The following is a 243793-nucleotide window of genomic DNA, read 5'->3' on the forward strand; positions in this document are numbered from 1 at the left end:
ATTTGTCAGACGGCTTGCTACAGCGAATGTTTTCACGCAAGAAGTTGCAAGCGCGTGTGGCGGCACCTGTAACGGCGGACTTTCTTGCGTTTCGTGTCGCTGCGCCGTGTGAATTCAGCAAGCACTGAGTTTGTTATGAGCGGATGCTCACGGAAAACATAAACGACACGGCAAAGCACTACAAAGCCGGACACGATCGGGATACTTATTTGAGCACACGGGTACGAAAGGCGATCGTTTCATATTTTTCTTTACTTCCATGAGGCGTGTTCTTCGCGGAAGAATCGCTCCGTTGGAAAGGGAGGCGATTCCTTACCTTAACTGATACCGTTTATTCGCCCTTGACAACATTGTCCTAAAAGCGCACGAGGTTGAGCAAAAAGGCAAACCCCTGGACGCGAGTGCGCTAATACAGCGGCGTTAACTCCCTGTCCCGGCCGTTGTTGTCGTGGTAAGCTAGCGTAATCAAATCAGCTACCTTAGCAGCTGCATTCGCTGAAATACTACAAGCAGTTGTTCAACACAGAAGTTTAAATGAGCAGTCATTCAACCGTACTTCTCGCTATGGGCTGTTTGTGGCGACGTTGCAGGGGCCCGCTTAGCTTCACATTTTATTCCGATGTTCTCAGGCCGTTTTTGTCACAGGTTCGCAAATGCGCTATCTGACTCGCGATGAATGCAGCTTCAGGCGCTGGCGTATTGGTGTAACCGTGCCTTTCATTTGTGTGCATCCATAGTTGTGTGCTGTCCAGTTTGCCACACGTGGCGGCAATTTGATGTATTATAAACCGCAGCCCATGCACACGAAAATCTGGCCCGTGAATACACACGTGGGTACGTTCACATTTGTGTGCGGCGTCCTGCCGGAGGGAAACGGTTGCGTGACAAGAGAAAGCGTTGCCATTCCTCCTTTCGTTCTGCCTTTCAAACCGGAGACTAAACAGTTAATCCTCTGATTTTAGACATGGCAGCCATCTTATTTCAGTTGGTCTCTCTGGGGACTAAATGTTGGTCGCGAAGGATAAAAGCTGCAGTTACTCTCATTTCGTCCATTTTTGGCTTAGAGTGAATGGGTGCAGAAGCTCAGCGCAGTGCGGAAAAGGCATCGGAATAAATTAAGTATGCCCAGTAACTCCCTCTGCTGACGTAGCGTACCCGGTACTTGGAAGTCTTGCACGGCCTGGACGTGGGAGGGCAACGTGCAGCCGAGGACAGACTGATTGACGTCGACTACGATTAAGACCGGTCGGAACGTGCGCCGTAGGCCAGGCTCGAGAAGGAGGGACCGTAGGCCATACGTGGCGAAGGAGGTAGTCCCCCACGCGGAGCGTACGTCCAGGTCTGATGTTGAAGAGAAGGCGGCGGCAGAAGAAGTGGCGTCATGGACTTGATCAGCGGGCTGGGCGAGGTGGTCGAGGGTCAAGTCTTCTGCAACGGTGAAGACAAGGTGGGGGGGGACTACGGCAAGTGCTGCAGGAAGAGTTCCTTCAAGAGCGCACCATTCGCGTCGACGTTGCTTGAACCCAGGAGACTTCGCAAGCTGTTGAGCAGCTGGGAAGGGCGGCGATCTCGAATCTCCACGCAAGTGAGAAGGTGCTGGAGGCGCGCGCTATCAGAGGTCGTGGTGCAGTCCAAAATACTCTGCTTCATAATTTTCGCAAAGGGCAGCGAAGAAGCGTTGCTGAAGAAAGAGACATGGACAAGACATACGCTCACTTGAAACTGGGTATATTTTCAGATACAAACCTCTCTCTGCTTCAGTTACTTGTACGCGAAATCCCACAAAGTAGCAGCGATGACGTCCGCCACCTCGTGAGCAACCTAAGAAGACAGGTTGGCAAGTTAGTGGCGATACCGATAAGTCTCCGAGGTGGCGTGGTGTTGATCTAAGGAGGCATTTGAGGAGGAGCCGCACTTGTCATAAGAGGACGTCCAAAGGGCGTCGATGGAGACGGCGAGATCGTCGATGTGGGACTCTAAGCCGGCCTTGATAGAGGACTATGATGTTGAAAAGAAGCCGGCGACAGAAGGTGAAGTCGCGTCATGGACTCGATCAGCCAGCTGGGCGTGGCGGTCGAGGGTCAAGTCTCCTGTAGCGGCCAGGACAAGGCGGGGGGACTAGGTCAAGTGCTGCAGGAAGAGGTCCTTCAAGAGTGCACCGGGTTCACCTGGGTTCACCAAACCTGTGGGTCCTTGCACCAGAACGTAGGCAAGCGAAGCTCTAGAGCTGCGGCGTCCTGAGGGCGCGAGATAACGTCAGACGGAAGGTTGCCTGAGGGTGGTAGGTTGCTGGGGTCGATCATCGCGTAGTCCGGAGTCACGAATGTTGGCAACCGAGTGGTTCCAGCGAAGCGCCAGAACCAGAAGACCAGCCTACCAGGCTGTTAAAACGGACTAGCGCGTGCCGTGCTTGCGCCGCCCGACTTTATTTTTGTCATCCTTTGCGGTGCCGAATGAGAGCGCCGACCTTCAGCGTCAGCGCGTAGTGGCGTTGGTGGGCTCCACAGTTTGTTCTTTCTTCCTGAATTTGATCAAGTCACTTCAAAGGGATAATCGGCGCTGATGAAGCTGCAGGCGGGTTGGAGGTAACAAAACTTGGAGAACTATTGCAGCATGCAGAGTTTGTTCCTTCTCCTTGAAACAGCGCTTTACTCCTCTACTTTTCCAACGTTAGAGCCCAGGGCAACTGTCTCTACATACGACCAACCCAGTCTCACTGTTGGGCGAGCAAGTGGTTCCGATTCAGACTAGCCTTGCATCGTACGGAGTCTTACCGATGTATCAGTTTTGTGATCACAGCCTAGACTCAAAGGAATGGGTTCTAGGTATTCCTTAAGTCCACTTCAGTAAACAAACAAATGGGAGGCAGCCACTGCAGGCACGCCTCAACGTTCTCCTAACTAATGGGGTTACAACTGAATATAAACCACCTACTGGGTTGTGCCTAATCTCATTAGCAAAGTTGCTATACTTTAGGGAATCACATGGCACTCCCGTTTCCATCATGACTATCTCTCCTATTCCCCCGCTTGCACGGTTCCTCGCCGCATGGGTGCCTCTGTCGTCACGTTTCTGCATAATTTGTCCACCGGTTTGCTCTCATTGTATCCCAGAGGTGACACGTGCACCGGCAATTAACAAGCACTCTGTCAAAGGAACATTTTTGTCGAATCACACGCTGTCACTACGCTGGCCTCTATGTGGTTTCGACGACAGGGCTGTTCTTAAATTGGGGAATTCTTGGCATCGTCTCTGCACAGGTCATAGACCACGTAAGAGGTGCTTGATATATTGGGCCTTTTATCCTAGGCATTTAGACCTGACAAAACCATGTGCGGCATCATCGCCCCCCACCTTTGGTAGCTCCGTCAACACTCCTCCATTGATGGTTTCTATTTGAATACTTCACGCACGGTCAATTACCACACAGAGATAGAGCCGAGAGATTGCTTGTGTACTTAGTGCTTCACGCCGCCTATTCTGCATGTTTGAGAGATGAGCGGCTTAACATTCAGTGCGACTAGAATTCCCTTTCAACACTAGGAAACACAGCAGATAAAACTCATGTAACCCTTCCAAGCCCTGGCTTCTAAATCTTTTGCAAAGCGTATAATTACCTGACGCTCTGCGAAAACTTGCTCACGCATCACGCATAATACTCTCCTTATTCCCTCGAAATGTCAACTTCGTGGCATGTTCAGTTCTTTCAGGACATTGGACAACGTTTCCGTGCGGTTCGTAACTTGCGCGTGTAAAGCGCTCTGTACAAGTCACCCATAACATGATACTTATGTTATGTATTATAAAATTGGGGGGGGGGGGCTACTATTTTTGCTTCTTTTAGGGTGGCGGGGAAACTTGGTAAGCGTTTTAATAACGCCTCTACCAGCCAAAAACAAAGGCTTAATAAGTGGTCAATGAACGCTGACGCGTGGACTTGCTTATCGTTTACGGGCGAGCGCTTTTCACCATCTCAGAAATGTTATCGCTCAGCGCGGGACGCGTCCGCATGTATCGGAAGTTTCTCGAATGTTGTCGATGGCTCTGTTGTCCTGAACTTAACGTTAAAGCACAAACACCTAAGACGAACCACAAAAAGATAGACGCGACACACACTGGCCCACAAAAAGATAGACACGACACACACTGGCGCCAGTGTGTGTCATGTCTATCTTATTGTGGTTCGTCTTAGGTGTTTGCGCTGTAACGTTAAGTTCAGAATTATGTACCAACTAGGCCCAAATGAATTTTTACTGAAAGACTCTGTTGTCGCCGAAGCTAGTGTAATCTGATTGCATGTACGACGCGAATTGTGTAGAAATTTCTGGAAGACGCGTGGGGACCACCGATTACTCTGGAACCTTGGATGACTCGTGTATAAAAGCCGACACGCTTGACCGGCAGATGAGATTTTCGACGATCGCTGACTGTGTTCGCCGCTATCGCCGTTCTTTGAGTGTAGCCTGTTTTTGAGGGAACAGGTTCGCTCAATATAACGCTAGTTTCGCCATTCCCAGTTTTCGTGCTTTCCTACAACGTGACATCTGATGGACGTGCTAATGCGTTCATATACCGAACGCCCCGCCAAGCCGCGATCCAAGCCTGAAAGTCGACGACCACACCAACGTCGCCAAGGAATAGCGAGCTAGCCGTAGGCACAAGGACTGCTACCGGAATGCAGACCACTTCCCGAGAAGACCAGAGGGATCAAGCCCAAGTCAGCAACCCCAATGGCTGCGCCAGCGTCCCCCATTCTGCTGCATCAACCTCGGTATCCACCAACCTTCCATGGTATATCGTCTGAAGACCCAGAAGCCTGGCTGGAGACCTATGAACGAATCGCGACTTTCAACAACTGGGGCTCCAACGATAGGCTGCGGCATGTATACTACACCTTAGAAGACGCCGCCAGAACCTGGTTTGAGAGCCGGGAGTACACACTGACAACATGAGACCTGGTCCGTAGCAGCTCCCTGCGGACCTTTTACCAGTGTCGTGCGCAAGGAAAGGGCCGAAGCTGTACGAGAAGCCCGAGTACAACTACCCAATGAGAACATCGCGATCTTCACCAACGGAAGACTCGCCTGTTCAGACACCCCGATCCCGACATGCTAGAAGAGAAAAAAGTTCGTTTCTTGATGAGGGGTTTCAAGCACGAGCTCTTCTCCGGACTGATACGCCGCCCACCCAAGACAGTTGCTGAATTTGTTTCCGAAGCCACAGCCACAGAGAAGACGTTCGATATGTGCACGAGGCACTATAACCGTCGAAAATACACCGATGGTCACGCACCTAGCAGCGGTGGCATGCGAGAGACCATCAGAGCCGCCGTTCGCGAGGAACTGCAGAAGCTCTTCCCAAGGTCACAGCCTCAAGTGGCCTCCATCGCTGACTTTGTCAAAGAAGAGGTTCAGCAATCACTTGAGGTGACTGAAGTGCAACCGCCATTGCCACAGCCCAAGCCGGAAGTGATGACATAGGCCGCCGTTGCCCGCCTCAGATTCCCCCTCCGTGCTCTGCGAGGACCCCACGACGCCGCAATTCCATCGCCAGACGCCCCCACCACTGCCACTGCCACCTATCCCATCTGTCGGCCAGCGAAACGCCCCGACGATGACAGATGTTTGGCGCACCCCCAACCACCACCCGCTCTGCTACCATTGCGGAGAAGCCGGCCATGTGTACCGGCGATGCCCATACCGCAACATGGGAATGCGAGGATTGGCCATCAACGCACCGCATCCACAGCTTGGGGAGCGCCCTCGTGACGTCGCCGACTACCTCACCGCCACTCAGTGGAGTTCTCGACGACCGTCGCGCTCGCTGTCACCAGGCCGCTACTTCTTGCCGCAACGACGACCATACACTGGCCCAGCCCAGGGCCGGTCTGCGAGCCCATGTCCGGAAAATTAAAAGCAGCAACCAATGGAGGTGTGGTTGCCGTTCGTCGAACTGACGAAGATCCTCCACCGCCGAAGAACACGCCGAGAAGACTATCTTGACGATATATCAACGACACTCCGCCATCCCGACGAAGCCTGGAAGCAAGGAAGCCATCGACCAAGGACCTGACGACGCGACGTTCCAGCCATACGTCGACACGAAGTAGCCGTGATCCAACGCGCAGACCCAACTGCAACTCAAGACACAGAACCACCGACCTTGACATGATTCTCGATGGCCACGCAGTTACCACACTAGTGGACACAGGAACCGACTACTCCGTGATGAGTGGACCACATGCCACCCAGCAAGTTAAGACTCCATGGGAAGGCCCTCAAATCAGGGCAGCTGGGGGACACCTAATAACACCGACTGGAATCTGCACGGCAAGAATTACGGTTCATGACTGGACCTACCATGCCACCTTGGTTAACGTCCGGCAGTGTTCACGAGACGTCACTCTCGGCATGGGCTTCCTGAACGAACATGGCGCTATCGTCGACCTGAAGTCAAAGTCGATAAGGCTGTCGGAAGACGAGGCGATACCGCCGGAGAGCTGTCGTAGCCACCACGCCTTGGGTGTGCTAGAACATCAAGTGAGCGTCCCACATCGCGCCAGCATTGTTATTTCTGTCAACACCTAAAAACCCGTTGACGTAGAAGGCGTCATCGAGGGTGATCAACATCTACTGCTCGACCATGAAATTTGCGTCGCAAGAGGGATCGCTCGACTAGGTGGAGGAAATGCCAAAGTGATGCTGACCAAATTCAGCCAGCATCTTAAGCACATCAAAAAGGGCACAACAATCGCACACATCGAGGAAATTGAAGAAACCAGCAACGCATTTGTCCTCTAGGATTCCGCCGCTATTAGCCCGACTACCATATTTCCCGAACCAAACTTCGACATAAATCCAAGTCTCCCCGTGAGTAAGCAACGACAGCTCAAGAACCTGCGAAAATACAAAGACTGCTTTCCGACATCGTCGAGGATTCGACCAACACCAGTTACAAAGCATCGCATAATAACGGAGATGTGCGCTTGGCCACTCCTCCGAGCTTTTACCAAGTTTCGACGCAAGGGCGTGAAGCTATAAGGCAACAATGCGACGATATGGTGCGCAACATCATCCAGCCGTCGAAAATCCCGTGGGCATCTCTTGTAGTCTTGGTGAAGAAAAAGGACGGAAGCCAGCGTTTCTGAGTTGCGCTGGCAAACATTCCCGGGTTGAGTTCAAGCAGACAAACATAAATACCTCAAAAAGTGGATAGAAAAACGGCGCTGTAAGAGCATCTCACACGTAATGCAAAGACGTGGGTTCGTGCCACACCTTCGGCCAGTTGCTTTTTCATCCACTTTATTTGCACCCATTCATATATTTTATTCAATTATTAAGAACCTTTAATTTACCCTGTACTGTCCTTCCTAAGAATGCTAATGCTAAGAATGCTGTCCTTGCTAAGAATGCTAATGGGTGTAATGGGCGCTAAGAATCTCTGGGTCAGGACAGGCCGCCATTGGAATCTGAACCGGGCAACGTTTAACGCTAGAACGTTATCTAGTGAAGCGAGTCTAGCAGTGCTGTTGGAGGAATTAGCGGGCACTAAATGGGATATCATAGGGCTCAATGAGGTTAGAAGGACAAAAGAAGCATATACAGTGCTAAAAAGCGGGAACTTCCTGTGCTACCGAGGCTTAGCAGAGAGACGAGAACTAGGAGTCGGATTCCTGATTAATAAGGACAAAGCCGGTAACATACAGGAATACTATACCATTAACGAGAGGGTGGCAGGTCTCGTTGTGAAACTTAATAAGAGGCACAAATTGAAGGTCGTACTGGCCTACGCCCCTACATCCAGTCATGATGACCAGGAAGTCGAAAGCTTTTATTAAGACGTGGAATGGGCGATGGGTAAAGTCAAATCAAGGTACACTATACTGATGGGTGACTTCAATGCCAGGGCAGGCAAGAAGTAGGCTGGAGACACGTCAGTGGGGGAATATGGCATAGCTTCTAGAAATATCAGGGGAGAGTTATTAGTAGAGTTTCCAGAACGGAATAATGTGCGGATATGAATACCTTCTTCCGCAGGCGGGATAGCCGAAAGTGGACGTGTAAGAGCCCGAATGACCAGACTATAAATGAAATAGACTTCATACTCTGCGCTAACCCTAGCATCATACAAGATCTGGACGTGCTCGGCAAGGTGTGCTGCAGTGACCATAGGATGGTAAGAACTCGAATTAGCCTAGACCTGAGGTGGGAACGGAATGAACTAGTACATAAAAAGCGGATCAATGGGTTAGTGGTAAGAGGGAAAATAGAGGAATTCCGGATCAAGCTACAGAACAGATATTCGGCTTTAACTCAGGAAGAGGACCTTAGTGTTCAAGCAATGGACGACAATCTTATGAGCATCATTAAGGAGTGTGCAATAGAAGTCAGTGGTAACTTCGTCAGACAGGGTGCCAGTAAGCTATCGCAGGAGACGAAAGATTTGACTAAGAAACGCCAATGTATGAAAGCCTCTAACCCTACAGCTAGAATAGAACAGGCAGAGCTTTCCAAGTTAATCAACAAGCGTAAGACAACTGACATAAGGAACTATAATATGGATATAATTGAACATGCTCTCAGGAACGGAGGAAGCTTAAAACAGTAGAGAAGAAACTAGGAATATGCAAGAATCAGATGTATGCGTTAAGAGACAAAGCCAGCAATACCATCACTAATATGGATGACATAGTTCATGTGGCTGAGGACTTCTATAGAGATTTCTACAGTACCAGTGGCACCCACGACGATAATGGAAGAGAGAATAGTCTAGAGGAATTTGACATCCCACAAGTAACACCGGAAGAAGTAAAGAATGCCTTGGGAGCTATGCAAAGGGAGAAGACAGCTGGGGAGGATCAGGTAACAGCAGATTTGTTGAAGGATGGTGGGCAGATTGTTCTCGAAAAGCTGGCCACCCTTTATACGCAATGCCTCATGACCTCAAGCGCACCGGAATCTTGGAAGAACGCCAACATAATCCTAATCCATAAGAAAGGGGACGCCAAAGACTTGAAAAATTATAGAAAGATCAGCTTACTGTCCGTTGCCTACAAAGTATTTACTAAGGTACTCGCAAACAGAATCGGGAACACCTTAGACTTCTGTCAACCAAAGGACCAGGCAGAATTTCGTAAAGGCTACTCAACAATAGACCATATTCACACTATCAATCAGGTGATAGAGGAATGTGAGGAATATAACCAAGTCTAAGATGTAGCTTTAATTGATTACGAGAAAGCGTTCTCAGTCGAAACCCGCAGTCATGGAGGCATTATGGAATCAGGGTGTACACGAGCCGTATGTAAAAATACTGAAAGTATTTAGCGGCTCCACAGCCACCGTAGTCCTCCATAAAGAAAGCAACCAAATCCCTATAAAGAAAGGCGTCAGGCAGGGAGATATGATCTCCCCAATGCTATTCACAGCGTGTTTACAGGAGGTATTCAGAGACCTGGATTAGGAAGAATTGGGTATAAGGATTAATGGAGAATACCTTAGTAACTTGCGATTCGCCGATGACATTGCCTTGCTTAGTAACTAAGGATACCAATTGCAATGCATGCTCACTGACCTGGACAGGCAAAGCAGAAGGGTGGGTCTAAAAATTAATCTTCAGAAGACTAAAGTAATGTTTAGCAGTCTCGGAAGAGAACAGCAGTTTACGATAGGTAGCGAGGCACTGGAAGTGGTAAGGGAATACAACTACTTAGGGCAGGCAGTGACCATGGATCCGGATCATGATACTGAAATAATCAGAAGAATAAGAATGGGCTGGGGTGCGTTTGACAGGCATTCTCAGATCATGAACAGCAGGTTGCCATTATCCCTCAAGAAAAAAGTGTATAACAGCTGTGTCTTACCAGTGCTCACCTGCCTGAAGGCTCACGAAAAGGGTTCTACTTCAATTGAGGACAACGCAACGAGCTATGGAAAGAAGAATTATGGCTGTAACGTTAAGGGATAAGAAAACAGCAGATTGGGTGAGGGAACGAACGCCAGTTAATGATATCTTATTTGAAATCAAGAAACAGAAAGGGGCGTGGGCAGGACATGTAATGAAGAGGGAAGATAACCGATGGTCCCATGGAAGATAACCGAAGGGTTACGGACTGGATTCCAGGAGAAGGGAAGCGTATCAGGGGGCGGCAAAAAGTGAGGTGGGCGGATGGGATTAATAAATAAATAAATAAATAAATCATTTATTTCAGTATCAAAGACACTTGGTCGGTAGGGACAAAAAGCCAGTTATCAGGTTTGACGAGAAGTTTGCAGGGGCAACATGGCCACAATTAGCACATGAACGGGGTAGGTGGAGGAGTGTGGGAGAGACATTTGCCCTGCTGTGGGCGTAACCGGGCTGATGATGATGATGTCCTTGGTGTCTGCGTTTGTTGGCTTCTTGTGATATTAGTAATGAAAATCGGGCCCTCGCTTTCCTTTCTTCTCGTTCATTACATATCGAGGCCTCAAATACGGCTGCACTCATTCCTTCAGGTAACAAGTGTAAGTTAATAACCAGTTATCTTCGACCAAAGAGATCTCGTATGCGTGACGGCTGCGGCTTAAAGAATTTTCCACATTTGTCTTCAATATCGTAAGTGATGGCGGTGGCTAACAATCCCAGGATTAGGTTTAGCAGATAACCACTTCAGAAAGCATCGAAAACGGCGCTGGAGTAGCTCAAGTGGTATGAGCATCGCACATGTAAACCCAAGACGTGATTTCATGAGCCTCCTTCACCTAGTTTACCATCCAATTTAATTGCCACAAATTTATTTATTTATTTCAATTATTATTGAATTGTAATTTCCCCTACTCTGTCCTTTGTGTCTGTTAGCTTCATACGATACAACTAATAAAAAAGGGGCCCTCGGTTTCCTTTTTTCTAGTCAATTGAAGGCGCTGACAGATCGAATGGCACACTATGGTATAAAGGTTATAGAGAGGGATAAGGTGCATCAGAAAGGCTGGCCAATCTTCCGATTGGAGGACTTATCCTCGTCACCTTCTTTTCTCCTTTTCTTTCTTTTCTTTCGCTCTGCCTTCCCACTCTCCCGCTCTTGTCCCCTCGTCTTAGGAACCACGCTTACACACGTCAGGCGACAGCGCTCATTTTCTTTGAAGTCTCTTGCTTTACAACTCAGGTAGCCCACAAAGTCTTCAAAACGTCGATTAATAGACTCAACGTCTCAAACAGATTTTTGACCAAACTCGACGCATTAAAAACGTCGCAAGCAGGACAGCTTAAAAGCTAGGGGTGAATACGTTTCGAAAACGTTTTCATAAGTCTGGCCGTATCTGTTCAGTTAGCGTGCTCGATTTCCGACGGCGCCGTTCTTGGCGGGAGAATTCTCCATTTATCAAGCGGCACTCGTGTATTCGCTCTGCATTAGCACGAGTTCGGCTAGGAAAAAGAAGCCTTTTGTTCTGTTGACTTCACGTCAGAAGAGACGAACAACTGCAAACGAAATTGACACCGCAAGAGGCCACAATGAAATGCTGCGCGAGTGCAGTAATATTGAAGTCGCTCTTTGTGACGCGGACTACGGTTCCACATAGAGTTCGGAGGAGCGCTGCCAGTCAGTAGACCATGTGGGTGTTAATGCTGATTCTGACAGCGCGTCCTCTACTTCAACAGCTTTGGCTTTTTTATAAGCTTTATCATACTTCAATTCTTTCTGACGATTTCTTTCAGTGCCCTGCAGTAGTTTTTTTTTTGTCATGACCACTAGTGTAAATGTGAAACTACCGATATGTCACTCTCATCGTTTTGCAAATTCATTCATACCGCACACTATCGTAGACTGCAGCCACTTGCCATCGCACCTAGGCACGGAAGGATACGCAGCAAAATTCAAAGAGCTGCTACACACTGAGCGCAGTGCCCGACCTAATTGATTTGTTTACTTTTTACGCGTTTTCTTTTCACAGTTTCTTACGCCATGAGATGCATTTTACCGATGGCATGTTAATCTTTACCCTGTTTCATTTTGTAAGCATTCCCTTGAGGTGTATTTATAAGGCTTTTTCTCTGTTACGCATGAATAAAGGGATCGAGTTAAAGAGCAAACATCATTTTCGATGGCGCCGAAGGAATGCATCGGTACATCCGTTACTATGGTAACGTTGCTCTGCAGAAGGTGTTGCGGTGAATCCTACTGTGAGCGCAATGTATACAAAAACAATGTGCAGAAACCACCGTCGATGAATGTCAGTAGAAGCGAATAGCCCGAATGAGCGAGCGAACGAAAGAACGAGAGCGGGCGCAGTGTAGTCGGCGAGAGAACAAAAGAACGAACGAACGTCTTTCTTGCACTGCAGCAGTACTTACGACCGACCACTGATCTCTTAACAACCAGAAAAACAGCCGCAGACAGTAAGCTATTCGCTTAATTATTCATGGGAGACAACGGTATGGGCTCGGCACGCTTGGGCGCATAGCTTGGTGTGATCACGCATGGTCAGGCGCGCCGATGGTCTAACCACAATGAAGCGGCACTGACGCGGCGTCCAAAATGATAGGCCTGCGAAATGCACAACGGGAACGGCCTGCTCACTGCTCTGGTTTGAGACGGAGCGGCATATCCAGCAAGCGAGCCAGCGCGCGAATCAACAACGGATCGGAAGAGAGGGCGGCGTCCGGCTCTGCGCGACATGATTACAGTCAATACACAGAAACGCACCACGCCCACGACACGCCGACGTGCACACCAAGCGCTCACAACATGGCGCTTCAACAGACGAGACGGGGGGGGGGGGGGGGGGGGGGGGGTTAAGCAAGAGCAATCTCTTCAGACTGTACCGCGCGTTTCTGATAAGCCACGTTAACTCTGTAGCCTCCGCGTTGCGCTGTTCTAAACGGGACGAGGCCAATATCGACGCCCTCATGCGCAAAAAAGCATCAAGCTCGTGCTGGGTTTACCACTCACTACCAGCACCGCGCGTCTCATGCAACTATAGGCATGCACATCAGCCTGTCACAGATGATCGAGGCCCAGCGAGTGGCCCAAATAATATGACTCTCATCATCGCGAGCGGGGAGACACATCCTTGAATCCGTTGGATGAGGTCACCAGGAAATCACGGAGCGCAACGTGACCCTATCACCCATGGTCCGAGATACGTTCAAAGTAGATCCCATGCCGCGTAACGTCCACCCTCAATACAATGTAGGGCGCCGGTTAGCCCGGGCTCGTTCCCTGTGAAAAGTAACTGCGGCCACTCCGAATCTGGCATGTTTTGTTGACGCCGCCCAGTACGGGTGCTCTGATAAATATGCCGTAGTTTCGGTTGACTCCAATGGCACTGTCATTAACTCAGCATCCGTGCGGAAGGTTTCGGCAACAGTAGCCGAGCACGTTGCTATAGCACTGAAGGACCCTCTACGTCCCAATATTTTTAGACACTCCAGGTCTGCAGCCCGAGCGTTCGCCTCCGGCTCGATCTCAGAGGAGGCGGCGGCCATCCTCGGCAGCGAGGGGGCTGCTGGTTTTGATATCATGAAATGGTTCCCGGCCCATATGAGAATCAATGTGCACTCAGGTTGTCAACGCCAATAAGTTGGCCCATGACTCTGCGCGAGGTCTTACACACCGCGTCGGTTCCGGTGCACTCACGGGTGGCGACTTAGGACTCTACAGAGTTTCGCTTCACACCTTCCATGAAATCTTGGCACATTATGAACTTGCTCGGCGGGCCTTTCCACTACCGCATCCTAAACTCACTAGACCACAATCGTCGGCCTTTCGAATGCTCCAAACGGAGTCATTCCCCTCCAGGGGCCGATTCAGCCACTTCGTGCCTAATGTAGAACCCCACTGTCCAGACTGTGGAGAGGCGTACTGCTCCATATCTCATATGCTCTGGCAATGCCCTTCGTTACGCAGCTCATCGCGCACCACTCTAGCTGACTGGGAGGCAGCCCTTAAGAGTGGCGACCTCTCAGAGCAACTACGGGCTGTCCAGAGGGCCTGCGACAGGGCGGAGGACCACGATCTTCCGACCTCGACGTGGGTGCAGCCCGCGACGGCTACGGGGTTTCCCTGAAAAGGGTGGTAACCTAACGCGGTTCCTCAAGACCATTAGTAAAGTTATCTGTCCGTCCGTCCGTCCGTCCGTCCGTCCGTCCGTCCGTCCGTCCGTCCGTCCGTCCGTCCGTCCGTCCGTCCGTCCGTCCGTCCGTCCGTCTGTCTGTCTGTCTGTCTGTCTGTCTGTCTGTCTGTCTGTCTGTCTGTCTGTCTGTCTGTCTGTCTGTCTGTCTGTCTGTCTGTCTGTCTGTCTGTCTGTCTGTCTGTCTGTCTGTCTGTCTGTCTGTCTGTCTGTCTGTCTGTCTGTCTGTCTGTCTGTCTGTCTGTCTGTCTGTCTGTCTGTCTGTCTGTCTGTCTGTCTGTCTGTCTGTCTGTCTGTCTGTCTGTCTGTCTGTCTGTCTGTCTGTCTGTCTGTCTGTCTGTCTGTCTGTCTGTCTGTCTGTCTGTCTGTCTGTCTGTCTGTCTGTCTGTCTGTCTGTCTGTCTGTCTGTCTGTCTGTCTGTCTGTCTGTCTGTCTGTCTGTCTGTCTGTCTGTCTGTCTGTCTGTCTGTCTGTCTGTCTGTCTGTCTGTCTGTCTGTCTGTCTGTCTGTCTGTCTGTCTGTCTGTCTGTCTGTCTGTCTGTCTGTCTGTCTGTCTGTCTGTCTGTCTGTCTGTCTGTCTGTCTGTCTGTCTGTCTGTCTGTCTGTCTGTCTGTCTGTCTGTCTGTCTGTCTGTCTGTCTGTCTGTCTGTCTGTCTGTCTGTCTGTCTGTCTGTCTGTCTGTCTGTCTGTCTGTCTGTCTGTCTGTCTGTCTGTCTGTCTGTCTGTCTGTCTGTCTGTCTGTCTGTCTGTCTGTCTGTCTGTCTGTCTGTCTGTCTGTCTGTCTGTCTGTCTGTCTGTCTGTCTGTCTGTCTGTCTGTCTGTCTGTCTGTCTGTCTGTCTGTCTGTCTGTCTGTCTGTCTGTCTGTCTGTCTGTCTGTCTGTCTGTCTGTCTGTCTGTCTCGCTCCTGCGGCGTTCGTGCTAAGCAGTCGTGGCGGATCATAGCTTTCTCGCGCCTCACGGTGATGTACCTTGTAAATAACATCACAGCTGTTTCTGTGGGAGCAGTAGCGACCGTAGTAGAGCCCGGGCCGCATATATTGCAAAAAGTCGCGGGGCGCGGTAGTGCTGAACTTAGCGTCACAAGTTGGCAGCTGGACGTAATTATATTTATTCAATCGTATTTTTTTACAAATTGTAACAACGTCCCATTATTTCGCATTATTGGCGGCGCCTCCAGGACACCAAAGCTAGAACCCGGACTGGTTCGTGGGTTGGGGCTCGCCGAGGCCTGTGCGTGCTAGGGGTATATAAGATTGCGGACAGCCAATTTTTTATGCGAACACAAAACACGAAACACAAAACCTCTTAAAAACTTCTTGAAACGGCTACAAACGGCTACAGACGTCTTGGTCTATGATAAGACTGAAAATAGAATTTCTTCTAAACATAACCTCAGCACTTTGAATATGCTAGTATATATTCTATCTGCGGCAAAACCTACTACTGGTGTCACTAGAGTCTATTTTTATAAACATGTACAGTACTTTGAACTCAAGGACATTTTAGATCTTTTTGTATAAAAGTGCATAATATGCCAAACGACGTGTTAAATGTGCGGTTACCGTCGGCCGTCGGCGTTGGCAAATAAAAGAAGCCAAAGGCTAATCGAACTCGTTGGAAGCAACATAATAAGTTGGCTTTAATGTTAAATAATTTCGCACCAGAACTTCAACAATCAAGGGCGTGTTATTCTTTTCCATACGAGGCGCGCACAGGACGCCTGGAAACCGTTCTATGCTCGCGCAGCAAGTACTGACAGCAGCAGGAGCGAAACGCCGGTGTTGCAGTCACCACAGCGGTGTCACAGCCACTGCGCTGCGACCACTTCGGCGGCAGTCAAGTTGGCAAGCTCCAAATTTGTCAGACATCTCATTCCATACTGGAAACACTGGGAGGCAGGAAGTTTGAAAAAACGGCTATGCACTGCCGCCCGCAATGTCTCGGTTAGCCACAGTACCTCGGTCGTGGGTTCGTTATGCCAGTTGTACATCATTCTAAGCCGTTCTGTACATTTATACTGGATATTAACTCGAGTCATTTAGCTGCGCTGATATTGTTTGCCATGTGTTTTGCATCAGTGCTTCGTGACATCGGCTGTATTGCGTGTTTTCGCCGACGGCTTACTACCACAATGGCGGGATATGCGTTCGCTGCCTTCGTGTCTCAGTGCGTCTTTGTACGTCGCACGCTCGGATAACACTTTTTCCGGTAAGTGAAATACATTGCACTTCGTTTTTCGTCAACAATGTGAATATTTTTTAGGTGTTAACCGCGACAGTTCTTGATGGATGGGCTCTTCTGCTCTGCGGGTTTTCGTCATCTTTACTTTTATACGAGGGCCCTGCTTGTGTTCAGCAGTTCAGCACTACCGCCCTCCACGACTTCCGCAACACCAGTCAGAACTTTGCCCTGCTTCTTAGTCTTTGTGGTTAACGTAGCACGAACCAACCGAAGGGAGTGCATTCGAAGACGACGCGCTGGCTGTAGTGCTGAACCAGACTGAACTCGCCCTATTTTGTGTCCTTTTGTTCTTGCATGGGTTACAGCGTTGCGTGCGCGCGCGCGTGTCAGTGACTACGCAGCTTGTAGCGTTGTCACTTTATCGCAAAACAAAAATATAACTGCAATGTTTACTTTATCTATACAATTCCAAATGCAATCGTCTGCTGATGTGCAAATTTCACTTGTGTTTTGTTCTAAATAAGCAGCAAAACTTTTAGCCTAGTCGGTGCTTCATCTGGGAGTGCAATCACGACTGCTTGGCATTTATTAATGAATGACTGTGACTGGGTCACCTATTTGTAATTGCAAATTTGTCTTTCAACTCACTTGATGCTCTCTTATTTTGTTCCTCTCACTCCATAGACGGCTGGACATGCTTCTTGTACCTTGGCGCTAGCTGGATGACGGGACCTCATCATGATCGGTGTAAGCCAATAAACTGTACGCTCTCTGGTCCTCCCAGTGCTTTGTATATTGGTTAAGGCCAGGGAGCGCTTCGTGGTAAAATAGCTAGTTGGTGTCACACAAACAGGCATTTTTTTGCACTGGTCCCTTATAGGCTGCCACTATTATAAGCAATTTCTCAGTGCCAGTGTACATACACAGTTCTACTAATAATTAGTTTCTCTATGCCTTACAAAATTTACCTGCAGGTAGTCACTGCTAATTAAGAACTCACAAATTAACTCTGTTGTGTCATATGAGTATTCCATACATCAGTAAAAATTTGCTACAATAATGTACATACCACCTCGCTTCCCTAATGCACAAATGTATTCAAACCAATATGTGATCAGTTCTGTATTCTAAATGTTTTCTGTATGATTTAGTTTTGTTACAGGAATTTACTCTACAGCTTCAGCAAGCAGTCTAATTTAAGATTTATGTGTGCTGTAAAAGGTATGCTTTGCTGCTACAATTGATGTGCGTGTAGAACAGGCATGATGCTGAGGGTTCCAGCAGTTTAAAGAAGTGCTTTTAAAATTTTTTCGTAACTATAATTTTACCTGTGCTGTGTTTCGTCACCTATTTCAATAATATCATTGGAGGTGTTATCAGAATTTAGCAATTTATTTGTCCTGGCCCATTAGCCTGACACATTTGACTTTTCCCTATGTGGGCAATTATTCAGCATGGACCATTACTTCGATACACCTTCTTGTGTGCAGTGGCTTCTCAATTGCGGGTCAACGTAGATGCTCAGAATTACCTGAGGCTACAGATGCACTGATGAATTTGCTACCTATACGAATCACTGCACTTTCTCGCGCAAACAGCATGTTAACACTTCCAAGACAGTGGGCAATGTTATCGTTTGATCCCATCGTGAGATACTTTCAATGTTGTATATGACGCATCATCCAAGATGATGCATCATTTGGGGGAGGGATTGCCCTAAGCCAATTAAGGTCCCATGAAAATATGCCAACAAAAGTGGTTGATCCAGCTAGGAGTGTTGCTTTGGAACACTATCACCAGTCCTCCTTTGCATGCTACCTGCTTACTCTGTACTGTGTCATGTTTGTTTGAAAAAAAGGCAACAGCTAAGCAGTTGCTTAGCTGTTGCTTGCTTTTAGTTTAACTAACTTGCTTGCTTTTAGTTTAACAAAATAAAACACTGTTAAACTTTTTAACTAAGTTAGTACATCATTTACCTGCAGAGTGTAATACTGTTTTAAACTGATTATATTTTGCAGGAAGCTTCTCAGACTTGTTTGACAAGCTGATAAATAGCTTTTTAGCAAAGAAACACCACATATTAATTTCAAGGCTGACTTTGACTCTGCTCTGCAATTTAATAACTATATTCCATGAAATATACTAGTCATTTTAAACATCGTCACATACATACACGCCTTAAGATGCCCGTAATTTAAGAGAAAGGAGTGCTTAAATTTATTTTTATAGTGAGCCAAACTTCTTACTTAGCACATATTGCTAATTGAAGTTCCAATTTCAACATTCCCATTTCCTCCCTCGCCTTTTTTCCTCTCTTCTGTGCAGGTATTCCTTGCATATGTCTAAAGAACCTTCACACGTGGCCTGTGACAGCAAGCTTTTGTGGGCAGCCAGTGCTGTCCTACGAAGGCTGGCTTGCTTTGGCAGAGGCGGTAAGCATCTTCAAGATTCACGCATGATCACCTTTGCTGCTATTTGTCACTCTTGTTAATTACACTTTCTGCATCTTTTCTAATTTATTAGCTTATAAAGTATGACGATGTGACATGGTGTGAAGTAGATGTCTTGCTCCATTTTCGCTTGCAATAATCTTTTATGCATGAAAAAGACTCATCGTACAGTGTATGAAAAAAATAACAACATATTATGATTTATCTTTCATTTCCGGTAACATGCAACGTGCAAGGAATTCGCTATTAGATGGTGTATCGAAGAACTGGCATGTGTGATGCTGTACAAGCATGTTGCGTTACCTCACAAGGGGCACCCACAAAGTAAGTTACAATTTACCTTTAAATAAAGCATGGACATCAGAAAAAAATATATTTATATTGCCAGTTAGAGTGGTTCACAGAGTGTTTTTTCCAGCTGTGTACTATCCTTTATTTCTTAACAATTCATGGCAGCACAGCGTTATGTTTCGTATACGTTATGTTTCGTATACTACAGGGGGCTATTGTGCCCCCTGTAGCTGAAACCATTTAATTTTTACCTGAGCTGCAGCATCACTGACAAAATGTTTCCCTGCTAGAAACTATTTCAATTTGGTGCAGACCCAGCAGGGCAAAGTTTTGTCAATGATGACGTGTTTCATGCAGAGATATTCTTGTTTAGGTCAATGGGCATGCTATCAATGGTGCTGAACATTGGCATGATATCAGCATACAATACAGATATAGTTTTATTTGCAAAATAATTCTGACAGGCGGCATTCAATTGATTCATCTAAGTAAAAAGCACTAATTGACCAATGAGGCTGTACTACACTATACGCATGGTTCACATCTGGAAAAACTACCTGTGCATCACTCTATCCGACAATACTGTTACGTGTAGAAAGATACATACGGGAGAGGCTATTTACACGCTATTTACACTGGACTGGAGCCAGAGCGTCAGGCCGACATTTTCTCGCGCCAAGGGCACAGACCCACTTCGTCGTCGTTCTCGCGGTGGCTCGTCTCTCGGGTATCTACCGATAATATCGTAATACTACCCCAAAGAGCCGTCACGGTGCTTTTAAATATCCAAGGCACGTGGAGAGTTGTAGGGCTTGTGTCGGGTGACGTGGACAATGTCACTGGTTGTCACACCGGAGGACGTAGTGGCCGTGGCTAGAACAATTTCATAGGTGACATCGGTCACTTGGCGGAGCACGCGATATGGGCCGGTATAACAGAAAAGCAGTTTTTCACAAAGGCCAACTTTACGCGATGGTGACCAAAGCGACACGAAGGTGTCGGGCGCAAAATGGACATCATGGTGACGGAGGTCGTAGCGTCGCTTCTGTTTGTCTTGAGAGACTTGTAGACAAACGCGCACAAGTTGACAAGCATGGTCAGCACGGACGATTGCATCACGGGCATAAGCGCTAGTTGAAGCTGTGGTGGACGGAAGCACGGTGTCTAGTAGTAGCGTCGGTTCGCGGCCATACAAGAGGTAAAACGGGGAAAAGCCGGCAGTTTCGAGACGGGAAGAGTTGTATGCAAAGGTAATGTAGGGTAGAGCCAGGTCCCAGTCACGGTGGTCGTCTGAAACGTATTTCGATAGCATGTCTGTAAGGGTGCGGTTCAAACGCTCAGTGAGGCCGTTCATTTGAGGGTGGTAGGAGGTAGTAAATTTATGCTGAATGGAGCAGGCCCGCATGATGTCGTTAATGACTTTCGCCAAAAACGTACGGCCACGGTCTGTTAGCAATTGACGCGGAGCACCATGCATCAAAATGATATCATGTAGAAGGAAGTCCGCAACGTCAGTTGCGCAACTGGTCGGAAGAGCGCGGGTTACGGCGTAGCGGGTCGCGTAGTCAGCCGCCACTGCAACCCACTTGTTTCCTGATGTAGATTCCGGAAATGGGTCGAGAAGGTCTAAGCCAACACGATGGAAGGGCTCGGCAGGGATGTCGAGCGGCTGCAGGTAACCAGCGGGGGGCTGGGAAGGCTTCTTGCGTCGTTGACAAAGTTCACAAGCGGCGACGTAACGTCGTACGGAACGGACAAGGCCCGGTCAGAAAAAACGGCGACGCACACGGTCATAGGTTCGAAATACGCCGAGGTGTCCTGCCGTTGGTGCGTCGTGGAGCTTTTCTAGAACGGTTGAGCGGAGGTGTTTAGTTATGACAAGTAGGAACTCAGAGCCGTCCGGATGAAGGTTACGACGGTACAGAGTACCGTCGCGGTGGACGAAGAGGCGTAGAGTGGCGTCGGCCGGAGAGTGTTCAAAACGGTCGATGAGTCCTCTGATGTTGGCATCACGACGTTGCTCGTCGGCGAAATGAAGCAGCTGCGATACAGAGAATACACAAGCAGCACTGCTAATATTGGAGGAGTCAGCGTCGTCAACAGGGTAACGCGACAGGCTGTCAGCGTCTTGGTGCAGGCGGCCAGACTTGTAACCACAGAATACGAAAATTCTTGTAGTCTCAAAGCCCATCGACCAAGCCGGCCTGTAGGATCTTTTAGGGATGACAGCCAGCAGAGAGCATGATGGTCAGTGACTACGGAAAAAGGGCGACCGTAGAGGTAAGGACGGAACTTCGCAACCGCCCAGACTACAGCAAGGCATTCTCGTTCCGTAATGGAATAGTTGCGATCCGATGGTGTGAGGAGGCGGCTTGCATAAGCAATAACGCGATCCTGGCCACGCTGCCACTGGGCTAAGACGGCACCTACGTCATGACCACTGGCATCTGTACGCAATTCTGTAGGGGCATCAGGGTCGAAGTGGGCAAGAATGGGTGGTGAGGAGAGAAGAGTGACCAGACGAGAGAAGGCGGCGGCTTCTGCAGTACTCCCCGAGAATTGTACGCCTTTCTTCAAAAGATTAGTGAGGGGTCTAGCAATTGCCGCAATATCTTGAACAAAACGACGAAAGTACGAGCGTAGCCCGACAAAACTTCGAACGTCTGCGGCTGTCTTCGGAACCGGAAAGTCTCGGACAGCGCGAGTTTTGTCGGGATCAGGCTGTACTCCGGAAGCATCAACGAGGTGGCCCAGAAGAGTAATTTGGCGGTGGCCAAAAGTACATTTCGACGAGTTAAGTTGCAGCTTCGCCTTTCGAAATACATCAAGTATAGCTCTTAGACGCTCAAGGTGAGTGTCGAACGTGGGCGAGAAGACGATGACGTCGTAGAGGTAGCAGAGACATGTGGACCATTTGAACTACGGAGCAAGGAGTCCATCACACGCTGAAAGGTGGCAGGGGCGTTGCATAATCCAAACGGCATTACCTTAAATTGGCATAGGCCATCAGGTGTGATGAACGCGGTTTTTTCTCTGTCCATATCGTCAACAGCAATCTGCCAGTATCCAGAACGAAGATCGATAGAAGAGAAATAGCTGGAACAGTGGAGGCAGTCAAGGGCGTCGTCTATACGTGGGAGCTGGTAGACGTCCTTCTTAGTAATGTTGTTCAGATGGCGGTAGTCTACACAGAAGCGCCACGTGCCATCCTTCTTCTGAACCAACACTACAGGTGACGTCCAGGGACTCGAAGAAGACTCAATGATGTTTTTGTCTAGCATTTTGTTGACTTCGCTTTGAATTACTCGGCGTTCCGACGTAGAAACTCGATACGGTCGTCGATGAATAGGAGTAGCATCGCCAGTAAGAATCCGATGCTTGACCGCGAGCGTCTGACGTAAAGGGCTATCGTCGAAGTCGAAAATATCTCTGTAGGGCGATAATACTTGATAAAGGTCTTCAGCCTGCGCAGAAGACAGGTCCGTCGCAACCATTTTCTGTATCTTGGTATCGGCGGCCGAGGCTGGCACGATGGGCCTGCTAAGCTCGCAAGAAGCGTAGGTTCATAACGCTGCCACGTGATGGTCGCCGAGACAATCAACGTTGGCAAGGCAAATACCTTGCGGTAGAATTTGCTTTGCCAATCCAAAGTTAAAGATAGGTATTCGAGTGCGGTTCGCAGTAATAGTAAGTATACTGTGAGGCACGGTAACGTCATACTGTAGTGGAATGTCTGGCAGAGGAGTGACGAGGTACTCGCCATCAGGCACTGGTGGTGAAGACAAGAGTTAAATATAGGCTATTGATTTTGGCGGCAGGCGAATAAAGCCGGTGGGGCGTAGGCGGCACTGGGGTGCGTCAGAAGGTTCTGCGAGAATCGGCAACTCAAGGCGAAGGGTACTGGCAGAGCAGTCAATAAGGGCAGAATGCGCGGAGAGAAAGTCGAGGCCTAGAATTAGGTCGTGGGGGCAATGAGCAATCATGGTGAAGAGGACAGGGGTGTGGCGGCCGGCAATGCTGACTCGTGCCGTACACATGCCGATAATAGGCACAGTACCGCCATCCGCAACGCGGACGACGCGTGCCGACGCTGGGTTGAGGAGCTTTTTGAGTCGTCGTCGGAAGGCAGCACTCATAATAGAAAGATGTGCGCCTGTATCGATGAGTGCAGTGACAGGATAGCCGTCAACGTCAACGTCAACGTTTTGGTTCGTTGGTAACGTGAGCAGAGGATTTGAGGGCAGGGTCGACAACGCAGCTTCACCTCCAGAAGCTGCAGTGCCTAGTTTTCCGGCTGGGTCCGGGAGGCGATAGGCGGCGAAGAGAAGCGGCGGGGCTGGGGCGAACGAGACTGATGGCGTCGAGGTGAGGGCGAGCGGCAGTAGCGAAGGTTCGGAGCAGGGCCATCAGCAACTGTGGGTTCATGGCGGGCGGCATAGGGAACAGAAGATCCAAAAGTGCGGGAATAAGTGGCGGCGTATGTGCGAGGAGGTGGTGGCCATCGGTTGCGGCAGTGACGAGCGACGTGGCCGATGCGACAGCAGTGGATGCAGATCGGCCTGTCATCAGGGGTACGCCATTCGGATGGGTTGCGGCGAGATATGGCAGAAAAGGACTGTCGGGGAGTAGGAGGGCAGGTAGAGAACTGGGGAACGTTGGGTTGAGACGTTGTACACACGGAGTTCAGACCCATGTTCTCAAATTCCTGTCTGACTACGGCCTGAATCATCGCAATCGTGGTTGCTGGCGGATCGGGAGGCGTCGCGGCGAAAGCTGGCGGACAGGCGGCCTCGAGCTCGCGGCGAACAATACGGGTGACGTCGTCACAGGTGGTAGCCTGACGTGGTCGACCCTCACATGTTGACGTAGCAGCAGTGTTGGGTAGCCGCGTGATGTGATGTGTGATACGGCGGCTCTTAGCCTGTTCAAGGCGACGGCATTCTTTAATGATGGCGTCGATTGTCGAGACGTTGTCGAAAACAGGCAAATTGAAAGCGTCGTCGGCGATGCCTTTTAGAACATGGGACGCTTTATCTGATTTAGACATAGCATCGTCAGCTTTTCGGCATAGAGCCAAGACGTCGAGGATGTATGAAACGCACGGCTCTGTAGATGTCTGAACACGAGATGCAAGAGCCTTTCTCGCGGCAACCTTGCGGCCAATGGGGTCGCCGAACAGTTCCCTGAGCTTTTCTTTGAAAGTGTCCCAACTGGTTATCTCGTCGCCATGCGTCTGGTACCACACGCGTGGGGTGCCGCTGAGATAAAAGATGACATTGGCGAGCATGATCGTTGGGTCCCGCCTGTTATTAGCGCTGGCATGTTCATATAGCTTGATCCATTCGTCAACGTCCTGTCCCTCCAGGCCAGAGAACACACCAGGGTCGCGATGTTGGGCAACCGTGACGACGGGAGCAGTCGGACAAGCCGAAGCCGTTGCAGAGGTGGTCTCGTTACCGGGAGGCATGGTGACAAGCTCGATGTACCAACCACTCCGGAGTTCCGTGGCGAGGACGGGGATCGCCCACCTCCACCAGAATGTTACGTGTAGAAAGATACGGACGGAAGAGGCCACAGCGTCAGGCCGACATTTTCTCGCGCCAAGGGCACAGACCCACTTCGTCGTCGTTCTCGCGGTGGCTCATCTCTCGGGTATCTACCGATAATATCGTAATAACATAAATGTTTTTTCTGATGTTAGTGCCTCATTTAAAATAAATTGTAACTGTGGGCAAACCTCGTGTTACTGTAACAGCTGCCGCAAAAATTTGAGAGTACGTCTAAACGAAGTCTTCAATTGTTCTTGTCAAGCTGTCCATTAGCCAACTTTTAGCGTAACGTTATCAGGGCTTACTGAAGTACTTCTAGACGTCCATGGCTACAAAATGTCTTGATCAAGACAGCTAATAGACTTTTGAATTAGCCGTTCAAGAGATATTTTAGACATCCAATAGCTGTTTGCGTGTTTCATGGGGCACACTTCGGCCCCGCAGCCCCAACCTACAGGCCGCCCTGCTTCCAGCTTCGATCTCCCCGCTACTCCTTGGGTGCCCTGGAGATTACGCGCCGCCTGCTTTATTATAACTTGAGGTTCTCTCCTGAGGCCTCCGTTTGCCGGGTACATGTGCCCTCCTGGAGCAGTGCTTGTAAAAAATACAATCTATCTTCGCAACGAAAAAAGCGACCCGCGACTTATAAGAGAACATTGCCCCTTCAGACACAGCGATAACCAAGGGGCGTTGGCGCCCACTGCCTCATCACGCGGGCAGCCAGCGGCTGAGCGTAAACAAACTCAACCGCACTCCGCAATGCCGGCATGTGTAGGGACAAACGAATACAACGCGCGCTAAGAAACCTCCTCCGTAGTGCCTAGGCAGTCATATATTCAAGAAGCAAAAGCCCCCAGATTTTCTCTCGCGCGCCCGCTCTTACTCGCGCCTGCGCACAAACGGCTGGCGATCCCTCAAATGAACGTCTCGTCTTCAACAGCCCGTCAACACAATCCAACCCAACTAGAGTGTACTAGATTCGGAGAGTGGGTCCAACGATAGATCCACGCTGAGGCTTTTTTATCGAAAATCCAGATGGCGCCACCATCGCCTTCTTCTGGAGGCCACGCCCCCGCGCGCGGCGGAGGCCGCGGATGCGCCGGTCGGCAGCGTACTGCCGCGGTCCAGCGCAGCGTTGCAGTTGCATTCGAGGATGACCGTGCCTGCATTAGCCGGAGCCACGCAGTCGGATGGATCGCGTTTGCAGTTTGCTTTCCTTTTTGAACCGTATGTGCGTGTTTCACTGTGTCATGAGATAACGAAATGCAGAGCTCATATTCCGAAGAAATGGGGATCATGTGCAGTAATTGGATGAGGTACAGGAATAAATGAACTGTGTGGCATAATAAGGGGTCAAGTAAAAATTGGTAAACCTTTGTTTTGTTCCTTTCTCAAGGCCAAATATTGAATGCTAACAAAATTTCCCGGTGCCCTAATAACGGCAGCAATTTGACATTTAGGGAGCATGTGGGTCACATTATTCGTTACGTGCAGCAAATTTTTTTGTAGGTTAATTGTGTGTTTTTAAAATATTTATGGAATAGCCGTTTTCTTTCCTATTTTTATGCGTCATACGCCTGAAACGCAGTTAATTTTCCGGATCCCCTGGGTGAATAAAGCAAAACGCATTGTTTATATTTGCTTGCATTTGGAAGCATGTTATCGCTTGTGTATGTCTTCAAGCTGGCGCAGGTTTCCATTGTCACATGCCTCCAATCTGAATGGTGGTTCAACTGAGAGTGGGAGTGTTCTCTTTCATGGCCGGCCTTCATCTGTTGCATAAGAGGCCGCTCTCTTCCGCGTGGGCTGCTCGGGTGTAGGCTGCTCGTAGAGATACTCCGGAAAATACGGTGCAAGATTGTGGGTACCGCATCAGACCGAAGCGCAGGCTTTCCACGCTGTGTAGATACTTCTTGGCCTTCGATGATATGCACCTAATGCCTCAGTATGTACTTTGCATCAAAGTGCAGCTCACAAATGGAGTCGGTGAGTTCCAAAGGGCCGATCGGTGCGGTGATTGCGCGCCACACCCGGCGCCTTTCTTCATATTTAGGGACGCCGAAGAGCGAGAGCTTTGCCTGACCCTTCAACCTACTGTATGCGGTTTCGCAAGCCACTACGCAACAGTAGTTCTTTGGCCGAGATGTACTAGGTGTGGTCATTCTCTCAGCTTTCAAACACTCTGCCGAGTTACCAGACAAACCATCGACATGCGCGCGGGCCGTCTGCGCGCCTGTACACCGTGCAGACGGCATCGTTTGACAGAATCAAAGAACCGCCAGTCATGGCAAAACAGTAATTGTATTCTTTTTTGCACATATTAGTACAAAAATAAATTAGGGAGAAAATTGGAGGACGCTTAAGCTTCGCCTTCAAGAGTGGAACGTGACAGCATTCCCGTCGACCCACCAAGACAATGAGCTGCGGCGCAGCGATCACTTCTGAGGCGCCCCTCATCGGACTTTGCACCCACCAATCACGCGGTGAGCGCCGAGCAACGCAGTGTTCGGCGCGGCAACGAAACTTGCGCCTGAGCAAGCGGAACGAACCAAAGAACTCGGTGTCTCAGAGGGAGAAACGATCTACGCGAGCCAAACGTCGAGATCGGCACGGACAGCCGGGCCGCGACGCGCCATGAAGGCCGACGCGATCATGGGGCTGACGCCTCGATGGGATCGTCCTCTATCTCGCGTGTGAGCACCACGCAGACGCATGACTCCTCGGAAGCAGCTCGGCACACATCGCAGGGGACGCATTCCCACCAGACGCGCTACGGCGCAGCGATCACGTCAGAGGCGTCCGACATCGGACGCTGCACCTAGGAATCGCGCTGTGAGCGGAAAGAGTAGCCGCGTCGCCTAAACACGAGGGTTCGAGTGACGCACCCTGGAAGTTGGAAGGGGAGAGTGCGAGAAAACTTATTAAACGCAAGGGTAGTGGGGCATCCTCGCACCGGTCTCCGCACGGCCCGAAGGGGACAAGCGGTAAAGCTCCTTGATAATTTGAAAGTAGCGACACTCTCCTTCTCACGGCGCTTTCCTCCTCGATTCTACTCGCCCACCGGCTGCGCACGGCGCGCTTTTCCTCCTGGGCTCCCGCGGACGGGCCGCAGGATTCTATGGAGGCGTGTTATTTTGGGCCAGTTGCGCGCCCCAGTCGAGTTGAAAATTTTGAGAAGTGCTAATAACAGCATCGATAATGCTCGAGGCAACGTTTATGAGGAGGTCGGTTTTTTTTAAAGCCGTATGAACGGGGTATACCAATGTAAAGGGAGCTTTTAGGCGAGTTCTACCCTCCAGACAATTTTTCTGCTACATGATCAGATGCTTTACTTCGTGCGTCTGATCTTGTATTGCGTGTGACACATCCCTTGTGTGTGGCTCATTAAGCGAAAGCCTTAGACCTCTGTTTCAAGTCCCGTTATGAGCTACAGAAGATATCACGTAACCGAAGGAAGGCGAGAAGCGAACCAAAGCATGTGCAGCCGCGTATAAGAGATGATTATTGATTAGCAAAGTAATGATTGATTAGTGATTGGATTAAGATGAATTCGGGTGTATTAAGGAGAATTAAGGTGGATTAAAGTCGATGAAGGTGCATTAGGGTGAATGAAGGTGGATTAAGGTGCATAAAGGAGCACTAGGTTGGATTAAGGTGGATGAAGGTGCGTTGAGGTGCATTAAGGACGATTATAGTCGTTTAGGGTGGATTAACGCGCATGAAGAAGGATAAGGGTGGATTAAGAAGGATTACAGTACATTAAGGAGGATTATGGTAGACTAATCGGTCTTAATACTCAATGAACCCTAATTCACCTTAGTCCACCCTAATCCACCTTAATGCTGCTTCATCCACCTTAATGCTCCCAATCCACCTCAATACAACCTAATCAACCTACATCGCCCCTAATGCACCTTAGCCTACCCTATACGGTCTTAATCCTCTTTTATCAACCCTAATCCATCATAGTCCGCCGTAATCCTCCTTCATCCACCTTAATCCTTATCCATGCACCTTAATCCAACTTAATCCTGCTTAATAGTCCCAATCTGCCTTAATACACCCTAATCCACCTCTGTCAAACCTAATCCAGCTCCATGGTCCTTAATCCACCCTAATCTACACTAATCCATCCTAATCGGCTTTAATCCTCCTTTATCAATCCTAATTCACCTTAATCCACATTAATAGACCTTAATCTCCCTTTATCCGCCTTAATCCTCCCTAATCCTTGTTTATGCACCCTAATCCACCCTCATCGGTCTTAATACCCTTTCATTACCCTTCATCTTAATCCACCATAATCCACCTTAATCCTTGTCCACCAACCTTAATCTTTGTTCATGCATGGTAATCCTTCTTAATGCACTCTTAATGTACCGGTGAAGCTTCCTCGGTGTGGCCGTTCTTGAACATCTAAATCTAAATAAATAAATAAATCTTGTCCGTGAAGCTCGCGAATTGTTCCCTCAGTTCTGGCTTTCTCTTCAAGGTCCGTTGGACAGCAGTGAGGTGTGACTCGGCCAAGCACTTGTTATTCGGAAGCCAAGGTCTTGGAGAACGAAAGGGAAGAGGCGCTACCCAACTGTTGGATTCATCCCTTGAAAACTCGTCGTCCACCAGCTTCAAGAACTTCTTGTCCTTGACAGAAAGAGAAGGTCTGTTGTCATCCTTCGTTGTGTGGAACAGCGTTTCAGCGACCCCATCATCCCAGCGGTCTTTCCTAGCAGCGTTCTGAGCTGGTTGGAAGCAGTGTGTCGACCCTTGAGTGTCAGCGAGCTTCTCCTTGACCAGAAAATGACTCTGGCATGGCTCGAAAAGGGAGGGACGTCCATTTTCAAGGACGTTTGTTTTGAGGTTGCTCACACAGTCCGGTGTGCGACTTCGACTTATGCAGACATTCCCTACGATGACCCATCCCAGATCCAGTCTCTGAGCAAATGGAGCATCAGCCGGTCCGTTGCACTGTTGTCGAACCTTGTATATTCTGAGGATGTCTCTCCCGAGGAGAAGTAGAATCTTGGCCTCTGGGTCCAAACGAGGAATGAATTTAGCTACAGCTCTGAGATGAGGGTGATGCGATGCCACTTCCGGTGTTGGAATCTCGTTCCTGTTGTTAGGCATCTCGTTGCACTCGATGAGTGTTGGCAAGGGTAGCTTCACGGAGCCATGAATGTCTTCAATGAGAAAGCCGGATGATCTTCTTCCCATCGCCTCTGTAGTTCCAGCACATGTCCTTAGTATGTACGGGGAACTGTCGCCACTGACCCCGAAAATGTCGAAGAACTCTGTTCTTGCAGGGACTTGTCGCTCGGTCATCTAAGATGGCATACATTTTTTCAGTGTTGTGAGGCTGAGTCGGGTGCTATCTTTCACCAAGCAGATCTTAAAGCAGGATTTGCCACCGCTGCTTTGACCGCAGACCTCTGTACACTTAGATGACACTTCAAGTGCGGAATCATGGTCTAGACATCTTCAGAGTCGTGATGAGCTACAGGAGACTTATGGCTGACATTTCAGGTATTAAGTGCTGTGGCATGCCTCTCGCTACCACAATCCCCGCATTTGAGAACTGTTTTGTAGTCTCTTGCAAAGTGGTCTGTTGAAGCGCAGCACCTGAAGCATACCGGAGGGGGTGAGGCTTCCTGTGCAGATGACAGTACTTGGTTGTATCATGCCACTTCTTTGGTGCGTTTGAGGGCGGATGGTCGATGCTTGCCTCCACGTCCGTCAGTCGCACTGAGATGGGCGTTCTTCTCGTGCCGTCATTCATTGCCCATCTGTCTGCTCTTGGGAGCCTTGAAGGGGTGCTACTTGCGATGTTTAGTTTGAAGCTAGGATCGTTTCTCGTTTTCGCTTGGTTCCTGATAAAGCTGGCAAAGAACGAAAAAGGGGGAAAGGCGACCTGATGATTTTGTTTGTACTTCGAGCCTTTCGCGATCCACATGTCTTGCAAGCGCTGAGGCAGCTTTTCTACAATGGGGTTTACCCCTCTTGCCATGTCCAGATAGGAAAGCCCAGTCAGGTGAGGGTCACATTTTGCAGCCTCAACTTCAAGAAGCAGGTCTCCCAGCTCTCTCAGTTTCTCGGTGTCTTTGTCGGACAGTCTGGGGAAACTTGCGATTCTCCTGAAGATGGCCTCTTCTATAATTTCTGGACGACCATAGCATTCCTCAAGTCTTTCGCAAACTACCTTTAACCCGGCTTCGGGGCTGTCGACGTGCACGGAACGCAGCCGCTTTGCATAGCTCGACGACTCCGTACCAAGCCATTTCACGAGAAGGTCAAATTCTTCGCTTGCCGTGTCCTCGAGAGTCCGTGTCACTCCCTTGAACGTAGATTTCCACGCCCGGTAGTTCTCAGGGCAGTCGTCAAACTTCGTAAGTGAGGTACTCACAAGGTCGCGTCGAATCAGATACTTTGCCATGGCGGTCAGTTCCGGGGCGTTAGCTTCATCTCCCTGCTGACGAGCAATGTTCTGGGCGATTCCTTGGTTGTGAGCGCTTGGAGCGCATGAAGCGTGGTCTTCAGGTGCTTCATCAACGTTCTGAAAGACGTAATGCTCTCCGCCGTCCTGCCGCTGCGATTGCTGGCGCGGGCCGATACGCACGTGAGCCTGGTCAAGCACGTAGTCAAGGGTACGTTGAGCGCGGTCTGCGTATACCTCCTTGACAGTCCGACAGATGTGATGCTCCCCGCCGTCCTGATCTACGGCAGCCTCCAGGATGTCTGCTTGTGCTTCCGCGGCGGCCGCTTCTCTATCCAACTGCATCACATGTAACTCAGTGTCCAGCTCGACTTTCTTGCGTTCGACTTCCGCGGCCGCATTTTTCTCTTGTTCTTCCAGTTTGGCCTTTTCCAGTTTCACCGCGGCTTCTTTCTTCATAAGAGAAGCCTGTACTCGCGCCGCGGCGGCCTCTGCTCTTGCTCTGGCGGCGAGCATGCTTGGAGTTGTCGAGACGGCCGAACGCTCCGAACGGGCTGAGCGCGACGAATGCGGTGACTGCACAGAGCTTGCCATTTTCTCAGAGCGTGCGAAAAGAGATTGGTCCGAACTCACTTGAGCAGCGGGCGACTTGCGGTCTTGCGACGCCATGCCGTCCGTGCCTGCGAGGCGAAAACGGAGCTTCGAAGAGCGGAGCCAGCCAGGGAGCCGCCTAAGCCTAGGTGATTTTGAGACGCGCGTGAGACCCCGACTCGGCGTTCATCGCGTTTTTACTGTTCTGATTCCGTGGCACGCGTTGGGACTGCGGCCACTCCTCAGATAGTTAACGAGTCGCAAACACTAGGAAAATTTAAACATTATCCTGTTCATTTACAAACTCGTAAAAACGCGGTGCTGCCACAGTCGTGCAGCGCGAAAGAACGAAAGAGACGCGGGTCGCGTAAACATGGCACTCCGAGAGGGAGCAAGCGAGAGTGAGGGCGCACGTGGAGAAGGAAGAAAAAAGGGAGGGGAGAAGAGTCCAAATTTGAAGTGGACACGGGACAGCACAGGTGGCATTAGGGACGAAGACCAGGAGTCCTTGAAGCGAATGCCAAGCAGTCACAACAGCTCAAGTAATACTATCGAAGCTACAGGCGAGGATGACTCAGTTTGCCCACCTGGCCTAGCAAGCCTTAAAGAAAAGCCCGCTGATGACAAGGAGAAGAGGAAGAGGCAATGGACATAAGTCAGGCAAGGAAACGTCCGGCACCATGCAACGACGAAGCAACAGAAAGTACACTACAGGCGCCCGAGAAAGTGTCTCCTAGTGCTCAGTGATAATGTGCCGCGCCGGTTTTATGAGCGTAGTCAGGAGAGTGCCACAAAGAATTAATGTTGAATTCCAATGGCAGATCCAGATCAAGTTTTTCTGCTCTGTATGAAGCAATCCTATTCCAATGGCAGAATGGGAGCGTGAGCTGTGTGTTCCAATGGCAGATTGGGACCAGCCACTGATCCCGGATTGCTCCGTGGAGCAAAAATATTTGCTCCGCCGAAATCGGCAGATTTGACCGGAAGTCCTCGTGACGTATTTCCTTCACCCGCCTCTGCTTCCTGTCACGGTCGCCTGTTTCCGGTCGCGGGCAGCTATGGACGACATGGGAAACGTGGACGCCGCTTCGCGCCGTGCGATTTTGTTCGCGCTCCTAGACAGCTCCGACTCAGACAGTACAATTTCCAAGTCGAGTGATGATTCTTCTGACACGGACAGTGAAATGGGGTGGTGGGTTGCGCTTCCAAGCACTTGTTCCTCTCTCTATTCTAGCGCCCTCTCACTTGATTTTCCTGTACTAAGTGCCCCCGCGGGAGCGAACGCATTCCCTTCGCAGATATGGTGTGAGCAGATGAGAGTGATCTCAGTCGGAGCGACACGCTCCGTTCGTGATCCGGCCGAGCGCTCGCGATCTACCATTGGAATTCAACATAAGTCCAAAGGGAGCAAGACCACAGATTTACCTGTGGCCAAGGGCGATGAAACCCAAAAGCTTTAGGTGAGCAAACTGGCTACCGCCTTCACCCTCCCCTTATGTGTAGCGACACTCAACGTACATCGGCTGAGGAATATAAAGCGTCAGCAGCAGTTACTACACGTGCTTAGGCAGCATGAAGTTGATGTTGGTGCAGTGCAAGAGACAAAGATATAGTCTGCTGGTGATGTCAACCTTGCGCTGCAAACTTTTCAACCTGATTACGAGGTTTGTATTAGCCAAGCATGTGGTTCTTCCGTTGGATGCTTTTTGTTAGACAGAAAGCACTTAAATCATTCAGGAATTAGGTATTCTAGATACACTGCCTGATGTTGCCCAGAGACCCGAACCACTGCCACCTTGGCACACCTTTCCCAGTGTAGGTGACTACACACTGACACAATTTCATAAAAAGCAAACTCCACGTGAACATATAATACAAGAATTTTTGGCGCTAGACGAAAAGTACAAAGGACACACAGCATTTTATACTGACGGTTCTAAAACATCACTTTACGTCTGAAGTGCTGTAGTGCAAGATAAATGGGAAAAGGTAGTCAGGTTGCCTCAGTGCACGTCAATTTTCTCAGCCGAATGTCATGCCATTTCGGTGGCTGTATCAAAAATAGTCGAGATGAACATTCAAAACAGCATTATATACACGGACTCGCTGAGTGCAATAACAGCACTGAAAGACAGAAACGTAAGGGAACCTTTAATAGGAAATATAATTCATAACATAATAACCGCTCAAACACAAGGACACGAAATTAAGCTCTGTTGGATACCAAGCCATCACGGAATTAGAGGCAACGAGAGAGCTGACGCGTGCGCCGCTCAAGCCTGCTATAAGGAGGTCAGTACTGTAAATATACCCTGTACAGATTGCATGAAGTTAGTGAAAAACAAGCTGAAAGAAAAATGGCAGTGTACATGGAATAGCGAAGAAAATAACAAACTACATTTAGTAAAACCTATTCTAGGAGAATGGCGATCATGCAGGCATCAGGAACGTTTTATAGAAGTAATTTTATGCCGCCTGCGCATCGGACACACACACCTAACACATAACTTTCTACTGACAAAACAAGAGAAACCCTTATGTGAGAAATGTGGAGATGAACTCATTGTAAATCACATTTTATTCTCGTGCACACAACTCGAACGGCTAAGGAAAAAAATATTTTACTGTATCTTACAATGAGCGCATTCCCTTCCATCCCAGTCTACTTTTAGGAGATAACCCACTTGTAGGAACTTCATCTCTTTTTAGTTTTTTGAAAGACGCAGCGATCCTAAACGAAATATAATATATCACAGAACTACTAATTCTAAAAATTATTACCTAGTTTTTTCCCGCATCTTATGATGCACCTCACCCATTTTCTCAGTCCTGAGAAGAAGGCTGAGGTCTTCATTTGGTCTGTTGGGCTCCTCAGAGTCCTTGTCCGGACAAGGACTTTCGCTGAGGATACCCAATTTTGGAAATAAATTATACCATGTGTTTGGCGCATGATAGCCTCAGTTGCTTATGCGCCATAAAACCCAATACAATACAATACATTCTTCATTGTCGCTACGTGCTGATGGGGAAGGCTGCCTTATATGATGTGACCTCTCCTTTCATTCCCGTAATTGGCGATTTATTTGCGTTTATGCTCCCTCAAAAGTGAGTGACAGGAAGGCTTTCTTCCTCTCACTTGCTCCGCTCCTAGATACTGACAGAGATTTGGTACTGTTGGGAGACTTCAACTGTGTTTGTCATTCCAGAGATCACTCATACCTAACTAATCGTTATGATGCAAGTGCTACTTTCCTGCATCAGTTAACGGAAGATCACAATCTAATAGACGTGGGCGCCTACACACCTTCTTGGGTGCGGTTCACGCACTTTCAAGGCGTCTCCCATACTCGGCTTGATCGTGTGTATGTTTCGACGAATCTCTGGTCTAACATTCACTACTACGCCGTGAAGCCTGTATTTTTCACAGACCACAGTTTAGTAGCTGTTTCATGGGGTCCCCAAACATTTAGCAAGTTTGCTCCAAACTGGGAACTGGGGAAACTTAATACACAACTTTTGCGAGAGGAAAGTTTTTTAAACAAAGTGAAAGAATTATGGCTAGAAATACCACAATGTCAACAGCTTCCATTGTTTGCTCAATGGGAAATGTTCAAAAATAGAGTAAAAAATGAGGCGATTGCCATTTCATGTGAGCTGTCTCAAAGAAAAACAGCTGAAAAGCATTACCTTCATGATCTACTTCACAAGCTGCACGCTTTCGAAAGCCAGGAACCAGGGTTGTATAGCGATGAAATAAATACAGTTCACGCACAAATACAGAAATATGAGACGGAAGCGTACAAAGAAGCAATGGTGCGTTCACGCACAACCCGCTTCACAGAGGAGCAGCCCACAAAAAGGGCTCTCGGTGATGAAAAGCGATACGCGCTTTCCAAGCAAATATTGGAAATTGAGTCTGGTGGGTCTATATACGCAGAAACGCCCCAAATAATAAGCCTATTTGAAGCTCATTATAAAGATCTTTTCACTGCAGTTAGACCTCAGAATTTCCAGAAGAGGGTTGTAGCACCGAAAAAGAACACATAGCCAGCGAGACGCCTCGCTTGCTATGTGTTGCCTTTTTCGGCGCTACAACCCTCTTCTGGAAACATGCACCAGCTAGCCCCCCAAAAAGTATTACTCAAGCCTCAGAATGGATACGAAGAAAACGCTGATCAGTTTATTTCGCTTATGCCACACTTAGAAGAAGATGATTGACTCAGCGTTGATGGGCCAATAACTCGAGAAGAAATTAATTTTGCTGTCGAAACGCTGCAGAAGAACAAGACGCCTGGTACTGGTGGCCTTAGTGCTGAATTTTACATAAAATTTCAGGAATTTCTGTGTCCTTTTCTTGAGCAGCTTTTCGAGGAAGCCTATCAATATGGTGAGCTTTCTTCATCTTTCTATCAGGGCCACACAACCTTAATACCAAAGAGCACTGATGATGAAATAATAAAGAGGGTAAACGGATATAGGCCGATATCGTTATGTAACGTGGATTACAAAATATTTGCAAAGTACTGACAAATAGATTGCAGACAGTCATTACTAAATTAGTACGTGATCATCAAACATGCGGAATTCGAGGCCGCTCTATACAGACAAATATTCATATCGCATGTTCTGTCCTTGAGTGCATAGAGGGTAGTACGGATCAAGTAGCTGTTCTCCAGATTGACCTCGCCAAAGCCTTTGATAAGGTTCAACACGAATTTTGTTCCAACTACTGCGACATCTTCAGTTAGGGGATGTATTATACAATGGTATAACACTTTGTTATAAATATTGCACTACAAATTTAATTCTGAACCGAATTGTCCGCTCTCGCCTTTACTCTTCGCCATATACTTAGAACCGCTTTGCTTTAGCGTGCTTTGCGACTCGAGCATTAAAGGATACATGTACGCCGATGAGGAAATTAAAGTGCTAGCTTATGCAGATGACATTGCTTTCTTTTGCGTCGATAAGCCAAGCATTACCAAGGCAATAAACGCAACCCTGCGTTTCTGTGAGACTGCAGGAGGCTTTTGGCTAGGCATGTGGGCGCTCACTCCCTCTGTATTCGCGAATATTTATTATAATCAGTCTCCGTTGCGATATCTTGAGTACCTCTCGATAACTTCCGTAATAGTGGACCTCATTGGACGTCCACGATAACCACTATCCGTCGAAAGCTGACAACCTGGCCGGGACGTGATCTCTCCATTTTTGCGAGAGCTAAGGCATACAATACATTTCTCGCATCTAAGCTTCTTTATGTTCTGCAGGTCTTGCACTGCTCACGTGTCCATATCCAGGCATTTCATAGAATATTTGCATGTTTTATTTCGCATTCATCGTGGGAGGCCATGAGAAGGGACAACCTTTTTCTCCCGCTTGAAAAGGGAGGCCTGGGTCTTGTGCATTTGTTTGTGCGACAATTGGTCATGCGCTTATTTTACCTTAAAAATGTCCGCATCCATTCCTTCTCGCAGTTAATCGAGCACGTCTTGCGTCACACCTCCCTTTTCTTCTCGTCACGACAAACTTTGCTCAAGAACTACCGTTATGGGGCTTCCTAAAGGAACTTGTCGACACTATTTCATTCTTAAAAGCCAGATTCACCCTTGAATATTTGTTTACCGTTAATTGCACGTCGCTAAATGTAATTATAGATAACCTTTTCCCTGAACCACTATACCGAAAGCCGTATCTGTCTCTATTTGGTCAAGACGTCCTTTGCCGTGTCCGTAGAATGTGCATTACGCCAGCAGCGAAAACGTTTTTCTTTAAGCTGCACACCTCCACACTGCCAGTTAAAACGTGGCTTCAGGAAAAAGGACTGTATGTACCCTGGAATACAAATTGTAGACTTTGCAATCAACCCGAGACAATAGAACATTACTTTATACTTTGTCGTGACGCATTTCATTTTTGGGACATTCTACAAAGAACTATCAAAAACGACTTTCCCCTCACATATTATGGTATCCGGTTCCTTCCTTTCAAAAGGACAGCCAGTAATACACCATATGATTTGTTTATGTTATTAGGACTTTATTCATTATGGAGAAGTCGAATGATCGACAGACATGCCGAGCCACCGAGCTCGACAAGGTCTATCTTCCGAGAAGAGACTGCTCAATTCCGTAGTGTGGTGGCTACATATGATCCCGTCCCTGAATGGATTTCGCGTCTGGACGCTTGTGTTTGTTTGCCAGAATTTTGAACTGTCATTGGACTGCATACTATCGGTGAATTTGTTTCTCATGTATGGTCATATGTAATGTAACTGCATTGGTTTGACAGTACGGATAATTTCATGCAATAAAGAAAAAAAAAGAACTCGTGGCTGAGTGGTAGCGTCTCCGTCTCACACTCTGGAGACCCTTCGTACATTACAACTTCATATTGCAAGGAACCTTACTAAAGCACATTCGCCATTATGGAATGCGTTATTCACCTTCAATGCAGGAGCACAACGCACATTCATGTCCATGATTTTGGCTGGACTGCACATGCTCTTTGAGAATTGATTTGTTGTTCATAAGTGCACTGGTACTTTCAACTGGAGGGCTCAAGCTGATATGGAAGCACAATTTTTATTAAAAGGACAAGATGTTGCCAAGATGGTTGCAGCACAGCTTTTTTTTCCAGGCACCTTTTCTACTTGAAGCTTCCATTGCAGTGTTTCGTGCCTCTTCGTGCCAGCACATAGTGTATATAAAAATCGGACACTGATTGGGAATATCGCCTACGCTCTCTGCACTAAGCTCTGCACAGGAGAAGTTCATGCCTATCTATAGTAAAAAATGTAGCACGACCAGACAAAATAAAGTAGGGGGTGGGCTGCAGCAATACTGAGTGTTAAATGGTGCTTTAACCTTTCTCTTGAGTTTTCTGTTTTTGTGCTTTTTATGGATCCTCTACAGTAACCACGCGAGTGCCGAACTTGAGCTTGTCGGTTTCAGATCTCAAGATTGTTACTAACAGAACAGTGTGATAAACGAACAAGGGCTTGGAGGCATCCAGTCACATTGCTTATCTCATGGTGTTGCATCATAAGCACCGTGAGCCTCCAGACCAATAGCAAGGGAGGTTTGTTGCAAACGCTTCTGAATTGTATTGCCACCAGACCAACAGTGCTCTCAATGACAACTTTTTGACAGTAGAATGCTTGCATTAAAACACGTTGGCGGGCTAGTTGGTTAGAATCCATGGTAGAGTGTATAAGCGCGACTGGACGAGGACGTGTCTCTGTATCTGTTTCTTTCTACGTCCTCGTCCAGTCGCGCTTATACACTCTACCATGGAGAATGCTTGCACCCAGCAAAGTTGTAAGGAGGAAGCATTCAGGATGTGCAAAGTGGGCCTTTTGAAGCTGGCAGCATTGCTGAAGGGGCTTTGCCTGTCTACCCTCTTTATGGATACACAAAGATGATTTCCTCTTTGAGAGGGATTGTTTCAGAAGTCGTTACATGGCAACAGTGCTAGGCATTTAGTAGCAGAGAAGCTTGTCTTTGCCCACTGTCAATAATCTGCTCCTTCTCCAGTGCCCCTGTGAAGTGCCTACTTTTTGGACGCAATGTGCTCTCCATCCATGAATTTTTAGTTTTTAAAGACGTCTATTACCCCTTGCCTCAAGCTGGTCCTTGCTGATGTCACCCAAGAAGGCATTAGGAAGCATGGTGATGCACACTTACAAAACACTGCTGATACCAGTGAAACCAGATTAATGGAACTGCGGTTTCTTTTTTTTGCCCACTCAACCCTCATCAGTTACAATGAGCAGTTCTTTGTCCGAACAGGAGGCATATGTAGGTGGTTGTGTATAGCCTGCGCACTAAGACTTGTTGCCGTGTTATAATAGAGACGTGCCTGAGAACCTTAATTAGCACTGTCGATATGTAAAAAACCTTCTGATGTGTTGATGACTTTCTTCTGTTTATCACACTTTGCCTGATGAAGCCCGCAACTGCAACCAGATGTTCAACAGGCTTCCCACTAGCTTTCCCAGCGTCTCGTTTACCAGGGTGCTGCTCATAGATATCTGTTTTCTTGATCTTGCACTGCACTTCAACCATTGCCACACCTGCTGAACCTATAGCATGCGATCAAAAAAGTGCTATACATCATGTTGCTCCAAACTCATGATATGTGCTATAAGGCCTTGAAGAACACCTTCATTTATTTACGCCCTCATAATACTGTATGAAGCTTCGCATGATAAGTGCGACGATTAACATCTGCTGGTTTTTCAGTGTTATTCCTGTCCAGCTTGCTGAAAGCTATCCAGAGTGTTTCAAAAGCAAGACTGCTGCCAGACTACAAGTGCGTAAAGCAAGGGTCGCTATAACCACATGTCACACAATATGAAGAAGGCCACTGAGTGTACAGGCGGTTTACTTCATATCCATCAAGCTTGGTTCTCCCTTTGCAAGTGAGTAAACAACTTGCCCCGAAAGCATGTCCTGTGACAAACTATGTGCGAGATGCTGTGCTCCTGCAAAGCTGAAGATGTGTACGAGATCCTGACACCCCGCAGCGTCTTCTACATTAGACAAACAGGCTACAATAAAAACGACTGCCTTTACTAATATGCTAATAACATGAAAATGGGCATAAATTTGGCTATTCATTGGGCCCAACTGCAGGCGCAAGCCACTTTTCCACCAGATGTGTGCTGTTCACAGGAACTGGAGCTATACAGATGTAGATAAAAACAATGATGTTTGAAAGTAGTAGAGTTGAACTATATTCTGCACAAGCAGTGCTACTTGCAGCACTGGTACCTTATAGCCACAATTCATAGCTGCACCACCATGCAAAAGCACTATTCTTGAATTATTAACTTCTATTTATTATATTTATGGTGGCCATATATTGCAAGTATGTACATATCATCCATGTTAAATGATGTCAACTGTGATAACAATTCCTAATCTGAAATGCAAATATAGGCAACAAATTGTAATTCAAAAAGCCAAAGACAATCAGTGCACAGGATAAGTGACAGAGTTCCTTTTATTGAAAAATAAATGTCGCATGTGTCATTCCACCAGCAGTGCATAGGGTAGTAGGTAGTTTCAAGCTTGGGTGACAGAGGCGAAACTTGGCAAAATGCTACAACCACACTCAAATGTAAAACGGCCTTGGACAAAAAAAACAACATCATATTGTACAGAATTAAATGGCAAGACTATCCAAGAGAGAGAGAAATTTATTTATAGAAAGGCGGAGAGGTCGGCCTGACCCATAACCTGCTCTGGCCTGCTACTCTACACTGGGGAAAAGGGACGGGGAGGGAAAGGGCTGATGAACGATGATGGTATAAGGAAGAGATGCGTATATACAAATTCACAGAGTTGTGGCATCTCTAAAGCCGTGCGTCCAGCCCACTGGCTTGGAGAAAAGCTATAGCGGCTCTTGTTACCAGGGCTGCGCTGTTCGCATTAGGCCAAGGACCTAAAGGAAGCTCGTCTGATAGCTGTCTCTCATGGATCTTTGCAATGGAAGAGACAAGTTGCTGTCGTTCTTGCGCGTACGCGGAACACACACAAAATATATGTTCAAGTGTTTCTGGCACCTCACAGCATTCACAGTTTGGGCTAGTATCACTGGCACCTATCATATGTCTGTAACGGTTGGTGAATGCGACACCAAGGCGAATCCGGTGCACCATGCTCGTGTGGCTTCTTTTGAGCTTTGGAGGCATACGAAATTTCATTTCTTGGTCCCATTTGTGTAATCGCCTGTGTCGTCGATCTGGTTGGGTCCAGTCTTCCAACGTAGAGTTGCGGTTTACGCGACTAAGTAGGGCGTTTGTGTCTGTTCGTGAGCACGGAATGCGTACTCCACAAGCATTATCTAAAGCAGTTTTCGCTTCAGCGTCTGCCTGTTCGTTCCCGATCAGGCCACAGTGTGAGGGTATCCACTGAAAGGTGACATTGGGGTCATTTCTAGTTGCGTGGTCGAGACACTCCGTAATTTCTATAGCCATGGAGTAATACGGGCCCCGTCTGAGGACGAAGTCAACCGTTTGAAGAGCTGGCTTGCAATTGCAGCATATCGTCCATGCGTGAGGAGGCTCCTCGAAGAGAAATCGAAGTGCCTCCCGGATAGCAACAAGTTCTGCGGCAGTTGATGTTGAGCTATGGTCTTGTTTAAACCGCCGAGCGATGATCATATGTGGAATGACGAAGGCTGCAGTGGAGGCATATGATGTGACAGAGCCATCGGTATACACGTGCACAGTATCTCCGTACTTTGCAGAAATGTGCAACAGGGTGAGTTGCCTGAGGCCAATAGATGCAACGGATGACCTTTTAGTAATTCCAGGGGTCTGCAATGTAACGGCAGGTTTAGGCAGAACCCACGGGAAGACTATCCAAGAACACTCTATGACACCATATACTAGACATGGCATAAAAAATGTTAACATGCCCTACCCATAAAGAAAGCAAGAAACACGAAAAACACGCCTTAAAATGCAATTTGCAAAGTCTGAAACGAAGAAAAAACACAAAGAAGGTTAGCTAAGTCTTTCAATTAATAAAATTGTCAAACTGTCTCATCACTTAATGAACCTGCACAGCTGAAAAGGACGGAACGAAAGCCCAATAGCAGGGCCGCCGAAATTGTCACCAAATAAATATACTTTGCTTACCAAGGATACCTCTGGTTTAGTTGTGGTCTGACTTTGCATAATAATTGTGTATAAGCTTTTCTTGTTTAGAATGTTTTAGCAGATAAGGAAAAAATGACCATAAGGGCACCAGATGTATGCAGTCTACGCACAAAAAGCCACTGATTTATTACTTTTTTTTTTCTCTACTACTATTCACGACTATTTAAGTGCCTTAATAGCACTGCTAACATCCTACTGCAAAACACAAAATTGGCCAAGTTGCCGCATAAAGAAAATTGCAGTTTCACTCATAATGCGAAACAATGATGCAGTAGCTGGTGAAATATGCGCGGGAAGCTTACTTCAGGCGGTGTTTGTTGAAGTGAATACTTGCCAATGCAAGTCACTAACCTCCTTTAAAGAAGTAAAATAAGTGCGAGTCGTATTTATTTGTGCGAGTTGTGCCTCCCAGTGTTGAAGTGGAAAGACTGCTTTTCTTCCTCTTCTTTCATATCCGGACTTGGCCGCTGGTCTCCACCAAAACAACCCTTTAGCTTCTTACTGTTGCATTCGTTTTGGTTTTCTGAAATCTATATTTCGCTACCCATTGCTAGGTCTCGCACTGTGCTTGAGGAAAACAAGACTCCAACAGCCCCATCCAGTAAAACTGAGAAGCCAAGCACTAGAAGAAGATTAATGAAGCAGATGCACCCAATCACTGTCATTACATTTCAAAAGAAAATTTAACATAGGACTGCCTTCACAAGTGGGAAGGTGAGGTGTCAGAACTTGAAGGCGTGGATGCCAGCTCTATGTACAGTACGGAGACATTGAGCAGGTGTTAGCCAATAGTGGCACCTGTTGGCTAGATCGCGCTGTGCAGCATCAGTATTCACCTCGACTGTACCTCCAGCAGAGTGGCTGAAATGTAGAATTGTGAACTGCCAATATTTTGATCGCATGTTTGAATCCTCGCAGCACAATGAGAACTTTATTTGCAATATTCTAGATAGAAATTTGGGAATTCCAGTGACAACACCAGTAGACATCAGAACAACCAAGGGAGTTAGCCCATAGCAGCTATTGCTCTAAAAAAGAAGACTGCCATAAGCACAAGAATTGAGATGGGCACACTACATGCCATTGTTCTGGTGTTGGTCCACTACTTTGGCGCTACAGTTAATGATCTCGAATGAGTTCAAGGAGCAAGAATTTAGCCCAGAAAAAATATTACGTTTAACAGCTGTATCTAGTATCATTCTGGCTATGCAGCTTTAATAACCCTGTCCACACTTGCCTAAACCACATGAGTGGCATCCTGAAAAAAAAAAAAAGATGAGCTTTTGATATTGCTTTGGAGAAAATTTATCTGTTTCGGCCAAACAGTATATACACATACTGCGCATACCTGCATTTGGTATACCTTATCACCAACTGTTCAGCCACCTTACTTCATCAGCGAATCACTCCTGCAACCAAGTGTGCTGGTCTGGGTTTTACCTACATTTCCACCTATGCAGTTGGTAAAAGTCTATGGCTGTTTACTGTAACTTTATATTTCAAACATTTGGTTGCATAAGAATATTTGGCAACACTAGCAACCCAGTTTCGTGAAGCCTGGGTAGGCTTCATGAAAGGCCACCAGTACCTCCTCCTTGCAGACTGTGCTCAGCATCCTTCTTGGTTCGACTGTGGCTAAAGAACCCATATATCTTTCCTCCGAAGTGGCTGGTATTGGCGATGCTTTGATGCAGAAAGAGGTTATTGTCACACATGTCAACCTTAGGCCAGCAAACAATCTGGCACAAGTGGAAATAGTCTTGTCTCCCAGATGTTCGTTCAGCCTCGCGAGCAACATTCCTTCAGTCAATTTGCACACTGTCAATGTGAGTGAGACTAATCGAAGGGTGGCTATGGTGTCAGGTTTCTTGCCTGGTTTCGGTAGTGGCATAATGACGAACTGTTTCACTCTGGGAAATTCCAATATTCCAGATTTCATTCATTACAAGTAATCGTGCTTGCTTCCTCATTTCGGCAATATTCCTCAACAGCTGAAAAATGACTCCATCTTTGCCATGTGCACTTTAAGTGTTGACATGCTCGAAAGCAGCAACAGCTTCTGCCATCGTATATAGAGGCTTTCCATTCCTTCCTTGGCAAGTGGTCATTAAGGTGCGTACAAGTCTGGTGACGGTCAGTCACTGTGACGTAATTGGGGAAAGCATCTGCAGCTTGTTACTCAAATTTCTCAGATGTTCACTGAAGATTGAGGTAGCACTGAATATTAATAGTATTATAGTATTCGGTTTCTCCTGTTATAGCCGAGAATGTGTCACAGCTTACCGAGACCTACGCGCTCAAATGACATGCAGTGGTCCATCCACAAGTCTTTGGCAAGTTTCTTAACATCCAATCTTGCCTGCTCAGTCTTGTGCAGAACATTGATCAGGGTTTGCTGCGTGTGGCCACAATTTAAGTATGCAGCTTGGCTTGCTCACCCCAAAGTTGCAGCACGTGCTTGTCAGGGCTGGATGTTGCCCCGGTAAGCTCTAGTTCACATGTCGCTCTTTGTACTGTGTAAAGAATGCGCGTTACCTGCGATTCTTCAACACCTTCACATTCTGCAGACTGAAATGCATCACGGAAATGCTCCCAGCCTGAAATCCTGATTTTTTGAATGTGCACATTTTCACCCCTACGTGAAATGTTATATCGGATAATGGTCGCTGGCTCTTGGGGCAGATTCGCACCGACACTCTGGATGAAGGCACCAGTTACCCATGCTAGGTAAGTGTAATGCCCTTCTGGTTTAAATGAAGGGTGTGGTAGTTGGGATAGTTGGCGCCATTTGTTAATTTGAAGACTGTGGTGTATGCTTCGTCAAGGTGGCATCCTCTTGGCCGTACGTCTTTGCATACCCAATGTGGGTGATGTGCATTGATCTCACTTTGAGTATTCTGTACTGGGGAAAGCAAACTTGCAGATGTCAAAGCCAAGTGAAGTCGCCACGGGTGTGGTGCTTGGTTTTGGGGCAGTGGTAGACCAATGCCAAAACGGTTTCCTTTCACTGCCTTAGCCTGCAGCACGCCGCCACAACTTTCTGATGAGATATATGTTTATTCAAGCTGTTCTTTCCTTGCCCTAATTCAGTAATAGCCAATTTTAGGAGCTGCAAATCGAGCTGACTTCAGCATGCCAATTTTTTAGCTACTTCTAGTAGCTTATTGCCTGGTTAATTTTATAGTTGGGCATGACATGCTTCGTGCTTAAAAAATTAACTATTTAAAGAATTCTTGGAGTAATATTAGGACAGGCAGCTCTAACTTAGTGATCACTGCTTTGTCGCAAAATGTGGCAATGAGCTAGGCAGATGCTGTCACGACAGCGCCGTGTTTAGGTTGTATGGGTATAGAAGAAACATAATTGGAGTTGTGAAGATCAAGGCCCTGTTTTTACAGCCTCTCTTTATACTGCCGACATTACAGAGCTTTAGATTAGTGGACGCAAACAGCATGCTTAAACAAGAACCCTGTTTTGGTATTTCTGGGACCCATGTGGTTTGCATAACCAAGCAGTACACGAGTCGCTTGCCCCCCCCCCCCCCCATCCTCTTATCCAATACTATTATTTTCATTGTAAAGCAACAATTATCGCAGTAAGTCTGAACAACCTGCATCAATATGCTAGAAATTTTTAAGAAGGTAAGGTGCGTCGGTTGAGTGTTTAAAGTACTTGACCAGACCCTTGGCCACTAGACTGTAAAGACTTTGCTGTAAAGTACACTTCGCTAGAACCGGGTGGCGTATTTCCAGTTACCACTCTGCCTAGGCACTACGGGGCAGTTTCTTAGCGCGTGTTGTATGCACTTGTCCCTAGGCGCGCCGGCAGAAGTCGCGGGGCGTGGTAGTGCTGAACCTAGCATCGCAGTTTGGCGGCTCGACGCAATTATATTTATTCAATCGTGTTGTTTCCCAATTAAAACAACGTGTCACTATTTCGCATTATTGGCGGCGCCTCCAGGACACCAAAGCGGCAACGGGGACATCAAAGCTAGAAGCCGGACTGGTCCGTGGGTTGGGGCTCGCAGAGGCCTGCGCATGCCAGGGGAGTATAAGATCGGCTGTCCGTCATCGCGGACAGCCAAATTTTTATGCGAACACCCCCTGGCACACGTCGGCCTCCGTGGCCCCAACCCACGGGCTGCCCTGCTTCCAGCTTTGATCCCCCGCTACCGCTTGGGTGCCCCGAAGATCCTGCGCCGCCTGCTTTAATATAACCTCAGGTGCTCTCCTGAGGCCTCCGTCTGCCGGTTACATGTGCCCTCCTGGAGCAGTGCTTGTAAAAAATGCAATCTATCGTCGCGACTAACAAAGTGACCCGCGACTTATACAACATCTATCAGAACCTTGCCCCTTCAGAGACAGTGATCACCAAATGGGGCGTCCGTGCCCACTGCCTCCCCGCGCGGGCAGTCAGCGGCGGAGCCTAAACAAACTCGACCCCATCCGCCATGCCGGCACGCCTGGGGACAAACGCACGCTACACACGCAAAGCAACTTCTCCACCGTAGTGCCTAGGCAGAGTCACGTATTCAAGCAGCAAAGGCCCCCAGATTTTCTCTCTCACACCCGCTCTTACTCGCGCCTGCGCAGAAACGTCGAGCGCCGTCAAGAGCGCCACGCTCTGCTGTACCTACTAGCAATTGTAAAAACGCAACCGGGTGACTGAGCGTCCGAGGCGACGTTGCCGGAAAGCACATTTCACTAACTGGAGCATTTTCCAGCTGGTTCTGTCTACAGCTTGTGAACAGCCTGCTTAATCAATATACATAAACATAACTTCTCAGCACACAAATCATTTAGAATTATTTTATAAGTAATGAGGGTAAAAATAGTCATTTTTCGCGCTCTTTATTAGGCTGGGGCCATTTTATTTTACTCTCACAGCACTTGGTGTAGTGCATATCGAGAAACCTATTAAGCGTGCTCTTCTTGGTTGGAGTCATCATGTGATGAGCCTAGTGCACCGTTTCACGCATGTCTCGTTTTTGTTGTTACGGTTTCGATAAGATCACCGAAGCGGTACCGGTTCTTTGACGGCTACCTGACGCGAGAAGTCGAATTCTCATTTAGAAGAATCGTCAGTGAATTATTTGATTACATTGATTAGGTGGAGTGAAACATGGCGCCAACGTTTCTTTCTGTGTATCCTTGGAGTCAATGCACGCAACATGCGAATTCTGTTTCTGTCAATTTTAATAGATGGTATCCGTAAAAGAATCTACAATCGACGCGTCGGTTTTCTAGCATACATTAAGTTGTGTTCTTTGATAAAGATGAAAGACAAGAAAGCTAAATAGGAAAGAAACGAGTGACATATTGTTACGTTGCAGAAGTCACATATAAATGTGTATTCACAATATTTACGAGAGAGACAACAATGCATAAACAAGATGGCTGTCGAGAACAATTCTACCTTTAATAGTCAAGTCGTCTTCTGACTGGCGCCACTCTTGGTTACGCCGTAACAACGTATTAGCAAAAACATTTCTGTGAAGTTAGACATGGAAGAAAACGTCGAAGAAAACATGTGGCGAAGTTCCATGTAGACGGGAGAAATTGTTCAGCCCTAAAACAAACTCGGTGAAGTCACCATCTGTCTTGACTTGGAGAGGATATGTGTAACGCTGTCGTGCACCTCAAGAAAAGCACGGGGGATGGAAAAGAAATGTCGAAACCAATGGTAAAATAAGAATAGGAGCGGTGCAGCTAGTGCGAGTCCTTCGTACAGATTTGTGAGGTTTCTCAACTGTAAGTGTGTCTTCTTTTATTGCTGTCTTCTCCTGCACCCAGACAGCGACTTTGCAGAGCTTCTTCTTCTTCAGAGTTTAGTCTGTTCAGTACCGAGTCGCTTCTCCACCAGCATCGATTATGACTCGCATCCGGCTTGGCATGGAGCTGTATAGGGAACGATAAAAACTTGTGTTCGACATAAGCTGCCCCCACTCCTCTTCCACAACCACCGAAAGCGCGTCCAAGGTTTGCCATGGAACACTTCATTCAGCCCCAAACATACTCGATGACGTTGATGTCGGGTGATTGTGGTGGCCACTTGAGAACTGCCACGTCACGGTCGTCCAGGTAGGCACTGACCTTTTTTGCTTTGTGAATTGGCGAGTTGTGCTGAAAAATAAATTAATTGTCCGGGAATGGTCCACCGACAAGGTACGGCAGCAGCACATCATCCAGTATGGAGCAGTACAAGTCCGCATTGAAGCAGCCTTGGATTCTAACAAGGGGCCCAAGGCCTTCGGTTGTTACGGCGCCCCAGACGCTCACAGCAGAGCGGCCGCTGGCTGCGACTGCTGGATGAACTTCGGCATATATCTAAAAAAAAATTATTACCTTCTTTGAATCAGCATATACAAACTCAAGGCTATGAAGAACAAACACACACTTCTGACCTTTCACAATGCTTTGGTGGGCCCTAACAGGCTACGCATTAGGCCTCATCCGCACAATCAAATGAGCGGTCACCGCTGCCTTCCCTGTGTAATATTCCACTTATCACGTAATACGACATGAAATGAATAAACAATGACCGCACATGTGATTTCATTTATAATCACAGATTACAATGTGGCTTACAAGCTCGCGGGATTTACTGCTAGCCGCGCAGGCCACGTTACGATGGAGGCGAAATGTAAAGGAGCCCTCGATTTGTGCGATATCAGAACACGTTATTGATCGCCCAGATGGCCTAGATTCTTACTCAGCCCTCTGCGTTGGCGTTCCTCGTAGTCAGTAATGTCGAATCAAGACGTTACACCTAAAATGCCAGTACCAACACAGATAATGATGTGTGCCTAGCTTCAGCCAAATATTTATGGTCTGTGGGGTTTAACGTCCCAAAGCGACTCGTGTTATGAGAGATGCCGTAGTGGAGAGTTCCGGATAATTTCGACCACCTGGAATTCCTTTAACGTGCACTGCCACCGCACACGGGCCTCTAGCATTTTGCGTCCATCAAAGTGCGACCGAACCCTCGTCTTTCGGGTCAACAGCAGAGCACCGTAACAACTGAGACACCCCGGCGGCCTTTAAGGTAAACATTTGTTCGTGTGTGCGTCCAGTACGGCGCCAGTAAATCGGATACTTTCTTTGGTTTACCAACTTGAAAAACAAAATTGGAAGGAAGTAAATACGAATTAAACAAACGTATCATCTCGGCTGAAACGCCAAAAGTCTTATGGTACGTACAGCACTGTTCAACAGATAACATTTATTCGCATAATACATTCTTTAAAACACGGCCAGAAAAGCGCAACGTTAATTCTAATACTCGCTTGTGACAAATTTCTACGAATTGACTAACAACATATACCTGTCTTCGTTTCCATATCTCTAAGAGAAGTTCATGCCCACTTTCTATAGGACACGGTATTTCGTGCTAACTGTGCTTACCGAAAGTTGTCGGGGCGCTAAACTCGCTGGCCCCATCTTGTTACGAATGTGGACTGGTCTGTGAACACGACTTTTTCCACTATTCATGCTGCAGGGCGAAATATAATCGCTTCTATTTGTTGGACGCACTCACCAGTGGCTTTTGCGACGCCGTTCTGCTCTTGAGGCCTGTCACATAGAGGCGGAAGGGCAGCGGATTGGGCGAGTTGGTGTTGCATGGTAACTATAAATTCAAACAGCGCTTAAACGACAGGACCAGAATGAGGAGGAGACAAACACGGCGCTGAACTTACAACTGATTTCAGTTGTAAGTTCAGCGCCGTGTTTGTCTCCTCCTCATTCTGGTCCTGTCGTTTAAGCGCTGTTTGAATTTATAGTTAACATAGAGGCGACGCTTGATTGTCGTGTCAGAGCCGTCACCCAGCCTGAGGCTGTTCTTAATTTTTTGAGCAGTGAAGGTCGGGTTCGCAGCAGCCGCCGCAACAATGGTCATGTCTTCAGCTCAGTGGTCTCTCCTTGCCAGGCTTTACGCAGAGAATCTGCAATTCTTCCATCCTTCTTGTAAGCCTGGACGATTCTATTCACAGTTCTCAGTGGCCTTTTTGTCATCTCCGATATAATGCGTTGAGAATAGTTTTGTAGGCACAGATCTACCATGCGTCGTCTTTCTTTTTCCGGTAGCCGCGACATGGTAAGTTTCCGAAAATGCACCGATGAAATGAAATTATCCTGCACTGTTGCAGCGTTTTTATCGCCAAAGTGCCATGGCAACCAGCAACTGAAGAAAATGCAATTCATCATGCAAGTCGACTGAAATGCGTTTAATGGAAAAGCCTCTGGTGTCTTTCGATTCGGCGAGTCATCCCAGAATCTTTAACTCGTGAGTGGCTAGTCACTCAGTTAAACAGTCGTTGGCTGCACCACATCAGCATATTAAGCTAAGGTGGGGTAGTGTGACCTAAGCAAAAAAGAAAAGGCTGGGCGGTAGGACGGGCTGACACCCATGGTCAGTTAAAATGTAGGCTGGCCCGACCACAGCAATCTGGCTTGGGCCGGGCTTGGTTTTTGCAAATGGCCAGCCCGTTTGCCGACCACCGGCATGCTGTCGGCAGACGACACCGGGCAGGCGTCATGACCACCGGTTTATTTATCGCGGCCGCGTTCGTCCAACACACGGAGCGGCGACTTCTCCACGACGGCAACAGTATCGCTTGTTCGCGGCAAGCGTTCCTGTGCCGTATTCATATTTGAGTTTTACCCACTCAGCCTAGCCCCCCCCTCCCCCTAGCCCCCCCCCCAAAAGAAAAGAGAAATCAATTCCTCTTACTCTCCAAATTTATCCGGTGCTCACCTCTATGACGTAACGCAGAGCCCGGCACGTATAACGCAGGCTTCGGCACGTATACCGCACAATTAACAAATTATTATATGCTAGTGAGAATATGCATATGGCCTATTCCGAGGAAGTACTGAAATGAAATTGAAGGGAACAACGACTTAATTACCCGGCAAGACGTAATTTAGGCTAGAAAAGAGCCACGTAGATAATAGATTTTTCACTCCAATTACCTATTCAACACGGACAGAAACAGCATTCGCATGCGGCGTGCATTGACTCCAAGGACAAAGAAAAATAAACAAGCGTCGGCGCCACATGTTTCACTCCACCTAACCAATGCAATTAAATATTTCACCGACGATTCTTCTCAATGAGAATGCGACTTCTCGCGTCAGGTAGCCGTCAAAGGGCCGGCGCCGCTTCGGTGATTTTACCCAAGCTGTGACAACAAAAATTAATTTTATTTTTTTATAGGATGTAGAAAGATAAAAAGGGGGAGTAAAATTGCCGCCAAATCAGTTGCTTTACTGGGGAAAGCACTTTCATACATCGCGTAAAGCACTCCATGCACCTCTACAAGCGACATTAACGCGTCAATAAGATTCGCGAAGCAGCGGATGACACTTCTTAGCTGCTGTCGAAGTAATATTATTGCCCTCCTTAATGTTAAAATCGATGGCAAACATGATGATGCATGATTGAACAATTGCTCTCCAACTTTCTGTGAAATTTATTGCGGGTTTCGGTAGTTTTCTTAAGTCAATTAAGGAAATTCGTTCTAGCACCAAGACATGCGCGAAACAGCGCGCTAGGCTCATCACGTGATGACTCCAACCAAGAAGAGTGCGCCTAATAGGTTTCTTGGTATGCACTACACCAAGTGCTGTGAGAGTAAAATAAAATGGCCCCAGCAAATAAAGAGTGCGAAAAATGACTATTTTTACCCTCATCACTTATTCAAAAAATTCTAAGTGATTTATGTGGTGAGAAGCTTGTTTCTGTTCATGCACATTGCCTAAGCAGGCTGTTCGCAAGCTGTAGAGAAAACCAACCCGAAAATGCTCCAGTGAGTGAGGCGCACTTCCCCACGAAGCCACCTCGATCGCCTGCGTTTGGTGACGTGTACTCGCACCAAAGGCAGAGCTCTGTGGGCAGAGCGGCGCGCTTCAGCGCTTAGCAGACGACGCGAAGCACCTCTCCGAGGTCCGTGTGAAGACCTTGTTCATCACGAGTACGGTAGCGATGAGGTGAAGTGCCCGTCGTATTTCCGTGTTTTGGCCTACAGCACACTCGTACAATATTGCGTGAACCACACCGTGCCGTTATCGCTTGCGATTCAACTTCGATTGTGTTTTGGTCCCTTTTATCCCACGTGACTGGTATTTCATGGTGTTAAGAGGAACTTTGTGTCCAATATGAGACGGCCGAATTCGATTTCCTTTTTTTTTTGCGCCTCGGAATGCTAGCAATATCTGTGGCTGCTTCTAGCTTTGTCCATGTTATATTTTCTGTAGTTCGCTATCGGATACCGCATATACTATGTATAACTCACTAGTGGATACTGCACTCGTGAGTCGTAAATCCCCTTGGCGTAAAACATCTTGTTACTCCAGGTAGTCACTATTTTTTGCTGTTTGTGACTGGTGCCGGTCTCTACGCTGCGTGGCCTCGAACTCGGCAGATTCCGAGTTCGTGCGTGTGCCATATATGTGCATGCACGGAGTTTCGGAAGCGCTCGCGCAGTTTTTTCGCTTTGTGCACTGTTCGTGCGCTTTGCGGAACAGGGTATCCACTGTTCTTGGTCCTTGTGCAAAAAATTTTCCAAACGTACATGAAACGGAGGAATGTCAGTTCATTAAGTAAGTTGATGGGTAAAAGTACATAGCACTTGCTGCTTAGAGTTCACGTAATATTGCCATGTAATGCCGCAGAGAGCTAGCTCTCCACATGCCAGTTACGAGCACTCTCGTTAGTGCGCTGGTTTCTGGCTTGGAGAGCGTGCTCTGCCTTCTCTCGCCGATCGGTGCTGGCGTACGTGGCAAACAACTGTCTCCGAAATTCTTCCCATGAAGATAGCGCCACTTCATGATTCACGTACCATGTCCTCGCTGACTCTTCTAACGCGAAGTGCACGTTGCGAAGCTTCCTTGCCTTGTCCCAGCCGTGGAAATCTGCGACTCGCTCGAAGTGTTCTCACCTGTCTTCCACATCGTTGAACATATTGCTATGAAAGGACTCGGGCGTGCGCTGCGGGTACATGATGAGCTGAGACAATGCCACCGGGCTGGTCATGGTTGCACCGTCGCTGGTAACTGTTGCCTGCACTGCTGTAGCAACAGGCAGTCCGAACTCGGGCGGGTCTCCTCGGAGGCAGCGGCTTGTGCGCTGGTGTACTGGAGTCAGTTCTCCGGACTCCAATCGCTGCGGGTCGGTGCTCCGCTCTCTTACGAACTGGGGACTTAGAATCATCCCCCGCACCTCCACCAGAAATATGTAGCACTCTTCAATGAAGCACACTAAACAAATTGGTTTATTGTGGGCGATTTGTGCACGGAAACTCAAGCCTAAAGCACTTTCATGCACGCAATTTGCAAACAGAGTTAACAGGAGCCTATCAACAGCGAACCACGTCTCCACACCGAAGACACTTCCACGCGCCCCGAAGACCAGGAGCCACGCCGTGATTTCTCATTGGACGGGGGGACTCGGGCGCTGCCGTGTGCGCGTGCGCGGGAGACACGCGATGTCTCGCCATCCGCGAGCCGTTTCTGGCGCGCTTCTAATGGCGATGCGATGAGTAATGCCTGGGGGCTTTAGCGATGAGGTGCTTGGAAGGATACCTCACGAGAGTGGTCGTAACTGGCATGTGGAGAGCTGTCTGCGGCAATATGGGTTATTTGCACAGCAATTTTAGCCTTGTATTGCGGAATGGATTTGTGCATAATTAATTGCACATATTGGTCCTCACCTGGACGTTTTAGTTGAAGATGTGATTGCAAGGCGACAGTGTACCAATAAATGCAGCAATATCGGACTTACTCTTGTAACATAGCGTTGTGTCTTGAATGGTACTAAACAGATGACAGGTGACATAAAACGCGATAATATCTTAATCACCCGAATATCTTCCCTCGGGCACACATCTTACCAGCCAAAAAGAAATTCCCACGAATTGATCACGAATTTAAAGTCGAACAACCATTTGCACGTACTAAAATATTGCAGTTTTCATGTCTACACTTAGCCATTTCCGAATGGTATCATCTCCCAAGTAATATAGCTGAAATAATTGACCATATTATATTCAAACAAACAATGAAACATTCGCAAATTAGAAACATTAACATTTCTGCTTACATTTCTTCAGATGTCAGAGGATGTAAAATTATTGTTTGTATAATGTAGGAATTATTGGCGTATGATGTTGTCGAATGAGAAGAGATGTAAAGGTTGCATTGTATGTACGACTTCATATAAGGATATTCGACTCATATGCATGTTGCCTTATACTTTTGCATATCAATTCTCCCCCCTCCCCTCCCTATGCAATTCTCAAGCTGGGCCTTTAGGGTAAATAAATGGAATAAAGTACATAGTGGCTTTAATTCTTGCTTCATTGCAATGTGCCAACTGATCGTTCTGATTCAGACCGTTGGCATCAACACAGGTCCCTGGTCAAAGGGTGGGAGAATACGTGGATATACATAGGGGCATCTTCCCTCATCTGCTTTTAAGGACGTCCTCCAAATCGTTTAAGAAATGCAAGCAATCAGATTGCTAGCACAGGAAGGGCGAGTGAACGCAATTTACATTGTAAATTACATAGTTGAAATGCTTAGTATACTTAATGTGGAATCTACATAATATGTGCCCATTTCATTGAACAGCCTGTTCAAAACAATTTCCGCAATACATTTTTATAGTTAGCATTGGTTATGTTCATCTTTATTGCATATTTGCATATTTTATGTTTATTATGCATATTTATGTTTATAGTTGCATATTTTATGCTCATGCCACTTTCATAAGTCATAAAATTTAGCATATCTTTAGCACATTGTAGCTTAAGTGTGCTGCTATATGTTTCATTAGAAGCTGCAAAAATTTGAGTGTGAGGCCTGCCCACTTATCTGGCAAGCACACCGAGTGGGAACATTTAAAGTTCAGTGCTACCAAGTGAAGAGTGAGCGCATGCATGTGACAGAGATGGTGTGTGGGCAAGTCATCCTGGTGAAGCCACTGCATCTGCATTCAAAACCTTTCAACTACCAGCGTAGTGCAAAATGTCACGTCCACTTCGACGAAATGGAGCACCAGTGCAATTATCTGGGCATACCTGTCCAAGCCAGCAAGTGTGTCTACAGTGAAAACATTTCAAGTACCAGCATGCACGGCAGTGCCTTTGCCAGCGGAACTGTAGAGTACAAGGTGCACGGTATTTTCCCAACCTGTTCATCAATGGAACTCTGCCTGGACTCTGTGCCAAATAATTTTTGGATGTGAAGTGAGGGTGAACTGGTAAAGCATTGGCTGGGGGCTACATGTGTGAAAGGTTTTTGTCATTCAGAGTGCTTTTTACAGCGAAGCTGTTAGCCCCTAGTTGGTCGGCATTTTTTGTGTCCGTGTCCGTTACCGAAAATATGGGCCGATCGTGGTGGCAGTGATGGGCCAGAAGCGATGGCTCGTACCCCTGTAAGGCAGAGGCTTCAGCAAAATGAAGCGCACAGCCCATACATTAGCGTACCTTTCAATAAAGCACAAGCGCAAAACAAGCATCCGAGCGACTCAATTGATAAGGTGCGCCTGGTAACAATGCGAAGCACGTAGCGCTCCCCGCATACTTTTCCCGATAGCGATTACTGCTGCAGAAGCTGCCGCGGCGATGGCAGCTTGCGACGTGGGCATTAACGTTCCTAGCCTTGCATATATGGAATGAGCCTAGCACCTGATTTCAGTGTTGTTGCAGCACCGCTACGGGTGGCGACATGCTGTCAAAAACGTCAAAACGTAAATGTCAAAGCGGGATGTCCAGCTTCGCTGGGCATCCACGTTTGCAGGGTCAGGATGGCGAGCCAATTCATTTTATTTACATTAGGAGACTGGATATGTGTGCAAGGTGTATACTAATGTATTCATGGGTTTGCAAATGATTGATTGCGACCTTATGCCTGTTCTTGCGAGAGTGGTACATATGTGCCTTTTGTACAATGCTGTTTATATAAACAGATTCGTATTTATTATGACCATTGCTCCCTTGGTTACTGAAGCGCAGCTTCCTGTGCATTCCAGTTAATTTCCAGGTTCAAAAACTCAGTTATGGGCTTTTACGTGCCAGAACCACTATTTAATTATTTGGAACCACCTGGGGTTCTTTAACCTGCACCTAAATCTAAGTACATGGGTGTTTTCGCATTTAGCCCCCATCGAAATTCGGCCGCCACGGCCGAGAAATTTCCAGGTTTATACAATTTTCTAATGATGAGGCTTGCACATTCATTTCTCGTGTACTAGAGTACTAAGGTTGTTTTAGTTATGCATAGCGTTATTCAGTCTCGTCGTGCTTTGCATTACAGTGGTGCTCACTTGTTACACAGATTTCCTTGTTTGAGTATTCTTTAGGATCATTCACTAGAGTGTTTAGTTTTATGGTTCTTTTACTTCTCTCACCCTTACTATATTTCACGCACCATACAGGCAATATTTTCAAGCTTACCATGTTCCCGTTGTTTGATTTTTATCACAGGATTGATTTTTAATGGTATGTGTCGTTATTCCTTTTTGTGTTCTTTTCAAGCTTCTAGATTATTGGTAACATAGCTTGTAAGCAGATACCATGCGCGCATTTTCATTCTGCTTCTTGCACTTGCTGTGATATCAATGTCTAAATAACTCTAGTCTGTTCATCTGATAGCATGTGCTCTTTACTGTTCAAAATAAGAAACTTTAGCACGTTTCGTGTTCTTGCTGTTCACCATTGTATGTGTACATAGGAATTTCATTTATGCATGTTCTAGTCATTGTTGATCAACATCTGATAGCATGTGCTCTTTACTGTTCAAAATAAGAAAATTTAGCACATTTCGTGTTCTTGCTGTTCACCATTGTAAGTGTACATATGAATTTCATTTATGCATGTTCTAGTCATTGTTGATTAATTCCTATTTCATTAAGAATTGTTTCTCGTAGCTTTATTCATCCTTGATGTGCTTTTAATTAGATCTACTTTGATTTTCTCATATATTTTGCTCAAACCTTGCATAAATATTATTTTTGCAATAAAGTGTTGCTTTGTGATATGCTAATTTCATGCGCTCTTGGCGCAAGAGAACTGATTGTTGACCTAGTTGGTGCTTGCTAAAAGACATGTTTTTTGCCGCAATTGAACACTCACAAAAGTAAGACTCATACAGACAACACGGGCGGCACTTCCAACTGATTTATTTTGGGCTGTGACCCAAGAATATATATATACATACACGCATGCGCTGGCTGTTCACAGATCTACGTAACCCAGCGGTCAAACAATCTAGTTTCCGATTTATAATCTATAAATTGTGTCTTTTGGCACAAAAGCCCTGGCACAAAAGCCCTGGCACAAAAGCCCTGGCACAAAAGCGAGATGTCATTCCCATTTGGGTTATAAACATCGTTGCTGCATATCAAAGGCGGCATTGCGAATTCATTTCCTTGGAGATGTGCCTTTTCAGGTGACTTGGTCGAGGATACGTCGGCCTCTATAGGCAACGGTGCTTGGCATTGCGCCAGGAGCTCAGTAGGACTAGACACCGACGCTTCGACTCTTTGGAAACCGCGAAAACGAGTTTCAGATTATCGTAAACCTTTCAAGACTAATTCCAGACCAGCTTTTAGATAACGTCTTAAGAGCGTTTAGAAATCATATATGAAGAGCCCTGGCAAAGGGATTTGTGTCTTTCCCAATCCTATTTCAAGACCAGATTTTCGAATACGTTTTGAAGAGCTGTTCTAATCGTCTGTAAAAAGTAAGCAAGCCAGACATTAGCCGGCATATACGACGTTTTACTAAAAAAGTTGTCTTACTCATGTCTTCTTTAAGCCGTTTCTTTCGTCTTGCATACACGATATAGAAACGTTATGTATCTCTTTTGTGCTACCTGGGAACCAGCCGCCACCGACAACCACACGTGACGTTACTCTATTAACCCTTTAAACTAACATGCTGAGGATGACGAGGCCGCCTATAAAGTAGACAGGTCCTCCTATCGAAACGTTGGCTAGCCTTTGTCCCTTTCTTATTCTTGAGGTAGCATAGCGAGTTTATTAGCCAGTTGCCTTCATCCAAACAGATCCCGTATACGTCACGCCTGCGGCAGAAACGATCTTCCACATCTGCCGTCAAGGCAGGGAGAGCTGGTGCTGGATAACACTCCCATGTTTAGTTCTAGCAGATGAACATAAATACATCAGAAAGCAGATTGAGAAGCGGTGCTACAGTAGCAAAAGTGGTAAGAGCATCGCGCATGTAATGCTAAGACGTCACTTTGTACCCCAGCTGCTTCTAGTTTTTTCATTAACTTTAATTGCAACTAATTTATTTCTGTATTTAAATTATTCATCATCATCATCCTGCTTACGCCCACTGCAGGGCAAAGGCCTCTCCCACACTTCTCCAACTACCCCCGGTCGAGTACTAATTGTGGCCATATTGTCTCTGCAAACCTCTTAATCTCATCCGCCCACCTAACTTTCTGCCGCCCCCTGCTGCGCTTCCCTTCCCTTGGAATCCAGTCCCTAACTTTCTGCCGCCCCCTGCTACGCTTCCCTTCCCTTGGAATCCAGTACGTAACCTTTAATTACCATCGGTTATCTTCCCTCCTCATCACATGTCCTGCCCATGCCTATTTCTTTTTCTTGATTTCAACTAAGATGTCATTAACTCGCGTTTGTTCCCTCACCCAATCTGCTCATTTTTTTATCCTTTAACGTTACACCCATCATTTTTCTCTCTAAGCTCGTTGCGTCATCCTCAATTTAAGTAGAACCCTTTTAGTAAGCCTCCAGGTTTCTGCCCTGTACGTGAGTACTGGTAAGACACAGCTGTCATACACTTTTCTCTTGAGAGATAAAGGCAACCTGCTGTTCATGATCTGGGAATGCCTCCAAAATGCACCCCAGCCCACTCTTATTCTTCTGATTATTTCAGTCTCATGATCCAGATGTGACGATTGATATCATGATCCGGATCTGCGGTCACTATCTGCCCTAAGTAGATGTATTCCCTTACCACTTCCAGAGCCTCGCTACCTATCGTAAACTGCTGTTCTCTTCCGAGACTGTTAAACATTACTTTGGTTTTCTGCAGTTTACTTTTTAGACCCACCCTCCTGCTTTGCCTCTCCAGGTCAGTGAGCACGCATTGCAATTGGTCCCCTGAGTTCCTAAGCAAGGCAATATCGTCAGCGAATCGCAAGTTACTAAGGTATTCTCCATTAACTCTTATCCCCAATTCCTCCCAATCCAGGTCTCTGAATACCTCCTGTAAACACGCTGTGAATAGCATTGGAGAGGTCGTATCTCCCTGCCTGATGCCTTTTTTTATTGGGATTTTGTTGCTTTCTTTATGGAGGACTACGGTGGCTGTGGAGCCGCTATAGATATCTTTCAGTATTTTTACATACGGCTCGTCTACACCTCGATTCCGCAATGCCTCCATGACTGCTGATGTTTCGACTGAATCAAACGCTTTCTCGTAATCAACGAAAGGTATATATAAAGGTTGGTTATATTCCGCACATTTCTCTATCACCTGATTGATAGTGTGAATATGGTCTATTGTTGAGTAGCCTTTACGAAATCCTGCCTGGTTTTTTGGTCGACAGAAGTCTAAGGTGTTCCTGATTCTATTTGCGATCACCTTAGTAAATACTGTGTAGGCAACGGACAGTAATCTGATCAGGCCGTAATTTTTCAAGTTTTTGGCGTCCCCTTTCTTATGGATTAGTATTATGTTGGCGTTCTTCCAAGATTCCGGTACGCTCGAGGTCATGAGGCATTGCGTATACAGGGTGGCCAGGTTTTCTAGAACAATCTCGCCACCATCCTTCAACAAATCTGCTGTTACCTGATCCTCCCCAGCTGTCTTCTCCCTTTGCATAGCTCCCAAGGCATTCTTTACTTCTTCCGGTGTTACTTGTGGGATGTCAAATTCCTCTAGACTATTCTCTCTTCCATTATCGTCGTGGGTGCCACTGGTACTGTATAAATCTCTACAGAACGCCTGAGCCACCTGAACTATCTCATCCATATTAGTAACGGTATTGCCAGCTTTGTCTCTTAGCGCATATATCTGATTCTTGCCTATTCGTAGTTTATTCTTCACTGATTTTAGACTTCCTCCGTTCCTGAGAGCTTGTTCAATTCTATCCATATTATGCTTCTTTATGTCAGCTGTCTTACGCTTGTTGATTAACTTGGGAAAGTTCTGCCAGTTCTTTTCTAGCTGTAGGGTTAGAGGCTTTCATACATTGGCGTTTCATAATCAGATCTTTCGTCTCCTGCGATAGCTTACTGGTGTCCCGTCCAACGAAGTTACCACTGACTTCTATTGCAAGCTCCTTCATGATGCCCATAAGATTGTCGTTCATTGCTTTAACACTAAGGTCCTCTTCCTGAGTTAAAGCCGAATATCTGTTCTGTAGCTTGATCCTGCATTCCTCTATTTTCCCTCTTACCGCTAACCAATTGATCAGCTTCTTATGTACCAGTTTCTTCCGTTCCCTTCTCAAGTCTAGGCTAATTCAAGTTCTTACCATCCTATGATCACTGCAGCGTACCTTGCCGAGCACGTCCACATCTTGTATGATGCCATGGTTAGCGCAGAGTATGAGGTCTATTTCTAGTCTCGCCATTCAGGCTCCTCCATGTCCACTTTTGGCTATCCCACTTGCGGAAGAAGGTATTCATTATCCGCATATTATTCCGTTCTGCAAACTCTACTAATAATTCTCCCTGCTATTCCTAGAACCTATGACACATTCCCCCACTGACTTGTCTCCAGCCTGCTTCTTGCCTACCCTGGCATTGAAGTCGCCCATCAGTACAGTGTATTTTGTTTTGACTTTACCCATCGGCGATTCCACGTCTTCATAGAAGCTTTCGACTTCCTGGTCATCATGACTGGATGTAGGGGCATAGGCCTGTACGACCTTCAATTTGTTCCTCTTATTAAGTTCCACAAGACCTGCCACCCTCTCGTTAATGCTATAGAATTCCAGTATGTTACCGGCTATATCCTTATCAATCAGGATTCCGACTCCTAGTTCTCGTCTCTCTGCTAAGCCCTGGTAGCACAGGACGTGCCCGCTTTTTAGCACTGTATATGCTTCTTTTGTCCTCCTAACCTCACTGAGGCTTATTATATCCCATTTACTGCCCGCTAATTCCTCCAGTAACACTGCTAGACTCGCCTCACTAGATAACGTTCTAGCGTTAAACGTTGCAAGGTTGAGATTGAAATTAGTTGCATCTAATTTCCCGTATGCTGTCCTTGCTGTCTGCTTGCTTGTTCTGATATGCCAAACAAAAAATGGGCACTCAGTTTCCTTTCTTCTCATAGTTTCATATGAGGCTTTGAATCCGGCAGCATAGATGCCTTCGGGAAGCATGCGTGAGTTTATTAACCACTTCCCTTCACCCAAACATACCACGCAGACTTGATGCCTGTGGCAGAAAAGATGCCCCACACTCCGTCAAGGCTTTGCGAGGAGGCCCTGTCTAACACTCCACGGTTTACGTCTAGCAGGTAAACAAAATTCCTCAGAAACGGATAGAAAAACGGCGCTAGAGCATCTCAACTGTAAGAGCATCACACACGTAATGCAACGACGTAGTTTCATGCCACGGCTGCGGCTAGTTAATTTTTCTCACTTTATTTCCCCTAATGTATTTCTTTAAATCAATGATTATTTATATCTAATTTCCCCAACGCTGTCTGTGGTGTCTTTATTAGCTTCATGTGATGCAACTAAAAAACGGGCCCTCGGTTTCCTTTCTTCTAGTTAATTACATAGCGATGCCTAAAATCCGGTAGCATAGATGCCTTGAGGTAGCATTGCGAGTTTATTAGTCAGCTGACCTTCATGCAAAGAGATCACGTATACGCCACTACTGCGCGAGAAAGGATCTTTCACATCTGCCGTCAAGGTCGGGAGTGGTGGTGCTCGCTAACTCTCCCAGGATTAGTTCTGGCAGATGAACATAGATAAAGTGGATTGAAAAATGGCACTACAGTAGCTCAAGTGGTCAGAGCATCGCACATGTAATGCTAACACGTGGGCTTGTCCCTTACCTGCAGCCAGTTGTTTTCTCATTCACTTTAACTGGCACCAATTCAAATCTATATTTTAATTGATATGTACATCTTATTTCTCCTATGCAGTCCTTGTTTCTTGACTTCTTGTGATAAGAACAATAAAAATTGGGCCCTCACTTTCCTTTCCTAAGGTTCATTACTTGCCAAGGCCTCGAATCCGGTAGCATTGATTCCTTCTGGTAGCTTGTTTGCATTTATAAACAGTTGCCTTCACCCAAACCGATCACGCATACATGATCTCTGGTGGAAAAATTTTTCTACATCTACCATGTATGTCACGAGTGGTGACGATGGCTAACATTCCCAGGTTTAGTTCTAGCTGATAAACATAAATAGATCAGAAATTGGATGGGAAAACAGCTCTGCAGTAGCTCAATTGGTAAGAGCATCGCACATGAAATGCAGAGACGTGGGTTCGTGCCTGATCTGCAACTACATTAGTTGTTTTTTCATTCACTTTATTTGGCACTAATTCAAATTAATATATTCGAAGAATACGTACATGTAATTTCCCCTATGCTGTTTTTGGTGTCTTTCTTTCTAGGCTTCTCGCGATATGACTAATAAAGATTGGGCCCTCGCTTTCCTTTCTTCTCGTTCATTACGTAGCGAAGCCTCGAATCCAGTAGCATTGATTCCTTCTGGTAGCTTGTGTGCGTCCAAACCGATCATGTATCTGGGATCTGTGGTCGAAAGAATGTTCCACATCTGCCATGAATGCCGTGAGTGGTGACGATGGCTAATGCTCCCAGGTCAAGTTCTAGCTGATCAACATATATTCATCAGGAAGTGGATGGAAAAATAGCTCTAGTAGCTCAATTGGTAAGAGCATCGCACATGTAATGCAACGATGTGGGTTCGTGCCTCACCTGCGACCAGTTTTTTTTATTCACTTTATTGCCACTAATTCAAATCTATAATTCAAATAATACACACGTTATTTCCCCTATGCTGTCCTTGGTGTCTTTGTTTCTTGGCTTCTTGTGATATCACTAATAAAAATCGGGCCCTCACTTTCTTTCCTATGGTTCATTACTTACCGATGCATCGAATCCGGTAGCATTGGCTTCTTCAGGTAGCTTGTGTGCGTTTATAAAGAGTTGCCTTCATTCAAACAAATCATGTATATGTGAGCTGCGGCGGAAAGCATATTCCACATCTGCCGTGAAGGCCGTGAGTGGTGGCAATAACTAACACTCCCAGGTTTAGTTCTAGCAGATAAACATAAATACATCAGAAAGTGGATAGAAAAACGGCTCTGCAGTAGCTCAATTGGTAAGAGGATCGCACACATAATGCAAAGACATGGGCTCGCACCCTACCTGTGCAGAGTTGTTTTTTTCCATCCACTTGTATTTCCGCTAATTTAGTTCTTTAATTCAATGATAAGTACATGTAATTTCCTCTATGTTGTTTTTGGAGTCTGTCTCTTGGCTTTTTGTCAGCCCAGCACCAGTAACCTTTCGGTGCTAGTGGTTACCGGTAGGCCAAGGCCTTGCTTAAAGATTTTGGATGAGTGAATTCATCATGTTCATCTCATCTTTGTGCCATTTGATGTACGGAGCTTCGTATACTATTTGGCTGATTGCGAACGTCTGAATGAGCCTCAATGCGTTGCTCTCGTTCATGCCTCTGGGTTATTTGCCACTCTCTTACCATTCTTGTGATTTGTGTTGTTTTCGCTTCAATTTTCTTAATTATTTCTCCATTGTTGTCTCTTTCCGGAATGTGTAGACCCAAAATCTGCATTTCTTTAACTGCGGGCATTTCGCCTTTGCCAACCTTAATTTTTATATTTGGTCTGTCATTGCGACTCTTTCTGCCCGTAGAAGTGGGTGCATAAAAGAGAATTTTTCTGAAGAGCATGCTAGGTGATTAGTTTGGGCCCATCGTTCTACCATGGTTGTCGCTTTTTGCAGCGTGGCCTGTCTCTCACGATTACATGTAACCAGTTACATTATTGAAGAAACAAGCTCTGAGAGGCCACACAGCTTTGAGAACTTAAATTTGGCAGGAACTACAGAGTTCAAAGGGATGAATACATGGGTTACTTCCATCCAACAATAACCATCCTGCAACTATGTCTGGATCACCCGAACATGGCAGGCTTGCATATTTTTACACTTCTCTTGGAGGTCCCACTTTTGGGCTATTCTCATATGAGAAAAATCTCTCTCTCTCTTGGAAGCGCTTATAGGTGACCTTCATAGGTGATAAGAATTGCTGCTAAATTCTTCTTCACTTAGTGCAGGCTATGACTTTTCTGATAGAGAAGTTTTCGACGAGTAATCTCATGTTTCTATCTGTTAGATATTATGTGACTCATATACACCTATCTGTGATTGTAACATGAACAGTATTTTTAGGGCTGAGTAATATGCAGCACTATATTATACATTAGAGATTTGGACACCTTTTCAAGGAATCCGCATCTTTGCTGGCATCTGTTACAATTGGTAGTTTAATTCTAAATGGCTAACCATTGAAGGGTGTCGAGATGAGGTCCACCAGATATTGGCTGACAAATGTAAATGGTTCGATAGCGATGGCCACGTCAGACGTTGATCCCAAGGAATAACCTAATAGAATTTTTCTGTTTTTCACTGTCCCTGGTGCTAACACCTTCCCTTAGGCCCAGCAACAATTGAGCGCTGCACTTCATAGAGAACCCAGACTCTAGCGTTATGGCATTCACAATCTTGTGACAATCTGTGACCACTCTTGAGAGAATGGTATTGGTACGTTACAAAACAGCCCTTCTCTCGAGCTTGCACACCAAGTCAGTTTTCAGTGTCACTGCCAGATGTGTCCACAATAAAATGAGAGAAAATAAAAGAAAATTTTTGGAAAGGGATACTTAGTGAAGGTAAATGTGTGAAGGGCCTCAGAGGACACACTGAAAGAGCCAGACCAGTTCATTCTATTTACTGTATTTGTGCAAGGTTAATAAAAGTAGGAGGAAAGTAACATTTAATTAATTGATTATTTTTTAGTAATTCCTCAATTACTGTTGTGGGACAATCACAATCAATTACATTTTGGAAAGTAATTGTAATTGGCTCTTTTTTTTCTGTAACATGTACAAGTGTGGTTATAAGTTACATAAAGCTGAAAGTAGTAGTGTGCAGCACACCATGTATGTCTTGGAAGTAAGCTTTAAGAAACCTTATCATTGAGATTAGTAGACATACCTACATGTTTTTCACAGCATGGGGCAGCTTAGGTACATGAGCTCATGGAGCCTTCACAATGAGTCAAATTTTTGTTGGGTAAAGTGATACGCCCAAAGTAATGCATTTGCTTTCACTTGGCATCTGAACAAAATATCCTGAAACATCTCACTATCAAAGGCTCGTGATAAATCTGCATGAGCAGTTATAGAATGTGTTCTGCAAACTGTGCTAAAAGTGAAGGAACTGAATTTTTGAGAGCATCAAAGCATGGGAAGGGTCCACCACAATTGCATCAAACATTCCATTGAGAGGAAGAAAGATGCGACATATTCCTCCTCACCTGCTTCTTTCCTCTTTGCCATGAAAAAAAGTCTGTACACAAGAATAGACAAGCTAACCACAGGACTGACAAATGAAAGTTTATTGTCTATTTTTATACATGTCATCATTCTCTGCATTTGTAATGCTACTGGAAAGTTGAAGCTGCTTGACTCAGCACTGCACGTGTCTCGTTTCAGGCAACAAAGACAACAAAGATGATAAAGAAAACAATGAGTACTGCAAACACCTTGATCATGAGCCACCGGTTAGAGGTCACCGACTGGAAGTAGCGCAGGATCTCCGAGTGTGCAGCCTCCACGTTTAGCGACGTGTCCTCCACATTGGCATCAATCCTGAAACATCACCAGGCCACCGTGCGTCAACTACTAAACACACAAAGCTGCTCAGAATGGAACGGTATGCCCTTACCAACATTGTGCACTATCAATATGTCAAAGCAGAAACAACAAAGCTATTTAAAGGTGCTCAATAATATCTGGTGGTATTTCTTTAAAATAGGTTTGTTTCGGAACATGTTGTGTTTTGTTATGGAGGCTAGCAACTGCTTAATGCGTATTTAAGGAGGCTTTTTAGCTTATGCAGACTTCTTTTCTAATTTAGACTGAACTTAGACGAACTTGGAGTGCTTGTTGGGCTTGTGCCAATATCGATCTTTTGGTTTAAAGTGGTGTCAAAGGGAATAGTAATTATTATCAAATAATATTGAAGCGAATAGTTTGAATAGTTGTGTGATTTGCATAAAACGTGGACACAAGTGCCAGATGAGAACAAATATAAAAAAAATGGTTTGCTTGCCAAAAAAGAAATGTGCAGTTGGTAAATGAATTCTTAAATAATTCTGATTCGCACGACCCGATTACATCACTATATATAGACTGCATGGCCATAACATCCCCAAATGAGATAGCTAATGCCTTCAGTTAATGCTTTTCTGCACGTAGTACCTTTCCTGATAGTCCCGATTCTTCTCTTTTGTTCACCCGTCGCACACGCAATCTTATTTTTCTTTATCCCACAAACACTGAAAAACTTGAATATGTCATTTTAGGTTTTAAATCAACTGGCCCTGGTCTGGACATCTCCGCAAAACACATCAAATTAATTTGTTCTACAATCTGTCCCATTTTCAGCCACATACCGTATCTACATGATTGTAAGTCGACCTCTTTTTTAAAATTTGAAAATCTTAAGTGGGGGGGTCGACTTACAATCGAAATCAAAACATAGCACCGAAAAAGAAAGCGAGACCAACAGGATATCAGGGGAGCTACAACGTAGTTCCAATTTTATGTTTGCTCTACGGCCCCACCTGTAGCTTTCCGCTATCCCGCTGGTTTGTTCGCCTTTCGGAAGGGTTTTTCCACATTTTTGAGAGTTTTACAGTGCCCACAGCACTCATGTGGGTTTGTCGATAGTTCATGGAAGTGCCGCTGTTCCATTTGCGGCAGCACCATCAGAACAGCGGCCCTTGCGGGGAGTATCGACAGTTCATGGAAGAGCGGACACTGCTCGCGGCTTGCGTGTTTCTCTTTCCCTGTAGCTCTTTGGTTTCATGCGTTCGATTTTACTGCCGGCCACGCGCTACTTCCGTGCTTCCTCAGTCGTCATGAGTGCTCAGAGTCCACTAAACATTCGGTGCTCGTTCACAGCCACGCTGAAGAGGGCTGCCGTCCTTTACGCTGAAGAAACAAATAACCGTGCAGTGGGCCGCAAGTTTGATGTTTCTTAATGGGTGGTGCGAGAGTGGCGATGGCAGCGAAGCAAAATTTTCTTTCAATTGTGACGGCAAGTGAAGAGGTTTCCGCGGAGCGAAGTCGGGATGCTTTCCAGAGCTGAAGGCCAAGCTTGCGGCATACGTCGCCGAAATGCGTGATCAGTCCCTGCCAGTGACGTGTGACACGGTCATGAGAGAAGCCTGGATCTTCTCCTATTAAGGACTTGTTCTGCCATGAGTACAAGTGGCTGGCAGCAGAGGACCACGAACCTATACAACTGGACATGTCAAAAGAGCCTCCCTGATGGCTCTGTGTGGTTGGGTGCTTTCGGCGTGGACTTATGTATGCGAATGCGGAATTTCACTGGACGGCGACGTGCTTCGGGACCGTAGCAGCAATGACGATGGCAGCACTAGTGAGGAGAAGTAGTCCAGTGACCATGCCAGCTACTAATAAATTTTCGTTATGGAATGCGCCCGCGGGTACGCTTTTCTTAGTTTTTTTCCCCTGTCACACACGATATGGGGGGGTCGACTTACATTCGAGTCGACTTACAATCGTGCAAATACGGTATTTAACCTTATTTTCAGTTCTGGTTATCTTCCTGAGCAACTCAAGGTTGCAAAGGTCATACTTATTTTGAAGAAAGGTGACAAATCTTCCCCTGAAAATTACTGTCCAAATCCTCTTCTTCCATTCCATGACAAAGTTTTGGAAAAATTTACAGAAACAAGACTACACAAGTACTACGTGAAATTTAACATACTAACTTCTCAGTTTGGATACCACTCAGGGTTGTCTACTGATGCTGCCATCGCACTTTTCACAGATAATACAGTAAAAGCTCGTTAATTTGGATTTCACGGGAACGGGAAAAATGTCCGAATTATGCAAATGCCGAATTACTGAATGAACAGAAAAAACAATTAAAATCAAGTTGGAGAAGCATACCTTTATTTAGTGAATTATTTTGCAATAGTCGTCTGCTCTTTCGTGCAGACTCAGGCTGACATCAAAATCTTTCTTAACTCTTCCAAGTGGCCAACAGCCCGCAAACTGTCGGAAGTGCTCAGGCAAACATCCTTCAATATCAAAAGCACCTCCGTGACTTCTCGTGAGGTGTTAGGAGGTCGTGGCTGCACCTCCTTGCATGACTCTTCGTCTGAATCATGGTCTTCTCGGGCGCCCGTGACATCATTTATAATTTCTTCATCAGTCAGGAGACCAGTCGTGGCGACACAATCATCAATCGCGATGTAGTCCTGAAGGGTCACACCTGTGGGAAGGACAGCATCGAAGGTTGGGCAGTCATCATCGGTGGACTCGGCTGACACCTTGTCAGCTACTGCCGCATGCTCGGGCCTCACAAAACTGCTGTGCCAAAAATAGTTGGCGATGACTTGCGGAGGTGTATTTTTCCACACGTGGGCGATGATGTGCACTGCACCCAAGTAAGTCTACTACATACAGTTTTCCAACTTCTGAGCATAAGATTATTCGCTGTAGCAGGTGCTTTCGGTACTTTGACTTCAAGTAGTGAATGATACTCTGGTCCATCGGCCGAAGGGCACATGTAGTGTTGGGCGGCAGAAAAACTACCTTGACGCTCTTTAGTTCAACTGTACAGTTATGTGTACTGCCGTTGTCAACAACCATAATTATCTTGCGGTCCTAAAATGTGAAGTGCCAGTCTAACTGCTGCAGCCAGCCTCGAAAAATGTCCGAGGTCATCCAAGCCTTCCTGTTCGCTGTGTACTCGACAGGAAGGCTTTTGACGTTTTTAAAACAACGTGGCTTATGCGCCTTCCCAATGACAACAAGTGGCAAGCGCTCCGTGCCAGCACTGTTATCCTTAGCTTGCACTTCTTGCCACCAATGCATGGGTCCCCTTTGAAAGTCAGCGTCTTGTCGGGCAGAGCTCTGAAAAATAGAGCAGTTTCATCTGCATTGAACATGTCACTTGGTTCATATGCGGCGGTGTGCTCAAGCAGCTTCACATTTTTCCACTGGGTGGTCACGCTTTCATCAACGCTGGTCTTTTCGCCGCATACACTTCTGAAGACGAGTTCTTGTCTCTCCCGAAACCTCGCGAATTACCCTTCTAAAGCTCTGAACGATTCAATGTTCATCATTGCAGCATACTTCTCTCCTTGTGCCATGATGAGAGGTCCGCTCAAAGGCAGATGCACGTTGCGACAGTCAGTAACCCACTGGAGCAAAGCTTCTTCGAGCTGGGGATGAGCTGCGGTTTGCAACCGCTTTCTTGATGCATGAAACTTCTTGCTTTTGAAGGCTTGAAGAAGCTCTTGTTCATTTTTCATGTACGTTCCCAACATGCTCCGCTTCAGATTGTACTTGGTCATAATGTGTTGTCGCGATTCCCCAGTCTTCAAAGCCTGCAAAATTTCCACCTTAGTTGCCAAGTTCTTGGCTTCGTACTTCTGCCGCTTTGCCGGCGTTGCCATCACTGTAGCATACGATGGTGGTGGCATGCAAAACACGGTCACAACGAAAAAAGAAAACTCCCCAAGAAGAGATGATGCCAAAGGGAACAGAAAGGGAAATGACAACACAAGGGGAACACAATTACACAATAACAACACAAAGGGAAAATGGCATCGAAGGCGAAAGGAGCGGAGAAAGAAGACACCGACGTTCAGTGACACTGCGATCCCCCCCACTAATTGATGACGATGGCGATGCCTCTCAGGTTTCGGTTCACTCCAGTGGTGCCAGCACTGCTCTACCACACTATCGTGTAGTGGCAGCCGTCCGCATTTGTCTGAATTAAGCGGTTCGGGGCCAAATTCTGACGAATTAACGAAGGTTTGGTTCCATAGACTAACATGCACTTTGGCCGGGACCAATAGAGCCATCTGAATTATCCGAATGGGTGTCGAATTAACAAGCTTTTACTGGATTAAGTCTTTCATCGATCATGGTGATATTTCAGCTTCTGTATTTATATATGTTTTAAGGGCTTTTGATTTTATTGACTATAACATGCTTTTTTTAAAGCTTGAGTGTTACGGCATTGTTGCTCCAGCGTTAGCACTGCTAAAAAGCTTTTGATCTAACAGGCTGCACCTTGTTGATTGTTTTTCTAATCTCTCATATATGATAAAGGTGTTCCCCAAGGATCTATTCTAGGGCCCATTTTGTTTTTAATATATATTAATGACTTGCTTTCTTGCCTTTCTCACCCTAAGTGTATTCTGCATGCAGATGACACAGGCATCTTTTCTCACAGCTCTGACCTTAATGTTTTCTGACTTACAAGCAGATTTGAATTCCCTGATGCAATGGTGTGTAGCAAACCGGCTATCAGTTAACCCTTCTAAATCGTCTTTTATGATTTTTCATTCACCAAACAGGAAAAATATGTCTCCTCGTCTTTTCATCAACAACCAGGCTCTTACTTAATCCGAGCATGTTACTTTTCTCGAAGTCATTGTTGACATTCATCTTAGGTTTCATAAACATTTCTTTCGTCTGCATTAGAATATCTTTTGGCATACGTGCCCTCCTTAAAGTGACACTAAAGGCAACTACTAAGTCGACGTGGACAGTGTAAATACCATTCCAGACACCTTGCAACGCACGTTTCGTGCCAAGAAAAGTACATTTGAAGGGTCTGCATACCTTTATCGCAAATCTCCTGCCATCTAACTGGGGAGTAGTGCTGTTGCACACGCCATCGTCACCCTTTGCTGCCGTTGGTGAGTAAAACGGCACTTGACAGACGGCGGTGTGATATTCTTGAACAAAGCGCAAATGCGTGCCCATGCAGAATCCGAGTCAAAGCAGTGGATTCACCGCTGCAGCTATTTTTGGTCAAGTGGTATGGACGTTCAGACATTCCGCGGCATCACATCGAAGTGGAATTCTCTGCTACTTGCAGTTTGCACGAGTTTCGCAAGCCAGCAAACCAGCTCAGCCCTACGTGATAATGAAATTACTCATATGCGATAGTGTGGGTGGTGCACAGTTGAGGGAAAATGAAACCTTGCGACTGCCCTTGTCATTGTCAAGAGTAATGTCAATGAGTATTTTTCTAAAAATGAAATACAAGTGGACAAGTAGCACTTTCTTTTGCTTTATGAGAGGGTAGCAGGAGTCGTAATCTAACCTAGTAAGAGGTATAGATTAAAGGTAGTACAAAGTAGTCCTACATCCAGTCACGATGATGAGGAAGTAGATCAGTTTTATGAAGATATTGAATTAGCGATGAGAAAAGTGCAAACTCAGTATACTGTAGTAATGGGGGACTTAATGCAAAAGTGTGGAAAAAGCAGGCTGGTGAACAAGCAATCAGCAACTACGGCGTCGACTTTAGGAACACTAGAGGAGAGATGCTGGTAGAATTCACCGAAAGGAATAAGCTTCGAATAATGAATACCTGTTTCAGGAAATGTATCAACAGAAAGTGGACCTGGAAAAGCCCTAATGGTGAAACAACAAAATGAAATTGGTTTCATACATTCTGCCAATCCCAGCATAGTCCAGGATGTAGAAGTGTTAGGTAGGGTAAAGTGCAGTGATCATATGTTAGTGAGGGCAAGGGTTCACCTCAATTTGAAGAGAGCAACAGTAAAATTGGTCAAGAAGAAACAGGCCAACCAAGAGGCAGTAAGGGTAAAAGCAGACAAATGCAGGCTGGTACTTGAAAGCAAATATGCAGCCTTAGAACAGAGATGAAGATGACATAGAGGTAATGAATGAAACCGTAACTAGGCTGGCTTCAGAGGCAGCAATTGAAGTGGAAGGCAAAGCACCAAGGCAACCAGTAGGCAAGCTCTCCCAAGCAACAAAGGACCTAATAAAGAAATGACGAAGAATGAGAGTGTCCAACTAAAGAAATAATATAGAATTCACGGAACTGTCAAAACAAATCATTAAGGAGAAAATAAGGGATATTCCAAATTATAACCTGAGAAAGACTGAGGAAGCAGTAATAAATAGATGCAGTATGAAATCAGTGAGAAGAAAACTTGGCATAGGACAAATCAAGATGTATGCACTGAAAGATAAGCAGGGTAATATCATCAGCAATCTCGAAGGTATAGTAAAGCAGTGGAAGAATTCTATACTGACCTGTACAGTACCCAGAGGATTCAGGATAACTCCATTTGAAACAGTAATGAACAGGATACAGAAACTCCTATAACTAGCAATGAGGTCAGAAGGGCCTTGCAAGACATAAAACGGGGAAGAGTGGCAGGAGAAGATGGAATAACAGTCGATTTAATCGAAGATGGAGGAGACATAATGCACAGAAAGCTGGCAACTTTCTATACGTATTGTCTATTGACTACAAGGGTCCCAGAAAACTCGAAAAATACAAACATTATAGTACTAATCCACAAAAGAAAGACTCTAAAGAATTGAAAAATTATAGGCCCATGAGCTTATTCCCAGTATTTATAAACATTCACCAAGGTAATCTCCAATAGAATAAGGGCAACACCGGACTTTAATCAACGAAGGCAGGTTTCAGGAAGGAATACTCTACAATGGCTCACATCCATGTCATCACTCAGGTAATCGAGAAATCCGCAGAGTACAATTAGCTTCTATATATGGGTTTCATAAATTACGAAAAGGCATTTGAACCAGTAGCGATACCAACAGTCATAGCAACATTACGTAATCAAGGAGTACAGAACGCTTATATAAATATCCTGGAAAACATCTATAGAGATTCCACAGCTACCCTAATTCTCCGCAAGAAAAGTAGGAAGATACCTATAAACAAAGGGGTCAGAAAAGGAGACACAATCTCTCCAATGCTATTCATTGCATGCTTGGAAGAAATATTCAAGCCATTAAACTTGGAAAGCTTAGGAGTAAGGATCGACGGCGAATACCTCGGCAACCTTCGGTTTGCTGATGACATTGTTCTATTCAGCAACATTGCAGATGAGTTACAACAAATGATTGAGGACCTTAACAGAGAGAGTGTAAGAGTAGAGTTTAAAATTAATATGCAGAAGATAAAGATAATGATTAATAACCGGGCAAAGGAACAAGAGTTCAAGATCGCCAGTCAGCCTCTAGAGTCTGTGAAGGAGTACGTTTACCTATAGTCGGATACAACTTTAGAAAAAAGGGGACGTTTACTCCTCCAAGGCGGAGGCACACGAGCATCCGCCAATGGGCGCGCACTCTGGACTAGTGCCATGAGCCAGACATCCGGTGACCACACTGACGGAGAAGATGGCCGCCCGCACTTCGAACTGGGCGAGGTCGCGTCAGCTGTGTGCTTCAGCCCCTCGTCAGAGTGAATTCCAGAACTGTTTGTGATGGTCTATCATGCCGGAAATATTACTGCGAGCTTACGATGCGCCATTTGTGCCACGTGCGTTTATTCTGAGCTGTGATCCGGCGAAGGAACATTGCAGCGAGCATCGCTGGCGCTGCGCTACGCTTTGCCTGAAAACAGGATCCCGCGGCAACCGCTACGAACACACATCCTGCGTGTTATTTCCATGTTGTTTTATTTTGCTCCCGAGTGAAGTTACGACGAGAAAAGTTTTCCAAAGACTGGTGCCTACTGTTCACGGCAGGTGTGTTCATGCACTGTGTCGCTGCGTTTTTCGTCGGATGGGGTGAAGTGATGGAGCAAAACCATTCTCAGGAGAAATCAGAAAAGTGTGCGTGCATGAAACAAACCTACGAGTGTCTCAACAGAAAATATTTGCAGAAGAAGCTTTCAACGCAAATATTTGTCGCCGTCAACTTATCGTGAACGATCAAACGATGAATGAAGCATTTTTGTACCTTCCTGCATCTACCGTATTATCGCCCCAGGTTTGTGATAGTTGCGATAAATGCATTGTTTTATATAAGCACTTTTTCAATAGCAACTGATTCATTTTAAGCTTGAAAAAGGAGTAGTAGATACGCCGTGTACATGTGAACAAGCACAAAAGTCTTGCAGAGCTGCTCTTTCTACTTTTGTCACTTGCAATGAAGCTAAAGAGCAGATGACGGGCAGCGTTATAGAAGGCGCGGGGTTATTTTTCTGTCGCTATCCGGCATGTGCTGTAGCACATGAGAGCTCTATTAAACCAGTCATCAAAATACAAAAGTCTTTATTTATACCGAGAATTACGCGTTTCAGGAGCACGATTTTTCGAGCGGGACTATTTCAGTCGCGGAGACAATCGGCTGTCGCGCTTCAGTCATCTGGGCGGGGCCTCCCCTTTTTTCTAAAGTTGTATCCGACTATAGGTCAATCACAGGGAACCCTGATCATGAGAAGGAAATTCATAGAGTAAAAATGGGTTGGATTGCATATGGCAGATATTGTCAGCTCCTGACGGGAAGCTTATCATTACCAGGAAGGTGTATAATGAGTGCATTTTACCGGTGCTGACATATGGGGCGGAGACTTGGAGACTGACAAAGAGGGTTGAGAACAAGTTAAGGACCGCACAAAGAGCGACGGAACGAAGAATGCTAGGCATAGCCTTGAGAGACAGAAGATTAAATTAGATTAGATTATGGAGCTTTACGTGCCAAAACCACTTTCTGATTATGAGGCACGCCATAGTGGAGGACTCCGGAAATTTCGACTACCTGGGGTTCTTTAATGTGCAGGTAAATCTAAGTACACGGGTGTTATCGCATTTCGCCCCCATCGGAATGCGGCCGCCGTGGCCGGGATTTGATCCCGCGACCTCGTGCTCAGCAGCCCAACACCATAGCCACTGAGCAACCACGGCGGGTCCTTGAGAGACAGAAAGAGAGCGGTTTCGATTAAAGTGCAAACAGGTATAGCCAATATTCTAATGGACATTAAGAAAAAAAAATGGTGCTGGGCAGGTCATGTACTTCTGCGGGTCCCCGATAGGGGCCCCCACTAAAGCTCCTCAGGATCAAATAAAGTTCATTGTCTGTCTGTCTGGGCAGGTCATGTAATGCGCAGGTTAGATAACCACTGGACCATTAGGGCTACAGGATGGGTACCAAGGGAAGGGAAGTGCCGTAGAGAAAGGCAGAACACTAGGTGGTGCGATGAAATTAGAAAATTCACGGGTGCTAGTTGGAATCAGTTGGTGCAGGACAGGGGCAATTGGCGATCGCAGGGAGAGGCCTTCATCCTGCAGTGGACATAAAATAGTATGATGATGATGATGCAGTACAATGATGTTCTTATAATGAGTAGTTGAGTACTAGTGACAACTTATATGGGGAGTGCCTTCATCATTAGGCAAGTACTTGAATGTCTAGGGGGAGTCTTTAATCGTGTCCTGTATTTACTTTAATTTCTCGATCACTAAAGCTCCATTCGTGATAATATGGATGCCTTAGCACTAATCCATCACCTTAGCTTGACTTAATATTTGCCCTTAGTGTCCCTATAAACCAGATTATACTTCCACGTCCGTGTACTCTTAACATTATATTACACCTTTGTACACCACCACATAAACTACTGCATCTTATCATGGAGTCATACATACTCTGTTCACCTCTCCCCATTGATTAAACTTCAGAAACAAGCCGTTCACATTATTAAATTCGCTCCCTGGCTTTTGCCTTCTTATCACATTTTTGTTGATCTTAATATTTTGGCTTTGTCTAGCCTTTCTTTTTATAATGTAGGCATTATATTCGTTAAATGTGATAACCATGTCCTCACTTTAGACATTTTTCCAAAACGTGTGCTCTGTAATCCTAATTCTACTCGCTATGCTGCCCATCGTAACTTGCTCTTGCCTAGTATCCATACTAATTATGGTAGACCAATTTTTGGTTTTTTCTTCAGTATCATTTTGGAATAGATCACACACACATATGAAACCTGCAGCGTCCTTGACAATGTTTAAGAAAATCTGTTTTTAAACTGTATATAATCCGGTCTACCAGTGAAGTTATTGATGCACTTAACTATGTACTTTTCTTTTGTAATATATATATGCTCTCTTTCATGTGCTTTGCTTTTTTACTCTGTAGCTGCACTCATTTTACTTGCACAGGAGAACCCATCAACAGTGATTAAACCTTGAGACCTCCTTCTGTATATTTCCAATTATGTACCATTTTTAATATATATAATAAACTGGAATTGAATTGAGGTTCATCTCTGAAGTCAGTTTATTTTCAGATATTTTCAAGCAAAATGCAAATTCAACATTTCTGTGCTCCAGGAGCACAGAAAATTTGTTTACAGGCTCTTGCTCCCTGTGGTGCTTCAGCCTACTTAAAACGTGGTGGAGGCCACTAGAATGTATCGCATTCACCCGCTGTGTGTCTTCACGATGCTATCAAGAGCAACTTTGACTGCTCGATGCTGGCTGTTTATGCTCCATTGTGGAAATTCAGCTGGAGGCCTTCCGTCAACACACGAGCTGAACCCATTTAATTCAGTAAGTGCACATACAGTTGGTAGGCATGTGGCCCTCAGACTTGCCCACGCGCATAATCGACCCCTTCATCGACGGGCGGCAAATTTCTGTCCATCGACACACCTGCCTTGGCTGTTACGCCTAATCAGCACTGTTTTGCTGAGTGTTGGCCACCAAAGTTACTGCTTAGTGCCACATGAAAATATTTTTAATATTCAACAGTAAAATTGAATATGCGTATAAGTAATATGCGAATTTTGAATTAAGGTGTGTCTTCACAGTAGTGCGAATTTCACCTCTAAGTGCGGTTTCACAGCAAAGTGGCACGCACTACCCTGAAACCATGCATAGGGCAAAGTTGAGCACGATCGGTGTAACCAAAGAGGTGGGGAATAGAGCCACTGGATGAAAATAAAACATATCCACAAATAGAGGCTGCTTTTTTTTATAAAGATTTGGGCATTGTGTGCTGCATAACTTGTGGATTTTCTCCTTTGCTTTTTAGGATGCTGTAATAGGGGTGTGGAAAGCTATGGAAACGAGCTATGGAAAGTAGAATGATGGGTGTAACGTTAAGGGATAAGAAAAGAGCAGATTGGGTGAGGGAACAAACGTGAGTTAATGACATCTTAGTTGAAATCAAGAAAAAGAAATGGGCATGGGCTGGACATGTAATGAGGAGGGAAGATAACCGATGGTCATTAAGGGTTACGGACTGGATTCCAAGGGAAGGGAAGCATAGCAGGGGGCGGCAGAAAGGTGGGTAGATGAGGTTAAGAAGTTTGCAGGGACGACATGGCCACAATTAGTACATGACTGGGGTAGCTGGAGAAGTATGGGAGAGGCTTTTGCCCTGCAGAGGGCATAACCAGGCTGATGATGATGATGAATTGGGGTGTGGCTTATCTGCAAAAAGATACATATATTTGTTTGTTTCAAACACTTCGAATACTAAAATTTGAGCCGAAGCAAATATCAAATAGCATAATACTAGATCGAATATTTCAAAACATTGAATATTTTTTCAGGTTATTTTCAGATCATCTAGGCAACAAACAGAATCCTAATTAGCACTATGAATCTTTATATATACCTCTTGCCTTTCCTGATAAAGGTGCTGTGGGCGGTGAGTAGCGGTTATAAATATTGCTGGCTATCCACAGGCTTTTTACTGTTTTCCACATTCTATGTAAATCGTCACATCCATGAAGTTTTTTAGGAGAGTGGTGAATTTAAAGAAAATTGAATGATGGGGTTTTATGCGCCAAAACCAGTATCCGATTAGGAGGCGCGCCGAAGTGGGGGGCTCCGGATTAATTTGGGCCACCTTGGATTCTTTAACGTGAACCTGAATCTAAGTACACGTGTGTATGACAGTTTAATAATTAAGGTAAAATGAGACATACCCCCAAACATAACTAAGTGCTACAAAGGAAACTCATATGGGTTCCTGGTAAGAAAAGCCTCGCAGTTGAAGAAAAATTCCTCCTGGTCCGGAACTCGAACCCGGGACACCGCCTTTTCGGGGCAGCCGCTCTACCATCTGAGCTAACCAGGCGGCTAGCAGATGGCAGGGCGAAGTGTAATTTATCAACAACTCGTTTTCCCTTTATTAATTACTTCCCTCCACCTTGCAGGTTTCCGCAGCACAATTACGTCATATGACAAGTTAATGTTATAGAGCACTTAAAATAACTAATGTATGTTTTCAGTGCACTCATGTCATGTTCCCATATACAGCTGTTGCCCGATAATTTTGCCAGGCTTGACATTCAGACAGCTCTGCGGCACCATCACTGGCCCCTAGACAATGCACGAGGATGACAAAAATTTCCAACTTCTTACAGTGCATGGTGCGGTAAATTCAGACTCCAGCTGCACTACCGTGTGCTAATTTGCAACTGAGTCGAGCAGAAATGGTTATATCTTTGTTCTGATATGTTACCGGCATTGTCACCAGCCATGTTTGTCAGCACCTCCACAAAACTGAAATAGCAAAGCCTAGTCGATCTAGTACAGCAGAACCTTGTTGATACGTTCCCGTTACGTACATTCTCCCTGTGCCAAGATTCGTAATTGAGAACACAAAAAAGGACCCAATAGAGTTATGCTCATTTTTACCGATTCATATGTTCCCGGAGAACATGATGTTTCAGTACCAATGTTCAGTACGTCGCCAAACTGCAATCATAGGATACGTTTTCCAGCTGCTACATCCTGTGTGAACAAGAAAATGCGCAATGCACGCGCGATCGAGAACAGTATATAGCTGCCGACCGCGGCATCTTCACTGCAATACTTGCCTGCCCATCTCACGTGAAAACGCTGGCTCGCACTCAGTTTCTCATTTCAGTACCAGCAAATCTTCTCTGGGGTCGTCGTACATGGCATTCGCAGGTATCACCACCAATCCTACTGCGATAAGTATCTTCACCTACCAGTTTCACAGCACACGATTTTAACAAGCGATAATAAAAATGCGTCGCTGTTCCCTGGTGCAGACTGCGATCGTATACGTTTTCCGACCGTTAGGGAAAAAAAATTCTCCCCTTCAAGCAGCCAACAGCTCTTCTATCCACACATATGGCCAGCACTCTCTTACCATCGACTTGGGTATCCAATGCACCGTCTGACGGGTGTTCAGTGTTGCAGACATAAGTATGGCCAAATTGGGCGTGGATTTTCTGTCCTACTTCACCCTTAGTGTTGACCTCTGTGCTCGTCGCCTCGTGTGCATGACGAACAAAATTCTATGCAAGGCATCCTCGCACCTATGGCATTAACCACTAGAATGGTACTACAGATACAATCATCTGTGTTCACCTCAATTCTGTCAGACTTCCCAGCCATCACGAAACCTTCTAATCTTGAGCTGCCGGTACGTTGCAACGTCACACATCATGTGGTCACCACAGGCCCCCCAGTGTTCTTCCGACCCACACGCCTCGCTCGTGACCGCCTTGCCATCGCAAGGAGAGAATTCGACCACATGCTGCCACTGGGCATCATCCGTCCTTCGTCGAGCAGTTGGTCTTCTCCACATGGTACCGCAGTGTGACCCGGGGGATTGGGGCCTGTGTGGTGACTAATGTGCGCTCAATGCGTGCACCATCCCTGATCGCTATCCACTCCCTCACATTCATGAATTCGCAGCCGACCTAGCTGGAACAGTAATATTCAGCAAGACAGATTTATTTAAGGCCTACCATAAAACCCCTGTTATGCCAGAGGACACCACAAAGACTGCAATTGCAACACCATTCGGGCTTTTTGAGTACGTCCTCATGCCATTCGGGCTCAGAAACACTGCTCAGACATTACAGAGATTTATCAACAAGGTCACCCGGGGACTCCCTTTCATCTTTGAATACCTCAATGACCTGCTAGTGGCTAGTACTTGGTCGCAGCATAGCAACCATTTCTGCCTGCTATTTTCTCAGCTCCAGGAACACGGCCTCCTCATCAATCCCGCAAAGTGTGTCTTTGGTGTCCACAACATTGAGTTCCTCGGACACCATGTGATTCCTGAAGGAATCAAATTGTTGGAAAGGAAAGTTCAAGCCTTGTGTGAGCTTCCTCACCCAGTGTCACTGCGAAAGCTCCAGGTGTTCCTTGGGCTGCTCAAGTTCCATCGGCATTTTATTGCCAACATTGCCCGAATTATTATACCTCTGACCGAGCTTCTCAAGACTACTAGAGCTCTGTCCGCTCCACTGTCCTGGATATGCTCACTTGTGTAGACCATTATACCCGCTGGCCTGAAGCATTTCCTCTCACTGACATAACGGCACTTACAGTGGCTTCCACATTTGTCAGTGGCTGGATCTCATGCTTTGGGTGCCCCAACGTTGTTACGACTGATAGTGACTGACAGTTCGAATGTGATCTCTGCCACGAACTCATGTGCCACCTTGGCATCCGCCATATCCATACTACTGCGTATTACCCATCGGTAAATGGAATGGTTGAACGCCTTCACTGTCAACTGTGGGGAGCACACGCGCCCGTCTTCCCCCGCGTCGTTGCGTCGAGAGCCAGCATAGACACGGGAGAGGCGCACTACACCCTTTCCCGATTCTCCCTCGCTCTCGCGACGCGCATGCACCCTTTCTCCCCAGCTCGCGGGCAGGTAGCTGACGGGCGAGGAGGACATTCCCCTCGTCCAGGTAAAAATGCACAAAACAGCACGACTGGGGGAGACCCGCTCTCTTGGGAAGCCGGACACCTGCACCGCCTGGACGAAGCCCCCTGCCGCGACCTGTGAGTGACTTCGTTTGCCTGACCCACCCAGGCAACGAGGCAAGCCTATTTATTACATTTACTGAGAGGACGTCCTTCTGCGAGTGTTCGTTATTGCTGGTAGCAATAAAAATTGTTACAGTTGACGCCGCTGGTTGCCTTATTCATTCGAACCCGACGTAGGCGCGATTCCCGCGCTACGGGTTGGGAGTACCACGAAGTGACTGCGTGTGGCTAGTTCCGGAGCTCGCCTTCAGCCCTAGCCGCACGCAGAGTGGAACCCCACATTTGGCGCTACCAACGTGGATCGAATTCGGCAACACGGTGAGTCTTCTGGTGGGCGTTGGTGCTAGAACTACCCACGTTTCAGCGAACAATGGCGACTAGCTTGTCTGACCTCTCAGATTTGTTCATGTTGTCAAATGTAGTGACGCAAAGTCAGCAACCTATTGCTAACGTGGCGGCAGCTGCTGAACAAACGGACAGCTTTGGCTTTGAGTGTTTCACGTGGAACAGTCAGGCTGGCGCAAATGCCATGTGGGCAGAGGTTAACCCTGATACGAGGCGTACCACGTAGGGCCCCTCGCTGCTTCGCGACGCGGACACAGAGGCACACATGCCACTAAATAGCTCGACCGGGGCGGCGGAGGCATCCGGCCCTTTCGACAAGAATTTGCCGTTGAGCGAGGCAATGTTGCAGAATGCGTTGCAAATCATGCAGAGCTTAGCCGGCGCCCTGCAAGGCACAATGCAAGCCTCGTCGCAGAGCGAGCGACCACGGATTAAGGTAGACATGCCTACCTACAGTGGGTACCACGATCGCATGAGTGCAAGTGAGTACCTCGGCTGTCTGCTGTATTACCAGCAGGCAACCGGGCTTTCAGACGCCGAACTAGTCGCGCGCGTGATCCCGCTTCCACTAACTGACCAGGCGGCCCGATGATTCCGACTGACCGGACACCGATGCCGCATGGTAGAAGAGTTCCGCGTGAACTTCCGCGAGGAATTTCTTCCGGCCCATTACGAGTGGCGTTTGAGGAGAGCTGGAGCTTCGTACCCAGCATCCGGATGAGTCCCTGCTGGAATATGTTCGAGCAATAGACGAACTTTATCGTCTCGCAAACCCTCTCGCCACCGATGCAGAGAAAGTCGAGCGTGTCGCACAACAGGCGCACCCCACTTTCGCGGCCTACTTCAGAGGATGTAGGTTTAGAGACTTAGACGAACTCGCCGCCGAGGCGAAGCGCATCCAGGGGGACATCGTCGCGGTGCGAGCATACCATCCGCCTCCAGCCGCGGCGCTGTCACTCGAGCCTCGCTGCGCGTGGAATGGCGGCGCGATAACTACCCACTCGTCTAGAGTTGACGCGTCGGCATCGTTCGCGGAGCAGCAGGTCCAGCGTAGTTGGGAATTATCAGACCGTGCTTTGGACCCATACGCCTACGCACTGAGAACAGCACCGACTAATTGCGCACTCAGTGCGCCGTGACAGGAACGTGAGGCCGATGCGAGACTGGAGGAGCGGCACACGCCGAACGCAGTTCAAGGAAGCTACGGCGGGCCAGAGTGGAGCGACGGCCGCCGTAGCTCCACTCTTTTAATTTAAGAGAATGTCTTTTGGTCTGGTCGGAGCTCCCGCTACTTATCAAAGATCGATGGACCGAGTGCTAGGAGACGCAAAGTGGCAACATGCTCTTACATATCTGGACGACATAGTGGCTTATTCGAAAACATTCGAGGAGCACTTGCGCCACTTGAGAGACGTCCTAAACAGGCTGAGGTCTGCGGGTATCACGCTGAACCCGAACAAAGCTCAGATAGCTGCGAGCAGAATAGCGCTTTCGGATTCACGCTGGACAACGGCCGCATCCTGCCGAGTGAGGATAAACTCGAGGCTATACTGAGGTATCCGTCACCGAAAGATACCGGCGAACTGAGGCGCTTTCTGGGATTGGTGAACATTTATCGCCAATTCATTCCAGACTGCGCGGCAGTGCAAGTGCCTTTGATGAAGCTCTTGAGGAAAGATGAATGGTGGACTTGGGGTCAAGAGCAGGAGGCGGCACTGCATGGCCTCGCGAAGGTGCTCACTGACACGGCCGAATTGCAGCTGCCCGATTTGAATAGGGAGTTTGTGATTCAAACAGATGCAAGTGACCTAGGCTTAGGTGCAATTCTGCTTCAGGAGCACGGAGGCACTCTCCGACCGGTTGCGTTCGCAAGTCGTTCGTTGACGTCGGCCGAAAGGAACCACTCGGTGACAAAAAAGGAGTGCCTCGCGATAGTTTTCGCTCTGCCAAAGTTCGACTATTACGTCGATGGAGTGGCATTCAAGATTGAGACTGACCACATGGCTCTCATTTGGTTGAGGTTGAGGCGCTTGAGCGAGCCGAGTGGCCGCCTGGCACGTTGGGCACTGCTGCTGCAGCCAGACTTCACCGTGCGCTACCGCAAAGGAAAAAGCAATGCCGCAGCTGACGCACTTTCGCGAGCGCCAGTCCGAGGCGATGGAGAACCCGAAGTCATAGCCCGAGTAAGGGACGCGGAAGAACCGTCGATCCTGGGCGAGAGCGTGAACCACGTAGATGTGGTCGGTTCCGTAGGAGTCCTCTTCAGCAGAGAGGAGCTGTTCGAGGCTCAGCAGAAGGACCCGTTTTGTCGAAAAGTGCTCGACGAGCTCCGAGAGCAGGGTGGCGCAGCCGCCGCACACATGGAGGCAGCTGGTATTGCTGTCGGTGCTAAGCGCTCGCGAACAGTTGGTAATGCTGTGAGTGCGCTGGATTATCTGCTGAATTCCGACGGTGTCCTGCCGAGGTATATTCCCACCAAGGACGACACAAGTGAGGCGTTTAAGGTGGTGATACCACGCGCGTTGCGAGGAGCACTGCTACACTACTTTCACGACTCGTGCATCGCTGGGCATGCGAGCGGCCCCAAGACTTAAGTTGTGTCGCCTTGCTACCTGGCCAGGCATGAAGCGGGCCGTGATGCGCTATGCCCGCTCATGTCATGTGTGCCAAAGCGTGAAGCCCAGAGGTGGACGACCACCCGGCCTCACGCAGCCTATCGACAGCCAGACTCCCTGGAAAATCACAGCGTGTGACGTCATAGGACCGTATCCCACCACACCGAGCAGGAACAAATTCTTGCTTGTAGTCACAGATCACTTCAGTAAATGGGTCGAACTTTTCCCCTTGCGAAAACTGATGGCATGAGTGATCATGGATAAGTTGATCGAGGTTTTCACCAGATTTGGTGTACAAAACGGCGCGACAAAACAGCGCGACCGGGGGAGACCCGCTCTCTTGGGACGCCGGACACCTGCACTGCCTGGACGAAGCCACCTACCGCGACCCGTGAGTGACTTCGTTTGCCTGACCCACCCAGGCAACGAGGCAAGCCTATTTATTACTTTTACTGAGAGGACATCCCTCTGCGAGTGTTCGTTATTGCTGTTAGCCATAAACGTTGTTACAGTTGACGCCGCTGGTTGCCTTATTCGTTCGAACCCGACGTAGCCGCGATTCCCGCGCTATGGGTTGGGAGTACCAAGAAGCGACTGCGTGTGGCTAGTTCCAGAGCTCGCCTTCAGCCCTAGCTGCACGCAGAGTGGAACCCCCACACAACTTAAAGCCGCCATGACGGCCCACCAGGCTTGCTCTTCTCAGGCTGAAGACCTTTCTCTCGACCTGCTAGGCGTGCGCTCCTTTTTCAAGGAAGACCTTGGCTGCAAGGCTGCGGTTCTGGTCTATGGCACAATGTTGCGTTTGCCCGGTAAAGTTTTCATACCAGCTACTGTTGCAACACCAGATCAGACAGCTATGTTCCGCAGCTTCACTTCCTGTTTGCACGCTTGCATCCTTACCCTAGTAAAGTTGCATCCTCAAGTAATGTTTTTGTCAGCAAAGACATGACTACAGTGAGCCACGTTTTTATATGACGTGAAGGCATTTGATCATCTGTTACGATGGCCCTTTTAAGGTAATTGAGCGGACAGAAAAATCTGTTACCATCGACCTTAACGACGTGAAGAAGTCGTGGCGATAGACGGTCAAACCAGCCTACCTGGTAACCTCTCGACTTTACAACCACTGACACAACAGATCTACCCGATCGCCTGGCATCAAAAGCCGTTCCTTGGTCTCAGCTGCACTGCTGCTCTTCTCCCAAAAGGGGGTGGGGGAGCCCTCTGGCAGCCATCATCATATTCCTCGGCCACCTTTTATCTATGGAGCGCGCTGGCATGTGTGTCTCATGCCATGTGCCATGGGCTGCGAAGTTAGAAGAAAAAAAGAAGAATTAAAAAAAGGAGCTTCTGCTGCTGCCATCGATCCAAACGGTTCTCAGGCCTTTCACTCACTGACTAGCACATTGTCGTAGTGGACCTAACCTCAGTCCACATAGTTTACAAACCTGCTAAAATTTTTTATGTTGTAATCACTAAAAAGTAGAGGTCAGCTAGTTGCACTTAAAGGGACCCTGAAACGCTTTTGACGATTTTCTACAAACGTACTGAGTCGTTAGAGTAGGTCCTTCTGATCATTAATTGACACATCTAAGTGCCCCGCGTAAAGCGTGTAATTTATCATAAGGTTTTAAAAATGCACATCGCTGCCGATCGCAGCACACCGATCGGCAGAATTTTAAGCCGCCCCTACCCATATCACCGAAATCACCCATACGACGTCAGTGGGGCGAGCTATCCGATTGGCTGCCCAGGGCGCATGATTGATAATTTTTCCAACTTTATGGTAAACAAATGATCTTTGTAATAGTTGGAATGTTAGTTAATTTCTTTTTATGAAAAGAAAGTAACATAAAGAGAATGCACAAGAACAGTTTTTCTGTACACTTAAGCACTTCCGGCACACAGCAAATGTCGTCTGCTTGTGTTACAACGTACTCCATTTTGACGAGAGCTCCGCGGTCAGAGTCGGTCCTAGTCTTTTTGCGAGCACTATGATTCGACTTTGTTGCCTTGTGGACTGCAAACGTAGCGACTGGCAATATGTCAAGCTGTGACATCGTGTCCCTCTGCAAGGCAGCATACGAGTGAACTAGCTGCTGCGCATCGGACTGCCGCTATCCGATCGGCGCCAGGATTTGCGCGTTTGTGGCCATCACTTTACACCGGAAGAATACTAACGTAATAGCATTTCGCGAGTCCGGTATTAGGGCAAACGCAAGCGCAACGGGACAGAGCCTGGCTGCTTGACTGTGCCGTAACGGGATGAGTCATGAGATGAGCAGAAGGGCAAATGTGAATGGTCTGCACGGTGCAGCCACCTGGTGGCACAGAGCTCAAGCATACACAATAGCAGCAACGAAGTGTATTCTTCTTTGCTGCTGGTGTGTATTTTTTGCAAGAGTGTAATCATCAACACATTGTTTTTACAAATGTTTAAAATGTTTTACACTTGGTTAGAGCAATATTAGCACTTTGTTTGGCTGGTTAAGCGCCGCGCCAACAAGTGTATGGACCGTGCAGACCGATCAGGCCGCTCACGTACGTCTACGCTAAAGTTCCTTCATCAGCATGAGTTTATGCCTCCAGTCATTTGCCGAAATGACCAGCTTGCCTGTGGTTACCGGAATACAACACACATTTGGCGCTACGACAGAATGCTCGCAACGCACGCTGCTTCGATAGCTCTCGCTTGGGGTCGACGGCCAAGCGGCTAGCGGAGAGGTCTCGCGCGGGTGGGGGCGAGCTCCAAAACAACCGGAAGTGGACAATGTGGCGTCGCATCGTGACGCAAACCAGTGAAGGCGAAGCTTAGCCCCGCTCGCTTGGTGAACGAGTTGAGGAGGAAAAGCATGGCTAGGGAGGAGGGTAACTTCTAATCGCTTGTAGCTCCATTAATACCTAACGCTTCACTTAAATTGTGGTGCGAATGTTCTACTTAAGCTGTACCCTACACGTCTACAAAATTTGTCCGAACTGTTACAGGGGCCCTTTAATTACTTTAACACAAACAATCGCCCAGGAACTATTGACTATGATTGCCAATGTAAGCATATAGCCCTAAAGAACGTAATTTCACACATGACAGTTCTCTCCCCGCAACTTGGTTTGCGCGAGAGCCTATGCCGTTTCCCTCAGCATCTTTGTATGTTGCAAGTTCAACCACCAATCATCAGCCACTGACCTCCACTAACCACGAAAACGGTGGAAAGAGGCAGAGAAAGCTATTCACATTAAAGGTACTTATGACTGGCATGAACAATGCCTATCAATGTACAGTGAATGCTGTTCGCGCAAAGCCGTACATTATTTTTTCATTCTTAGTGCCATTTAGAGAAGTTAGCTGTTATTAACTCACTGTAGAATAAACACGACACTACTTCCTCAGTTGCTGCATGTTTGTCAGTTTTCCACATACAGTGGGATCTTGCTAAAAAGCATCAAGGAACTGAAGAAAAATGTTCTGTTTAACAATTGTTCCGTTTACTGAGAGAGATGTGCAGGAGTGCAGCACTGTATGCCATACATAGTCTTATACAGTCTGTCAGAAATGCAAGGCATCAAAAAGTGAACATAGTAGTTAGTTTGTCCCGTGGTCTGAGCGTGGCCGGGAACTTCTGGACCCACTGGGTTTTGCTAGTTTCAATTTAGAGAAGATACCGGTGACGTATCATAAAAAAAAAAAGTGCCCAATCTCAAAACACCCTACGACTTCTTAAACGTATCTCTAACCGACGAGGGGGACTCAAAGAAGAAAGCCTTCTCTGCCTCGTCCAATCCTTTGTCATATGTCACATTACCTACGTTGCTGCGTACCTCAACTGGTACCAGGCTGAGCAAAACAAGCTCAACACCCTCATACGAGGGGTCTACAAGCAAGCACTTGGCCTCCCGCATTGCACCAGCACTGAACTCTTCAACCAACTGGGAGTTCACAACAACCTTTGCGAACTCATTGAAGCCCAACAACACTCTCAGCTTGAACGGCTCATTCTTACTGAAACGGGACGCTTTATTCTATCCATGCTTGGCTTCACCTACCATCAGCAACAGGGCCCCAAACAACCGATCCCGACCGACATCCGTAGCTGGATCTACAAAGACCCTATCCCTAGAAACATGCACCCTGAATATAACAGGGCCCGGCGCCAAGCTCGAGCCGGAGCTATCATAAAAGCCCTTGCTCACGTACCTGGCGTCACATTTGTTGATGCAGCCCAATATTCCCATGGCACACGATTTGTGGCTGTCGCCACACGCGATGGAGTCCTACACCACGCCTCCAGCGTCACTACCCCCACTGCCGAGACGGCTGAAGAAGTGGCCATCGCCCTGGCCACTTTAGATCCCACCTTTCACACCATCGTGTGCGACTCTCGCTCAGCCGTCACTAACTTCAACAAAGGCTGTATTTCTCCCCAAGCTCTTCGCATCCTCTGCCAGGCACCCCACTACCACCCTGCGTCTGCTTCAAACAAATACGTACCCTTCACCCGCCCGCCTCCTCCATATTTCCAGACGCCTACACTACCCCCATCTGCCGGTGCTGTGGCATTCACCCGGCTACGCTTCCGCATATGCTGTGGGAGTGCCCAGCACAGTACACACAGACTAACACCACAACTCTCTCGTCGAGGTTGCATGAGGCTCTGCGGAGCTCCGCCCTCAACAACCGAACCTGGGCGACCCAGCACGCCCGTGAAGCGGCGGCGAGGCAAGCCCTCGACGTCCCTTCGTGGGAGGCTTAGGCCCGACCATCATAAAGTGCTGGTTGTACAATAAAAATTTATTCCTCCTCCTCCTCGCTCTTACTGCTTGATTTGGTGGCTGAATTAACACAAGCTTGTGCTGGTAGTCCAAATTGTCAAACTGCAAGGCGTCCAATATTTGAATCGTTCTTATTTTGGCCGCCAAACTGTCCGGACTGCATATGCTATGCATTAAATATCTATCAAATTTTTGCTTGCGTGAGTCTTTGCCACCACTTTAGGATGGCTTTGTGCATATAAGACAGGTGCCACAAAAAGAATATATTATAGCATTTTCTGAAAAAAAAAAACAATAATTTAGAGCTCGCTTTTATGGTTCCATTTACTCGGAGGCAAAAATTTTGCTTCTGAGACCAGTTTTTTTTTTTTTGAATTATTCGAATAAAGAAAACCAACCAATTTCACGACGTGACAACACATGTGCCCTGCCCTAGTGGATTAGTCGCCAAATATTTTAGAAGGGTCGCACGGTCCACTGTGCCGCCCAATCTTGAGAGAAAATCCTCCAATGAAAGAATGGAAAAAAACCACATGGACACACACACTGCTGCCAACACTTATGCCGTGTACTGCGCTGCAACTGCACTGTTAGCTCTATATCGCTGCAGTGCCGAAAGTGTGTGTAGTGTAAGACTCGAACTCCACTTTCAAACAGAAGGCAGCTAGGACTTCATCTGGAATGCACCGTGAGCCTTGCAGTTGCCACCTTTCATTGATGAGCTGCCACAGCATTGGTCCTCACTGGCTAGTGGTGGTAGCATGTGCCCGGTGCAATATACTTGCTCGATACGAGACCGATACGACGCTGACGGCGATTGGCCAACTAACCAGCACAGTGTATCGCTGAGACCATTTTATTAAACCACGCCAACAACGACGCAACCGACGAGTGCGAGTTGTCGTAATGCGATGGGCTTTCCTGTCGATGGCACTAACAAAATGTGTCGACCATCGTTCAACTAATACACACGCAATTGACTGCCATACCGAGAATGCAATAGCTGCAGAGCCTCCCCTTGTATATATAATTATTTGGACCCAAAATGAGTTGAAACATGCTTTTGAAGTTAAAATGCACAAAATCCAGCCCTCTAAAGTCATGCACATGAAGTTTTAGCCTATGTCAATCTTGCTCAGCGAAAGTTAGATCTAGTGCTGTCAAGTTCCAGTGCCGGGCGTGCTACGAGTGGACCCGAACTTATATATTAGCAGTTAGGACAAAGGAAAGTGCTTTCGCAGTTCGGTTCTGGCCTTAGCGATTTGTAATCACCTATTCTTCACTTTGCATGGCACACACCCAAGTGGCGACACAGTGCAGTACGAACATGTGTACGTCACTGTTTCCGAATGCTGCAAGTCCCATTCGCTAGGTAGATGGGTGGGTCTGCATGTGTTACTATGCTGACACACTTAGTCCCAGAGATGCACTATTTATCCCTACGTCAAATGGGAAACGAGTACAGAGCAGCAGCCTCGCTCAAGGGCGTTTTCGCAAGAGGTCCCTCCACAGCCCATAAACAAGCGCTTATACAAGCACACAGGGAAAACAATAAGTGTTTCTATCACAGCTTCTGTCTGCATTTTCTCAATTTTTTTATGATCACCAATCGGCGACTACGACTAACTAACATGATGACCAAAACTGAAACTTTATACCCCTGGCTAGCATTCTGTGGCGATAGAGGTCTGATTTGGGGTGGTCATGCAGGAAATGGAGTAGGCAGATTTGAGTGACGCTCACGGTTACCATGGGATATTTGTGGTTAAAACGTTGCACGAGAGCAAGTCACTTGTCATCATGATGGACAGTCATAATGGCAACTAGACATGGTGCACATGCACAATAGGTTTGGAAAATTACACATGCTGTTCGCCATGCTTAAATAGACCATATTATTTATTCACTCAGCTGACAATGTGGCTCTTCTTCCCAACTGTCTCATAATAGAAAGACTGCCTGCTCGAGTCACCTAGAGCTGGTACACATAGTATGCAAACTCATAAGACTTATATGTAATGCATTGTATAACATAAGAACAATACTTTTTTTTCCCTGCAGCCAAGTTACAACATGCCTCCAAGCATGCACGCTCCAAAGAAAAAAAAAATTATGGGGTTTTATGTGCCAAAACCACTTTCTGATTATGAGGCACATCGTAATGAAGGACTCCGGAAATTTCGACCACCTGGGGTTCTTTAACGTGCACCTAAATCTAAGTATACATGTGTTTTCGCATTTTGCGCCCATCGAAATGCGCCTGCCGTGGCCGGGATTCGATCCCGCAACCTCGTGCTCAGCAGTCTAACACCATAGCCACTGAGCAACCATGGCGGGTAACTCCAAAGACACTGCAGCTTGAATTACAAGTCTAAACATTAGCCAATGCACGGCTATTGCTGTGTGGTTGGCACTGTATGCACAAATCGCAGTAAATTTAGCAACAGCATGCAAAATTGTGTTTTAGAGCAGGCTTGCACAACTTGAACGTTTGGCGCAGGGTGCAGCATTTTCACTTCTGCACACTGTGCGAACAAACCTGGCTGGTTTTTGTCTGCGACTTGTTCACCTATGTCTCTGAGGTGTCTCTATATGTTCCACCATTCACTAGTCTTGCAGTACTTGTTTTACTGCCAGCCTGTGCCTCCCCATTTTTACTTCCTTCAGGATGACAATTTGGATGAATTCTGTCTTTAATGCTTGCCGCTCTATTTGCAAAATGTTTGCCACTGATTTCACATTTCATGGAATTATTTCAGAAAATTTTCAAAAGTGATATGTGCCATGCACGTCATGGTGTGGTTCTGGCTATGACAGCAGTCTCTTTTCCTTCTGTAATTCCTTCTGCAATAATGCGTAAATCAATATCTGTCTCTGGTGTTCCATTACTGCTGGTGGAGACAGACATCACAGAAACAGTTCAGCTCAACTGCTGAGAACAAACATTTCCGGACCTGACATCCTTGCAAACACACTGGCACATGCTTTACCCCCTGGTGAGCACACACTTTTTAGTGCCAGCCTTGTCTGCAGTTGTAACACGCACCTTTGCACCATCTCCTCTTGCTCCTTGACCATGTGCGCCAGCTGCTGGAAGATGGAGCCCAGCTCCACAATGGTACTCTCAATGCTTGCCATGGTGTCAGCACGACTTTGGATGTACGCATCCTGCACATATACAACAGCAATACCCAGTTGCTACACGTTACCTTTTAACACTGTTATTACAATATGGGGCAGCCATCGTTCGGAAAGTCAGCCATTGAAAAACAGTCAGAGGAGGATTGGCAGCAGAAGCAGCAACAGGAGGCGACACTTACCTTTCATCTATTCTGCAGATTCTGCAGATGCGCAATGACTTTCCGGAAGACGGTGGGCGGTTGCATCGTACCTTGAGTGCAACCGCATCAACACACCCAGCAGCTGCATCGCTGCCTGCCTGGACTGCCTACGACTGATTGCGGGAACCACATGGATCTATGCCACGTCGGTTACTCTGCAAACCCTTTATAAGGAGCATTGCTGGCCCTTCGCCATCATTTGGCAGCAGAGACAGCAACAGGAGCTGAAACTTACCTTTCATCTATTGTGCAGGTTGGAAATTCTTTATTTTTTATTGCTTATTGTCTGCTTTTCTGCTCTGCTGCCCTGCTGCCAACTGTTGCCTGAGGTGCTCGTACTTTTGCGTGTTTGCCCTGTGTTTCTGCTGTTATTCAACGTCAGGAATGAACTTAAACGGGAAATCGCAGATGTCAAACGTAAGTTCCGTAAGGAACTTTGACAACTGGGCAAAGTGTACAATTCACTAGTGAACAGCACGAGGCTTTGAAAGCAGAATGTGAAGCATTTAGAAAAGAAAATGCCTACCTAAAAGCAGCACAAGAGCCTCTTCTGCAAGAAATTGAGAAGCTGAGAAAGCAAGTGTGTCAGAACTCATTAAAGGGACCCTGAAACGGTTCTGACGATTTTGTACAAACGTACTGAGTTGTTAGAGTAGGTCCTTCTGATCATTAATTGATGCATCTAAGTGCTCCACGTAAAGTGTGTAATTTATTACAATGTACATCGCTGCCGATCGCAGAACACTGCTCGGCAGAATTTTCAGCCGCCCCTACCCATATTGACGTAAATCACCCAATTGACATCAGTAGGGCGAGCTATCCAATTGGCTCACCAGAGCGCGTCATCGATAATTTTTCCACTTTTATGGTGAACAAATGATGTTTGTAATAGTTGGAATGTTAGTTAATTTGTTTCCATAAAAAGAAAGTAACAGAAAGAGAATGCACAAGAATAATTTCTCACAACACTTAAGCACTTCCAGCACACAGAAAGCATCATCTGCCTTTGTTTCAACATTCTCCATTTTGACGAGAGCTCCGCGGTCAGAGTTGGTCTCAGTCTTCTCACGAGCACTATGATTTGACTTTGTTGCGTTGTGGACTGAAAACGTAGTGACTGGCCATATGTCAAGCTGCGATGCCGTGTCCCTCTGCAAGGCAGCAGACAAGCGGACTGGCTGCAGCGCATCGGACTGCTGCTACCTGATTGGCGCCAGGATTTGCATGTTTGCGGCCGTCACTTTACACCGAAAGATTACTAACGCAATAGCATCTCACGAGTCCGGTATTAGGGTAAATGCAAGCATATGGGGAGAGGGCATGGCTGTTTGACTGTGTCATTTCACGGGATGAGCAGAAGTGCAAATGTGAATGGTGTGCATGGTGCAGCCACCTGGTGGCACAGAGCTCAACCACACACAGTAGCAGTAATGAAATGTATTCTTTGCTGCTGGTGCAAATTTCTCGCAGGAGTGTAACCGTTAACATGTTGTTTTTGTAAATGTTTAAAATGTCTTACACTTGGTTAGAACAATATTAATTCTTTCTTTGGCAGTATTGTTACGTAGGAAGACGCAGACGAAAAGCTATGTACAAGTATATTTACAAGAAAATACGTTGCGCTTGGCCAAGAGGCAACAGCCCCCGCAAGCTTTTAATCGTCGTCGTCGTCTTCACACTGCTCGCCTTTTCGTGATCGCACATATTGTTCCGTAGCACTACCCCCGGCTGCAAAAGCGCAGTCCCGGAGCGACTAAAGATCGGACTCGGAAGCAGTGCAGTAGGCCTTGAGCTTACTGACATGCACGACATCACGAGATGCCAGAGGAGAGGACGAGGTTGAACCCACAGGAGCAATTTCGTAAGTCACAGGCATCACCTGGCGCAGCACGCGGTAGGGCCCTGTGTACCGCAAAAGGAGCTTCTCTGAAAGTCCAACGTGACGAGAGGGCGACCACAGGCGCACGAGCGCACCAGGCGAAAACTGTACGTCACGATGGCGGGCGTTGTACTGACACTGCTGAGTGGTTTGTGAGGCCGTCAGTCGAGCACGGGCAAGCTGGCGTGCATGGTCGGCGAGGGCGATGGCGTCGCGTGCATACTCGCTTGTTGAGATCGAAGCAGGAGGAAGTGCCGTGTCTAGGGGCAAGGTAGGTTCACGACCGTACAGTAGATAAAATGGAGAAAATCCGGCAGTGTTGTGCCGAGAAGAATTGTACGCAAATGTTACGTAAGGAAGGGCAATGTCCCAGTCGTGGTGGTCTTTGGAAACGTACTTGGAAAGCATATCGGTAAGAGAACGGTTTAACCACTCTGTCAGGCCATTGGTTTGAGGATGGTACGAGGTAGTCAGTTTGTGTTGAATGGAGCAGGAATGCACAATGTCAGCGATAACTTTTGAGAGGAAGTTTCGACCACGGTCAGTAAGCAGCTGTCGCAGGGCGCCATGAAGCAAGATAATGTCACGCAAGAGAAAGTCCGCGACGTCAGTGGCGCAACTGGTAGGGAGAGCCCGAGTGATAGCGTATCGGGTGGCGTAATCAGTCGCGACGGCTACCTATTTGTTCCCAGAGGATGATGTGGGAAAGGGACCGAGCAGGTCTAATCCAACACGAAAGAACGGTTCCACAGGGACGGTGATCGGCTGGAGATGACCGGCAGGTAGCACCTGAGGTGTTTTCCGAGGCTGGCAGGGATCACAGGCAGCAACATAGCGTCGAACGGAGCGAGCGAGACCACGCCAATACAAGCGGCGGTGGACGCGGTCGTACGTGCGGGTTACCCTAAGATGTCCTGCAGTGGGTGCATCATGCATCTCAAAGAGCACAGTCTGTCGTAGCTGTTTTGGCATGACAAGAAGAAGATCAGAGCCGTCAGGGAGGAAGTTCGTTCGATACAGAATGCCGCCCTGGAGGACATATCGGCGAACGAATGCGTCAGTAGGTGTAGAGCGCCGACGCTCAATAAGTGCTCGCAGCAATAGGTCTCGGTACTGCTCATTGGCGATGTTAGCGAAGGCAGACACAGAGAAAATGCCGTTGGCGCTACTACTGTCGGCGTCGTCAGGCTCGTCGACCGGGTAGCGAGACAGGCAGTCAGCGTCCTTGTGTAGTCGACCAGATTTATAGGTGACAGTATATGAAAAATCATGGAGGCGTAAGGCCCAGCGACCAAGTCTTCCTGTAGGATCTTTCAGTGAGCATAACCAGCAAAGCGCGTAATGGTCTGTGACAACGGAAAAGGGTCGGCCAAATAAGTATGGGCTAAATTTCGCAACCGCCCAAACTAGGGCCAGACATTCACGCTCAGTGATGGAATTGTTGCGCTCCGCGGGTGAGAGGAGCCTGCTGGCATAAGCGATAACACGGTCGTGGCCACGCTGGCGCTGTGCCAGTACTGCGCCAATTTGGTGATCGCTGGAATCAGTACGGACTTCGGTAGGCGCAGAAGGATCGAAATGGGCCAAAACGGGAGGCGTTGTGAGAATGTCGATTAGATGTGAGAATGCAGAGGCCTCGTTATCGCCCCACTGGAAAGGGGCGTCTTTTTTCAAAAGCTCGGTTAGTGGTCGTGCTATTGCGGCGAAATTTCTCACGAAACGGCGGAAGTACGAACAAAGGCCGATGAAGCTGCGCACAACCTTGACACACTTCGGAACAGGGAAGTGCACAACAGCATGGATCTTGCCTGGGTCCGGTTGCACTCCGTTCGCGTCAACGAGATGTCCAAGGAAGGTAGTCTGGCGACGGCCGAATTGACACTTCGATGCGTTGAGTTGCAGACCGGCTCGACGAAAAACGTCCAGGACTGCTGAGAGGCGCTCGAGGTACGTAGCGAACGTTGGGGAGAATACTGACACGTGTACTTATCTTTATCGGGCAACCACGTTTTCGCCGCCTAACAAATGTAATCGCACAGCGTGGGATGCGCCTGCATGTATCCGAAGTTTCTGGAAAGTTATCGATGCTTCTATCCGCTGTCTGTTGTCGCCGAACCTTATGTTATCTGATTTCATCACCTGACGCGAATGGTGTAGAACTTTGTGGAAGGCACGCGGGTCCGAACGATTAGTCTGGAACATTCGACGACTGTTCTTTAAAAGCCGACGCGCTTGACCCGCTGATCAGATTTCCGGCGATCGCCGACCGTGTTCGCCGCTATCGTTGTGCTACAAGTGTAGCCTGTTTTTGTGGGCACAGGTTGGCCCAATAAAAGCTAGTTTTGTATTCCACCGTATTGCTGCTTTCTTCCCCGTCACTACCACGTGACATCTGGTGGAGGTGCTTTACGTTCATGTACTGGACACCCCCGACAAGCCGTAATTCAAACCCGGACCGCAAAGAGAACACCAACCTAGTCCCGGACCATCGAGCAAGCCGCCGTCTTCAACAGCTGCCCCCGGAGCACGGACTTCTACCTGAGAAGACCAAGAAGACTGTGGCTAAGTCAACCCCAATGGCAGCCCCAGCGTCGCCCATCGTGCTGCAGCAGCTCAGGAAACCCCCGACGTTCCACGATTCCACATTTGAGGACCCGGAAAGCTGGCTGGAAACGTATGAGAGGGTCGCTACGTTTAACAGCTGGGCAAGCGACAACAAGCTGCGACATGTCTATTTCGCATTGGAGGACGCCGCCAGGACGTGGTTCGAGAATCGAGAAGCCACCTTGACGACCTGGGAACTTTTCCGTAGCGGCTTCCTGCAGACATTCACAAGTGTCGTACGCCGAGAACGAGCCCAAGCACTACTAGAAACCCGAGTGCAGCTGCCTAATGAGACCACCGCGATTTTTACAGAAGAAATGAGCCGCTTATTCCGCCACGCCGACCCGGAAATGTTTGAGGAAAAGAAAGTCCGGCTACTGATGCGTGGTGTAAAAGAGGAACTTTTCGCCGGTATGGTACGAAGCCCACTGAAGACTGTCGACGAGTTTCTTCGCGAGGCCACTAGCATCGAGAAGACACTCGAGATGCGAAACCGGCAATTCGACCTCCGCACCAACTCTACAAGCTATGCCGGAGTTCAATCACTGGCCTCCGACGACCTGCGCGAGGCTATCAGGGCAGTCGTACGAGAAGAGCTTTAAAAGATCTTCCCGTCGTCGCAGCCTCAAGTGACCTCGATCGCTGACATCGTCAAAGATGAGGTTCAGCGGTCGCTTGGAGTTCCAGAGGTGCAACCTCAATTACCGCAACCCCAGCCAGAAGCGATGACCTACGCCGCCGTCGCACGCCGTCAAGGTCCTCCTCCGCGACCGCGCCAGGGCCCTGTAATGCCGCAATTCCGTCGTCCGCCGCCGCCAGCACATCCACCCGTCGCCCAGCGCACCTACGCGAGGAAGACGGACATTTGGCGAGCCCCCGACCACCGCCCGCACCGCTATCACTGCGGAGAAGCCGGCCATGTGTATCGCCGATGCCCATACCGCGATTTGGGATTGAGAGGGTTCACCGTCAACGCGCCGTGTCCACAGCTTGGAGAGCGCCCACGTGACATCGCCGACTACCTCGCCGCTACTCAATGGAGCTCTCAACGACCGTCGCGTTCGCCATCACCAGGCCGCTACCTGTCGCCGCAGCGCCGACCATACACTGGCCCAGCCCGGGGCCGGTCAGCGAGCCCATATCCGGAAAACTAAAAGCAGCAACCGATGGAGGTGCGGTTGCTGTTCGCCGAACTGACGAAGATCCTCCGCCGCCGCCGAAGACGACGAAGAGACCATCTCGACGACATAATAACGACACGCCGCCGTCCCAACGAAGTCAGGAAGCCAAGATTACACAGACAAAAGACGACGCGACATACCAGCTTCAGTTCAACACGACGCAGCCGTGATCCGACACCAAGACCGAACTGCAACGCAAGACAAAGAACCACCGACCTCGACGTGCTTCTAGACGGCCACGCAGTCACCGCCTTAGTGGACACAAGCGCCGATTACTCCGTCATGAGTGGACACATCGCCGCCCAGTTGAAGAAGGTTAAGACTGCATGGGAAGGCCCTCAAATTCGGACCGCTGGAGGACACCTGATTACGCCGACTGGAATGTGCACGGCAAGAATTACCATTCACGACCGGACTTACCCTGTCACCTTCGTTATCGTCGAACAGTGTTCACGAGACGTCATTCTCGGCATGGACTTCCTCATCCAACACGGCGCAGTCATCGACCTGAAGTCGAAGTCAATAACGCTGTCGGAAGATCATGCGATACCGCCGGAGAGCCCTCGTAGTCACCACGCCTTGAGTGTGCTCGAAGATCAAGTGAGCATCCCGCCTCGCTCCAGCATTGTCATTTCGGTCGGCATCGAAACACCCGCTGACGTAGCAGGCGTCATCGAAGACGACCAACGTCTACTGCTAGACCGTGAAATTTGCGTCGCAAGAGGGATCACTCGACTGCACAGAGGAAACACGAAAGCGTTGCTGACAAACTTCAGCCAGGAGTTCAAGCACATGAACAAGGGCACGACGATCGCGTACATCGAGGAAATTCTGGAGACAAGTAATGCGTTTGTCCTCTTGGATTCCGCCACATCTACCCCGACGACGATGGTTCCCGAACCAGACTACGACATTAATCCAAGTCTCCCCGTGATTAAGCAACAGCAGCTCAGAACTCTGCTCCGACGATACAAAGGCTGCTTTTCGACGTCCTCGAGGATTAGACAAACACCAGTCGCCAAGCATCGCATAATCACTGAGGAGTGCGCTCGACCACTCCGCCAGAGCCCTTACCGAGTTTCGCCGCGAGAACATGCAGCTATAAGAGAACAAGTCGACGAAATGCTGCGCAACGACATCATCCAGCCGTCGAAAAGCCTGTGGGCATCCCCTGTTGCCCTGGTAAAGAAAAAGGACGGAACCCTACGTTTCTGCGTCGGTTATCGTCGTCTGAACAAGATCACGAAGAAGGACGTATACCCCCTCCCACGAATAGACGACGCATTGGATCGGCTCTGCAACGCTAAATACTTCTCGTCAATGGACCTCAAGTCTGGCTATTGGCAAATAGAAGTTGACGAAAGAGATCGCGATAAGACTGCCTTCATCACCCCAGACGGCCTCTACGAGTTCAAGGTTATGCTATTCGGACTGTGCTCGGCGCCTGCAATGTTCCAGCACGTGATGGACACGGTTTTAGCAGGATTGAAGTGGCAGACCTGTCTCGTTTACTTGGATGACGTCGTCGTCTTCGCCGGAAATTTCGACGATCACCTGAGGCGGCTTGCGACATTACTAGAGGCCATCAAGTCATCAGGGCTTACTCTGAAGCCAGAAAAGTGCCGCTTCGCTTACGATGAGCTTCTGCTGCTAGGTCACGTGATCAGTAAGTCTGGAGTCCGCCCCGACTCGCATAAGACAGCTGCCATTGCAAAGTTCCCGCAGCCCATCGACAAGAAGGCAGTGCGTAGATTTCTTGGCATGTGTGCCTACTACAGGCGATTTGTCAAGGACTTTTCACACATCGCTAAGCCGCTGACAAAGCTAACTAAATGTGACGTCTAGTTCAAGTGGGAAACACCGCAGGCCGACGCATTTCAAGAACTGAAACGACGTATGCAGTCGCCGCCCGTACTTGCACACTTCGACGAGCACGCCGATACCGAAATACACACTGACGCCAGTAGCCTAGGCCTCGGTGCCGTCCTAGTCCAGAGAAAAGATGGACATGAACACGTGATAGCTTACGCTAGCCGGTCATTGTCAAAAGCGGAAGGCAATTATCCTACAACAGAAAAGGAATGCCTCGCCATCGTTTGGGCTACTGCGAAATTTCGTCCTTACCTCTATAGCAGGCCATTCAAAGTGGTCAGCGACCATCACGCGTTGTGTTGGCTGGCTAACTTAAAGGACCCTTCAGGACGGCTGGCACGGTGGAGCCTCAGACTACAAGAATACGACATCACTGTAACATACAAGTCCGGACGAAAACACTCAGATGCCGATTGCCTATCACGTGCCCCCATTGACCCGCCGCCGCAAAATGACGAGGATGACGACGCCTTCCTTGGCATAATAAGCGCGGAAGACTTCGCCGAACAACAACGACGGGACCTGGAGCTAAAAGCCCTAGTCGAGTATTTGGAAGGGCACACCGACGTTGTCCCTAGGGCATTTAAGCGTGGATTACCTTCATTCACGCTTCAAAACAACCTACTCGTGAAGAAGAACTTCTCACCAGTCCGCGCCAGCTACCTTCTTGTTGTTCCGTCGGCGCTGCGTCCAGAAGTACTGCACACCCTACATGACGATACGACCGCTGGGCACCTCGGTTTCTCCCGGACGCTATCGAGGATACAAGACAGGTATTACTGGCAGCACCTAACCGCCGATGTCGCCCGTTACGTCAAGACATGCCGAGACTGTCAGCGACGCAAGACACCACCGACAAGGCCAGCGGGATTACTACAGCCGATCAAGCCTCCTTACCGACCTTTTCAGCAGATCGGGATGGACTTGTTAGGACCGTTTCCGACATCAACATCCCGAAATAAGCAGATCATCGTGGCGAAGGACTATCTCACCCGCTTCACTGAAACTAAAGCTCTACCGAAAGGCAGCGCAGCCAAAGTGTCGAAATTTTTAGTCGAGAACATCCTGCTGCGACATGGTGCTCCCGAAGTCCTCATCACCGACAGAGGAACGGCTTTTACAGCAGAGCTCACGCAAGCCATTCTGCAATACAGCCAGACAAGTCACAGGAGGACAACTGCCTACCATCCGTAGACGAATGGTCTCACGGAGCGCCTGAACAAGACCCTCGCCGACATGCTAGCAATGTACGTCGACGTCGAGCACAAGACGTGGGATGCGGTCCTGCCGTACGTAACATTCGCTTACAACACGGTGGTGCAAGAAACAACACAGATCACGCCATTTAAGCTGGTTTACGGCAGGAACCCAACGACGATGCTCGACGCCATGCTGCCGCACGTCACTGACGAGGAAAATCTTCACGTCGCTACCTATCACCAGCGCGCAGAAGAAGCCCGACAGCTCGGCCGCCTGCGAATCAAGAACCAGCAGAGGACTGACAGCCGACACTACAACCTCCGACGACGCTTCGTCGAGTACCAGCCCGGTGACCGTGTTTGGGTTTGGACCCCTATACGCCGACGAGGACTGAGCGAGAAGCTTTTGCGTCGCTATTTCGGACCGTACAAGATCATCCGACGTATTGGCGCACTAGACTATGAGGTCGTGCCAGACGGCATTTCGCTATCACAGCGGCGCCGCTCACGACCTGAAATAGTCCACGTTGTGCGACTCAAGCCGTACTACCAGCGTTAATGAACTTTGGGGCTTCGCGTAACTGACCTTTGGACTTTGTTTCTTTTCGTTGTTTTGTTACTTATGTTTATTAAGTGTCCTTTTGTGTTTCACTCTCTTATATTTGTAGCATCATGACGATGCTCTTTAAGAGGGGGGTATTGACACGTGTACTTATCTTTATCGGGCAACCACGTTTTCGCCGCCTAACAAATGTAATCGCACAGCGTGGGATGCGCCTCCATGTATCCGAAGTTTCTGGAAAGTTATCGATGCTTCTATCCGCTGTCTGTTGTCGCCGAACCTTATGTTATCTGATTTCATCACCTGACGCGAATGGTGTAGAACTTTGTGGAAGGCACGCGGGTCCGAACGATTAGTCTGGAACATTCGACGACTGTTCTTGAAAAGCCGACGCGCTTGACCAGCTGATCAGATTTCCGACGATCGCCGACGGTGTTCGCCGCTATCGTTGTGCTATAAGTGTAGCCTGTTTTTGTGGGCACAGGTTGGCCCAATAAAAGCTAGTTTTGTATTCCACTGTATTGCTGCTTTCTTCCCCGTCACTACCACGTGACAATACGATAACGTCGTCCAAGTAGCACAGGCACGTGGACCATTTGAAACCATGAAGAAGGGAGTCCATCACGCGTCCAAAGTGGCAGGGGCGTTACATAGACCGAACGGCATCACTTTGAATTGATAAAGATCGTCGGGTGTTACAAAAGCAGTCTTCTCGCGGTCGAGATCGTCCACGGCAATTTGCCAGTAGCCGGAGCGAAGGTCAATAGAGGAGAAATAGCGAGCACCGTGGAGTCAGTCAAGGGCGTCATCAATCCGAGGTAGGGGATACACATCCTTTTTGGTAACCCTGTTAAGGTGCCGATAGTCCACGCAAAAGCGCCATGAGCCATCCTTCTTTTTGACCAGTACAACAGGTGACGCCCATGGACTATATGATGGGTCAATAATGTTCTTAGCAAGCATTTTGCGAACTTCTGCGTGAATAACTTGACGCTCAGCTGGTGACACTCGATACGGGCGGCGATGAATAGGAGGGGCATCGCCGGTATTAATGCGATGTTTGACACCTGTTTTTTGGGCCAAAGGACGATCGTTAAAGTAAAAAATATCGTGGTAGGAAAACAATGCGGTAGAGTTCACGAGCGTGCTCGGACGGCAAGTCGGGCGCAATCATTTTCTGTAAGTCAGCGATGGTACAATTTGCCGACTGCGATGGTAGAGGAGTATCGGATGAAGTGTTGTCTACTGCAACGGAGGCTACTGAGTGATCCTCGAATGAGCAAAGCTGGGCCAGAGACATCCCGCGTGGCAGCACTTGTGTCGTCAAGCCAAAGTTGACCACTGGCAGGCAGACGCAATTCGCCGTAATAGACAAAACTGTATGAGGTACTGTGATCCCGTGTGTAAGGAGGATGTCTTGCATAGGAGCCGCGATGTAGTGACCGTCGGGGACTGGTGGGGATGACACTAGGTCAACGTAGGTCAGTGCCAAAGGTGGCAAGCGAACGAAGTCGACGGAACTGTGGCGACTGGGGTGTGGTTCAGCAGGATCCAGAACAGGCAGGTCAAGGCAGAGAGTACTGGCAGAACAATCGATGAGAGCAGAATGTGCGGAGAGGAAGTCTAAGCCAAGGATGATGTCGTGGGGACAGTGGGCGATGACTGTGAATTGCATGATTGTTGAGCGATCGGCGAAGGAGACGCGCGCGGTACACATACCAATTACCGGGGCTGTTCCGCCATCGGCGACACGGACAACAGGCGTCGTGGCGGGCGTGATAATTTTCTTGAGCCGGTTACGAAGGTCAGCGCTCATTACGGACAAATGCGCCCCAGTGTCTATGAGTGCAGACACAGAAACACCGTCGACTTGCACGTCAAGAAGGTTGAGATGAGTGGGCAACATCAGTAGAGGATTTGGCGGCGTAGGGAGCAATGCAGCGTCACCTCGAGGCGCTGCATCGTCTAGTTTTCCGGCTGGGAGCGGCGTCCGAAGGGAGTCGGCGAATAGGAGCGATGGGGCTGGGGAGAGCGAGATTGTCGTCGTTGGGGCAAAGGCGAACGAGAATAGGAGCAGTTCGGTGCAGGAGAATCAGCGGCGGCGTTATCGGAGCGTGCGGCTTAGGGACGAGAAGGGCCACCTGGGGGGCGAGAGTAGGCAGTATAAGTAGACTGGGTCGGGGAACTCCAGCAACTGCGACAGTGCCGAGAAATGTGCCCGATTCGATGGCAGTGGAAACAAATGGGCTTGTCCTCAGCAGTGCGCCATTCAGATGGGTTGCGGAAACGTGGTGGGTAAGAAGATGCGGGACGGGGCGGTATCGAAGAAGCCGGGTGGGTATCAGGACGATGGGCCGAGCAGATGGTGTGAAGACCCATGTTTTCGAACTCTTGGCGGACAACTGCCTGGATCAGTGAGACCGTGACTGCAGATGGGTGGGTGGGACTGGAGCCGAAGGCAGCCAGATAGGCGGCCTCGATCTCACGCCGGACGATCCTGGTAACATTGGCAGTGTTGTTGGGACGAGGAGTGTCGGCACAGGAAGATGTCGCTGGGGTGTTGGGCAGACGGGCAAACTGCTGGTCAATACGTCGGCTTTTAGCGAGTTCCAGGCGGCGGCACTCATTTATAACAGCATCCACCGTCGCTACGTTGTTGCAAACGAGCAAGTTGAAGGCGTCATCAGCAATACCTTTGAGGATGTGGGCAACCTTGTCTGACTCAGTCATGTGGGTGTCAACTTTGCGGCACAGAGCCAAGACGTCCGGAATGTACGTGACATAGGGCTCTGTTGACGTCTGCACACAGCCGGGAAGCGCCTTCTGCGCGGCAAGTTGGTGACCGTGGGGGTTGTCGAACAAGTCTCTAAGCTGTGTCTTAAGTGAATCCCAACTGGTGAGCTCATCTTTGTGCGTGCGATACCAAACTCTAGGTGTGCCACCGAGAAAAAATACTACGTTGATGAGCATAATAGTAGGGTCCCACCGGTTAGCTTGTCATGCAAGGCAGTAGCAAATTTTTGACAGACAAAGATAACAATGGCAATGTTTCCTGGTGCAGACACTCTGAAATTATAAAAAGATAAAAATATAGGAGATAGAGAGAACAGCAATTAATAAAAACTTGTGAGTGTACTAGACTAGACTTGAAACAAGACAGGAGAAGAGATAGTGATGAGCTTGCTGTCTGTGCCCATTATTTGTAGATGACTAGAACCAACTCGTCATAGTGTGCTGTGATGTGCCTTGCTCTTGAAGCAGGTGTCCCTTTCAGGAGACAAGTGCTAGAGTGCTTCTCCTTCTCTGTGTGGTGTTTATCCAAGTTTACAATATTATTAATAATATACGGCAAGATGCACATTCATCCGGGCAAATGTCTCCCACCTGCTCGTCGAGCAGCAGCTGCTGCTGCTGCTGCTGCTGCCGATGCCGGGGCCCCTCGTCCATGTTGATGGTGAGGAAGTCTCCGCCGCCTGCCCCCTGCTGCCGTGAGGCATACTCGTCTGCCAGAAGGACCGATCCGCCTCCCATGGCCGACGGGGGCAGCGCTGCACTCACACCCTGGCTGCCGAACTGCTCGCGGCGGCTCTTCTGGTGCTTCAGGTTCTGCACAACATATATGCCGTGCATGCCCTTAGAGGCAAACAAAATTTCACTTGGTCTAAACTTGTTATGAATGAGTAGTACATATACCCTAAATTAACCTTGACAAAGCCACAGTATTACACAGTATTATCGCTCAACATAATCATTAGCCTATTTTTATGTCCACTGCAGGACAAAGGCCTCTCCCAGCGACCTCCACTTGTTTTTCGTTAACCGATTCCAGCTTGCATCTGGAAATTTCCTAACTTCAGCAGCTTTTAAAGGCCAACTGCCACAAAATTTTTGACTGCGTAAGAAGCCCACTTTCAGATAATTTAGACACACAGTAGCCACTGTGCAAAATTCTTTGTTTTTAAATACGAGTGCATGCGACAAAACACTTTGCAAAAATCAATGCGTTTCATACCGAAACGAAAAAAAAAAGACGCCACCATTACACCTCACCGAAAGCGACATACGACTTCCTTACTTGTACCATTCCTGTGCATCACTGAACAAGTCCTGCACATCCTGCACATAGCCACAGAGCGAGTATAACACTAACTGCTTCGTGTGCTGCAGCCCCACTGTGGTGTGCCCGTGATGTGTTTTTAGTGTGAAACATTCTTTTCCTGAGTCAAGCTGGTCCCCTTGTATCTTGCTGTCTGCGTTCAACGAGCAAAGCCTCACTGCATGGAGGTGACCAAGCTAAAAGACACCTTGGCTACCTTAGAGCGAACAACTACCACCGTCTGCTGTAAAGGTTTCGAAGCAGCTGAGGCTCAGTGCAAAGTGCACGTAACGTTTTGCCTGTTTCACTGTTGCAGCATTGCATTCCAACATTGTTCGAGACGCATATTTTGCATGGGTAAGTGACGGGTAAGTAAGCAGGGTGCATGCGTGCGCCCTGTGACATAAAAGATATGTTGTGCCTTCCTCTGCACAGCACTCTATACTGGATAGCCATTGCTCGTGTTCCGAGTACGTGTTTGAGCCCCCGACAGCAACACAACACATCGGCATTCATGCAAGCGCTCAAATCACAGGTGCAACAATGAGAAAGCATGCTGAGAGAGACACCCATCCACCAGCAAATGTTGAGCGAGCAGTGCACCTGTGCTTGCAGGTCTAGTCACAACTGAGAGATCAGCAGTCGTGTACATCTGCCATATCCGCACCACCACAGCTCACTGCCAGGTGCTCACATAGTCTGCTTAGGTACTATTTAAAGGCTGCTAATAAGAAAAATAGATAATTAGCAGCCCTGCGGCTTTAGAGCTTAGCTTGGAGCTCAGGTATGGTTCGTGCCAAACTGTTGGAGCTTTCAAAAAGAGTGAGCGCGCCAAACGCTGGCACTTTGTATACTAGACAGACACTACTGCTGCTCAACACCATAATGAAGTATTAAGACTGTCTCAATACTACTGTGAATTCAACCCAATTGATGCCTCAGGTTGGCGGCGGCGTTCCAAGATGAGGTTGCCACCGCTGGCGTAAATGGCTGGCAAATTTGCACTGCAGCTGGCCGTTCTTAACAAGGCCAGTTTGCTAGACGTAGGTTTCAACAGAGTGATCTCAGTGGTATAGTAGGGAAAGGAGATGTTTTTTTAATGACAGTAGGCATATGGTCACTACCATAGGGATTATCGATAACACTTCATTGAAAATAGCTAAAGAGAGATGGAGAGCACAGCACCAGATCTACGCAGCTCATAGCTCCTGTGCTTCATGAGCAGTAGGTTGCAGCAAGAGTGACTTTGACGGTCAATGACGTAAATATATGGCGCCACGCACAAGTCCGAAAATGGTCGATGCCGTATATCTACAGCGCCGTCTGTACGTTTAAAAAGCGCGCCAATTTCCCAACTTTTTCTTTTCTGTCATGTGCTGCCACTATGTGGGGATACAGGAAATTTTTTTCATGCGCCTCTCTCTCTCGCTTTTCGTCGCATAGTTTGTTTTAGTGCTAGTGTGCTCCAGCGCGTCTATATACTACCACTCGCGCATTGGCGCGCACGCGTGTGGGCGGCCGTTTCGATTTTCTTTCGGAGGCGGTTTTGGCTTTTTGCGCTTGCCAAAGTGATGGCTATCTCGTTAATAATCGTTTAAAGAGTGACCGCTTGTTTCTCGCTCGTTTAGTATTCACAGGGGTGCGCATAAGAAGGATGCCACTTTGCATGCATTTCCGTTTTTCTTTTTTTAAAAACTCGCGAGAACTAATTACCCTAGCTGGTTGGCGATAAGATGAAGATTAGCGAAAGTTTGTCGCACGTGTTGCTTTTTATGATGGGCACACAACCAAACAGTTTTCTTGAGTGCGCACACCTATGCAGTTCGATTACGTTATGGACGTACGTATTAGTGTAAGAGCAGGAACATTCGAAACTTGCGAAATATTCTCATGTGCGGATTTTCAAAGCCTTGACCTATGTGCATAAAAATGCATCAAATTTTTAATTCTGATAAGTTTTGTTGTTATTCATGAATAAAGAGTGCACATATACCCACGCAAAAAATTTTTTTCTCACTCTACAGTCACCCTAGAAAAATTATGATAAATACTTTCGGCATAAGTCCCTAAGAAGAACTCAAATCTGCAATAAAAAAAATCAACCCTAAGCAGTCGCATATGGGGAAAAAAATCGACCCTCAAAGGGTTGAAAGGCATAGCATGTCATTTGTTAGGGTGAAATCTTCCAAGTGTTTGTCCCCTGGTGTCAGTTGTTTTGCTACCCCATAATATGTTATGGGTGTTAAAATTGCCCACTATTACGAAACGTTCAGGTAGCTGGTTTAAAATTAACTCAAGATCTTTTACAGTAAAATGCAAATGCGGTAGAATGTATAGTGAACAAATGGTGATGGTTTTGCGAGCTAAAATGGTGACAGCAACGGCTTCTATGTGACTGTTAATGGCAACTTCTTTAGCTGCGATACCGCCCTATAGAACAATGACTACACCACCCGAAAGGTGGCGCGCGTCTGAGTACATTTGCGCCGTACAACACTGAAGCCTTTTAACACATTTTTATGTCCATCACCTAGGTTTGTTTCCTGCAAACACAAAGCCACAGGAGAGAAATTACTTAACATGCCTTTCATGTCACCTCAGCTGCATAAGAGTGCTCTGCAATTCCACCTATATTGAAACTGAAAGGTAAAAAATGGCATTATGAGTGAATAAGAGATAGGAAAGACGTTAGGTGACGTATATCTAAAGAAGACTAATACAAAGGAGCGATCACCTTTAGGTTATCGCTTTATTATTTAATGTGGTTATTGGGACTTTGTCCCTCTTTGCGCACTGGAGAGAGCGCTTGTTCTTCGTGGGGACATTCAAGCACATAACATTCAAGCATATAAATCACATCGAGACTAGTGCAAGTAAAGCTAGTTTTCACTTCATGTGTATAATTACTTGTGGTGCTTTTAATTTCAATGTCATTTTGAAGGTGCCTGCAGGTCTTGCACCTGGGGCGACAACATGCTTTCATTATGGGGGAATGTTGTTGGCTGACCTGAATGTTCCTTCTGTAAGAAAACAATATATCGGTGAAATAGGACTAACAATGAATGTCAGGTTAAACGGACATCGCGCAGACACAGCTAAAAAACTTCTCAAAGCCATCATCAAGCATTTCAACCAACCAGGTCATAATTTTGATGGCCTTAAACTCTACTTCCTACAAATTTCCATTCTGTGCTAGGCAGAAAATACAGAGAATCATACATCATCCATAAGTTCAAGACGTCACAACCAATAGGCATAAACGTTTCAAAAGGAACTTTAGAATCTGTTTGCTATGCTAAATTTCAAGCTACATGCAACAACAGTTATACTCGTGTACAACTTTTCTTGGCTACAAAGCGGAAGGTACTGGGGCGGAGCTCCTGCACATGACTGTATTCATACGCAATGTAGTCCACGCACGCTCGGCACCGGTTTCAATTCTGCCAACCTCGCACAACCTCTTTACTTTAGTAAAGGCAAATACAATTACCTCGGCATGAATCAATGTTTATTTACACCCGATGTGGACAAATTCTGAACAGTGAACATCGCAGCCTGCATCAGAGCTCCGAAGCAGCCGTACGGTGTTGGTTAGAACTTAGACGCACAACCGACGCTGAAGTCGGTAGAGACGGCGCAGCAGTAAGCTCGCTCGCTCATTTGTACATGCTGATGGTTGCGATTTCCAGATGGGTTCACTTGGTTTCCGTGCAGACGCTGCAAACATTTTTGTGTGTGCTTCAACAGTCTTTTGTTGCTGAAGTCGGCAACGGCCTCTCAGGGAAGTTGATTGGCGGGACAGCAAGTGGCAAACACTCACCAGAAGACACAGGCGCCATATTGTGTTTCATGAATGTGCAAACATGAGACGGTTACGGGTATGCAAAAAGCCGAAAGAGCTAACTAAAAATACAATAAAGTACTGATAGCTGACTGGTAAATGTTACGTATCATTTCAAAATAGGTGCTGTAAAAAACAAAGAATATTGCTTTCTATGTCCCACGTAAGAAAACGTGAACAAAACTGTGGGACTACTTTCAGCAGCAGTGAAAGAGGCGTGCTTAGTTTCCATAACCTTCGCTTCATAGCTAAGAAAAGCTTTCTGTGAGTACAGTTATTTTTCATTGGGTTGCTTAGTGTTTTCTTTTCTTTCCTCAATTCCTTTTTTTGTTTGATTTATATATTTATTCCATCTTCAAATCTTTTTTTCCACGAGCAACATTTTCTGTCGCTTCTTTTATTCTCTCAGTGAGACGATAGCTCACTGGCCTCAAGCAGAGCAAGTAATTACCCCTGCCCTCGTCCAGGCCCCTTCCATGAAAAAACACACGGCCAGTTGACACATAGCGCTTCCTCATATTCCTCCACCGATGTTGAATAACACACCTTTCTCTTAAATTCTACCCCCTCGCCGCTAACACACCCTCAGTTGTTGCCTCGCTTACCCCCCTTACCCTGTCTCCTCTTTAGAGGAACCCTACCTATGCAGTTGAACCTGGCTATATCGAACTCGATATAGGACATAATTGGATATAAGCCTGCTAAGGAATTGGACGTCATAAAAGCACATACCATTTATAATATCACTTTATTGATAAAACTAGCTTAGTTTCACATGAAATAGTCCTGTATTTTCTTCTGCTTGGGCAATTTCACTGCCTGTGACGCACGCACTTCACGTGGTCTAAAGGAGCCGGAGCAGCTGAGGCTGCAACTTTACACATTCGCGCAGATGCACCAGACTAGTGCAAGTGCACCAATCACCTCGGATGATGTGGGCAAAATCTGTTTGGTGCGTGCAGACTGCTTGGTGTGAAGAGTCATTCGCGTAGCAGTCAACAGATGGTAAGCGCGATCATCATTAGCTAGACTTGGCACACGACATATCACTGCGGCAAGTTCGGGGTGTGATCATCACATGGGAAAAAAGAAAAAAATCAAAATTGAACAACAAAATTTAGGGGTGCGATCATTATGTGAGTGCGATAATTATGCAAGTAAATATGGTACGCTTGCAAGTCATTTAGGCTAGATGGTGCATACTTGAACTATGAAAGTATAGTGCCAACTAGGACGATCACGAGTGGGAGACGATACAGGACAAGTGCCAATGGATGAAGATAGATGAAGAAAAAAATAGAAAGATAGGTGAAGTTAGCGCTTGTCCTGTGTCATTCTCCCACTCGTGATCATCTTAGTTGGCACTGTTCTTTCCTAGTTCAACCACGATCAGGCTGCGTGCCATCTCTTCTCCATGGAGGATCTCATCAGTGGTGCACTTTGTGTACGCAACCGGTGACAGGCACAAAGCCAGGGTTGGTCGTGATCCAGAGAACACCAAAGTCATTGTTGTTTCAACAAAGAAAAATCTGTGGTTGCTACATAGAGCTTTCTGCATGCTTGTCATTTTCCCTTCAGTAAAATGCTTCTCTCTTTCCACTCCCGTAATCGCTATGTGCCTGTCATGGGCATATGCACCTGGGGGGAGCAGCGACATGGATGAACTGTGGGTCCACTTTGAAAACGCCTCGACACCGGCCGGAACAATGCTAAAAGGCCCCCGACATTTTCTGGAATCTTACTGGATACAATGGCCCATCAGCTTGTGCCTCTTGAAATGGGTTCTCTTATTTGACTGCTCACCCCATTCATGCCCACTATAGCTGGTGTGTCCCCTGCATGGGAGGCGAAATGTCTTAGTAAATTACCCTAACATTCACTATTATAAATGCTGTAATTATTGGAAATAGGCCATCTACTTTTTTGGTCCCTACTTCATGGTTTCTCCGATTCTGTTCCGTCTTTGTTGCACCATCCCCTTTCTCGCCAATGTTCAGGTGTCAGCCATCGCCAGTATGGCCAGAACAGTTTTTTTATTTCAAGAAGCACAAATGTGGTCGCTTTTTCCACTATCAGATGTGAGCTGAAGCAGGTGCACCTTTGACCTATTGTTCTTGGCACAACGGTGGAGACGTTCTGTGTGTGATCACCTCCATAACTCTTCCCTGGGGACCACAACTAGCCCTCAACTTGCGTTCACATTCAAGCGCTTACTTTCATCCATCTCGCTCTTTCTGAGCCCACCACCTGGAACTTTGTCCCGAGGGACGGGGGCGTCATTGAGATGCTGCAGCACCAGCAAAACCCTGCACAAACACAAAGCTTTTCCATTCCAGAGGATCACTTACTTCTGTTCGGACCTCTAGGATGCTCTTGAAGTCATTGGACATGGATGCCAGCTTCGACTGTAAAGTAGAGGACAGCAAGTCAAGGCTGTTGACACAAAAAGGAAGTGACCCTGCATCCCAAGACACTTTAAACCTGTTATAGTAATGATGCACGGTTTGCTCAGTGTTCCTGTGCCAAGATTAAAAAAACAACCAGACTTCTCGCTCTTTTCAGACTTCAGCAGCAAGAGATCACTTTGCTCAACCAAACTGGCTCTTTTTTAATAGCACAAGATGCGACACACTTGAATTTTTAGTCCTATACCTTTAAAGGAGATGTTTTACTGCTTGTATGTTTCATAATTAAATTTTGCAACAAGTTTTATTATTTGTTCCACACAGATGAAACACCTGGCATTGTTTATCTCCTTCATCTTGACTTTCAAAGACCAAGACACTGCGCTTCTGGTGCAAACTGTATGCCTAGTTTCAGAACTAAAGAAGAAAATAGGTGAATTTTGGTTGATAAATATCTCAAAAATAAATAGAGCTTTTAAAATTGCATATATTGCTATGGGATCTTGCAACGCCCTCCTCTGCAGTACTGCCACTGCAAGAAGCGCTGTAACACTAGTAACCAAAAACATCAGTTTTGGTTAACTAGCAAGCAGACTGTGACGGCTATTGCCCACCTAGTGTGGAAAAAGCGTGCTTGCATTGGCTAAATCTTTTTATCTGTTTCCATCAAAAAAGATCACTTGGCAAAAATGACATCTGAGAGCACTGACACACGGGTGGAGGCAACCGGGAATGTCTTGGAGCAGCTCCAGCAGCGGCAAAATCCCCATCTTGGAGCAGCTTCGGAGCTGCTTGGTCAACGGGCCTCACCACAAATCAAATACTTGTAGAATAATAGAACCATTTGGGGGGGCAAAGGAACTTTCTTTTACCGACATTGCGGAACTGTTTCAAGCAACATCGAGGATAAAATAGTTTTAACACGACAAGCTTTCAGTAGCCACTGCACATGTCTGCCCAACAATGTCCGCGGGCTTTCCCCAAGTTTTCATTCACTCCTCCTTCACATTATGAGGTTATAACCTCATTTGCCAGCAATGATAAAATGCAAAGACTCTAAGATCGATTTGCTTTGTTGCACAGGACTAGGCAGAATATGTTGTTGTTCATTGAACGTTGGTGCTCAACTGCATTTTGTTTAATGGGGAGGTGCGAATGCTAACACTCATGTTGGCCACCTAATGCCATTGTAGCCCGGAGTAGTGTGGCTGCAAAGGATTCCGCACAGCACAGTTACGCACGAAAACGTCAGTAGCAGAGGTGAGTGCAGGAGAAACGTACGGAGACCTTGCTTCTTGCGAACGTGTAGGCACGGGAGGTACCTGGATGAAGAAAGCTTGCAGTTTGGCAATGTAGTCGGCAGGTGATGGCATAGGTGATTTGGTGGTGGTGACAAAGAAATCGCACGGAAGGCGTAGGTGAGTGCCGTAAACTAGCTTCGCACAGGAGCAACCTAGGTCACTCTTGAGTGCGGCTCTCATGCCAAGTAAGACGAGAGGCAAATGCAGGACCCACTTCTCTGGTGATTCATGCGTAATAAGGGACGCCTTGAGATGCTGGTGAAAACGGTCAACTAGTCCATTGGACTGCGGGTGGTAAGCACTAGAGCGAAAACGTGTCGTTCCGAGTAGTTTGAGTAGCTCGTTGAAGAGTGCCGAGTCGAACTGCCGACCGTGATCGGTGAGTATTGTGGATGGGCAGCCGAACCTTGTGATTCATGTAGACACGAAAGCTGCTGCAACAGTGGGTGCTGAAATGTCAGATATAAGTGTGGCTTCTGGCCACCATGTATAGCGGTCGATGCATGTCAGTATACATGTATAGCAATAACCTTTCGAAGGTGGGAGAGGGCCGATGAGGTCCAGGTGTACGGTGTCAAAACGAGCATCCGGTGGAAGAAAAGACTTTGCAGGTAGAATGGGGTAACGCTGGATCTTAGAGCACTGACACGAGAAACAGCAGCGAACCCAATCGCGAACTTGCGCATTTAGGCGAGGCCAAACGAAACGACTGGAAAGAAGCTTCTGTGTCTCGTGTATGCCAGGATGTAACAAGTTGTGCACGGTTTTGAAAAGACGTCTGCGAAGAGATGCCGGAATGTATGGTCTGGGTGTGTCGGTAGAAGTGTCGCAGACGACATACAAACCATCTGGGGTGACTACGACGTCCTCCAATTTCAGGGACATTGATGAATTCCGGAGTGTACGAAGTTCAGAGTCATCACGCTGTTGACTGGTGAGTAAGCCGACCTTGATGATGAAAGGTTCCGACGTAAACGTGGAAACGGCATTGACACACGACTCAGAATGTTGGCTGGAATGTTGTCAGTGCCCTTGATGTGGCAGAATGTTGTTGTAAACTTGGAGTAGGAAAGGTGTCGAATCTCGTGGGGCGATTAACAGGACGCCAAACGATTCGTTGCGTGCACAAGGGGTTTGTGGTCAGTCAAGACAGTGAATGCACGGCCTTCTAGGAAATGGCGAAAGTGCCTGATAGCCAGGTAAACGGCGAGTAATTCACGGCCGAATACGCTGTTTCAGTTTCTTGGCGCAGGTTTCAGTTTCTTGGAAAAAAAGGCGAGTGGATGCCACAAATTGTCGATGAATTGCTGCAGAACGACACCAACAGCAGTGTTTGAAGCGTCGGTCATGATGGCAATAGGCCCATCTGGCTTTGGGTGTCTAAGCAGCTTAGTGTTGGCGAGGGCAGACTTGACTCTTGTGAAAGCGTTGGTGGCCTCTTTAGTCCACTGAAGCACTTGTTTACATTTGTTTACCAGCAGAGCGTCTAGTGGAGCCATAAGTCGTGCGCAATGGGGTATGAATCGGTGGTAGAAATTGACAAATCTGAGAAATTGGCAAAGCTTGGTGAGTGTGGTCGGTCGGGGAAGGTTTTCGATGACGCGAATCTTGGACGGCAGTGGTCGAATGCCGTTTGCATCGACGATATGACCGAGTAACTCGAGTTCGGGCTTACCGAATTCACTCTTGGCGGCGTTGATGGCAATTCCTCTACTGGCAAGGCGTGAAAACAACAACCGCAAGTGGTGAAGATGTTCTCTGCGCAAGAGCTTGCGACGAGAAGGTCGTCAATGTATGCAAAAACGAAAGGCAAGCCTTGGGTGACGGAATCGATGAAACGCTGAAAGGATTAACCAGTGTTCTGTAAGCCAAAAGGCATGCGGAGAAATGAATAAAGACCGGAGGGTGTGGTGATCACAGTCTTGGGAACGTCTTCTTCAGCGACCAGTAGCTGATGGACGCGAACGAGATCGATCTTAGAAAAGATAGTCGCACCGTGCAATGCTACCGTGAAGTCCTGAATGTTCGGTAGAGGGTAGCAATCAAGAACTGTAACGTTGTTTAGTGCCTGGTAATCACCGCATGGGCACCAGTCTCCCGTCTTCTTAGGCACCATGTCAAGTGGTGATGCCCAATTACTGGAGGAAGGGCGGATGATGCCAAGTTGCAGCATGTGTTCGAATTCCGCGCGAGCGATCTTGAGTTTCTCCGGGGACAAACGCCGGGGTCGGAAATAAACTGGTGGGCCAGAGGCGACGATGTGATGGCACACGTCATGTTGCACCGGTTGCGTCCAGTCCAGCAGGCGCATCAAAGTGGGAAACTCGCTTAGGAGCTTGGCGAAAGGTTTGTCCAACATGGCAGAAACAGGTGCAATCAGCGATGTGCCTGATGATGGGACGCCGGGAATGGATAGCTGGGTCACAGAGTCGATGAGACGGCATCGTTGGACGTCGACAAGGAGTCCGTAGTTGTGCAAGAAGCCTGCTCCAATGACTGCACGACGGACATGTGCAACCAGGAAAATCCAGCGGAACGCTCATCGAAGGCCAAGGTTTAGCATGACGGAGCGTGACGAGAAAACTTGAATCCTGGTGCCGTTGATGGCTTGCAAAAATGACACAGGTGTCCTTTTTCGGTCGGAGTGGTGGGCAGGGAGAATGCTGACATCAGCTCCTGTGTCGACTAAGAATCGTTGTCCCGTAACTCTGTCCGTCACATAGAAAAGGCGACTTGTGTGTTGGGCTGGACCACTCGTTGCCGTTAGAGGTCGGTCTGCCTGTTTCTCTGCCGAACGCAGGGACGCCGACAGTGACGAGCGTCGTTTCCAAAACGGCAGTGGTAGTAGCAAACGCCAGACGTTGTAGCTGATGTTTTATTGTGGGTGTCCGTGCATCTTGATTTGCTGGAACTACGGCTGCTTGGGTGACGAGATGACGTGCGGCGATCTTCCACTCCGCAGATGCGTTCCAGGCGCTCACACAAGGAGTGGAGCGTAGATTGCGCTGCTGAAGAGCAGGGAAGGGTTTGCAGGGCGGTTGTATTGTCACCCAGTGACGATGCCGTGGCTGCGATGGTTGGGGTGGCTACTTCCATGACTTTGTCGGCCAAAGCGGCAAGTCCGGTAAGGTCCATGGCAGAGGCTGTAGCCAGGACCATCTGCACGTTAGCTGGGAGTCATTGCAAAAACAATTCGCGCAACAACGTGTCATCGATGGATCTCGCGTTGTTTCCGAGCAGCTGGCTCATTCGGCGAGGAAGTTGACTAGGGCGTTGGTCGCCGAGTGCTTCAACGGACAGAAGCTGCTGGCTGCGAGAAAGCTGTGAAGCTGCTGTGTGCTGTAGCAGGGCTGCCTTGAGATCGTCATAGGCAGCGGTAGACAATGGGGAGCTCAACAAATCTGCTACTTCGTCAATGGCGGTGGGCGAGAGCACTGCAACGACGTAATTAAACTTTCAGGCTTGAGAGCGGATACTGGCGACTTGAAATTGCGATTCGGCCTGAAGAAACCACGCTGAAGGATGCTGGTCCCAGTACTGTGGGAGGCGGACAGTGAGGGCCGAACACCGCGTTCCACAGAAGGGTTCTGGCCTTGAACTCTCGTAGTGTTGGTCTAGTCCATGGTCGTCTCTACCACAGGAGCATATGGTAGTATCACCTCCGCGGTCACAAACTGTGGCGACGAGCGACCACGTAGACCTGTAAAGTCTCGGGCTCTCGTGGGAGAGGAAAAACCGACACTCAACTTCTTAGCGTAGCATTCTTTTAATAATCTCCTTCGAAACACTAGCCCGTGCCGGAGCGTGCCAGCCACTCGTGCCTTGTGTGGACGCAAGTGTCTACGTAACTCTCATGCGATGCCGATGCTGCTGCCGCTACAAGCTCTTTGTCTTCACTCTGAGCTGCCGCCAGGGTATCGAAGGTAATTCCCTCTGGAACACTTGACAGCACTTACAGCACTCCATGAAAGGGCATCAGCCACGATATTGTTGCTTCTTTTTACATGGCGAATGTCTGTCGTGAACTCTAAGACGTATGCCAGTTGGCGAAGTTCACACGTCGCGTGTGTGCCACCATCTGAGCGGAGAGAGTGAAGAGCGTAGGTCAGAGGCTTATGGCCGGTTAAAATGAAAAACTCGACGCTTTCCAGAAAATGACGGAACTTGAGTATGCTGAAGTAGACGGCTAGCAGCTTGTGCCCAAAGGTGCTGTAGCCGCTCAGTAGGCGTGAGCTTCCTTGAGAAAAATGCAGTTGGGTGCCATGTACTGTCACTGAGCTGCTGCAACACGGCACCGATAGCTGTGTCCGAAGCATCCACCATTAAAAACTGTGGAATGCCTGGTCGTGGGTATGCCAGGAGAGCCGCAATTGTCAAGGCCTGCTTGCTTTGGTGGAAAGCATTCTTCACTTCCATGCCCCAGGGCAGGTCGCTTGAGGAGCCTTCCGCCGTCTTCAGCAGTCTATAAAGTGGCTCTATGAATTGGGCGCACTTAGGCACAAAGCGGTGGTAGAAGTTTATCAATCCTAGAAATTCACGTAGCTGACATTTCGTAGTTGGCTGTGGGAAGTCTTCCATCAGTTGCACTTTAGATGTGTGTGGCCGTGCTCCAGAGTAAGAGATGACGTGGCCCAAGAACGGTAACTCGGGCATTCAAGTTTACTCCTGGCCACGTTAACAATAAAGCCATGTTCAGATAGGCGTTGAAAAACAGTGTGTAAGTGCTCTTCTCGAGTGCTGCTCGCGATAAACAAATCATCCAGGTAGCTGTGGCAAAAATCGAGACTACGTAGAACACAGTCTATGAACCTTTAGAACGTCTGCACCTGCCAGTACGTCATGGATATGTGGTACAGGGCACCTGTCAGGCATCGTAACAATGTTCAGAGCTCGATAGTCCTCGCACATATGCCAGTCCCTCGATGACAGCTTATGAACTATGTGACTGGAAGAAGGTTGGATGATATCCAACTCCAACATGGTCAAATTCCTGCTGTGCCACTACTGGATCTTTGGGCGATAGCTGACAGTCACACATGCACCGGTGGTCCCATGGTGTTGATGTGGTGGAACACGGCATGTTTCACTTGAGTTTCGATTTGGCGTTGGTGCGTCAGGTCTGAATACCATATTCACTTGCATAATGAATGCACTCAAAATGAAAGCAGCCCCACTTTTCCAATGAAGAAATGCGTTTTTTTCTTTTTCTGGCATAGTGTTCGCACCCTAAATTTCCTGCTGTGAAGTAGGAGACACACGGTACGATTCGGCGTCTGATATGGCGCCCAGTGAATGCCATTGTCTCGTGCTGTGTCCAATGCCAAATCATATCGTGTCTCCTACTTTTATAGCGATAGCAATTATATGGATGCTCCAGGCGAATTTTTGCCATCGCCATCGTTGTCGCCACCACCCATACCGTATGGTGTAGGTGTGAGTGAAAGCGAGCGAGGGAACGCGACGATCGCGGCTCAATCACGCGCCGTTGTGCAAAAGGCCCCAGGCGAAACATGGGGGAGGGGAGGTTATACTCTGGCAGCAACTGCGTATTGCACAAGCGCACCTGAGGGGTGCCGACGATCGTGGCTCAATCTCCCATGTACAAGGGAGGAAAGCAGGAAAGAAATGCACCGTCTTCCATCACACGCATGTCGCTGGGGGGGTGGGGAGGAAAGAAGGGGGCAGCATTTTACTGCGGCAGCAACTGCGCATTGCGCAGCCGTGGCGTGCCCTAACTTCAAAACCTTTAGAACAGAAAGCTGAGCTAGTTGGTAAGGAATCGTAATGTAAAGAAGGGGTAAGGCGTGTAGACACGGACACAAGAGAAGATAAGTGGACAACACAAATGCCCACTATCAACTGAAGGAAGCACCGAGTTGAAAAAAATGAAGGAAGCCAAAACTCATCTGCGCATGCTCTGGAATGGTAGCACCACGTGTCATTCAGGTACATGTGCCGGTCTACACGAGAGGTAACTGTTAAGGCATTTAATCTCTTCCTTACATAAAGTAATCGAAGGCTGACTCATACATGCACTTCCACCATTTTTGATATGCCATGCCTCGACCATAAGACGTGTATCTTCATTCTGATGCCTATACAATATCGCGCATTCATCTAACATAGGTGCGCAGTTACAATCTTGGCAATGTAAGGAAAGATTGGAAGGCAATCCACCGGTTAACGACCTTTTATGTTCCATTAGCCTCTGATTGATATCATTCCAGAGCATGCGCTCATGGTGCTACCATTCCAGAGCATGCGCAGATAAGTTTTTAGTCTTCCTTCTTTTTTTTCACCTCAGTGCTTGCTTCAGTTGATAGTCAGCATTTGTGTTGTTCACTTCTCTTGTGTCTGTATCTGCACACCTTACCCCTTCTTCAAAACGATCCGTGTCGGGGGCTAAGTTGATGGCAGCTCGTACCTTCGTGCATGCTGCGTTCTTACCACTTAGTTTGCATTGAAGCAAATGTTTGCAAGTTTATACGGCCGATAAAACTACTATCCTTACTTCATGTAGCTGTCTACACATTTTCTATCTCAATCGATGGTTTGCATTTCAAGCGAAACCTACTTCTTTAGAGGCGGCCGCAGAGAAAAAAAAAAGATCAAAATTTTACCCAGCATAATGAATGCACCCCCCAACATTGTGCACACTTTTTGGGAAAAAAAGTGTGTTCATTATGTGAGTAAATATGGTATTTGTTCAGTATGAAAGTGAATCAAAGAGTGCCAGCAGGTCTGAACAGCGTAGGGTTGAGCGACGAATGTCTTGAAGGCTTGCCTCTTACCTCACTGCGTCAGATGGGGTCACGAAGTCTCGGGTCACGCAGTCTCTGGTCAGACACGTAGACTAAGAGATCAAAGTGGTACAGAAAATCCGCCCCGAGGATAGTGAATTTCTCATAGGCCACTATGAAAACCCAGCAAAGTGTTCCCTGCAGGCCTAACTAACAGTTGAGGAGCAGTTTCCGCGCGTGGCAATGGTCGTTTTGTTTACCGCGTGTAGAGACGACATGTTCAGGCACTTGCAATCCGTGGTCAAGGCTGGGACTACGCTTACTTCGGCACCTGTGTTGACGAGGAAGTGGATGCCGCTGTCGTGTTTGGTTAGGAAGAACATGGATGAGCGATGTTGTAGTGTGGCAGTGCCACTGGTCACCCAATGCTTGCCTGAAGCATTTCCCGAGAGCTCACAAAGCGATGAACATTTCCGTGTGGCATTGCCAAACTTGTGGTGGTGCCAACATACCTTCTGGTGCTTGTTAGGTGGCTGAGGAGCACCCCGATACATTGACCATGATGTAGTCTGGAGAGCGGCCACGGAGTCCAATAGGCGCGAGATTTCAACCTTCATTTCTTGAAGCTGCTCAGATTGAGAAGGTTCGCTTGTAACGGCTGTGATAGATGTGGGAGCTGCCACCATGAGCTTGTTGGCCAGCTTGGCCAGCTTGGATAGGTCTCTTTCATTTGAGGCAGAAATAGCCATTCTAACGTTCGAGGGAATTCTTCGTAAAAATATTTTTTGGAGCAATATACTATCGAGACCATCCACCGTGTTGCCCAGTAGTTGCTACATATGATGCAACAGCTGGCTGGGCGTACGGTTACCGAGGAGAGATTCCTGGAGCAGCTGTTGCAGCCGTTGGTTCTCAGGGGGAATGACCCTGTGAATGAGCATTGCCTTCGGCGTGGCGAAGGCAATGTTGCCTGCAGTGTTGCCTGCAAGTCGGGAAAACAGCAGGTCTCAAATTTTGCTAGCAGTTGATGGGGGCAGACTGCTCCCCACGTAGTGGTACTTCGCGAGGTCTGCCTTGATATGCCGTGGAGCAAATTGTGATTCTACTTGGATAAACCACAACTCAGGATCCACTGTCCAAAAGGGGGGCATGTTTAATGTCGACGACGGAGAGTGTTGGAAGGTCGGTGCCTTCAGATGTCTCCATAGCACTTGCTACTAGTCTGAGTCACCAATGTCGTGAAGGCCACAAGCATGCCTGGACAGGGCAGACAGAAGCTAGTAATGCGTCCCTGAGGATCAAAACAACAACCGGCTATTTTCGATATTGCCCAACCTCGGCAGCTCGATTTTGCATCCTCGCATCATTCTTCTTTCACTGCACTGCACATTTGAGCAATGGTGAAAGATGGGAGAAGGTGTCTTGGCTGCGGCGGTGCTACCATGAGGCCGCCACAAGCGCTATCACCAAGAGCAAAATAGGCATTGGTGACCTTTTCTTTAGAACTCCACTGATTGATCTTGGTGATGCGCTCAAACTGGTCAAGTCAGACTTTGAAGTCTTCAAAGGCACCAGCATGAAAGCGATCCAGAATCCGTGGATGAAGAAGGGTTACCTGTGGTGGGCTGGATCAACAGATGCTTTAGGGATCCTGTGGCGGGCTGGCATCAGCTATGGAAGCCGATGGGTAGCATCTGGTCGAAGGTTCCTGCAGCGGGTGAGCCCTGGAGCAAAGCCTTGCACAACCAACGACGAAAAATGAAAGGCAAGGCTCGGGTGACGGAATCGATAAAACGCTGAAAGGATTGGCCCGCGTTCCGTAAGCCAAAAGGCAACCAATGACTGAAACAATGTACAAGCATTGCAATGGACGACAATGTGTCCGGGCTAGATGAACGGTTCCCAGGAGGGGTCCGGAGCATTGGGTAGTCATACCAAGCACCTCCACTAGTGTCACAGTGTAACGAAAATAGGACACGAGGACACCCATTACAAGACCAGCTTGTTTTAGTAATCGAGCTCGTGAGATATCCTCTTCATCTGCTAATCTTTCCTAGGCCAACACATGAGACAGAGCCTACGAAGGCTCCCATCCTTGTCTTTGTCGTCGACATAGAAGAGACGCAGCAATATGTTCCAGAAAATATTAACATGGACAAGTTATCTTGCGAGTCAACACATGCGTGATCCTTATGTAAACCACATCGCAAAATGTGCGCTGGTTGGTTATAAAATGTTGTAAAAGTTCAAAAAGACGAATATGCTAAAAGTATTTTTCACGAGGAAAGTAAAAATTCTCAGCAGCTGTGCATACTTGTGCAACGCAGTTTATTAATGGCTGCAACAGGTAAACATGTTAGTGCACTACAGGTTCTAGCAGAAATCTGATATTCAGGACTGAAACTATACAAAATGATGCGGGACACCAAAGCACGACTCGTCATTCAAGGTAAGCACAACATTGTCAGCACACATAACTAATACATGTATTCGATCAGTCTGATTAAAAATTTATTTTAAGTGCTCACCTGCGGTCAGTCATTGATGCGGCCACTGAAGGCTCGAGAAATCAGCAGCATGGGCGATGCATTGCACTTAACTCTTTCCATACCATGCCCATTAGGCACCGTTAGCCCGCTAACGATGGTTTGAAACCCTGCTTTCGAGACTTTCCATGCTGCTCACGGAAACGTTACGCCATCGGACGTGAAGGAGGAGACTATGTTTTCGTTTCCTAAGCAGTTCACTTTCTTCCCACCAAGCAGTGATTTTTGAATGCGCTTTGAGGTTTTCACGATCACCAAAGTAGAAAGCAAAAATGGCCGCCATCTATCAACGGTTTGAAATGCCACTTTAGAAATCTTCTGCACTGCTCACGGACACACTATGCCATAAGATGCGACGGAGAACTATATTTTTGTTTTCTAAGCAGTTCGATTTTTTTTCGCCAGGCAGTAATTTTTGAATGCACTCCGAAGTTTTGCAATCATCAAAATAGTAATATGGCAGCCTCTGGGAGCGGCACGCACACTTCGAAAGATGGCAGATCTCTTCATTCCGCTGTGTTTGTGGCTGATTCTACGGATGGATCGAGCAGCAGTGAGTCTTGAGGATGCTGCCTTTTCATAGGACTCTAAAGAGTGACAACGAGGCAAACCAACCCAGAACATCGGTGGCCACAGCCCAGCATGCCCAGCTGTAGTGCTCGCAGTTAAATTTTTGTACAGTAGTGGAATAGTTGTTCTATGAAAAATTGATTTTTTTGGGAGATAGTAGTGCCTATTAATAGGCAATACATTTTGTATATCTAATAATTTTCGTTACATATTTTTTTTTAGTAGACATAGCATGTCTTTACAAACTGTTCAATTTTATCCCACAATCTCAATTCTGAAAAGATATCTTTTTTATGACGTAAATTTCATTAATAAACCTTTTATGTATGAAAAGTGCATTCATTCTGCTTTTTGTTTATGTATTACATAAAATATAGAGTGGAGTAGTTCCTCCAGAAAAAAAATATCTGGTGTAACCTACAAAAAAAAACGCCTTTTTCCCCATGATAGGGAAAGAGTTAAAGTGCACAGGGAGCACCTAGCTGGCGAACAAAAAATCGTGAGCCTTTGCGAATATATGATGCCCTGTGGCTGGCTTTTTCCAACTGAGTGTGACACTCCATGATGCAGCATTGGTAAGCATCTGCTGTTTCTGCTTCACCACAGCAAAAGGCGAATTCACGGTGACATAAATGCACACTGCAACACCACAGGTGAAACAAGATGGAGACATCTGTTGCTAGGCTTACACATGCCAACAGCACAGCTTCAACAGCAGGTTAATCTGAAGTGCAGAAGGACACGCTCGTGCATCACTGCATTCCACAATAGCAAAATAGAGACCTCTCTCTTCTTACTTCTTGCACATGGAAATAGGGTCCTTAGTATTTTTGTTTTATTTTACACAGTGTACTTGTTCAAAACAGTCTGTATCTTAATTGAAAATGTACAGTGCATTAAAACATAAAATATGTTTCTTGTTCCTTCTCAGGTGTTTTGAAGCCCCATTGTGCACCAGCTGCAAGGCATCCATTTCACACGTTGTCTCCTAGCTCAGCCCTCCACTCGCTATTTAATGGCATCCTTGACAAACCACACTGGTGCATTCTGATCCCTGGTTTCTCCTAGCATCAGGATGCCTTGGCGTAAACAGTTTGTTGAAGATGCTATATGAATTTTCATGTTCTTGAACCACATGTCTGAGAGTGCCTTCTTACCTGAAGAGAGACCACAACGGAATTTGAGTGCGACTGCATGTGCTTGCCACCGAGCTGGTTTCTTGAGCGGGCCACCTGCACAACACAAATGCTGCACTGTACCTTTACCGAGAAGGAAAACCTACAGAGAACTATTGACTAAGGTCTGGTTAAATAAACTGTCAGTGCTTGCACTACACAAAGTGAATTTCACAGCAGGGAAACTTGGGCAGGCATTTCTATTGGCTCAACAGCCAGTGTGTGTGTATCTTACTTCTTGCGGTGGGAAAGACACCAGGACAGGTTCGATCACATCCTTACTTGTTTTCATGTCCATTCCAAAGCAAAAAGTATGAAGCATAGCAACAAGCAGCATCTTTCTTTGTCTGCTTTTGCAATGCTCGTCCAACAGGAATTTCACAGTAAATGCGTATAGAGTGGACTCCTGTTACTTAATATATGGTTAATTAGATCTCTTAGTTTACTCGAGCCTGACCAAAAGTACCAATTGGTGCCAATACCAAAAGCAACCCAAGTGGCTGAATCATCTGCCTCGGTGGTGCTAGGAAACAAAGGGTGAATCCGAGACACCACCTCCCATCAAAAACGCCCAGTGGGAATTGCAACCAGCTGCCTCTGTTAGAGCTATGCTTGCAAAGTCGTATGAGCACCTTTCCAAACAGACCCTTCGTTGCTGCCAAGTAGAACACCTCCAGAAGGCCCTAGAAACCGGCTGGGGCCAGTGGCAATAAAGTGTGAAGGGCCACCATTATTATTATTATTATTATTATTATTATTATTATTATTATTATTATTATTATTATTATTATTACTTTTTATCCCTGAGAAGATAGCATACTAATTTACACGGCGGTGCAAGAAACAATACAGATCATGCCGTTCAAGCTGGTTTACGGCAGGAACCCGACAACGACTCTCGATGCCATGCTGCCGCATGTCACAAACGAAGAGAATCTTGACATCGCCACCCATCTCCAGCATGCCGAAGAAGCCCGACAGCTCGCCTGCCTGCGGATCAAGAACTAGCAGAGGACACACAGCCGACACTCCAACCTTCAATGACACTACATCGAGTACCAGCCCTGGGACCGTGTTTGGGTTTGGACCCCAATATGCCGACAAGGACTTAGCAAGAAGCTTTTAAGTCGCTATTTCAGACCCTACAAGATCATCCAATGCATTGGCGCACTCGACTGCGAGGTCATACCAGACAGCATTTCACTATCATACCGGCGCTGCTCACGACCTGTGCATGTTTCTTCCTAATGCTCAGTTTTTGTTTTTCATATACAATACTGTCACATATTAGTGACGGTAAAGAACAGAGTAGCAATACTGTGAATGGCGAAATGAACTTTTATTCGGCGCACCTGTGCCCACAAAAACAGGCTACACTTAAAATATAATGATAGTGGCGAGCACTGTCAGTGATCAGCAAAAATTTGATCTACCTATCAAGTGCGTTGGCTTTTATACAAGTGTTTTTATCCTGATACATGCAGATGCGTCCCGCGCTGAGCGATAACATGTGTTAGATGGTGAAAAGCACTCACCCGAAAAAGATAAGCAAGTCCATGTGTTAATGCCCCCCCTCTCAAAAAGCATCGTCCCGATGCTACAAACATAACAGGAGAGCGAAATACAAAAGGACACTTATCAAAGAAACAAAGTACAAGGTAATACAGTCCAAAAAAGAAAGTCTAAAGGTCAGCTATGCAAAGTCTCAAAGTTCATTAGTGCTGGTAGAACGGCTTAACTCGCACAACGTGCGACAATTTTAGCGGCAGGATGAGCATCGATCGAGGCCAAGTCACCAAGGTGGAAAAGTTCAATCTCAGCCCGAGCGCAATTGATGATGGTATTGTGGCGTGAGAGAAAATCCCATCCTAGAATAATGGCGTGGGAGCACGATGAAAGAACTATGAATTCAATCGTGTACAAAATGTTCTATGTGATCACACAGGCAGTACAAGCAATGGTAGGGCGTATGGGTTGAGCACTCGCCGTTCGGAGCGACAATCCAGACAGAGACGTCGTCACTTTACGAAGCGAACAGCAAAACCTGGCATCCATAACTGAAATAGCGGCACCGGTATCTACTAAGGCGACTGTAGCGACATCTTCGATAAACACATCAATGACATTGGCAGGTAAAGGTGGAGGACTTCGGCGTGTCGACACTTGCGCAGTTCTTGCCTCAGGAACTGTGTTGTCTAGTTGCCCTCTTTGTAAGAGACGGGTCGTCGACGCATAGGGGAAAGCAATCGACGACGTGGGGAGGGTGACCGGAGGCGTTCGAAGCGAGGACGGCGATCAGTCTGGGAGCAAGCTGGTGATGGGTCGAAGGGTTTGTAAGGCGCATTTGCATCAGGCGGCGCATAGGACGCTCGGCGATTGTCATCGAACGCCTGCAATCGGCGGCGGCAGAACCTTGCGACATGACCGGGATACCTACATGCGAAGCATATAGGGCGATTGTCCGGCGTACGCCATGGGTTAGCGACGGCGGTGGTGGTCCAGGGAACGGGAGGGGGAGGGCGGTGCACAGGCTGCTGGAAGCGACGCATGGGCACACTGCGAGGGGCTATTGCAGCAACCGTAGCATAAGTGACTGGTGTAGTCACGACATCCTGCTGGTGAACAGCCGGCAGCACTTCCGCAACCTCTTCATGGATCATGTTACGGATATGAGACAGCAAATTGCTGGCAGACTCCTGAGTGACGGACACCAGAGAGCGCTGTCGTGCGACTTCTTCGCGGACGAAATCCTTGATTTGCGTTATCAGGAAGGCTGGTTCTGGGCCGGTGGTAAGGCTGCAGAGTGATGCCGCATTTGGTGTGGGATGTCGCCTTGTCAGAGCTCGCTGCTTACGCAATTTATCATAGCTCTGGCACAAGCTGATGACGTCGCCAACAGTGCGCGGGTCCTTGGCCAGAAGCATTTGGAACGCGTCATCGTCGATTCCCTTCATGATGTGCTTGATCTTTTCCGCTTCCGTCATGGCAGCGTTCACGCGCCTGCACAAATCGAGAACGTCTTCTATATAGCTGGTGAATGTCTCACCCGTGTCCTGTGTGCGTATACGCAAACGCTGCTCGGCTTGAACTTTCCTGACGGCGGGTCGGTCAAATACTTCTGTAATCGACGTCTTGAGCGCCGACCACGTTCGGATATCCCTTTCATGATTTCTGAACCAGAGACTGGCCACGCCCGCGAGGTAGCATGATACGTAAGCCAGCTTGTCCGAGTCATTCCATTTGTTGTGAACGCTCACCCATTTGTAGGATGACAGCCACTCTTCAACGTCGTTGTCGTCGGTTCCGCTGAAGATGGGAGGCTCCCGCTGGCGAACGGTGCCAGCGCAAGGGACGGGTGGCAATGGGAGAGTCCGCTGGTCGGCGTCCGGCATGGCATAGGGTAGTGTCCGAGAAAGGAGTTCCAGGATGGTAGAGTGGAACGTTACCCTGCACCTCCACCACTTATAAAGGAGGTTTATTGGGGTTCGTAGCGACCGCCGGTTCTATGATGCACCGAGCACAGTCCCCGAGCTCGAGCCTCTGCTGTGCGCTTGATGCTGCCAATGCTGCTGACTGCGTGCACTTTCGTCATCTTCCTTACACTATTTTTATTCTATGATTTTTCTTCTCATGATCAGGGTTCCCTGTGATTAATTGACCTAGGTAAATGTACTCCTTCACAGACCCTAGAGGCTGACTGGTGATCCTGAACTCTTGTTCCTTTGACTGGCTATTCATCATTAAATTTGTCTTCTGCATATTAATCTTCAACCCCACTCTTACACTCTCTCCGTTAAGGTCTTCAATCATTTGTTGCAACTCGTCTGCAGGGTTGCTGTACAATATGATCGCCAAATCGAAGGTTGCTGAGATATTGGCCGTCGATCCTTACTCCTTACCCTTCTTAGTTTAATAGTTTGAATACTTCTTCCAAGCACGCAGTGCTAAGCATTGGAGAGATTGCATCTCCCTGTCTGACCCCTTTCTTTATAGGTATCTTCCTGCTTTTTTGTGTAGAGTTAAGGTAGCTGTAGAACCTCTGTAGATATTTTCCAATGCATTTACGTAAGCAGTCTGTACTCCTTGGTTACGCAATGCCTCTATGACTGCTGGTATCTCTCCTGAACCCAATGCTTTTACGTAATCTATGAAAGCCATATAGAGATGCTTATTGTACTCTGTGGGTTTCTCGATAACCTGATTAATGACATGCACGTGATCTATTGTAGTGTATTCCTTCCTGAAGCCAGCCTGTTCCCTTTGTTGATTAAAGTGCAGTGTTTCCCTTATTCTCTTGGAGATTATTTTGGTAAATATTTTATATAATACTGGGAGTAAGCTAATGGGCCCATAATTTTTCCATGCTTTAACGTCTCCTTTTTCGTGGATTAGTATAATGTTTGCATTCTTCCAGTTTTCTGGGACCCTTGCACTCTATAGACACTTCGTATAAAGAGCCGCCTGTTTTCCAAGCATTATGTCTCCTCCAACTTTGATTAAATCGACTGTTATTCCTTCTTCTCCTGTCGCTCTTCCTCGTTTCATGTCTTGCAAGGCCCTTCTGACCTCATCGCTAGTTATAGGAAGAGTTTCTGTATCATGTTCATTACTGTTTCTAATGGAGGTATCCTGACTGCTCTGGGTACTGCACAGGTCAGTATAGAATTCTTCTGCTTCTTTTACTGTATCTTCGAGATTGCTGATGATATTACCCTGCTTGTCTTTCATTGCATACATCTTGGTTTGTCCAATGCCAAGTTTCCTTCTCACCGATTTCAGGATGTGTCCACTTTTTACTGCTTCTTCAGTCTTTCCCACATTATAATTACGAATTTCCCTTATTTTCACCTTGTTGATTAGTTTTCACAGTTCCACGAATTCTATCTGATCTCCTGAGTTGGACACTTTCATTCTTTGTTGCTGCTTTATTAGGTCCTTTGTTACTTCAGAGAGCTTGGTGCCTTACTTCCCACTTCAATTGCTACTTCTAAAGCCAGCCTAGTTATGGTTTCATTCATTGTTTCTACATCATCTTAATCTCTCTGTTCTAAGGCTGTATATTTGTTTGCAAGTGCCAACCTGCACCGGTCTGCTTTTACCCTTACTGCCTCTAGGTTGGCCTCTTTCTTCTTGACCAATTTTACTCTTTCTCTCTTCAAACTGAGGTGAATCCTAGCCCTCACTAACCTATGATCACTGCACTTCACCCTACCTATCACTTCTACATCCTGCACTAGCTCACGATCACTCATTGTTCCGCTGCATGATACGCTAAATGTTTACCAGTTCATTTATTTGTTCTGCAAATGCAAATAATCCCAGTGTGTTATTGTGGCAGTATAAAACACTGCACATTTACAATGTACCACTTTAGTTTTGTGGTGATGTTTGGCCATGGAGCATGTGGTCCCAGAAAAAGAAGAAGCAGGAGTAGTGTTGGAAAAAAAATAAAGATCAGTCTGAAGGGTTAGCCTTGCAAGAAGGTTGTGCCTCATCTCATCAGCCCCTGTTGACACAGGTGCTGAGCTGAGTGTGTTGCCGGAAAGAGCGGAGGACAAACGCTGCACACCCATTCTGTATTAGCAAGCTATGAATGATTTGAGCATTCCCGTTTTCCATCGCATATTGCTCACCCTCCAATCTCAGCCTCCGCAGAATCTTCCGGTGGCTATTCCTTGTTTCTTCCGTTAGCCATCCAATACTAGGCGCCGACTTGTCTCATTTTGGCCTCCTCGTTGACATGGCCAAAAAGGGATACTAGATTTCACTACCAGATTCCGCATAGCTGGTGAACCGTCTCCAGTCGCACAATTAGCTTTTAAGGTGTAACGTGCGGTACCAGAGCCATTTGTCGCCCCCCTTCACGAACACCCATCTTTCTGTCCCCTGACTAGACTAAACCAGTGCTTCACAGTATTCAGCATCACACAATCACCAAAGACCTGCCGTGCTACACATCTCCACGTCGGCTTGCACCAAAGAAGCTATGCATCGCCAGGTACAAGTTCAAGCATATGTTAGAAATTGGCATTGCTCGTCCCTCCAGCAGCTCCTGGTTCTTCCCTCTTCACATGGTGTCCAGAAAGACTGGTGATTAGTATCTTTAAGCAAATTATTGCGCGCTGAACGCTGCTACAGTTCCTGATCAGCACCTGGTACCAAACAACCAGGACTTCACTATCGGTCTCCACGGTGCCCAGATTTTTTCCAAGATAGACCTAGCCAAAGCCTACCATCAAATTCGTATAGCTCCAATGGATATAGCAAATTTCGTTTCGCTGCAGTCGCCATACATACATTGCCACATCCGAAGCTCCCTACAGTCATTCCTGTACAGTCAGACCTGTCCGCTACGCAGGCGAAGACATTTGCGAAGTATTATCGTCCTACGGCGATATTTTCGACTTCGACGATCACCCTTTAGGCCAGACGCTCGCAGTCAAGCATCGAATTCTTACTGGCGATGCTGCACGTATTCACCGACGACTGTATCGAGTTTCTGCGTCGGAACGTCGAGTAATTCAAGATGAAGTGAACAAAATGCTCGATAAAAACATCATTGAGCCTTCATCGAGTCCCTGGGCGTCACCTGTGGTGTTGGTTAAGAAGAAGGACGGCACGTGGCGCTTCTGTGTAGACTACCGTCATCTGAACAACATTACAAAGAAGGACGTCTACCCGCTCCCATGTATAGACGACGCCCTTGACTGCCTGCACGGTGTCAGCTGTTTCTCGTCTATTGATCTTCGTTCGGGATCCTGGCAGATTGCTGTTGACGATATGGACAGAGAAAAAACCGCGGTCATCACACCTGATGGCCTATACCAATTTAAAGTAATGCTGTTTGGATTATGCAACGCCCCTGCCACATTGGAGCGTATGATGGACTCCTTGCTCCAAGGTTTCAAATGGTCCACATGCCTCTGCTACCTTGACGACGTCATCGTCTTCTCGCCAACGTTCGACACTCATCTTGAGCGTCTCACAACTATACTTGATGTATTTCGAAAGGCGAAGCTACAACTTAACTCGTCCAAATGTCGTTTTGGCCATCGACAAATTACTCTTCTGGGCCATCTCATTGACTCTTCCGGAGTACAGCCTGATCCCGACAAAACTCGCGCTGTCCAAGAGTTTCCAGTTCCGAAGACAGCCGTAGACGTTTGAAGTTCTGTAGGGCTGTGCTCGTACTTTCATCGTTTTGCTCCAGATTTCACGACAATTTCGCGACAAAGCCTCTAACTAATCTTTTGAAGACAGGCGTACAATTCTCGTGGGGTACTGCAGAAGCCGCCGCCTTTTCTCATCTCGTCACTCTTCTAACCTCACCACCCATTCTCGCCCACTTCGACCCTGATGCCCCTACAGAATTACGTACAGATGCCAGCGGTCATAGCGTAGGTGCCGTCTTAGCCCAGTGTCAGCGTGGCAAGGATTGCGTTAGTGCTTATGCGAGCCGCCTCCTAGCACCATCGGAACGCAACTATTCCATTAGGAGCGAGAATGCCTTGCTGTTGTCTGGGCGGATGCGAAGTTCCGTCCTTACCTTTACGGTCGCCCTTTTTCCGTAGTCACTGACCATCATGCTCTCTGCTGGCTCTCATTGTTAAAGATCCTACAGGCCGGCTTGGTCGATGGGCTTTGAGGCTACAAGAATTTTCATATTCCGTGGTGTACAAGTCTGGCCGCCTGCACCAAAACGCTGACAGTTTGTCGCATTACCCTGTTGACAACTCTGACTCCTCCAATATTGCAAGTGCTTCTTGCGTATTCTCTGTATCCCAGCTGCTTCAATTCGCCGACGAGCAACGCCGCGACGCCTACATCAGAGCACTCATCGACCATTTTGAACACTCTCCGGCCGATGCTGCTCTACGCCTCTTCATCCTCCGCGACGGTACTCTGTACCGTCGTAACCTTCATCCGGACGGCTCTGCGTTCCTACTTGTAATACCTAAAGACCTCCGCTCCACCGTCCTAGAAGAGTTTCATGACACACCAACCGCAGGACACCTCGGCGTATCTCGAACCTATGACCGTGTACGTCGCCATTTTTTCTGGCCGGGCCTTGCCCGTTCCGTACGACGGTACGTCACCGCTTGTGAACTTTGCCAACGATGCATGAAGCCTTCCCAGCTCGCCGCTGGTTACCTGCAGCCGCTCGACATCCCTGCCGAGCCCTTCCATCGTGTCGGCTTGGACCTTCCTGGCCCATTTCCGGAATCCACATCAGGAAACAAGTGGGTTGCAGTTGCGGTGGACTATGCGACCCGCTACGCCGGAACTCATGCTCTTCCGACCAGTTGTGCAACTGATGTTGCGGACTTCCTCCTACATGATATCATTTTGATGCATGGTGCTCCACGTCAATTGCTTACAGACCGTGGCCGTACGTTTTTGGCCGAAGTCATTGACGACATCATGCGTGCCTGCTCAATAGAGCATAAATTTGCCACCTCCTACCACCCCCAAACGAACGGCCTCACTGAGCGTTTGAACTGCACCCTTACAGACATGCTATCCAAATACGTTTCAGGCGACCACCGTGACTGGGACCTGGCTCTACCTTACATTACCTTTGCATACAACTCTTCCCGTCTCGAAACTGCTGGCTTTTCCCCATTTTACCTCTTGTATCGCCGCGAACCGACGCTACCACTGGACACTGTGCTTCCGTCCGCCACAGCTTCAACTAGCGATTATGCCCGTGATGCAATCGCCCATGCTGACCATGCTCGCCAACTTGCACGCGGTCGTCTACAAGTGTCTCAAGACAAGCAGAAACAACACTACGACCTCCGTCACCGTGATGTCCATTTGTGCCTGGCACCCTCGTGTTGTTTTGGTCACCATCGCATAAAGTCGGCCTTTGTGAAAAACTGCTTTCCTGTTACATAGGCCCATATCGCGTGCTCCGCAAAGTGACCGATGTCACCTATGAAATCGTTCTACCCACGCCCACTACGTCCTCCGCTGTGACAACCAGTGACATTGTCCATGTTGCCCGACTCAAGCCCTACAACTCTCCATGCACCTTGGATATTTAACAGCACCGTGACGGTGCTTTTGCCGCCAGGTGGTAGTATTACGATATCATCGAGCTATGCTCAAGAGATGAGCCGCCGCAAGAACGACGAAGAAGTTGGTTGGTGCTCTTGGCATGAGCGAGCGTCAGCCTGGCTGCCTGGCTCCAGTGTAAACAGCGTGTAAATAGCATATTTCGTCTGTGTCTTTCCGCACATAACAATATTTACAATATACATACAAAATGGGTCTGAATAGTTAAGATGGCTGACCACAAACAACCCGCAGCAGCCAGCGTCTCATCATCTTCTTCTTCTCTTTATTCATCCTTCCTTAACAGGACCCCCGGGTGGTGAAGCATCGTCTCGGCGCATGGTAATCGAAGAAGTGCGAGCGAAGTATGGCTTCAGCCACGAAACATGGACGACGTCAACAGGCGGCGGACTTGAGGATGGATCAAACTGTATTGGCGCGATCTCGTAATTGACGTCATTAACTTGACATAGGACTTGATAAGGCCCTGTGTAGCGAGAGAGAAGCTTCTGGGAGAAGCCGACCCGAGGACATGGTGACCAAAGCAGCACCCAAGCACCTGGGGCGAACTGAACATCGCGATGGCACCGGTCGTAATGCTCTTTTTGAAGATGCTGTGAGGCTAATAAGCAAGATCGAGTGACTTGACGCGCCATGTGAGCGCGATCAATGACTTCACGGGCGTACTCAGTAGCAATGCATTTATCAAGTGTCTTGATATGCTTATCACTTGTTCATTCTTTTGTGTTGACTCTGTTTGATTGATCTGGCCCAGGACTTTTTCTTTTATTTTACTTTGATCAAGTGTCTTGGATTTGTTTATCGCTTGTTTATGCTCTGGTGCTGTCTAGACGCTGCCTTATATATGGGCCTGCGGACTCGTCAAGCCGCCAAGTGGCAGCTTTTTTTCCGTAGCCCCTCCATCTGTAGCACTTGATGGAAAATAAAGATTTGATTTGATTTGAATGTGGGGCACAGAAGGTAGGATGGTGTCAAAGGGCAATGTGGGGTCGCAATCATACAAAAGATAAAAGGGGGAATATCCTGCGGTGTCATGTCGGGACGAGTTATAAGCGAATGTCACGTAGGCCAGCGTGGCGTCGCAGTTGCGGCGATCATTGAAAACGTACACTGACAGGATCTCTGTGAGCGTTCGGTTGAGACGTTCCGTAAGACCATTCGTTTGTGGGTAATAGGCGGTGCAGAGCTTGTGCTCAGTGGCACAAGGGCGGAGGAGGTCGTCAACTCGAAACAAGAACGAGCGGCCGCGGACTGTAAGTACCGTATTTACTCACATGATGATCGCACTCGCGTAATGTTTTTCTTATTTCCCGTGTAGTGATCGCACCCCGAACTTGCCGCAGCGATATGTTGTGTGCAAAGTCTAGCTAATAATGATCGCGCTTACTGTCTGTCGAATGCTACGCAAACGACTCTTCAAGACAAACCAAGCGGTCTGCACGCACCGAAGATTCTTAAGTAGATGCCTCATTTCATTACTTTCATCACTTTCTGCACTTCCATGACTAAAAAAAAGCTGCAACCAAACTTGCCTTTATTATGTGTAGGCTTTATAATGGTTGTGGTCAACAACAAAAAAGGCGCCTTTTGATTCTTCTCATCTGCACTCGTGGGCACGCAACAAATCGTGAGCAGCAACGATAGTAGCCACATTTACCTTGATACGTTAAAGGTGTACTATATTCATACGCCGACACTTGTAACACAGCTAAGATATTCACGCACCCTTAGCAGAAATGTGCCGCATTAGGATAGTAGTGATGACAAATGCCGCAGTTTTCGCAGCATGCCCGCCATGTGTTTCTATGTCACTGGCAGCTAAGCGCGCCCATCTGTTTCTGTCCCCTCAAAGTGGACATGGCTACGTTATTGCCGCAAACTTGCGATATTAACTATATTATTCATTACTGATACGGAAGAAACTGTTTCAATGCACGTAATGTACTCACGAGAAAAAAAAAATCGCGTTCGGCGCGTTCAGCTTGCTCCGCCGGCCATCATTTTTGTTTTGTTGTCCCGCAGCAGATGCGGGATGAAACGAATTTTTCTTTTCGCGGGAAATTTATCCCGCGTAATGATCGCACCCCTGGTTTTGCGTCAATTTTTCTGACAAAAAAGTTCAATCATTATGCGAGTAAATATGGTAACTGTCAAGGTGCACCGTGCTGGAGAATGACATCATGAAGGAGAAAATCGGCGACGCCAGTTGCCCAACTAGTCAGCAAGGCCTTTGTTATCGCGTAGCGTGTCGCGTAATCAGTAGCGACAGCTACTGATTATGATGGCTCATCTACACCCTGATTCCTTAATGCCTGAATGACTGCTGAGCTTTTGATTGAATCAAACGCTTTCTTGTAATCAATGAAAGCTATATATAAGAGTAGGTTATATTCCACACATTTCTCTATCACCTGATTGATAGTGTCATCATCATCTTCATCAGCCTGCTTATGCCCACTGCAGGGCAAAGGCCTCTCCCATTCTTCTCTAACTACCCCAGTCGTGTACTAATTGTGGCCATGTCGTCCCAGCAAACTTCTTAATCTCATCCGCCCACCTAACCTTCTGCCAGCCCCTGCTACGCTTCCCGTCCCTTGGAATCCAGTCCGTAACACTTAATAACCATCAGTTACCTTCCCTCCTCATCACATGTCCTGCGCATGCCCATTTCTTTTTCTTGATTTCAACTAAGATATCATTAACACGAGTTTGTTCCCTCACCCAATTTGCTCTTTTCTTATCCCTTAATGTTACACCTATCATTCTTCTTTCCATAGCTCGTTGCGTCGTCCTCAACTTAAGTAGAACCCTTTTCGTAAGCCTCCAGGTTTCTGCCCCGTACGTGAGTACAGGTAAGACAGAGCTGTTATACACTTTTCTCTTGAGGGATAATGGCAACCTGCTGTTCATGATCTGAGAGTGCCTGCCAAATGCACCCCAGCCTATTCTTATTCTTCTGACGTGTGAATATGGTCTATTGTTGAGTAGCCTTTACGAAATCCTGCCTGGTCCTTTGGTTGACCGAAATCTAAGGTGTTCCTGATTCTACTTGCAATTACCTTAGTAAATACTTTGTAGGCAACGGACAGTAGGCTGATCGGTCTATAATTTTTCAAGTCTTTGGCGTCCCATATCTTATGGATTAGCGTTCTTCCAAGATTCCGGTACGCTCGCAGTCATGAGGCATTGCGCATACAGGCTGGCCAGCTTTTCTAGAACAATCTGCCTACCATCCTTCAACAAATCTGCTGTTACCTGATCCTCCTTAGCTGCCTTCCACCTTTGCATAGCTCCCAAGGCTTTCTTTACTTCGTCCCGCGTTACTTGTGGGATGTCAAATTCCTCTGGACTATTCCCTCTTCCATTATCGTCGTGGGTGCCACTGTTACTGTATAAATCTCTGCAGAACTCCTCAGCCACTTGAACTATCTCATCCATATTAGTAATGATATTGCCGGCTTTGTCTCTTAGCGCATACATGTGATTCTTGCCTGTTCCTAGTTTCTTCACTGCTTAAAGGCTTCCTCCATTCCTGAGAGCATGCTCAATTCTATCCATATTATACTTCCTTTTGTCGGCTGTCTTACGCTTGTTGATTGACTTGGAAAGTTCTATTCTAGCTGTAGAGTTAGAGGCTTTCATACTTTGGCGTTTCTTAATCAGATCCTTCGTCTCCTGCGATAGCTTACCGGTATCCTGTCTAAAGAAGTTACCATCGACTTCTATTGCACACTCCTTAATGATGCCCATAAGATTTTTGTTCATTGCTTCAACACTAAGGTCCTCTTCTTGTGTTAAAGCCGAATACCTGTTGTGTAGCTTGATCTGGAATTCCTCCATTTTCCCTCTTACTGCTAACTCATTGATTGGCTTCTGATGTACCAGTTTCTTCCGTTCCCTCTTCAAGTCTAGGCTAATTCAAGATCTTACCATCCTATGGTCACTGCAGCGCACCTTGCTGAGCACATCCACATCTTGTATGATGCCAGGGTTAGCGCAGAGTATGAAGCCTATTTCATTTCTAGTCTCGCCATTCGGGCTCCTACACGTCCACTTTCGGTAATCCCGCTTGGAGAAGAAGGTATTCATTAGCCGCAAATTATTCCGTTCTGCAAACTGTACTAATAACTCTCCCCTGCTACAATGGAATCTCGATGATAGGAATCTCACGGGGCCACGGAAAATATTAGTATTAGCCGAAATTCGTATCATCGAAACAATTAAAATTACCTAAATTAAAGAGTCAGAGGTGGACTCACTCAGGCACACGCACATAAAAATCATTTATTTTTTGAAGAAAAAGTCTCTAATGTCCTTCTGCTTCTTTTTCAGGTAACTTAGCAGACTGTTCAAATCCATAAAAACGCGTGCACGTGTCGTCGCTGATTTCATCCGCGGCCATAGCATGCCTCAGAACTTAAAGCACCTGCAGCGTTTCAGCCGCTGGTGGTGGTCTTTCGCGCCCAGTCGCGGCCTCCGCGCTGTCCGGCGCCGCGTCCGCACCTCCGTACCGAAAGAGAAAGGGACAAATCGCGTGACTGCGCGATGTTCTTTCGCGGCCGTCCGTTGGGCGGTGTTTATTAAGGCGAAAGCCTATAACGGCTCATGCTTGCGGTCACGTCCGTCCGTGTGCTGGAATCGTGCCAACTGTGGCCTATTTCATTTCTAGTCTCGCCATTCGGGCTCCTACACGTCCACTTTCGGTTATCCCGCTTGCGGAAGAAGGTATTCATTAGCCACAGATTATTCTGTTCTGCAAACTCTACTAATAACTCTCCCCTGCTACAGCGGAATCTCGATGATAGGAATCTCACGGGGTCAGTGAGTCGTGCCAACTGTGGCCTCTCCTCCGCGCAGCGGCGCAACCTCCTCCCCTCCTTAGCAACCGGCACGCCGGTGGGGAGGTGAAGCTGTGCATACCAACCGTGACGTCACACAGTAGCGGTAGAACGAGCGCGCACGCATCAGCGGTGGCAGCTACACTGCCGCTCCTCTGCCAGACGACTCGTTGCAGTCGAGTAAGTGAGACGCATGGCTCCGATGCGGCCCAGTGATTCCGCGCCAAGCGGTTCGGGGAAGCGGCAGCGGACGCCGGATTCCCCCAACACCAAACGCCAGAAGAACAAGGAGCGCATGCGACGACTGAACCTGTCACCAGATGCGAAAGCAAGGGAGGCCGAATGGAAACACCAGCAGCAACTCATTAGGTCGCCGGGTACCAAAGGCAGCGAAGCAGAACGAAAGCGGCAGCAGCGGCAGAAGATATCGCCGAACACCAAAGCGAATGAATTGGAGCGCAGGCGGCAGCAGCGTCTGGCTTTCGCCAAGCACACTTTGCACACTTTAGAATTTCCAAAGTGTCTGCAATAATTTTCGTATCAACCGACGCGGGTCGAAAATGATACTGGCGGGACCTGGTGATGAGGTGATGAGGAATGTTGCATCTCTAAAGCAGCGTCACCACATGCAGCTTTTCTTTCTCCAATACAGACGACACCTTTACAAAATTTTAATGAGGAAGATTTCAGGGACCCTTCAACCAGTTGACTGATGTCAGGAAATTCCCTGTGTGCACACCCACCTCCTGCAGCTGAGCGATCTCCTTGTTGAGACTGCTAATGTCCTGCTTGATGATGTAGGTCAGCTCCTGGATCTCCTCCGGCCGGTCATCAAAGATGGTCTTGCGCCTCGCCACTGCACACACATTGCGTAATGCACACAGCTAAGCTACTTCTTGAACTAAATGTTACAATCATGTTATAGGCTCATGCAAATATTGTGCTATTCGATACTTGCTTCCGACTTCTTGTTTTCCCAAGTACTTAAAGCACACGAAACAAACAAATATACATATTTTTTGATGTATAAGCCACACCCTTAATTACAACACTCCGATTCTAATCGGCATAACACCCCGGCATAACCCCCGAAGGAGGTGCATACAATGCTAAAATCTTTGTAAAAGCAGTCTCCTTTTGCAGACACAACATTTTTCCAAGTCATACGCTGAGCCAGCGTATTTGTTTTTGTACTCTTAGACGATTCTATAATGGTAGAGAACTTTGCCCTAAAGGTGGTTTTAGACAGCTAGGGCTGCACTGCCATAAAACCACACCTTGAGGAGATATTTGTGCCCCTATGAAGTCACACTTTAGGTCACCTATAACAGGTGCCCTATCAGTGCCATTCCTATAGAATTGAGATAGCAATGATATGGACACTCCAGGTGCATTTGTGCCGTCATGGTCGCTGCAACATTCCATATAAAGTGCAAGGGCGATAACATCGTCCCTGCGTGCCATATGCTGTATGTGCAAGTGAAAGTATACGACAGTGAGCCAAATCGAACACAAGGAGGGAAAGCGGCAAGGAAGTGTGAGAGGGTGGGAGGGAGGGAGGGAGGGAGGGAGGGAGGGAGGGAGGGAGGGAGGGAGGGAGTGAGGGGGTGACTTGTACTCTGGTAGCAACTGCTTAGTTTGCGCAGCGGTGCACGCCCTATCTTGAAGGCCGTCTGCAAATGCGACGACTTCAGAGTCGGTTGACTCGCAGTCAGTCTACCGCCACTTGCGTTGCTGCTCTGTCCTTCTCGCACGGCACTCGCCAACTCGATCACGAGAAGACGTCGCTACCTCCATAGAGTCCACAAAACCTATAGCAACTGCCAGAGGAGGCCAACCCAGTACACTTTGCGTGGCCATAGCATCCATTCCGATTTTGACGGCAGTTTTTCCGAAAAAATAAAAGTGATTATATGTCGCACCGCTTTATAATATGCAACAATGAAAATTTCAGAAAAAACTTCAACTTATACACCGGAAAATATGGTAGCTCATTGCCAAAACAATGCAACAATGAATTCATTTACAGTCGCCTACTGATTTCAGTACCTGCTCGGTTATTCAAACATATTTTAATATATTACTTGTAGCAGCCGTGTGGCTTTTCAAGAGCCACACAGTCACAGTGAATAGATTTGTCAATTCGGCATGAAACTGTAACCTGGGCGGCCAACACTTCGCAAAACAGTGTTGGTTGGGCCTAACGGCCGAGGCAGGTGCGGCATTGGACGGCAAGCCACTGCACAAAGTTTACCGCCCATCGGTAATCAAGCTTGAGGTCATGAGCGCAGGCTAGGATGAGGACCACAAAAGCGGCGAGCATGCCTACAAAGTTTGTCTGGACACTTGCAGAACGGAACAGGTGAAACTCATGCCTAAACGGAGAACATGAAGCTGAATTTGTGAAATATTCCACAAACTGCCCCCGTCGAGGTCAAGATTGTGCAGTTAAGCATTGCAACAACTCACAATGGGCAAATACAAAGTGCTCCCTTGGCCTCAACTACCAGGAAATATTAAGCAGACTGAAGCACTACAGTGAGCAAGAGCCTGCAATGTTGCGCGTTCTGCTGAAGTTGATATAAATGTTGAACTTGCACTTTTGCATAAATATATCTGAATAACGGCACCTTGAAAATAAATTGTTTCCAGGATTGAACCTGTTTTTCTTTCTGGAATGAACAACCTTCTTTTTAGATTTGCTCTCTGTCAAGGCTTCATGCAAATTTCTCAACTATTCAAACCATTCACATCGAAATTATTTGGCATTAATTACTATTCGCTTTGAATCAAAACATCAATATTCGCACAAGCCTATGTGCACAGGCAGCGAGTGCAGCAAGGAAAAAATGTGTGTGCCCTAGAATGAACAACAGAAAGATTGCACTATTCCCAAAAGTTGCAGATGAAAAGCATATGCCAGAGCATTAACCACATCACAATTGCTACGCACTGACTTGCTAGTGAAAAGCACATGAAATCATGTGACACAAAAAGAAAGGAACACACACAGAGTGCTCTGTTTCATCCACATGCAGAAGGCCAGACTTGGTGCTCAGCAGATGGCGATTAAAATAATGAGAAGGTGAACATCCAGAAGAGAAATTGTGTCATCTGATGCATGGCATTAGGTTTTTTTGCAGGACTTTTCTATAACTAACTGCGTACTGCTCACATTCAAGCAATGACCATGGAGAAGACAGCCCAATGATGTGGTTGTGAGCACAGCCACCATGCCAGCACAATGCCTTTCTACAGACCTAGGTAGTAATACCAAAGTGCCGATAGACTTGTGAGAGGACCTTCAAAAACAGCAAGCTACAGAGACAGTTTCTTACGTGAGATGATCCACGAAAAAATGAAGCATTCAACAACTCCAGCAGATGCCAACTCAAGCAGATGAAAGTATTTGCATGGCACAGGTTCATTTCAGTGACAGGTGTATCCGATCTATTGCTCACAAATGTAGAAAGTGTGAATTCCAGCTTTTTGCTAAAAATGCAACCTTTCTGTAGTTTTACTAAAGCGCAACTTGTGTGGCCAAATCTTACTGTCATCTGCTGAGGTAATTAATGCATGATATTACAGCATCGGTTGCAATCAGCCCAATTCTGTTGCCAGCACACAATAAACTGATACAAGACCTCATAAATGATTTCGCAGGAGCTTTCTTCACCAAGCACAGCCTGATTGCTAAATACCACATAACAGGCGAGGCAACCAGGCCAGTATACCAATACCAAGCATTACCAAAGGAATGAGCAAAGAACGAGAAAAGTGTTAAGTGGAATAGATAGTCAAACCTTGTAATGACGAAACAGGATGTAGCGAAACAATAGACATAACAAAGCAAGTGAAATTGCCTTTGAAATCCCCCGCACAGATTCATATTTACAGCATGCAATATTGGATATAACTGAGTATTTTTAGCTCCTCCCTTCAACTTCATCATGATGAGGTTTTACTGTACTTGAAGTGCTTGAAAACGCTTGAATACCTCGGAATTCTGTATTAGCATCACCATCAGCCTATTTTTATGTCCACTGCAGGACGAAGGCCTCTTCCAATGAACTCCAATTACTAGGGGAGGGCAAATACCTGAAGTTTAAAACATGAATCAACTACTACATACTATTCATATTCGGAAAGGAACTATTCAATTTTCGAATACCGAAACTGACGAAACATTTCCCAACAAATTAATGGTAATGTATAGTTATTGTTCTCAGTCAGCTAAACAAAATATCACAAATCACCAGAAGTCAGACAGAAATTCTCGATCCAACGTAAAAATAAAATGCAAGCTTTGTTTTCACTTTTGGAACCCAGCATGACAACCTCAGATTTCCTGCATGTCATTTAGTGTTTCTGACAGTCTAGTTAATACACTACTTCTGGCGTTTTCCTTGCGATGGGTCCTTTTACATTTGTTGACGGCACACAAGTCCTTCACTCCTTTTTCTTTTTCCACAACTAGGACTCATCTTTTTTTGGCAACAATTTAATTAGTGTTTATGAAAAGCCAGTCATGCAGCAGTCATAATTTCTTGGCGAGCTTGCTTTCAACCAGGCTCAAAAGTTGCCGAGAGGTGGTTTTGGCAGTTCTCTAATGACAGTTAGTAATCTTGCATTAAAAAGTGATAATTTGTTCTTGATAGTTGTGCTGTCTTATTTTTTTTTCACTTGTCAGTACAGCCATGCCACCTAATTATGCCAAAATTAATATTCCTGCTGTTATAAGTATCTGTATTTGACTATTCCATGTGTGATTCAACATACAATACCTACTATTCATACTCAGTTCATATTCCAAAAGGTTGATATCCGCACATCCTGTACCAATTACCCATATATTGCACTAGCTGAATCCGATTTATATGTGCAAGTTTCCTAATTTCATCACACCACCTAATTTTTGGCATCGTCAACTATACTTCCCTTCCCTTGGCGCCCACTCTGTAGCTCCATTAGAGTCCCAGTTATCTGCCCTATGCATTACATGACCTGCCCAGCTCCTTCTTTTCTTGTTAAATAGTGCAACGACAAAAGATGGCAGATAGACAACTGCTGTTTTCCCAACTTTTAATATTCCAAATCAATATATTCTTACAGCAACAACATGTATTTAAGAATCATTACTATGTACACCCAACCACGAAATATTACGGACCATGAACTCTGAGAAAAAGCTGAATATCTCTGCAACCTCACAATGCCGCCTGGTATTTGCATTTCGGGCCTCGACTAGAATATGCTAACAACAATGCTGCATGCAATTTTACTGGCTACTGCTACAGGCTGCTCGGGAATTGAACGTTTTCCAAGATCTCGTGGTCTATAAACCTTTGTCACCGGGTGTGCAAGGCTACAGAAGCCACAAGCAGCAGCGACGGATGCAAGGCTTTCACGTGCCTCTGGCTACTTCATTGCCATCATCTTCATCTGAATGGCAGTAGCAGCCCGCTCACTGTCTGATGGCACTATTCCCCTCCCACCCACCGCGGTTGCTCAGTGGCTATGGTGTTGGGCAGCTGAGCACGAGGTCGCGGGATCGAATCCCGGCCACAGCAGCCACATTTCGCTGGGGGCGAAATGCGAAAACGGCCATGTACTTAGATTTAGGTGCACGTTAAAGAACCCCAGGTGTTCAAAATTTCCGGAGTCCTCCGCTACGGCATGCCTCATAATCAGAAAGTGGTTTTGGCCCGTAAAACCCCATAATGTAATTTTTATTCCCCTCCCCTCCCGGGCAATAGTGCCAACCCAGTGCTTGTTATGACTAGAGCCCCTAACGTTATGCAGTGGAAAACTTGAAATTCTGCAAATCAAGATAGAGAAATCTGAAAAATTCCACGGCAACATTGAACAGACATAAGGTCATGTAAAAGTTCATTTATTAAGACTTTCAGACTCCGAACATGCTTGCTTATTTAAAACTGAAGGAAGCTGTTGTGACTGGGCATCAGATGATGCTTTCTACTCTCTTCGCTAAGAGAATGGCGCTTGTGGGACACAATATCACCAAAGCGAGTGAAATATCTTTCTGCATCAAGAGAGTTGATCGGCATTGACAGGTATTTAAGGGCAAAGGAAGAAAGCGTTGGAGTGAGCTGTTCCATCCCTGCCCAGAAAGCCAGAACATCAAAATCTACACCTGGATTTTCTTGTTTAGAAAGAAACGGCACTAAGTCCCTGTTACTAGACTTGAGTTCTTGGGCAGACTTGAGGTACACTTGCCATTCGGCAGCTTGCGCTGGTGACTCTTTCCCAAGTCCAGGCACACCTGCAAACTCTGACCTCTTCTCTGAGAGACTCCCAACTTGGAGAGGATCCGAGCACCTCACACTCTTGAAGAACTTCCAAGTGCAGATTTCTCCAAATACACTAATGCTTTGCTAGCCACTTTACTCATTACAGCCTTCATTTTGTTTGCAATCCGATGGGCCTCGTCATGTGCAATGTTTTCTTTCTTCAGTTGTGTTTCAATATCTTCCTGTGCAGCTGCTTCCAAATATTTCCAGAATACAAACAAAGCATTGTACGCTTTATGACAGGCTGCATGCTGACTCTCAGCTGCTTTCAGCAGGGTGGCAACTTTTTTACCAAACACTGCAATGCATCGCATGCTGTAGTTAACCTCAGTTGAGGGCTCATTCAAGAGTTTCAGAGGAGAATCAACGCATGCAGTTTCTCCATACCTTTCATGAACTTGCCTTAGCAAAGAAGGATAGTACTCAAAGTACGCAGAATGCTGCTCAACAGCTTCAATCCACGAATTCCACCTACTTTTGACAGGTGCTGGAGGTGTTTTGGCACATTGAATCGCGCACTTTTCTAGATGAGATTTATAGAAAGCTCTCTTCCTACTCGAAAGCCAGAACGCCTTCTTCATACAGGCAACAAATTTGTCCACTAGAGGAAAGGATACCTGCAATGTACTGCCTACAATGTTTACTGTATGGGCTACAGATGTAATGTGAACAGCACCTTTGCACAGTGGCTTTATGCACTCATTAAATAATTTCACCATATAAGCAGCGTTATTGCTCAGAAAGCCCGTTATGTCCTCGAATTCAATTCCGTACTTTGTCAGTGTTTTCATTACAACATGGCCTATCACAGATGAGTTCACTTCATCCACGAATTTAACTTCCACAAGTACAGGTTGTAGCGAAGCACTCGCGCTTCTGGCTGACTGGACGAACATGTTCACAACCGATTTTGATCGGTCATCGGTGGTTTCATCGGTAATTACCGACACCATGGTACCTTGAAACATAGCTTTCAAAGCTGTTTCATGCATCTCAAACAATTCTGGAAGTTGGCAGCAGAGCGCATCAGATCCAGGCACCGAATCGCCGTTCCGAACGTGTGTCTGCAGAAACGTTCTCCGTTTCGGATTGTCAACCTTCTCTAGGGGAATATTCGCAGATATTAACACCTCGAGAAATTTGAGCACAATGTTGTGTCTCGCCTCGCCAGTGGTGATTGAAGATTCCAGCTTTTGCAGTCGGCTTTGCTTTCTCAGCGTTCCTCAACCCCCAGTGCCGTCTTCTGATGATTCCTCGCCACTTTTTCGCTTGGAAGAGTCTCTTGCTTCTGCATTCTTACAATGACGGTTGCTCTCGATGTGCTCGTCAGTAGTTGACTTGTGCCGATGATCAACTGCTCTCGCACAAACTCGGCAAAAAAGGATACCTGCATCTTTGTAAAAGCTGGCATTCTTGTATTCTCGAGCACGTTCAATGGCTGTCTTCTTGCTCAAATGAGATCCTGTGGAAGCCATCTTGATTACCAACTCGAAACAAAGCGAACGGCAAAATGACGCACTTTCTGTTGAAGCAAACGTTGGATGGATTGATGACTACGGCTATGGCTGAGCCCTTTGATTCGGGTGGCGGCTGCGCCAGCTAGCCAATTTTTTTACAAGGCAAGAATATTTTCATATGAAATTAAATTTCTTCATCAGTAAAAGGTGCCGAGGCAATAGAAAGACTCTTACTATTAATTACTAAGAAAACACTACTTTTCCGTCACCTTTGGCAGCTTTCACTTGATCTGTCATGTTTAAGACGCATAGTGCTATCTTGTGAAAACTGCGAGAAACAGCGTTTCGCTGCTGCTTCAAAAAGCAACTTCTTTTTTTTAATCGCATTTCCGAGAAAAAGCATAAATTCCGTGATTTTTCGCAGAAAGCTAGGGCCTCTACTTATGACACACCAGAGGGATCTGACATGTGTGGCGTAATCTCACAATGTGCACGACAGTGGAGGGCAGTGGCATAGATGGGGCTGGCTTGACGACTGCTTCAATTGCATATGTGACGTCGCTGACTTGACGTAGCACTCTGTAAGGATCGTCATAGCAGGACAATAGCTTTTCTGAGAAACCGATACAGCAGGACGGAAACCACAGTAGCACAAGGACACCTGGGGAGCAAGAAACGTCTTTGTGGTGACTGTCATACAGGGCTTTTTGGGAAGCCTAGGACACTGTGAGGCGTTCACGAGCAATTTGGCGAGCTGTGTCGGCGCGTCCTATGGCATCCCAAATGTACGTAGTGGATGAGTTTAGAGCAGTGGGAAGTGCCGAGGGGCAGAGAAGATTCACGTCCACAGAGAAGATAAAATGGTGAGTAGCCAGTGGTGTCATGCCTGGACAAGTTGTAGACGAAGGTAACCTGAGGCAAAGTGGCAATCAGCAATTGCGGTGGTCGGCAGAGACGTACACTGAAAGCTTGAAAGCATATCGGTCATACGCCAGCACGACAGGAGCAGCCCATAGACTAGAGGACGGTTCGATGGTGTCCTTGGTCAGCATTTCATCGACCTCTACTTTGACTGGCGGCAGAAACATGATAAAGGCGCCGGTGAAACAGTTTAGGCTCGCCGGTATAGATGTAGTGCTTAACAACTGTTGTCTGGCCTAAAGGGCAATTTTCGAGATCAAGATGTTGGTATATGACAGCAAGAGCCAATGACGATCTTCTGCTTGCGTAAGCGGGAGATCTGCACATACAATTTTTTTTAAATTGGCATATGGTGACGTGATGGCTGTGAGAGAGCCAGAAACACTGAGGGCCTTCGATGGCTAACACAGAAATATCGCATTCCGGCAACGACGACACAGTGGCAAGCGCAGTACCAGCGGGTAGCACATGGGTAGAAAGTCCAAAGCTCAAAAGAGGCAGGCAGGTTTTGTTTCCGCGTATGGCTACTATGGGTCTGACCTTCGTCTTGGGCAGGTCTCTGGACACGGACAGGCCAACAATGGAAACTGACCCTGGCAGCATTCAACACCTGAACTGTCTCGAGTGAAGCTAGCCTAGCAGGACTCTTTGACAAGAGGTAAAAGCAGACCAATACAGGCTGGTGTTTTCAAACAAATATGCAGCTCTAGAACAGAGATGAAGATGACATAGAGGTAATCAATGAAACCATAACTAAGCTAGCCTCGGAAGCAGCAGCAATTGAAGTGGGAGGTAAGGCACTAAGGCAACCAGTAGGTAAGCTCTCCCAAGTAACAAAGGACCTAATAAAGAAATGACAAAGCATGAAAGTGTCAAACTCAAGCGATCAGATAGAATTTGCAGAACTGTAAAAACTGATCAACAAGGAGAAAATAAGGGATATTTGAAATTATAACGTAAGAAAGACTGAGGCAGCAGTAAAAAATAAATGCAGCATTAAATCAGTGAGAAAAATACTGGGAATATACCAAGCCAAGATGTATGCACTGAAAGATAAGCAGGGTAATATCACCAGCAATTTAGAAGATATAGTGAAAAGCTGTGGAAGAATTCTATACTGACCTGTAACACTACCTAGCGCAGATGGCATCAGATGCAGTCATGCTCTGTCAGAAGGACAGATATCTAGCAACGACCACGAGCATAGCTTGGTTTTGTGGCCCGGAGTGATATCGTTGCGAAGAGAAGGCAGCATACCTGCATATACGAGTGCCGGGACCACAAGATTTGCGAGCCACGCTGGAGGCAAATGACGAAAGCGCGAGGCAAGAAAGTCCGACTCGACGGTGATACAAGCTGCCAACTGCCAAAACGTGCCAACTGCCAAACGTTAGGAAAAAGCGGAGTAGGGTAGATCGAAGCTTAGGAATCAGAACAGAAAAGATTTCACAGAAATTCAGACGCCACAAATTCCCCTTGTTCTCAGCGGTGACAAGGCATTGTAAGCAGAGGAACCGAGCGAAGCATTGGGTAAGCTTGAAAGTCTGCTACACTGGCCGTTCACTTTCTGGCGGAAAGAAAAGCAACTGTCTAGTGAATGGAAGGGCAGTGTGCACGTGGGTTCATGAATGCGCCGCTCTCCGAGTGTTTGGAGGCAGCGGGTGGAAAGACATGGCTACTGTAGGTACTTTGGGCAGATCGGCTTTGTACAAGTGCCGCGACTGAACAACCCGTAGACATGAGTATGGGAGACCCACTCGAACGAATCTTAAAGGGTGTGTTTGTGAACACCAAGCGATTAAGAACACGGTACTTTGAAAGAACATTCTATTATTTGTTATTTTAGTATTCATTTTTTATCTTTGCCATGAAATCGAGTAGCGTGCTGAGAATCTGAAAAGGCTGAGATGTAAAGAAGAGCACACTGTACATTTTAAGCTGTCAGTGTTCTCTGTTAGCGAGACTCTGGTACTTTTTAGTTTGTTGTTCATTTTCTACTGAAACCTGATTGCTGAACGTTCGTGTAGAGAAGGCGTCAGTGTTTCCTTTTGTCATATTTATGTTTACAGTAAAAGGTTGTGAATTCGAATTCCATGTGGAAGCTACAAAAGTTCGTATTACAGTGCAGTCCACTCATAACGATATCGAGAAAGAAAAAAAATATGATCGCTATAACTGATGATCGCTATACCTGGACTGCAGTTATTAAAAAACAATTTTAAAAAATAAACACGGTACATACCTTTGCAGCTCTGAACTCGAATTCGCTACTTGCTCTAAAGAATAGATGATGTAGAAAGTAGGCTGTGAAAAACAAACTTTATTTCTAGCACCAATGACCGTGTCAAGGGTTAGGCCCGCCGAAATAGTCCGAAATCTGCACTTGCTTTTGCGGCAGCTTCAGCTTCACAACCGCGGTGTGCATGGATTCCAGCGGCCTGCGCGAACACTGGCGGCAATCCTTTAGCATGCACAAAATCAATTAAGGAGTCGATCGACGACAGTGCACTTTGCGTGGACATCGAAGTCGGGGTCAAGGAGCCACTGTCAATCTCGTTGTCACTGTCGCTGCTGTCGTCGCCACCGTCGCACAACTTTGCCGTCTGTCGAGACAGCAGATCTTCGGCGATCGCCTCGTCGGTGACCTCATCACAGAATGAGGCAGCACTGTCTGCAGTCAAAAACTCCTCCTTCGACACACCACCTGTGTCACCAGTAGGAACGAGCTCCCAGAGCTCGGTTATGTCAGCGGCTTCCACCTTGTTGGTCTCAGTGGGTTGGGGAAATTCGTCCTTACGCACAAAGCCCGCCTTTTTGAAGCAATTGGTGATGAATCACTGGTAAAGCACCTCCTCAACATCGGCGTACAAAGGGTCTCTAACCCTTTTCGTTGATGGGCATGGCCGCTGATAGCTCCTGCCTTCACAATCGTGGTGCTCCCGGTTTTCAAGATGGTTGATATTGTTAACTGGGCGAACTCATACTTCTTCACAAGCCTTGAAGCTGCATCGAGAGTCCTGCAAAATTTCCATCTTCGTGTCAAGTGACACAGCTTTGCGCTTTGTCGGCACCATCTACGAACTGGGTTAAACCGTTGGTTGCACGCTGCTTTGGTGGCGTCAGCCTGCTATCGCGAGAGAGACGCGAGAGAGAGAGACGCGAGACATAGAGAAAGATGCACGGGACGGATGCCACCGCGCCGCTTTGCTTGTCGCTTTTTTTTTTCTTCCCCTCTCTTTCGGAGTGACTGTGGCCAACACGCATGAAGCAGCTAGCGCCATCTTGTGGCGCGCTGCGCCTACTCGGGTACTCTCCGGTGCACGGTCGGGGCGGGATGTGCTGCACGGTAATGGCGGCAGATACGAACCTACGGAGGTAAACATCGCCTCGTCTCGACATCATTCGTTTCAGGGAACTAAGCAATGCAAATGTTACGATCATTTGGCATGGAAAACGGTGTCCAGAAGGCAAAATTTTGATCGTTATATCCGATACGCGGTGAATAACCCATCGTTTTAAATGGTTTTTTTCCCCATAGACCTAATGCATAAAATGACACTCTCATGTCGACCCATCGCTATAACCGATATATCGTTATATGTGGTATCGTTATAAGTGGACTGCACTGTATACAAACTTTGAACTAATGAAAGTAAGAGAAAATGTTGCTCGGTTAAGGCACATCAATAGCACAGCGTAGCGTGAGCGCGTGCCTGCACACGCTACGTCACGTTGGCGAGAACGTCTGTGGACATCCGCATGCCAAGTTACATCCTAGACGCCAACGCTCATTTCTCCCCTGGCGGAACGAATTCACCTCGAACGGGTGTAGGTTTCCACCGCCACTTCCCTTAACGGTCGCGCCCCCTTCAGTTCACGCTGCGCGGGAAATGTCTCTTGTTGGAGATGGCGCCTCTTCGGATGGCCGGAAATTATGATTGTGTTGTTAACTGTCACGACAGCAATGTCAACATGAAAAAGTTGATGCCACCAGTGAAATTCTGCGGATTCACAAGAAAATGGTACTAAAAAATCAGACGACAGACATGGATTACTGCGGTGCGCCGAACGAAATAAACAACTGGCAAACGAAGCGAGCTTGTTCATTGATCACTCCTGAGTGTATGACGGTTTTTATATGTAACCCACATGAATTTAATAATTACTCGGTATATAATCCTTTTATTTATATAAAAAAAACTTTCAGTTGTTCGACCAGCGCTTGCCCTGTCTTCTTTCTCATGTTTCGTTTCTGTGTGCGCTGCCCAAGGATGGAAACCACTTCTGTTGTATGTGCTAGCAGTGGCCGAAGTTCACGCGTGCCGAGAAATTGAATACGTGCACGATGCATTGAACATGACCAGAGTTCATTCCTGCATCACCACTGCACCGATCAATCTTACTGGACGATGCACGCCCGCGTCTTGGTTGCGCCGGCATTGCTAAAGCAGAAATGATTACTAAACTTTCAACTTCCATCTCTTGAGCACTGTTAATAAATGGCCAAGCTATTTACATTGCTGCCTCTAGTCTGTATTGTAGGGGACATACTAGTTAAAGATACGTGCGCATGTCGTACTTGTGCTATGCAGCGATATATTTTGTTTATTTCCGCACAGTGTCGATGGAAGTCCGTTGTCACCATCAGAGACAACACGGATTCGTAGCAAGTATTTTGTGAGAAACTTCAAAAATGAATTTAGCTTGTATGTGCCGAATGTATGTGCCGCATCGTATGTGCCGACGATTTTTTCTGCGGCACGTACGATGTCGTTTCCAATTACCTGCTGAGCGTCACTTACATGGCTAAGCTGACGCTGCCCTTTTGCCACATTGCAGCCATAAAAATAATCGTCAAGCGTACCGATCTTCTTAAAGGCAAACAGAAGCGTGTACAGTCTATTTCACACTTAGGGGAAAACTCGCAATGTATTGCATCACGATGCGGCAAGCAATGGAGTCGTGCAGCAGCGGCAGCTCGACCAGGCACAGACGCTCAAGGGGCGGAGTCGTGATCTGCGTTGTCTGCTACGGCGGCGCGCGCTGGTCACATTGTCGGGAAGCGTGCTACTGTCAGAGGCAGTGCACCAATTTCATCGGTACTACGGGAACTGAGCTGGTATTCTTTACTAAACGTTGTGCGATGCCAAACTCTGAGCCTTCGTTGGCGATAATGAAGTTCCACAATCTTCTTTTGACAGCATGCTTCGTTTGTTCTTTCGAAAGGCCGGGGTACTGAGCGCGTGCACGTATATTTCTTCACTGTGTGTGCTACTGTAATAAGCAGTGACAAGACACACCAAGATGTGCGCGCAACGTGCTCAGTCTTTATTTGACTCGAAAGGAAAACAAAGCACTCAACAATGATAACTATGGGGGTCAAACACGATGAAACAAACAGATATGATTAAAGGAATGTTTTAGGTTAAAACAATGAGCTGGAAGTGATTTTTCTCGACAATCAATCACTACACCAGACACAATTCTCCGCCGGCGGGGAATTGCACATGTCATGCTATGAACTTCAGTTAGTATCTCGTCATGTCCCCAGCGGCAGCGATGACAGCGCTCATCCTAGAAGGCAGTGAAGTGTAGAGTGACTTGATCAGGGATGTGTTCATTCGCAGCACGTCTCAGTCGCTGACGATGGTGGATCGAAGCCTATCCTCAAGTGACTGATAGAGGGGATCATGCGCCAGCGATACTTTCAACGAGCCTCAGACATATTAAATGATGTTGGCACCCGGGATCCAGCAGCTCTTGCACAACACAAGCAGTGTGGATCGGCGGCCTATCGTGTTAGAATATGTAGTTGCCTTCCAGGAACAGGCCATCAAGCATGTATGGAATCAGTACGTCGTCTGTGACTGCCCTGCATATTTCAGCAATGAACTTACCTTCGAGGCGTATCAGTGGGCGTCGCACAATGCTTAGTAAAGAATACCGGCTCATTTCACGCAGTAAAGATGAGATCGGCGTACTGCAACTCACAGCACAAAGCTTCCCGACAATGTGGCCAGCATGCGTCGCCGTAGCAGACGACGCCATTCAAGACCCCGCCCCTCGAGCACCTGCGCCTGCGCGCGCTGCTGCCACCACCTGACTCAAGGGCTCGCCGCATCGCGATGCAAGGCGCTCCGAATTTTTCCCTAAGTGTAAAACGGACTGTACATCGTCCTTCGAATAAAACGTCCACGCACACACACGTAGGCACACATCGCGCGGGGTACAAAACGTGCCCAAACACGCGCAGTGCAAGAGGCAATCAAGGCAGTGCGAACGAGAGATGGGAGAGGCATACCACTTGCTAGTTGAATTTTACCCCGCATGCGGTGCTCTCAACGCCGGCGCAGCAGCGCCACTCTCGGTGCCATTCTTGTCTATAGTTCGAAGCACTGGCAACGTAACCGGATGCAGCCAATATGACCTGACATGCCCAACGTCGAGATGGCTCTTGCTCCATCCGCGCACTTGTCGTGCTGACTGCGGCAACTCACAATGCGTGGCGTGGAAAAGAAAAGGTGCCCACGCCGCTTTGCCAACGGTCGCAGGCTGCCGTTCAAAGCAGCATGCACGTAGGGGATTGTTCTACACATGCTCCGAAAAGAACAGCCGATGGCACGCGCGTCGTAGTCTAGAAGGGATGGCTTTTCGGCTGGCGCAGCACAAGTGCCGTGCCACTACACATGCCGAGGCTCATCGCAAAAACGAGAGGTGGTGCCCAAACAAGTATCCCAGCAATGCTTTGAGCAATAGCCACAAATCTCAAAGGCTATGCTTTTTGGTACTGCGACCACAAATAAACATCACGGCCGCCGTGTTGTAGACATTACCTGGTGCTGCTTTTCAGCAGAGAACTTCGTAAATAAGGAGTATAGCCTCCAAGATGTAACACGAAAAAAGAAAAAAAAAAAAACGCAGTTTCGCCAGAAAGACGAAGCGTCGATAGTGATAGCAAACTAGCAGACAGCTGTATGAAGTAAGGATAGTACCTTTATCGGCCGTATCAACTTGTAGTCCACAGCCACCATAGTCCTCCATAAAGAAAGCAACAAAATCCCAATAAAGAAAGGCGTCAGGCAGGGAGATACGATCTCTCCCATGCTATTTACAGCGTGTTTAGAGGAGATATTCAGAAACCTGGATTGGGCAGAATTGGGGATAAGAGTTATTGGAGAATACCTTAGTAACTTGCGATTCGCTGATGATATTGCCTTGCTTAGTAACTCAGGGGACCAACTGCAATGCATGCTCACAGACCTGGAGAGGGAAAGCAGTAGGGTGGGTCTAAAAATTAATCTGCAGAAAACTAATGTTTAAAAGTCTCGGAAGAGAACAGCAGTTTATGATAGGTAGCGAGGCACTGGAAGTGGTAAGGGAACAATCTACTTAGGTCAGGTAGTGACCGCGGATGTGGATCATGAGACTGACATGATCAGAAGAATAAGAATGGGCTGGGGTGCATTTGGCAGGCATTCTCAGATCATGAACAGCAGGTTGCCATTATCCCTCAAGAGAAAAGTGTATAACAGCTGCGTCTTATCAGTACTCACGTACAGGGCAGAAACCTGGAGGCTTACGAAAAGGGTTCTAGTTAAATTGAGGACGATGCAACGGGCTATGGAAAGAATGATGGGCGTAACGTTAAGGGTTAAGAAAAGAGCAGATTGGGTGAGGGAACAAACGCGAGTTAATGACATCTTAGTTGAAATCAAGAAAAAGAAATGGGCATGGGCAGGACATGTAATGAGGAGGGAAGATAACCGATGGTCATTTTTTACGGACTGGATTCCAAGGGAAGGGAAGCGTAGCAGGGGGCGGCAGAAAGTTAGGTGGGCGGATGAGATTAAGAAGTTTGCAGGGACAACATGGCCACAATTAGTACGTGACCGGGGTAGTTGGAGAAGTATGGGAGAGGCCTTTGCATTGCAGTGGACATAACCAGGCTGATGATGATGATGGACTTGTAAACATTCGCTTGTTAACTAAAATACTAAGCACGGTGTCAGAGTGCACAGCAAACATGAAGACATCCCACCTGATGACTTACAGACACTCGCTGTCAAAACGCTGGCATGAGGAAATGCAGCAACAGCAGCGAGCGAAGCAACATTCACGCTGTCTATTAATTCAGCATAAAGTGAGCGTCGAGAACAGGCAGCATTCACAAAGCTACGAGCCGCCCATGCAACTAGACTCTGCCCCCAACACAGATTGCTCTCAAGATACGGCCACACAACTGCACAAAGTCGCTACACACACAGTCGCAGCCAGAGAGCACCCCACCCCCCAGCACCTCGTAACATCGGGTGCCCCGTGTGCGAGAGCAGACTGCGCGTTTTTGCTTCGCATCCGTCCCTTTCGTGCAGCCAAGACTGAGTCACGATCGTCAGCTCCCCTCGTGCGCTTTCACTCGCACATACAGCATAGGGCGCGCGGTAACAATGTTATCGTCCTTGGAGGACTTTGTACGGAACCTTGCTGTTAACGCCGACAGCCCCGCCAACAGCAGAAATGCGCTTGGGGTGTTCATATACTTGCGATCACAAAAACTAAATAAATAAGAAACATGCAGCACAGTGCCCGCATTTTTATCTTGAAGGTCTTGAGAGAGGGAGAGAACTGGCCTGCGACAGACGACTGCAGATGGAATGAGCAAAGCTGCACAGCGACAACCGTCGCCAATGTTTTCCCGTGCACTAGCACTCTCCGCATCCACGATGACGCAGAGTTCGATTTATCGGCGGCGGTGCGGCATTCGGTGTGAATTGGTAGGAGGCGTTATATATTGCTTTCAATACATTAATGGGCGGACTGCTACGGCTACTTCGAATTATTCAGAATTTCAAATTAAGGAGTTGTGAATTGATGAGCTTTTACTGTATGTAGGCTAGAAAGAGCCTAAATGATTCGTTTTTATTGTGACGTGATTTATGTATTGTACACGTAAGTTGTGTCAGTGTAGAATTTCGATTTAACATTGTTTTTATGTCATTCGGGGGAGTTACAGTATTTTGTTTCATAATTGGTTAGAACTATTTCTGGGCTTTCAAAATGTGGTACTCGTTTTCCGATTGCATTTAGACAGCAGTAAGCAGGCGGTTGTTTCAGTTGGTGGTTAAGGTTGTCGGATGTCATTCTGTACTTTTGCGAAGTGGCACCCAAGCCCGCAGATTAGCAGCACTCAGCCTTTGCATCATGGCTTTCGGGGGTAAAATTAAGTCATCTTCGGCAAACATGGTCTTTAGCAACCTGCCCACATTACAGTTGAGAATCGCTTACAAGGCAATTCTGACTTGATTAACACTGTCGCACGTTGACAATTAAGGAAAGGTCCATATCTTGCAGGTGTCTCGTGTTGCTCGGAAACCTTTTTATTTTCTTTCGTTTAGCGCAGGCAGATTTCAAAAAGTGCTTTGTTCAATCATTTTGTTCTGGTGGTTTGAAAAGCATTCGGAGGGTGCTTGCTCTGGCCGTAGTGGCCTGTCGTTGATTCTCAGTCGTTCCAGTGGACCTTATCAGGGCCGAGCAGCAGGGAAGACCACCGGCAAAAAAAAAAAAAGAAATGTGTAACCCTCTAACCAATCATCGACGTTGCTCAACCAGTGCATCCAATATTCCAAGTTACGTTGCACAGCTCAATTTCTAAATGCATTGTCTGGTGGCAGGGGTGTTGTTGTGCCACACTGTGCCTATCATCGAGGCAATGGGTGCTCCCCCTTCGTTCTTATGAGGTGGTTGCTTTTGGGCTGAGCTTCCAACATCCACCGACAACCTTGACATCGTCATGACAGGCCAACTCGCCCAACTATGCATACGAACCTTCGAAGTTCCACGAAACTGCCCACCCCTTACCATAGGTCGAACTGAGGAATCCGGCGGCGCACCGCACCAAGCCTGCTGCCGTGACGAAAGGGGAATGCAACGCAGCTGACGTCAGCACCCACCCTGCCTCGCTCCTGCCAACAATGGGTCATCAAAGGGATTTAAGGCAGAACTGGCCCACTGTTAAAACAGAGAGGGTCACCAATAGCCACCCCGTCAGTCTTGTGTGCTCTGGCCACTACTTGTATGATATTTTCTGCTATATCTGCACATATTGTATAAAGCTTTTTGTTTCCTCTAAATCTGCTCCAAAAGTTGTCTTTCGTCCTACACCTCGCAGTCACAATTGAAATCTGTGTTCTGGTGTCTGTGAGGGCCGTAACGGTAATGTTGTCCACTTCAATGTCCAGAAGGCTTCAGCGCGTAGGTACAGTCAACAGAAGCATGTGGATTGGAGCAAGGAGGAAAATGTCGAATGTTTCTTCCAGGACGATGCCAAGATCAAGTGCTTCAGTTTGAAGGCGATGACCAGCTATTGCAGCAGTGACAAGCAATGTGTCCAATGTCAGAGCAGTTGAAACATATGGGTCGATCGTGTGCCGTCCTCCAGTCAGCCATGTTTCTGTAGCGCAAAGGGTAGACCTCATTCTGGGTGGCATTTGCAGGACTATGTTCGGGTGCAGGAATAGAACAGACAGCACGTGATAAACCCAGGTTCGCAAACTTCTGGCAGATACATGCTTGTATGAGCGACATGGAGGGTAGGCTGGCTGACTGAATGTCTGGAAAAATTACCATAGGAGCTATTGCTACGAATTCGCAACGGACAATGCGAGTCACATCTTCCAACACTGTAGACTGCGCAGACATCAGTGGGTCCTCACATGACCACGTGGTGGCAGTGTTAGGCAGCTGAAGGAACTGGCAGATGATGTGGCGGCTCTTTGCTTGTTCAAAGCGTTGACATTCCTTAACTATGGTGTCGACCGTTGTACAGTCTTGGAATACAAGTAGATTAAATGTGTCGTTGGCTATTCCCTTCAAAATGTGCCAAATCTTGTCAGCTTCAATCATTTTTGTGTCAGCTTTTCTACAAAGGCCCAGTATGTCCTGTAACAGAGCTGCAACCTCATGCTTGGCATCACAATGCAACGGCCACTGAGCTACCACAGCAGGTTGGCAGCGAGAGTGGAATAACAAAGATTAGTAATTTTTGCACCAAAACACAATAAAATTTAAATTATCGGGTTTAACATGCCAAAACCACTTTCTGATTACGAGGCACGCTGTAGCGGAGGACTCTGAAAATTTCAACAATCTGGGGTTTTTTTAAAGTGCATCTAAATCTAAGTACACGGGTGTTTTTCGCATTTCGCCCCCATCGAAATGCGGCTGCCATGGCCACGATTAGATCCGACGATCTCGTGCTCAGCAGCCTAACACCATAGCCACTGAACAACCACAGGGGGTTCAAAACACAATCACAGAAAGGGAAATGCAAAGGCAGGACAAGCACTTTTGCTTTTTGTGACTATGTTTTCGGCACGAAACTCATTACTGTTCGACATGCACACACCAGCCCAACCGCAAGCACTGCTAGGTTTGTGGGAATCCTTGACTTTCCATGTCTGCCGCACACATGCCAAGCAGACTGGGGAAACCTTCCTTCGCCACGGGCTGAGCATGGCAATCGGAAGCCGGGAGTGTCACGCGACATCCCTCTGACATCGTCTGAGTCTCTTGGGTCACCAGCAAGCGGCGAGTGTGGAAGTCTCCACTGCCGTTCCCATCTACCCGCACATGGTTAGTCAACCACAGTTTTGCTGTGGCAGTCGTTGCGGCCATCCGTAACCCCACCTCATAAGTCGGAAGCCTTTCTTTACCCAGCGTATTACTCTCTTCGAGGGAACCCTCAGTGATGTCAACTATAGCTAGCTGGCCTGCTCGAAGTGTTAGTTGCAATTGTAATAAATGCTTTCTGCTAGTACATGTGACAATGTTGTTTGTGTCCTCGAGCTTGTACCGGACTGCCATTGATGGGCATGCGTTGTAAGATTTGGAGGACGATCTCGCCGCTGCCACCAGTTGAAGGAGTTGTAGGTCGCAGAGAGGAACTTGGGAGGAACTAGGCGTAGAGGGTTTTAGTTACAATATTTACATTTTAAACAAGAGATACATTTACACAGTTTAGTGTACCTCCCAAATGGAGCCCACAAGACAAAGCATACAGCAAATGAGCACACAGCTTATGAGCACATTCACGAGCGCCTAGACGAGCATACAGCACACAGCTTACGAGCCCGATGACGAGTACCTTCTCGAGCACACGACGAGCACACACTAGCAGCCGACAACAACCGCTTATAAACACTCCATTGGTCCCTAGTTCCCTAGGTGAGAGAACCGTTCGACCAGTCATCGAAGTTGACCTGCCGGTTGTCCATTATCTTGAGTCTTGAAAGGCGCGTCGGTTCCTCGAGCTGACCCCCGCAGCGCGGCTGCCGGTTGCCCATTGTCTTGCGCCTCTAAATTCCAGAGCTGCCTTTCTCCTGTAGTCGCCACGAGTGTCAGCAGACTGTGACGAATCCTGGGGCCCACGTACCGCAAAGCACCCTTTTGTTAGAGAAGCTCTTCTTGCTGCCGAGAGAGACCATGAAGACCCAGCAAATCAACCAACAATACGTTGGGTGCCAAACGTGGCTCGCCCTGCTATCGTCACCGATTCTCCGAGCGAGGCGCATGGTGGATTAGCGCTGTCGTCCTCGCTGGTTCTCCGAAGGGCGCCAGCACCGCAGGTCGATCGAAGCATATGCAGCAGGCTGAAATAGCTTTGCAGAGCAGTACCCCTGTAGGCCGATCCTAACAGCGTGCACCAACCGCGGGGCTCAGTGTGCAGACGCAGAGCGCCGTTGGCAAACGCCCCTTTATTTGGCCCCTAACGTGTGATGACGATATATGGGGTTTCATGGCGCAAAGGCCAAGTATGGCCAAAGAGAACCAGGCTAGTGTTAATGAGTTGGAAATGCAATTGTGAATTGCAAGAGGTAGACATTATGTGGCTGTAAAAGGGCCTTAAAAAGAGCCGCTGTAAAGTGCATAAAATGTACCATATTTATTTGAATCTAGCCCAATATTTCTTTTTTTTTTTCAAGTAATCATATACCAAACTCTAGGGTCGGCTTAGATTCGATAATTTTTTTAAAATGCGCCAGTTTGTAATTGAAAATAAATATGGTGCATAGCTAGTGCCATTTAGAAAGGTCAGTATCGCAGCTGCTATTAGCCGCGCCAGTAGCCAACTCAAGTGACCAGTACCCTGTGTCGTATTTTGACATGTGTCGTATCAGCGTATGGCATGGCCCATAGCATGGCGTTATCATAATGGCACCAAACAGGCGATGCCACTATAGCGCCGCTTTCAAACGAAAAGGTGTGCTAGCCACAGAGGCATCGTCAAACGTTCAAGCCGGGTGGGACTTCAGCACCGATGAGAAAAACGTCCGTCGTTGGAGGGGGCAAGGGGGGATGCTTTTTGCGTGGCCACAACGAGGAGATGGCAGCGATAGGAAAAAATAAACGCGCGATAAGAGAGAGGAGCTGTTCACCGAGATCGCGCCACGTTTCAATGCATGCGAGCCGTGCCGCACTGTCTGCGCATGCATGGGCGCGCAGATGCGAGCTTGCACGCGTCCGCAAGCGTACGTGTGGTCCAAGGAGGTTGGTGTGATCTAGGCTACAACAATAAGGTTAGCAGCGATGATAACGTAGAGTGAGCTCAGCACGTTCAGATTAAATAAATGCGTTTTTTATTTTGTGAATGCTGTCCTCACTTTTTTTGTTTGGCCTACATTCGAGGTAAGGTTTTTTTTATTTTTGCTGGCTTCGGACATTCGAGGGTTGGCTTAGAATCGGGGCCGGCCTAGATTATAGTAAATAGATTATGGCAATGGCTGATGATGCATACTATGAACATGAAAGATACATTCTAGAAGGATAATACATATACTAAATATATCAGTGGCAAGAACTTGTGAGAAGCACAACTGCCCTGACAGAGCCCTAGCAGCATAAGAGCCTGGAGGCATATGCTATACAGAATACTACTACGCGGCAGCATCCTCTGGCCAGAAGATGCGCTATGAGTTCCTTGGGCTGATAACATGTATACAATGTCACTGAAGAAACTTACAACTGCTTTGGTGTTAAAAAGTGGCTCTTCAAGAAGAAACATAATAGGATGGAGGGGGACATGATAGCAGTATGCTACAGGGAAATGTTTCTGTTTTGGCTGCCCAACACTCATGGAGGACGTGGAGCATGGTCAGCTGCTCACCACATCTACCACAAGTTGGTGGTTCATCTCCAGTCAGCAAACAATTGTGAGTGCCCTATATGTGTCCCATTCCGAGACGACAGAACAGGGCCTCAGTTTATCGTATTTTCACTGTGGAGGGACAGCAACCCAACTGTGGTTTGATTATGTGGAGCTTATTGTTTGTTTCAGCATCCCACAGGCGCTGCCAGTGGCTTCTCAATTTCTTTCTGAGAAAAGGCTTGAGATCTAAGGCAGAGACAACAGCAGTGAAATTGGTAGCATGCAATGCAATTGATGTGGCAATTTCATCAGCTAAAAAATTTGCCTCTATGCCCGTATGCTCGGGCACCCAGCACATGCTGCTAAGAAATATCCTTTGTGCTAAAAATGGAATAAAGCTCGGTAAGTACAGGATTTCTGTGTTTACGCAGTGACATTAGGGCTTTTGCAACGCTGAGTGAGTCAGTAAATATAATTGTTTTTTGAAGTTTTGATTTCTTTATATGTTTTAAAGCCAACAATAGTGTACACACCTCTGCAGTAAAGATACTTGTTCCCGGGTGCAAGGCATCTGATTCAGAGAAGGATGGTCTGATTGCTGTTAAAACACACCAGCATGTGACTTAGGAACGTCACTGTAAAAAACAGTGCACGAGTAGTTCGACTGAAGTTCGATGAAATGCATTCTGCAGCGTGTTTTGTCACCTCTAAGAATGATGTATCGCATTCTACGGGCTGCCACTGCCACGGCGGCAATGGCTTACTGGGACCATCATGTTCTGCTCAAGAATTGGAACTCCCATTTCCTCAGAAAGCTTTCTTACCCACAGAGGGACTGGTTCTGCAGCTGCTTGTCGGTTATTAAACAGTGTTACAGATGTCATGTGATTTATGTTACATAAGAGGGATGGTTGCGGTTTTCGTTAACTTTCGGAAAGTACATGAAAACTGGAGTGTGACCTCTGAAGATGAAGCAGCCACTCATTAGGTTCAACATAGAGACTCTCTACAGGACTGGTCTCAGCAGAAGGCACCGGTCACCAAGGGTACCTTCTGTGCCTAGGTGGTGAACAGGGTCAAGCATCTTCAAGCGCTTGGACAGGCAGATTGATACAATATGGCCTCATAGTCTAAGCATGTACGTATGAGACTTTTGTACACGTTCACCAGACACTTCCTGCCGCTGCTCCATGTCATATGTGGTAAAATTTTAAGAAAGTTAATTGTTTTTAAACATTTCTCTTTCTGGTGATTTACGTGTGGAATAAAGGTTAGTTTTGAGTCTAATATGACGCCTAAAAATTTGTGTTGTAGGGCAACTGGTATGGGTTGTCTATGTAGTTCTGCATGGGGCTCTGCAAATAAGCCTCTCTTTCGTGTGAAAAGGACACAAGCACTTTTAAGAGGATTCAGTTTAAAGTCGTTTTCTTCTGCCCATTTAACACTTTGTTCAAGCCATGCTGGACGTGTCACTTTTATGAGGATTCAGTTTAAAATTGTTTTCTTCTGCCCATTTGACACTTTGTTCAAGCCATGCTGGACATGTCGCTCATAAATAGCAAGGTTACATGACTTGAAACCTAACTGTACGTCATCTACGTATGCCAAATAAAACACTCTGCAGTACAGATAAGCGCAAGGAATTCTTTTTGACGATAAAAAGGGTACAGCTTAATACCCAACCTTGTGGCACCCGTTTCTTGTGTAATTGACTTTGATAGAGCATTGCCAATCCCAACACAATATGTAGGGAGTGATAAGTAACTTTCAATTACATTTAGCATAGTGCCTCAAATACCTATTTTCGAGTGCTCTTGCAAAATCCCATACCTCTAGGTTGTGTCACATGTCTTTTCCATGTCTAAGAAAACAGAAAGAAAGAACTGTTTATGGATAAAAGGGTCGCGAATGTTTGCCTGAACACTCACGAAATGGTCAGCAGTCAACCGACCCTCTCTGAAACTGCACTGATAAGTGTCAAGCATTTTCTTTGATTCAAGGAAATGTAAAAGACGACGATTTATAATTTTCTTGAAGAGTTTGCATAAGCAACTTGTGAGTGCTATTGGATGGTAACTTGAAAAGTCAGATGGGTCTTTGCTCTGTTTCAAGACCAGGATTATGATTGCTTTTTTCCATGAGGATGGAGTGTATCCGGCAACCCATATTGAGTTGAAAAGTGCCAGAAGTGTCATCTGTGTGTCAGTGTGTAATATTTAATCATGTCATACACGATTCTGTCGACTCCCAGAGCAGAGCTTATACATACGCTCAAGGCAGCTCTAAGCTCGGCAATATTAAAAGGACAGTTTTATGGTAGATTTGGTCTGCGTTTACGGTTCATGGGCTCAAGTTCTGCTACTTGCTTGTATTTAAGGAATGATTTTGAGCAGCTTATAGAGCCTGACACACACTAAAAGTGTATGTCAAGGGCGTCGGCCTGGTCTTCCAAGGTATTACCTTGGTTATTGACCAAGGGCAACAGGTGAACTTGCTGCCCCTTTAGCCTTCCGAGACCATTCCAAACCTTTGCCTCTTCAGTGTAGGAATTTATGTTTGATAGAAACCTTTCCCAGCTTGTTCTCCTAGCCTGTCTCCGCTTCCTCCTTCCCTGTGACTAAACATGTTTCAATTCAATTAGATTTTCTGCAGTCTGTGATCAGCGCAGTGTGCCACATGCTTTGTTTCTTTTGCACCTGCCAGCAGTCATCATTCCACCATGGCATTCGTCTTTTGCATGAGCTGCCACTCATTTGTGGAATGCATTTTTCATATGTGTCAATGACAAAATCAGTAAAATGCGCTACTGCGTTGTCTATTCTAAATTCACTGATAAAATCTCATGATAAAAAAGTCGATTCTTTAAAATGTTCCCAATTGGCCGAGGCTAGTTTCTGCCTAAGGGCATGCAGTGGAGAGTCATGTTGTCCAACTAAGTTTAGTGTTACTGAAAAGTGGTCACTTCCGAATGGATTTTTGAGTACATTCCATTCTTATTCATAGAAAAGAGAAGCAGAACCAATCGACAGATATACTGATGAATATGTGTTATGATAAAGGTAATAATAGGCTGGTTCCTTCTTACTGAAGAGGCATGCACCACAGTTTCAAGGAAGTTTTCTGTTAGCCGACATCTCGTGTCGCACTGGGAGTCTCCCCAAAGGGCGCGATGGGCATTAAAATCACCGGTGATCACGTATGGTTCTGGGAGGTGGCCAATGAGGCTTTGGAATTCTGTTTTCGTGAGGTGATAATCAGGTGGTACATATATGCTACAGATGGTTATCAACTTATTGAAGAGAATTGCTTGTACAGACACAGCTTCAAGGAGTGTCTGGAGAGAAAAATCCTGGCCAGCAACAGACTTATCTACAACAACTGCTGTGCCTCCGGGCAAGGCCGTAGCATCTTGGTGGTGTGGATGTCTATACTTCTGAACTCAGGCGCAGCAGACGTAACTGGACGCGGCCAACGCGGTCCGATGTGCCCGACATAGAGATCGCTCTTGCTCCATCAGCACGGTGGTCACACTGACTGGCACGGAGAACAAAAGATGTCGCAGTTTCGCCCAAAAAGCGAAGCATCGATTGCGATAGCAAATTAGTAAAAAAACATTGTTAGGTTTTACATGCCAAAACCACTGTCTGATTATGAGGCACCCCGTAGTGGGGGACTCTGGAAATTTCAACCACCTGGGGTTTTTTAACGTGCACCTAAATCTAAGTACACGGGCGTTTTCGCATTTCACCCCCATCGAAATGCAGCCACCGTGGCCGGGATTCGATCCAGCGACCTCATGCTTAGCAGCCCAACACCATAGCCACTAAGCAACCACAGTGGGTAGCAAATTAGTAGATAGCTATATGAAGTAAGGATAGTGGTTTTATCAGCCGTATAAGCTTGTAAACATTCACTTACTAACTAAATTAACAAGTACAGTGTCATGCGCACACAGGTAAACATGAACGCATCTCGCTGGATGACAGCAGAAACTCGCTGAAAAATGCTGGAGCGAGGAATAGTAGCAATAGCAGCGAGCGAATTAGCGTTCGTACAGCTCTCACTTCAACGCGAACAAAACAAAGAAAGCACATTGCATACAAAGCTACCAGCACTACTCGCACTCTGCAAACATCGCAGATCACTTTGAAGACGAGGTCCACGCAATCGCACACTTTGGCCACGTCCCAGGTCGCTTTCAAGATACGGTGCTTGCATGGCCCCGCCATAAGCAGCAACTGCCAAAGAAGATGCCCCACCTCTCCCTCCGCGCCACCCCCGTGCCTTGTGGGCCACAGGAGAGGGCACGCAGCCGCCCCACCTTCCTCGCTCATGCACACGAGATTCAGCAGCGTTCGCCCCGGCTCAGCTTTGCACAATTTCGCTCGCACATACAGCATACGCCGCATGGTGACGATTTTATCGCCCTTGAGCTTTATACGCAAATTCACGGGAGAGAAGCGACTTGCAACAGGCATTGGCCATGCTGGGCCAGGCACAAACGCGACACTCTCTAGTCAGGCCTAAACAATGGGCCACAGATGGAAAAGGCAAAGCTCCGTGGCCTGCAAAGTGCCCCAGCATTGCCAATGTGCTCTCGCGCGCTAGCACTCTCCCATCCACGATGGCACGGAGTTCAAATTATCAGTGGCGGTGCAGATTTCACTGTGAATTAGTGGGATGTGTTACATATTGCGTTCAATATATTGCTGGACGGACCACGGCGGCTACTTCGAATTATCCAAAATTTAGAATTAATGAGTTGTGAACTAACAAGCTTTTACTGTATACCCGGCCTCGGTGGACTCGGACAGGACACTGGATCTGAAAGTGAGTATCAGGTGCTTAGTCAGGATTTCTTTACCGTCATAACTCATCTTAATACGTTTGATGTTTATGACATTCTGGTCACTGAAGCCCTTCAAGAGCTCTGCCTCAGTCAGCTCCAACAAATCATCATCTAAGGCAATGCCACGGGTGGCGTTCATTGTGCAGTGTGGATTTACTGTTACCTGGAAGTCTGCAACTAAAATTAGATTAGGCAGTTTTTCATACTGCTTCTGGTCCCGGAGCTCCAAAATGAGATCACCACTTGCCATCCTCGATGCTTTATACACTATGGACCAAAAACGTCTGCCAGAGACTTCGAGACAAGGAAAGGTGAAATTGTTCTTACTGGTTTGTCTGGTTTTCAGAGTGAATCACATGAAATCGAGGAAAGTTCTGTATTTGGCAGCTAAAAAACGAAGACATCTTCGGTGCGCCCTCATTTATTGGGGCAATCAGAAAGTTTAAGAAAAGCACTGTCCATTAGCATAGTGAGGTTTTCAGCAGCTATGACAGCCACCCATCAATGAACCCAACGCAGGGACATGACAGAGGTTCCTGCAAGAGAAGCCCCGCCAATGCCAGCTGTACATCACCGCTGTAACCAAACACAGCACAACCAAGATTGGTTAGCTACTCAAGGTTAACCCTAGCCGCCAGGTAGCTCAGAAGTGAGAACAAGTGAAGAGAGGACAGGAAAGATGAAAAGATAAGAGAAAAGATGAAGATTGGAAAGCACAAGAAAAGGCGACTGCTGATTTCCTCCAGTTGGTTAGTCTGGAGGCACCATCTATGTGAAGCAGAGGCCAAAAACGTGTGTTGCCTCCACAGAGAGGCCTTAAAGGTCCGAACACCCAGCATCGACTCAACCTCCAGGATCCCCCTTTCTTCAGACACGGGCCAAGCGACACACGGCTACACGTAGGAGGGTCCAGCCCTCATGTGCTCGGGTACGTGGCGTCACAACACACCAAACGCCTGCCGACGCACATGCCTCTTCAGGAGGCGCCCAATGTGTAGGTTATAACAAAGTAATGGACATAAATGAACAATGTTGCCTCCCTCTTCCCCTTAGTTATTGCAAGCTTTTACTATACACCCAATGAATTAGACGGGAAATACCACCACCATAGCTCAGTAGATCATCACATGTGTCATCCCGAAGTTGCTGGTTTGGCTGCTACAGGCAGCAGGTTGTATATCTTTTGTTCCATTTTCATTTAAAAAGAACATTAAAGGGGTGGAGTCATGAAAATTTTCATTCATGCATTAATTGCGTACTGCTTCAGGAAGCACGATACACATCGCGGGATTCATATACATATGCCTGATTTATAATAGCATTATTAAACTGAGCGATTTCAGTTTCGGTTTCTGGGCTCCGAGTGATGCTATGATGTTGTAGGAGAGGAAACGCAACACGGCTTGGTCACATGGATCACAAAAAATAGGGACATAAAACTATGGTGTGTCGTCTGCTCGTGCAAGGCGTGCTCTGCCAGCAGAGGTAAACAACTGGCGACTCGAAGTGAATGTCGCGATTATTATTATTGAAAGGGCACAGGAGGGCAGCTACCATGCAGTCACTGCTAAGCTCTCCTTTCTGCTTTCTTGTGCAGCTTGCCGTTTTCAGCTCGTGGTTGTCACCGTCTAACACTTGTGCTACGTCTACATCTATATTGAATTTCCTGCTGGATCCACCACTAGAAGCAGCTGACAACAGCCTTGATTATCTGAGCATGGAAGACATATTCTTCACGCCTGTATCGAGTGGGACATGGACACTGCCGCCAGCAGCAGCACTGCAGCACTCAGATTTAAGCAACTGGCATCAGCAAGGCGCTTCCAGTGGGCACGGGAGAGCAGCTACCATGCGGTCACTGCTAAGCTCTCCTTTCTGGTTTCTTGTGCAAGTTAGTCAGTCCAAATCGCTTTTTTGTAAACGTGCAAACAATGTCGGCTTGCTGCTCTTCCCTTGCCCACAAGTACTGGCTGCCACTCTGAGTGATTGTGTCTCTGTTGCTATGTTGCTGTTACTTTCTGGGGATGTGGAATTAAACCCTGGTCCCCATACTGAAGCTCATCATCAGCACAATGATGTTATAGCCGCCATAGCTGCTTTGTTGTCCAAATTTGACACGCGACATGCCAAGATGATAAATGCCATAGCTGAACTAAAGGCTAACCAAGAAAACCTTGCCGAGACTGTTTCAGACCTTTCCAATAGAGTGACTGCCATGGAAGCTGCGGTTGAGTCTTTTGAAAATATGCCTTCAGGAAGTGATAATAGTACTGCAGTCCAGGAAGCAGTTTCAAATGAAAACCCTGCGCTCGCGTCAAGACTAGACGTTCTGGAGGAGCATTCTAGATGCGACAACTTGATCTTCTATGCGATTTCAGACAACGTATCAGAAACGTGGACTCAATCAGAAGTCCAGATTCATCACTTTCTTAGCAAGTGTCTCAACATGAATTCCTCAGAAGTTGCAATTCATAGGGCTCATAGGTTAGGCACACATGTTGTCAGCAAGACACAGCCTGTTATAGCTAAATTTGTGTCTTCCAAAATGAGAGACCATATACTCTCGCAATAAGCGAAGTTTAAAGCAGATGGTATTTCAATCGGCGAAGATTTTTGAAAAGCCACTCGTCAATCACGGAAAGCACTATATGACTTTGGCAAGGCCAGCGGTCAGTCATTTTTTTTTCGATATAACAAACTAATCATAGGTAAAAAATGTTACGTTTATTGCGCAGCTACAGATGAAGCATGTGAGATCAGACCCGCTAGGAGCGCGATTACCCCAAAAAACACCAAACTATCGGGTCCACAATCTTCACATTTGGGTGCAGCATAGCTATCTCATGTGCAAAAGCAAGCAAACTGCTTATCACTTCTTTTTACAAATGTCCGAAGTACCAGCAACAAACGCAAATCATTGTCATCACATGTTGACGTGTGCTCAGCTGATATAGTTGTGCTCACTGAAACATGGCTTTCAGCAAAAATAAAAAATAGTGAAATATTAGACTGTCAAAAAACATAACTTTTACAGGTACGATCGCAATTTCCGTACAGGCGGAGGTGTACTGATTGCCATGAGCTCTGCTATCCATTCCTTCACTATCTCCATTGACCCACCATTAGAAATAGTTTGCACTCATGTTGCTTCTCCCACTGGCGACCTCATCTTTCGCGCGTGTTATAGGTCCCCATCCTCCACTACCAATTTCTGCACTGACCTTCATGATGTCCTTAACAAATTAGTTCTTCGATACCCAAAATCACATTTGTTCTTACTAGGTGATTTCGATTTCCCAAACATAGTGTGGCAAAACAGTGTTCCCTCTCATAAGCAGTCATCTTCTGAGCGCACCCATTTTTGAGACATCTGCACCGATTTTAATCTAACCCAGCTGATTCATGAACCCACACACACTACCAGCACTTCCTCTAATACTTTAGATCTCTTTTTTACAACAGCTCCAGATTTGATTTCTCCCCCAACATACCTTAAAGGAATCAGCGACCACTCGCTTCTCCACTTAACACTTAAGAAGACAGTTCGCTCGAAGAAAACAGTTAAAGCTATATGTGATTACAATGCCGCTGATACCACATCCATTACAAATGAACTAGAATCATTCGTTACTGACTACACAGCCAACATTTTTGAACGTACTGTTGAAGAGAACTGGTCATTGTACAAGAACAAACTGTTAACACTAATAATAGATTGCTAAGTAACTAAAAGAAAAATTTTTTCGAATCCTGCCTCACCACGGTTTGCTGGAATTCTACGCCGTCTACGCAACAAAAATAAGCGTATTTTTCGTCGCACCAAAGCAACTAACCTTCCCGACCGCTGGGCAGCATATCATTGCATTCACGCAGAATATACCATCGCTATTACAAATGCAAAAAAGATTTTTTCGATAACACCCTCCCATCACTTTTGCAGTCTAATCCACACAAGTTCTGGAATATTATTGGTGGTAAAGAAAGCAAAACAATCCAACTAGCCCGTTCTGACAATGTCGCGATCCCTCCGAACCAGTGCTGTTCCATTTTGAATGATGTATTTGGTTAAGTTTTTCACAAATGTGCTCCTGCCACTCTACCGTCGGTAACTAAATGCTCTTATTTACCGATGAACTCCATTTATATAGATTGCGTCTGCATACAAAAGTTGATTGAAAACCTGAAAATATCTTCATCCGCTGAAGATTCAATCAACTGCAAAATGCCTAAAATTAGTGAACCATATTCTTCAATTATGCTTTTGATGCTCTTTTCCCAGTCTCTAGGTTCCTTGGTACTTCCAAGCGATTGGACGGTTGGCAACGTTGTTCCGGTCCCTAAATCAGGTAACACCCCCGATAGCTATCGTCCTATATCACTGACAAGTATACCATGCAAAATATTGGAGCATATTATACATTCTCACCTGATTGATTTCCTTGAGTCTAATTTCTTCAGGACAGGAAAACATTTTCTTTCGTCAGGAAAACATTTTCATGTGAAACAACTCATTTGTTTTACTAATGACATATTTACCCATACTGACATGGGTTTCAATGTACAGCGCGTGTTATTGGACTTTGCAAAAGTTTTCAACACTGTTTCACATGATCTCCTCATTCTTAAACTTAGCATGCTTAACACTGACCCTAATGTACTAAACTGGATTAAAAGCTTTCTGTCTAATCGAACTCAGTACGTTTCAGCTAATGAATGTTCATTCTCTCGCACTTCCGTGACATCGGGTGTACCACAGGGATCGGTACTGTGACCTCTGCTTTTCCTGATTTACATGAACAACCTTCCTAAATGCAATTCCCATTCATCTATCAGGATTTTTGTTGATGACTGAGTCATTTATCACAAAACAGCTAACCACACTGATTTTGATAAGCTTCAAGACGATCTTAGAAGCATATCCAACTGGTGCGATAAATGGCTCATGCAACTAAACATTAATAAATGTAAAACAATGCATGTATCGGGCCACACTAACACTGACAACAGACGTGTTTACTTACTTTATGATACTTCTCTTGAATCCGTCAACTCGTACAAATACCTAGGTGTTCATATTTCATGTAACTTATCATGGCATACGCACATCAAACACGTCACTAACAATGCTAACCGGGTTCTTGGATACTTGCGTTGAAATTTCTCTGCTGCGTCTACGCCGATAAAGCTTACCCTCTACAAAACATTAATGCGACCAAAGCTAGAATGTGCATCCACAGTATGGGATCCCTATCAAATCACACTGATAAACACACTAGAATCCATCCAGAATTGCACAGCACGTTTCATATTATCCAACTATTCTCGTTACGCAAGCGTTACCTCCATGAAAGACACACTTACTTTACCGGACCTTTCACTGCGCCGTAAATGTTTTAGACTGTCCTATCCACAGGCTGTATCACCACAACCCACTATTAAAGGATCCTCTTATTACTCGCCCTTCATGCATTTCATCCCGTTTCAATCACATTAATAAAGTTGGTGTTCCATTTTTTAGAACAAAAATGTGTTGTGGTTCTTTTATTCCTAAGACCAGCGCCGACTGGAACGACCTTCCTCCCTCCATCGCTGCCATTTCTGACTTTGACAACTTCAAGACTGCTGTATTTTCTGCTGTATTGTAATACCTAGTATTGTATAATTATGTACTGTTTTTCTTTCACTTACCACTCCTTTCTGTAATGCCTTCGGGCCAGGAAAGTATCCGAAATAAATAAATAAATAAATAAATATTGCGAAGAGCAACAACAACGGTAAGAAAATACTGCAGCTTGTGAGCGTCTGTGATTCATTACAAAGCGCGTGAACCGGAAAAGGCCTAGCGACGATATCAGTGTCGCCAAACGATCAGCGGCGGCGAGGCTGCCGTCGGTGCCCGAGTGACCACTCCTCGGTTGTTGATTGGCCGCTTTGCGGTACGGCTGCCGCACAAATGGGTCCCGGTCCCATCCTCTCTACGGCAAGAAAATCTCGCCGTTCGCGAGCAAAACCACGGTCGCGCAGCGGCCCACGAACGGCAAGCGGCGTGCGGCGAGTTGCCGTGCCGGTAACGTGGACAGGCCTTTACACATTGAGAAACACAAAGCGAACGTGAGACCGCTCCAAGCTGCCGAACTATGCGACTCGCAGATGCTACGTCAACTGCTCTCCGCTACAGCACTGTGCAAGTGTCGGTTAGCCAGGGGCCAGGTTAGCTCAGTTACAGTGTTCTAGAAGCCTGAGCATAGAGAAAGGTTTAGAATTACAGAAAGCTGAGCTAGTTGGTAAGGATTCATAATGCAAAAGAAGGGGTAAGGCATTCATACACGGACACAAGAGAAGTGGACAACATGAATGCCGCATATCCTGGTCCCTTTTAGAGCCAGCCGTCTAGTGTTACACTCAGCGTGTAAAAGCCCGTCCAAGTTACCGACACGGCAACTTGCCACACGCCGTTTGCCGTTCGCGGGCCTCCGTGCGACGTTCGTGTTGTCCACTTCTCTCCTCTTGTGTCCGTGTCTGCACGCCTTACCCCTTCTTTGCGTTAAGAAAGGATTTCTATATGCCTGTAGCTCAGTCATAGTGGAGGCTAGGCTCGGTCACTCGGTTCAGCAGGCTCCGTAATTGGCATTTCATCGCTACTTATCATATGTCACATTTTTGTGCTAGTGTGCTATGACGTCAACATTTTCGTTCCTCCATGGTCACATCACAACAGCCACACTAGCGATGGGTCTCGACCACAAGAAGGCGCTTTTAATGACTTTTTGGTGCTGAATTAAAATAATTTTGATATGTTTGCAGCATCCAATACCTCGTTGTGAGTGTCCTCGCATTCAGAAGCAGCCTACAACAGGCCTTTTATAGCCTCAAAATTTGGTGTCTCAACCCCTTTAAGCTTATTGCAAATTTAACCCTCATGTATAATTAATTCAATATATATATTCAACTAACAGGGCAGTTTCCAAGTGCGTTCACTGGGTGATTCTATAAAGCTGGAATTCACTCACGTAGTGTCAGCTTCTCAAGCTTGGCAAATGTGCTGGCGATGTCCTTGCCGATCTGCCTGCATTGAGGATGAGCCACACAGTCAGGTTCGCATGAATGAAATGCACTGAGACACAGCAGCCACATTCCATCGGGGGCAAAATGCAAAAAAGCTCGTCTACCATGCCCTGACCACGTGCTAAAGAACCCCAATTGGTCAAAATTATGCTGAAGCCTCCAACACTAGTCTCTACTTTAGCTAAGGGGCTGGAAAGGGCATCGAGCACCCTCGACTGAAGCCACGGCAAGTAAGCTCCCTTGTCCCAGAAGTCGAAACTTTGCTTCTTTACAGTGACACTTTACCTGTACAGGAGCTCTGCATCTATTTCTTTTTTCTTTCCTTAAGATACCCGCCTATTGTGCCGTAACTTATCCAGGAAGGCCAGAGATGTCTTTTGGGTACACATAAAAACATTTGCCATCACTGCGCCGATAGCATCACCAACGTGAGCAGCGCGTGCTGGAAACACTGGCAATGGAGAAAACACTTTATGCAACAAAAAAATATTGCATAGAGGTTTAGTTCGAATTCTGGGGTTTTACGTGCCAAAACAATGATTTGATTACGAGGCACACCATAGTGGGAACTCCAGATTAATTTTGACCACCACGAAATCTTTAATGTGCTCCCAATGCATGAGATATGGGCATTTTGGCATTTCGCCCCCCTCATACTGGGGCCGCCATGGCCGCGCTTTGATCCTATAACCTCATTCTTAGCAGTGCAACACCACAGCCACTAAGCCAACACAGCAGGTACACAAGTTCAGTTTACCGTAAAAGCCCTTACCAGACATGAAGTGACCACACCACCCCCCAAAACACTGTTTCGCTCACGCGCATGCGTCTGCCTACACTAAGTGCCGAAGCCCGGCGAGCCTGTCGGTGAGATAAGGTGCTGTCGCGCATGGTTCTTATCGTGAGGAGGGTTGCGCTTCCCTCTCCCTTTGTGAAGGCGAGGCTGGTAAAAAGGACAGGGCAGCCATGTCGTGTCAGCTTTGTATGAACCGGCAGCAGCTATGCCGGAATAAAATAACCTCGTTCATCGTTCGGCGTCGTGTTCCTGTCTCGGCTCAGAGCCCTGCTCGGCCAAAACGTAACAGCTGGTGGCGGCAGTGGGATGGCGGATTCCCGGAGGCTCTGCGGTGGTAGTCGGTGAGGCTTTTTGTCTTGTACTCTGGTACGCCGAGCGTTATAATTTCTTGGCATAAGCAGGAAATAGGAAAGGCGACTAGAGGGGACTTTTGTCACAGTTTCGGGCAGCCATGGATCTGAATAGCTTGCTAAAAGTATATTTGTTAGCCGTAGCAGAAGAGCTCGGTGTGGGATGTAGCAAAGCTATTCAGAAACCCGAAATTGTGAGCAAAATTTTAGCTTGCGGGGCCAAAGATGATGAAATTACTGAAGCAGTGGATGAAATCCAAAAGAAAGTCGAGCCAGAGAAAGAGATGAGAAACTTAAGCATTGTCAACTGGAAAAACTAAAACAAACACTGGCAAACAAGGCAGAACAGAGACCTGTCAACTATGACATGAGAGGTTCTCTTCAGCCTTTTTCCATCGGTAGTGAATTGGGGCTGTTTTTGACAAACTTTGAGCGCATTTGCACAAGAATGGGCTTTGAGCTGTCCTCATGGCCACAGAGACTTCCGAGTTTGTTGCCGGGAGAAGCCGCATATTTTAGCCAGGATGAGTCCCTAAGAAGCAGAGGTTTACGCGAACGTAAAAGGAGCGTTGCTGGCAAAGTATAACTTGTCACCTGAAGCTTTCCAGTTAAAGTTTAGAGAAACAACTAAACAGCCAGACGAAAGCTATTCGGAGTTTGCATACAAGCTAGCAAGCTTTTCGGAAAACTGGCTGAAAGGCGCCGACGCGTTTGATGACAAGGTGAAAATGTTTGAGGAAATTTGCCTAGAGCAGTTTTATTCCACGCTTCCAACTAAATTGAGGGAATGGGTGCTCGACAGGTCAGACGTGAAAACTGCCTGAAAAGCAGTGGAGTATGCCGATGACTACTGCGTTAAACGCCGTTCTGATAATACCGGGAAAAACGGACGGGTTGCAGGGGTCTCAACAGCACAGCCGAGATTATTTCGTAAGCCAGAGAAGAAAGATGAGAATGAACTAAAGGAATCCTTCTATTTACGGCACAAGTCATTTGAGGCGCCAAAACAAAATGTCTGCTGTAACTGCCAGAAATCCGGACACGTGGCCGCGGGGTGCCGGGTTCCGAAAGTGTCCCTGGTCCAGTTCGTTCTCGAGCCAAACGAAGACCTACTGCGTCCGTACCTTCACGACATGGAAGTTAATGGAAAGGAATGTAAAGTATTGCGTGACACAGGTGCAACGCATGACGTGGTGCACTCGTCCTTCGTAAAGGCAGGAGATTTCACGGGGGATTGCGTGTGTTTACAGCAAGCCTTGGAAAAAAGTATGTTGAGCCTACCAGTAGTCAAAGTAACTTTGAAAGGTTCGTTCGGTGAAATTGAGACCGAAGCAGCCGTCTCGGACGAAGTATTGCCAAGGTGTCCATATTTGTTATCAAACAGAACGGCAAAAGAGCTGCTGAAGTCCGGACTCACGCTCGACATGAACCATGTAATGATTGTTACTAGGTCAATGGCGAAAAAAGCTGAAACTCAACCGCAGCTCCTCCCACGCGCTATCACTCGCAGCGCTGCGGACCAACATCACGGTCTGGCCGATAACAACAGCGGCCCAAGTTTAGGCTCGCAGGAATCCGTCGACGAAGAAAGCAAACCTGAAACCAGTTGCATCCCCCCCACGAGCCATGATTTTCAGCCGCTGTCTTCCCTTGATAAGGACACGTTGATCGAGCAACAAAAGAAAGATTCAACTCTCGCAAAATGCCGTGAAAGCGTTTTTAAGCAAGAAACAGGCAGCGACTCGTTCTATGAAAGAAGTGGCATGATGTACCGATGTTCACTCAGCAAGAAAGACTGACGAGGGAGGCCGTCAAACAGATGTTGACACTTAAAGTTGCCGAACCGGGTGAATAAGAGTTCATGTCCCCAAAGATAATTGTGGCAACTAGATGTAAAGAGACCCGCCCGTGTGTTGATTACCGTAAGCTTAACGCGGTGACTATTACCAAAGCATACCCCATACCGCACATAGAAGATTGTTTTGAAGAAGTGAGCGAAGCGAAGTTTAGTTCCACGCTCGAATTAGTGCGAGGGTTTGGGCAAATGCCGCTGAGTGAACAGGTGAGCCACTTAGCTGCCTTAGTTACGCCTTTCGGCACTTTCCAACCTTTGGTTCTACCTTTTGGGCTAAAAAATTCCCCCTTAGCATTTTCAAGGCTAATGGACCAAATCGTAGCTGGAGCGGAGGCATTCGCACTACCCTACCTAGACGACTTCGCCGTATTTTCAGATTCTTGGCCTCAGCACGTGAACCAACTGCGCGAAGTCCTAGATAGGCTCCAAAAGGCTGGCTTTCTTAGAAGCTCAGACATGTAAATTAGGTTGTTCCGAAGTTGACTACCATGGACACAGATTAGGCAAAGGGCAGCGAAGCCCACTTGAGTTGACCATTCTGGCAATCAGTGTTTTTCCCCGACCGGAAACGAAAACAGAAATGCACACATTTTTAGGCATGGTAGGTTATTACCAACACTACATCAAGGGCTTCTCAGAGGTTGCTAGCTCATTCACAGACACACTAAAGAAAGACGCCCCTAATCGGGTAGAGTGGGACGACGCCAAACAGACGCAATTGCTTCCTTGAAAGCTGCACTCGCAGAAAAGCCAGTCCTCGCAAGCCCGGTCTACTCGAGGCATTTCCTTGTGCGGTGTGACGCCAGCGAAAAAGGGGTGGGTGAAGTATTAAGCCATGAAAACGAGCACGGGCACGAACATCCGATTCTTTATGTCAGCCGAAAGTTGTTTGCTCGCGAACAAGCCTACAGTACTACAGAAAAAGAATGCGTGTGCCTGGTGTGGGCTGTAGAGAAGCTCTCGTGTTACTTGTCAGGTTCAGAATTTATTTTAATTACAGATCATAGGCCGCTCACATGGCTTCAACAAATGTCGAACAAAAACGGTAGATTGCTACGTTGGAGCCTGGGTTTGCAACCGTACGCTACACGGTAAAACGCAAGAAAGGATCTCTGCATTCAAATGCAGATGGCCTGAGCAGGACCTTCTCTCACTCGGCGTCACTCGGCAGTAATCCAGCAGAGCATTCATTCTGTATTCATTATCCGGCCTGCGCCTGTAGGGGGTCCTCACTGGTCGTCAGTTCTGTTCCTTTTAGAAAGGTTCCAAAACCCTCTGCGTATCGGGGTCGGGCCGGGCCATATCCGGCGGTTGTTGTGGTGCTTGCGGCCTTCTTGCCTATGCCCAGGAGATTGTCCATGGACACCTCCGCGAGCAACCCTTCGACGTCTGCGGTCACCTGAGATCCGGTTGCCCGATCCATCTACCGAACAATAGCTCAAGACTCCAGGACCATGTCACACCAAGGGCTCATCTGTCAAGAATGTGCCCAATTTGGCAATGGCCAACCTTTGGGGTCACCAGAGGTCCTGGCGCCTGATCCATTTACACATCAGTTGCACCCAGTACGCCGGAATCACTCCGTACCCTCAGCCCACCTTCAGACACTTCGCCCATTTCAACTGCTTCAAACGAAACACGAATGTGTTCTTCCGTAAAACTTCGACAAACATTCGAAAGTGCATTTGTGTTGCAGTGTGGATCTAGCGGGAAACCCCCCTCCCCCCAAATTTTATTCCGTGGGGAGGAGCTGTTGCGCTCACGCGCATGCATCTGCCTACACCAAGTGCAGAAGCCCGGCGAGCCTATTGGCGATATAAGGTGCTGTCGCGTATGGTTCTTATCGTGAGGAGGGTTGTGTTTCCCTCTCCCTTTGTGAAGGCGAGGCTGGTAAAAAGGACAGCGCAGCCACGCCATGTGTGCTTTGTATCAACCGGCAGCAGCTATGCCGAAATAAATGAACCTCGCTCATCGTTCAGCGTCGTGTTCCTGTCTCAGCTCGGAGCCCTGCTCGGCCAAAACGTAAAAACGCAGTAAACCATGAAAAAAGATGGTTACGGCCACAATATTGTTACCTAAGAAGAAGCAGATAAAAAGCTGTATACAAGTATATTTACAATGTAATACACCGCACTTGGCCAAGAGGCAACAGTCCGCGCTAGCCCCAATCGTCGTCGTCTTCACCCTGCTCGCCTGTTTATCATCGCAAATACTGTTCCGTAGCACTACCCCCGGCGGCAAAAGCGCCATCCCGGAGCGACAAAACGCCAGACTCGGAAGCAGTGTAGTAGGCCTTGAGCCTACTCACGTGCACATCACTAGATGCCAGAGTAATGGACAAGGTTGAATGCACAGGAGCAATTTCGTATGTCACAGGCGTCACCTGGCGGAGCACGCGGTAGGGCGCTGTATATCGCGAAAGGAGCTTCTCGGAAAGTCTGACGTGACGAGAGGGCGACCACAGGAGCACGAGTGCACCAGGCGAAAACTGTACGTCACGGTGGCGGGCGTTGTACTGACGCTGCTGAGTGGTTTGCGAGTCCGCCAGTCGAGCACGGGCAAGCGGGCATGCATGGTAGGTGAGGGCAATGGCGTCGCGCGCATACTCGCTTGTTAAGATCGCAGCAGGAGGAAGTGCCGTGTCAAGGGGCAAGGTCGGTTTGCGACCGTATAGTAGATAAAATGGAGAAAATTCAGCGGTGTCATGCCCGGAAGAATTATACGCAAATGTGACGTAAGGAAGGGCAATGTCCCAGTCGTGGTGGTCATTGGAAACGTACTTGGACAGTATATTGGTAAGAGTACGGTTTAACAGCTCTGTCAAGCGATTGGTCTGAGGATGGTATGAGGTAGTCAGCTTGTGTTGAGTGGAGCAGGAACGCACAATGTCGGCGATAACTTTCGAGAGGAAGTTACAAACACAGTCAGTAAGCAGCTGTTGCGGGGCGCCATGAAGTAAGATAATGTCATGCAAGAGAAAGTCCGCGACGTCAGTGGCGAAACTTGTAGGGAGAGCCCGCGTGATAGCATATCGGGTGGCGTAATCAGTTGCAATGGCTACCCATTTGTTCCCAGAGGATGACGTGGGAAAGGAACCAAGGAGGTCTAATCCAACACGAAAGAATGGTTCCACAGGGACGATGATTGGCTGGAGATGACCGGCAGGTAGCACCTGAGGAGTTTTCCGACGCTGGCAAGGATCACAGGCAGCAACTTCACAGATCACAGGATCACAGGACGGAGCGAGGGAGACCAGGCCAATAGAAGCGGCGGCAGACGCGGTCGTATATGCGGGTTATCCCAAGATGTCCTGCAGTGGGTGCGTCATGCATCTCAAAGAGCACAGTCTGTCGTAGATGTTTTGGCACGACAAGAAGATCAGAACCGTCAGGGAGGAAGTTCCTTCGGTACAGAATGCTGCCCTGGAGAACATATCGGCGAACGGATGCGTCGGTAGGTGTCGAGTGCAGACGCTCGATGAGTGGTTGCAGCGATAGGTCTCAGTACTACTCATCGGCGATGTTAGCGAAGGCAGACACAGAGAAAATGCTGTTGGCGGTACTACTGTCGGCGTCCTCAGCCTTGTATACCGGGTAGCGAGAAAGGCAGTCAGCGTCCTTGTGTAATCGGCCAGATTTGAAGGTGACACAATACGAATATTCTTGGAGGCGTAAGGCCCAGCGACCAAGTCTCCCTGTAGGATCTTTCGGTGAGCATAACCAGCAAAGCACGTGATGGTCTGTGACAAAAAAAAAAGAGTCGGCCATATAGGCACGGGCGGAATTTCGCAACCGCCCAAACTAGGGCCAGACACTCACGCTCAATGATGGAATAGTTGCGCTCCAACGGTGAGAGGAGCCTGCTGGCGTAAGCGATAACACGGTCGCTGCCGTGCTGGACTTTGGTAGGCGCAGAAGGATCGAAATAAGCCAGAACGGGAGGCGTTGTGAGAAGGTCGATTAGATACGAGAATGCTGAGGCCTCGTTATCGCCCCACTGGAAAGGGGTGTCTTTTTTCAAAAGCTCGATTAATGGTCGTGCTATGGCCACGAAATTTTTCACGATACGGCGGAAGTACGAACAAAGGCCGATGAAGCTGCGCACATCCTTGACACACTTTGGAACAGGGAAGTGCGTAACAGCATGGATCTTGCCTGGGTCCGGTTGCACTCCATTTGAATCAACGAGATGCCCAAGGATGGTAACCTGGCGACGGCCGAATTGGCACTTCGATGCGTTCAGTTGCAGACCGGCTGAACGAAAAACGTCCAGGACTGCCGAGAGGCGCTGGAGGTGCGTAGCGAACATTGGGGAGAATACTATAACGTCGTCCAGGTAGCACAGGCACGTAGACCATTTGAAACCGTGAAAAAGGGAGTCCATCATGTGTTCAAAAGTGGCAGGAGCATTACATAGACTGAACGGCATCACTTTGAAATGATAAAGACTGTTGGGTGTTACAAAAGCAGTCTTCTCGCGGTCAAGATCGTATACATCATTCTGCCAGTAGCTGGAGCGAAGGTCAATAGAGAAGTAGCGAGCACCGCGAGACAGTCAAGGGCATCATCAATCCGAGGTAGGGAATACACGGCTATTTTTGGTAACCCTGTTAAGGTGCCGATAATCCATGCAAAAGCGCCATGATCCATCCTTCTTTTTTACCAGTACAACAGGTGACACCCATGGACTACATGACGGTTCAATGATGTTCTTCGCAAGCATTTTGCGAACTTCGGCGTGTATAACTTGACGCTCAGCCGGTGATACTCGATACGGGCAGCGATGAATAGGAGGGGCATCGCCGGTATTAATGCGATGTTTAACAGCTGTAGTTTGGGCCAAAGGAAGATTGTTAAAGTCAAAAATATTGTGGTAGGAAAACAGAACGCGGTAGAGCTCACGAGCGTACTCGGACGGCATTTTGGGCGCAATCATTTTCTGTAAGTCAGCGATGGTACAAGTTGCCGACTGCGATGGTATAGGAGGATTGGCTGAATTGTCGTCTACTGCAATGGATGCTATTGAGTGATCCTCAAATGAGCAAAGCTAGGACAGAGACATCCCGCGTGGCAGCACTTGTGTCGTCAAGCCAAAATTGACCACTGGAAGGCAGACGCAGTTCGCCGTAATAGATAAAACGGTATGAGGTACTGTGATCCCGTGTGTAAGTAAGACGTCTCGCATGGGAGAGGCGATGTAGTGACCGTCGGGCACTGGTGGGGATGACACTAAGTCAACGTAAGTCAGTGCCGAAGGTGGCAAGCGAAAGAAGTCGACGGAACTGAGGCGACTGGGCTGTGGTTCAGTGGGATCCAGAACAGGCACGTCAAGGCGGAGAGTACTGGCGGAACAATCGATGAGAGCAGAATGTACAGAGAGGAAGTCTAAGCCAAGGATGATGTCGTGGGAACAGTGGGCAATGACTGTGAATAGCACGATTGTGGAGCGATCGGCGAAGGAGACGCGGGCGGTACACATACCAATTACGGGGTCTGTTCCGCCATCGGCAACACGGACAACAGGCATCGTGGCGGGCGTGATTATTTTCTTCAGGTAGTTACGAAGGTCAGGACTCATTACTGACAAATGCGCCCCAGTGTCTATAAGAGCAGATACAGAAACACCATCGACTTGCACGTCAAGAAGGTTCAGATGAGTGGGCAACGTTAGTAGAGCATTTGGCGGCGTAGGCAGCAATGCGGCATCACCTCCACGTGCTGCATCATCTAGTTTTCCGGCTGGGAGTGGGGCGTCCGAAGGGAGTCGGCGAAAAGGAGCGACAGGGCTGGGGAGAGCGAGATTGTCGTCGTTCGGGCGAAGGTGAAAGAGAACAGGGGCGGTTCGGCACAGGAGAATCAGTGGCGGCATTATCGGAGCATGCGGCATAGGGATGAGAAGGGCCACCTGAGGGGTGAGAGTAGGCAGTATAAGCAGACTGGGTCGGGGAAGTCCAGCGACTGCAACAGCGCCGAGAAATGTGCCCGATTCGATGGCAGTTAAAACAAATGGGCTTGTCGTCAGCAGTGCGCCATTCAGATGGGTTGCGGAAACGTGGTGGGTAAGATGCGGGACGGGGCGGAATCGAAGAAGCCAGGTGGGTATCAGGGCAATGGGCCGAAAAGATGGTGTGAAGACCCATGTATTCGAACTCCTAGCGGACAACTTCCTAGATCAGGGAAACCGTGACTTCAGGTGTGTTGGTGGTGCTGGAGTCGAAGGCAGCCGGATAGGCGGCCTCGATCTCACGCCAGACGATCCTGGTAATATCGCCAGTGTTGTTGGGACGAAGAGCGTCGGCACAGGAAGATGTCGCTGGGGTGTTGGGCAGAGGGGCAAACTGCTGGTCGATACGTCGGCTTTTAGCGAGTTCCAGGCGGCGGCTTTTTTTTTTAACTGCATCCACCGTCGCCACGTTGTTGAATACGAGCAAGTTGAAGGCGTCATGGGCAATGCCTTTGGGGATGTGGGAAACCTGGTCTGACTCAGTCATGAGTGCGTCAACTTTGCGGCACAGAGCCAAGACGTCCTGAATGTATGTGACATAGGGCTCTGTTGATGTCTGCACATGGCTGGAAAACGCCTTCTGCGCAGCAAGTTGGTGATCGTAGGAGTTGCTGAACAAGTCTCGGAGCTTTTGCTTAAGCAAATCCCAACTGGTGAGCTCATCTTCATGCGTCCGAAACCAAACTCGAGGTGTGCCACCGAGGTAAAAGACTACGTTGGCGAGCATGATAGTAGGGTCCCACCGGTTATTGCGGCTGACATGTTCGTACAGGCTGATCCAGTCCTCGACGTCTTCCCCATCTTTGCCCGAGAATACGCCAGGATCACGAGGAGCCGGGAGAGTGATGTAGATCGTCGAAGTGGCAGCAGGTGTCGGAGGCAGCTGAGTCGAGTTGTCATCGCCGATAGCCATGAAGGAAGGCTCGACGTACCATCCACTGCGAAGCTCCGTGACAAGGTACAGGGAACATCCACCTCTACCAGATATGTTACGTAAGAAGACGCAGATGAAAAGCTATATACAAGTATATTTACAACGTAATACGCCGCACTTGGCCAAGAGGCAACAGCCCATGCTAGCCCCAATCGTCATTGTCGTCTTCTCACTGCTCGCCTCTTCGTCATTGGAAATACTGTTCTGTAGCAATATTATCTAACAAAGTGCAGTAGTAAGTGAAGCATGCACCCTACTTCTGGGACAAGCCACCACATGACGCTGCATTTCCACTGGCTTCACCTGCACCCAGTTGGGCGAGTGGCGAAGCGGCCTCCAGCAAAACATAGTACAGATCAGTGGCCGCCAACAACAGCGGGCTCTATAATCAGATCGTGGTTATGGCCAATAAAAAGCACCAGAAGCTAAATGAACTGAACTAAAGCCTATATTGTGCTCGTATGCCATGCAGGGTTGGTTGGTGGATCTGCCCTAATCTATGTCTCATCTCAATGAGATCTGCACTCCACTTAAGCCAAATTGTGGGGTTAAACATTCTGAAACTGCACGGTGGGGTATCACGAATGCCATAATGGAATACTTGAGATTATATTAAATACCTTAAATACCTTTCTGTGAAGCCGCCATTTCCATTGTGAACAAGGGATAGGTACAGATCCCAAAACATCATTTTGTTTAGCTGTAGTCAGTGACTTGCTTCTTTTCTAATAATTTTACCTGACCAGATGGTATTCAGTTGAACCTTCAACTACAACTACCTCGCCAGTTTGCTAACATGCCCCTAAATCAAGCACGCAAGCATTCTTGCAGTTTGCCTAAAATGTGGTTACAGCCACAGGGAAAAGAGCCCATGGCCTCATACTTTAAAAAGCATACAGTACTGTCCAGGCAACAAATGAGAGCATTGCCATGGTGAACCAGTCAGATGACCTCACTATGGCAGACTCTAGCGCTGCAGCAACAACTTGCACAAAGTTGCCCAACTCGCGCTCTGTGGTGTCATGCCCGGCAGTCCTTCAGAGCGGGGGAAGCCACCCCAGTGACATACAGTTGTCACGCCTCATCATTCATTGCAAGGCTACGATTCCACACACCTGTCTGCAGCCTAAATTGACCTGTCCACGCCAGAGATGAGTGATATGCGTGCGTTTCTGACCAAGCTCCCTTCGGAGGAAAAGAGCAACCGACATCCTGACACCATCGGTCTCCCCAAGCCAGAATCGGTTTCCCGACGCCGGAATCGGTTTCCCGACGCTGGAATCAGTCTCCTGACGCCATCCATCTCCTGACACCAGAATCGGTCTCCTGACGCCATCAGTCTCCTGACACTATCAGTCTCCCACCGCTACCAGTCTCCTGACACTGGATTGGCCTCCTGACGTCATCAGTCTCCTGATGATGGATTGGGGGAGGCGACTGGGCAGTGACGACGCAGGGCGTAAAAGCAGATCCAGACGGCTGAGAGGGGGGGACGCTCAGAAACAGTGAGACACTCAGACAAGCAGACTCTACCATAGTGTGCTCCAGCCCCCCCCCCCCCCCCCCCACCTTGACCATAAAATATTTGCTGCCCAATTACACTTCCTGCCAAAAACAAATTGCTGTCCAGGAGTGGTGATACACTTTTCTTGTCAAGGAAAAAGCTAAGCTGCTTTTAATGAATTAGGAATGACTGTTTTGTATATGCTCCATGACCCATTATTTTTTCCACTGTTAGCAAAAGAACCTTAGACGAGACGGAGAATGATTTACCGGAAGCTGAATCACAGATTTATACTGTTGAGCGGCTCTACAACAAACGCCTCTACAACAAAACCGCCTGTATAACAAAATTCTTTCTCAGTTTTATTGCGAGATGCACAGTGCGCAACATTTACAGCAAAATTACCTTCATAACAAACGATTTCAGAAGCCACATGCACTTCGTTCTAAAGGCGTTCGACTGTATACGCAAAACAACGAATGAAGCACGAGCAAACTATGAGGCACCGAGAAATTACAACTCTTTCTTCAATAAAGATAGTGAAGGTGTACTAACACAATCTTGGTGTAGCTTGTCTATTCTTGCTGATTAAATTATCAATCTTGTTATTTCATCTTTACACCTGCCCACAACAAAGCAGTCATGAAACAGAGGTGAACGACGCATGTGTTGCAACGTGCAACTAACCAGCCATCGCTTCCTTTCTTCAAGTGCTCTTTAAGCCTATCATTTGACACCACCCCATTAGACCACACGAACATGTCATCTGGTAAATGCTTTTATTGCAGGATATGTAACACGTTCTATGTTTCTTGTAAGCTGCGCCTTTCATCAGTGACTGGGTTGCTAATTTTGCAGCATTTTCCCAACTTGTAGGGGGCCATAAAAACTGCCCTAGCATTTGTCCATGCATCAACCTTTGCGATAATGCTAAAATTCTGTACAGGTAGGGAATAATGACCCTTCTTCTTAGGCTAGAAGCAGCTGTAGTGCAGGCCTGCTGGCTGGAAGTGGTTTCCTGAGCAATGCTTCTGCGACCGGTACCTGAATGTGATCAGGTGAGCATTTTGACTGTCCTCATAAGATGGGAACAGGATTTGTTGAGAGCATTGTTGAGGCAGTGCCTGACGATGGTCTTCACCAAATCAGAGTGGGAGGAGCTGAATGACAAACAATAGTTTTGTCCCCCTAGGTTCACAACTCGAGCATGGAAATACGTATGTCAAGAAACCTCACTGAACAATCGTCACCCATCATGAAAGCACCAATGGTTGCAAGCAATCCCGAACAAGTTAAAAGCTTCAGATTCAAAGAAGCCTTTGCCACAATTAAGTAAGAACAGCTGCTCATCCAAACATCTAAAACTTACACTTTGGTGCCCATAAAGCTCATCAGAAGGATTTCGTCAGGGCTAGCTAAAAATAAATTGCTGAGGATTGGCATGACACAGGATTCAATGCAAATGCCTTGCTTTTGTATGGATAAGAATTGTCATTCTTCAGTGGTTCATGTTTTGCCGGTGTTTTTGTTGTCTTGCATATATGAACCTGTAATCAGGCTTCCGATATGAGGGTCGTTTGATAAGTATGGTAAAAATAGAAGAGATGGCACTACAATTTTGTTTTCTTCTAGCTGGCATGCCAGAAGCACCCTTCATAACACGGCAGAGCTTTTTTACGCGGGTACCGACAGTTAGTAGGCTTTTCACAGCCACTGGTACTGAGCTGTGTGGCGATTCCCCTCAAAATGGAAAAAGGTGAATGTCGAGCAGTGATCAAACATTTTTATTTAAAACATTGGATTAAAGCCAAGTTGAGTGAAGTTCAGAGACTCCGCACGCCAGAAATGGTATTGAAAATTCATGGCATTGTCATGGAAGACCGCTGAGTGCAGGTACATGATATAGCTGAAACTGTAGGCATCTCAGCAGAGAGAGTTCACAACATTCTTTATGAGAAATTGCAGATGAAGAAGGTCTGTGCATGTTGGGTGCCGCGACGGCTGACGATTGACCAAAGGCGCATGAGGGCAGACATCTCAAAGCAGTGTTTATCGGTGCTTGATTGCAATCCGCAGGACTTTTGGCGTCGATTTGCAATGGTTGACAAGACGTGGATACATCATTACACTCCAGAGTCTAAACAGCAGTCAAAGCAATAAACTGGGCCTGATGAAGGTGCTTCAAAAAAACGTAAAGACTTTTTATTCAGCCGGAAAGGTGATGGCAACTGTCTTTTGGGATTCACGAGGAACAGTATTTGCAGACTGCTTACAAAACAGCAAAACGATACCATAATGCAACACTCCTAAATCAACTGAAAAAAGAATTGCGCACTAAACGACCTGGATTAGCAAGGAAAAAACTCCTCTTTCACCAAGCCAATGCTCCACTCGACAGGTCGCTTGCTGCAATGGCCACATTCCACGAGTTAGGCTTCGACATTCATCCACACTATTCTCCGGGATCGGCCCCATATGACTTTTTTCTCTTACCAAACCTGAAGAACTGGCTGGGTGGAAAAAAATGTTCTTCAGGTGAAGAGGTTATCTCAGTGGTAAATGTCTACTTCAAGGGCCTCAAGCCATCTTTTATTTCTGAGGGGATAAAAAAAATTGCAGCACTGCTGGAAGAAGTGTGTGGAACTCGAAGGGAACTATGTTGAAGAATGAAATATTGTTTTTTGCAAACATGGTATCCTTAATTGCTTTTTACCACATTATGCAACAACCCCCGTAAATCATTGTTGAAAGTAGTGCCTTCTCTTGTCTCTTCTCTTGTACAGCTCATCCTGAGGTTTCTGCGTAAGCACTAGAAATGATGTCGTACCAACAAGGCCAAAAGTCAACTCTTCCGTTTTGATTGGTCTGAAGATTTCGTCTTCACAATTTGGATGCCCTGCAAGTAGACATACTCCTGCAAACCTCTTTGAGAGGCTGACAGCCAATTGTTACACCCGATTCCTTTGACAAGCTGTTAATAAGATGCATTTCTGGGTTAGTTGGTGCACCCTTTTTGTCCGGAATTGTGGTGCAGCAATAAGAACAAAAACGACAGAAACAGAGATGAACAGATGCAATTCCTACATTTCAAGAGCCAGACAAAAAAGTGCATCTGTCCGTGCTGTTTTAATTGCCAGTGTCCTTATTGCTGTCCTTATTGCTGTACCACAATTCTGGTTGAAAACAATTAAACCATGCCTGTTCAAGCTATTCCTTGGCGATGGTTCCTCACAGGCCATTTCCAACACTGTTGAAGAGAACGTCGTCTGCTAGCTGTGCATTGTAAGATGGCAGTTGTCCAGCAGAGGTGGACTACATGGCAACTGGCTTAGGTGTTAATGTCCCACACAGGTGAACATCATTTACCTAGTACCTTTGCATGGTGAGTACAACTTAAATTCCTCAGCGTGTTTGATTCCTTGCATTTTTGGCTAGGTGTCATTCTTGTACAGAAGGAGCAATAAAAGCTTCTTTGTTGTTTGCACTGCATTGTGTCGTTCCCATGTGTTATCAAGAGTGCTTGAGGCCCCACAAGTGGTGCCAAAGAGATGCCGTTGTGGAGTCTCACCTGTGGTCTTGGGACAAAGGAATGACAACACAGTAGTGCAAACAATCACAAGGGCATTTATCGTACCTTTCACACACCAATGCCTGCTAGCAGAATAGCTATCCACAGAACATGCTTTTGGGCGCGCGACAAATCTAGGAAGTCCGACCCACTGCAACCAAGTAGCAAGCGAATATGTTCACCTCATGCTGGACACCAACACATGCTCGTCCGCATGTATCTTTATGCTAACGGTGGCATAATCGAACGATTGTGTTCGCCCATTCCAGTGTCCTGATCCTAGCTTGCGAGACGGTCTCACAGAAGCATGGATCGGTGCACGCGCAGAATGTCTGCAGCGTTTGCCGATCCCGAGCCAATGAACCTCCCTGTCGCACCCGACTAACCACGCTGCCAGGTGGTGTTAGCAGCGCAACATGTGCTATCTCTTATACTACTGTGCAACCACACTGACCACCTCTGTAAAGCCATGCAGCAAAGCCAACATATCAGGGGACGCGTGACAGTTGCACATCCCCACACATTGGACAACAGTTCTGTTTAGTTCAAGACAACTTTTGTATGAATTAGATGATAGTAGGCCTAGCATGGATTTTGATTGCTCGCGTAGGTGGCACCCTTTTTTGAGACAAAGGTGTTAATCGATATGTTAAGTCTTTGTGCAAGTGTTTTTTGGGAGAAGACATCTGTTACACATCCTGGGAGCTCTAGGCCCAGTGCTATCAGCGAGCCCACACGGAAGCCTCTTTTGCCGACCACGCTCGCAACGATGAGGCTCAAAGTTGCTTCACATAGCCAAGTGGAGAAGGGCCACCTAAAGAAGGTTTCCTCATTTTTCGAGGAACCCGTATGGGTTTCCTTTGTAGCAATTGCTACGAATGGGTGGATGTCTGATTTTCCCTTTATTAGTTACTTCTCTCCACCTAGCAGGTTCCAGAGGACTATTACGTGAAACTCCATTTTTCTATGTGCACACATTGTCACCTAAAAGATCACTGTCTTGGCACTCCAACTTCATGCAATGGAAGCCTCAAGCTTACAGCCAAACCCCCTAGACAGCCGAATAGAAAGCTTTATCTAGCATTCAGTAAGTGTCGTTTGATACAGAAGACGTGGCAACCACAGTTGACACAAACTAAGATAAGGTTGGCACACATGGTCTGTGTATTTATAAGTGCTCAAATAGGACAAAATTGGAGCAAGTTTACTGCTGCATAATTACATATTTTTCATTATTTTCTCCGTACCATTATGCAAATGTTACTTCTTTTTTGGACCCTGTAATGCTTTCATTCATGTAGAGTTTTTCATTTGCTCTTTCTGCACGCATGTACATCAAGGCGTTTTCTTTTTTTGCCTTGACTTTCATTGACACGACTTCTTTTTTTCGTTTTCGATGAGGCTAGGTGCACCGTTTCCCAATATAGTGCAGTGCATTGTCGACTGTATCTGTGATAATTACGCCCATACCATTAATTTTACTTTCTCTGCAACTAATTTCCACTTCTCGTCTGAAACCTACACTTTGATACCATTTGTGCCTCACTATGATGTTTTGGAGCAAAAGGGTGGTTTTTTGATCAAGAGGCCAGCTATATTTAACATGATCCCGTGTACACACCAAACCGGAGTATAAAGTTGCCAAGGATGACCATGCCTTAAAGGGCCCCTCAGCAGGCTGCATAGCAAACTTCAGTTATATGGTGGAAGTTGTTACATATCCTCTAGGGAGCATTCTGGCGCAAAAATTTTTCAAATCAGTTTGTTAATAGTAGAGATATAAATATTTCAGGGCCGTGAACCCATGATGTCAGGAGGCGAGCGCCACTGCAAGAGAAGCACTCTCCACTTGCCCCATCTAGCCTTTGCAAGCAAAATTGCTTCCCTGCGTTCTCCCATACCGAAGCTCAAGAGTCGTTGAGGCATGCATAACAGGTCCCTCCATTTTTTTTTTCTCCTCACTTTCTTGTGGTGGGGCGCACTTCTGCTGACGGCGTCACATGAACTGTTCCGATTGTCTCGTTTTGAACAATGCATGATTTTGTGCACTGTGCACGAGGACACCTGACTGGCAGTATAAGTCCGTGCTACACGAACACTGTGGCAGACAAGCAGATCACGGAGCATGATCGCACGCTGGAACATGATTGAAAATGACAGTTTCAGTGTCTGCACATGCAACTGCACAACACGGGAACAAGCACATGAAACGGAAGCAGATCTCTCTTGCTGCAGTGCGAAGTAAAACAAAAACATGCAGAAATTCAGTTTGTGTGTTTTATTACTTCCCTAAGCTTTAATTTCTCTATTCAAGCAGCATATTACACAAATAACAGATGTTGCTTCGAATAATTCTCGAAGTCCCATGTCACCACAAGCGACGTCACAGCACAAACACATATTTGTGGGTACACTAGCATGTGTGCGTCACCCTTTGGCTTGGAGCACGGCGGCCGCGAGGAGAAGGGCAAACGGCATTTGGTTTGAAATTTCAGACCTTTCTGCGGCTCATAGCGATATAATACTTTGCAGACACAATCGTTATCACGCATTGTATGCTCTGCACTTATAAGCTCGAAATGGCCAGACCTGGTGAGGGTCCCTTAAAAAAATCATGCTATTGCAGTTTTTGTGTTACAATAGAAAAGGCAGCATAATAACTGCGAATCACAGAAAGAGTCTTTACAAAATGCAGCAAGGCTGTCATGTAAAACCAGTGTGATGTTTGACCAAAAAGCACGATTGCTCCAGAAATATTGAAAAAAAGAAAGGATAAATGCCAGTAGAACTGTTTTGTTTCCTGTGGCGACAGCTCCATTGAAGCAAGAGCAAGCGGCACACACATGCGACGCAAGCTTAGCGGGTGTCAGACCGAAAGTTAAATCATGGACATTGGCCGCACATGCAGCACTGGTTCATGCTCAGAGCTGCCAAGCACTTCACAAGCGCAAAGTTTTTATGTTTTCAACACCAAAAAATTACAACTTGTTACGGCTGTTGCTGACAAAGTTCTTTTTCATGGAGGGATAGGCGAGCTAGTTGGTATAGCATACTCATAAAAAAATTAGAGCTTCTGTTGCACATCGCCTTCTTCACCTTGTGTTCTTCCTGCGCTCTAGATTTATTGTTTTTCCCAACATTTACAAATCTTACAATGAGATCCCAGCATAGTGCAGGATGTAGAAGTGCAGTGATCATAGGTTAGTGAGGTCTAGGATTCACCTCAATATTAAGGGAGAAAGAGTAAAATTGGTGAAGGAGAAACAGGCCATACTAGACGCAGTAAACTTAAAAGCAGACCAATTCAGGCTGGCGCTTGCAAACAAATATTCAGCCTTAGAACAAGGGGATGAAAATTACAGAGGTCATAGAGGTAAAATGGAAGTAGCATGACATCAGTGAGAAGAAAACTTGACATAGGACAAGCCAAGATGTATGCACTGAAAGACAAGGAAGGTGTTATCATCAGCAATTTAAAAGATACAGTAAAAGCAGTGGAAGAATTCTATACTGACCTGTACAGTACCCAGAGAAGCATTAATACCTCCATTCGAAGTAATAAAGAACAGGTTACAGAGGCTCTTTGTTACGTTTGGCCGGCGGGGTCTGGCGATCTTCGAGGAAGCAACCGACGGAAAGGCGCCACTAGGTCTGCTGCGATGACTCGCTTTGAAAGGACGACCAGACGTCAGTCCCCAGCCCTTCGGCGCCACCATGGCTGCGGTGGCGACTCGTTTTGTAAGGTGGACAAAGCACCGAGTCAACAAGACATCGGCGCCACCATGGCTACAGTGGCAGAGCACATATTGTTAGTGTGTACGCCGGCAGCCGCACGGTCTGTTTGGAGCAGGGGAGCTCCTGGGAGATACCTTGTGGTGCCGTTTAACGCAGCTTAGAAGTTGTCAGTCAATGGACAGACGCAGTGGCCATTGTCTGCAGAGTCGACACTGGGATAAAGAGGCGCCTGCTTGGGTCAAGCATCGTGTCTGTGAGAACCCTTTCACCTTGGTGTGGTCAGTGCAACCTGTGTGGAAGTGAGTGCGTAAACCCTCCACCTCAAAGGCGGGTCCGGCTACGATGACTTCGGACGCTCAGTTTGGTTGAACGGCCGTTTTCCCTCCCCTAAGAATCTAGGGAGGAGTGAGTGTTTATAAGCAGCCATTGTCGGCTCTTCAGTGTGCATTCTCCTTCCAGTCATGTTAGACTGATAGACTGTAACATTCTCATGTAGATACTGTAAATAAATCCCACATTCCTCGTTCTCGATGAGAACCAGTGTTGAGAACAACGTCCTCGGCATCAATAAGTTGGACGACAGCATGGGCCAGCTACCATCTATTTCATGCCTGACCCCAAACGTTACAACTTCCTTAGAGCAGTGAGATGGACTTTGCGACGTGGTGCTGTGTCGTCGGTAAGTGCTTGATTCTTGCTTTGACTCTCTAGGCTTCATTTTGTGGTTGTTCTGTTTAGAACTGTGGAGAAGCTAGATTGTTGATTGTTAGCTAGGCTGTGTTTTCCTAGGTATGTTTAGCGAGCAGGACCAAGGCAGTAAAGCAGCTATCATAGAGTTAAAGACACTGCTGAGAGACGAATTGTTGATTGTTGGTGAGGAACTGGGCCTAAACGTACGCAAGGAAATGCTTAAATCGGAATTATTGCAGCTGATTTCCGAAAAGGCTAGAGAGGACGACATTGAAATAGGGTTGGAACTTCTTAAGAAAAGAGAGAAACGTGACAGAGAAAGAGAAGAACGGGAAAGAGAAGAACGGGACAGCGAGAGAGAGCAATGCAAGATCGCGAGTTAAGGAAAATGCAACTTGAACTTGAAAGAAAACGTTTGGAGTTGTCTCAAAGAAGTGAAGGGGCTCTGGGACGATCAAGTGAGGCAAATCATACCGCAGGGACATGCTGTTAAAGCCATTTGAGGTCGGGAATGACATAGGCTTGTTCCAAGGAAATTTTGAAAGGACTTGCGAGAAGATGACCTTCAGCCCGAGTACATGGCCACAGTGGTTGTTGTCTATGTTGCCGTGTGAGGCTGCGGAAGTAATCACCAGACTCAGTGTACAGGATGCATATGATTATGCAAAAGTTAAAGCTAGTCTTTTGAAAAAGTACCACCTTTTAGCAGAAGCTTTTCGGCAGAGGTTTAGAAGCACAGGCAAGAAGGATAGCGAGGAATATCCGGAGTTTGCATACAGCTTAAAGACCAACCTAGTCAAGTGGTTGAAAACCACGAAAGTGTACGAGGGCAGAGACATGATTATTGACTGCATGTGTCTAGAGCAGTTTTACCGAAGCATCCCACAATCTGTGAAGCTGTGGGTGCAAGACCGAACAAATGTAAACACTGTGGAAAGGGCAGCTGAATTAGTCGAAGAGTATCCGACGCGTAGAAAGTTGAACGCCAAGGACGGAAATTGGAACGGCCGAAATGGACAATGGAAACCATTTCCGTTCAAAAAGGGTTTGCAGACTAGACAAATGGAATCTGTAGACATGGAGGAAAAGCCCTCAGAAAAGAGCGAGGAGAAGTCTAACAGGGAAACTGTACAAAAAGAGCAGAAACGAAAATTCGAATCTTTTAGATTGATCCGCTGCTATAAGTGCCACAAACTAGGACATATCGCCGTAAACTGCAGGAATCCTAGCGTAGTTTTGTCCTACGAGGATGAAAAAGACGAGAATATTGAACTTTTAAGCCCATATCTTCACAACCTGCAAGATAATGGCAAACCATGCAGGGTGCTGCGAGACAGTGCCGCCAATATGGACATTGTCCATCCGTCTTACGTGACGGTAGATGACTTCACTGGAGAAGTAGCATGGATGAAACAGGTTGTAGAAGAACATAGCGTGTGTCTGCCCATGGCCAAAGTCAAAATCAGTGGACCGTTCAGGGCGCTCGTGACCGAAGCTGCTGTTTCCAAATTTTTGTCGCTGCAGTACCCTTAGATTTTTTTTAATTGGTCAGATCAGTTACTGCGTGACAAAGGGCTTAAAGTGGGAGAGGGCGTCGTACAGGCGTTGACGCAAAGCCAAGCTCGTAAAATCGCATCGCTTTCAGCTGAAAATGCAAAAGCTGCTCCAGCGGAAGTAGCAAAAGAGGTAATTTCAGTAACCGACTCCGAGCTAGGCTTGAGGGACGAAAAAACAGTTGAGGAAACACTCCCAGCTGACCAGCTCAATGAGAGCGTATCACTAGGGTGTCTAAGTTCATGCCTGCAGGAAGGGCCAGCTGACGCACTCGCAAGCGAGACAGGGTCGTTACTATCACCGGCCTCAAAGAACTTTGATCAGCTCGTACGTGTACATAGAGTCACTGGCAGCCAAGCAAAAGAATGATGACAGTTTAGCTAAAATGCATCACTCAGCTAAAGAAGGCATTGCTAGGCGCAACGTGACGCTACAAGAGAGGAGGATTGTTGTATCAGCACTACAAAGACCGAAAGGGTACGATCCTAGATCAGTTAGTGGTACCTACTAAGTACAGGGAGGACCTTTTGAGTCTCTGTCATGGAAATGGGTGGTCTGGCCACCTAGGCATAAACAAATCAAAGGAAAGATTGCTTATGGAATACTACTGGCCTGGCTCTTTCAAAGACACGAAAAACTTTGTAAGATTATGCGACGACTGCCAGCGCTTGGGTAAACCAGGAAAAACATGGAAAGCTCGACTAAAGGTAGTGCCCTTAATAACGGAACCTTTCAGACAACACACGGTAGGGTTTCTACCAAAGCCAAAGTTGGGTTATAGGTACTTGTTTACCATGCTGTGTCCAGCTGCAAGGTTTCCAGAAGCAATCCCTCTGAAAGAGCTCAGCTCCACCAAAGTAGTAGACGTGCCTTTGACAGTATTCGCATGAGTTAGGTTTCCAGCCAAAATTCAGGCGGATCAAGGGTCAGTATTCACCAGCATACTGACTTCCACCTTCTTACAAAAATGCGGCGTAAAGTTGATACACAGTTACGTCTATCACCCTCCGTCAAATAGTGTAGAGAGGTGGCATTCAGTGCTTAAGCAAGTTTTGTGCGCGCTCAATTACGAGCACAAGGAGGACTGGGAGAATTGTCTTCTGGCCACTTTGTTTGCTTTGCAAACAGTTCCTTATGAGGCTACAGGGTCCTCGCCAGCAGAACTAGTGTATGGGAGGACACTCTGTTCTCCACTGAGAATGTTAAGAGAGATGTGGGAGGAAAGAGGAGAGAGTCTTGCAGTGGTAGAATATGTGCTAAAATCTGCTGGAACGGCTAAGTGCAACCCAAGAACTAGTCGAAAAGAACATGGGAGTAGCTCAAAAGAACGCCAAATTCTATTACGACAAGAATGCAAGGCTTCATACGTTTAACCCCGGAGACCAGGTAATGATCCTCAAACCTTCAAGGAAGAACAAGCTTGAAGTTCAATGGAAAGGGCCCGTTAAAGTGGTGCACAAACTTTCAGATACTAACTATGCTCTGAAAATGCCCGGTCGCAGGAAGGAGGTGAGGATATATCACTGCAATTTGATGAAGCCGTATGTAGAGTGGAGTGGAGTCGTTAACTATACCATCAAAGAGCAGGATGACACGAGTACCAAGTTTAAGGAGTATAAGGCGACCTCCAACTCTGAAATCAGCCTGGAAGAAGTAGTAAAACATTCGGTAAGCTCGCACACTCTTAGACCCGAGCAGCTAGATGAGCTAAGAGGGCTGTTAGGGGAATATCTCAACAGATTCAGCGATTGGCCAGGTAGAACTAAACTAATAACGCATAAAATAGAGCTGACATCAACCGAACCCGTAAGATCAAAGCTTTACAGGGTGTCTCCACAACAGAGAGAAATTATGGAGGCAGAGATACAGCGCATGCTAGAGTTGAGAGTTATTGAACCTGCTGAGAGTGACTACACCTCACCGCTAATACCGGTAGAAACTCCTAACAAAAACCCTCGTCCGTGTGTTGACTACAGGAAGTTAAATGCCATCACTAGGGATGAGCTGTACCCGATACCCAACATTGAGGAACGAATTGAAAGAGCTAGCGCTGCTAAATGCATTTCAACTATAGATCTTGTGCGGGGATACTGGCAAGTTCCCCTTTCAGAAAGTGCCAGCCGCTATGCCACATTTATGTCACCTGTACGCACTTTTTGCCCTCACGCCCTTAGCTTCGGACTGAAGAACGTGCTGTTTAGCTTCTCTAAGTTAATGGATATTGTCCTAAAAGACTTGCAGGAGTTCACCTTGCAATGTCTTGATGTAGAAATTTTTTCGGACAGCTGGGAACAGCACGTATTGCATCTTAAACAGGTGATCTCACGTTTGAGGGAAGCCGGCTTAACAATGAAAGCGGAAAAGTATAGGTTTGGCTGTTCGCAGGTTACTTATCTGGGCCATGTTGTCGGCCGGGGCATGAGACGGCCAGCCAAGCTGAAAACAGCTGCGATTGGAGAATTTTCACAGCCACACACAAAAACAGACATTCATTCATTTTTGGGACTTGTGGGGTACTATCAACGGTACATTCCAAATTACTCGCAAATGGCAAGTCCTTTAACGAATGCCCTCCGAAAGGGAGCACCGAATAGCGTGCACTGGAATAAGGACAAAGAGAATGCTTTTCAATGTTTGAAAATGCTATTGGTTTCTCGTCCTGTGCTTCACGCACCAGACTACGCAAGGCAATTCATCATTCAGTGTGACACAAGCGACAGGGGTATGGGCGTGGTACTTAGTCAGGTCGGCGATGATAACGAGCAACATCTTATCCACTATGCCAGCCGTAAACTAACAGTAAGAGAGGAAGCCTACAGCGCTTCGAAAAAGGAATGTGCTTGTTTAGTTTGGGCAGCCCAGAAGTTGTCGTGTTACTTGTACAGAGCGAGGTTCATCTTCGAGACCGACCACAGTCCTCTGAGGTGGCTCAATCAAATGTCACACACAAATGGCCGCTTGCTCTGATGGAGCCTCTCTCTTCAAGAGTACAACTTCTCCGTTACATATAAGAAGGGAAAGTTGAATAGCAATGCGGATGGTTTGAGCAGGCTAATTTGAATTCTGTGTTTAGGGATCCCGCCTAAATTCTGGGGTTGTTATTGTTAATTTTGTTAAGCCAAGAAGATCCCCTCTAATTTAGCAGGACTCCCTCTCCATGATTGCTCAATCTGTCAGCACAAAATTCCTTCCAAATCGGCGTAGCGAAATGCAGCATATTTGTTTCTGCACTTGGCTTCTTTGAAGCCTAGCGGGTTTAAAGTGAGATCCAAAATACGTTACCTCGGCGCAGAGTCGTGCTGTGAGGTTCATTTTGTAGTTTCCTGTCCTCGTTGGATGTTTTGAGGCGGTGTCATCATTTCACAGTTGGTCGCTGCAAGCCAAGGCATCCCCCCCGTGCCACCAGGCATTCTCTTTCTTTGCAGCGTTTATCAGCACTGGCCAGGCAAGATATTCCGGGCTATGGAGGAGCTGTTACGTTTGACCGGCAGGGGCTGGCGATCTTCGGGAAAGGGACCGACGGAAAGGCGCCACTAGGTCAGCTGCGACGACTCGCTTTGAAAGGACGACCAGACATCAGTCCCCAGCCTTTCGGCGCCACCATAGCTGCGGCGGTGACTCATTTTGTAAGGAGGACAATGTGCTGAGTCAACAAGACATCGGCGCCACCATGGCTTCGGCGGCGGAGCATGTATTGTTAGTGTGTACGCCGGCAGCCGCACGGTCTGTTTGGAGCAGGGGAGCTCCTGGCAGATATTTTGCGGTGCGTCTCACGCAGCTTAGAAGTCATCAGTCAATGGACAGATGCGGCGGCCATTGTCTGCAGAGTCGACGCTGGGTTAAAGAGGCATCTGCTCGGGTCAAGCACCGTGTCTGCGAGAACCCTCTCACCTTGGTGTGGTCGGTGCAACCTGTGCGGAAATGAGTGCGTAAACTCTCCCCCTCAAAGGCTACGATGACTTTGGACGCTACATTTGGTCGAATGGCTGTTTTCCCTCACCTAGGGATCTAGGGAGGACAGAGTGTTTACAAGCAGCCATTGTCGGCTCTTCAGTGTGCATTCCTCTTTCAGTTATGTTAGACTGATGAACTGTAACGTTCTCATGTAGATACTGTAAATAAATCCCATATTCCTCGTTCTCGATGAGAACCAGTCTCTCCCTTCGACAACGCCTTCAGCGTGGATAAGTTGGACGATGACATGGGCCAGCTACCATCTATTTCATGCCCGACCCCAAACATAACATTCTTCATAGCAAGCAATGAAGTTAGAAGGGCCTTGCAAGACATGAAACAGGGAAAAGCGGCAGGAGAAGATGGAATAATAGTCGATTTAATCGAAGATGGAGAGGACATCATGCTTGAAAAGCTTGCGGCCCTTTATATGAAATGTCTCACAACTTCAAGGGTCCCAGAGAACCGAAAAAATGCAAACATTACACTAATCCACAAAAGGTAGACTTTAAAGAATTGAAAAATTATAGGCCCATTAGCTTACTTCCAGTATTGTATAAAATATTCACCAAGATAATCTCCAATACAATAAGGGCAACATTGGACTTCAGTAAACCAAGAGAACAGGCCAGCTTCAGAAAGGGATATTCTATAATGGACCTCATCCATGTCATCAATTAGGTAATTGGGAAATCTGCAGAGTACAATCAGCCTCTCTATATGGCTTTCATAGATTACGAAAAGGCATTTGATTCGGTAAAAATACCAGCATTCATAGAGGCAGTACGTAATCAAAGAGTACATGAGGCATCTGTGAACCTCTTGGACAATATCTACAAAGATCGCACAGCTACGCTGATTCTCCACAAGTAGAAAGATACCTATAAAGAAAGGGGTTAGGCAAGGAGACACAGTCTCTCAAATGCTATTAACTGCATGCTTGGAAGAAGAGTTCAAGCTATAAAACTGGGAAGGATTAGGAGTAAGGATCAATGGCAAATATCTCAGGAACCTTCGGCTTCCAGATGACATTGTCCAGTTCAGCAATTGGGGATGATTACAACAAATGACCGAGGGCCTTAACAGAGAGTGTAACAGTGGGGTTGAAGATTAATATGCAGAAGACAACAATAATGATCAATAGCCGAGCAAGGGAACAAGAAAGAGTTCAGGATTGCCAGTCAGCCTCTGCAGTCTGTGAAGGAGTACGTTTTCCAAAGTCAACTAATCACAGGGGACCCTGATCATGAGAAGGAAATTTACAGAAGAATAAAAATGGGTTGGAGTGCATACGGCAGACACTAGCAGATCATGACTGGAAGGTTACCACTATCATTGAAAAGAAAGGTGTACAATCGATGCATTCTACCGATGCTCACATATGGAACAGTAACTTAGAGATTGACAAAGAAGCTCGAAAACAAGTTAAGGACTGCATAAAGAGCGATGGAACGAAGAATGTTAGCATAACGTTAAGATACAGAAAGAGCACAGTGTGGACCAGAGAGCCAACAGGAATAGCCGATATTCTAACTGACATTAAGAGAAAGAAATGGAGCTGGACAGGCCATGTAATGCGCAAGTTAGACGACCAGTTGACAATTGGGGTTACAGAATGGGTGCCAAGAGAAGGGAAGCACAGTCGAGGACTGCAGAAGACTAGATGGTGCGATGAAATTAGGAAATTTGCGGGCGCTAGTTGGAATCGGTTGGCGCAGGACAGAAGTAATTGAAGATAGCAGGGACAGGCCTTCATCCTACAGTAGACATATAACAGGCTGATGATGGTGATGATGACAATGAGGGTGACAGACAAACAACATTGCCTAAGTTCTTGAAATGATACTGCAATCAGGAAAGACACTAACTGTGAGCTTGATATCAAAGTAGAGGGCCTGCTTGTCCACATCTTGCCATGTTTTGCTTAGCTCCAATGCACATCACATACAAATGTCAATTTAACTTGCGAACTTATTATTATTCAAAGTTCAATACATGTCACAACGAGCACCCACATAAACAGCGTCATCTGCTCTGGGTATGATTCATTGGCATCCCCTTTGAAACGGGGCAGTGTCAAATAAGTCACCTAGCCTGCTTGAGTTAATTAGATGTGCTATACAGTAAAACTTCGTTAAACCATATCCACTTAAACAGTAAACACTAGTTTCGTTCTAAAAGTAGTAAAGTCAAATCCCCGACTCAGCAGCCATTGAACATAATGTGTTTTGTACCCGCATAAACCGTAACAGCTTATTGCATAAGTATCAGTTAACACTTAGTGTTTACACTTTTCGTCGGGCGAATATGGCAGTGTGTCATCTCCATCGGGTCGTGCGGCAGAACAAGCCTCACAGATCGCAAACATGTATCAGAACAACGGCCTCCAAGCACCCTGTGCGTTTGCGCATGAAGCCACATCAACATCATTTCGGCGCCGTGCCAGAGAGCGTAGTGGCGCCGTGCAAACAAGGACTCTCGTCATGCCAAAGCTCGAATAAAAAAGACGCCGAGCATAGAAGAAAAATTAGACAGTGTTCAAGCTATTACACATCGAACATGACACGAAGAAGTCAGCACTGGCATGTGACAGGGATCTACTGTTGACTACGGTGTGTGGCATTTGGAATGCGAACAAGTTGCTTGGCAGCGCTGCCGCGACCGCGAAGAGATGTCAGCTACGAGGTTCGACTTTTCGCCAATGTTGGCTCTGTTGCCGAAGTGTCGCCTAGTGACAGTGATGAGGATGACACGGAAAGCGACAGCACGAGCGATTCAGGCCCGACAGTGGCAGAAGATGTGCATTACGTCAGCCTCATGAATGCAATCATCGCGACGAGAACAGCACCTCGCAATGAAAAAGGTGCCCTGTGACATCTGCAGCACTACCGCGCCCGTCCACGGAGAATATGCAATGACAATGAGGAATCTGCCATGCGAATGTTTGCCGAGAACAGGGAGCTGGCTGAAAACCTGGCTTGCAGCTTCAGTAAGTTTGAGGCCGCGGTCATCGCTGTTAGGCCGCGGCGGCATCAAACGAAAATAACACTTTTGTCACGAGAAGTGAATAAATACTGCATGTTTTTTCCCCCCGAGTTGCGTTTTTGACAGGTAAGTAGGTGGTCTCATGCTATTTCGGTTAAGCAGTACTACCGTTAAGTACGCAGTTTTTCCGAGCTCCTGCCAACTACGGTTTACAAGGTTTCACTGTACTGTACATGTTTTTCATTATTTGCATTCTTGTTTACATGTACTTAATCTTTTTCTTCCTCAAAACCTGGGTATCTACCTTGTACCCCTATCTATGCCTGTAACAGATCGATGCGTATCAATCTCTTGCCTGCTTTTATTTGGGTATGGGTAGGCAGCACACTCTGGTGGCAAGTGCATGAACTAGGTGGAACGGACGGTGCACTTTGTTTCCATTGCCACTGAAAGGGCGCGAAAAAAAAGTTAGTCATTGAGCATATGCTAAAGGGGATGATGGCAAAAGTGTGCACACTCACGACACATTTATTAAATTACTTGACATTCTCATTTTAATGCGTTGTTACTTCCTGTTACTTGTTTTTCTCCCACCAAAGGTTGTGGGTTTGAGTGGCTTAATTAACTCTGTCTTAATTAACTGTGCTTTATTTACTTTACCTTAATTAACACCAAATATTGTGGGTTCAACTGCCACCAATGGTCGTTGGTTCAACCATCAATGGTGGCCCCAGCAATTTCGATGCCATTCAATTGTGGTCCCACCAGAATTCGAAGGTACGACTCCCAGCAAAGGTTGTGGTTTCGAGTGGTTTTATTAAAACCAAAGGTTGTGGGTTCGACTCTCACTAATGGTCATGAGTTTGACTATCAATGGTGGCACCATCAATGTTGGTCCCATTGAATTTTAGTCCCACCAAAGGTCATGGGATCAAGCACCTTAATTGACTACATTAATAAGCTGTGCCTTAACTTTGCCTTAATTAACACCAAGGGTCATGGGTTCAATTTCCACCAAAGATCGTGGGTTCGAGTCCCACCAATGAACATAGTGGCACCATCAATTTTGGTGACTGTAACTTTGGGGCCATAATGCCGAAGGGTCAATTTTTCAATAACACCCAGATAAATTTTTCGACCTATGAGGGCTTTCATCATAAAATATAGGCGGCTATGGCGTATGTTACTGTGGCAGACTGTGATAGAGCTGCCCCTTGGTAAAGCAATTAGCAGTGGCACTGCAGCTCTCTTGGCAGGAAGCCACATTAGTGCAAGGAATGCTTGCCTGTGCCGACTACCATGTTGCCTTCACGGAGTCCTGGCTAGGAGCTGTGTCATTGAGCCTGCATGCCCCAGTATCTTGAAGATGCAACTAACAATGCCTGGATTTGTTATGAAGCTGTCGCATTCCACTGTGACAGGCCTGAAGCTGAAATCCCGGTTGTCGAGCTCCAAGTTTTGGAGCAGCACATAGACAACAGGAGGCACTTTCAGCACCACAGCATTTTGCGAGTATAGCACTTTGACACAGCTGGTGCACCTGAGCCACCCCAGATATTTACTTCGCACCTTAGCCAAAGGTACTTGTTGCATACTCACTTGGCGGCGTGCATGAACCGCCCCCACTCCTGGGCCCCTCGGTCGCCAGGGCGGCGCATCCGATGCTGCTGCAGGGCCTGCAAACACACACTCCTTCAGGCATAGCTTTGTGATTAGCATTACTAGAGTACTTCCTGCACTTTCTAATAGCTGTCTGGTTGCGTGTGTCTCTAACCGTTTTCCCACCAACTTGGGTTGCTGGGTTGTCCATGGTCTCATGGTCAGAGCATCGTGCTGCTGTGAACAGGGAATCGGGTTCGAAACCAACTTGGGTCACAGGTATGCGACATTGCGTATGTGCCACTTAACCTGTTTCACTCCAACTCGTGTCACTGGGTTTGTTCTACAGTAAATACTCATTAATTTGGCCCCTAATAATTTGGAAAATTGGCTAATCCAGACTGTTCCTTTCGTTCCAGCAGGCGTATGCATTATTAATTGCAATGAAACTCCTTAATACGGATGCGTTTGGCCTCACATCAGTTAATCCAGACAACTCTCCAACTTAATTCGGACTACCTTGAAACTGTACAAAATCGCAGTGCATGCTTCATTTTTTTCTAACTCAAATCAAATCAATGTTTATTTTCCAGTTAACAGAACTGGATGGTCATTTTGGGCTAAAAGCTACGATAGTAGCTTGACGGGGCCTAAAATACCTTACATGGCAACATCAACTTGGCACATGATAAAAACACTGTTGTGTGTGTGTGCATGATCATGACTGCATTACAAATAAGTATGTCATTATGCACTGTAATAATGACAGAAAATGCATATGCAGAACAGAAAGGCATGCATTTCTGCAAGAAATGCGTGTTTGCAAATGCAAATGCAAAAAAAAGAGACAACGAAAACAAAATATAACTGAACAAAATATTGTCAGAGTTGCTTGCTACTGCAGTCTGCAATATTTACATATTTGTTGAGAATAAACGGCAAGTTGTAGGCTAGCGACTAGTGTTTGTAGCAGAATGTATGGAAATGTGGAGTAATCCATATATTAGAATTCCTTGTGCTTAGATTAGGATGATGGTATTCTAAGCATGCTAGATATTCATTTCATTTCATTTCATTTCATTTTTATTCCTTAAAGACCCCGTAACGGGGTATTACATAAGGGGTGGGTTACACAGAAATAAGGAGAAACCATGTGTTAATCTATGGTGAAAGGTGATTGGTGACGCTTTCTATGAAGGTAGATGGACAAGGGATGGCAGCGGTGTCGCCCGGAAGGCCATTCCAGTCAGCAGCTGTACGAGGAAAAAATGACGTAGAAAAGGTAACGGTGCGTGCACGTGGGCGCGCGACTTGAAGAGGGTGACCAGTGCGGTTAGATATGCGTGTTGGTGGAACAATGTATGGCGGGATGCCCATCGAGCTATGAAAAAGTTTATAGAATAAAGAAAGACTGGCGATACGGCGGCGACATGAAAGAAGGGGTAAATTAGATCCTAATTTTAGTGATGACACACTCACATCATAAGAATACGAACGATGAATGAATCTAGTGGCACGGTTTTGAAGTGACTCAAGGGCGTCTTGAATATAAGCTTGTCGTGGGCTCCAAATTGGTGAAGCATATTCCAATTTTGTTCGCACGAGAGTTTTATAAGCTAGCAATTTTACGTTCTTAGGTGCGTTATGTAGATGACGTCGCAAAAATCCAAGTGTTTTATTTGCAGATGATATGACTTTAGTGACGTGCAAAGCCCAAGAAAGGTCATGGCAGAAAGTGACTCCCAGATACTTAAACGATTGAACTGCTTCGACCGGAACGCTGCTAATCGCATAAGAAAAAACAAGTGGAAAGCGGCGGCGGTTGAAAGATAAGGTTTTGCATTTGTGAGGGTTAAGTTCCATGAGCCAATCATCGCACCATTGCTTTACATGGTTAAGATCACTTTGAAGGGTTAATTGATCAGAGATCAGGGTTAATTGATCAGATAAGTTCTTTACTAATGTGCGAGAAAATTGCATCACATATAATAAACGGTGTGTGTAAAGGTGCTCTCCTCTGACAATATATTAAACAATTTATAAGCATCTCTAGTCATAGACCTAGGTTTCAACTTTCCCATTTGACGAATAATTTTTTTCTGTAATATCAAGTCTGTTTATATTGGCATTAGTTGTCATACATCAGATTAATGCACAGTAGTTTAGGTGTGAATTGAAAAGAGCGTAATACAGTGCAGTCCACTTATAACAATATCGAGAAAGACGAAAAATATGATCGTTATAACCGATGATCACTATATCTGGACTGCAGTTATTTTTAAAAAAATAAGAAACCCGGTACACACCTTTGCAGCTCCGAACTCGAATTCGCTACTTGGTCTAAAGAATAGATGATGTAGAAAGCAGGCTGTGAAAAACAAACTATTTCTAGCGTCAATGACCATGTCGAGGGTTAGGCAAGCCGAAATAGTCAGAAATCTGCACTTGCTTTTGCGGCAGCTTCAGCTTCACAACCGTGACGTGCATGGATTCCAGCTTCTGCGCGTACACTGGTGGCAATCCTTTAGCATGCATAGAATCAATTAAGGAGTCGATCGACGACAGTGCACTTTGCGTGGACATCGAGGTCGGGGTCAAGGAGCCACTGTCAATCTCGTTGTCACTGTCGCTGCTGCCGTCGCCACCGTCGCACAACTTTGCTGTCTGTCAAGACAGCACCTCTTCGGCGATCGCCTCATCGGTGACCTCATCGCAGAACGAGGCAGCACTGTCTGCAGTCAAAAACTCCTCCATCGACGCACCACCTGTGTCACCAGTAGGAACGAGCTCCCAGAGCTCGGTTATGTCAGCGGCTTCCACCGTGTTGGTCTCAGTGAGTTGGGGAAGTCTGTCCTGACGCACAAAGCCCGCCTTTTCGAAGCAAAATCTGCACTTGCTTTTGCGGCAGCTTCAGCTTCACAACCGCGACGTGCATGGATTCCAGCTGCTGCGCAAACACTGGCGGCAATCCTTAAGCATGCATAAAATCAATTAAGGAGTCGATCGACGACAGTGCACTTTGCGTGGACATCGAGGTCGGGGTCAAGGAGCCACTGTCAATCTCGTTGTCACTGTCGCTGCTGTATATGATTAACTGCTTTACTTCATACCATGCACCATAAACAAAGCGCACAGCTTTCAAAAGACTAATCTTCAGGTCAGGAGGCCCGTCTACATGACCCGACGTGCCAGGAGCTGGACGTGCCAGGTCAATGCCAGGTCAATGCCAGGTCAATGCCAGGTCAATGCCAAGTCAGGGGGCCCGTCTGCATGACCCGACATGCCAGGAGCAGGACGTGCCAGGTCAATGCCAGGTCAATGCCAAGTCAGGGGGCCCGTCTGCATGACCCGACATGCCAGGAGCAGGACGTGCCAGGTCAATGGCTAAAATTATCCACTCCAGCATGGGTCGCCGATACAGGACATTACAGTTGGCGATCACGCCGGCGTCCAACGGTTGCAGGCCTGCCGTAGTATTCGGAGGCAGAAACATCAATTCAACAGATGTTAGCTTTGGGTTAACGCTGTGTGCGCTTCAGTTGTCAAGTAGCAACACTACTTTTCTTCCTTGGCCTTCAATTATACTGTCGAATTCGAGCAGCCATTCTTCGAACAGGTCGCGGGTCATCCACGCCTTCTCATTGCTGCGATAGCGGACCGGGATGTGCCGATTCTTAAATCGCATTGGCTTCTTTGATCACCCGATCATGAAAGGCTTTAGACGATGGCTCCCGTCCATGCAAACGCACAGCAACACAGTCACCCTAAGTTTCGAGTGCTTCCCGCCGGGGCATCGATCTCCTTTAAGAGCGCGAGTCTTCGACGGCAACATTTGAAAAAACAGAGCAGTTTCGTCGCAATTATATATGTCCTTCTCCGCGTAGCGCTCCAGCACGCTGGGCAGCTTTGTCTGCGGCCACTGCTGCTTTGCCTGTGTGTCTAAAGACACCGCTTCCCCTACCACGTTTTTGTAAACGATTCCGTGCCACTCTTTAAAGCGCTGAATCCAGCCTCCTCCAGGCTGAAAATTTGGGCGTCCCAGAAGAAAAGCAAAGTTTTTTTCTTTGGTGGCAAGTATTGGCCCACTAATAGGCACATTATGTGCATGGGTTCTGATGAACCACTGGTAAAGCGCCTCGTCAACATCGCCGTAGAAAGGGTCTCTAACCCTTTTCCAGTGATCAGCATGGGCGCTGATAGCTCCTGCCTTCACAATCGCGGTGCTGCCGGTTTTCAAGATGGTTGATATCGTCGACTCAGCGAGCTCATACTTCTTCACGAGAGCGCTCACCCTGAAGCCGCGTTGAGAGTCTTGCAAAATATCCATCTTCGTGTCAAGCAACACAGCTTTGCGCTTGGTCGGCGCCATCTTCGAACTGGTCCACTGGGTTGTACCGTTGGTTGCACGCTGCTTCGGTGGCGTCAGCCTGCTATCGCTAGAGAGAGACTGAGTGCGGGACGGGCGCCACCGGGCCGCTTTGCTTGTTGCTTTTTTTTCTCTTTCGGAGCGACTGTGGCCGACGCGCATGAAGCAGCTAGCACTATATTGTGGCGCGCTGCGCCTACTCAGGTACTCTGCGGGACGCGGGCGGGGCAGGACACGCTGCGCAGTAATGGTGGCAGATAGGAACTTACAGAGGTAAACATTGCCTCGTGTCGACACCGTTCGTTTTAGGGAACTAAGCAACGCAAATGTTACGATTATTTGGCACGGAAAATGCCGTCCAGACTGCAAAATTTTGATCTTTATATCCGATATCCGGTGAATAACCTATCATTATGTTGTTTTTTTCCCCATAGACCTAATGCATAAAATGACACTCTCATGTCAACCCATCGTTATAACCGATGTATCGTTATATGTGGTATCGTTATAAGTGGACTGCACTGTATATCTGTAGTTCAACGGCTGCTGGGAGTATGTCACGGCGACATAGTACTCCTGTCACAGAGGTTAGTTTTTTGCATAGATAGCTTAAATGTGTATTCCAAGTTAAGGTAGATGTAAAATATACACCAAGAATTTTGTAACTCAACAATCCATATTTCTCAATGCTCAAAAATTATATTATGGTTCAATATTGCCTTTGTTTTTCGCATGAAATATCATGACCTTTGTCTTTGTTGCATTAATCTTAATAACTACTTGCATTAACAACTACTACGGTCTTTCCAGTGTTTCATCTATAAAAACAGCTTTACAGCTTCTGTTCCTTTTTTTACACAGAAAAATAGCATATCTCCTTATTTCATGACATTTACTACCATAACGCTCGTCTTAAGCAAGAGTCACTTTCCCATCCTCCATCCATACCTCGTATCGACCACTGTCAAAGTGTTTGTTCCTCGTTGTCACACTAAGCAACACTTTCATTCTTTCGTTCCTCAAACTTAGAATTGTTGGAACAACTTGCCCACTGCCAATGTATTTATTACAGATCCCAGTGACCTTAAAAATGCGCTTGAATGTTACCTGATATTTGCATTGTTTTTTTTTTTGTATTTATTGTTACCACTCCCTTCTGTAACACCCCAGGGTCCCTGAAGGTATTCCAGGGTGCCTCCCAAGTTGGCATTTTCCAATTGCCCGACTTTTCCAGGTTTTCCCCAAGTGCCTTTGCAAAGTTCCCCGAGTGACACAGAACTTTGTTTTATGTCAAGACAGGCTGATATCATGTCCGCTGCTTTGACTGCTTAGTAAGCATGTCAAAAAAAAATTTTTTTTAACTACTTAATGCAGTTTGAATAGTAAGGAGTAGTGTTTATATTATTCAAAATAGAAAACTGAAGGGAGGGGTTAGTAAAATGCACAACAAATAAGATATCTTCGAAAACAAAAATGGTAAAGCCCATTGCCAATCAAGTGGAACATTTTCAAATATGAATAAAAAGAGATGCATACAGAAGCAAATATTTTCGAAAATGAGTTATTTCTATCAACTGATAGCGAGCTCAGTGGTATGAGGCCTGAACTTTGTCACAAGTTAGATTCTCTCTCAACAGTTGGTAAGTCAACCTCAACTGTCCTGACATACTCTCAGCCTGTGCACAACGCTTAACTGCTACATTTCACTGCTTTAAAGAGTTTATATTGGTTTGGATGAGGGGTAGCTGCATCTCGCCATCAGCCAACACTGTGTTTTTCGAGCTCAAGCTCCTTCAAAGTAGCGGTGGCACGCTTCATTTCTCATTCATTCCTCGATGCTTAAGTTGTTTCTGTTCTCATACTCCTTCCACCATGTGTTCCCCCTCCGGACCATTTGAAGCACCCTCTTGGTCAATTGTAGGTCAATTGTAGCATTTGAAGCATCCTCCTAATCAATTTTTCTGACGTTTCATGGCCCGTACAGCCGCGAAACGTCAGAATAATCGGGCAGTCCGAAAAAATGAATGCATATCTTTTACTGCCCTTAAGGGCTCAAGTCGCCATAGGCACAATCGAAAAAGCTCTGAAGGTCTGCCAGTACACTTATTAGACATGTCTGTGCTCGTACTGTGAAAGGAGACGGCAGGTGCATGCCTGTAAATTAGGGAATACGTACTGTGTGCCATTGACCATTTGCAGAAGTCAGAGCGCCAACTAGCACAAAAACGGGAAGTTGTGCCTCGCCACTTCGTTGGAAAACATCTGGGCTCGAGCCTTGCTTTGGTATGGCGAAATCGAGTGGAGACATGTTTGCAGAGCTTCTTTCACGTTTTGTGAAAGCATTGACATTCTTTGGTTTTACATATGACCTGCCTTAAATATGATTGAAGAAGACTTCATTCTCTTGTCATTTTTGCAAACGGGATGGACAACTGACTTCTCAGAGTGCCGGATAACGAGCGAGAATGCGTGAGGTTATCTGCATGCCAACACTTCGTCCATTTGTCAGGCACAATGCGGATAAGCTTTAAAAGAATGTTAAGTTAAAAACATAAAACTTAATGTAAACACCGCAGACCCTGCATTTGGCCTCATACGAGCTACATGCATGGCATCCATGAAGTCGGGCATCCCCGTGATTACAGCATGGCTCACAAAAGCCATTGGCGACATTGCCGGAGCGCCCTATGAATGTGTGGCCGGGTGAGCACTTTATGCCTGTCGCATTCCCCGAACTCTTAGTTGTTGCATGAAACCGTAGATGCACATGTGCTAGATTGCAAATTGGGTATTCACTTTGTGCTGTTTAGACAAATTGCTGTGTTGCATGCTTGTAGTGTACCAAACCGTATCCCCAATTTCGCATGTGCTATATGTATACAGCAGGTTAGCACGGTGTCTACCAAGTTGACATTTCCAAATTCCCTGAGTTTTCCAGGTTTTTCCTGAGCACCTTTGCAAAATTCCCTGAATGAGTCAGAACTTTGTTTTATGTTAAGACAGGCTGACGCCATGTTGCCCGATGCTGCCAATCTCTAGTAAGCATGATGAAACAAAAAAAAAAGACTTAATCCAGTTTGAAAAGTGTGGGGATGCGCAACTCTAACGCGTCCCCTGATACATTGTTTTCCTGCATAGCTTCTATCTCCTGTAATTCGGTATGGTTAAAACGCAGTACGAGAGATGGCGCGAGTGTTGCGCTGCTAACGCCGCCTCACGGCGGGGTTACTTGGGCGCGAAAAGGAGAAGGCGCTTCCTCTTTGGTTCGGGATCGGCAAGCTGCATGGACGTTCCGCAAGTGCACCAATCCATGCTTCTACGAGACCGTCTCGTGAGGCCTCGTTCAAACGCGCCACCGTTCGCGTGACCATACGCATGAACGACCAGGCTTTGGGATCCAGCATGGGGCTAACATATTCGCTCGTTATCCGGTCGTGGTGAGTCGGACTTCTTACATTTGTCGCACGCCCATCGGCATGTTTTGTGGATAGCAACTCGGCTAGCAGGCATTGATCTAGGAAAGGTGCAATAAATGTCCTGGTGATTGTTTGCACTACTGTGTTGTCATTCCTTTGTCCCAAGAGCACGGATGAGAATCTAGCAATAGTAAGGAGTAATATCTATTTTATTTAAAAAGAAAATAGAAGGAAGGTGTTAGTAAGATGCACAGTGAAAAAAAATGGTAGAACCCATTCCAAATTTAGTTGAACATCTTCAAATACGAATGAAAAGGAGATGCATACACAAGCAAATATTTTTGAATATGAGCTATTTCTATCAACTGATAGCAAGCTCATCGTTATGAGGCCTGAACTTTGTCACTACTTAAGATTCTCTCAGCAGCTGGGAAGTCAACCTCAACTGTCCTGACATACTCTCAGCTAGTAAACAACATCTCAGTGTTGGGTTTCACTGCTTTAATGAGTTTATTTGGTTTGGATGAGGGACACCTGCATCTCGGCGTCAGCCAACACTGTTTTTTTGAGCTCAAGCTCCTTGAAAGATGTGGCGGCACGCTTCCTATCCCGTTCACTACTCAATGTATAGGTCCTTTCTGTTGTCCTCCTTCTGCCACGCGTTCACCCCATGGATCGTTTGAAGCATCCTATTGGTCAGTTGTACAGTCAACGTTCGATTTTTCGGACTAACTAGGGGCCGCAAGAACATCCGAAAAATCGGGCAGTCCGAAAAAAATGAATGCATGTCTTAACTGCCCTTAAGGGCTAAAATTACCACAGGCACATCCAAAAAAGCTCTTAAGGCCTGTCAGTACACTTATTAGGCATATCGGTGCTTGTAATGTGACAGGAGACGGGGGTGCACGCGTGTATAATTAAGGAATACATACTGTGTCCCGTGACAATTGCGCCTTCCCACGCTTATGCTTCACCGCGCAACACTGCTGTAGTGAGGCAAAGCTAACTTTCGGAGACTGGCATTACGCAACGCGCTGTGCTCTGCGAGCTTCGAAGCCAATCGCGAGGATTACAAAGGCGGAGTCAGTGCCATTGCTGACAGCGGCGAATTCTTTCAATGAAAAACAAGGCACCGCACGGCAAGAAGCTTAAAGCGAACGTAGAAGCAGCTAGGCCTAACGTTGCCGCGGTGGCGGCTACGGCCGCCAGAGGATCTGCGTGTGAGAATGGCGGTTCGAGGCGGCGAGATAATCAAAATGACGGCGGTGGTGGCTTTGATTAATGCCATTTCAGACCTGCAGTCAGGGAAATATAGATTGATATGTGGAGTACGTGTTGGTGCTGCAAAGCCATGCAAATTATCGGGCATGTCCAAAAAATCGGGCGTCTGGAAAATCGGTCGTTAACTACTCTGGCAATACCTCGCCGATGACACGGCGTCAGTGACGATTCGTTGCGATTCCTCTGCTAGAGCCAGCATTAACACGACTTTCGTTCCCTTTCAATAATGTTACAGCTAATTTTCCCTGATAGAAGCACAAATTCCCTGAGTATTTCCAGACTATTCAAATTCCCTGAGAATTCCCAGTTTTCCCGGTTGGTAGACACCCTGCTTCACGTGTAAATACTGTAATCGGGCCATCCTTAGAATACGCTTCAATAGTATGGCACCCGCACACAGCAAACCTTATCGATATGTTTGAATCTGTTCAAAATAAAGTTGCACGGTTCATTTAGTCATTTTATTCTCATTATGAAAGTGTATCTTCCCTTAAACGAAGTCAATCTTTCACCACTTGTCATGCGCAGAAAATTTTCCTGCCTATCATTTTTCCACAGGTTTCCACAGTGATTCGCCATTCTATCGAACCTTCATTCACCCGGCTTCCTACATTTCCACCCGCATTGACCATGAACATAAGATAAAACCTATATTTTCGCGCACAAAAAGACATCAGTATTTGCCCCTTGTTTTGTCGATCAAGGAGTGGAATTTTCTGCCTGCTAGCATTGTCGCTCACACACAGCAATCAACTTTCCAATCTGCTTTACTTGCTTTCCTTGAACCCGATCACTAATTTTAGTCATATTAACATTTGATTCTGTATAAGCAATACGTAGTGCTTTTGACATGTACATGTTTTTTTTTATATTTATTCTGTGGTCTTTGCTCTATTTTTTTATAACTGACTGCTTTTCCTTCATCCCAACATGTTGCTTCGTTAAGAAAGACCACTCTTGTTCATGATTACTGTATGCCATCCCCCCTTATGTAATGCCCTTTTGGGCCCTTAAGGTATATAAATAAATAAATAAATAAAACAAAAGTCCATACAAAGTCAATCTGACTAGGAAAGTAGTAACATATTGCTTGGTGAGTGCAGTTAAATTTATTAATAATGCATTTAGTGTGCTGATGCGATGGTTCTATATACTGAAGATGCATCTGCAGAATGCATGAGATTTTAAGGAAAATGCATTAGAACTTCATTAAACTGTACCCGCTTAAGCCATAGTTTCTTATTAAACACAGTTGAGACGAATCCCCGACTCAGTTACCCCCTTTATGTAATGCATTTAGCACCCACTTAAGCCACTGCGGTACATCATGTACTTGCCAGTTAATGCATACTATTCACTTCTTTTCAAATGTCCGTCATACTCCTCCGTTGCAGTCTCACACTCCTGCGGCCAACCAATTCTGCACGAGGCACGCCATGTGTGAGCTACGCATGGCATGCGTACGCACAAATCTGTGGCCATTGCAGAAGCCTAGCCTCCGAGCAGTCCACGCACAATCTCGGACTAGTAATCTTGGAGGCCATGGCGGAGCGACCTAGTGAGATCCTGTTGCCTGCGAGAGTGCTCTCACGAGATCCAGCATGACACTGTTGCTGGCAAGAGCACTACCTACTGAACTCCAGACCTGCATAGATGTCCCCTGCCCAGCACGACTAGTCTACTTCAACTATTTTTCCACTTTGGACAGAACATACAGACAGAGTGGTGCTAGTTCACTGTTCACCTGCTCACTGTTCAACCTGTTCTCTATAGTCTGCATCCACAATCTATTCCAACGCTTCTGCTGCAATTTCGGCAGGCACAAAGCACTTTTATTCTAGGTGAATTAATTAACAAATATAAAAAACAAGATATGCGAATGTTGTGCGTTTGAATAGTGAGATTAAAGAAGAAGAAGCGGTGCAAAAAAAAAAACGATGAGCACAGGTGGCAGCTGCAATGCTAGACTGCATAACTTTCCCTTTTCTAGCCTCTGTGAGAGACTGAAAAAATTGTTTTAAAAGATTCCTAGGATAAACTAGCTTTCTTGAGTTTGCTACAGCTAACCTAATATAAAAGGTTGCATTAGGATTTATTGCTGTATGCTGTAATGAAAGACAGAGGATATGGTAAAATTTCTCACAGGTAATTCCTGCACCCGATTATGCACGAAATTCATTGAGTCTGTTTCAAGGAAAGGTGAGCATTTTTTCATTACTGTTTGATGTCTAGTCTAGGTGAGTTGAAAGCTTGCAAGAGGGATTCCAGTGTTTTAAAACGTGCTGCACTGCAGACCTTGCGTCATGGAACTCTTTCCAAACTGCAAAGCTACCTTTTCTGCATGGTATGCTGGCAGCATAATGGTGATGCGAAAGGTACGTACACAGTAAAGCTATGTGCGCAATTCTCGTTTTGAACCTGCAACACACTCACGGGCAACTTTTAAGAGTTTAAAGTAGTGGTAATCGTTTGTCGTCGAACGTTACAGTGGTTTCCAGTTTCTAAAAAGCGCAGGAGCGAACTTTTTGATGTAAACAATGAAACTGGTGCGAACATTACGAGCTCTATAAACAATGCGACTTCACGTGCAAGAGCTGTGCGGTTTGTTGCTGTGTGAAAAAGGCAATAGGAGTGGCTATTTAACGCTATTTTAGAGAGCAGCGGACTGCACACACCGACATTTTTCATGGTTCGGGCAGTCAACTTTTGCAGCGAAGTGACCAATCAAAGCCTTGTGACGTCAATGTGAATGTGTTCGCAAAAATCATCAACTATACAAGCAGTTTGTCACAACACAACAGCCGCCAGTCTAATCACAACGCCGCCCCAGTCAACCGTAGAGTAGTCGACGAACAGGTCGTAAAGGTGACACCAACGGCCAACGGTTGAATGAGAGTGGGCGCAGGCAACTCCCATAAAGGTCAGTTATTTGTGCAGGCCTGGAGTTCGAATAGGTTGTGGGCAAAAGCATCACGAAAACCACGAAGTGTCCACATGTGTGCAGTTGTTTTGTTCACCGGCTGCATTGCACGTGAGCTGAACTTCGCAAGAGTGACCTGCGAATGCTGCGTGACCGTGACAGGACATTCGCCTGAACTTCGCGACAATGTTCTGTGGACACTTCGTGATCGTGACAGGACCGCGCAATGTCAAACAGACAAGTCTCGCGTGATAAGCATCAAAGAAAAACTGGAGATCATCAATACCATCCAACATGGAGCAAGAAGTCCGTGTTGTCATGGGGGAAAGGCCTGCCACTGGCTACTGTTTGTGGCACTTGGACAGCGAGAGAGAAGGTGCCGAGTGGTGCATCGTCAAACCTCAAGCGTTGTTTAAAAGGCTCAAGTTACCCTCCAGATGTCGAGGAGGCTTTGGTGCACTGGCTAAATAATGCGAAGGCAAAAAACTTGCGTGTAACCGAACCCCTCCTTAGCGAAAAGGCGCAGTGCTTAGCCATACAGATGGGCCCCTTCAGTTTTGTTTGCAGCAGTGGCTGGCCGGCTAGATTTAAGACACAGTACAATTTAACCACAAAGGTTGTTTCTGGTGAAGCTGCAGCAGCAAACAAAAGCTGCACGAAGGACTGCGCCAGCGGCAAGCTGCAAATTATTTTGCGAGAGTATTCCCTGGAAGACACATGCAACATGGATGAATCGTCACTTTAAGATGATGCCGAACCGAACTTTTAGGGAGAATCGTGCACAGGTGGAAAACAAGCAAATAGAATATTGGTTGCATTTGCGATGAACATGGCAACAATGCAGAAGCTGCCACTCCTCGTTATGGGTAAGAAAGATATACATATATAGCATGAAAAAAATATATATTGTAATGATGGGGTGCGTTTATTTAAAGATGAGTTGATGAAAACGCGCCGCGCCAACACTCAGCTGCTGACAAGCGCACTTCATTCTCCTTTTCCTCTATTCTTTCTGTAGCTTTAGCGTTAACACTCCTCCCTTCACAGACGAAGGCCGCTGGGCGAGTAACTGTTACATCCACTCGGAGTCACGGGGATGACAGAGTTTCAGGCAGGCGACGTGAACAAGCTGCGTCTTCTTAGACTGGTAGCCATTAAAAACAAGATGAGAAATCGAATAGGTCACATCACTTAGGCGATTGGTGATGACGAAAGGCCCGGTGTAACGAGCCAGAAATTTCTGGCACAGGCCGCGCTTGCGAAGTGGTGTCCAAAGCCATACTATGTTCCCTTTGTCATACAACATATTGTTATGACGTGAATTGGCGTTATGGCCAACGTACAGAGCTGAGCTATGCGGTGTGCTTCCTCAGCGTGGCAGAAAGTCTGGGCAATAGAACAGTCTGCATGAGCAGTAAAAGGTAGAATGGTGTCAAGGAAGCTGCGGGGTGGTCTGACACAATGATGGAAAGTACTGTAGGAGATAGTTTCATGCTTTGTAGTGTTGTAGGCGTATGTGATAAAAGGCAAGATATCATCCCAATTTTTGTGCCTGGAATCAACGTACATCAAAAGCATGTTGGTCAAAGTTCTGTTAGTGCACTCAACGAGACTATTTGTCTGCGGGTGATACGAGTTCGCGTGGTGAAACTGGCAAGCACAGAGACGCAAAAGCTCTTTGACTACGTCGGCCACGAACTGACGACCACGATTACTCACAATAACATGAGGGGGTCCATGATGCAGTATAATGGAGGACAGGAGGAAGCTCGAAACATCAAGAGCCGTGGCCGTTGGCATCGCTGCGGTTTCAGCATAACATGTCAGATGGTCGACGCAGACTATAATAAAACGGTTGTCGTTTGTTGAGTGCAGGAATGGGCCGAGAAGGTTCACTCTAACCATTTCGAAAGGAGATGGTGGCACCACAGGGTGATGGAGTCCGACCGGAGCAGTATTAGGGCGCTTAAATTGCTGGCACTTGTTACAAATGGCCACACACTTTTCTGAATCCCATCGCATACTAGTCCAGTAGAATCGGCCCTGAATGCGGTGGTATGTTCTAGTGAAACCTAGGTACCCAGCAGTCAAGTCGTCGTGCATAGCACAGAGCACGTGAGTGCTCAAATTCTTAGGGACCACTCAGAGGAGGTGGGCACCATCAGCTGCATAATTCTTCTTGTAGAGCCGGCCATGTTGGATGACAAAGCCATTTTTACTTGTTGGTTGAGCAGCTGAGGCGAAGAGGGCATCCAGGCTGTGGTCATCATGCTGCTCTTTCCGGAAAGTAGCCAGGTCGGGAAAAAGAATGTCGTCGATGGCGGCCAGAAACTCATCGAAATTGTCAGCGTCACATGCACTTGTTGGTAGAGGGAGCCTCGAAAGACAGTCGGCGTTCACATGATGTCGGCCATTCTTGTAATGGACTGCAAAGTCAAATTCCCGCAAACGTAGCGCCCATCGAGCAAAACGGCCAGGCGGGTTGCGGAGACCAACCAACCAACATAGTGAATGGTGATCAGTAACGATCGTGAAGCAGCACCCGTAGATATGGGAGGAACTTATGGACTGCAAAGACGACAGCGAGACACTCTTGCTCAGTGACGGTGTAATTTTGTTCGGCCTTGCTCAACGAACGGCTGGCATAAGCAATGGCATACTCGGCGACACCAAAACGCTGGATGAGGACGGCACCGAGGCCGATTTCACTCGCGTCGGTGTGCAATTCTGTTGCGGCAGGGGTCAAAATGGCGAAGTATGGGTCCGGAAGAGAGCAGGAACTTCAGTTAACGAAATGAGGAATCGCAATCTGCTGTCCAGGTGAAAGGGTTATCCTTGCGCAGCAATGAAGTCAGAGGGTAGGCAGTATCGGCAAAGTTGGGCACAAAACGTCGGAGGTACGAGCAAAGACCCAAGAAGCTCCTCAGCTCGTGTTGTGACTGCGGTTGTTTAAAGCCGCTAACTGCAGCAACTTTCTGTCGGTCTGGTCGCACCCCCTGCTTGTCCACTACATGTCCAAGTACTAGTGCCTCTCGTTGGCTAAAGTGACATCTCTTAGAGTTGAGGGTAAGGGCAGCTTGTTCAAGGCAGGTCAGAACAACGTCCAGTCAATGGTTGTGCCCTGCAAAAGTGCAGCCAAAAATTACGACGTCTAGATAACGCAAACAAACCTCCCATTTCAGGCCGTGCAGTATTGTGTCCATAAACCTTTCAAATGTTGCAGGTGCATTGCACAAACCAAATGGCATGACGTTGAATTCAAACAAGCTGTCTGGGGTCACAAAAGTGGTTTTCTCTTTATCAGCTGAATGCCCGATTGGAGATCTACAGATGAAAAGTAGGATGCGGAATGAAGGCAGTCAATAATGTCATTGGTCCAGGGAAGTGGATACACGTCCTTTTTCATCCCTGAATTGAGACACCGGTAGTCGACACAAAACCTCCAGGACCCATCTTTCTTTTTCACGAGGATGACTGGCGCAGCCCAAGGGCTAGAGGAATCTTGGATGACACCCTTGGCTAGCATGTTGATGACCTGCTGAGCGATGACCTTGTGCTCTGACGTGGACACGTGCCAATCCTGTGGCGAGCCCGCATAGTTGGAATGCGAACTTTGCTAGCATTCTGTGCGAAATCAAATAATGACGCATGCTTGCTAAGGTTGCTGACCAGTGCTTGACGCTTCTCTGAAGACAGTGACTTGTTGATCATTTTTAAAAAAGGCGACAAGTCTTCAAAGACACCATGGTCAGCCCCGTGCTCTCGGGATTCGTGTGACATGTCATCAGTTAAGGCGCCTATGCTGAGACCGGTATCGACTTCAAGAGGCAAGTAGCATACCGCTGGGTAGCACCGCGGACTGGAAGGCTAAATTTGACACCTACAGTGTAGTTGTTCCGCAGGCCAAAGAGAGGATGCATTGAGGTACAAGCACACTTTTCTTGACAACTATCGAAGGCACAGGCTCTACAATTGCATCAAATGTATCGGCGTCAACACTGCAAGCAGCAACTCGAACTCTGGATAAGGAACATGCTGGTAGGACAGCATCTTCAATGACGGCAAGAGCGCGTGAACAGGTAGCAGGTTGGCTGGCAAGAGGAGAAAGGAAAAGCTTGCCAGTACTGCAGTCAACAGTGGCACCGCACTGTTGTAGGAAATCAAGGCCAAGAATTACGTAGTGAGTGGATTGAGGAGTGGAGTGGACTGGACTGAATTACGTTGTGAGTGGATTGAGTGGATTTCTTCGGCCTCGTCTTTGTAATCACGCTTAACCAACTAGCCCACCAGCACATGCTCAGGGATTGAGCAAGCAGTGCAAATTCGGCTTGATACACATTATCGGAGAAATAAACGTTCACGGTGCACACTCCAATAAGTCGGAGAAACTCTCCCCTCACAGCACGAAATGCATTAGCGTTATCCCAGCGAAACATCACTCCATGGCCTAGTTGGGTTTTGAAATCCAGGCTGATAACAGAGACACTCGCTCCTGTGTCCACTAAGGCCAACGTAGCAACCTTGTCCACTAAAACACGAATCTTGTTATGACACATGGTGACTGGCGGAGGCATAGGGGCATGTACTTCATGATGACTGGCAACCTCCCTCCATTGGTCGCACCACCTAGTTTCCCGGCGGCGGTGACGTGAGACGTCGTCATGGAGGTGGAGGCCTACACTGGCGTGAAGGCGGCGGCATCAAGCTCCGCACAGAAGCTGGTGAGTCGCTACGGTAATTCGCCTGGTGGTTTGTCCTGCTATCAAAGTCAGAAGGCCAGCGTGTCCCGTTGCCGTGCCGATTGCTACGCCGATAAAAAGTGCATGGTCGCTTATGGAACGGGGGTGACGTGTGACGGTGATGAGGACAAAATCTGGCGACATGACTGCGAATACCACATTGGAAGCAGATGGGGCACCCACGGGATGCACCGAAATTGTCAGTAGTAGGACAGCTGGCACGGCTGTTCCACTCTCGAGAAACTGCAGGTGGTCTAGGTGAGTAACCGTCGTGGAACTAATAACTGGGATGCGTGTTCATAGTAGGGTTTGGCACTCTTGAACGAGGAGCGAAGTTGTAGGCGTCTACAGAGGCGGCGTTGATGGACGTCTCACGGCAGTCGCAGTGAGAAAAGGGCTCTTGAGCCGGCGGAGTCGAGAGGGAAGCCACCTCACGTCGATCAAGCTCTTCGCGCACCCCTTACCGAATAACTGACACAAGGTCGGATGGAGCTGGCACCACATCAACACTGGCAATGTTGGTTATGTTGGGCAGGCAGCCGAACTTTGGTGTGATACGCTGAGCTTTCAAGGCTTCAAATGTACGGCAATGCCGAAGGACGTCACTTACGGAGTCCAGACTGTCTTTGTCAATGAGAAACTGGTACACGTCCTCGACGATCCCTTTTAAAAGATGATCAACTTTGTTCTCTTCTGTCATCTGAGGGTCCAGGGCCTTGCACAACTTAAGCACTTCTTCGATGTACATCATGCAGATTTCACCGGGAACTTGGGCTCGCTGCATTAGGGTTTGCTCTGCACGTTTCTTTTTAGCTGCCGGATCTCTGAAGCACTTCCTGATTTCGTCTACGAACTTTTCCCACATGTCATGCTTTCATTGTCATTTTCAAGCCCCACAGACACGATTCCCTTGAGGAAGAAGGCAACGTTGTTAAGCTGGGCAATGGTGTTCCTGCCATTGAACCGACTTGCACGTTGATAAAAGCTGAGCCATCTGTCCACGTCTTCCCCAGCTTTTCCGGCGAAGGTTTGTGGTTCGATGTAGGGCTGCCATGGGTAGCTGGAAAAAGGTGGCGGGTTGCCGCCGTCGGAAGCCATCTTCGGTGGCAGACCGGCAATTCGGCGACTTCGGCGAAGCTCCACGGTTGCTATTTCGAGGTTGCTATTCCATGGATTTCGAGGTTGCTACCGACATGCTCGACAAGATTTGCGTATGTATTGTTTGTTTCTGACAATAAAGCATCAGTTGTTAGTAAGCGCTCATCCGTGTCTCTTCTTGTGTCGCCTGTTTGGCGCTTTTTAGTACTTCAGTAATATGCACCAACTAGCCCAATAAAAAGTTCTGCTGAACTCTGCCACAAGTGAGATTCTTTCTCAACAGCTCGTGAGTCAACGTCAACTGTCCTGACATATTCTCGGCCCGTGCAGAACACCTCAGTGTTGCATTTCTCTGCTTTAAAGAGTTTATTTTGGTTTGGATGAGAGACACCTGCATCTTGGCATCAGCCAACACTGTTTTTTTGAGCTATTTGCTACCGACATGCTCCACATCAAACGTCATGTAAAACATGGTAGTGCTTTCACCAAAGCAGTACTCTGTAATGATACATATCACTCAGAAGTAAAATGGAAGTAATTTAGGTTATCAGAATGTTCAATTTACCCTAAGCTAAATGTAGAGGTCCTTTCTGTTCTCGTCCTCCTTCCACCGCACTTTTGTTCCACGAACTATTTGAAGGATTCTCTTGGTCAGTTTTACATTCAACGTCCGATTTTTCAGACTACCTAGAGGCCGAGAAAACGTCCGAAAAATCGGGCAGTTCAAAAAAATGAATGAGTCTTTTACTGCCATTAAGGACTCAAAACGCCACATGCACATACGAAACGGCCTGCCATTACACTTATTAGGCATATCGGTGCTCGTACGGTGACATGGGATGGCAGCTAGACGCGTATACAATTAAGAAATACATGCTGTGTCCCGTGACTATTGCCCCTTCCCATGCTTGTTATGCTTCACCGCAACACTTTCGCGTATGCTTCACCGCGTAACATTGCTGCATTAAGGCGAAGCTGATTTTCGGGACCCGGCATTATGCAACGCGCCATACTTCCCTAGCTTCGAAGCTAATCGCAAGGGCCACCAAGGCGGAGTCGGTGCCATTGCTGACAGTGGCGAATTCTTTCAATAAAAACACGGCACTGAACGGCAAGCTTAATAGCGAATATCGAAGCACCGGCCTAGCGTTTGCCGCGGTAATGGCTACGGCTGCCAGCGGATATGCATGCGACAGCGCCGGTTCAAGGCGGCGAGATAAACAAAACGGCGGTATTGGCTTTGATTAATGCCGTTTTGGACCTGCGGTCACGGCAAGAAATCGGGAGAAACGAACGGCGAAGAGTTCTTTCGCCCGAAATTTCAGCTGTTCTTATACATTGACTCTATGGCATACATGGTGGTGCCGCGAAGCCGTCCGAATTATTGGGCGTCCGGAAAGTTGGTCGTTGATCGCACACTGGAAAGTCCTCCAGCCGACACCACGGCATCAAAATGCGATTCGTTACGATCCTTCTGTTACTCAAGCCAGCACTACCACAACTTTCGTTCGCTTTCAATAACATTACAGCTAATTTTCATGATAGAGGCACAAATTCCCGAAGTTATCCCTGAATATTTCCAGACTTCAATATCCCCGAGATTTCCCAGTTGGTAGACACCCTGATAAAGTTTATTGATGACATTCCATTCCAAGTGAGGCAGAAGAGAAGAGCCAATTGCTAGATCTATCAATGAATAACTCTTGTGTTGGACGCTGTAATATCGGCTCCATCTTATTAAACAGGCAGGCACTTGAGGTCAGAAGAAAATTTTCAATGAATCGACCTCTCGTATCGCATCACGAGTCTCCCCACATCGTGGTATGAGCATTAAGATCACCCACGAGTATGTAGAGGTCCGGAAGTTGATCAATGAGGTTATAGAAATCACTTTTGCTGAGATGATAGTTAGGGGGTATGTACAGAAAACACACAGAGACCAGTTTATTGAAAAGGATTGCCCGAAGTGACACTGCCTCAAGGGGTGTATGAAGGGCAACATGTTGACAAGCTACAGAATTGTCAGCAACTATTGCTACAGTGCTGGAGGCATTAGCCACGTCCCTGTCTTTTCACAAGATGGTGTAGTTGCGAAGAAAGTTAGTATTTGTAGGTTTAGGTGTGTCTCTTGAGCGCACAGCAACTTAGGATTATGTTTCTGTAGGGGTTCTCTAATATTGTCAAGGTTATGAATGAGTCCTCTAACATTTCATTGCAGTATTTGTGTCTCCATTATGATAAAATTGTTTTGTGCTGTGTGTTTAAGAGACAAAGTTGGCTCATGGACCATTTCCAAGTGCCGTGACACGCGAGCTTTGTCTTTTTGGAATGATCGCAAGAATCTCACCGCTCCTTAGGCGCTGGTGGCATCGTTTGGCTGGTGGTTGTGCCTATCGCCTCTTGCGAGGCGCTGGACAGAAGAGCACTGAAGCTTGACTGCTCAACAGTGCTTGCACTGATGCACTGCTTGACCTGAAGGCCTCAACACATTGGAAGAGACATCGGCTTGGAGGTCGATGGTCCCTTCTGCTGGGGCGGTGGAGCAGCGCTAGCTGCAGCCGCCAAGGGGGCAGATGGCGTCACCACCAGCTCACTGCGTGTGGGCCAGACAGCCACTGGGAGCCATTGTGGCATTGCCTCTGTAGCATCACTTCAGCAAAGCTGTTTGTTGGCAGGTATGCCACCCACCTATGAGCCTCTTCAAACATTATATCTTACTTTACTTTGATTGTGACTATTCCTTTTTCTTTCTTCCAAGACAGGCATGACCGCAAGTATGCGGCATGGTCACCATCACAGTTCACACAGTGTGGAGCGTTTTTGCATGTTTCAGAGGCATGGTCACCGGAACTACATTCTGCACATGTCTGCCAGCCTCTGCAGTTCTGGGAACTGTGGCTGAGACACTAGCATTTGAAGCAACGAAGAGGATTTGAAACGCATGGCCTGACCTGTAGCTTTACATAGCCAGCCTCGAGTGTCTCAGGCAGGATGCTTGAACAAAAAGTGAGTACTAGATGCTTGATTTTTATCTCCTTACCATCGTGCCTTAGCATAATTCTTTTGACATTGATCACGTTTTGGTCACTCCAGCCTTTCAACAGTTCAGCTTCTGTCAGCTCCATCAGGTCATCATCGAAGACAACACCACGGCTAGTGTTCATAGTTCGGTGTCCGGATACTGTCACTGAGATTTCCCCAAATGACAGTGCTTTAGGAATATTTTCAAGCTGTTTCGTATCGCGGAGTTCCAAAAGGAGATCACCGCCAGCCATTTTCGATGCTTTGTAGCCTGCGCCAAGAGCTTCAGTGAGACATTTCGACACGAGGAAAGGACAAATCATTTTCATGGTCTTTTCCGGTTTGTCAGACTGGATGACATGGAATCTGGGGAAATTTTTCGATTTGTTGCTAAGAAATTGAAAAATGTTTTCAGTGTGCGCTCGTTTCTGAGGGCGATCAGGGACTGGGGGGAAAGAGCTTGCCATAGATGCATGTTTATTTTCGGCAGTAAAGCCAGCCACCCACCGTGGAGCCCTATAAGGGGGTGCTGCTGGGCCTGTAAAAACAGGTCCTACAAAAGCCAGCTGTACATTACTGCTATAATCAAATATGACATAACCTAGGTTGGCTATTCATACAAGGTTACCCCTTGCTGTCAGGAAAAATTGGAAGTAAGAGGGAGCCAGGAGAAAACAGGAAAGATGGAAAGTGAGAGAAAGATGATGGTTGGAGGGAGAGAGAAACAAGAAAAAGCAGCTGCCAATTTCTCCTGGGTGGGTCAGTCCGGGGATGCCGTCTGCATGAAGCCGGGGCCAAAGGGGTATGTTGCCACCACCAAGGTGCCGTAAAGGTCCGAACACAAGGCATTGGCTGAACTCCAGGACCCCCTTTTCCCCAGATATGGCTAAGCTACACATGGTTAGACGTGGGATGGTACAGCCTTCATGTGCTCAGGTATGTGATGTTGCAATACATTAAACGCCTGCTGACACAGACGCCCCCGTTGGGTTCATTTCTGCTCTTGGCGCTGTCTATTTCTGAGCTGCTACTCTGCTCGTACTAAACTTATATTTGTTTGCTGCATCCACTATGGCAGCAATGCAGACTTTCACAAAACTGTAATGACGACACTGTGATTGTGTCGACCACAGGGTTTAATGTGCTTGCAACTAGCAGGTGAATTGTACGTCACCGTTTTTTGAGCCCACAAGATCACGTGTCCAGTAGGTTGCAACAGCGCTTCCTCTAACTAAATGCCTGCAATGTGGGCCAAAAACTGCCTGCCTTTCCCTCTCCCTTTTACACTTGCCCACTTGGTATGGTTACTGCAGCTGCCTCGTGGAAGACGCTTGCAACACACTGGAGGCTGCGCTGCCGGTAAAACTCGAGCAGATGACAGCACATTATGATCTATGTGTAAAAACACAAAATTCACACTATTTCCTCATTCACTCAGCTACCACCATATGTTTTGCTCAGTAATGTGCCATTGCTGCGTGCCACAATGCTTGTTTAGTCAGAGAACAAGACACCCGGGCATGCCTTTCGAAAACCTTCCAACAGCAGTTTGCGTAACCAGTGGCTACAGCAATTTCGAATAAGGATTAGGTGCCATCAAGTTACCCCATCGTGCTCTGTAGTGTGCAATCAGGAGCACCACGTCGTGGTCACGGCTCGCAAACACGGCAAGGTACCTCCAATGGAAAAGGAAGCGATGTCCAGGCATCTAGTTAGAGGGGGCACTGGTTGCAACTGCTGCAGTACAGTGCTAGTTTCTTATGGTTTTGGAAAAGCATTTTGAAGTAACACTAAAATCAAACATAATTACCAATGCTATCATTAATTATTTGTCACATTGGAGCACTTACGGTTTCATTCAGTGATTATGACGCACAGACATCTAAGGTCAAAACAAATAAAGGTCAAAAAGAAACAAATAAAGGTCAAGAAAAAAGGTTTTGGTGTCAGTGGTCCTTTAACCACTTCGCAACCAAAAAAAATGTAGGTATGGAAATGAGTCATCATCATGATCAGCCTGGTTACGCCACTGCAGGGCAAAGGCCTCTCCCATATTTCTCAAACTACCCCGGTCATGTACTAATTGTGGCCATGTCGTCCCTGCAAACTTCTTAATCTCATCCGCCCACCTAACTTTCTGCCGCCCCCTGCTACGCTTCCCTTCCCTTGGAATCCAGTCTGTAACCCTTAATGACCATCGGTTATCTTCCCTCCTGATTACATGTCCTGCCCATGCCCATTTCTTTTTCTTGATTTCAAGTACGATGTCATTACCTCGCGTTTGTTCCCTCACCCAATCTGCTCTTTTCTGATTCCTTAACATTACACCCATCATTCTTCTTTCCATATCTCGTTGCGTCGTCCTCAATTTAAGTAGAACCCTTTTCGTAAGCCTCCAGGTTTTTGCTCCGTAGGTGAGTACTGGTAAGACACAGCTATTATACACTTTTCTCTTGAGGGATAATGGCAACCTGCTGTTCATGATCTGAGAATGCCTGCCAAACGCACCCCAGCCCATTCTTATTCTGATTATTTCCGTCTCATGATCCGGATCCGCCGTCACTACCTGCCTTAAGTATATGTACTCCCTTACCACTTCCAGTGCCTCGCTGCCTATTATAAATTGCTGTTCTCTTCCGAGACTGTTAAACATTACTTTAGTTTTCTGTAGATTAATTTTTAGACCCACTCTTCTGCTTTACCTCTCCAGGTCATTGAGCATGCATTGCAATTGTTCCCCCTCAAGGCAATATCATCAGCGAATCGCAACTTACTAAGGTATTCTCCATTAACTTTTATCCCCAATTCTTCCCAATCCAGGTCTCTGAATACCTCCTGTAAACATGCTGTTAATAGCATTGGAGAGATCGTGTCTCCCTGTCTGACGCCTTTCTTTATTGGGATTTTGTTGCTTTCTTTATGGAGGACTATGGTGGCTGTGGAGCCGCTATAGATATCTTTCAGTATTTTTATATACAGCTCGTCTACACCCTGATTCCGTAATGCCTCCATGACTGCTGAGGTTTCAACAGAATCAAACGCTTTCTCGTAATCAATGAAAGCTATATATAAGGGTTGGTTATATTCTGCACATTTCTCTATCACCTGATTGATAGTGTGAATATGGTCTATTGTTGAGTAGCTTTTACGGAATACTGCCTGGTCCTTTGCTTGACAGAAGTCTAAGGTGTTCCTGATTCTATTTGTGATTACCTTAGTAAATAGTTTGTAGGCAACGAACAGTAAGCTGATAGGTCTATAATTTTTCAAGTCATTGGTGTCCCCTTTGTTATGGATTAGGATTACATTAGCGTTCTTCCAAGGTTGCGGTACGCTAGAGGTCATGAGGCATTGTGTATACAGGGTGGCCAGTTTCTCTAGAACAATCTGCCCACCATCCTTCAACAAATCTGTTACCTGATCCTCCCCAGCTGCCTCCCCCCCTTGCATAGCTCCCAAGGCTTTCTTTACTTCTTCCGGCGTTACCTGTGGGATTTCGAATTCTTCTAGACTTCTCTCTTCCATTATCATCGTGGGTGCCACTGGTACTGTAGATATCTCTATAGAACTCCTCAGCCACTTGAACTATCTCATTCATATTAGTAATGATATTGCCGGCTTTGTCTTTTAACGCATACATCTGATTCTTGCCTATTCCTAGTTTCTTCTTCACTGCTTTTAGGCTTCCTCCGTTCCTGAGAGCATGTTCAATTCTATCCATATTATACTTCCTTATGTCAGCTGTCTTACGCTTGTTGATTAATTTCAAAAGTTCTGCCAGTTCTATTCTAGCTGTAGGGTTAGAGGCTTTCATACATTGGCGTTTCTTGAACAGATCTTTCGTCTCCTGCGATAGCTTACTTGTATCCTGTCTAACGTAGTTACCACCGACTTCTATTCCACACTCCTAAATGATGCCCACAAGATTGTTGTTCATTGCTTCAACACTAAGGTCTTCTTCTTAAGTTAAAGCCGAATACCTGTTCTGTAGCTTGATCTGGAATTCCTCTATTTTCCCTCTTACTGCTAACTCATTGATCGGCTTCTTATGTACCACTTTCTCCCGTTCCCTCCTCAGGGCTAGGCTAATTCGAGTTCTTACCATCCTATGGTCACTGCAGCGCACCTTGCTGAGCACGTCCACATCTTGTATGATGCCAGGGTTAGCGCAAAGTATGAAGTCTATTTCATTTCTAGTCTCGCCGTTCGGGCTCCTCCACGACCACTTTCGGCTATCCCGCTTGCGGAAGAAGGTATTCATTATCCGCATATTATTCCGTTCCGCAAACTCTACTAATAACTCTCCCCTGCTATTTCTAGTGCCTATGCCATATTTCCCCACTGCCTTGTCTCCAGCCTGCTTCTTGCCTACCTTGGCATTGAAGTCGCCCATCAGTATAGTGTATTTTGTTTTCACTCTACCCATCGCCGATTCCACGTCTTCATAGACGCTTTCGACTTCCTGGTCATCATGACTGGATGTAGGGGCATAGACCTGTACAACCTTCATTTTGTACCTCTTATTAAGTTTCACTACAAGACCTGCCACCCTCTCGTTAATGCTATAGAATTCCTGTATAATACCAGCTATATCCTTATTAATCAGGAATCCGACTCCTAGTTCTTGTCTCTCCGCTAAGCCCCGGTAGCACAGGACGTGCCCGCTTTTTAGCACTGTATATGCTTCTTTTGGCCTCCTAACTTCACTGAGCCCTATTATATCCCATTTACTGCCCTCTAATTCCTCCAATAGCACTGCTAGACTCGCCTCACTAGATAACGTTTTAGCGTTAAACGTTGCCGGGTTCATATTCCAATGGCGGCCTGTCCACCACTGGAATATGGCGGACAGGCCGCCATTAATGAGTAACTGTGTTTAAAGCTTAATTACTCTGGAGCTGTTAGAACTTCGCTGTGTTTCTCATTGCATCTGCAGCTTCACCGAGCTGGGGGAGAGAGAGCTGAGAGAGTGAAACCAGAGTACAAAAATAGCATCGCGCCACATAGCGATGCGGCGAGAGTGGGTGGAGCCTAGCGGGGAAGAAGGACCGGAGTACACGCGAGCGAGAAGCGTGGCCCAAATGCGTGCTCTCTCCTGTACCGAGCGAGGCAGGAGGGTCAGGCAAAGGAGGAGGGGAGTTCTCCGGCAGCTGCTAGGGTGCCTCAATGTCCTCTTTGCCTGCCGCTCCGGTGAAGACAATCATTGTGTCTACTACAACGTTAGCCATGCGAATCGCGGACGCCGTAGTAGATGCCTTTGACAGATGCCGTAAGGACGTGTTGCCAGCACTCGCGTGTCTTGTGTGTGGTTTGGCCCTACTTTACTGGCCTTTTCCCAGCTCCAATGATCTCTGGTGTTTGCGATAGCAGAGCCACGAAATTTTTTCGCACTATTTCAGAAGCTCACAGAAAAAAAATTAGTGCCATACAAATCATTTCGGAGCCAAAATGCTGTGTCCACTAAAGAGGACACTAGTTGTGAATACATCTGAGTTGCACGCAATGGCTGCCTCAGTTAAGGTATGGCACCCTCCTTTAGAATATGGCAAATCAGTTCTGCGGAATCCCGCACAGTGGAGAAAGGTCCATGAAAGAGAAATTGTCATCCACCTGAATGTAGCAATCCCTGGCCAGGACAAATTTTTCCTCTACTGTGAAGCTTTCTTTCCGAGAAACCCGCATGGGTTCCCTTTGTAGCTTCGTGCTACAATTCGGGTGGGTGACGATTTTCACTTTCACCTCCTTTAGAAGCAAGTTAAACCATGCAGGCTGACAAACTGGCATGGTTTGAATGCCTCGAAACTTGGCTTTAAAAAAAGTGCCCATAAATGTGAACACTGTTAGCGAACAGGAAGATTTGTGAGAATGCTCGCAGCCATTTCCTTTTATTCTTAATAGGTGCCACAGCCGAGGTGCAGGCTGAGAAAGATGTGCAAAATTTTTGTGCCTCGCCACTTTTCGCTCAGGAGCACCTGGCTTTAGAAAATGCATCCACAAATCTCCACACTTGGAGCGAAGAGGTTAAAGTTCGTCACAGTGGTGATATCTCTACCTTACTGCAAGATGAAATTCTTCCTAACCATGACACAGCTCCACCTACTCGGCAGGTGCAGCACCATTGCTTTCATCTTTGTGAAAGGCTGGCACCATGCGGTAATAAAACCCTGTACAATGCTTTCGAGAAACAGGCTGCACAGTCATCAGGAAAGATTGCACAGGCATACTCCTGGCTACAGACATGAAAAGCATGAATAACTCCGGTTGTCACACTTATCAGCATGCTTGTGACAATGAAACCATCAAAGTCTTTTGCATTTTGAGATGACTGAGAAGTGCTCATGGAAGAGAAGCCTTATGCACCCACTTGTGCACTCAAGTGACAGAAACTTTCCTAACACAACAATTAAACAACAGGGGGCATTTTACAATGTCTATAGAGGCGCTCTAGTATAGTACTCACCATGGTTCCCTGCATCAGCTTGGCGGCCGACTTGAACTCGGCTGTACGGTCACGACTTGTCATTGTCGAGATGAAGGTGGCAGCACACACGGACACAGGGAGGGCAAAGCTGTCCTCGTGGTCTGTGCGTGAGACAGTGCGTCTACGGCGTGCTATCATTTGGGTCCAGCTCGGAGCATCCTCAAGGAGCGGAGGCCAGCACTGCACAAAGCAGGCCCTGAACTTATTGCAAACTACATGTTTCCAAGCACCAGTCAAGCTGTAGTCTTTAAAGAGTCACTCACATGTCGTTCAAAGTGGGTGGAATATGAACCATGTCGCTGGCATCACCTACAAGCAAAAGGTGGGCGAGGCTGCTCGAGTTGACACCAACAGGTGCCACCCACTTACTATCCTGGCAAAGTATTCTTACAAGATGCAATTTCCACATATATTTGCCAGAAAGATTTCGGTAATCAGCACAGAAAATAAACGGTTCAAATTTCACACCCGAGCCACAACACCAGTATGTTAGTGTGACATCACCCAGTTTCTTTTTTAATTAATTAAATTATAGGGTTTTAAGTGCCAAAACCATGATATGATAATGAGGCATAACATAGTGGGGATTAATTTTAGCTCTTTCAATCTAAACAGAAATACACGCGTTTTGCCCCATCGAAATCAGGCCACCTTGGCCAGGATTGCACCCGTAACTTTGATCTCAGCAGCATGATGCCAAAGTAACTAGGTTACTATGCTGGCAGGAGATGAACTTTCTTGCTACAAACTTTTTACAGCATGTTTGACTTTACCTCCTTTAGAATGCTATGTAATCCTTGTTCATTAGTAAACTATCATCTAGCTTCAAGCAAGACTCAAAATTTGTTACATCAGAGGAGAAAGTGTGGGAACTTCAACTTATTTTTCTTTCATGGCAAACAGTCTTGAGTAGCTGCATGCTTTTCATTTCACGGAAACCAAGTAGTTAGCCTTCCGCTTCACTATTTGTGTCATGCACATAACACAGAAGCAAAGCAAGGGATGTCCCCTCCGAGGCTCTTCCACAAAGAATGCCACACTAGATTAAATTTGAATGTCCCACAATTTCACTGGTGTACGTTGGCGTAAAAGGTTGCAGAGGACACAATTGTCACTGCACGATCTGCACAATGCACTTAACCATTTGCAATGTCCAAACCATCTGAGAGGGCACAGACTGCAGCTGATGGAGCCACGTACATGTGCATCAGGGATGGAAGCAGCCAAGGAAGTTCTGGAGCAGGTCTGGAGCATGAATTGTCCATTTTGGAGCAGTAAGTATGAATTTTGGAGCAGCTTGGTAAAAGTCAATATGAGTGAAGTACAGGCATATGAAGAAAAAGTATTCCTTATTTTAGTTTGCAGACCAGATGGCAGACCAGTGCTGCAGAAGCACGCAAGGCGAGCAAAATTCATGACAGGGAAAAATTCCCATCCACCTGACTGTAGCATGAAGCTACAGAGGAAACCCATACAGGTTCCTCAGGAACCACCATTACATTACATACTGTATGTGCCTACCAAATGTGGCCAAGAAGAAAATATCCATGAGCTTTCCACAAACAGCGCTCAGGCTACGTTCATACTTGGTTTCGGAGCAGGCAGAAGCAGCAAAAACTTGAAAAAATCTGCCAACCTAGGTGGCAAAACGGGCGGAAAACCAGGCAGCAAGCCAGATCGATCTCGGACCGATCTTTCGTCACGCCGAAGCAGGAAGCTTTTTCCGCTTTACCAGAAGCTGCACTAGCATCTAAAGATCTAGTCGTAAAACTAAAAATCTTCCGTAGTTCATTGCGCATTTTTAGGAAGAACAACAAGCTAAAAATACTACAACTATGTCTTCTTCCTCCTCCATGGTAGACGAAAGTTACAATACATGCTGCTGCGCAAAATGATAGCTCATAGAGTCTCACTATAACACCTACAGGGAAATCTGGCGCCACTGTCTATGGGAGTTTCTTAAGGGGCACCGTGCCATCATGGAAATGACGGTATATGTGTCTGTGAGGCATGTGTTGGCTGGTGTTATAAGAGGCTTCATTTAAAACGTGTATATGGCTACACAAATAACGTGTTCTTAAAGTAAAATCTTCATGAAATGTTTCCATTCATGCAAATTACATCTTTACTCACCTACAATGCATGTCAAAGAGAAGGAAAGCAAGAACAGATGACAAACTGTTTCAAAGCGAGTGCGAATCTTGTCTGTCCTCCAACTTTAGCGGCCCGGCCCGCTGATACTTTTTACGTATCATATAATTGTACACATTAATGTCTCATAGTTAAACAAAACATGTTTTTGTGTAATAATAAAGCTAAAACAGCTTTTTACGTGCAGTTGCAGTAGAAAATGAGTAATTGTGACAGACTGAAGGGTGCTTGCCTGGCTCTTCGAGAACGATGCCAATCCGAAGTCACAATATACCGGCATTCCCATGTACACCCCAGTGCAGCAGCGCCAGATTTCCCTTTAGGTAATATAGTGAGAAACTATGTGATAGCTTTTAATAACTGATGAGTCGATGAATGAACATACTGCTTGAAATGGTGTGATGAACAGCGCCACCACGTGGTCAGATGTATACACACTAGATGGATGTGGGGAGAAAGCCATGAGTGGACATGAGTGGAAAATAATTTTCACCCGCTTCAGCCTTTCCGCCCGCTTGCCGCTTCCGACGTGTGAACGTAGCCTCACTATGTTCAAGGCTACTGTTAATGCTAGTCGAGGTATTTTTTTTTTCATTGTGAACAAGCAAATAATATTTAACTTTAATGAACTAACATCTATTACCTTACTTATTCAATATGGTGTCAATGCAAACATTCTGGAAAAATGTGGTATTGCCGATAACAGGGGACATAATGACCTAGGCCTTGTGTGGTCGTTTTTTCCGACAAAAGAACAAAAAAGCCTGCGAAATTTTTTTCAAAATCTGCAATGCAGGGACAATGAGCCCCTGCATATGTAATATAAGTGGTCCCAGACATAAACATTGTCATCCATGCACTGTGTATATTGTCATGTAGCAGTGAAGGTGAAGAAGGCAGCAAAACTGTGATTAACGAAACTAGCATTTTATTGGGCGAACTTGTGCCCTCAAAAGCAGCCTACACTCAAAGAACAATGATACTGGCGATCGTCGAAAATCTGATCAGCGACTCAAGTGCGTTGGCTTTTATAGATCAGTCGTCGAATGTTCCAGAGCAATCGGCGGGATCCGCGTGCCTTCCACAAAGTTCTACATTATTCGCATCGCGCACAAATGCAATCAGATTACACAAGCTTCAGTTCCGGACAGCGGATGGAACCATCGATAACATTCCGGAAACTTCCAATACATGCAGGCGCATGCTGCACTGTGCGATAACATTTGTTAGGCGGGGAAACATGTAGCCCGATAAAGACAAACAAGTACACGTGTCAATACCCCCTCTTAAAAAGCATCGATCCAATGCTGCAAACAAACAAGAGTAATAAAGAAAAACACCCATAGCAAGGAAAACAACAAAATAAGGAAGTTCGTCAGCATGCGTAAAAGCGTTTAAGGCGCACCACGTGGACCACTTCAGATCATGCGCGGTGCCGCTGTGAATGTGAAATGCCGTCTAAAACGACCTCATAGTCCAGTGCGCCAATACATCAGATGACCTTGGAGGGTCCGAGAAATAGTGTCGCAATAGTTTCTCATTCAGTCCTTGACGTCGTATTGGGGTCCAAACCCAAGCCCGGTCGCCAGGCTGGCACTAGACGTAACGTCGTTAGAGGTTGTAGTGTGGGCTGTCGGTACGCTGCTGGTTCTTGATCCATAGGCGGGCAAGCTGTCGGGCTTCTTAGTCGCGCTGGAGATAGGTAGCGACGTCACAATTCTCTTCGTCAGTGATGTGCGGCAGCACGGCATCAAGCGTCGTCATCGAGTTTCTTCCGTAAACCAGCTTAAACAGCGTGAACTGTGTCGTTTCTTGCACCGCCGTGTTGTAAGCGAAGGTTACATACGCTAGAATGGCATCCCAGGTCTTGTGTTCAACGTCAACGTACATTGCTAGCATGACGGTGAGGGTCTTATTCAAGCGCTCCGTGAGACCATTCGTCTGAGGGTGGTAGGCAGTTGTCCTCCTGTGGCTTGTCTGGCTGTATTGCAGAATGGCTTGGGTAAGCTCTTCTGTAAAGACCGTTCCTCTGTCGGTGACGAGGACTTCAGGGGCACCACGTCGCAGCAGGATGTTCTCGACAAAGAATTTCGCCACTTCGGCTGCGCTACCTTGCGGCAGTCCACTTATTTTGGTCCACGATCCACTTATTTCCGGTTGTTGACGTCAAAAAGGGTCCCAACAAGTCCATACCAATCTGCTGAAATGGTCGGCAAGGAGGTTCGATTGGCTGTAGTAATCCCGCTGGCCTTGTCGGTGGTGCCCTATTCCCCCCTATCCATAAACAGCTTTGCTGTTTATGGATAGGGTTCTGTCCATTTTTCGTGTCTATCAAAAACCTGTGTGAGCGAAAAATATCATAATCAGCACTGGCTCGTGCCACTGCTTGCATGTTCGTCGTCACCTTCTTCCACAGCTGGCTCCATTGACGCTCATCATGCCAGCGTTCCTATAAAACACTGCAGAAAAAAATACTTTTTTATATTCTTACTTATATTCTATACTTATATTATACATGAGTGGTTCGAGGAACCCTCCACAGGATTCAGTATTGCGACCAAACAACACAGTTGAACTATAACGTCTGTTATAAAACTGATGTATTCAGAAACACAAGCCTGAGCACCATTCTAGTAGAAAAATCCACATACCCTAGCCAGCTGGAACACTGCTGCCAACAAGCAATGGGAACGTGCATGGAACGCAGATTACCCAGAACTGCTAACAAAAATCAGCCCCCAATCCCAATATTGGAGAAGGCTGTGAGTGTAATGCAAGTTCAGTACTGTGGCAATGCTGTGCACTGGTTGGGCTCACCTCCTTCACTACCATAAGTAAACAGTAGAGCACTACCTGGACAGCACTTTACAATCACACACCTAATCACACATTGTGGTTCCTTGCAGCGTACTGGTTCCGTACACTACGACAAAATGCGCACCTTGGCATTCTGACACTGCATCAGGTCCTTAAACTAGTGCGAGTATACTTTTCTGAAAAATGTTTCCTCTTTAGGTGTATTGAAGTGCCCTTCAAATTTTGCTAAGCAGCAGTGCGATTTCCTCATATGCTTCATATGCTCATTCACTTTTCTCATCATAAAACATGAATAAGTACTTTTTTTTATATTCCCAGCCACTTAAAGCTAAGTTTGTTGTGTGAAAGTCATAGACTAACAAGGCACGCAGCAAAGAGCAGGCATATTGCATTGGCGACGCTGCTTGTGCCTGGACTGTCCTCCTCATTTTCACTATGAGCCACATATGCATTTTGCTTCAAGATCTACAGACTTAACCTCATTACAGCTACTCACAGCAACCATATCATTTTCTTTAGATTTGATAAAACATAACCTGCGCGTCTCTTCTTTCATTTGGCTGCAATTTCATGGAGCGTAGCAGAGACCAACACATGCTGCCTGCAGAATGCTCATTTCACTGCAACACCTAGTCACGGGGCAGTTATTCCCCTGCAAGGCTGTGCAGAGCTTTTCTGCAGTGCACATCGGCGCTTGAATTCAATAGAGAGAAAAAAAATTTTTTCCTCCTTCTGATTTGACGAAGCGTGGTGCCCTCACTGTGCACCTTGAGGAGGTGTCAAAGGATCAGTATGGCCTCAGAGACTGTGTGAGCCAGCAGTTTTTGCTCTGGCCGCTCCATTTGCACAGAGAGAGCATGCAAGCTGAGTGGTGGACTTGGCCGGCTTTTTCTCCCCACTGAGGAATTTTCATGCCTGGGGAGGCTTTCAGGCACTCTAGTTGGCTCCAGGAATGTTGCTGCGGCTTGGATAATGCAAGAAAGAACTGCTTTTACACTGCTACGTGATCCCCTACCGATTCAGAAATGAAGCCCGATGGTCTACGATGGGCAAAATGCATGCTGGCGGATATTTGTTAACAAATGTGTTCATTATTTTTCCCACACATACACTCCCACTAAGTTCATCTTGACATGTAGAAATGAATTAAATCTGCAGGAGTTCCATATGAGTTCCTCGAAAGAAAAGCCTCAGAGTCTGCCTTTCCAGCTTCCCCGGAAAGGTGGTGGTCCCAGGTTCGAGTCCCAGACTAGGACAAATTTTTCTCTTGTAGCAACAGCTACAATTGGGTTGATGTTTCATTTTCTCTTTATTATAATTACTTCTCTCCACCTTGCGGGTTTCCGCAGAACTATTACGTCAAACTCTTGCCTTTGCTTCGAGTTGTTGATAAGTTCAACTTTGCCCTGCCATTTGCTAGCTGCCTGGTTAGCTCAGATGGTAGAGTGATTGCCCCGGAAAGGCGGTGGTCCAGGGTTCGAGTCCCAGACCAGGACGAATTTTTCCTCCATTGCGAGGCTCTTTCGAGGAACCCACATGGGTTTTCTTTGTAGCAGTTGCTATGATTGGGTGGATGTCTCATTTTCCCTTTATAAATTACTTCTCTCCATCTTGTGGGTTTCCAAAAAGATATGCTAAAATTAATCTTGAGCCTAGACTACAGCATGCCTGATAATTATATAGAGTATTTGGTGTCTATGCCTCACAATGTATAGCTTATTTTTAATTTCAACAATTTCTGGGTAAGCATATGTCACCACAGACCCAGGGAGCCACAGTCAACCCTGGACTGGTATGACATAAGACTACTGTAACCTGTTTTTATTGCGATATCGATTATATGGACACTCCAGACGTATTTCTGGTGTCGTCATCACCGTGATGTTCCGCATAAATTCCCGGGGTGATAACATCGTCACCGCGCACAGTATGCTGTATAAGATAGTGAAAGCATGCGAGTGTGAGCCGATGATGGCGGCTCAATCTCGCCTGCGCAAGGGAGGAAAGTGGGGAAGAAGCACAACATCTTCTGTCGCACGCAAGGTACCGGGACATGGGAGGGAGGCGCTCAACTCCCACAGCAGCTGCGTACGGCCCGGCCTACGCTGAAAGCGATCTGTGATGGGGACAGAGTGCGAGTGCTGAGAGCTATGCGTGCGCTGTTTTTGCTGGTTAGTTCGTGTTGAAGCCAGCCAGCACGAAGGTCAATTCAATCGCTGCTGCTTGTGCGCTTCCTCGTTCCAGCACTTTACAGTGAGTTTCCGCGGTCATCGAGTATATGTTTGTTTTCTTGTGTGCACGTTACACCATACCTGTTAATTTAGTTAGTAAGCGAATGTTTACAAATAAGACCGATAAAACTACTATCCTTACTTCATATAGCTGTCTACTAATTTGCTATAGCAATCTACGCTTCGCCTTTTGAGCGAAACTGACTTTATTCCAAATCCATCATTACCCCTTAGTGATAGTTCTGCGTTTCACTGGCCCTGGAGACAGAGACGCCTGCCCGCTGAACCCACTGCAGCATACACCTCCCTAGTGTCTAGTTTGCATGCAGCACCGTCATCGTACATTTCGTCATATTGTGCCTCAGCTAAGAATCGCCACGCCACTCAGCCCACTTGACCATAATCTACATGTAGTACACTCGAAATACAGCCGCCCTGGCCGTTCTGACAGCAGCGACAACCGCCGAGAGTGGCTGCATGAGTGCCAGCCACTTGCCGAAAGCACAAAAAAGTCCAGTGTTATTAAACGAAAATCAGGAGAAACTGTGCGGGAGGCGCTGTCGCACAATTTGCAGAATGTGAACGCCTGCACTCTTTTTCAAGAACGAATCAGCTCACTGTTCGCGGCGACTGCCACAGCACACACGCCGAAGCTGTTCTGGCGCAGCAAGGTACAATTTCGGTCAATTTTCTGTGTTTGGCACAGTTTGGTGCAGGAATTTGCATTTGTATCAAAATAGCGCAATTGGCGCAGGAGTCCTGTGGGTTTCCACAGAACTATTATGTCAAACTCTTACCTTGGCTTCGACTTGTTAAGTTCAACTTCGCCCTGCCATCTGCTAGCCACCTGGTTAGCTCAGATGGTAGAGCAGCTGCCTCCGAAAGGAGGTGGTTCCGGGTTCGAGTCCCAGACCAGGACAAATTTTTCTTCAATCCACCTTTTGCGACACCAAACTGCGCATGCGCAGTGCCCTAGTGGCTGAGGGCCAAAGCAATTTGGCAGGTGCACGGGCACACGGTCAGACTCGACTCTCTCCTCTGAGCAAGTGGAGTACGGCCGTGGCAGGCGCTGCACTTGAGAGTGAAATAGGGCACTAGCCGTTTCTTACAGGCTGGCACATATCCGTGTCTTGCCATTCTACACGGTTTACCCCGATGAATATTGCGACGACGCCTACCTATCCAGTGGGCAGATCTCCACTCTAGCACACATGCTCCAGGAGTGCGGGTCAAGATACCCCGAGTTCAGCAAAGAGGAGTGTGACTCGTGTTTACATAGCCCCGCTCTAGACATGCAAATCCTGGCTGTCCAGCGTGCCCGTGACCAGGCCGGTGGGCTTGACCTGCCATTCGCAACGTGGGACTAGCTGGGTGCGCGACGAGTTCGCATCCTCGGCGGAACTCCAACAAAGTTCTTTCACTCACTTGTCAGCCTTGCCATTCTCACTGACGCGCGCATGGAACGCCTTTCGAACATTATTGCCATTAAAATTTGGCACGATGCTAATATCGTGTCTCATTTATGGTTGCACCTCCCATGACCATCCCAGCAGGGCAATGCGGATTTTCCGATTTCCATTGGTAAAACGCGATCGATAGTGCCGTGAAGCCTGGATTAGGGCTGCACGTTGTGACAGGTATGTATTGGCATATGCAGTTTACTGCTCTCTTTTTGTCAGTACTGGCTCGTACGAATAATCTCGATGAAGACGTAAATGTGTGTTTGAGCTAGCGAAACAAACTATCTCTGAGCTCGCGCGACCTGGTTGAGTGAAACGCGAAGTGTTTTTTTTTATTTCTATCGTATCTGTATGTCCGTCGCTAGAACGCTGTCGTTTTGCAACTTCACACCGTGCGCGCTTGCAGCTTTATAAATGCTCAGCAAATGCTCATGACGACGGCGTAGTTATCTGTCCGAGCTAAGATCACCTGCACTGCCGGGCTGAGGTGGGAAACAGTGTTGCACTGCGGAAGTAGCTGATAGTGCTAGTTAGCAATCGTTGCTAGTGGTTATTTTGTCATTTGTGTCAGCAGCAAGTAATATTTACAAGCAGAAGGCTTTTATGTTTGTTTAGTGAATCAGGATGTAGTACGGTATGTACTAAGGGTCATTTTCCTATGCGGCATCTTCTGGAGTCGAGTGGCACATCTTACTGTGTAACTGACACATTTCAGGGGCGCCTTCGTGTTCGCCCAGACTTCAAACTGAGACGTGTACTTGTCTACTTTTTTCGGGTGACCGCTTTTCATCGGCAAACAAATGTTATCGCTCAGTGCGAGACGCGCCTGCATGTATCCGAAGTTTTTTAATGTTATAGATCATTCTATCTGCTGTATGTCGTTGCCGAACCTTGTGTAATCTGATTGCATATATACACGATGTGAATGATGTAGAAGTTTCTGGAAGGCACGTGGGCACCCGCGATTACTCTCATTCGATGGCTCGTGTATAAAAGTCGATGCACTTGACCATGCTTGACCGGCAGACCAGATTTTTGTCGTTCACCGACTGTGTTCGCCGCTATCGTTGTGCTTTAAACGTAGCCTGTTTTTGTGGGCACAGGTTCAGCCAATAAAAGTTAGTTTCGTCATTCACAGTATTGCTACTGTGTTCTTTGCCATCCCTACTAGATGACAATACCGACGCTGTTTGTGTACACGCACCAGTTCATAAAAAGGACACAGTCGGCTGCTATGTTCGTACCGCACCGCAGTCTAAGACGGAGATAGGTACCCCACAAACAGGGGGTATCACCTATTTTGGTCATTCTGACCATTATTTGGCATTTTTGTAGATGTATGCACACTTTATTTGGGTAAATAACGTATGCAACTTGGCATTCTGTTGGCCTCCCCACTGCCTGTGTATGTATGTACGCCTAGCACATGGCACACCATAAAGCAAGACATGCAGTGGTGAAACGTGATATTCGCCCTAACAACTACACCTTATGCCCAATTTGATTCACGAGTTTTTGTGCGTACTCATACTGTTTTATAACTTATTCACTTTACGTCACAGGTGCAGCAGTTTCAGGCCAAGGATGAGCTTGCAAAGCATTGCGAAAGCTCTTCTTCCAGCCGTTCATCACGCTGAACAAACCTTCGAGCACAAAGCATTCACCAGCAGGCTCGATTGCTAGCTGACGATGACAAAATATGACAGCACGTACACGTTTCGGTCTTGTCTCACACGCTGCTTGTTTGGTCGCGATACTCGCGTAGAGCGGCTGTCGCGGCGTGCAGCAGCGCCTGCCAAATTGTTTCTCGTGGCCACTGCACGATGGTGCCACAATGCATCACAAAAGGCGGATTGCAAGGCTTTTCTTTCAAGGAACCCGCATGGGTTTCTTTTGTAGCAGCTGCTATGATTGGGTGGACGCCTCATTTTTCCTTTATGAATTACTTCTCTCCACCTTGTGGGTTTCCGCAGAAATATTATGTTAAAATTAATCTTGAGCCTCGACTACAGCATGCCTGATAATTATATCGCGTTTTGGTATCTATGCCTTAGAATGTATAACTTATTTCAATTTTAAAAAACAGGGGGGAAGAAAACTAGGCCGGCAACAATTAAACTACCATCTATGATCAGCTACCAGTTGAGACAATGAATGGTGTGTGAACCAACACTTGGTTTGTTTCTAAAATTAAAATGTTTTGATTAATAAGCAAATAAACATAAGTACGGACTATAGATAATACTACAAAATTTGTGGATAAGTATATAATATGGTACAAGAAAAAAATAATGCAACAAAAGGGCCAAATGATTCAGATGGCAAAATGTTTGAGGCAGAGCTATAATACTGTCTGGAATGTATCCCATGAAGTGACCGCCTCCACGGGCACCAGATGATGATGACTTAATTGGCAACCCCTTTGAAACGTGGCATTGACGCCAAGGCTACTTGGCTTGGGTATGCTATACAGATGCTTTCATTCTAGCATTTTTGTATACCTCTCCTCAATCTTTTTTTGTCTTCCTCAAAAATTCTCTACCTACCTTGTACCACACTAGCTATGCACAAAACAGATACAGTCATATCAGTCTCTTGCACTAATACTCCAAATGTCTCTTGCTCATCTGGACTGCTTCCACCCACTTTATATGCAAGTGCTTCTGGAATACCTACGGAAGAGACGTACGGGTCTCTCTGGGTAAATTCATTCGCATTCCATTGGGATGTACCAAGTGGTCTCTATTTTTTGCTGCAGCATACCATGCCTCAGCTTGTTGCGAATACTTCCTTCGGTGTGTTTTTGTCCTTAGCCAATTAGCTCGAGCATCAAATAGCAAGGCACTGCCCTTAGTGTTAACGCACAGGTTTTTCTTTCTAAATTCTTTCTTCTCCATGGTCTTTTTTGCTTCCATTCTTTGCAACCAGAGCCCTCAGTTCACCAATGACACCTCGGGGCAGCCAGGTGCACACAATGAATGGGACGGCCATAGTAAGACCTGCCAATGCTTTGCACACAGTCAGAGGCCATGGGACTCCTGGTGACAGCTAGCTCACAGCACTTGGGCAGACATGCATAACGGAATTAAAAAAAAAAAGTTAATATAATTGACATACATAGTGTTCATACACACACCACTAGCAGTTTCACATCACTCATGCATGTTTCAGTGCAGTCCATGGTTAATAGGAACACTCCAATGTGTCTGCAAGCAGAAAGGGGCCAATGCTACCCAACACGAGGCATCTACTGCAAATGTGGCTCATTGCACTACAGGCATGAAAGACAACGCATGACTGCTGGACACTCATAATCGGGGTTCGAATTTGATGATCAGGACTGTTCTTTTTAAGGAGCTAACACAGCAATAAGAGTGACGATGAGGACGAGCAATAATATTCGTCTGGCCCAGCCAACTGCTGAGAATGTGAGTCAGTTGCTGCTGAACTGCTGCCTATAAGCACCAACTGGGCAGGACCTCCTCCCCTGCCTACACAGACTGCAGGGCACGTGAAGACCCTCCAGTGTCAATGTCCATCTCAAGCAACAGGCAAAATTCGCTGCTACCGTCCACCGTTGCGGACCCAATGCTTCCCACCCGTCTTCGAGGCAGTCCTTGACTTTCCGGAGGTCACCTCACTGCCCAGCACACTATATGGGTCTCCTGCTGTCCCCTGCCAGACTCGTCTTGGGACGCTATAGCGAGTCTGGCAGTGGACAGCAGGAGACTAAAAAGCCGTGCTCCCACTAGATCTGCAGAAATATGGATCTCTTCTTCACCTCCACCCACCCAGCCAAGTAAGCGAAACTAATGTTTCGCTTACTTGGCTGGGTGGGTTGAGGTGAAGCCCATAACGCGGTTCTAAATTTTAATTCAAGCAACAGCAAACTGATAAAATAAGATTTTGCAGTAGGCGTGGTTCAAGATTTTTATCCAAGCAACAGCAAATTGATAAACCAAACTTCCGCAATAATAAGTCCTGCTATTATCCTGAAGAAAAAAAGAAAATCTCGACTTTAACGAGTAATTACTGACCGCGGCAACATCGCATGTAGGATTAGTGCGATATTACCAACTGCCAGGTGTTTAATTTTTCTAATCAGAATTATGTCATCAGTTTTGTCGAATCGCACATTCCCGTTCAGTTCGTTAGACGTGTTAGTAGCTTACGTGTAGCCAATTCTGTTTTCATTTAATTCGAAAATTTTAATTGGCACGGAGGATATGCTTTAAGGAAAATTCTTGTGGAAAGTTTATTCTTTGCATAGCCACCTTCGCAGCAGCCGCGTCACTAAATTTTACGTCTGGCAAGCGGCTGTGCCTCGTGAAAATCTCGATATCCAAAAATTCCATATGGATTTTGACGATGGACCATATTCTGAATGGGTTTGTTAGGTGCGATCACGCCTGCCTGCCGCACTGGCCGGCCTGACGTCAACCGGGACGGCGTGAAAGGGCGCTTACCTATGCAACGTGTACTTGTCGCCGACATAAGCGCCGAAGTCCTCCAAGCACTTCGGAGCCGACAAGTCGTCCTGTATTGTAGAATGTGCTTCAGCAACGAGCTACTGGTAGTCGCCGCAGAAACAACCAAGCTGCTGAACCACAGAACACCTATACAAACTTAGAGAAGGGAAACTGTACCTTCCACAGTGCAACGAAAATAAGCGTAGCGGTGGCGTCGTGAACTAAAGTATGCGACCACAGATGACGCTGTACAACAGGAAACGGAAGCAGTATTGCCGCTTTACCAGGTGTTCTGTGGCTTTACTGGGTTTCTGGCTGCTGCGCCTCGATCGTGCTCCCGCCAGTTTGGTAGTTTTTATTCTATCGTTTGGTTGCTGTGGATGGCAAACGTAGCGCCTACATAGGCGGTACGTTTGCCACACAGCAACCAAACTGGCGGGAGCACGATCGAGGCGCAGCAGAATATATATAGCGCTGAGTCATATCGAGTTAAGGCACACTCTGAACTGACTTTTAAGGGCATCCCGAGCGGTTTTTCGTTTATTACGCCGCCGTTACCCAGAGTTGTGCCGCCGCGCTCCAGCTGTTGCATTTCGTGTAGGGCTACTGACAGAATGCGGTTTCCAGGTGGCACGATGACCTCGACTGGAATAAACGCACACGACACCAAAGATTGAGTAAGCTTGAAAATATTTTATTTGCATTTTACGAGTACAACAAAAAGCACACGTCTACGCATCCACACAAACGCGGTTACATAGTCAAGAACATAGTCAAGAAATGGCTCATGAATAAGGGTAGCACAAACGCACAAGAAAGAAGGCCTAAGCTACAAAACGTACGGTCGGCTGCTAAGTATAATAATTTCCCTGTCACCGCGTGTCACTTTATGCAGCATCTTTACAGCACTACCAGGCCGGGTAGTTTGG

General features: G+C 47.0%; 1 protein-coding gene and 1 pseudogene across 1 annotated transcript; both read right to left on the reverse strand.

Annotated features, from left to right (window-relative positions):
* Nucleotides 1-65932: 65932 nt before the first annotated feature.
* Nucleotides 65933-243049, reverse strand: Syx5 (syntaxin 5). Its single transcript, XM_050182368.3, has 10 exons — nt 242862-243049; nt 229716-229916; nt 202415-202491; nt 172833-172888; nt 138888-139000; nt 124211-124285; nt 111840-111896; nt 104939-105160; nt 91963-92084; nt 65933-66208 (listed from the first exon to the last, which is right to left on the reverse strand). Exons 2-10 carry the CDS (start codon nt 229872-229874, stop codon nt 66049-66051), a joined length of 1041 nt encoding a protein of 346 aa, XP_050038325.1. The 5' UTR covers nt 229875-229916; nt 242862-243049; the 3' UTR covers nt 65933-66048.
* Nucleotides 144075-145930, reverse strand: LOC140219442 (uncharacterized; annotated as a pseudogene).
* Nucleotides 243050-243793: the final 744 nt, after the last annotated feature.

The sequence above is a fragment of the Dermacentor andersoni genome, chromosome 7, assembly GCF_023375885.2.
Source record: "Dermacentor andersoni chromosome 7, qqDerAnde1_hic_scaffold, whole genome shotgun sequence".
Lineage (NCBI taxonomy): Eukaryota > Metazoa > Arthropoda > Arachnida > Ixodida > Ixodidae > Dermacentor > Dermacentor andersoni.

Coding starts and splice junctions, on each gene's coding strand:
- Syx5 (XM_050182368.3), bottom strand. CDS start 229,874: ATGATAGCACGCCGTAGACGCACTGTCTCACGCACAGACCACGAGGAC. Junction 139,001..172,832: donor GCTTGAGAAGCTGACACTAC/GTGAGTGAATTC, acceptor ATGTGTGTGCAG/TGGCGAGGCGCAAGACCATC. Junction 111,897..124,210: donor CCGTTGTGGTCTCTCTTCAG/GTAAGAAGGCAC, acceptor TCTACTTTACAG/TCGAAGCTGGCATCCATGTC.